This window comes from Sphaeramia orbicularis, chromosome 7 (assembly GCF_902148855.1).
Source record: "Sphaeramia orbicularis chromosome 7, fSphaOr1.1, whole genome shotgun sequence".
Classification (NCBI taxonomy): domain Eukaryota; kingdom Metazoa; phylum Chordata; class Actinopteri; order Kurtiformes; family Apogonidae; genus Sphaeramia; species Sphaeramia orbicularis.
Window position 1 is genome coordinate 41,113,005 of NC_043963.1, and position 243,793 is coordinate 41,356,797.

A 243,793-nucleotide genomic window follows, 5' to 3' on the forward strand; every position below is an offset into this window, starting at 1 on the left:
CATTTTACACTATGTGGAAATGTGAAAAAAAAAAAAAAGTTTGTAATAAAATAAAGTAAAACATGAAACACTCACATTTATTATACTGTTATTATTATTTATTTTACACTGAGGCAAAAATGGTTTCACTACTGACTGAATGACACTAATTAAACCTTTAAGAAACTAATGTAATTGCGCTTCCCTAAAATTCCTTATTTCATACAACATTAATTACATCAATAATAATGTAATAATCTTTTCAGAAGAAATAAATAACCTTTTGCTGTGTTTTCTGTGTGCCATTTGGTAAAACTTTACCCTTTTTCTAAGAACTACAACAACCATGGGCAGAAAATATACTTTTCTGATATTTTTCCTTACATTTTGTATTAATTTTATACTAGAGAGACCACAACTGCCAGCAAAGAATTCCTGTCCTTGGTGAAAGAGACTGATTCTGAGTATGTTGATGAAATGCTGCCCTCTAGTGACCTAAAGCAAACATAGGTAACATTGGAAACCTTTTCATGATTAGTTTGTCCAACCAAACCATCAAAGGTTCACATCCTTCTGAACCCACTGACTTTAAGAAACTACAGTAAGATTCATGAAAAAAAAAAAAAAAGGTTCATTGACGTTGACTGTGCAGTAGAACACTACAGAAGTGTATTTCATTCATATGGAAAAATAAAAATCAGTTCTGTTTTTCTGAATTAACAATATAAATTAATCATCTTGTTAATTCAGAAAACCAGAGCCAATTTTTTTTAATAATTATTTTCTTCTGGTACTTAAGAGAAAATTGTCTTAATTCAGAAAAACAGAACCAATTAAATTTTTTCATATGAATGCAATACACTTCCGTATTATGGAAGCGTACAGTATTCACATGAAAAAATTACTACTTACATTACTATTTCTGAGTAATGACACGAGAAAGGTCGTTTTGAGCGCTGGCCCTTTAAATGCAAATGAGTCACTTCATGCCCCGCCCCCTCCAGGTTGTTGGCTGTGCTGCTCTGTCCCGTTCAACCAACAACTGAACTTTTTAGGTAATCAGCTCGAAGTTTGGACATATTTTCAGTGTGGACTACAACCGCTGCTGCTGACAAACAATTATGTCGTACTCAGAGAAATGTTCATCGGAAGTCTTGACCTTATATGTACAAATGTTGTGATGTAACTAGTTATAGACGTTACAAATTAAGCAGGAATTAAAACAGGTTGTAGAAATCCACTTGATTTTTACCAAAATGAATAGAAAGATAGCTTTGCAGCACCTGGAGGGTTCAAATTCAAACTTTATGAACTATTTAGGGTCCAAATACACAATAAATGAACCAAAGACTAATAAAAGTGGGTTCAGCAAAATATGACCCTTTTGAATGGGTTCTAGGTAGTATTCATATTCCAAGCTCTGACCAGCAGGCGGCAGTCTGGAACCAGAACCACCAACCAATCAACCACAGACTGTATGAGTCACTGAATAAAGTAGAAAGCCCATAGTTTCCACACATTTGTACTATGGTATCTGTTTTATACTACAAATGGTCCCTTTACATGAGTAATGCACTGTGGAAAACAGAATGATTATATAGTTGAATTTATGAAATGACCGCAGTATGTGCATGCATGTATGCGTATGTGTTTGTGTATGTGAGTCTGTATGTGCATGTGAATGTGCGTGTATGTGAATCTTTTATGTGTGTGTGTATGTGAATGTGTGTGTATGTATGTGTTTGTGTATGTGAATCTGTATGTGTGTATGTGTGTGTGTGTGTGTATGTATGTGTTTGCGTATGTGAATCTGTATGTGTGTGTGTGTGTATGTATGTGTTTGTGTAGGTGAATTTGTATGTATGTGTGTGTGTGTGTGTATGTGCGTGTATGTGAATCTGTATGAATGTGTGTGTGTGTGTGTGTATGTGCGTGTATGTGAATCTGTATGTGTGTGTGTGTGTGTATGCGTGTATGTATGTGTTTGTGTATGTGAATCTGTATGTGTGTGTGTGTGTGTGTGTATGTGAATCTGTATGTGTGTGTGTGTGAGTGTGTGTGTGTGTATGCCTGTATGTATGTGTTTGTGTATGTGAATCTGTATGTGTGTGTGTGTGTGTGTGTATGTGCGTACGTGTTTGTGTATGTGAATCTGTATGTGTGTGTATGTGTATGTGCGTGTATGTATGTGTTTGTGTATGTGAGTCTGTATGTGCATGTGTGTGTATGTGAATGTGCGTGTATGTGAATCTGTATATGTGTGTGTGTGTGCGTATATGTATGTGTTTGTGTGAGTGAATCTGTGTGTGTGTGTGTGTGTGTGTGTGTATGTGAATGTGTGTGTATGTGAATGTGCATATATGTATGTTTGTGTATGTGAATCTGTGTGTGCGTGTGTGTGTATGTGTTTGTGTATGTGAATCTGTATGTGTGTGTATGTGTTTGTGTATGTGAATCTGTATGTGTGTGTGTGTGTGTGCGTGTGTGTATGTGAATGTGTGTGTCTGTGTGTGTGTGTATGTGTATGTGAATCTGTGTGTTTGTGTGTGTGTTTGTGTGTGTGTGTGTAGTTAGGGCCTGAGAGAAACATTCGCTCTTTTACAAAGGCCTCCTCTAATGTGTTTAACCTACTTTTTCCATTTTTATGAAATGAGCCGACAGCATTTTGTACTTTTGCAGTTTAGTATGTTTTCATTAACATAACCTGCCCACACTTGAAAACCCTCGGCCTTCAGTCCACACCAAAGATTTTCCACAAATGGACGGACGACGAACTGATGACTATACCCTGCAGTGTGGGCCGATGGTAACCAGCCAGTCGTCCCTTAAACTTAAGTGGAAGTTGTCATAAAACAGAAGAAAATCTACATAAATGTAGTTTATTGACCTTTACAATGTGTACATATGAATACCAAACAGTAACAGGTGTATCACAGTCCTACATGGCTGTCACACTGGGGTTGTCAGGGTCAAAGGTCATGATCTCCATGTGGATAAGACCTGATTTGATGACAAAGAAAGAAATATCACACATTAAACACTAAAATACTGACGCGTGAATATACATGAAAATACAAGCAGGAGCTCAGTTTTAGCACTTTGTCGACAGATGCTAATGTCATATTTATACTGAACTGAAGGGCCTGACTTTATATCACAGCTACACAAACACAAACCTGGTACGTGTTTAGGGTTAGTAGAAATGGTTAGTCTAGTAATGGTGGAGAACTGGTTGGATTTCCACAGGTTATGAGCCCCCGTGGAACTACAGTAGTGGAAAAAGAGATTCAGACTCCCATAAAATTTTACATAATCTCAAATATTAGAACAAAATATTGGCAGAAAAATGTTTTTTATGTTTTTACAGGTGTGCCTAATACAGTGGTTCTTAACCTTGTTGGAGGTACTGAACCCCACCAGTTTCATATGTGCATTCACCGAACCCTTCTTTATTAAAAAATAAAATATGATTTTTTTCAAATTCAAGACACAGGTATATGTTTTACTGATGCACAAAATGAACCGTGCATTAACATCACTGTGTTCAAAGAACAAAACCAATTCAGTGCATGAACTCACAACAAATTACATACCTTTTCACAAAGACATGACCTTTTTTAATACTACCGCACTGAAATGGTTTTAATTTTTAACCTTATGTATTCCAATAATGAACTTATTGTATTTATGCTATTTATCATTTTTAACATTTTAACACACACCCATCACCTAATTACAATCAGGCTACAATAATAATGAATATTTACTGCAAATCAGTGTGACTGACAGCTTTAGCGTAATACGATTTCTCCATCCGCGACAGTGCGTCGGTCGTCACATGATTGTAACTGACCAGTGCGATGACCGAAAAATGTAAACAAACGCTACACATGGCTGCCTCCGTGGTTAACAGGAAGTAGCAAAAGTCATAACAACGATGTGGAAAATACTCAAATAATTCATTGTCAGACGAGTGGAAGAGATTATAAACACTTCCGGATTGTGTTGGAGTGCTATAAGCAACGATACGCCGCGTATATTGGATGTCAGTCAGAGAAAGAGTCTCCAAAGCCGTTTGTTTACATACACGGACCTACCCCGACACACACACCTGACTAATGAGTCGGGTGTGTGTCTTGACCTCCGCCAAACCCCTGACACTGACTCACCGAACCCCTAGGGTTCGATCAAACCCCGGTTAAGAACCACTAGCCTAATAGTTTCAACCTGTCGTGTCCTGGATGTGTTTCATTATCTGCTGAAACATCCAGTTTGGACGTGGATGGAACTGAGCATGTGCAGAAGGTGCATGTAGGTTTAATGGACCAATACTAGGCACAGTTCAAAGACTTAAGACTGATTCCTAATGTATATATTGTTAGCCTCAAAGCATAACAACCACTATATGAACAAAAGTATTTGAACACATTGAATTCAGGTGTTTCTTTTCTAACAGTGGTCTGGGATATAAAACAATAACGACAAATATCATAATACAGTTTTATATTGGGATAAATATCATATTGATCATTAACACTGATGTTTATACCTGAAATATCCAAAAAACTATATTGTGATATCTGTCATTATTGTTTTATATCCCAGACCCCTGTTAGAAAAGAAACACCTGAATTCAACATGTCCCAATACTTTTGTCCATATGGTGAATGACTTAGGCAACTATGGTATGAGGCTAATGATATCACAACTGCATGGGGTGAACAAACACTTTTTCCACCAGTTTACTATACAGTTGAGGACAAAATTATTAGCCCCCCTACAAAAATGTCATTGTTTTAAAGGTATTTCCCGAGTGCTTTTACACAGAGCAACACATTTTTAACACAGCTTTTTTAGATATCCTAGTTTTATTTTGGATGCTTACATGATTTTAGTTTGCACACAGAAATGAAAATATTCCACAAAAAACAAAAAGTACCAGGGTCAAAATTATTAGCCCCCCTGATCCTAATAGTCAATTGTGTATCCTTTTTGCTGGATAACAGCCTGCAGTCTTAGTATTTTTTTATTACAAGTCTCTGACATTTTTTTTGAGGAATCCCAGCCCATTCTTCTTTGGCAAATCTTTCCTAGCTCCTCCAGATTTGGTGGCCTTCTGGCATGGATGTTCTTTTTTAGGTCACCCCGAATATTTTCAATGGGATTTAAGTCAGGGCTCTGTGCAGGCCACTCAGTTCCATTCACTTTGGTCTTCTGAAGATAGCTCTTCACCAAGAGAGATGTATGTTTTGGATTGTTGTCATATTGGAAGATGAAGCAATGACCCAGACCCAGTGTTACTGCTGACTGCTTAAGGTTTTCTTTCAAAATCTCCACATCTTTCTTTGTTCATGATTCCTTCCACCTTGACCAGATTTCTAGTTCCAGATGCACTATAGCATCCCCACAACACAATACTCCCACCACCATGTTTCACTGTAGGGACGGTGTTCTTTGGGTTCTTTGCCTCTCCCTTTTTTCTCCAAACATAAACGCTGCCTCTATGGCCAAAGAGCTCTAGTTTGGTCTCATCAGACCATAGGACACACTTCCAGTATGCATAATGTTTCTCCAGGTTGTCCTGAGCATATTTAAGTCTGGCTTAAAGGTGTCTCTTCTTCAAAAGTGGAGTTTTTCTTGGTCTGCATCCTTTTAGTCCATTCCAGTTCAGAGCTATAGTGACTGTCTTCTTAGAGACTATGATTCCTGATGTGGCCAAGTCATTCACCAGTGTCTTGGCAGTTGTTCTGGGGTCTTTAGACCCATCTCTCACTAGTTTTCTTTCCAGGGTCTTTGAAATCTTTCACTTCCTATCTCTGCAAGGCTTGTTCTGTACTGTGTGGCTGTTTTTGAATTTCTGGATTATACTTCTCACTCCAGTTCTTGACACTTGGAAATGCTTGGCTTGATTTGTGCATCCCTCTCCTGCTTTGTCTACATCAATAATCATTTTTCTCGGGTCCAAACGGATTTCTCTACAGTTTTGGGCATGGTGCTTTCTCAACTGACAGCTCAATGAGCCATACTGAGGCTTTTATACCATGTTTTAACTTAAATGTTAAGTGAAATCACTTGATTCATCTGATCACTTTTAAACACATCACCTGTGAAGTTACAGCACATCATTGCACAAAAGTGCTTTGTGCCATGACTTAATAAATGGTCATTTCTTAAAGGGGGCTAATAACAATGTCCCTGGTTATTTTAGTTTTTTTCTAAATAATGCTGTTTTGGTGTGCAAATATAAATAATTTGTGCCTTCTAAAGAAAACTAGTATGTTCAGAAATGCTATGTTGAAAATTCCTTGCTCTGTTAAAAAAGTACTTAGGAAAATCTTGAAGAAACTTAAAATTTCATAGGGGGGCTAATAATTTTGTCCTCAACTGTGTATGTCTGTATGTGTTGGCAACACAGACCACAAAAAACAGGTAAATATTACTGCCGTTGCATTATGAAATATACTGATTGTGATCTGTTCAGAGCTGTACTTACTCTTCCACTCTCCGACAGCCAGTTCCAGGTTCTCGAAGGAGTCGTCATAGGGCTGGGAGTCTGGTTCACTCTCCGGGTCGTGATACTCCTCCAGGAATGGGTGCGACAGTCCCTGTTTGGCGGTGAGCCTCGTCTCTGGGTCCAGCAGCAGCATACCCTCCAGCAGATCCACAGCTGGACACACAAAACACACTCAGTCTTATTTATCTTCATGCGCTGTGGTTTTCAGAGCCGTTCCATCTCCTGTTTGTAACAGAACTGATCCCGGACACCACCGGCTCTGACAGGTGGAACAGGTCAAAATGACATGACAGGACAAACTCTTATGGTAAAATGATTCAACATGAAAACCTGCAGATGTGGACTGGACAAATATCACAGTATGACTCTTCAGTGTCATGTAGTGCAGTGTAAGACCGGATAAATTGAATTTAATTTAAAAATTTGAGGAAACCGGTTGCCTTAAAAAAATGTAACAAAAACTTGAGTGTATTAAACTTAAATACTTGATTTGAATGGAATTGCTATTTTAAGTACAACACACTAAATGCCAAGTTAATTTAGCTTAAAATTTGTGGCAATGTCAATTACTTTGTATAATCATTAGACTTAATATCATCAGATCATTGTACTCAACTCCAATAAATATTTTGCAATTTAATTTGCTTTATATAATTATTCAACTTATATATTGAAGCGTGGATTGAAGTTAGCTCAATGTAATTTGCCCGCACAGGAAGTGCTATCAATTTGGCAAGGCATAAAGATTTACATCAAGAGAAATTATTGATGAACAGTAAAGCCATTGATGGGTCTATGGCTCTTACTCATGGTGCAGCTCTACAAAAATACAAAAACAAACACAAAAAGGCCAATAAACACTGCCATACACACATAAAGTCAAAATTAACACTAACACCACAACCCTGCTGAACCCCTGCACATAAAAATAACACATTTTCAACAACATGCCCAATACCCACAATGCAATGCAGAGATAAAAAGGTGTGGTCATGACTAAAACTTAGTGATTTACAGTAAATCCATTCAACTTACACTTTTTCGTACTTTCGACTATGTCTACAAATGAGTAGAATATACTCCACATTTTATAGTAATAAAACTTAAATCATTTAACCATCCGGTATCCCGTCCAGCAAGGCCCTTACTAAGCACCAAGTGTGCCTTTCTGGCACACTTGTGGAATAATGTCAAAAAACACTTCTCACAGTTTGTTTTTAATTCTTTTACACTTTTTTGTATTTCATCAACTTCAGCTGTAAATAAAAATACCAAATACTCAATAATTGTCACATTTTTTAACCCTTTAAATGCCGTATTTGTAATGAAAACAAACCATTTTTTGGATGCAAAAAACACAAAAAATTAATTTTTTTCAAAATACTACATAAAAAGTGGATCACATATTATTTGATTTTTGCAGCCTAGCATATGTCAATGATTAACTCCACCACTGGTTAATTTGCATTATTATTTTTGGTGCTAGGTCAAATGTTCAAAAATACTAGCATCTGTCACCAAGTGTGCCAAAAATGCACATCTATAAATCAAACTATTAAATATTAAATATTGATTTATTTTTCTGCTCTAATTTGACTTTATTTTTGTAAATCAAAGTCAGCCCTAATCATACATATCAAATAATCATTCATTTTACTTTTTTTTTTTTTTTTAACCCTTTAAACGATCTCTTTTTATCATGATGTCAATACATTTTTTGATGCAAAAAATACAAAATATGATTTTTTTTTCAAAATACTACATAAAAATTGGATTACATATTAGATTTTTGCAGCCTGGCATATGTCAATGATTAACAGCAATATTAACAACGTTAACAAACTAATTTAGACCCTCACCTCTCAACGGAAGCCCAGATATCAGTAAAAGCATGATTTATGCCTTAATGGCTTTCAGATCAAAAACAGTGGTTATAATGGAAGAAATAGTGCGTTTTAGGCACACTTGGGAGACAGATGCTAGTCTTGTAATTTTCTTTTGTTTACAATGCGCAAATTTTAGTTGGTGGCCAGAATTTTAAAGATCATGCAAAAATGAACAACTTTTGAATTCTAACCTTATTTAAATTGTGAAAAATAATATGAAGTTTTTTAACACAAAGCGCAAAGTGTGTCTAAAAAGCGCACCCGGATACCGGAGGGTTAAGTACATTGTAATTAAAGCATTTTAGTAAATACAAAGTCCGGGCTTACAGTGTACGTCCCACGATGCATCACAAACACCGCTGTCTACTATAAGAATGGATGGGAATAAGTATTTAATGGAGCTGCACAATATATCGTTTGAGCATCATCATTGCAATGTACATGTGCGCAATAGTCACATCGCAGGTCCTGCAATATTTGGAAGGCAAATGAACTCGATGTGTTCTCATGTAATTTCAACCTGGGTACCTGACACACACTGCATGTAGCAATCCACCAATCACATTCGTTCTTAATCAGTTTGGAATGAGTCACTGGTAACAACATTGAAAAATGAGCAACGAACAAGAGAAAATCACCGTAAATGAAGTCTTGGTGCAAAAAACAAGAAAAGCAACGTTAGTTATCTGGAATTATTTCGGCTACAAGAAGGATGATATTGAAATACGTGTTCTGTGTCAATAATGAGAGGTAATGCAACTAATTTGTTTGACCATTTACGTCGGCACCACACAGCTTTTTATATACTATTATGCTTTATATGTTTTTTATATGCTATTATATCCTCCTGAGTATTTGTTCATATCGCAATATATATTGCAGGGTTAAAAAATATTGCAATGTCAGTTTTTTCCAATATTGTGCGGCCCTAGTATTTAACCCTTTAATCCTTTTAAATCAAGTACAGTGTTCTGTGTGTGTATTTTTCTGCCCATCTGAATGTGGTGACAAAACCACAGCATTAGTGCAACATTTACATATTTACAAGTTAAGTTACTGTTAACATGAGATAATTTGCATTGCCTGTCATGTGATACTGCAGTTAGTATTCTGTATAAACAGCTGTGTGTCATGACCTGTTTCATGTCTGATGAAGGGCCGATGCTCGAAACGTCACTGTGGTGAATAAATATTTTCTTGGGAGCTCACAGGTTGTGAAGACCTTATCTTATTTTTTCATCCACTATGATTCATATCCTCTCAAAAAAGTAAAATAAAAAATAAAAAACACAACCACAATTTCAATAGGGATTCAGACACCGTTTACAGCAGGGGTGTCAAACTCATTTTAGTTCAGGGGCCACAGTAAGCCAAATTTGATCTGAAGTGGGCCAGACCAGTGAAATAATAACATAATAATATATAAATAATGTCAACTCTGAACTTTCCTCTATGTTATAGAGAGCGAAAAAAGTAAAATTATGCAATGAAAATATTTACATCTACTATCCTTTAAAACAATGTGAATAACATGAACAAACTGAAAAATCTGAAGGAAACTAAGTGCGATTTTAACAATATTATGTCTCAGTTTATCTTTTACACATGTAAATTACAACTTACAGATCACAGCAGATCAACAAATACACAAAACATTTCATAACAGACAGAATATTGGTAAACTTGCACTTCAGACATTTCAAAATGTTCATATTTGTTCAGATTATTCACGTTTTTGTGAAATGATAGTTTGTTTTAGTGTAAATACAGTAAAATGACATGAAAATGTTTATATTTACAAAGAGAAAAATCTGGAGTTGTGAGTATTTATAGGTTATTATGAGAGTATTTTACTGACCCACTTGAGATTAAACTGGTCTGTATGTGGAACCTGAACTAAAATGATTAATATCTTCAGTGTAATTTTTGCATTTCACAAATTCATCCCAGGGGCCAGATTGGACCCTTCGGTGGACTGGATTTGGCCCCTGGGCCGCATGTTTGAGACCTCTGGTTCACAGCTTTGGGACACTGACAAGCTAAATATCTTCTGGTTCTTTGGATCTCTTGTCTTGGTCTGATGACACACATCCGAGCCAGCATGTCCATGTGGGTCCCAGAAGAGTGACATGTGGGCCGCATGTAAGGGTCCCATTTGGGTTTGTTCGCAGTTTCCATGGTGACCCCACATGTGTTTGCCCATATCAGAATCAGAGATCTGATTATCTCATATTATTTATTCTTCACATTATTTATCCCCCGATATTTATCTTTCATGTCATTTGCACTACTTCTCATGTTATTTGCACTAGTTAAATTCTATGTTTTACAAATATCTTAGTTTGCGATACGTTTTATTTTTTCATGTAAATAACTCTGCCTTTTACTGACATTTGTTGTTGTTTTACTGATATTTGTTGTCTGTCTGTAAATTCTTGCACTGAACCGGAGAACTTTACCTCAGTTTTGTTGTACTTGGTACAATGAGAGTAAAAAGATTCTGATTCTGATTCTGATTTTGATTCTGATATGGGCAAACACATGAGGGTAGGGATGGGAATCGTTAAGAATTTAATGATTCCGATTCTATTATCGATTTTGCTTATCGATCTAATTCCTTATTGATTCTCTTATCGATTCTCATTGGGTGAGGGAATAAAAGTACAAACAAATGTGTTTGCATTAACTGTCTTTTATATTTCCATCTCTGCACAGAAAATGTAACATATACAGTATGTACAAATAATAACAATAACAGATGACGCCGGGCCAGGTTCGGGGGTGGGTGGGGGGCGTACAGTGAAAGTGAAACTAAAGACGCTTTACTAATTCCACTATTTCCACATTTCTACTACGTGAAACCGGTTCGACTCGGCTTATCTCCCATTGTTGTGCATCTCATTTCCTTTCCCCTACCTTCAGAAACTAGTATTTGGGTACGACATTTGTTGCCCACACCGGAACCGGAACTGGGCCTGGCATTCACTTTGCCGCTACATTCACAAGCGCCGCTAAGTAGCGTACCAAATACGTGACATTCCTGTAACTGAATCACATACTGTGGACAAATGTTTGAGCATACTAGAGGGATTCCACTCTTTTGAAGAAATGGAAGCTTTGCAAGTGTTACAAGTAAGTGGACCTGGTGTCATCTTTTTAGAACGTTTCTGCCTCAACGCCATGTTGGCTACGTTCTGACCAAAGCAATGCAGTGTAAGCGTGACGTCATCGCGCATGTGCAACGAAGGCAGAACCAGTAAGCAGAATCGTTAAGCAGGCAGGCAAACGATTCCAAGGAATCAAGCTACTGGGAACCGGTTCTCAAAAAGAACCGGTTCTCGATTCCCATCCCTACATGTGAGGCCACCATGGAAACTGCGGACAAACCCACATGGGACCCTTATATGCAGCCCAATTGTAACCCTTCTGGGGCCCACATGGACATCCTGGCTGGGATGCAGGACTATTGGGACTTTGGTTACTACTGCTTGGGCTCATGTGTGGCCTCAGCGGAGGTCAAAGGTCACACTAGAAACAACATTTGACAGTATCCGGTCCCTGCCACAGAGTCCAGCTGATTCCAACAGTGGAAACTGGTCTATGTAGTGGATTTGGGTTGAACCCTTACACCGGCTGTGGAGTTTTTCATTGCCTTGTGTGCAGCTGTAACTGTCTGCAACACTAACTGTCATCAACTTAGAAATGGACTCAAACAGGGACTAAACAATGACAACACACAAGTTACAGTCGCGGAAAAAAATTATTACACCACCCTTGTTTTCTTCAATTTCTTTTTCATTTTAATGCCTGGTACAACTAAAGGTAGATTTGTTTGGACAAATATAATGATAAACACAAAAATAACTCATAGTAGTTTAATTTCAGAGCTGATATCTATCCATTTTCCATGTTTTCTTGATAATAACCAAAATCACTTCAGTTCTTACATCAATATCTATGGCACTGTACTGACAAAAACAGTGCTTTTAGGCATTCCATGTTTTCTTTTCTGTCTGTTTTAGTCACATAATACACACAGGAGTTAGCACTTAATTTCAGAACTATTGTTTTTGATGACTTTTGATGGTCTAATAATTTTTTCTGCGACCGTATGTAAATGTCCCAAACTGCACCTTTAAAAGAGGTAAGAAAAAAAATCTTAGTTGTGGTTTAAATGAACAAAAGGAAGTAATTAAATGCACCGTTTTCATTCATGTCTGGAAACACCTCTCTGAAGTTTTTCTTCTTTTGTGGAGGGAGGCCTTGCACATAGGATTGAGCCTAAAGAAATGGATAATGCAGGTTACGATCAATTCCTTAGCAAGAATTTACAAATTGAAAAAGAATGAGTGCAAAATTTCTAACATGGCACATTTACAGGTTTACAAATAAATAGGATAAAATGATCAAATGATGGTGTTAGCCAGGAAATGCAGAAAAGACAAAACGTACATCTTTGCTCTGCATCTTCTGAACCAGGGATCTATCTGGTGTTCCTGTCAGTCGCAGGATCTTCTTCAGCTGATCAATACCTGAACAAGGTTGTTAAAGAAAGCTCACAACACAAAACACATGAAATAGTACAAGATGAAAATGACTTGATTTCCAACTTGTTGACCCCAAATTATGAGCAACCAAAGATTTTCTTTGTTATTGAAGAAAATTTGTTGGATTTTGAAAACCCTTTCAATAAAAAAGGTATATCACTGCCCCCCTCGACTCATACTGTAGGCACTAGGCATGATGGGTAATCACTGCCCCCACAGACTTATACTGTAGGCACTAGGCATGATGGGTAATCACTGCCCCCCCACAGGTTCGTACTGTAGGCACTAAGCATGATGGGTAATCACTACCCCCACAGGCTTGTACTGTAGGCACTAGGCATGATGGGTAATCACTGCCCCCACAGGCTTGTACTGTAGGCACTAGGCATGATGGGTAATCACTGCCCCCAGTTGTCTGTACTGTAGGCACTAGGTATGATGGGTAATCACTGCCCCCCCCCACACACACACACACAGGCTTGTACTGTAGGCACTAGTCATGATGGGTAATCACTGCCCCCCCCACAGGCTTGTACTGTAGGCACTAGGCATGATGGGTAATCACTGCCCCCCCACAGGCTTGTACTGGAGGCACTAGTCATGATGGGTAATCACTGCCCCCCCACAGGCTTGTACTGGAGGCACTAGGCATGATGGGTAATCACTGCCCCCCCACAGGCTTGTACTGGAGGCACTAGTCATGATGGGTAATCACTGCCCCCCCACAGGCTTGTACTGGAGGCACTAGGCATGATGGGTAATCACTGCCCCCCCCACAGGTTTGTAGTGTGGGCACTAGGCATGATGGGTAATCACTGCCCCCCCACAGGTTTGTACTATAGGTACTAAGCATGATGGGTAATCACTACCTCCCACAGGCTTCTACTGTGGGCACTAGGCATGATGGGTAATCAAATTTTGTAGTTTCAGTAATTACCTTAGTTGTTTTCTTTGCTTGATACAGATCAATAATTTGAGTTTTCTGAAACAGAGTCACATGGAAACCATTTTTTTATCCTAACTGGAGGAGCTTCTCGTTTCTGAACATTCAGGGTTAAACAACTTGCTGCAACATGAAACATAATAATCACTGCAGTAATGATCCAATGGGAGGATTATCCTATTTATAGGATAAATCCAGGGGTTTAATGGATGACTTTGGTGATTAGGTTGTACTTAGTGCAGATCTGAGGTTCATCACAGGACTGACGCAGAAACAGAACAGGTCCATGCACCTTCGTCCTTTATTCCAACTGTGTGAGGATACTGTCGTGTCCTGGGAACAGAACGCGGCCTGTAATCATCTCAGCCAGAATGCAGGCGGCCGACCAGACGTCCACTGAGGGAGGGGACGCACACACACACACACACACACACACACACACACACACACACCACATCAGTGATAGAAATGGGATACAGTATGTTGGCCTGTTTGGTCTTAGAGGCAGGTGGTACGTTTCCTACCTGTCTGACTATAGTGCATCCAGTTGAATATGACCTCTGGAGCTCTGTACCAACGTGTCACCACATAACCCGTCATTTCAGTCTCGGTCTGCCTCGCCAAGCCGAAGTCCAGGATCTGCCCGCAGTCACAGATTCATTACTATCCCTATAATCTACAATACTAGGACTTCTCCGGGTTTTCCCCTGTCATTTGTAAAGCTGAAATTGTTGATTATTTATTTTTAACTTACCTTTAATTCACAATTCTCATTCACGGCAAGATTACCAGGTTTCAGATCCTGAGGCAACATGAAATAAGTTTTATCAAATAGTATCAAATATTAAGTAGATACTAGGGATGTAACGATATGAAAATTTCATATCACGGTTATTGTGACTAAAATCATCACGGTTATCATTATTATCGCGGTATTGTTGAAATTGTGCTCAAAATGTTGAAAAAGTACTAATACACACACTGAAAGAATTTAACCAAGTTGTATTTTGAAAAACAAAAAACAAATAAAATAACTGGCACAATGTACTTTCTGTTGCAGAAACATTCAAGTGCTAACCCTTAGTGGTCTGAGCCTATTTTGTTCGTTTTTCAGTACTTTTAATTTGCCTTTATATACTATATAAACAAATGTTTACTATACCCATGTTTGGTATCTTTTTTTTTTTTTTGCACATCTTCATGTATATAATCTGCCTGTTATTTTTTCACTTTAACCTACTATAAAAACATAAAAATCTATAAAATCTGATTTGAAAAATGTATATAATTTATTGCATAAATAACACAAAGATGCGTAACAAACCTTTTCAAAGACTTAAAAGTGAATATTGGTTCCAAATATTAGGTATAGAAAATCAAAATTGTAATAAATTAAAACTATACTCAAATATTTGACATAAAAGTAGATCTTTACATAGGCGTTTTGTCCCCTAAAAGTGTGGTAATCAAACACGGTTATCATGATAATTAGAATTTAAACGGTAATACAGGGTGACCCAAAAAAACGGGAATTTTTGAAGTGCGTATTGGCAGACATGAGCAAGTGGCAGCACTGCGAGACAGTGACCTTGAGCAAGTAAACACACCCCCATTTTAGTAACCATTGGCGGCTGTGCGAGAATTGTTCGGTAACCGTGTGATCTCAAGATTCGGTAACGTTCCCTGGCCCCCTAGATCGCCACATTTGTCCGTTTGTGATTTTTTCTTGTGGGGCTATCTCAAGAGTAAAGTGTACACGACTCGACCAAGAACTCTGGATGAGTTAAAACAGAGAATTCAGGATGAAATTCACAGTATCCCAGCTGAGATGTTGCAGCGGTCAATGAGGAATCTCAGCAGCAGATTTCAAGAATGCATTCGTACAGGAGGACGCCATCTACAGGAAGTCATTTTTTAAAAATGAAAATTCCATCATTGTTTCTTAAATGGCATGTTTTAAGGTTTCAGTTACTATGAATAAAATATTTTTCTTCCATCACTCTTGGTTTTATTGGATTGTTAAAAAGTTCCTGTTTTTTTGTGTCACCCTGTACTAAGTCTGCAATTTTACCGCGGTTTATCGTTATACCGGTAATCGTTACATCCCTAGTAGATACAAAATGTAGGTGCATGCATGAAGCAGTGCATTAGATAATATTAGAGCCCGACCAATTAATCATGCCGATTATAGCGTATCACCAGTTAATCAACGTTGGCCAATATGTAACCGATTTATTAACTTTTTTTGCTGCGGAGATTCTGTCGCTCGCTGCTCCTGTGTGTATGTGCAAACACTTGCAATTGCTCCAGTCAGGAACAACTTAGGACTCACCTAATTCAGTCTGCACATGCTCAGTTTAGTCCTTAGTCCACATGGGCAGTTGTAGTGCCGTGAGGCAGACACATCAAAATTTGTGAGGGAAAACATAATGTTGTGACAAGTCAAATTTTTGCTGTAATTATTGTTGTGATTGCATAGCTTGTTTTGTAGTTGGACTCATTAACCCTTTCATGCATAGTGGTCAGTAGAGTGGACAGCTCTTCAAAAGCTGTTCTTTTGTATATTTATGGGTTTTGACATTTTAGTTGCCAACACAGTGGGACCCTTGCACATGATCCCATACACTGTCACCTATTGGCCAGTCATGGGAAGTGCTTTTTTTTTTTTTTTTACACTCATAACCAAGATGGCTGAAAGGAAGTCAGACATGCTGAACATCGCAGGAATATCTTGTAAATCCTTCTACATCAGGACACCCCTGTAGGTAGAAAAATATGCTAGCATCCAGTAACATCTAAGGATTAATATCAGTGTTAAAAATTCCAGATATTGTGTGATTTGGGGGAAGTGGAAAATGAATCACATTTTCTTTCCTATTGTCCTCTATATGATGAATTGAGAGCCTCTTTGTTTGATGATATGTGTATCCGAAATCCTGATATGTTCTGGAGCACTGATGATGACAAGATGAAATGGTTGTTTAGTTCTAATGTATATAAATTAGCATTATTTGTTTGTAAAGCCTGGAAAAAGCGGGCAGATGTGTTTGTTTAAATAGGTCAGTATTTTGTTTTGTTCATATCTATTGTGCCTATTGTCTGGTGTTTGATTTTTGGTCTGTATTTTTGGTGTCTTATAAGCCCATGTAAGGGCTAGGCATGTTTTTTTATGCAAGACACAATAATAAAAACATTCATTCATTCATTCATTCATATTTATTCTATATTGGAAGAAATTTGCAATTATTCAGATCCACTAAATTGATGCCATACATCATTGGCTGTATTTCAACTGCAATTCATACCATTAGTGAAACTTTACTGTTCTTGATAAATCGATTGATCTGCAGTAACATGTTTTAGTGCAAATCAATTGCTTATTGTTCTTAGAGTGTAATTAACAGTTGTTTGTTTGTTTGTTTTTTCGTTGTTTTTTTTTTTTGCATAATATCTCCATTAAGTGAGTAACAACTAGTATTAGAATATGTTAAAATGTGAGAAAACATCAGATTAGGAGCATTAAAAATGTTTAATGGCATAGTCTTCCCACAGTATATCATTTTCTGATGCTGTTAAATACACATTTCTTTGCTTCAGAAGTTAAAAGTATGGTGGACATTTTGTAACACCATGAAAAATAGCTTCATAAATAAAATATTAAAATTGCAGTTGCATTGTTTTTTACATGCCTAAAGAGGAATAAAAACACTCCGGCAAAAAGTCTCGACTAAGTTTCTCATAATTCATGCATGAAAGAGTTAAAGGTAGATGTCGCTTACATTTTAAAGAATGGTTTACCAAACAATTTTGATGTCACTACTTCTAAAATATAGACTCACATCTTTTTCAAAAGTCTGCTCTCCCCAGCAAAAAAACTACCACATCTACAACACGTTGGTCCCCACAGGTCACAGACTAGTCTAATATAAGACTATTATACAGCGTTTTATAATTGTGTAAATTATCTTTGTGAGATAAACAAAGATTTATGCAACTGTTTATCCACCCGTCCACAATTATCTAATATAAGATTATTATATCATGTGTAGATCAATGTTCTTATTTCATATACCGGCCAATATATCGGTTATCGGCCAATATCGGATATCAGACGATATATTGGGTATCGGCTTTTTTTTAGCCCCCCAATATCAGTATCGGCATCGGCTCCAAAAATCCCAGATCGGTCGGGCTCTAGGAAATATACTGAAATACTAACCCGATGAATGATCCCTGCAGAGTGAATATACTGTAAAGACAGAAACAGACATTAGTGTGCATTCAGTGGTTTGGATCATTCTGAGGCCGGTCGTCCGTGTCTTTTCCAGCCCTCAAAGCAGCAGGTCAGTGATTTTATGGGACTAATATGCAGATAAGAAGTGGAAAACTTGGAAATCTCAGTGTTCACTTAAATTTAAAACAAATGAGCCTTTGCTAAGTGTTTTGTTTTTTTTTTCTCATAAGAGTGCACCTTGTGTTACACATTAACTCGCCCTGGGTGGAAACGCATAAATACAGAAACAGAGGTCAAACATCCATAGTTAACACTGTGTAAATGGAAAATGGTTTAAAGTTCCCCTCACCAGGGAGTGTATATGACCTCCTGTCTGTCAATAGGAACTACTGCACCAGTTATACAAGACTGGGTGGAAAGTTTGAGCACAGACCCCTGAGACCCCTGAGATTCTGAAGTATGTGAAGTACATGAAGTACCTGGTGTTTTTAACAGGGCAGCCTCAGACCAGCTTAGACTATGGATGGTTAACGGTTACACGATAAATATGTGAAACTAACACTAACACTAATAAAGAAAAAGAAGGTATGCTTAAAACGATAGATTTTAATTTGTCAAAATACGAGTTTATCGCCATGTGGACCAAAAACAGATACAAGCATTATCCTTATTCTTGGATTAAAAAAAAATAATCTCACTCTGTTGTGCTAAATAAGGTAAAACAAGCAAAGATAAGATAAGATAAGATAAGATAAGATAAGATAAGATAAGATAAGATAAGGTATGGTATGTTAAGTTAAGGTAAGTTAAGATAAAGTAAGTTAAGGTAAGGTAAGGTATGGTAAGTTAAGTTAAGTTAAGTTAAGTTAAGTTAAGTTAAGTTAAGATAAGATAAGATAAGATAAGATAAGATAAGATAAGATAAGATAAGATAAGATAAGATAAGATAAGATACGATACGATACGATACGATACGATACGATACGATAAGATATGGTATGGTATGTTAAGGTAAGTTAAGGTAAAGTAAGTTAAGGTAAGGTATGGTAAGTTAAGTTAAGTTAAGATAAGATAAGATAAGATAAGATAAGATAAGATAAGATAAGATAAGATAAGATAAGATAAGATATGGTAAGTTAAGTTAAGTTAAGTTAAGTTAAGATAAGATAAGATAAGATAAGATAAGATAAGATAAGATAAGATAAGATAAGATAAGATAAGATAAGATAAGATAAGATAAGATATGGTATGGTATGGTATGGTATTGTAAGTTAAGTTAAGTTAAGTTGAGTTGAGTTGAGTTGAGTTGAGTTATGGTATGGTAAGGTAAGGTAAAGTAAAAAAAAAAAAGTAAGGTAAAGTAAGGTAAGGTAAGGTATGGTATGGTAAGGTAAGTTAAGTTAAGTTAAGGTAAGGTAAGATGAGATGAATCTTTATTGCCATTGCACAATTATGCTAAGTAAATGCTACAATGAAAAAAAGCAGGGACAACAAAAATAGAACAAAATATTAGAGGCCGATATATTGATTTTTTTCAATATTGGCCATCAGCCTTCATTTTTTTTTTTTTTTTTTTTTTTTTGAAAGCCGGTATTTGATCAGTATTAAAAATGTTATAAGATATTTGCTCAGGCGCCTGTGTGGGCAGCACATGAAGTTCAATAAATGCTAAAAGACTACCATGTGTACGTGAATTCATAATTTCATTTATATTGCTGCATAAAAATCTTAATTATCTGAGTGTTTCAATTATATTTAGAAAAAAATCTGCTTTAAATATCGGCTTCAAAAATTAGCTGTAGATATCGGCGATTGGCTGATCAAATTTAAAAAGAAATTGGCATTGGCACTACAAAAATCCATATCAGTCGACCTCTATAAAATATACAGAGGATAGAAACTATGTGTGCAAACAATATTTGTATGTGCAAAAATAATAAAAACAGTGTGTAAAATGTATGTTTTGCCGAACAGCTAGCCATGTTATTGGTTATAATAATAATCAATAAAGGACAAATTGTTTCTTGTTAGTCTATTACATCTTAAATTGAACCTGGAAATTTTGCACTAATTCTGGTGTTTTTAAATCCTTTGAGTATATGTGAGCTCTGAACTCTGCACTGCCCTCTAGTGGATGTACTGCTTCCAACCAAGCCAACGTAAAGCACACATGGGGAATATAGCGGAGTAAAACAGACATATTCAGCTATTCATGCATATAAAGTGAGTATGAATGGGCCTTAAGGGGTTCAGCCGTGGCTCCTGCTCTAACCTTCCACTGAGTATCATGAAAAATGGCGCTGACAGACCGACAGATGGACAGACGAACAAACGGAAGGGACTAAATCATCTCCTTAGCAAAAACCTGCCAATAACACACACTCACCTTGAGTCCTCTCAGCAGCTGGTAAAACAGGTATACGATGATGCGGTCGGTTAATCTGCGCTTCTTCATAATGTGGCCCAGATCCTGAGCTACGAAAGGCATGACCATGTAACTAGAAAGAATAAACAGAATGTAAGAGGGATGAATGGATGACAAGGAAAGTGTTATGTGTATGTAGAAATAGATAGATAGATAGATAGATAGATAGATAGATAGATAGATAGATAGATAGATAGATAGATAGATAGATAGATAGATAGATAGATAGATAGATAGATAGATAGATAGATAGATAGATACAGGGTGGGGAAGCAAAATTTACAATATTTTGAGGCAGGGATTGAAAGATAGTGTATGACCAATTAGTTTATTGAAAGTCATGAGAATTTATTTGCCACAAGAAAATTGACATAATAGAAAATGTTTTTATTCTATGTGTCCTCCTTCTTTCTCAATAACTGCCTTCACACGCTTCCTGAAACTTGCGCAAGTGTTCCTCAAATATTCGGGTGACGACTTCTCCCATTCTTCTTTAATAGTATCTTCCAGACTTTCTCGTAATAGTTTTGCTCATAGTCATTCTCTTCTTTACATTATAAACAGTCTTTATGGACACTCCAACTACACTGAACAAAAATATAAATGCAAGACTTTTGTTTTTGCTCCCATTTTTCATGAGCTGAACTGAAAGATCTAAAACTTTTTCTGTGTACACACAAGGCCTACTTCTCTCAAATATTGTTCATAAATTTGTCTAAATCTGTGTTAGTGAACATTTCTCCTTTGTCCTTTGCTGAGATAATCCATCCACCTCACAGGTGTGGCAGATCAAGATGCTGATTAGACAGCATGATTATTGCACAGGTGTGACTTAGGCTGGCCACGATAAAAGGCCACTCTAAAATGTGCAGTTTTACTGTATTGGGTGGTCCAGGGGGGTCAGAAAACCAGTCAGTATTTGGTGTGACCACCATTTTCCTCGCACAGTTTTCTTCATGAATTTTCTGAAACAGCTTTGGAGATGGTTTATGGTAGAGAAATGAACATTCAATTCACAGGCAAAAGCTCTGGTGGACATTCCTGAAGTCAGCATGCCGATTGCATATTCCCTCAAAACTTGTGACATCTGTGGTATTGTGCTGTGTGATAAAACTGCACATTTTAGAGTGGCCTTTTATTGTGGCCAGCCTAAGTCACACCTGTGCAAAAATCACGCTGTCTAATCAGCATCTTGATATGCCACACCTGTGAGGTGGATGGATTATCTCAGCAAAGAAGAGGTGTTCACTAACACAAATTTAGACAGATTTGTGAACAATATTTGAGAGAAATAAACCTTGTGTGTGCACAGAAAAAGTTTTAGATCTTTGAGTTCAGCTCATGAAAAATGGGAGCAAAAACAAAAGTCGTGCATTTATATTTTTGTTCAGTATATTTTTGAAATCTCCTTTGGTGTGACGAGTGCATTCAGCAAATCCCACACTCTTTGACGTTTGCTTTCCTGATTACTCATATGGGCAAAAGTTTCTGAAAAGGTATGGGTAATAGTGTTAGGTATGATTATGACATCAATATATGTTTGGTTTCAAAACAATTGACGTAGTGCCTGCTGAGAAAAACAACTAAATGTTCATTGTAAATTTTGCTTCCCCACCTTGTACATATTGTTGGTTTAGACCAGTGGTTCTCAACCTTTTTTCAGTGATGTACCCCCTGTGAAATATTTTTTCAGCCAAGTACCCCCTAACCAGTGCAAAGCATTTTTGGTTGAAAAAAATGACTTAAAACAGAGTGCTGTGCCATCAGCGTCTGATTTATTAAACTTTGGAACTCCATTTGTAGTGGTCTCTCTTGAACTATTTGGAAATTAAAAGATATAACTAAAAAAAGAAAGAAATAATTAACTTAATTATAAATAAAGATTTGTGCACATAAAAATAATTATCAACATAAAGTGTCCTCCTTTGGGATCATAGTAAAGATCTGTTCTCAAAAACATAACATAACATAATAATCTTCAAGATACAGCCGGAGTTTTGCCGGCTCTGCTTTGGCCTTCTTTGCCACTTGTCCTTCCGTGTTTTCAAAAGAATTACGCTTCGACCATGATGCCATTGTTTGAGTTTTCAAGTGATTGACAGGTGATGCTAGGTGGCAGATGACAGGTTGGGTCGAACCATTCTGGTATGGGGGAGACTCTGGGTTTTTTGGTTGATAAAACTGAACAGTCTATTGAATAAAAAATTCATTTTATGAACTTATGTATTTTCCTGAAATATTTAATTAATTTAATAATTATTTTTAAAGGATTTTTGCATGGATGCTACTTTTTTTTTTCAGATTTTTATTTAGAAATATTGAGAAAAGTTCAACATACATTTAAATTACATTGTGGTCATGTAACAAGTATGTGACCAGTGACCAATCTTTCAATTCTCAACACTTCAGTTTTTCTTTTTTTTTTTCGTTAATAAACAAAACAATTGAACAGTGAACAATGGATGCATTGTTACATAAAGAAAACACATACGAAAGACCAACAGACTTTGACCTCCTCTCTCTAAAGAAAATAAATAAATAAATAAAATATGAAAAGTAGAATTAATTAATTACACAAAAAACACGACAATTCCAGATACATTGTCATGATATTGTCATTTCTTGTACATTTAGGGTTCCAACAGATTGTGTTTGGTAAGTGTAAACAAAAAATATAGGATGCTACTTTTTAAATCTATTTTAAAATGTCACGTACCCCCAGGGGTACGCATACCCCCATTTGAGAACCACTGGTTTAGACCACAGGTGTCAAACATGTGGCCAGGGGGCCAAATCCGGCCCGCCAAAGGGTTTAATCTGGCCCTTGGGATGAGTTTGTGAAATGCAAAAATTACACGACGATATTAACAATCCTTTTAGTTCAGTTTCCACATTCAGACCAATTCAATTTCAAGTGGGCAGGACCAATAAAATAATATCATAACAATATATAAATAACAACAACTCCAAATTTTTCTCTTTGTTTTAGTGTAAATACATGAAAATATTTACATTTACAAAGTATAATTTCGCAAAAAATGTGAATAACCTGAACAAATATGAACAACCTGAAATGACTTAAGAGAAGTAAGTACAATTTTAACAAGATTCTGCCTGTTATTAAATGTTTTGTGTATTTGTAGAGTTCTAATGTGCATGTGTAAATGATAAACTGAGGCATAATATTGTTAAAATGACCCTTATTTTTTCAGTTTGTTCATGTTATTCACATCTTTTGAAAGGATAGTTTGTAGATGTAAACCTTTTCATAATATAAATTTACTTTTTTCCATTCTAAAACATAGACAAAAGTTTGGAGTTGACATTATTTACATATTATTATGTTATTATTTGACTGGTCTGGCCCACTTCAGATCATATTTAGCTGAATGTGACCCCTGAACTAAAATGAGTTTGACACCCCTGGTTTAGACAAAGGGGTGAGAGCTAATAAGCTATTCTTCTTCTCACTCCTTTTCAATATGACTATTTTTTCTTTTTCTTTTTGTGTGTATCATTATTTTACGCTTCCTTAACCCTTTCATGCATACTGGTCACTACAGTGGACAGCTGTTCTACAGCTTTTCTCTTCTATATTCATGGATTTAGTTGTTCTTTTCGTAGTTTTTTTTTGTTTTGTTTTGTTTTGTTTTTTTACACATATCTTTATTAAAGTTTTAAGACACTACATATCTTTTCTGACATGAATTGGTAACATAATGTAGATCTCTCCTGAGCATAAACCCCCAGAATCACAAGCCCTCCCCATAGTTTTCACATAATTTATCAGTAAATACATGTTTCTGTGCGTCAAAAATTAAACGTGTGGTGTTCAGCTGAGTGGACATTTTTGCAACTTCATGAAAAATAGGTTCATAAGAATTTTTTTTTCAAATTATTATTATTATTTTAATGTATTTTTAAAAAATATATATATATTTTTTTATTTTATTTTTTCTTTTAATTTATTTTTCAGAAGAAAATTTCCAATTGCATTGTTTTTTTTCATGCCTAAAGAATAAAAACACTCTGAAAAAAATTTTGATTAAACCTCCGGTATCCCATCCAGCAAGGCCCTTACTAAGCACCAAGTGTGCCTTTTTGCACACTTGTGGAATAATGTCAAAAAAATTTTCATACAGTTCGTTTTTAATTCTTTTACACTTTTTTCTATTTCATCAACTTGAGCCGTAAATAAAAATACCAAATACTCAATAATTGTCACGTTTTTTAACCCTTTAAATGCTGTGTTTGTAATGTAAACAAACCATTTTTTTGGATGCAAAAAACACACAAAAATTATTTTTTTTCAATATACTACATAAAAAGTGGATCACATATTATTTGATTTTTGCAACCTGGCATATGTCAATGATTAACTCCAACACTGGTTGATTTGCATTATTATTTTTGGCACTAGGTCAAATGTTCAAAAATACTAGCATCTGTCACCAAGTGTGCCAAAAAGACACACCTGTAAATCAAACTATTAAATATTATATATTGATTTATTTTTCTGCTCTAATTTTATTTTATTTTTGTAAATCAAGGTCAGCTCTAATCATACAGATCAAATGGAAGAAATAGTGCATTTTAGGCACACTTGAGAGACATGCTAGTCTTGTAATTTTCTTTTGTTTACAATGTGCAAATTTTAGTTGGTGGCCAGAATTTTAAAGATCACACAAAAATGAACATCTTTTGAATTCAAACCTCATTTAAATTATGAAAACTAATATGAAGTTTTTTAAAACGAAGTGGAAAGTGTGCCTAAAAGGCGCACCCGGATATCGGAGGGTTAAGGTTCTCATAATTCGTGCATGAAAGGGTTAAATTTTCATTTCTATATTATGTTGTGCAAAGAAGTCACTTAGTAGCAATCAGGAAGCTTGGATCATTTCCATATTCAAAATCAATTATTAAAAAAAAAAAAAAAAAAAAGTAGGAGCCAAAAACAAAACCACTAACGGGACATAAAGCAGGTCTCATTGCTGTATATGACAACAAGCCCTTATCTAAAAGAGCTCATTGCCATGGTGAAGACATGCAACTGCACAAACCAACCAAAAACAAACAAGAACAAGCCTGCACTCACACATCCTGACTTCAACTCCTCATGCAGGCTCACACATGCACAAAACATCCACACAAATTCACACAGTTGGTAAAAGAATGTGGTTCCTTGCTACCAACGCACAAGGTTTGGAATTTTTCCAGCGAAGAATCAGGTGTGAAGACGTCAAGGAGGCAGATCACCTTTAAAGAAAAAAAAAAAAAACTCACTGTAAATAGGTTGTAGTTGGTGCTTCTGTCACTGTTTGTTTCCCAACAGTCACACTACATGACAGATACAGATGCCATAGTTTGTGCTTCCCATACACTGCAGTTACATAGAAAATCCACCCCTGTAATGTGGTCAGAACTCATATTCTGTGGATTTTCTGCTCATGAACTGTGAGTTTCATTAAATGAGGCTAAATCTGATCATAAAAGTTTCCAAATGGTAAATCAACCCTATGCTTAGGAGTGACATCCTAGATCGGGCTCTTAAAAGGCGGTTCTATAAATGTCACGTACAGTAGGTTTTCAGGTTTTTAACCAAAACAATGAACCATGAGGGTCCAACAATACACTACATTCACAGTGTGTCAGGGAGGGTGGAATAGGTAACAATGTCTGCTTATTCTCAGGTACGATAACCAAAACTCTGAGCTCATTCGATCTTAGCTTATTGAGATTACACTGCTACGGTAGATGATTTTCTATTGCAGTTGGAACACAATGCAGTGACACTTGGTGGTATCGGAAAATACAGTAAAAGGGCACTAAACAATGAGGTTTTTATGAATGTCACAGAAGCAGATGAACACCAGGTCACCAAACCAGCTGCTTTATTTTCCAGCCTGTTAAATGGTTTCAAGTGATACAATGTCAGCACAGTGACACCAAAAATAAAGATAAACTAGAAGCACTCGGAGAGCGCAGACCTCCGCCAAGGCAGATCAGTGCCCCGGATTTGGATGAAAATTTCAGGAAATGTTGATAGTGGCACAAGGAACAAATGATTAAATTTTGGTAGTGATCGGGGGTGGGGGTGGGGTGGGGCACTGATCTGCCTTGGTGGAGGTCTGCGCTCTGAGTGCTTTTCTAGAAAAGACAGCGTAAACCTCCGCCAAGGCAGATCAGTGGCCCCCCTACCCCACCCCCGATCACCACCAAAATTTAATAATTTGTTCCTTGTGCCAGTATCAACCTTTCCTGAAATTTCCATCCAAATCCATCCATAACTTTTTGAGTTATCTTGCTAACAGACAGACAAACAGACAAACCAACGCCAACAAAAACACAACTTCCTTGGCGGAGGTAATGAAGATTTGTTTGAACTTTGGTGAAATTTGCCTTGCAGGCTAGGTTTTCACACTGAATCTATATTTTAGTGTTTTTCAACCTTGGGGTCGCAACTCCATGTGGGGTCACCTGGAATTCAAATGGGGTCACCTGAAATTTCTAGTAATTTAAAACTTTTTTTTTTTTTTTAATTACTAATAAAACATATTTTTAAATGATCAAATATATATTTCCTTATAAGTTAAACATCACACACTTTTCCTAATAAAAATAACTTTCAAATAAAATGCAGGATATAATATCTGAGAGAGCATATCTTGATTGACCCGATCATGTGACCGAATGGCACAGGTGTCAAACATGCGGCCAAATCCGGCCCGCCAAAGGGTCCAGTCTGGCCTGTAGGATGAGTTTGTGAAATGCAAAAATTACACTGAAGATATTAACAATCAATAGTGTAAAAATCATTTGATTTCAGGTTCCATATATACACATATAAACCAATTAGATCTCAATTGGGTCAGACCAGAAAAATGCTGTCATAATAGCCTGTAAATAATGACAACTGCAGATTTTATCTTTGTTTTAGTGCAAAAAAAATACAATTACATGAAAATATTTACATTAACAAACTGTCCTTTTCCAAAAAAAGTGAATAAACTGAAGGAATATCAACAATGTGAAATGTCTTGAGAAAAGTAAATGCAATTTTACCAATATTATACGTGTTATTAAATGTTTTGTGTATTTGTAATGTAAGTTGTAACGCACATATTTAAAGGATAAACTGATGCAGAGTATTGTTAAAACTGCACTTCTTTTCCTTAAGACATTTCAAGTTGTTCACATAATTCAGATCTTTAAGGAAATGATGTAGATGTAAACATTATCATAATGTAATTTTACTTTTTTCACTGGTATTATTTTACTGGTCCGGCCCATTTCAGATCATATTGGGGTGAATGTGGCCCCTGAACTAAAATGAGTTTGACACCCCTGCCGTATGGGTTACTACACTTCAACACAGTCGCAGTCAGAAAACCGGACCGAACAGAGAATGGAAAGATTTCTTCGCCCGCCTGGCCCTGATAAGAACATCTCCAAGAGAAACTGAGAAGCAGACACCAAAAAGGTGCATTCTATACATTATATAGCCAAAATGTCATCTAAAACTAGAAAAGCAGACAGACGGACAGACAAACAAACAAACAGACAAACAAACAAACCCTGGCAAAAACATAACCTCTTTGGTGGAGGTAACGAGGAGTCAAGTACATCCAGCAGGATGCAGCAGCAGTTGACTGACTAACATAAGGAAGTATAACAGTGGTTCCCACCTGTTTTTGGCTCCTGACCCCATTTTAACATCACAAATTTCTGGCGACCCCAGACATTCAAAACAGAGACTTTTTGTTGCTAAAATTAATTTGTTTTTGATCATATAATAGTTTGCTATACTGTTTTGCAAATAAACACTAATTACCTCCGCCAAGGGGTTTGTTTGTCTGTCCGTTAGTGTGCAACATAACTCAAAAAGTTATGGACAGATTTTGATGAAATTTTCAGGGTTTGTTGGAAATGGGATAAGGAAGAAATGATTAACTTTTGGGGGTGATCCGGAAGAAATCCTGGATTCTGGATCACTTTGAAATTTTCGTTAACATTGTGGTAAATGGGGCCAAAATTTTCGTTTCCCAATATCTCGCTTAATTATTGACCAAAACTCATGAAATTTAACTCAGGAATTGACAATGGGGTCCTCTATCACATTTCAAAGGCTGATCTGGATCTGATCCAGAAGGCGGATTTTATCTCAATTTATATAAAAAATGGGGGTGCCCTTACTTTTTGGCCTACTGTGCCTTTAATATTAAAGGTAGAAATTTCTGACAAGCGCCATCGTGTAGCTCAGTCAGTTCCGCATCGGGAGTATGCCACCGGATTTCATGTAGCTTTAATACTTAAGGAGCTAGATCCAGAAGAAAACCGCCATTACGAGAAATGTGATTTTCGTGAATAACTACTGAACTAATAAGGATATAATTATAAATCCGTTGCTAATGGTATGTTTTCATGGTCAAGGAATCTTAAAATATAGGTAAAATAAATATGGGACTAATATTTATGGTGGAAATCACAATATGGGGGAATTGTGCAAATCTCATGCAATTTGACTCAGGGATTTACAATGGGGTGTTCTATCAAATGGCAAAGACTGATCCGGATCTTTCAAAAAAGTTATGGACAGATTTGGATGAAAATTTCAGGAAATATTGATACTAGCACAAGGAACAAATGATTAAATTTTGGTGGTGATCGGGGGGGGGGGGGGGGGCACTGATCTGCCTTGGCAGAGGTCTGCGCTCTCAGAGTGCTTTTCTAGTTATGTTATGAAACTGCTTAGAGTGTCTGAAATACCAATTAGCTAAAAAATATAACATATTATTAGCCTCACATCATAATTGCCGAAGTCATACACTATATGGACAAAAGTATTGGGACACGTTGAATTCAGGTGTTTCTTTTCTAACAAAACAATAATGGCAAATGTCATAATATAGTTTTATATTGTGATAAATATCATATTGATTATTAATATTGATGTTTATATGTCAAATTAACATGAACATCATGAATATCATCAGGACGATAAAATTTATTATTATTATTATTATTGTTATTATCTTACAACTGTAGCCATGATGTGTTCCAACCTTTTTGTCCCTAATATCAATATTTCCTTAAGGTTTAACCCCAGATTTTTCTTTTTAAGTGAGATGTGAAGAAAGTAAATAGTTAGTTGTGGTACAAAGTTATTATTTGCAGTCACAGCATGAAAAATATTTTTAAAAAATTATAGGTAGAACATTTAAAATCATAGTCATGGATAAAAAGAAAAAAAAAAAATCAATGATGAGAGAAATTGAGTAAAAACCATCTCTGAGGCATTTTGGAAGCAAATATAACAATTTAAACCAAACTAACCAATGAAATTATATTTATCCCGATATAAAACTATATTATGGCATTTGTCATTATTGTTTTGTATCCCAGACCCCTGTTAGAAAAGAAACACCTGAATTCAACATGTCCACATACTTTTGTCCTCATAGTGTATGACTTGGGCAATTATATTATGAGAACAATCATTTATAGTGTAACATTGCCAAAAATGTAGCCGAAGTACCAGTATGAGTCCTGGTATTGAAATAGATTTAATGATACCCAGTCAAACCAGGAATAAATCACTGAAAAACTATTTCCTTTGTTTCATCTGAGTTTACTGCACACCTCAGTTTACTGTATATATTTGGCACCTGCATTTCTCAAACATAATGAAAATCAAAATCACTGTCAAAATAGCCAAGCAAAACATAAATTGTCACATTTATAACTAAATATCTAAATAAAATTTTATCCTGCAGTGCAAAAAAGTCAATGTAGAAGAAGACAGAAGAAGTGCTGGGTTTATCCTCCCCTTCACAAGGAAGGGGAGGATAAACAATTTTCCAAGATAACTTAACCGTTTCCAGGACATTTGACCTTTTTTTGTCATTTTCCATATGTTTTCCTTAGCTGGAAAATTGGTCACTCATTTTCCAGGTTTTCCAGGACGTGTTTGAACCCTGACATGCTTTCCACTCAATCTTGCTCACAGACTGCTGCTTGTTTACTCGGACTCCATCTACCAGAATCAACAAGGGTACGTCACTCACAGCTAGCAATGGCTGCTCCCCATAGGTTCTGCACATGCACGTAATTCATAATAAAATAATAAAAAGGTCCAGTGTGGTGCATTTATTGCGATTTTTTACTGAATTTATGCCTCCCTTGCTTATAAGTAAAACACAAGACACAATTAATGCCGTAAACATGAACAGTACAGATTCACATTAACACTGATCAGCGTATTTATATTATTATTATCATAATTATATTATTTATATTATTATTATATATTATATTTATATTATTTATATTATTATATTATTTGTATTTCTATTCAACAACTTATGGACAGACACACCTGTTGTAGACCTGTTTTTTGTATAAATTGTGTCCAAAAAGAGCATTCAGAACTAAATTTGTCTAACTCTCTTCTCATTAACTTTTTCCATTAACATGTCCTGAGTGTTTCTCCAGTTCAGGTCATTCTACTGCTGCTCACACAAACACTATCAGCCATGAATGAAGTGGTTGGATGTCAAAATGTGAGGGTACTCTACTTTTCTCAATGCAAAATACAGAGACAGTTGTTTGTCACTCTAATTAATCCCAGTGCAGGATCATCCACAGCCATGTTTCATAGTGTTCTTACATTTTCATGGCGTATGTGGCGAAGTAGGCGGAGCTCCCTGTATGCCCGTTTGGCGTGGATGAGGGACTGGAAAGGCCGGTACAGCTTCTTGATGGCGACCTTCTCCTTGGTCTTCTGGTCAATGGAGGAGCTGATTAAATATATGAAAGACAAAAGGCAAAATGGACTAATGATACACAAGTCACTTCTGTTTGTGTGTTTTCAGTCAAGTTATCAGTTTGTTTTTTAATATTTTAAATAATAAAACCTCATGGTTTAATGTTTTGTGAAGAAACCATGCACAAGTGCCAGTTGATGGACCATCATAAATATGATACTGGAAGGGCTCAGAGTGTCTGTGTGTGTGTGTGTGTGTGTGTGTGTGTGTGTGTGTGTGTGTGTGTGTGTGTGTGTGTGTGTGTATCGGCATGATTCTGACAAATTGAGATGTTTTTAACTGGCCTATTTGGTACCGACAGTTGAGGCATAGTCCCATCTCCACATTAAATATCTCGGTAAGTTGATAGGACCAATATTTTCTGTGATATTCTTCCAGTGGTTCCCAACATTTTTTGGCTCATGACCTCATTTTAACATCACAAATTTCTGGCGACCCCAGACATTCAAAACTGAGACTTTTTTTTTTCTTTTGCAAAAATTAATTTGTTTCTGATCATATAATATTTTGCCATACTATGCTGCAAATAAATGTTAATTTTAGGCGACATTTAGTTTATATAATGTATATTATTATGGATGGAGGCAGAAAAGCCAGGTGTAGATTACACTGGTCTACAATTTTTTAGAAATGATTTGCTTCAGAGATTAAATGTGCTAAATGTTATGTATTTTAATAAGATTAATTGGAAAATAAATGACAAAAGTGCCGGTTTGCTGTTTTCAAGGTATATGATTAAGTGTTATTACAAATACAGGGTAGGGAAGCAAAATTTACAATGAACATTTAGTTGTTTTTTCTCAGCAGGCACTACGTCAATTGTTTTGAAACCAAACATATATTGATGTCATAATCATACCTAACACTATTATCCATACCTTTTCAGAAACTTTTGCCCATATGAGTAATCAGGAAAGCAAACGTCAAAGAGTGTGTGATTTGCTGAATGCACTCGTCACACCAAAGGAGATTTCAAAAATAGTTGGAGTGTCCATAAAGACTGTTTATAATGGAAAGAAGAGAATGACTATGAGCAAAACTATTATGAGAAAGTCTGGAAGATACTATTAAAGAAGAATGGGAGAAGTTGTCACCCGAATATTTGAGGAACACTTGTGCAAGTTTCAGGAAGCGTGTGAAGGCAGTTATTGAGAAAGAAGGAGGACACATAGAATAAAAACATTTTCTATTATGTCAATTTTCTTGTGGCAAATAAATTCTCATGACTTTCAATAAACTAATTGGTCATACACTGTCTTTCAATCCCTGCCTCAAAATATTGTAAATTTTGCTTCCCCACCCTGTATATACTGGATTATGTACATTTATATAATAGTTTTATAAATCTTCCACTAAATAGAACCTGTAAAGTGAATGTATTCTAATGTGCAGACAGTGTTTGAAGTAGATCTTGTAGCTCTGAGACAAATATTCCTTTTGAGTCAAACCCATTCTCTCGTTAATTCTTGAATTTCACGTTTTGACCCAAGGCTGTATCTTGGAAAGTTCAGCCAACCAGCATTTTTGACTTGATTTTTCTTTATCAGTGACTCTCATGTGGTAAAATTTCATTACTTTTATTCTGGAAGCATTTTCCTTGTAGACCAGTGTTACTGCACAAAGTGAGAATTTTATTTTCCTTGGTCAGGATATGTACAGTCAGTCCAGCTTGGATTTACAAGGCTGACAATTAATACTGAACAAACAAGAACTCAAACTATGAATTATGAAAGAGCTGCAGCATCTGAAACTGACCACAATGAACATTTGACAGACAAACAGTACCACAGTGCTTCAGTTTCAGCTTCACAGTTTGTCATGTCTTTTATGGATTGGGCTTGTCTCTCTCAACTCACCATATATTTTTTATTAGTAAGTTTTTATTTTTTTATTTTTATCAATTACTAGAAATTTCAGGCGACCCCATTTGAATTCCAGGCGACCCACGTGGGGTCCCGACCCCAAGGCTGAAAAACACTGTGTTAGTCATTTTGGAATACAAATGCCTTACAATCACGGAAGCGCAGTACCACACTGCATGACGGGAAATTAAGTTATAAACAAGAATGCCACATCATTCCTGACGTATCATAACATTGGCGCCTGCAGCCATATGGCCTGTGTGTACTGAGTGACAATTGAGAGAGAGAGGGAGAGAGAGAGAGAGAGAGAGACTGATATACAGAGTCAGCCAAAATGTATACACACATCAGGAAATGAAAAACCTGCATAAATATTTAATTTGTATAATACGTCTTTCAAAGTTTGATCAAATTACGATAACATTGTGCACTGTTGTATGATGTTTTCCCAACAGATGGCATTACCCTCATGAATTTAGCATCAACAACTGACATCTACAACATGGCAGTGGTACGGTTGTCGATTGAGGAACATCAGATCATTTAAAAGTGGTACTTCAAATTTGAGAATGTTGTTGAAGTCCAAAGTCAATGGAGGCGTGAGTTTGGTTCAGAACCTCCTACACGTCCAACAATTTCACAGATTCGTGATAAGTTCGAAACACATGGTACCGTGTGTGATCTGCAAAAAGGAAAATTTGGCAGACTTCGTACAGCAGCAAGTCCTGCTTCCTCTGCAATAGTGTTGGAAAAGTTCACACGCTCACCACAGAAGTCTACTGCACAATGTGCACGTGAAACATGAGTAAGCAGTTCTAGCATATGGCGCATGCTTTACTTTTACCTGTGGGGGACCCTAAAGGATGTTGTGTATCACGGGAAACCGACTACACTGGTAGCCCTTAGACAAGAAATTGAAAATGCATGTGCTGCAATTCCATTGGACACTTTGGCCAACGTTACCCAAGCAGTAGTTAGCCATACACGTAAAGCCTATGGCCACCACTTTGAGCCCCTCTTGTAACTGTACAGGCCAAAGGTAACTTGTATTAATTTCGTGATGTCTGAATAAATTTGGTATTGAAATATTTCTGTAAGTTTTTCTTTTCCTGATGTGTGTATACACTGTTCTGGCTGACTCTGTATATACATATATATATATATATATATATATATATATATATATATATATATATATATATATATATATATATATATATATATACATATATATATATATGTAGAGAGAGAGAGAGAGAGAGAGAGAGAGGTAAGGTATGTCCCAGTACTTACGGAGAACTCCTGCCAAACCCCACCCCCACCCCAGTCTAACGAATCACTCATCTCTCGTCTTACAAACTATTCACCTCCCACTGTGTGCTTCGTGTGTACCTCACAATTTCACTCTGCAGGAGCACCTGGGGATTAACACTGTATATTAATTGTCATTTCGGCTAAAATTTGCTTAGAGGTCTTATTTCTGTCTTTGTGCATAAGAAATCAATATAAGTGAATCCCCAAAGGAACTTTGTGTTGGTAAATGCAAGTTATGCAAATTTACAGGATTTCAGTTCTGTTGCAACATGTTGATAGTCATATGAACTATGTTTTAGGTCAAAAATGTCCAATTTCATCACAATTAATGCTATATTTTCATGTCACAAATGGCCAAGTTATATTTTAACTAGGGATGTCCGATAATGTCAGCCCACCGATATTATCGGCCCGATATTGGCATAAAAATGTAATATCGGTGAATATTGTTATCGTTTTTTTTGCCTATCATTAAAACCGATAAAATAATGCCTTGATTTCACCGGCATTTACCGATGCGTAAATGAAGCATTGTTTGTAGCTGAAAGAAATGTACAGTTTTCAAAATTGTACAGTAGAGTTGCCACACTGTAATAGACTCATGGAGGGAGGGAGAGAAAATAAATAAATATGGCATTTTTTCCACAACTTAAGTTGAAGTATGTATTCTTTGCACAGACAGTGTTTACATTTTGAAAGCCTTGTTGCATTTGAGAATGCATCCAATGGGGCATCACAATAAAATTAGGCATGATGTGTTAATTCCATGACAGGAGATATGTGATGTTACCTGAAATTTGTTTAATATCCCACATATATCGGCAGCACTATCGGTAGATATTGGAATCGGAAATTAAGCATTGGACAATATTGGCATATTGGTTTTTGGCAAAAAAGCCAATATCGGACATCCCTAATTTTAACTGAATTTACTTGAAAAACAAGTATTCTATTCTTTTAGCTTCCCCAATTTTTCTTACAAGATTCTATCCTACATATCACGTTTTATTTTTACAGGTTGCAATATGGAGTATGGTACTGATCCATCCTGCTTATGTTACACCAATACATACATTAAGAATGTCACACCTCACTTTTTAAATCAACAGTTTTCTAATAACAAGCATTTTTATAAAGAAATCACAATTCTATATTGTTATTTACTCTTTAGTACAATGATAAACTATGCAATAAATAATTCTGATCCTAGTTTTGGCACAGGGATCATTAGTGTAAACGGTGACATGGCTGCCGAGCATCAGTATGATGGGATCTGTAACAACCATGTCACATCCGTCCACTGCCACATTTTGTGTTTTTGTGTCAGCTGTTATTGTTTTAGATCCACAATACTAACATTTATGGATAAGAGGAGAATTAGCAATAGTAAGTATATAAGTTTATTACTAATAAAGTACTGGTACTGACCAGAGCATCATGGGTAATGTCACGTCCGTCCACCAGCTAAAGTTTTCACATACACGTGCTATTCAAAATCCAATATTTCTGAAAATATAGCTTCCACTGTCAAATAATATCAGTAGTCTGTGCACAAATGGATTAGCATTATTTCAACACAGTTCTATGCATTTCTTACAACTTTTTTTTTTTTTTGACAAAAATGGCCGCTCATTTGACCCCCTAAGTAAATTTTAGCTGATTTACATTTCAAAGAATGACTCACCAAACAATTTTTATGTCACTCCTTATAAAATCTAGACTCACATCTTCTCCCCAAAGTCTGCTCTCCCCAGCATAAAAACTACCACATTTACAGCCCATGGTTCCCCACAGGTCACATAGCCTACTAAATTTTCTTAGACTTCTTTATCTGCAATAACAAGAAAATCTCTAAACACGTTTACTTGACAGAGTATGTGATGTGATTAGGGATGTAACAATATGAAAATGTCATCACGGTTATTGTGATCAAAATTATCACAATTATCATTATTATTATCGAAAACTGACTGCCCGTTCAACCTCCTCCACTCACATCTACCTTCTTTTGTGTGTTTTTCTTTTGTCAGTATTTGTCTCTGTATTTGTTCTTCGATTACCATTTAGTATTAAATTCGTATCTATTTACCCGTTGAATGTATGTTTGTCCCTTGGTTGTTTATTGTAAAGCGTCTTTGAGTACTTAGAAAAGCGCTATATAAAACCAATGTATTGTTATTATTATTATTATTATTATTATTATTATTATTATTATTATTATTATTATTATCGCAGTATCGTTGAAATTATGCTCAAAATGTTCAAAAAGTACTTATACACACACTGAAAGAATTTAACCAAGTTGTATTTCGAAAAAAAAACAAAACAAAAAAAAAAAAAAACAATAACAACAACAACAAAAACCAAATAAAATAACTGGCACAATGCACTTTCTGTTGCAGAAACATTCAAATATTAACCCTTAGTGGTCTGAGCCTATTTTGGCCATTTTTCTGTACTTTTGATTTTGCCTTTATATAATATATAAAGAAATGTTTACTATACCCATGTTTGGTATCTTTTTTTTTTTTTTCAGCACAACTTCATTTATATCAACTACCTTTTTTTTTTTTTTTTTTTTTCACTTTAACCTACTATATCAACATAAAAGGCCAGAAAATACAAAAAATAAATAAAATCCGACTTGAAAAATGTATATAATTTATTGCATAAATAACACAAAGATACTTAACAAACCTTTTCAAAGATTTTAAAAGTGAGTATTGGTTCCAAATATTAAGTACAGGAAATTTAAATTGTAATAAATTACAACTATACTCAAATATGTGACACAAAAGCAGATCTTTACATAGGCATTTTCTCTGGAAAAGTGTGGTAAACAAACACGGTTATCATGATAATTAGAATTTAAACAGTAATACTAACCATTGGCAATTTTACCGCGGTTTATTGTTAAACCGCTAATCGTTACATCCCTAGATGTGATGTAGGATTGTAAATACAGAGCCCACGTCCTGGTGCTGACCCAGTATAATAACATCTTGTCTGTCGTATATCTTAGATCCTAGTGTCTGACATGTCTTGGATTCCTGCAGGCTGGGCTGTTCTCAGATTCTTGTCATATTGGAGGACCTGCATTGACTTGCTGTTTTGCCTGAGGCGGACAATAGTGCTTCTGTTAGCAGATGTCACGGTAATCCAGGCCTCTTCGACTGAATGCAACACAGTCTGGGATGGGAATGTAAAAGGTCTACAACAACCTATGCATTATATAGAAAATCATTTGTGATATTCAGCACTTAAATGTTATACAGAGATAAACTATTCTGACCCTTTTGAAAACATCATCATCAACTAAAAACAGCAGCATTTTAAAAAAAATTTTCTAACTTGTTTTGTCCAGGATCATAACAGCAGAATGGTAGTCTGGCTGCCTTTTGGTGCTGAACAATGTAAATAAATAAATAAATAAATAACTCATTTAGTTTAATTTTATCCACGCATTTGAGCCAAATCAAGACTAGATTTTATAATATTTAGGGGAGACCAGGACTGGTTGTAACCAAGGTTATTATCGTTAACGAAAACTAACGAAATGACGAAAACTAGAATTGAAAAAACATTTTCATTAACTGAAGTAAATAAAAACTATAATTAAAAGAAAAAAACGATAACTAACTGAAACTGTATTGTGTGCTTACAAAACTAACTAAAATGGATAAAAATTACGGATAAAATTCCCTTCGTTTTCGTCTTCGTCAATGTCAGATTGGTACGAAAACGATTTATTTTGCTCCAGCAGTTTTAGCTAGCAACACCATACGACACTTCATGGTCTGTCACTTCTCGCCACTTGTGGTTTCCAGTCGTCTTCTGGTCCCCACTCTACCTGGAAACATGGAGACTAAAGTTGGGAGAAAGCAGAGTTCTGTCTGGGATTTATTTGACTACAATGACGAAGAAGAGAAAAGATACGACAAAACTAAAATTAATACTAAAACTAAGCTAAAACTAAGCATTTAGAAAAAAATGGAAACTAATAAAGACTAGCAAACCTGCTCTAAAAACGAATTAAAACTAACTGAATTAGAGAAGAAAAACTGTCAAAACTAAATCAAACTAAACTATAATGAAAAATCCAAAACTATTATAACCTTGGTTGTAACATGGGAAGAGTTCCATCAGCAGATCAGACATGTCATTATTTCACTACTCGCTTTTCCATTGACCCTCAAATTGTGCAAATATAACTAGCGCATAAAAATTAATCTAATGGAAAAACGACAATTTCAACAAAAGTCTCATTTTTTGATTAAAAGTTTTTGCGCTGGTAAGAGGTGGTTTTTCGGACGTAGCGCAAATGGTATATCACGCAAAACTGCAATGGAAAGACCTTTTTTTTTGTAACTAGAGTCAGGTGAATTAAAAAAACGGATGTTGACGGACGTTACGACAAGCGAAGAAGAAGAAGAAGAAACATGTCGCGGTATGTGTGGACACACCAGGAAACCCAATCATTTTTTAATTTAGTACGAGATAGAATGGTAATATATAATAATAATGAAAACATCTGTAAATTAACACCATATTTACGTTCGTCGCCATGTTTATGGAATGACTTCTCGTGTCATCTCGTGATAATAAATAAACAAATCATCGCATTTGTGATTTAATGGAAAAACCGACATTACGCACTTTGGTTTTTTCGACATTTAGTAAATATCGGTAAAGTTTTTCGCACTTGTCCAATGGAAAAGTGACAAGTGTTTACTGTTTTGTTCCTGATCCTTCGTGGTCAGTGTCAATACTATACACATGCAGATTCTAGACAGAAAGAAATTATTCTGTTTAACCCTGACCATATTTTCAGGGGAAAAACGCCTAAAAAGACATACCCAAAGTAAATGAAGAATTACTTATAATACTTATAATAATAAGGTTCAGGTGTCTGTGGACATTTAGAGACCTCACAGAATCTATTCCCATTGTCTAAAATATTGTATCTATTACTATGCCTCGGTAAACTATAACAAACTAAAAGAGAAATTAGAATTTTTTTATCCTCGCCTGTTTTTTTTTCGGCTGGATTGACGATGATATGCATAAATTAATTGTTCGTGTTGGAGATTTTTAATAGCGTATATTTCACCCCACAAAGATTAAAAATCATGTTTGAACATTAAAGTTTGCACTAAAATACACTTTTGATGTACTTTTATTAACATTAGGGTCTAAACTTTGAGCAAAAGTTGAAAAAAACATCCATTGTCCTGATTTATTATATTTTTATTGTAGATCACAGGTGTCAAACATGCGGCCCGGGGGCCAAAACCGGCCCGCCAAAGGGTTCAATCTGGCCCGCGGGATAAATTTGCAAAGCGCAAAAATTACACTTAAGATATTAACAATCAAGGATGTCGAAGTTGTTTTTGTTCAGGTTCCACATACAGACCAATGTGATCTCAACTAAAATAGTAGCATAATAACCTATAAATAATGACTCCAAATTTTCTTAATTTAATGTGAAAAACATAATATTACATTACATCTATAAATAAGTAATGACAACTCCAATTTTTTCTCTTTGTTTGAGTGTAAAAACTTACATCAAATGATGAAAATTTTAACATTTACAAACTATCCTTTAATAATAAATGCGAAAAACCTGAAATTTTAACATTATACTTCCTGTTATTAAATATTTTTTGCCTTTGTAGATCCAATCCGTAATATGCACATATAAATTGTAAATTGAGGTGTAATATTGTTAAAATTGCACTCATTTTTCTCAAGAAAAATTTTTTTTTTTTTCAGGTTATTTACATCATTTTTGTTTGGATAGTTTGCAAATGTACATATTTTTTTTAATTTAATTTTGATTGCACTAAAACAAAGAGGAAAAATTTGGAATCGTCATTATTTACAGGTTATTATACTATTGTTTTACTGGTCCGGCCCACTTAAGATCAGTTTGGCCTAATGTGGCCCCTGAAAGAAAACGAGTTTGACACCCCTGTAGTAGATGAATATTAATATAATTTTTTCAGCCCACGGACGGGCTGATAGGGCTAATTTGGACAGAATGCAGTCTTTTTTGTTTGTTTGTTTTCCCTGAGACAATATTTTGTTTAGTTCTAGTACAAATAAAGATAAAATCAGCTGGTTTATGTTTGATGAAAATGTAGTTCCTCAGGCAACATGTGATGAACAGGATGTTCCCCCTCGCTGATTCCAAACCACTGTGATAAAACAGCAGCTAAACAGCAGACGGACAGAGTGGGGTTGGTTAGAACACACTTTAAACAGTGTCATAATTATCCCCTTCCACACAACTATGAACACTTTCTTCATTCTAGTTCATTAACAGAAATACATAAAGAACACACATCTAAAATACATATTCACTTTAAAAAAAAAAAAAAAAAAAAAAGGTAAAATGCCATTATAAATAAGGAGTAAGGTAACATGCACCAAAACCACATTACCTTTTTTTTTTTTCTTCCAGTAAATATAAAATGCAAAAATGATCATTTCCACTACATATTTTGTTCCTATCACCATATCATATCATAACATACCTTTTTTTTTTGTTTTGTTTTGTTTTTGTATTTATGTATTTTTTTCTACCCTGGATGTCAATCTGCTTTAACCCTTTCATGCATAGTGGTCACTACAGTGGTCAGCTGTTCAAAGCTGTTCTCTTCTATATTTATGGATTTTATTGTTTGATTTCCATATCAGCCAATATAGTAGATACGCTTATGCATCATCCCATATGCTATATTTATACCATTACTGTAAATTTGCTCTTCTAGATAAACCTGATTTGCACTAACATGTTTGAATGTAAAAAAAAATAATAATAATAAAATAAAATAAAATGCTATTTGTTATTGGTTTTTTTTTTCTTTTTTTTTTTCTTTTTTTTGTGCATATTATCTCCATGCAGGTATGTTAAAATGTGATAAAACATCAGATTAGCAGCATTAAATATGTTTTTATTTCCTAATTTTCATGCAGTATATTAGTAAATACATATTTCTTTGCTTCTTTAGCTAAGTGGACATTTTGTAACTCCATGAAAAATAGGTTTATAATTTTTTTTTTTCATGCCTTAAGAGGAATAAAAACACTCAGGAAAAAAAAAAAATCTTGATTATGGTTCTCATAATTCATGCATGAAAGAGTTAAATACTGATAATAACCTTTAAACTACTGAAACTATTTCAATAAATCCCTGTTTTTTGTTTTTTTTTATTGTCCTAATGCTCACAGCTGACTGGATGTGGGAACATTGTGTATTTCCAGTAAACTCACTAGGTCTGGGAGTGAATTTTGTCAGAAGTTTTGACAGATGTCACTCAAAACTTCACATCAAGTTAAAGGAAAAGTGGTACAAACACACCCGGTCTCCCCTATTATTAGCAGGAACACACATGATCCGGTTTGTTTACGGTGAATATTCACACACTGTTCATCATTAGTAAGTCTTTGCTATCATGAAAAAGGAGAAGAACGTCGGAGCTGACCCCCCCACCCCCCCCACCCCCCGGTTCCACGTACCAGACTGTCCCGTAGGCTCCGGAGCCCACGGACCGCAGCGCCGTGTATCTGTCCGGAACATCCCACGTGGTTTTCTGGACCTCCACCCGGTAATAACCCGGTTTAACGGGAGAGTCCTTCACCGGAGAGTCCATGACACTGGTTTTCCGGCTGTGGAAGTCCAACCTGCACAGGTGAACGGGAAGAGCGGCAGGTAGGCGGGGCGGAGGGACGGGACACGCCCCCCTATGTCTGAAGTACCATAAGGAGAAAAAAATTAAATAAATAAATTATATAAAATAAATAAATAAATAAATGAAAGAATAAATTATGGTGGCCCAAAGGTGCAACAGCCCAAAAAATTATCTACTAAAAAAAAAAAAAAAAAAATACAAAATAGAACAGGCCAAAAAAATATCCACTATAAGAAAAAAAAGAGAACAGGCTAAAAAATTATCCACTGTAAGAAAAAAAGAGAACAGGCCAAAAAATTATCCACTATAAGAAAAAAAACAGAGAACAGGCCAAAAAATTATCTACAATAAGAAAATAAAAGAGAACAGGCTGAAAAATTATCTGCTATAAGAAGAAGAAAAAAAAAAAAAAAAGAACGGACCGAAAAATTATCCACTATAAGAAGAAAAGAGAACAGCCCAAAAAATTATCCACTGTGAGAAAAAAAAACAAAAAACAAAAAAAAAAAAAAAAACAGAACTGGCCAAAAAATTATCCACTATAAGAAAAAAAAAAAAAAAAGAGAACAGGCCAAAAAATTATCCACTATAAGAAAAAAAATTAAAATAAAGTAAAAATAGAACAGGTCAAAAAATTATCCACAATAAGAAAACAAGAGAACAGGCCAAAAAAATTATCCACTATAAGAAAAAATAAATAAATAAATAAATAAATAAAAGTAGAACAGGCCAAAAAATTATCCACTATAAGAAAAAAAAGAGAGAACAGGCCAAAAAATTCTCTTTTTTTTCTCATAATGGATAATTTTTCGGGCTGTTGCACCTTTGGGCCACCGCAATAAATAAGTAAATAAATAAATAAATGAAAATAGAATAACAATTTTAAAAAGTGCAATGGACAAGATAAGATAAAATGGAAAATAGAATGAACAAAAAACAAAATAAACTAAAAGAACAATATAAACAAAATAATCAGAAACAGAAGTATCAACAAAATGAACAAAAGGATTAAAAAATAATGGAATTAATCCACAAATTGAACAACAAATGAAGAAAACAACTGATAAAACATGAACATAATGATCAAAATAAAGAATAAAAGGTACTATAATAAATAATATAGAAGAAAGTGAACAATTTAAGCACCATAATCCTAACCCTAACCCTAACCCACAAAAGTGAACATATAATAAAATAATATGATAAATTAAAAAAAAAAAAAAAAAAAAAAAAAATGAACCGAATAAACAACAAATATACAGAAATAAATGAAACAAATGTCCTGGCAGATGTGAGTCTCACATACTTTATTTTTCCCAGGAATGAAATGAACAACTATGCATTAAAATGCTTTTGGATGTAAACCCATGGTTAATCTGTTTACAGTGTATTCCCTGTAAAATCTGACTGTGGGACAAATGTTTGACAAATGGAAGACACATGTAGGACACTGGACCCTCATTCAACCGTCATTTAAGAGTTTGACCAGCAGAGGGCAGTCACACATCATTATGTTCAACCCTGAACACGGGCAGTAAAATAAAGTCAAATGAAGTGAAGTCTTAAATCTTTTCAGAGTTTGAGTCAACAGATATGTGTAATTCGATGATTCTGCTTTTTTTTTTTTTTTTTTTTTTTTTTTTTTTTTTTTTAAACAGGCTTTTATAATTATACAGCAAAAATAAAATATTGACAGAAGAAAACATTGAAATGTGGGGAAGACTGGTATGGTAAAATCATAGTTTTGAATATGATTTAATTTATTTTACAGAACAATCAAACGGTACTCTATGTTATTTCTTGATGATAGATAGATTGATTTGTTTATTTGGTAAGAAAAGTGCACATTAACACCTGTACTGAACAACATCAGCTATAAATATGGACGATTATAGTGAAACTGATTATTCATACCCCCCCCCCCCAAAAAAAAAAAAAAACAATTAAAACATACAAACAGAATACAAACAATAATGCATTGTTATTATGATACTGTGCACTGCAAACGTAAACTATTTTATTTTATTTCATTTTGTTTTACTTCACTTTATTTTGTTTTACTTGATTTTGTTTTGTTTTATTTATTTCATTTTGTTTTGTTTTATTTTATTTTACTTTATTTTATTTTATTTCATTTTGTTTTACTTTATTTTATTGTATTTTGTTTTACTTTATTTTGTTTTATTTATTTCATTTTGTTTTATTTTACTTTCTTTTCTTTTACTTTCTTTTATTTCATTTTGTTTTACTTCACTTTATTTTATTTTGTTTTACTTTATTTTGTTTTGTTTTATTTATTTTATTTTGTTTTATTTTACTTTATTTTATTTTCTTTTACTTTATTTTATTTAATTTTACTTTATTGTATTGTATTTTATTTCGTTTTGTTTTACTTCACTTTGTTTTGTTTTATTTTGTTTTGTTTTATTTATTTCATTTTGTTTTATTTTACTTTCTTTTCTTTTCTTTTACTTTACTTTATTTTATTTCATTTTGTTTTACTCCATTTTATTTTATTTTGTTTTACTTTATTTTGTTTTGTTTCATTTATTTCATTTTGTTTTCTTTTACTTTATTTTCTTTTACTTTATCTTCTTTTATTTTGTTTTATTCTATTTTATTTTACTTTGTTTTATTTTATTCTCTTTTATTTCATTTTATTTGATACGATAGAAAATATGTTTATAGTTAAAAAAAAAAAAAAAAATTAAAGTATTTGATAAAGACTGAGTGAGTTTCCGGAGTTTATTTTGGAGGGTCGGCCGTGTTTCCGCCGTGTCCGTGTCCGTGGGTTGGCTGGTTGGAGATGTCCGACTCCACGGACTGAGCTCATTCAGAGGAGGAGGACGTGGGTGTTCTGATCCACGCGTCACAGACTCACCAGACGCCGTCTCTGCTGGGTCTGTTGGACTGGTTTTATATTTTTATTTATTTACTTTTTTTTTATTTTTTATTTTTATTTTGAAAGAGGAACACCCACTCCAACACACACACATCTACACACACCCTGTCTGGACCCACAGCTCCACACTGTCAGAAGCCGCAACTTTCCTGAAATTCACTTTGGAGCGTCTGAGTGGGACAGTCCTGCGTGGATGGGACCCACTCCAACCAGGACCTGCTTCGTGGCGTGGATGTAAAGTGTTTTCCAGTGCAGGACATGGACAGATGATCCACAGGACACCAGGTAAGTCCACTTTATCCACATCTAGTCTGACTGTAAACTCTGATTAAAACGACTGAAACACGGAAAAAAACACGACTTTCACTGTGGATATTCACGCAAACTATGAAATCTGTGGAAAAACTGAAGATGGAACAGAAACTCCAAATATATACATGTGTTCATTTTAGAAAGACGAACAGATTGGATGGTTTTACATCCTGTACACTTTACTGTGGACCACACACACACACACACACACACACACACACACACACACACACACACACACACACACACACACACACACACACACACACACACACACACTGAGCATGCTCTCCTTTGTCAGCTGATTGAGGAATGTGTATGAGCCAAATGTCAAATACCCTGTTGACCTGCTGCTGGTTCTGGTTCTGATGGTTCTGGTGGACAAGTTTAACTGTTCTATCAGAGTGTAACTGTTCTATCAGAGTTTAACTGTTCTAGTTTAACTGTTCTATGATAATTTAACTTTTCTATGATCGTTTAACTGTTCTAGTTTAACTGTTCTATGATAATTTAACTTTTCTATGATCGTTTAACTGTTCTAGTTTAACTGTTCTATGATAGTTTGACTGTTCTATTATAGTTTAACTGTTCTATTATTGTTTAACTGTTCTAGTTTAACTGTTCTATGATAGTTTGACTGTTCTAGTTTGACTGTTCTATTACAGTATAACTGTTCTATTATAGTTTGACTGTTCTAGTTTGACTGTTCTATGATAGTTTAACTGTTCTAGTTTGACTGTTCTATTATAGTTTAACTGTTCTATTATTGTTTAACTGTTCTAGTTTAACTGTTCTATGATAGTTTAACTGTTTTAGTTTGACTGTTCTATGATAGTTTAACTGTTCTATTATAGTTTGGCTGTTCTAGTTTAACTGTTCTATGATAGTTTGACTGTTCTATTATAGTTTAACTGTTCTATTATTGTTTAACTGTTCTAGTTTAAATGTTCTATTATAGTTTGACTGTCCTAGTTTGACTGTTCTATTATAGTTTGACTGTTCTAGTTTAACTGTTCTATGATGGTTTAACTGTTTTAGTTTGACTGTTCTATGATAGTTTGACTGTTCTATTATAGTTTAACTGTTCTATTATTGTTTAACTGTTCTAGTTTAACTGTTCTATGATAGTTTGACTGTTCTAGTTTGACTGTTCTATGATAGTTTAACTGTTCTAGTTTGACTGTTCTATTATAGTTTAACTGTTCTATTATTGTTTAACTGTTCTAGTTTAACTGTTCTATGATAGTTTAACTGTTTTAGTTTGACTGTTCTATGATAGTTTAACTGTTCTATTATAGTTTGGCTGTTCTAGTTTAACTGTTCTATGATAGTTTGACTGTTCTATTATAGTTTAACTGTTCTATTATTGTTTAACTGTTCTAGTTTAACTGTTCTATTATAGTTTGACTGTCCTAATTTGACTGTTCTATTATAGTTTGACTGTTCTAGTTTAACTGTTCTATGATGGTTTAACTGTTTTAGTTTGACTGTTCTATGATAGTTTGACTGTTCTATTATAGTTTAACTGTTCTATTATTGTTTAACTGTTCTAGTTTAACTGTTCTATGATAGTTTGACTGTTCTAGTTTGACTGTTCTATTACAGTATAACTGTTCTATTATAGTTTGACTGTTCTAGTTTGACTGTTCTATGATAGTTTAACTGTTCTAGTTTGACTGTTCTATTATAGTTTAACTGTTCTATTATTGTTTAACTGTTCTAGTTTAACTGTTCTATGATAGTTTGACTGTTCTAGTTTAACTGTTCTATTATAGTTTGGCTGTTCTAGTTTAACTGTTCTATGATAGTTTAACTCTTCTATCATAGTTTGACTGTTCTATTATAGTTTAACTGTTCTAGTTTGACTGTTCTAGTGTACTTTGTTCTGATCTAGTTTGACTGTTCTATTATAGTTTGACTGTTCTATTATAGTTTAACTCTTCTAGTTTGACTGTTCTAGTGTACTTTGTTCTATTATAGTTTAACTGTTCTATTATAGTTTAACTGTTCTATTTTGACTGTTCTAGTGTACTTTGTTCTGATCTAGTTTGACTGTTCTATTATAGTTTGACTGTTCTATTATCGTTTAACTGTTCTAGTTTGACTGTTCTAGTGTACTTTGTTCTATTATAGTTTAACTGTTCTAGTTTGACTGTTCTAGTGTACTTTGTTCTGTTCTAGTTTGACTGTTCTATTATAGTTTGACTGTTCTAGTGTACTTTGTTCTATTATAGTTTGACTGTTCTATTATAGTTTAACTGTTCTAATTTGACTGTTCTAGTGTACTTTGTTCTGTTCTAGTTTGACTGTTCTATTATAGTTGAACTGTTTTAGTTTGACTGTTCTATTATAGTTTAACTGTTTTAGTTTGATTGTTCTATTATAGTTTAACTGTTCTAGTTTGACTGTTCTATTATAGTTTAACTGTTCTAGTTTGACTGTTCTATTATAGTTTAACTTTTCTATTATAGTTTAACTGATTTAGTTTGACTGTTCTATTATAGTTCGACTGTTCTATTGTAGTGCGACTGTTCTATTGTTGTTTGTTGTATTGTAGTTTGTACGTTCTATTATCTGTTTGACTGCTATAATTTGACTGTTCTAGTATAGTTTCATTGGTCTGTCATAGTTTAACTGTTCTAGTTTGACTGTTGTGTTCTAGTTTGTTCTATACTAGTTTAACTGTTCTATTGTAGTTTGTTCTATTCTAGTTTGACTGTTCTATTCTAGTTTGTTCTAGTCTACTTTAACTGTTCTAGTTTGACTGTTCTATTCTAGTTTAACTGTTCTGTTCTAATTTGACTGTTCTGTTCTAGTTTGTTCTATTCTTGTTTGACTGTTCTGTTCTCGTTTGTTCTATTCTTGTTTGACTGTTCTGTTCTAGTTTGTTCTATTCTAGTTTATCTGTTCTATTGTAGTTTGTTCTATTCTAGTTTATCTGTTCTATTGTAGTTTGTTCTATTCTAGTTTGACTCTTTTATCTTACGTTCTAATATCCCCAGGGCGTTGTTGTTCCTGTGCCTGTGCAGTGTGTTGTCCATGTGGTTCGATCCTGTCTCTGACTCACTGTACCACACCTGAGCGTCCTGTTCTGGTCGTTCTACGTTCTTTAGGGCTGACGTTCTGCTGTGATGCAGAGTTTGGTGGTTGTTTAGACCCCATCATGTGCTGTGGTTTCAGGTGTTCTGGCTGAGGACCAGGTGACGCTCACACCTGATGAGACGTGTGTGGGTGTGTTCGTGGTTTAATACTGCTAAAGGGAAAATGGACTGCTTTTTTTTTTTTTTTTTTTTCCCATAACTGCATTACCTCACAAACTGATCATATCCATCTCTTCCAAATCCGTGTTCCTCCTGGACTCTCCTCTTGTTTTTACTGAACGCCAAATGCTCTTTACATGTGGCCTTTGTTAAGATCATCGCGGTTACATAGCCTCGCCTTCCAACTCATTCTCCTCTTTTCTGCAGGGTTCCAGCATCCACACATTTTTGAATAGCCGACCATCTGCTTACCAAGGGTCTGCAGCACAAGTACCATATCACATTACCCACCCTTGGCTGTGCCATGTGGGGGGGGTGGGGGGTGAACAAAAGTGTGCATGGGAGCAGTGTAGAAATTATTAGGCGCGGTATAAAAGTCCAATTTGTCACAATTCATTTGCTTTTTTTTTTTTTTGCCCTGAGGAGTGAGACATCCAGGGTGTTTTCAGGACAGTTGCCACGGTCGACTACATGCGGAGCCTTTGAGTTTTTATGGTCATTAGGTGGAACACCGGGCAGGAAGTGGTTAGGGTGTCATCCGGACTCAGAAACATGGAGGAGGAGTGACTGAAGCTGCAGCTGCTCATTGAAAAGCGATGCTCTGTTGCAGCTGAATCTGTGTTTTCCAGCCTTTTTCTGTGTTACCGTAAAAGTGGAAGCGCTATGGGCACGCATGCACCGACGCCGGGACCGTTACGATTTATAGGAGTCAAAGGTCGGGCGCGCTGGAGGTTCGGTAGTTTGTCTTTCAACAGTGTGAGAACTGGAAATTAGTGGGAACAATAAAAGGAGAGCGTGCTTGAAATCAGACGCCAAGTGATCCCTCCTCAGCCTTTCTGGTGTTTTTTTCTCCCTGGTGCCACATACTGAAGTAGGATGTCACATGTATTTTTAGATCTTTTGTCCCACAGACATTTAGTCAAGTGTGCGCTTGTGTAAAAAGAAAGACATGACCTGCGGAGTTTTGTTGTTAATGAATTACTGCGTGGGTAACGTAGCAGATGAAACAAGGAAGAAAACATCTTTGAAGAACAAAATATCGTGACCTCAGACTAGGGCTGTGCAATTAATCGAAATTCAATTACGATTTCGATTATTAGATTACAAAAATTATGTAATCGAGAAAAAACAATTATTAATTTTGAGTTGTTTTAATTCACGCGCACGCAAGCTACCATGAGCTGCTCTGCCCCGCCCCCCTCTAAGCTACAGCTGTCAGCTAGCCGGCAGGTCCACCCCAAGAGGAAAGTTGTACCTAGCGGTCTGGACAAATGGCAGGAGAATCACAGCAGAAGTGCTTGGTAAACAAAAAAGGCAAGTCAAATTCAATTGTATGGAATCACTTTGGGTTTGATGAAGAGCAAAAACCCATTACGTGCAAAAAGTGTTTCGTAGTTGTGTCCACACCGACCGGTAACACAGCAAACCTTTTTAACCATTTAAAGTTTAACCACCGCCACCGTTATCATAATCTTATGAAAAACTAAAACACATAAAAACAACTTCGTCCGCAATGCAATCTTCAGTTTCCGAATCTCTTTACGCTGCAACTCCCGTATTAACCTAACCCTAACCTGTATAACCCTAACGTACGTTTTCTAGATGGCTTGTGTATACAGAAGGCCTTAACTGAAACCTCACGGCACGCCACTGAATTTACTATGTTTCATACTACATTGAACATACTTGAATGTATAATTTGCACTTTACGTGAGTTTTTTTTTTTTTTTTTTTTTTTTAATTGCTACAGTTCTATGGTAAGTCTATAGCAGTTTAATTCCAGTGCATTATTTATTTACAAAAGGAAACATACTTGAATTTACAGTACACTTATTTGCATTCAAAGATTTTTTTGTTTCATACAAAAGTGAACATACTTTGCTTTAGTGGTTAAAAGCTTTATTTATGTTTAAAGAGTATATTTTACATTGTTTTGCAAGAAAAAAATAAACAACTTTAAGGTTAACAAATAATTGTTTTTAATAATCGTGATTTCAATTATTGCTAAAGTAATCGTGATTTTTTTTTTTTTTCTATAATCGAGTAGCCCTACCTCAGACACATGTAGGACCAGGTGATGTGGACAAAAATGATATCATGATGAAAACGCTGAATGAGACAGACAGACAAAACAACAGCATAGATAGATAGATAGATAGATAGATAGATAGATAGATAGATAGATAGATAGTAGGGATGTAACGATAGGGAAATTTCATATTACGGTTATTGTGACCAAAATTATCACGGTTATCATTGTTGTCGAGGTATTGTTGACATGTGCTCAAAATGTTCAAAAAGTACTAATACACACTGAAATAATTTAACCAAGTTGTATTTTGAAGAAAAAAAAACAAAACAATAAAATCACAGGCACAATGTACTTTCTGTGGCAGAAATATTCAAATATTAACTAGGGCTGAAAGATATATCATTATTGTATCGATATCTAGATATGAACATTCAAGATATTAATATCGAAAAAGCAATGATATAAACGATATAGATTTCCCCTGCACTCGCCCTGCATGTACAGCTCTGGAAGTCACAACAAATTTCATTTATTTGTACTTTATGTTAATGTTGATGACTGGCAGTGAGTTCTTATAAATAAAACTGCACTTTCCACATTCTTTTGTATTATGACGTTTGTGTTTTTCTGAAAAATGCTTGTTTTTCACCAAACCTGTAGTCATATCATGTCGTATCGATATCGAGATATCTGGCATGAATATCGAGATATGAAATTTTGTCCATATTGTTCAGCCCTAATATTTACATGTAAACATCAAACATACAAACTTTACGGACATAACAGGTATCTGCATTAGGGGTGGGAACGGATAGGATTTGATCAATATCAATGCGATTGTCGATTCTGCTTACCAATCCAATTCCTTATCAATTCTCTTATCGATTCCTGAGTGGTTTTTTGAGTGTGAAAAACAGTAGTTGGACAGGTCACAGAGGAGTTTGTTTGACCATTTTCGTACCAAGTTTTCTAGTTTTCTAAGTGTGGTAATTAAACACGGTTATCATGATAATTCTAATTTAAACGGTAATACTAACCATCGGAAATTTTACCGCGGTTTATCGTTATACCGGTAATCATTACATCCCTAATAGATAGACAGATAGATAGTAGGGGTGTGCCAAAAAAATTGATTCGTATTAAAATTGCGATTCTTATTTACTGCCATTCAGAACTGATTTAAAGAGTCCCAAAATCGATTTTAAAAAATAAAACAAATCTGCCGACAGTCTGCCTCCGTTTTGTACGTAGGATGTCCTGACGTCATCACGCCGTCGGTTCTGGAACATACGCATGCGCGGTAAGCACCAAAACAAAGAGGAAACTAATGGATGAGATAGGATTAGCGGTTAGCGATTAGCAGCTAGTGCAATTAGCGGTAAAGGGTTAGCGATTAGCGCGATTTGTGATTAGCGGCTAGCACACTGACACGCTATCGAATGGTGTAAAATAACACACGAAAGGATGAAAATGCGTACGTATTAGCACACCAAATGCAATTAACTGGCGTCATATACAACGAGATTTCACAAGATCAGACTGTCAGCTGCATCACCCAGAGTTAAGGAAACTCCTGCCAAGCATGGGTAAATGTTTAAAAGTTAATAAATGTGAAAAAGACATTTTAATGTCTGCATATGTCATTCTGTCTTGCAAAGCAGACTGAAGTAGATTAAGAGGACCCTTTGCACACCTATAGACTGAAGCAGAAATCATTATGAATCAAATTGTTTTGAATCGAAAGTCGTTTTGAATCGAAAATCAATTTTGAATCGAATCATAGCCCCCCAAATCAGAATCGAATCGAATTGTGAGATACTAAAAGATTCCCACCTCTAATTAGATAGATAGATAGATAGATAGATAGATAGATAGATAGATAGATAGATAGATAGATAGATAGATAGATAGATAGATAGATAGATAGATAGATAGATAGATAGATAGATAGATAGTAGGGGTGTGCCAAAAAATCGATTCATATGAAAATCGTGATTCTCATTTACTATGATTCAGAATTGATTTGAAGAGTCCCAAAATCGAATCAAATCGAATTGTGAGATAGTAAAAGATTCCCACCCCTAATAGCTATCTAGCTAGCTAGATAGATAGATAGATCTTTATTTTCATTGCACAATCATACACAATATAATTTTCAATGAAATTTGGGCTCAGTACTTTTCAGTACAGAGGAAAATATAAAAAAATTATAAATGTAAAAAAAATAGTATAGATGTATATATCAATATACACAGGACAAGTAAAATGTGCAAAGATGTAAAAATATATTAAAATATGTTAAAAAGGTAATACAAAGTGCAAGAGCGATTCAGACTGTGCAAAATAATGCAAGTTATTGCACATGGCCCATTATATGACTTTATAGGTCAGGTGTTAAAGGTCCAAAAAGACAAAAACAATCTACCAGCAAGCAAAAAAAGCAAAAGTGGTGTTAAAGATTATATAAGATGAAAATGACTGAAAAGACAGAAGGAAACAGATGTGTAAAATATGATACAGATGATATAGGAAAACAAATGAAATGAAAATGAAGTAAAAGATGAGAGGAAAACGACATAAGACTAAAAGGAATCAAATGACGAAAGGAGACAAGAATGATGAAACAGATGCAACAAGACCATCATAAAAGTCATACGTCGTAAAAGGAATAAGATGAAAAGATGTCAAATGCGCAAAAAGACAAAGACGACATAAAAGATGCAACAAGAAAACAAAATGAAAAATGTAAGAAGACGATATAAAAAGCATAATGAGACAAAAACAGCAGTGACGACAAACAAGATTAACAATAAAATAATGTAAAATATGTAGATGAAGAAACCTGTAGGGTCTGAGTTTGTGGACTTCTCTTCTTTTTTTGGTCATTTCTTTATTGTGATTTAAAAGAAGAAATTAGCTGAGATGAGTCTGAGTTCTTCAATAAGATGAACGTGCTAAGATAATGAGTTTTCAGCTAATAATTGAACTAATGAATGACCCCCTGAGGACAATAGAAACATGTACTTGATAAAACGTCTGAGTGTAGATAGAACGGGTGTGTTTCTGTGGGAGGTTGAAGACACATGACAGAATGTGGATGCCACATTTCACTGATGGAGGTATTTTGGGCGTTCCCTTGTCAGTGGGTGCAGCAGCTGGTGGTCCCTCGTGGTACATTCTTCAGGGTGGGTGTTGTGTGTGTGTGTGTGTGTGTGTGTGTGTGTGGGGTGGTGGTGGTGGTGGGGGGGGGGGCACCACTGCAGCCACAGGCATCTCTGGGCTGATAATGGGAACTGAACAGTAGTCATTTTTCCATCGGACATCTGCGCAAAACTTTACCGATATTTACTAAATGTCAATTGGTTGGAATCAGCGAGGGGGAACATCCTGTTCATCACATGTTGCCCGAGGAACTACATTTTCATCAAACATAAACCAGCTGATTTTATCTTTATTTGTACGAGAACTAAACAAAATATCATCTCAGGGAAAAAAAAAGACTTTATTCCGTCCAGATAATTTCTTTCTGTTTAGAATCTGCATATGTATAGTATTGACACTGACCACAAAGGATCAGGAACAAAACAGTAAACAGTAGTCACTTTTCCATTGGACATCTGCGCAAACTTTACCGATATTTACTAAATGTCAAAAAAACAGAAGTGCGTAATGTCGTTTTGTCCGTTAAATCACAAATGCGATGATTTGTTTATTTAGTATCGCGAGATGACTCAAGAAGTCATTCCGTAAACATGGCGACGAATGTAAATATGGTGTTGATTTACAGATATATTCATTATTATTATATATTACCGTTCTATCTCGTACTAAATTAAAAAATGATTGGGTTTCCTGGTGTGTCCACACATACCGCGACATGTTTCTTCTTCTTCGCTTGTTGTAATGTACTGTACATCAACATCCGTTTTTTAAATTCACCTGACTCTAGTTGTGAAAAAAGGTCTTTCCATTGCAGTTTTGCGTGATATACCATTCGCGCTACACCTGAAAAACCACCTCTTGCCAGCACAAAAACTTTTAATAAAAAAATGAGACTTTTGGCAAAATTGTCATTTTTCCATTTGGTAAATTTTTATGCACAAGTTATATTTGGGCAATTTGAGGGTCAGTGGAAAAGCGACTAGTGTTGTTCGTAACCCAAACCCATATCCTTCTTTTATCATTTTTCTAAGCACAGTTTGACGTCTTCACAAACCCTGACCCCCCCCCCCGCGACACCCCTGACCCTTGGCTCGACCCTGGATCAGATAAGTTCCGTATTTACAGGCCAGATTGGAGCTCAGGACTCAATAAACCCTCCAGGGTTTGGCCGACAGTCAGATCGGCAGCTTAATAGATACGTCTTTTCATTAGTGACAGGCCTCTGCTCACTGGACTTACATTGAAATCAGCTCCATCCAGCTCTCATACTTGAAAATAGGTACATATATGTTCATTTTCCTGTCAATACCCAGGACCACGGTACTGATAATGATCTGGAGCAGCACGGTGGTGCAGTCAGCACTGTTGCCTCACAGAAAGAAGGTCCTGAGTTTGAGTCCAACACCAGGGACCTTTCAGTGTGGAGTTTGCATGTTCTCCACATGTTTACATGGGTTGTCACTTGACAAAATCAACATCTTGCCAAGTGTATTTTTCACATTTCTAGTCAAAATATCTCATCACACTTGAAATAAGACATAATCACCTAAAGATTGACTTTTCAGTGAGATGTAAGAACTTATGTTTAGACAACAGATCAGTGTTTTTCAACCTTAGGCAACCCATGTGGGGTCGCCTGGAGTTCAAATGCCTGAAATTTCTAGTAGTTGATTTAAAAAAAAAAAAAAGTACTTATAAAAAATATATATGGTGAGTTGACAGAGACGATCCCAATCCATAAAAGACATGACACACACTGAAGCTGAAACTAAAGCACTGTGGTTCTGTTTATCTGTCAAATGTTCATTGTGGTCAGTTTCAGATGCTGCAGCTCTTTCATAATTCATAGTTTGAGTTCTTGTTTGTTCAGTGTTAATTGTCAGCCTTGTAAATCCATGCTGGACTGACTGTACATATCCTGACCAAGGAAAATAAAATTCTCACTTTGTGCAGTAATCTACACCTGGCTTTTCTGCCTCCGTTCATAATAATATACATTATATAGACTAAATGTCGTCTAAAATTAATGTTAATTTGCAACATAGTATAGCAAACTATTACGTGATCAAAAACAAATTAATTTTAGCAAAAAAAAAAGTCTGTTTTCAATATCTGGGTTCGCCAGAAATTTGTGATGTTAAAATGGGGTCACGAGCCAAAAAAGGTTGGAAACCACTGCAATAGATCTTGAAAATCTTATTTCAAGAAATCTTAGCAAGATAATTTTCACTTGTTGTATTGGCAGATTTTTTTTGCTTAATTCAAGATTTTTTTTGCTTAATTCAAGCAAAAAAATCTGCCAATGGAACAAGTTAAAAATTATCTTGATAAGATTTCTTGAAATAAGATTTTCAAGATCTATTGTCTAAAGATTATTTCTTATATCTCACTGAAAAGTTACTCTCAAGGTGTTTGTGTCTTATTTTAAGTGTGATGAGATATTTTGACTAGAAATGAGAAAAATACACTTGTTAAGATTTAGATTTTTTCCAGTGCTCCTGCTTCCTCCCATCATCTAAAGACATGTTCTAATAGGTTAACTTGTTAATCTAAATTGCCCATAGGTGTGAACGTGAAACTGATTGGTTGTTTGTCTCTATTTGTCCAGGTTGTTATTGAAAATGAGAATCAATCCTCAACTAACTTACCTGGTTAAATAAAGGTTAAATAAATCTGGAGTTGGTGCCCGAGAGCCTTCATTGGAAGCTCAGTGCTCCTAATGTGCTAAACGTAAAGCTAATTGCTAATGGTAACATTAGGCAGTATGTGTTATGATAAATGATAAATTTCCCTACGTGGATAATAAAGTGAGTTAACCTTCAACCTTTATGAACTTTAAATAAGGTTTTAATAATGTTGGCACAAACTGATGTAAAAGTGCAGTGTTTCTAGTCAGATACAAGTTCATTGCTCCTAAAATGTGTTATGTGCTCATGCTAATTGCTAATGCTAGGTACTGTGTGTAATCGGATGGGTAAAATACAGACTGAATTTCCTTACATAGATAATAACATGAAAATGTAAAAGAAATAACAACAAAAACAATGTAATGAAGTGAAAAGATACAAAAAGATGTGAAAAAAAAATGTTAAAAACACAAAAAGCCTTTAATACCACAAGAATCATAGCAATGCAATAAAAAAAATGTAACAAGATGTAAGTTTCGGGTAAAGTTTTGTCTTAAAAAAAGGCACACACCAGACCAGACCCACGTGTCTGGATTCAGGTTATATACTTCCTCGGGTTTTGACTGACATGGTTTGTTTGTCGATCACAGATATTCCAATGACCATTAGAAAAACTTTGAGACTTTCAGTAAATTTACAAAATGTACACGTTGACTTATGATGTTCGTGTTGGAGCTCCTGGAACTGATTCTTCTTTTAATGTCTAATTGTATTCTGGTGGAGCATTACCACCAACATCTAACTGTAATTGTTTCTCTTTAGTGCGTCTTCTACCCTATTTGTTTACTTGACTTCATTTATATTTTATTAGTAAAATTGCGATGCTTTTAGTTAGAAACAAAGATTAGGTAGCTATGGTGCTACATTTTTCTGTCACAGTTTTTGCAGTCATTCCTCTTCTACTCCAAAGCCAAAATTGTGACTCTACAGTTTTGATCACCATTAGTATCAGCTGATATTTGCAGATACAGGTCAATGTCAGTATCAGTATGTAAGATGTCATTTCATTGATGGTAGCTGGAAGGCTATATATCTGTTCTGCTGTATTAGTTTTTTTACCTCCACTAAGGAGGTTATGTTTTCATTGGGGTTTGTCTGTTTGTCTGTTAGCAAGATAACTCAAAAAGTTATGGATGGATTTTGATGACATTTTCAGGAAATGTTGATACTGGCACAAGGAACAAATGATTAAATTTTGGTGGTGATTGGGGGATGGTGGGGACTGATCTAACTTGGCGGAGGTCTGCGCTCTCCAAGTGCTTTTCTAGTTCATATATTTGATATTTGATGATTGAGTTTATTTTTGTGGCACATAAAGAAGGCAAGTAAAATAAATACAAATAGAAACTAGAAGAGCATTCGGAGAGCGCAGACCTCCACCAAGGCAGATAAGTCGCCCCACCACCACCACCACCACTACACCACCATCACCACCAAAATTTTATCATTTATTCCTTGTGCCAGAATCAACATTTCCTGAAAATTTCTTCAAAATCAGCCCCCCCCCCCCCCCCCCCCCCCCCCCGAAAATCCATCCATAACTTTTTTGAGTTATCTTGCTGACAGACAAACAAACAGACAGACAAACCCCTATGAAAACATAACGTCTGCAGTTTCACTTGGCGGAGGTAATAACAGCAGCAAAAGCATCAGCTACTGGCCAAACTGTTACTGTCATTGTCATCGGGCCTGAATTCTGCAGTCGTTTTGACAGTTATGTTATTACCTGGAGTCTCAACTTTTCATACATTTAAGGTCCGAAGAACACAGATTCAGTGTGAGTAAAAGCCTGAAGTAAAGGTACAGTTACAGAGGAAGTCAGTGCACATGTCTGCACAGATTTCATTTGAACCAATAGCCTTTCCCTGTGTTTTTTTGCTCTCTCATTGGAATTAGTCACCAAATCTGTTTCCATTGCACTTCTCACCTTTTAGCAATACACTAACTTTTAACCTCTACTCCACAGGTGTCAAACATGCGGCCTGGGGGCCAAATCCGGCCCGCCAAAGGGTCCAGTCCGGCCCTTGGGATGAATTTGTGAAATGCAAAAATTACACTAAGATATGAACAATCCTTTTAGTTCAGGTTCCACATTCAGACCAATTCAACCTCAAGTGGGCAGGATCCAGTAAAATACGATCATAATAACATAGAAATAATGACGACTCTAAACTTTTCCCTTTGTAAATGTAAATATTTTCATGTATTTACTCTAAAAATATATATAATTTCACAAAAAAATGTAAATAACCTGAACAAATATGAACAACCTGAAATGTCTTCAGAGAAGTAAGTTCAGTTTTAACAAGATCCTGCCTGTTATTAAATGTTCTGTGCATTTGTAGATCCACTGTGATCTGTAAGTTATAATGTACATGAAATTATAAACTGAGGGATAATATTGTTAAAATTACACTTGTTTTTTCAATTTGTTCCTGTTATTCACATCTTTTGAAAAGATAGTTTGCAGATGTAAACCTTTTCATAATGTAAATCAACTTTTTTTTCTCTAAAACACAGAGAAAAGTTTGGAGTTGACAGTATTTATATATTATTATGTTATTATTTTACTGGTTCGGCCCACTGCAGACCAAATTTAGCTGAATGTGGCCCCTGAACTAAAATGAGTTTGACACCCCTGCTCTACTCAATGTAAAATTACATTTGCAATGTTTCAATTTCCTTTTTTTTTCCTTTCTGCCTTTCCACTCACATTTTTGATGCACAAATTGAAAATGTGAGTAAAAACAGCTGATGTGCATCGGCTCATACTGTCAGTCTGTATTCACATCCACACATTGGTTGGACATCGACAGTGCATCGCTCTAATCTATCATATGGTTGTAGAAACATCAATGTTTTCACCAAAACAAGAGCATTTTAAATATTAGCAACATCTAAAACTGGACAATCCATTTTATGGCATCAGCATTTATTAGTCATTGTTTGGACGTTCAACAAAAGTAGATAACGTAACTATGAAGATTATTAATCGCCAATGCAGCCCCCTTTGGAAAGCTAATCTACTTATATTCAATAATAGACAGCGTGGCAGACTGAAGGCAGAGGGTGTGGTTTTCATTGTATTACATGACAGTTGTATATGTACCAATGGCAGCAGCCCCAACCCCCCCGACCCCCTCCCCACCTCCCCGGAGAACCTCAGCCCGGCCGCTAGACTAAACTTTAAACCCCAGCTGCCTTTTTCTTCTCCTCCATGATCCAGTGTCTGCTGTACACTTCCATTAAACACATGTTCCCTTTGTTTAACAGGGTTTGTGTGGTGACTCTGGGATCGCTGCCATAAAGGTGTGATCGTCTCCTCAAAGATGAAATGTATTTTATTCAGGAACCACAATCTCATGTCCTGAGAAATACTGTGATATAGCTCTGTTTGTAAATTCAGTGAATAGAAAGTATAGAAAATTACTACACATGGAAAGGTCTTATTCTGTCTTAGATTGAGCAAATTGTCAGGGAAGCATCTAAGAAAAACATAAAACATGAAAGTATGAAAGCCAAAAATATTTTCCAACTCTGTCACAGCATTACAAGACAAGACATTACAAGACTATTGGACTAGATTGTTGCAGGTGTTAAAAGAAGTTAGTGATGTTTTAATTCTACTGCGTGAACCAATCTATGGCAGCTGCGCATGGAGGCAGGTGTGAAGCATTTTGTAAGTGCTACTTAGCTAACTCTGACCGCTAAGTCAGACCGCTAACTGTGACTGCGAACTCTGACTTCGAACTCGGACCACTGCCTCTGACCTCTAACTCTGACCTCTAACTCTGACTGCTAACTCTGACCGCTAACTCTGACTGCTAACTCTGACTGCTAACTCTGACTGCTAACTCTGACCGCTAACTCTGACTGCTAACTCTGACTGCTAACTCTGACTGCTAACTTGGACCCCTAACTCTGACCGCTAACTCTGACTGCTAACTCAGACCGCTGCCTCTAACTTCTAACTCTGACCGCTAACTCTGACTGCTAACTCTGACTGCTAACTCTGACCGCTAACTCTGACTGCTAACTCTGACTGCTAACTCTGACTGCTAACTTGGACCCCTAACTCTGACCGCTAACTCTGACTGCTAACTCAGACCGCTGCCTCTGACTTCTAACTCTGACAGCTAACTCTGACCACTGCATCTGACCTCTAACTCTGACCACTAACTCTGAACACTGCCTCTGACTGCTATCTCTGACCGCTAACTCTGACCATTAACTTTGACCATTGCCTCTGACCTCTAACTCTGACCACTGCCTTTGACCTCTAACTCTGACCACTGCCTCTGACCTCTAACTCTGACCTCTAATTCTGACCACTAACTCTGACCACTATCTCTGACCGCTAACTCTGACCATTAACTTTGACCATTGCCTCTGACCATTAACTCTGACCTCTAACTCTGACCACTGCCTCTGACTTCTGACTCTGACCTCTAACTCTGACCACTATCTCTGACCATTAACTTTGACCATTGCCTCTGACCATTAACTCTGACCTCTAACTCTGACCACTGCCTCTGACCACTAACTCTGAACACTAACTCTGATCACTGCCTCTGACCTCTAACTCTGACCACTGCCTCTGACCACTAACTCTGACCTCTAACTCTGACCACTGCCTCTGACCACTAACTCTGAACACTAACTCTGACCACTGCCTCTGACCACTAACTCTGACCTCTAACTCTGACCACTGCCTCTGACCACTAACTCTGAACACTAACTCTGACCACTGCCTCTGACCACTAACTCTGAACACTAACGCTGACCACTGCCTCTGACTTCTGACTCTGACCACTAACTCTGACCATTAACTTTGACCATTGCCTCTGACCTCTAACTCTGACCGCTAACGCTGACCTCTAACTTTGACCGCTAACTCTGACCTCTAACTGATGACTAACTCTGACCACTCGGCCTCCTGTAGTTCCACTCCTTGTGGCTCCAAAAAGCTAACATGAACATCTCAAACTATGTGGAAACAGCAGTTTACAAACCAGTGGGTCATGTCAAAGGTCAAAGTTCGTCTGTGTTTATGAGTTTTTGCCTCATGTCGCCTGAAGTAGCTGATGAGTCTGTGGTTTTGACTTGGCTGCGCTGCTGGTCTGATATGTCTTTTTTTAGTCTGTATCGGAGCCCTTGCTGGACTGCTCCATATGTGGTCCCAGTTGTTCCCCCCTCCCCCTATCTCTAGACCCCTGGACAGTTGCGTTTTGGACCCAGTTAAACTATGCTGGCAATCTAAGACATTCACAGGTGGGACATTCCCTTTCTTGAAGAAATGTAACAGCATTTGTCTTTGGTTTGGATGAAATGACAACTGGTTTTAAAACACTGACATGTGATCATAGTGACCCTGAAAATGATCCGAACAACATTTGTCTCATTGCTTGTTTAGTTGAATCAATTCCTTCTGCAAACAACAAAGCCTGAGAATCACCGGTGGTCGATAAGTGATCAATTCTGTTTTCACTAGTCCAGATAACATTGTGGGAATTGATTGATGATATAAAACAAGACCGGACTGCTTTATTCTGCTGTCAATTGAGCAAATGGATTTTGGATTAGATGTTTGTACAGAGGGAGAGCAGGTCCAGAGGCTATTGCCAAGTCAGCTATGTTTCCCTTATTGTCCGTCGTAGGTTCATCTGATCCTCAGGTTTATCAGCAGTCAGGGAGATATTCGGAGTTCAGATGGCGATAGATAGCGGACAGATTCAATCCCCTTAAGCCACTTTAGAGAAGGGGATGAAATGAGCTGGATCTTCTCCTGCAGAGTCACATCTGTGTCCAACTCTTCATTAGACCCTTGAGTGTGTCAATAATACAATCTGCATTCAGTTTCATCCAGGCATCTATCACACACTTAAATGTAGATGTACATTTAACAGTGAAACTAAGAATGTTCTGGTGCTGCCGGTATATTTTACCACTGGACTTCAATGAATTGCTCTGTTTTTAGTTTCCTTACCTTTATTTGATTGTATTTTAAGAGGATTTTGTGTTTTCACAGTAAATATGTCAGGCTTTTTGTGTTGTGATGTTGGCGAATGTCCAATCCTCTTAAGTCTCCCAGTGATTACTGAAAAGCTGAAGGAAAGTAATATGATTGAAGATTAAACCGTAATACCTAAGACGACGCCGGTGGCCGGCTGGTATCGCGTCCACTTGCTGTCGGACCCAGATAAAGCTGGTTTAGGTAGAAGAGCGGCAAAACCTGTGTCAGAACATTTTTTTTTAGAACCCCAAATCAATTTATTAAGATACAGTTGTCAGAATGTCTTTAATTTTACAGCATTAAATTCAGAGTGTTGTGTAAAATGCTTCCAAACCACCTCGTTGAACAAAAGTATACAGTTTTATCAGTCATCAGTGGACAGAGAATGAAGATTTACAGCAGCATCATTATCAGATTATAGGTGGAACTGAGGTACTGTCATCACACACAATCCGTACGTTTACATGACAACTTTTATTCCTGGTTTAAACTGATTAAAGGTTAGATCCTATTTCAGATGCCCATGTAAACACCTTATTCCAGTTGAAAAAGAAAAGTTCGGATTAAATTTAAACCCGATTAAAGTCACTGGTTTAATCCACTTTTGAATCCGGGCTAAATTATTCCTCGGACATGTAAACCCTTTATTCCGTTTGGACTTTATTCCTGCCATTCTGTGCATGCTCGTTGTCTTGTCCTGTCGCGATGACGCACACATTCTGTGCTGGCGGAAGAATATGCAATGCAGTCTAGTCAACCCAAACGGTTCCAGTGGGCTATTCTGATGGGATCTACCAGCCTCTAAAACCCTGAAGGAATAGTTCACCCCTTGTTAGCTTACCAGCTGACAGGCCGTAAGCTATTGTTGTCATGTGGCGTCCAGCATCATCCTCGTCTGTCGTCGTCCGTTGCAAAAATTTCAATCGTCTTCTTCTTCGAAACTGCAATTCCAATTGACTTCAAACTTGGTATACAGCTTCTTTACGATGACGTCAACAAAAGTTAATGAAATTATTTGGATCTGGATCTGATTCTGGATTTGATGCAACTTTGAAAATTTCCCCATTATAAGAGATAGGAAGTGGATCGATGCAATAACTCAGTAAATATAAATGATATCAAGTGTAAATTTCTACAGTCCAGCCCTGATGGGGAGATGACCAAAACATAATGTCCACATGCTGATCAGGATCTTCTTCTGGATCCGAGAGCTTACAGAAAATTTAACATGGGTTCTTATGGGGAAAACATTTCAATCATCTTCTTCTCTGAAACTACAGTTCTGATTGACTTCAAACTTGGTATACAGGTTCTTTATGATGATGTCAGCACAAGGTACTGAAATTATTTCGATCCCAATCTGATTCTGGATTTGGTGCGACTTTGACAAATTTTCCCATTATAACAGATAGGAAGTGGATTGATACAATAAATCAGTATCAATGATATCCAGTTGGAACTTGAATTTTTTTACAGATCTGATTGGAATATGACCAAAATATGAGCTATTTCTGTAATGTAATAAATACACAGAACTGGGTGATAATAAATGGCATCCGGATACATTTCCCAAAGCTTTTCATTTAGCCGGTAAGCTACAGGGCCATTGGTCCTATTTATTTATTTTTTATTAATTCATTTGTCATGCACTAATGAGTTCGATAAGTGGGCAAATCAGTTTGCACTGCAGTGCACCGATTGCCTTGTTCTCGCAGCCCTTCCGTTAGCTTAGCTTAGCCTAGCTTAGCATAATCGCTTCTTTCCTATGGTCAGACGTAGCCAGGGTTTTATAGGTGATTTGTAGTATTTTATGAGTGACTTTGTGAAATTCAGTTCTCCCTAATCATTACTTTAGTCCGGTGGGGTCAATATGATCCCAAATTGAGGCTCAAATCATGGCGATGTGACTTACTGCAGTAAGAAAATCTTGGGAAATGAAAACTAATGCAAAGCTAAAACGGTAAAGCAAAGCTAGTTTAGCGCATGCATCCCTTCCAACAAAAAGATTTTCCAACTTCCATCAACACAACAGTCCCAAGATTGTATGAGTGCAGTAAGTCGCGGATCTAAAGAAATAATTAGGGAGACTCGGATTTCACAAAATCACTTACAAAAGACAACAAATCACCTTTAAAAACTGGCTACATGTGACCATGGGAATGCAGTGACTATGCTAAGCTAAGCTAACAGAAGGGCTGCGAGAACCGAAAAAAAGTTTCTCATGTAAACCTTTATTCGGGTTTAACATTTCCACGTAAACAGAAGAGAAAGTACTTTAGTTCCGGGTTAATTTCTTCTGGAAAAATAAATCGGATTTAAAAAAAACATCATGTAACCGTACCCATTGACTGTGGAAATCAGACACTTTTACAATTACTCCTCAACTTAAAGTAGATAAATGTATAAAATCTCCTGCCTCCTTAGGTCATCTTTCTGATGAGTGGCGCTACCAGGTGAATATTTGCAGATGTGTTTGCATTTTCCCAGTACTTGTTTGATAGATTGCATTTTATGTTTAGTAATGATCTGTAGATAAGGGAGAACTATGGGGTTAATAAAAGCACTGGTCCACTTGAGTTTGGAAACCCCAATGAGAACTGGCTTTGCAGCTGTAATATTGAGGTTGGAGGCCCAATATTAAAGTTTTTGTAACTGTAGGATATAGTCTAAAAAAATGAAAAAACAAAACAAAACAAAAAAACAGTTGATTCAGTTTTAAAGACAAGACAGTGTCATAAAACAACATATAAAACACCATTCAGTACTACAAATGTATTAGCTATCAAATAAGAAAAATCCAAACAGCAGACACTTACACAGACTGGACTACAGATTATTGCAGGAATTATTTTTTGCTTGGAAAAAATGGCTTGAATTGTTAATGAAGTTACAGATGATTTTATATTTTGCTATTATTATAAAGCTGCTTTTCTAAACTTAGGTTTAAGATCAAAAATGGGCTGTGGAGCTGTTTATATAGGGTCGTCGATTGACAGATGAGTAAAATGCATAACGCACTGGAAAAAATGTAAATCTTATCAAGTGTATTTTTCTCATTTCTAGTCAAAATGTCTCATCACACTTAAAATAAGACATAATCACCTAAGAGTAACTTTTCAGTGAGATTTAAGAACTTCTTTTTAGACAATAGATCTTGAAAATCTTATTTCAAGAAATCTTACCACAATAATTTTCACTTGTTCCATTGGCAGAATTTTTTGCTGAATTCAAGATTTTTTTTTTTTCTTAATTCAAGCATAAAAAAATGGAACAAGTGAAAATTATTTTGGTAGGATTTCTTGAAATAAGATTTTCAAGATCTGTTGTCTAAAAATAAGTTCTTATATCTCACTGAAAAATTGCTCTTTAGGTGATTATGTCTTGTTTCAAGTGTGATGAGATATTTGGACTAGAAATGAGAAAAATACACTTAGTAAGATTTAGATTTTTTCCAGTGCATAACATAGAAGAATCCTGTTCTCTGGAAGGATTTGTAAATGTTGGTCTCATCAAGGCTAGTGAAATGCAGAGTCATGACAAACATATGAACATTGTAAGAAATACGCAATAAGAAAAAAAAAAAAAAAGAAATAAGGATTAAATAGAGAAAAACAAATGGGACCAAATGCAAAATTCTTGGCTGATACAGATATTTAAATTTGTCTCATACATGATACCAAACCTATTTTTTGTCTGTTTTTACTGTTTTTTTTTTGTTTTTTTTTACATCTTGCTCTATTGTGCCTGGTAAACCATAAATCTTTACGAAAATAGGAAAACATAGCTTATCTTTACTTTATGTTTGCATAACCACAACTACAGTCTACTACAGGTACAAATACGAAAGTCTTTGAATAACACAACAGATAAAAATCAGCCACAGGAATTTTTGAAATCACATCTTATATTCCAAAACCAATATTGATTTTTTTAGCAGAAAAGTTCACCCTAAACTATATGGGTGTAAGTAAAAGATGTAAATGACTCAAAAGATTCAATAAGACAAATGCAGTGAAAACAATGGACAAACATCAGTTGGTCATGTGTTTGTGCATTAGTATTTGGATTGTTTCCTGTGTGTAGATGCAGTGTGTAGTTCACTGTATTTGTCAGTGTTAGAACCAGTCCATGTGGCCTCGGTATCATTGATGTCATTGACGTTCCAACATCCAAAGTGTGTTGAAGTCTCCATTGTTCTGATGATGGAAGAGTTAATGAAAATGGAGACATTATAGAAATTCATGTTTAGCAAATAATCAAAATACCGTGTTTTTAATGAAAAGTTTGTCAGGTTTGTAAAAAAGAACATGGGTCATGATCAAGGTTTGTTGAACCGCATTATGTAATAAATTCCCATTATGTAATAAAAGTTCAAAATGTAATAAGAATGTCACGTCATCTTGTAATAAAGCCGCATTATGTAATAAACTGACGCATTTTGTAATAAACTACCTCAATGCATTATGTAGTAAATTTTTTCGTATTATGTAGTAAGTTATTACAATTTGAGAAGTTTATTACAAAATGCACTTGACGCATTTTTATTTTCAGGAAAATGTAATGTGCTAAATTAATCTTTAAACTTTGTGGTTAAAGTTCTGATTCCATTACCTGTAGCTCCTGTGACTAATTTCTTCTAAATTGCTCTGAAATTATATTAATTTGGATTGTTATTCACATAATGAACCATGTCATTAGATTTTTTTTAAATAAAAATGTGTCAAGTGCATTTTGTAATAAATTTCTCAAATTGTAATAACTGACTACATAACGTGAAAAAATTTACTATATAATGCGTTGACATAGTTTATTACAAAATGCGTCAGTTTATTACATAATGCGGCTTTATTACAAGATGACATGACATTCTTATTACATTTTGAACTTTTATTACATAATGGGAATTTATTACATAATGCGGCTCAACAAGGTTATTATCGTTAACGAAAACTAACGAAATGACGAAAACTAGAATCGTAAAAACATTTTCATTAACTGAAATAAATAAAAACTATAATATATATAACTATAATAAAAACATAACTAACTGAAACTGTATTGTGTGCTTACAAAACTAACTAAAACGCATAAAAATTATGGATAAAATTCCCTTACTTTTCGTCTTTGTCAATGTCGGATTGATATGAAATCGATTTACTTCCCTCAAGCAATTTTAGCTAGCGGCACCATATGATATTTAACGATCCGTCACTTCTCGTCATTTGTCGTTTAAAGTCGTCTACTCGTCCCTACTCTACCTGGAAACATGGAGACTAAAGTTTGGAGAAATCAGCAGTCCTGTCTGGGATTTATTTGAATTTGACGGCGAAGAAGATAAAAGATATAAAAGAAAGCTAAAACTAAACTAAAACTAAGCATTTAGAAAATAATGAAAACTAATAAAAACTAGCAATCCTGCGCTAAAAACTAATTAAAACTAATTGAATTAGAGAAAAAAAGGCAAAACTAAATAAAACTACACTATAATGAAAAATCCAAAACTATTATAACCTTGGTCATGATAAGTGATATTTGTAAAGGCCTTACTCTGACGACACTGCAGAGCTGGATTTCCACTCACTGTTCAATAATAACAAGACAGGAAATGCTGATCTAATTGATTCTCATGCGGAGTTCTGATCCAGAGGGTTGGTACTGAACCTGAAAAGTGGTTTTAAATGAGCCTTCTCGTCATGACCTCATGGGAACTGACAGATACATGTTTTTGTGCCCAACTCATTCAAGCCTTTGTGACTGTGTTTTATTAAATGAGAAGAAGCTTTCTGACCTCAGGCTGATGGACAACAGAAAACCAGGATTCTAGAAATACAGAAGCTACTGCACGAACAGGAGGAAATCATTTACATGGTTTGTTTGACTGGGTTTGAAGTCTGCCTCATTTATGTGATGCATTTATCAGAGCCATAACAAAGCCATGCCTCCTTATGTCCCTGAGGCCCAGCTTCATTTGTCTGTAGTGGATTTGTGTACGTACATGTCCACAGTAGGTCAGTACGCTATTGTTTCCTTCCAGATCCCCTACCAGTGTCAGGCCAATATACAGTAAGTGGCTAGCAATGGGATTTTTTCTTCTTCGGTTTTGAAACAGATAGAAGAGTGAAGCCTCAGTTCATTCACAAAGAGTCATATGCATTGATGGTTGAGTAAAAAGATAAGATAAGATAAGATGTACTTCAATGTTAGATTTTGTTTAGATTCTAAATTTAGTGTTCTGGTCATGTTGCACGATTCTATGTGTAAACTACACTACATTAAGGCTAATGTATTTTATTACGTTTTCGGCCTAATCACAGTCAATGTGTACAAGTATATTTGCATCAGTTATTAATCAGTATTGCAAAAAGATACCCCCAAAACCATTCCCAAAATGTTTCTTTGGCCATCTTATTACTAGATCTTGCAATCCTCCAAATCTGAAGAAAATTGGATAAAAACTGATAAAATGGCGACCCAATGAGCGTGAAAATATGTGCACAATTTTATTTTATAAGAGAGCAAAATTATTGTACATAAAGTTTTGTAACAGAGTAAATATTACTACTCAACTCCTGTGTCTTTTTTATGACAAAATACACACATGACATTACTTTTCATTTATTGATCATTTTTGTTGAACAGCTGTTTGATTATCAATTCTTATTTTCAGTATTAAGACAATCAACCATTTTGTTCTGAAAACCCTTCTTTTACAGCCCTTTAATTGTAATAATAGAATGGGAACCTGTTATTTCAGTATTATTATGACTAAATATGCACGACTACACAGATTTTGGTCTGCTCCCTGGCTGCAGAAAATTTGGTAACAATGTGGCAAACGGATGTTTACGTCCAACCGCATGTTTTCAATGGCGCACTGTTCACCAGAATTCATGTAGTGTCCGTACACCAATATACTTCCATCAATAATATGGCGTATATGCCTTATAGATATATTGTTATAACTTGTTCACAAATGTTTATTTCCTCCTGTACCAGGAAGACTTAGTTACAGATCTAACACAGATGTGACCATGTGGTAAGCCAGATTTCCATTCCAATCTTGTAGAGTCCATACACCAAGTAGTGTCCGTACACCATATCAAAATATGTGGGTCTAATTTTATTGTTTCTGTCAATATATGGAATTTTTCAGCACACATGCTTTGGACACGACATCTATGCAATAAACAATGCATGATTCTCCTGAGTGCTGAAACATTTGTATATCTTTGTAGGCATTAAATATGGAGGCTATTAGACTGGAGTGTCCGTACACCCAATAATTTCTGATTTGACAGGGGTACAAGCCTGCCAAATTTTTAGTAGACACCATAATACAAAAATATTTTGGACTTTAAAAGAGAAATATCAGACAAATAAAATGGCCTGTCTGATTTTTTGATAGAGCATTCTTATTTTTTATCTATATGTGCACCCTTTCTGGTACCCTTGATTGTGATCAGGCCGTTTACAGTTTATCCAACACAATTGAATCTGTGCATAAATGGAATAATTTAGAATTAACATGTTAATGAGGTAGAGTCAGTGCACGCAGTGAATGAACGTTTTCAGGACAACTGATGGCAGATGTAACACAAAGAAAGATCAAATCTATTCATAAAGGAATCACTATGGAAGTAGGAGTACTGCGTTAACAGACAATAGGAGTCGTACGTTCTTCTAAATGATATGAATACTTAGTCCTTTGTTTGGATGAAAATTTGGATGGCTCTAGGAGCACACACATAGACTTAGTTCAGCTGACTGGTCCTACTGTGCAGGAGGTTGACCAAACATGGCTCAGATGTTGACAGTACAGTTTGTCTGGGTGTAGACAGGGAGTATAGGTTTTCACAGTGGTTACAGCCCATTTGACCACACAGTGAGAGAACAGGAGGAAATGACCCAAACACAGTAACAAGATCTTAATAGAGTCCTGAAAACGTAGAATTTGTGTGTCTCCACTGCAAACCTGTGTCTCAGCTCATCAGTTTCATTTTAGCTCTTGTGTTTATTGTCTGTTCACTCTGGGTCAGAGCAAAATCAATAACCACTAATAGAGTTTCTGCCTCATATGTCTTTTTTTTTCCTAAGTATAAAATGCTAGTATGCTAACTCACTCTAGCACTGTTCTGTCGGTGTATGGTAATATTAGCCTAGCTGCTAACGTGTGACTGCGTTTTATTGTCCAGAGTAAAACGAATAAACAACAGTAGGGAGTCGGAATCAAAAGTATTTTTTTGTGCTAATCATAAAATGTTAACATTCTAACTCACTCTATAGCATTGTGACGGTCCTGTAGGTATATGGTAATATTAGCCGTTAACACGCTAACGTGCGACTGCGTCTTATTGTCCACAGTAAAACGTATAAACAACAGTGGGGAGTTGGACTCAAAGGTCTTTCTTTGTGCAAATTATAAAGTACTAGCATGCTAACTAATTCTAGCACTGTTCTGTCAGTGTATAGTAATATTACCGTGGCTGCTAATGTGCAACTGCATTTTATTGTGCAGAGTAAAACGTATAAACAACAGTAGGGAGTCGGACTCAAAAGTCTTTCTTTGTGCTAATTATAAAATGTTAACATGCTAACTCACTCTGCTAGCATTGTGACGGTTCTGTAGGTATATGGTAATATTAGCTGCTAATGTGCGACTGCGTCTTATTGTTCAGAGTAAAACGTTTAAACAACAGTAGGGAGTCAGACTCAAACGTCTTTCTTTGTGCTCATTATGAAATGTCAACATGCTAACTAACTCTATAGTATTGTTATGGTTCTGTAGGTATACAGTAATATTAACTGTTAATGTGCAACTGCGTTTTATTGTCCAGAGTAAAACGTATAAACAACAGTAGGGAGTCGGACTCAAAAGTCTTTCTTTCGCTAATAATAAAATGTTAACATGCTAAGTCACTCTATAGCATTGTGATGGTTCTGTAGGTATATGGTAATATTAGCTGTTAATGTGTGACTGCGTTTTATTGTCCAGAGTAAAACGTATAAACAACAGTAGGGAGTCGGACTCAAAAGTACTTTTTGTGCAAATTATTAAATGTTAACATGCTAACTCACTCTATAGCATTGCTATGGTTCTGTAGGTATATGGTAATATTAGCCGCTCACATGCTAATGTGCAACTGCGTTTTATTGTCCAGAGTAAAACGTATAAACAACAGTAGGGAGTCGGACTCAAAAGTCTTTCTTTGTGCTAATTATAAAATGTTAACATGCTAACTCACTCTGCTAGCATTGTGACGGTTCTGTAGGTATATGGTAATATTAGCTGCTAATGTGCGACTGCGTCTTATTGTTCAGAGTAAAACGTTTAAACAACAGTAGGGAGTCAGACTCAAACGTCTTTCTTTGTGCTCATTATGAAATGTCAACATGCTAACTAACTCTATAGTATTGTTATGGTTCTGTAGGTATACAGTAATATTAACTGTTAATGTGCAACTGCGTTTTATTGTCCAGAGTAAAACGTATAAACAACAGTAGGGAGTCGGACTCAAAAGTCTTTCTTTCGCTAATAATAAAATGTTAACATGCTAAGTCACTCTATAGCATTGTGATGGTTCTGTAGGTATATGGTAATATTAGCTGTTAATGTGTGACTGCGTTTTATTGTCCAGAGTAAAACGTATAAACAACAGTAGGGAGTCGGACTCAAAAGTACTTTTTGTGCAAATTATTAAATGTTAACATGCTAACTCACTCTATAGCATTGCTATGGTTCTGTAGGTATATGGTAATATTAGCCGCTCACATGCTAATGTGCAACTGCGTTTTATTGTCCAGAGTAAAACGTATAAACAACAGTAGGGAGTCGGACTCAAAAGTCTTTCTTTGTGCTAATTATAAAATGTTAACATGCTAACTCACTCTGCTAGCATTGTGACGGTTCTGTAGGTATATGGTAATATTAGCTGCTAATGTGCGACTGCGTCTTATTGTTCAGAGTAAAACGTTAAACAACAGTAGGGAGTCAGACTCAAACGTCTTTCTTTGTGCTCATTATGAAATGTCAACATGCTAACTAACTCTATAGTATTGTTATGGTTCTGTAGGTATACAGTAATATTAACTGTTAATGTGCAACTGCGTTTTATTGCCCAGAGTAAAACATATAAACAACAGTAGGGAGTCGGACTCAAAAGTCTTTCTTTTGCTAATAATAAAATGTTAACATGCTAACTCACTCTATAGCATTGTGATGGTTCTGTAGGTATATGGTAATATTAGCTGTTAATGTGTGACTGCGTTTTATTGTCCAGAGTAAAACGTATAAACAACAGTTGGGAGTCAGACTCAAAAGTACTTTTGGTACAAATTATAAAATGTTAACATGCTAACTCACTCTATAGCAATGCTATGGTTCTGTAGGTATATGGTAATATTAGCCGCTCACATGCTAATGTGCAACTGCGTTTTATCGTCCAGAGTAAAACGTATAAACAACAGTAGAGAGTCGGACTCAAAAGTCTTTCTTTGTGCAAATTATAAAATGCTAGCATGCTAACTCACGCTGTTAGCACAGTATATTACATTATCTATTAAACTACTACCTTATGTTACACACACACAAGCGCTGCTAACATTTTAACATGGCTTTTTCACCTGACGTATTATTCTTAATGCGCTCCTGCCCCCACCCCACCCCCTGGTATTCTGACTTTACACAAACAATACCTCCCAGCATCTTCAACCCACAACCTCTGCGTATTATTATTGTAATATCGTGGTTTCACATGAAAGTGAGTGCTGGTAATCTGAGAGGCAGTGCACATCTTGCTGTTGTTACTGCGTTGTGTGTTGTTGTGTAGAAGTGTGTGTGCTCCAGGCTGCCGTGGACTCCATTAGTTGAACAGTAGTTGAGCTTCAGTCTGTTTGTCCAGCTGCTGAATCACCCCCCGCCAGCCAACGCTCACACACACACACACACACACACACACACACACACACACACACACACACACACACACACACACACACACACACTTTTGGGTTAGCTTTAGCCTTTCCCAGCACTACGCTATAAACTTCAGTCAGAAGCCAGACAAGTTTTTCATCGTATGGGATAGTTTTACTAAAATGCTTAAATGTCCGTCCTGTGGCTTTGTGTTCTTCCTAAACGGGTCGTCTTCGCTCCTCATGTCTACTTATTCCATGTCCGTCTGCCTCCGTCTCCTCCCTCCTGTCATTCTTTGCATCCTTTCTTCTTCCAGGGTGCACAGTTTGACCCCAGTTGCCCTTGACACATGCATTTCTAAAGCTTCAGCCAATCAATAGCAACTCCTGTGGCCCGGTGTCAGATGTTGGATCCACTAATTGAAACCAACAACAACCCCACGGCCAGCGAGTACGTACCGATGTATATGTATGTGTGCAGGGATGATAAATGAGGAGGACGGAGGATGTGCCACATTCACATGGTGATCACCCAGTCATCAACTATTGTTCACACATCAGTTTATGCAAGATTAGCAGGAAAAATTGTATGGCAGTCATGTCAGCTGTATGACAAGAAAATGAATGTGGGCTGAGAGTTATGGTCCAGAGAAAAAAAAAAAAAAAAAATCAGCTGCTTCTTATTTCAAGCTTAATCTGAATGAATGGAAATCAAGCTGAATTCTTAATATGGCGGCGTGCTATTTATCACCGATTTCTTTGTGTTTCAATCTACTTTTTTTGAGAGGTGAAGGATTAAGCGTTCCTTTGTCTGTCGTCCTCGGCTATTTAGCTAAAATTCAGAATCTGTCAGTTAATTTTCGTAATGAAAACAAAGGAAGAGGAGGACCTGAGTTTCATGTGGGGCGGTACTCAGTAATGAAAGCTTAAAAACGAACAAGTCGATTAGACATTGAAGGATTCTTGGTATCAGGGTAAACCCCGAGCCAAGGGAGAAGTACTCCAATGTGACAGTAGTCGCTTTTCCATTGGACATCTGTGCGAAACTTTACCGATATTTACTAAATGTCGAAAAAACAGAAGTGCGTAATGTCGGTTTTTCCATTAAATCACAAATGCGATGATTTGTTTATTTATTATGGTGAGATGACACGAGAAGCCATTCCATAAACATGGCGACGAACATAAATAGAGGTGTGTATCGGCAAGAATCTGGCGATACGATACAAATCACAATACTACGATCGCGATACGATATATCCCGATATATCGATATACTGTTAAACTGCAATTTTTTAATTGGTTTTGTTTCTTTTTTAAAAGCTTATTTCCTGGAAGAATGGAATTAGACCAGAAATATGCACAAAAACTAAACACATTTTTATTTGATCACAACAGGATCTAATGCTATATCACAAAATGTTCCTGTGTTCAAACTTAAATTATGTTTTACAGACATTACAGTTTAAGATCCTGTTCAACTGTTCATATTCTATCAGTTCAAAACTAACATCAGAACATTATTTTTGTGCGATACCAACGTTATTTAATAAAACAGTGTTAAATAATAATAAATAAAACATAAACAAAAAAGAAAAACAAAAAAAAGGAAAATGAACCTCCATAATATCTGCCTTTGAATAAATACCTTAAAATTTTGATACAGTACTTTTTAATATCGATACAGTATTGCGAAATGAAATATTGCGATATATTGCAGAACTGATATTTTCTTACACCCCTAAACATAAATATGGTGTTGATTTACAGATATATTCATTATTATTATATATTACCCCTCTATCTTGTACTAAATTAAAAAATGATCGGGTTTCCTAGTGTGCTCACATACCGCGACATGTTTCTTCTTCTTCACTTGTTGTATCGTCCATCAACATCCGTTTTTTTATTCACTTGACTCTAATTGCAAAAAAAAGTCTTTCCATTGCAGTTTTGGGTGATATACCATTTGCGCTACGCCCGAAAAACCACCTCTTGCCAGCGCAAAAACGTTTAATCGAAATGAGACTTTTTCACAATTGTCGTTTTTCCATTAGGTAAATTTTTATGCGCAAGTTATATTTGCGCAATTTGAGGGTCAATGGAAAAGCAACTAATGTTTTCTCAGTCTATGTGGTTGTGTATGTTAGTGTCTGAAAGAACCTGTTGGTGACTGGTGTAGCTAGCTTCATTAAGAAGAACTTTGGAAAAAGAAAATGCAAAATATAATAAAATGGTTTATAGGTAATTAAATAATTGTCTCCTTTTCATTGATGATGAAGTTCTGAAGTTGATTCCCAAGCATCGTTAATGGCAACTCACTGCTTCTAATCTGCTAGTGCTAATGGTAGTGGTAGTGCTAATGCTAATGCTAATGCTAGGGGTTCTGTATATATCAGAAAAGGTAAAATGTAGAGACAAAATTTCCCTACAGAGATAATAAAGTGATTTAATGTTTAACTTTAAGATTTCATTTTCTTAATGTGATTTCCATAAACATTTTCTAATGCAAAACTTCAAAATGTTCATTTAACCCTTTCATACATGAATTATGAGAACCTTAGTCAATATTTTTTTTTCTTCAGTGTTTTTATTCCTTTTTAGGCATGAAAAAAACAATGCAACTGAAATTTTTTATGAACCTATTTTTCATGGAGTTACAAAAATGTCCACTCAGCTGGACACCATGCGTTTGATTTTTAAAGCAAAGAAACATGTATTTAAAATGCATTATCAGAAAGTGATAAACTGTGTGAAAACCATGAAATAAAAACATTTTTAAAGCCACTAATGCTGTTTTATCACATTTTATCATACTCTAATTCTAGTTGTTACTCAATTCATGGAGATAATATGCAAAAAAAAAAAAAAAAAATACACTTTTTGATTAAGAAAACTGTTAATTACAGTTTAATAACAATTAGCAGTTGATTTACACTAAAACATGTTATTGCAGATCAGGTTTATCAAGAACAGCAAAGTTATTTTTTTTCCATTTTATTTATTTATTTAGACAAGGACAATGGACAATATACATTAACCTTAAAAAGGAGAGATGTAGTGTGCCAGGTTCTAACACAAGTACTAATTTCCACCTGTAGTCCCTGAACAGGCTAATGTTCTCATTAAAAAAACAGACATTAATAAAAACTAAAACATTAATAAAACTGTAAAAAAAAAAAATGCATTTCTATAACTCCATCTAGGGCTGCTCGATTATAGAAAAAAAAAAATCACGATTATTTTAGCAATAATTGAAATCACAATTATTAAAAACGATTATTTGTTAACCTTAAAGTTGTTTATTTTTTTCTTGCAAAACAATGTAAGATATACTCTTTAAATATAAATAAAGCTTTTAACCACTAAAACAAAGTATGTTCACTTTTGTACGAAACAAAAAATCTTTGAATGCAAATAAGTGTACTGTAAATTCAAGTATGTTTCCTTTTGTAAATAAATAGTGCACTGGAATTAAACTGCTATAGACTTGCCATAGAACTGGAGCAATTTTAAAAAAAAAAGAAAAAAAAAAGCTCACGTAAACTGCAAATTATAAATTCAAGTATGTTCAATGTAGTATGAAACATAGTAAATTCAGTGGCGTGCCGTGAGGTTTCAGTTCAGGCCTTCTGTATACATCAGCCATCTAGAATACGTACGTTAGGGTTATACGGGTTAGGGTTAGGTTAATACGGGAGTTGGAGATTCGGAAACTGAAGATTGCATTGCGGACGAAGTTGTAGACGGAGTTGTTTTTATGTGTTTTAGTTTTTCATAAGATCATGATAAAGGTGGTGGTGGTTAAACTTTAGATGGTTAAAAAGGTTTGTTGTGTTACCGGTCGGTGCGGACACAACTACGAAACACTTTTTGCACGTGATGTGTTTTTGCTCTTCGTCTTCTTCATCAAACCCAAAGTGATTCCATACAATTGAATTTGACTTGCCTTTTTTGTTTACCAAGCACTTCTGCTGCGATTCTCCTGCTATTTTTCCAGACCGCTAGGTACAACTTTCCTCTTGGGGTGGACCTGCCGGCTAGCTGGCAGCAGTAGCTTAGAGGGGGGCGGGGCAGAGCAGCTCATGGTAGCTTGCGTGCGCATGAATTAAAACGACTCAAAATTAATAATCGTTTTTTCTCGATTACATAATTTTTGTAATCGTTGCGTGTAATAATCGAAATCGTAATTGAATTTCGATTAATTGCACAGCCCTAACTCCATCTATATAAAATATTCATTCACATCCAACTATTCAGTCTTACTCGTCCCACCGCAGTCTGTCACACACATTAATTACAGTGGATGGGATGGTGCATAAGCGTCCACTGTGTTGGCTGATATGGAACTAAAACAACCAAACCCATGAATATACAAGAGAACAGCTTTAGAATAACTGTCCACTGGAGTGACCAGTATGCATGAAAGGGTTAAAATCCAATATACTGAGAGAAAAATCCAGTAAAATGGAAAACAGGGCTGTTTTGTTTTTTAAAGGTTATCTGGGACACTAACACTTGGGGGTTTTTTTTGGAATCAACTGTCACAATGTGTGTGTGACAGTTTTAAAATAAAATGCACAGGTGTGAACCAACCTCACACTGAAAGCCTAAAAATAGGAAGTCTTAAGGCTCAAGAGGAAGTCAGAGTCACATTAACATGCATGATTTATGACATCACACAACTGAATTTGTCAGTTTATGGCCTTGAGTGGTATCATAGGCTTTACTGCTCATAAATATGTGAAGCACTGGAACAAAAAAGAACCTGTGGCCAAAGGACTTTTGCACATGTTGGTCGTGTTTCTGAGTTGCGATAACCATCTGCACAACATTCAAGTCGACTGATAAAAAAGTAGAAGAATCAAAGTACAACAGCATCGCTAATAAATATGGAAGAATATAGGACACGCTTAATAGTATATTGTGAATAAATAATTTACCCAATTTAACCAAACCAAAGGATTAATTCGAATGTTAACTAACTAAAATATTGTGAGTTGGGCTGTTTGGAGCTAAAAGGGAAAAAAAGGGGTTGTTTTCAAAGCTTACTGTAATTAATCCCCGCATCACTCAGACTATTCTCATTAATAATGCATTTCTAAGCAGCAGCTCTGACACAGGGAGTGGATTCAAGTCTTTATTCAAAGATTCAGCAACAATGCCAAGCAACCCCCGGAGCCAATCTGCTTCACTCTGAAGCCAAATACGAAGAAAAACAAGACAAACACACTTCAATGGACAGCCACGTCTTGACTTTCAAACTGATTCAGAAAACACGTTATTTGGCATTTGAACCACATCCAGACAGAAATCCATGCAGTTTGTGATATATCTTTTGACACGAGACAGTTCTTTGCCACATTAAAGGAAAATTCCTTTTCTTTTTTTCCCTTTTACTATGTTGTAAATTGGACTCTTTCACTCAGTTCCAGAACTGTTACCCAGTTCTTCAGGGTGCAAGAAAACCTGTCAACAGCATTGGGCTTGAATGTTTTATTACCTATGATTACCTACTTCTCATGTCCCGATCCAAATGAACTTTTTTTTAATTAACCCTCCGGTACCCCGTCCAGCTAGGCCCTTACTAAGCACCAAGTGTGCCTTTTTCGCACACTTGTGGAATAATGTCAAAAAAATGTTCATAGTTTGTTTTTAATTCTTCTACACTTTTTTCTGTTTCATCAACTTGAGCTGTAAATAAAAATACCAAATACTCAATAATTGTCACATTTTTTAACCCTTTAAATGTCGTGTTTGTAATGTAAACAAACCATTTTTTTGGATGGAAAAAAGCACAAAAAATTATTTTTTTCAATATACTACACAAAAAGTGATTTTTGCAGCCTGGCATATGTCAATGATTAACTCCAACATCGGTTAATTTGCATTATTATTTTTGGCGCTAGGTCAAATGTTCAAAAATTCTAGCATCTGTCACCAAGTGTGTGTAAAATGCACACCTATAAATCAAACTATTAAATAATATATATTGATTTATTTTTCTGCTCTAATTTGATTTTATTTTTGTAAATCAAGGTCAGCCCTAATCATACAAGTCAAATGGAAGAAATAGTGCGTTTTAGGCACACTTGGGAGACAGATGCTAGTCTTGTAATTTTCTTTTGTTTACAGTTTACAATGTCCAAACTTTAGTCAGTGGCCAGAATTTTAAAGATAACGCAAAAATGAACAACTTTTGAATTCTAACCTTATTTAAATTGTGAAAAATAATATGAAGTTTTTTAACACGAAGTGCAAAGTGTACCTAAAAGGCGCACCCGGATACCGGAGGGTTAATTGAGTTAACTTGTTTTCTAGTTCCAAACAGATGCTAAACTAACAGGATGTTCTGTCCTATTAACTGTGTTTGCTGCAGATAATGGACTTTAGTGGAACTCAGTAAAAGCAGCTTCTATGGGTCTCACCATATCTGTCAACTTCACTATTTTTCTTGGGGTTCTCCCATATTATACCCATCTCTCCTACTATCCTTCCATTTAAATATTTTAACATAAATTTCCTTCTTTGCTGCGTTGGCTCCATTTCTCTCCAATAAAGTAGGTTTTACATAGAACATTAACCGTGGCTGAATAATGGATGAATTGTCGAAAAGGCTAAAAGTTTGCACAAATACGTTAATGAAGATCTGGATACACGGTAAAAACTGAACAAAAAGTCCTTATTTTCACATGCCCACAGTTGACGGGGATGTTTCTTACAATCACAGATAATGAACCATCTCCAGTAGTAATCCTTTCTGTAAAATTAAACTGTCTTTTTTAGGGCTGTGTATTGGCAAGAATCTGGCGATCCGATACAAATCACAATACTAGGATCACGATACGATATATCACGATATATCATGATACTGTTAAAAAGGCAATTTTTTGTTTCTTTCTTTTTTTTTTTTTAAATAAATGTTTCCTTGAAGAATTTAATTACACCCAAAATATGCACAAATATTAAACACATTTTTATTTGATCACAACAGGATCTAATGCTATATCACAAAATGTTCCTGTGTTCAAACTTAAATGATGTTTTACAGACATTACAGTTTAAGATTCTGCTCAAATGTTCATATTCTATTAGTTCATAACTGACATCAGAACATTATTTTTGTGCAATCCCAACAAATAAACTACCATCTGCCTCTCAGACAGTAAAAAGGGCTTTTAGGATGATTGAAATAACCGTTATTTAATAAAACAGTGTTAAATAATAATGAATAAAATATAAACAATAAAGAAAAACAAAAACGAACCTCCACAATATCTGCGTTTGAATAAACACCTAAAAATATGGAGACAGTTTACACTTCTTTCTACTCCTTTTCGACCATGCAAAATTCAGACTTCTATGTGCTTGGAGATAGATTCTGTCCATTTGAATGTTTTATTTTGTTTTGTTTTTTGTTTTTGCTAAATAAAATATTAAATAAATAAATAAATAAATAAACAGTACTTTTTAATATCGATACAGTATTATGAAATGAAATATCACGATATATTGCAGAACTGATATTTTCTAACACCCTTAGTCTTTTTAAGCACAAACATTAACCTGAATTAATAGTTCAACAGGTGAATGCTAGAATTTGTAGCTGAACACTTATAAAGACACATTTTCTGCATTTTTTATTCTTTCATTTGTTAGTTTTTGTGGACTTGACATGGGACTGTACTAGCTGAAACAGTATTAGCTACATCTCAGGGGGGCCTACAATTTTTTGGATTCTAAGCAATGTTTAAAATGACCAAGTGAAAATGATCTACCTACACTAAAACTGGCAAAGTACATATTTATCTTCATGTATACTGAGCATATTTATGTATGTAATAACTACATCAGGGGTCTCAAAATCATTTTCTTTCAAGGGCTACATTCAGCCCGATTTGATCTCCAATGGGCTGGACCGGTAAAATAATAACAGAATAACCTATAAATAATGTCAACTCCAAATTTTTGTCTGTGTTTTAGTGCAAAAAAACCCCAATTAAATTATGAAAATACTTACTTTTATAAACTATTCACTCATTCATTCATTTTCTGAACCAGCTTTATCCTCACTAGGGTCACGGGGGTCGCTTGGAGCCTATCCCAGCTACATAGGGGTGACTCTTAAACTCTAAGAAACAACGGTAATCTCAGTTAAATATGGAGGTTTTTGTCTAGCATGGACTGCAGTAATTCATACGCAAAAAAGCCTTAGGCAATCTTTGACTTTTATAAACTGTTCAAACAAAAAAAGATGTGAATAACCTGAAAAATTGAAATTTCTTAAGAAAAATAAGTGAAATTTTAACAATATTATGCCTCAACTTATCCTTTTTACATGTGCGTTATGGATCGGATCTACAAAGACACTAAACGCTTAGTAACAGTTAGAAAACTGTTGAAATTGTGCTTAATTTTCTTTAAACATTTCAGGTTGTTCATTGTTCTCCTGGGCGACTTCAATGCCCACGTGGGCAACGACAGTGAGACCTGGAGGGGGGTGATGGGGAGGAACGGCCTCCCTGATCTGAACCCGAGTGGTGTTCTGTTACTGGACTTCTGTGCTAGTCACAGTTTGTCCATAACAAACACCATGTTCCAACACAGGGATGTCCATAAGTGCACTTGGCACCAGGACACCCTAGGCCGGAGGTCGATGATCGACTTCATTGTCGTATCATCAGACCTCCGGCCGCGTGTTTTGGACACTCGGGTGAAGAGAGGGGCAGAGCTGTCAACCGATCACCACCTGGTGGTGAGTTGGATCCGCTGGCGAAGGAGGAAACCGGACCGACTCGGCAGGCCCAAATGTGTTGTGAGGGTCTGTTGGAACGTCTGGCAGAACCCGATGTCAGTGTGGTCTTCAACTCCCACCTCTGGGAGAGCTTCTCCCAGATCCCGGGGGAGGCTGGGGACATTGAGTCCAAGTGGACCATGTTCTCCACCTCCATTGTCGAAGCGGCTGCTCGGAGCTGTGGTCGCAAGGTCTCCGGTGCCTGTCGTGGCGGCAATCCCCGAACCCGGTGGTGGACCCCGGAAGTAAGGGATGCCGTCAAGCTGAAGAAGGAGTCTTATCGGGCCTTGTTGGCCCGTGGGACTCCCGAGGCAGCTGATGGGTACCGGAAGGCCAAGCGTGCTGCAGCCCAGGCGGTTGTGGAGGCAAAAACTCGGGTCTGGGTGGAGTTTGGGGAGGCCATGGAGGAGGACTATCGGTCGGCCTCGAGGAAATTCTGGCAAACCATCCGGCGCCTCAGGAGGGGAAAGCAGTGCGCCACCAACACTGTTTACAGTGGAAGTGGGGAGCTGCTGACCTCAACTGGGGATGTTGTCGGGCGGTGGAAGGAATACTTCGAGGATCTCCTCAATCCCACTGCCACGTCTTCCATAGAAGAAGCAGAGGCTGAGGTCTCAGAGGTGGACTCGTCCATCACCCAAGCTGAAGTCACCAAGGTGGTTGGCAAGCTCCTCGGTGGCAGGGCACCGGGGGTGGTTGAGATTCGCCCTGAGTACCTTAAGTCTCTGGATGTGCAGGGTCTGTCTTGGTTGACACGTCTCTGTAACATCGCGTGGCGGTCGGGGACAGTACCTCTGGATTGGCAGACCGGGGTGGTGGTTCCCCTTTTTAAGAAAGGGGACCGGAGGATGTGCTCCAACTATAGGGGGATCACACTCCTCAGCCTCCCGGGGAAAGTCTATTCCAGGGTACTGGAGAGGAGGATCCGACCGATAGTCGAACCTCGGATCCAGGAGGAACAATGCGGTTTTCGTCCTGGTCGTGGAACGCTGGACCAGCTCTATACTCTCCATTGGGTGCTCGAGGGTTCATGGGAGTTCGCCCAACCAGTCCACATGTGTTTTGTGGATCTGGAGAAGGCGTTCGACCGTGTCCCTCGTGGTATCCTGTGGGGGGTGCTTCGGGAGTATGGAGTCCGGGGCCCTTTGCTAAGGGCAGTCCGGTCCTTGTATGACCGAAGCAGGAGCCTGGTTCACATTGCCGGCAGTAAGTCAGACCTGTTCCAGGTGCATGTTGGACTCCGGCAGGGCTGCCCTTTGTCACCGGTTCTGTTCATAATTTTTATGGACAGAATTTCTAGGTGCAGCCAGGGGCCAGAGCGGGTCCGGTTTGGGGACCACAGGATTTCATCTCTGCTTTTTGCAGATGATGTTGTCCTGTTGGCCTCATCGAACCTGGACCTTCAGCGTGCACTGGGGCGGTTTGCAGCCGAGTGTGAAGCGAGCGGGATGAGGATCAGCACCTCCAAATCTGAGGCCATGGTTCTTGACCGGAAAAAGGTGGTTTGCCCTCTCCGGGTCGGTGGGGAGTCTTTGCCCCAAGTGGAGGAGTTTAAGTATCTCGGGGTCTTGTTCACGAGTGAGGGAAGGATGGAGCGTGAGATTGACAGACGGATCGGTGCAGCATCTGCAGTGATGCAGTCGCTGTTCCGGTCGGTTGTGGTGAAGAAGGAGCTGAGCCGAGAGGCGAAGCTCTCGATTTACCGGTCAATCTACGTTCCTACCCTCACCTATGGTCATGAGCTTTGGGTCATGACCGAAAGGACAAGATCCCGGATACAGGCGGTCGAAATGAGTTTCCTCCGTCGGGTGGCTGGGCGCACCCTTAGGGATAGGGTGAGGAGCTCAGTCACCAGGGAGGAGCTCGGAGTAGAGCCGCTGCTCCTCCGCGTCGAGAGGGGCCAGCTGAGGTGGCTCGGGCATCTGTTTCGGATGCCTCCTGGACGCCTCCCTGGGGAGGTGTTCCGGGCATGTCCCACCGGGAGGAGACCTCAGGGAAGACCCAGGACACGCTGGAGAGAGTATGTCTCTCGGCTGGCCTGGGAACGCCTCGGGATCCCCCCGGAAGAGCTGGAGGAGGTGTCTGGGGAGAGGGAAGTCTGGGCATCCCTGCTTAGACTGTTACCCCCGCGACCCGGCCCCGGATAAGCGGAAGAGAATGGATGGAGGTTGTTCATATTTGTTCAGGCTATTCACATTTTATTGTTACAGGATAGTTTATACATTTAAATATTTTCATAATTTAATGTTATTTTTTGCACTAAAACAAAGACAAACAAAAATTTTAAGTTGTCTTTATTTATACGTTACAGTATAATATTTTTTTTCATATCCAATCGAGAAGAAAATATTGTCAGCTCTTGATAAAACCTGCTATGTGACTTTTGGCACATTTTACAGGAGAAACAAAAAACTGTTTATATAACAGGAAACTGAAATATGACAAAAAAATATCTGTTCCTTTAATGTTGGTACTTATGATCGAATGTAAACAACTTTCACAGGAGACTGAAATTTGAAACTATAATAGGGGAGATAGAAGGTTTTTATTCCCAACCAAAAATGTCACTTAGCAGGTTTTATCAGGAAGCCGACGATATGGAGTCATTATTTCTTGCAGGTTGTTATTATTTTACTTGAGATCATATTGAACCTGAACTAAAATGAGTTCCACAGCCTCGACTGTGGAATTTTTACTCTTCACAAATCCATCCCACGGGCCGCATTTGGCCCCCGGGCCGCATGTTTGAGACCCCTGAACTACATGAACCCTAATGTCACAATACAGTTCAATCCGTTTCTGATCAGTACTTAACTCTGATGATTTGAACTGAATGGAGTCGACCAGGTTTCATAGTCTGGACGATAGGGATAGGGCTGCACGATATTGGGAAAAACTGACATTGCGATTTTTTTCTAACCCTGTGATATGAAAAATTACTCAGGAGTATATAATACACAATTGTCAAACATGCGGCCTGGGGGCCAAATCCGGCCCGCCAAAGGGTCCAGTCCGGCCCTTGGGATGAAGTTGTGAAATGTAAAAATTACGCTAAGATATTAACAATCATTTTAGTTCAGGTTCCACAGTCAGACCAAGTCAATCTCAAGTGGGTCAAACCAGTAAAATACTATCATAATAATCTATAAATATTCACAAATCCAAATTTCTCTCTTTGTAAATGCAAATATTTTCATGTATTTACACTAAAACAAAGTATAATTTCACCGAAAAATGTGAATAACCTGAACAAATATAAACAACCTGAAATGTTTTAAGAAAAGTAAGTACAATTTTAACAATATTCTGCCTGATATTAAATGTTTTGCGTATTTGTAGTGATCTGTAAGTTATAATGAACATGTGAAAATGATAAACTGAAGCATAATATTGTTAAAATTACACTTATTCTTTCAGTTTGTTCATGTTATTCACATTGTTTGAAAGGGTAGTTTGTAGACGTAAACATTTTCATTGTTTAATTTAACTTTTTTCAATCTAAAACAGAGAAAATTTTGGAGTTGACATTATTTATATATTATTATGTTAATATTTTACTGGTCCGGCCCACTTCAGATCAAATTTAGCTGAATGTGGCCCCTGAACTGAAATGAGTTTGACACCCCTGATATAATAGCTGTGTGGGGCCGACGTAAATGGTCAAACAAATTAGTTGTGTTTCCTCTCGTTGTGGCAGCAGGTGCAAGACACTATCGACATGTGTTTCAGTATCATCCTTCTTTTAGTTGAAATAATTCCAGATAACTGATGTTGCTTTTCTTTTTGGCACCAAGTCTTTGTTTTTGGTGATTTTCTCTTGTTTGTTGCTCATTTTTCAATATTGTTACCAGCGACTCACTCCATGTGCAGGGGCGTGGTCTGCTTCGGCAAACTGATTAAGAACGATTGTTAATGGTGGATCGCTGTGCATAGTGTGTGTCCTCCTGAACATTTGCCTCCTACATTGCAGGACCTGCGATTTGACTATTGCACACATGTACTGTACATTGCGATGATGATGCTCAAACCATATATTGTGCAGCTCTAACCCGGACAGAAGTGGAATTCTGGGCGAATCATTTACTGTTTGCTTCTCTTTGACATTGTGTTAGTCCAAATGATACTCCTCCCACATGTAGTTGACAGTCTAATGGTCTAACGAAGGTCATTTACAGGTAGTTGGATTGAACCCCATGTCGGAACTTACCCCATACCAGACACCACAATGAACTCTTTAGATCAGGGACTCATTTTCTTTCAGGGGTCAAATACAGCTCAATCTGATCTCATGTGGGCCAGACCAGTAAAATAAATAAATTTAAAAAAAAAATAAACTAGGAAAATATTTACATTTACTAACTATCCAAACAAAAAAAGATGCAAACACCCTGAAAAAAAAATGAAATTTCTAAAGAAAAATAAGTGCAATTTTAACAATATTATGCCTCAACTTATCATTTTTTCATGTGCATTACAGATTTAATTTCATTTAAGATCCCCATTAGCAACTGATGATTCAGTTGCTATTCTTCCTGGGGTCTCCTCTACATTACATTACAATTTTAAATTTTTACATTAATCTTACGCCATTCACGCCCACACACACACACACAAACAGGACATATACAACAGCCCAATGCAATTAAAATAAATAAACAAACAAAATCAGTACTATACATTCGTACTCCTTCACCAAACAAGAGCTTTCTGATACAAATCATAAAACATCTTTCAATATTAGCAATGCTCATTCCATTTCATGCCTGTTGTGTAAACAAAAAAAGTTGTAATTTCTGTTGAAAAAAATTTCTATAATTTTCCGACAACAAAAACCCGGCAATCCATTCCATGCAACTATGGCCCGATAAAAAACAGTTCTCTGTAACTGATTTGTTCTGCCTAAAGGCAGAGCACACCGTGTTTCAGTGGTTTGTCTTGTACGATAATTATGTTGATCAGCAAAAAATGACAGTTTTCTGTGAGTAATTTCTGGAGTTTGTGTTACTATAATGTCACAAATAAATGATAATAAAGAATATTTCAATCTAGATTTTACAGTTAACCATGTCAAACTGTTGTGCATTGTAGTTCTATTAATTCTGTAAGGGTAACCCAAAACAATTCGTGCCGCTTTATTCTGTGTGACTTGCAATTTGTGTAAATTATTTTCATTAGTATTTGACCAAACAACTGAAGCATAATCCATATGAGATAATACTAATGACTGAACTAATAGCTTGGTCAACCACAGATCAGATCTACAAAGGCACAAAACATTTAATAACAGGCACAATATGGTTAAAATTGCAGTTAATTTTCTTTAGGCATGTGACTATTGCGCACACGTACATTGTGTTGACGATGCTCAGATGATATATTGCGCAGGTCTAGTCTGGACAATATCTGCTGGTTCCACTTTCAAACACACAAATAATCATCAGTCATGGAATCAAACCTAGTCTTTATTTGGACTCTTGGTTATGTACAGGGTGGGGAAGCAAAATGTACAATATTTTGAGGCAGGGATTGAAAGACAGTGTATGACCAATTAGTTTATTGAAAGTCATGAGAATTTATTTGCCACAAGAAAATTGACATAATAGAAAATGTTTTTATTCTATGTGTCCTCCTTCTTTCTCAATAACTGCCTTCACACGCTTCCTGAAACTTGCGCAAGTGTTCCTCAAATATTCGGGTGACAACTTCTCCCATTCTTCTTTAATAGTATCTTCCAGACTTTCTGGTAATAGTTTTGCTCATAGTCATTCTCTTCTTTCCATTATAAACAGTCTTTATGGACACTCCAACTATTTTTGAAATCTCCTTTGGTGTGACGAGTGCATTCAGCAAATCACACACTCTTTGACGTTTGCTTTCCTGATTACTCATATGGGCAAAAGTTTCTGAAAAGGTATGGATAATAGTGTTAGGTATGATTATGACATCAATATATGTTTGGTTTCAAAACAATTGACGTAGAGCCTGCTGAGAAAAAACAACTAAATGTTCATTGTAAATTTTGCTTCCCCACCCTGTATGTATGTATGTGACAGGTCTGTTTAATTAAATGAATGAAAATAGTCACATAAATGTCAGAAAAAAACCTCTCAAATCCCTCTTACAATGGCCCAATATTCAGTATGTCACTAATAGAGCAGTGGAGAGTGTGAGTCTGTGTGAACCAAAGGATTATGTTTGTCTTTCACTGGTTTGAGCACAGCCCAGACGATGGGTGGGGTGGGATGGGGTGGGGTGGGCCCTTCAACAACAGCCTGTTTTAGGTTTGGATACTGTGAAGTGAATCTGGTTTTATTTTCTCCTTTGTTCTGGGTGGTTTTTGTTGTTTTTTCTCCGGGGTTCGTCATATTGAACTCACCCCCTCCGTCTGTTTTTTTTTTTTTTTTTTTTACCCACCTCTCCGTTGGTTAAACCCTCCAGTTTGATCAATCATTGATGATCCCAGGTGTCCTTAGACCTCAGGGAGAATCCTGATTGGCCGGCTGGTCCTTGTAGACTCCACTGCCCCCCCCCAGACATCTCCCGTATCCCCTTCATAGCCCCTCCTTGCTTTTCAAGATCAGTTAAATCTTTTTCTTTACCCTCTCCTCACCAGTCTTGGTCAACCCCCCCCCCCAATTCCCCGACACCCACCCACCCTCTTGCTGGTTCTTATCTGTCTCCCTCCCCACTGGACTCTAAGAACCAGCCTCAATTATAGAAGCGGTGGGGGGGTCCCTAAGCCATTAGCCATATTAGTGTTGGGTCCATGCCCATAGCCCTCCACACACAAAGACCCCTCCATGCTTCCTGGGGCAGGTTGGTTGGCATTTGTCTAGATGTAGTGATTTGTAGCTACTCTACCTCTTGGAGACACAGCTGGGGGGTGGGTTGGAGGTGGGGTGGGGTGGGGGGGGGGGTGCTATGGCAGGTTTATGGTGTTACACGCTGTTGGAGGCTCCTCCTTCAGTTTTAATTATGCTTTACTAGATTTTCCAGGGTTAGATGCTGAAGTCCTCTTTGGTGATGGATTGAAAACGATGACATCCGTCCGGGGGGGTGGGGGGGTGAGGGTGTGGGTGAAAGGGGGAGGCAGTGATTAATGGCATCTGAAATCGTCTTCCTGGTTTCCTGAGGGTTTTTATCATATGTTTAACCTTTAGTAGTGATTCAGTGATTCCTTTGTTTCTGGATCACATTCACACACACCTTCAACACACTCACCATCCAATCATCAATCATCTTTGATTTTCTGACAGAGGTTTAGATACACGGGATAAAGTAGTGTGTGCGTGTGCATGTGTGTGTATGTGTGTGTGCGTGTGTGTTAGATGGAGAGAACCCAGTCTATTAAGCATCTGACAGTTGAAGACCTCCCACTCTAAAAGACCTGCTCAGATTGTCCTCTCTTCCAATCACCACAAAGCTAAAGGACCAGTGTGGGGTGCGTTAAGGGGTGATGGCGGGCGGGGGGGGGGGGGACAAAGGCGTGTCTCCGAGGGCGTCCATTTTCTTTCTAATGAAGCTGTCCATCATACAGCTTGTTGACAGAAGGACAGGATATAACTCCCACCTGCCTGCACTCCAAAACCACCAGTTCGGAAGCTGAATGAGCTTCTCTGTCATTGTGAATCCGTGAAAAGAAAATGGAAACAACATTTGGTCAAAATATTATGACTCGGTCTCGGCTGTGCAGCTTTGTCCATAGTTGAGCTGCAAAGTCTTGGTTGAAAGCGTCACATCACAGTGATGTGAATACACATGTGGCAAGAAACAGAATGATTCAATTATTAACATTAACCCTTTCATGCATGAATTATGAGAACCTTAATCATGATTTTTCTCCTCTGTTTTTATTCCTCTTTAGGCATGAAAAAAAAATGCAATTGACAGCTTTTTATGAACCTATTTTTCATGGAGCTGCAAAAATGTCCACTCAAATGGATACGATGCATTTAATTTTTGAAGCAAAGAAACATGTATTTACTGATATACAGCGAAAACTATGAAATATAAACACTTTTAATGCTGCTAATCTGATGTTTTCTCATATTTAAACAGACTTTAATACTAGTTCTTACTCACTTCATGGAGATAATATACAAAAAACCCATTTTGTTAAAGAAAAATGGTAATTACAGTCTAATAACAATTGATTTACACTCAAACATGTTACTGCAGATCAGGTTTATCAAGAACAGCAAAGTTACATGTGCATAAGTGTCCACTGTGTCGGCTGATATGGAACTAAAACAACAAAACCCATGAATATATAAGAGAACAGCTGGAGAAGAACTGTCCACTGGAGTGACCAGTATGCATGAAAGGGTTAAAGATATAATATGGAGCACAGGTGTCAAACATGTGAATCCGTGTATCATTCGTTCATTCGTTTTTCAATTTGAAACCAATAATCAAAAAAAAACACAAAAAGACCACTCGTTTTTTTGTTTTTCATTTTCAAAACCACAATGAAAAATGGATAACGGTTCGTTTTTCCATTTCCCAATTTTGTGCTCAAATAAAAAATGGAAATAACAGAAAACAAACGTTTCATCCGATTTTGCTGTTTTCAATATAGTTAAGTTGTCTGACCCGGAAGTAGTCATTACTAGGGAAAAAAAAAAACAAAACAGAATTTTCCGAATTAATGAGATACTGTTTTCTGAAACAAATTAAATTCGGCTCTGTTTTTCTGAATTAATTAATTCAGAAAAACAGAGTTGAATTAATTTTTTTGTGTGAATGCAACACACTTCCGTACCTATCAAACTGCTGCTGAATTATAGCAAAATTTTCCTCCAGTCTGGCCATGATTCCGTTTGTTTATTTTTTCCCTAGTAATGACTACTTCCAAACTATGACATAAACGCTATGCTTTTATGTCAAATATTTGAGTACAGTTTTAATTTATTACAATTTAGACTTTTTATACCTAATATTTGGAACCAATTTTTACTTTTAAAGTCTTTGAAAAAGTTTGTTAAGCATCTTTGTGTTATTTATGCAATAAAGTATGTAATTTTTTCAAATTGGATTTTATATATTTTTTGTGTGTTTTCAGGCCTGTTGTGTTGATATAGTAGGTTAAAATGAAAAAAAAAAAAAAAATAGGCAGATGACATCAATGAAGTTGTGCTGAAAAAAAAGATACAAAACGTGGGTATAGTAAACATTTGTTTATATAGTATTTAAAGGCAAAATCAAAAGTACTGAAAAACAGCCAAAATAGGGTCAGACCACTAGGGGTTAATACTTGAATGTTTCTACCAACAGAAGGTTCATTGTGCTAATTATTTTATTTGTTTTTTTTTTTTTTAATACAACTTGGTTAAATTATTTCAGTGTGTGTATTAGTAGTTTTTGAACATTTTGAGCACAATTTCAATAATACAGCGATAATAATGATTACTGTGATAAATTTTGGTCACAATAACCGTGATATGAAATTTTCATATCGTTACATCCCTAAATTGTACTTATTTTTCTTCCAAAATTTCAGTTTTTTCAGGGTTTTCACATCTTTTTTGTTTTGGATAGAAATAGTTTCATCATTAATGTTAATTTTTGCACTAAAAAAATTGAAGTTGTCATTATTTATAGGCTATTCTGTTATTATTTTACTGGTCCGGCCCACTGGAGATCAAATTGTATGTATTGAATGTGGCCCCTGAAAGAAAATGAGTTTGACACCCTTGATACGGAGCATTTAACCACATTTAAAATAGAAAAATAGCTACATATATGTCATATAATTTATTGACTCATATACTTAAAATATATTCGATGTTTTCTTTAATGTCGGTGCCTGTCAGTGTATTGTTAGCTAATGGAACTATGTCGCTAAAGTAGTTATTTCATTAGAATGAAGTGACATGAGATGAATACACATCACTAAATACAATGTGAACAGGACACATTTAATGCCCTCCAGCTGGAAAACAACTCATCACTCTTCACTGATTTTGTAGCTGTAGCGTGAAGGTGCCTCTTTGTCAAATCCCCCCCCACGAAAAAGAAAAGAAAAATCCCTGAAAGCGGGTGTTGATTGTTTGGTACCAAAATAAAGCACCCAGAACTGAGCCTTTAAGGTGGATTCAACAGGCAGTAATGATGGAAGGCACCATCAGGCAGCACGGGGAAGACAACTGTGAGCACGTATTTCATGTCTGAGTTAAATATTCATGTGTTTTCAGCTACTTCTGTCTTTGTGAGTGTAGTTTGAGGCAGTAGAAGATAAAGGTTTATAAATTAGGACACGGTGCAGGATCATTGTATTCATAAGTGCCTTAGGAAGCTGCAGCTGCATCGTAAATGTAGTTCAGTTAACTACATACCAACTGACTTCTAAAAGTGGCTGTTTTGACCATAAATAAACTGTAATTCTAATTTTCTTCCATCATGCTATGTCAACACACTTTCTCATTCCAATAACACACTGAAATCCTGGTGTTTTCAGTGAACTCAGGGTATTTTGTTACCATTTCAGCTAGGGATGCACCGATACCGATACGAGTATCGGGCATCGGCTCTGATACTCAGTGTGTGTATTCATATTTGTACTCGTAAAAGTAATCCGATACCAATGCACCGATACCACTTACGGCCGTGTGACATTCACAGTTCAGTGCAGCAGGTTCGTGGCGGTGGAATAATGTGTGTGGAGTGTGAAGAGTGTGGAGATTTAACCAAGTAAATGACTAGAGCCCAATCGATATGGGATTTTTGGGGCCGATGCCGATACCGATATTGGGGGCTAAAAAAAGCTGATATCCAATATTTCGGCCGATATCCAATATTGGCCGATAACCGATCTATTGGCCGATATATGAAATAAGAACACTGATCTACACAGGATATAATAATCTTATATTAGATAATTGTGGACAGGTGGATAAACAGTTGCATAAATCTTTGTTTATCTCACAAATATAATTTACACAACTTTCAAATGCAAACTATGCAATCACAAAAATAATTAGAGCAAAAAATATGACTTACCACACAATTATGTTTTCATTCACAAATTTTAACGTGTCTGCCTCACGGCACTACAACTTCTTATGTGGACTAAGGACTAACCTGAGCATGTGCAGAGTGAATTAGGTGAGTCCTATTTTGTTCCTGATTGGAGCAATTGCAAGAGTTACAACTGACCTGTGTTACAACTGTCCCCAGTCTCCCCTACACTATTAACACCCAGGCCTGCTGGTAGAATGAAACTGTGAGGTAGACAGGAAGTGCACGGACATGGGTGTGTGTGGGGGGTGGATACTTCATAAGATGGGGGGGGGGGATTAGCGGTCAGAGTGCGTGGTAGTGGTCTATGATTTTTGCTGGGGGCACACCATTCTTGTCGGGGGGGGGTGATAGCGTCATTGTCCGAGCAGGAGTGAAAGTGAAACTAACTCGCTTTAAACTTCCTCTTATTCTCCGGGCAGCACACACACACAGGAGCAGCGAGTGACAGAATCTCAAAAAAGAAGCAACAAAAAAGTTAATGTATAGGCTACATCGGCTACATATTGGCCGATGTTGATTAACTGGTGATACGCTATAATCAGCCTGATTAATCGGCCGGCCGATTAATCGGTCGGGCTCTATAAATGACGGTGATAAAAGTAACACTGACTGACAGTAACGTTAAAGACACAGACAGATACGGACGCAGCGTTCTGTCCGTCCTCTGTGTTCATTCCATCCGTTTTCCAGGTGCTGGTGGATGCGTACCCAGACAGAGAATACCACCGGGTGTACGGAGCGGTGCGGACCACCTCCAGCGGAAGTGAAAACGAAATTTATCACTAATTTCTCTTTTCCGTACCTGCTGAAGCTAAGCTGTTAAACCTCACTAGCAAAAATGCTGCCTCTGTCGTTCACATGTTTATTACTGACTTTCTTCTTCTTCTTCTCAAAAAACTTTACTTTTCTTCGTGGTATTTGTCCAGTATGGTTAATTCAGAGCAGCGCCCCCTGGTGGATTAATTGAGAAATGCTCATTCCAACACATTAAATGTCAGCAGCAGCACTTTGTTCCAGTCAGACTAATGACAATGACAACAAAGCACATTTACAAAAGGAACTAAGAACTGGAATGGGATTATTAAGTACTCGTATCGGTACTCGGTATCGGCAAGTACTCAAACGTAAGTACTTGTACTCGGTCTGGAAAAAAGTGATATCGGTGCATCCCTAATTTCAGGTCTTGGTTTCATATAAAACTGCTCCTTTTTCATAGATTTGTCTAGTAGAAGCAGATTTTGCATTTTGTACATTAAAATAACTAATGTATTACACTGGTCAACAACAAATTTATTGTTTAAGTTTTTTGAGCTGATTTAGGATCATTTTGGTGTGCTGAATCCAAAAATCACATTAATTTGGCTCAATCAGGTCAACTTTCTGAACTATGCTACATATTGGCTTTTTAACATTTTTGCTTACATTTATGGGCATTTTCACATCATATGATACAATATTCTTTCATATTTCTTGTAATAAACGAGTTCTGAAGATTTTATTTTTTGCCAATTTATGATTAATATTTTTTTTAATATTACAGGTGAATGAAATGGCTTCGACTAGAAGATCTTTCAAAAATAAGCCTGACGTATTCTGCTACATCTGCGGTGAATACACCATTGTACCTAACTGGAAACCTGTTATAAAATGATTTTTTTTCTCTTAAAACCTATTTTGGGTGAGAACTATATAAAAAATCAACTGATAAAGTCACAAAAATGTAATCAATTTTGTGAGAAGATCAAATTTTTCAAAATCAAATTAGCAAAAAAACCTGACCTGATTGAAAAAAACAGATGTCATTTTTGGATTTAGCGGTGCAAAATGGTCCTAATTCAGTTGAAAAAACCTAGACAACTTGCAAAAAACATTTTTTTGTAACCCAGTGTTATGTTTTTTTGTAGGCATATGAGTCTGAAAATATGAAGCATGTTTTGTTCTGTGCATATTTGTCAGAGTAATTCATGGAGTTTAAAAAAAAAAAAAATCACTAAGTAAAAAATGGCATGCTACTTGGCATATTACAAAAATGACATGTACTTCGATCATAACAAATTCAATGATATAGATTTGTTTCTCCTAACTGTTTCGTGCTCTGGGTTTCGTTGGTGTTGATGAAATCATTCCAGTTTGTTTAACCATATGATTAGACTTTAAACAAGAGCCGCAGGACCAGGAAGTAGCCACCACCCAATGAGCAGAGACCCTGCAGGACTGTAAAGACTGATCTGGAATAAAGTGTGAATTAGGAACGCTTGTCACTGGTCCTTTTTCAGGGATTTGTGGGATTATGTTTGCATGGGTGCCCTGGCTCTAGATGAAACAGGGCTGGATGAAAGTCCAGTCTTTGCATACAAACACTGAAGTGACCAGTGATGGTGCTGAGGTATTAAGGCCAAAGCACTGGTGTGTTGTTCTGGTCTTCTGGTGCTTTACCATGTTAAATGTCCCTCATAATAATTAAATGTCTCACTGCCATGGAAGAATGACAAAAACAGAAACATGTCAGTTTTGAAAGAGACCAAACCTCTTTATCAACTCTGAAAATCAAGAAATAATTTATCCCAAAACTGACACGTACACTGTAAAAAATGACTGTAGAGTTAACACCAAAAAGTTGTAAAATTGCATCATAAAAAAACTGTAAGTGACAATACAATGCAAAGTTGTTATTTATTTTGTGTTAACGATAAAATCAAATGTAGTTGTAGTTCTTACAGGAAGAGTATGTGAACAAAACCAGATTTGTATGTAGAAATGATGTATTTCTATTGTTTTTAGAAAATAAAACTGTAAATTGAAAAACAATGTGGTGCCGTTTAACCCTTTCATGCACGAATTTTGAGAACCTTAATCAAAATTTTTTCCTGACTGTTTTTATTCCTCTTTAGGCATGAAAAAAACACAGTGTGACAGAAAAATTTCTTCTGAAAAATAAATGAAAAAATAAATAAATAAAATAAAAATAATTAAAAATAAATAAATAAATAAAAATACATAAAAAAAGTAATACTGACAAAAAAGTTCTTATGAACCTATTTTTCATGAAGTTGCAAAAATATCCACTCAGCTGGACACCACACATTTAATTTCTGACACACACAAACGTCTATTTACTGATAAATTGTGTGAAAACTGTGGGGAAGGCTTGTGATTCTGGGGGTTTATCCTCAGGAGAGATCTACATAAGGTTACCAATGCCTGTCAGAAAAGACATGTAGTGTCTTAAAACTTTAATAAAGATATGTGTAAAAAAAAACAAAAACAAAAAAACAACGAAAAGAACAACAAAATCCATGAACGTACAAGAGAATAGCTGTCCACCATAGTGACCAATATGCATGAAAGGGTTAAATTGCAAAACCATAATGTTGAAATAACGGCGTATTTGCTTTTTTTTTTTTTTTTTTAATAAAAAAGTTACAAAAAGTAAACATTTAACAATTTAACATTTTAAACTTGTAAATTAATGGGTTGGTAGAGTTGGTAGAGTGGCTCGTCCAATAACCAAAGGGCTGGTGGTTCGAATCCTGGCTCCGACTGTCCATATGTCAAAGTGTCCATGGAAGACACTGAACCCTGAATTGCTCCCAGTTGGACCTGGTGGATTTGGAAAGCGCTTTGGACACCATGAAGGTGTAGAAAATGTGCTAAATAAGTGCAGTCCATTTACCATTTAAATCCAGTGTTAAATCTACATGTTTAAAATGTTAAATCTACATGTTACTCCGTAAATATGTTCACAGTTGGATGTGTTTTTTACAGTATTGTTCTGGTAACCACAGCTGCCAGTTTTTTCCGTAAAAACAACAGGATTTTTTTTTTTTTTTTTTTTACAGTGTAGTGTTGTGTGATATGACCAGAGTCTCAACATAAAGCATGTGTGCATATGTACATACATGGACATGACTTTTTAATTCCCACTGTAAAACATAACTACATAACTAGAAAAGCACTCAGAGAGCACAGTCCTCCTCCAAGGCAGATCAGCCCCACATACAGGGGCTGACACACAGGCCACATACAGGCCAATTTGATCTCAAGTGGGCTGTAGTAAAAAAAAAAAAAAAAATGTATACATTCATAAACTGTCTTTTAAAAACTGTGAATAACATGAACTATGAATGACTTGAAATTTCGTAAGGGAAAATAATTGCAGTTTTAACAATATTATGCCTACACTGTAAAAGATGACTGTAGAATTAACGGCAACAAGTTGTAAAATTGCAACATAAAAAAACTGTAAGTGACAATACAATGCAAAGCTGTTTATTTGAAAAGATTTTTGTGTTAACGATTGAATCAAATATAGCTGTAGTTTTTACAGGAAGAGTATGTGAACAAAACCAGATTCGTACGTAGAAATGATGTATTTCTATTGTTTTTAGAAAATAAAACTGTAAATTGAAAAACAATGTGGTGCCATTTAAATTGCAATTGAAGAAAACAAAATAAAACAAAAAAAACAATGTACAGAGTAACAACGTTTGTCCTGAGATTGGGCCCAAGATTACAATATAAAGTATTTGGTTACAATGAAGAAAAGGAGAGAAAAAAAAAACAAAAAAACAATCCAGGCTTAAATATCCATTCCAATAAGACTGAATACTGGTCTCCATCTTCTTTCAAAGATCGGAGTCTTCAGCTGTAGCTGTGCTGTTAACTGTTCCATTAGACAAACTTGTTTAATTTTTTGTATCCGTTGTCCAATTGTAGGTGATTCAGGTTTCAGCCATAACATTGTTATCATTTTTCTCGCAGTCATCAGAAGAAGATGTAGTATGAATTTTTGGTCGTGGGACAGACCATCAGGGAATATGTCCAGTAAAAATAATAATGGGTCCATAGAGAGGTTCACTTTAAGTAAACTATCCAATATGCCTTTTACATTAGTCCAGAAGTGTTTCACAATGGGGCACTTCCAAAATATGTGTGTGTGATCACCGACAAGACCACAGTTTCTCCAACACTTATTGTTAACACCGTGCTTTTTTTTTTTTAATAAAAAAGTTATTAAAAAAAAGTAAACATTTAACAATTTAACATTATAAATTTGTAAATGAATGGGTTGGTAGTTGGTAGAGCGGCTCGTCCAGTAACCAAAGGGTTGGTGGTTTGAATCCTGGCTCAGACTATCCATATGTCAAAGTGTCCATGGAAGACACTGAACCCTAAATTGACCTGGTGGCTTTGGACACCATGAAGGTGTAGAAAATGTGTTAAATAAGTGCAGTCCATTTACCATTTAAATCTACATGTTTAAAATGTTAAATCTACATGTTTCTCTGTAAATATGTTTACAGTTGGATGTGTTTTTTACAGTATTGTTCTGGAAACCACATCTGCCAGTTTTTTTCTGTAAAAACAACAGGATTTTTTTACAGTGTATGTTTGTCATTTTCACATGTGCATTACAACTTACAGATCACAGTAGATCTACAAATATGCAAAGCATCTCGTAACTGACAGAATGTTGTTAAAATTCCACTTCTCATTTCATGGTGCTCATATTTTTTCATGTTATTCACTTTTTTGGTTTGAAAGGATAGTTTGTAAATATAAACATTTTCATGTAATTTTACTTTTTTTACAGTAAAAGAGAAAAATGTGTAGTTTTTTTTCTAGGTTTTGATGATAGTATTTTATTGTTGTGACCCACTTGAGATCATATCAGTCTATATGTGGAACCTGAACTTAAAGGACTTTGACACCTTTGACCGTTAACATCTTCAGTGTCGTTTTTGCATTTGACAAATTCATCCCACGGGCCGGATTGGAGCCTTTCAGGGGGCCGGTTTTGGCTCATGGGCCATATGTTTGACACCCCTGGCTTAGATCATATTACAGATCTACTATATATAATTAATTCCTTATCATGTCTGAGCCGTTGTAAAACCTCCAGCCCCATTAAATGAACTTAGCTCCATTGCAGAGCCTGTCGCTGTGGCTGCTCCGCTGTTTTCTGTAATGATGTAATGATATGAAAGTGCTCCATGTAAACGCAGCAGCCGTGGAGCGACAACAGGCCAAAGAATCCCTGACCAAACATTTAGAAAATGTGTGGCATCCACAGAGGCGCCTGAGATACCAGAGCGGCAGGGAGACTGGGCAGGGTTTGTCTTGGGGTGGGGGGTGGGGGGTGACTGGCCCCTGTTAGCATGTTAGGAGTCGAAGGCTTGGCCAGGGGTCATGTGTTCACATCCATTCATGAATAAAACCAATCATGTTGTGAGGGTCTTGGTCCGAACAGCAGTGGGCTCATGTACGTGTGTTTCTTTAGGCTTATTCTGAGCTTTAAACTTATTAAACTGGAGGCAGAACCGTCCCCCGTCTAGCCTTATTAGTAATAAAACTGGGCTTCACTATCACTGGCCTCCTGGATATGGGACTCTTTGCCCCTTTTGTTGCCTCTTTTATTTAATAATACAGCGGAAAATCAGGCTGGATGTTTCCCAGAGCTCCGTGAATCATAAAATGATAGAAATTATTCTTTTGAAAAAACAAAAAAAAAAAAGATTGTCTTCCAAAATAAGAAGCATCTCTAGTGGAGTACAGACACAGTGACATGCTGATTAAAAAGCCCCCAGACCGAGAACCGGACCTCCACTCTCTATTCACTGGACCCAAGCACGTCGTCACGACAACCGAGGACCACAAAGGCCTTTCTCAGGCTATTTAATGTTGTGAAAGAAGGCGGCGTGTATGCATGTGTGTGTGTGTGCGTGCATGTGTGCGTGTGTGTGTGTGTGTGTCTACAGGCCGTAGGTGGTAATGTATGCAGACCGTCCACAGAAATGAATCCACATGCCGGTCCCAGCGCCTCCTCACCATCGTTCTGCTACACAATGACCACACCAGTGTGTCCTCAGCGACGCCGGCCTTCATCCTAACATATGGACACTCTCCATTCACAAACACTAACTAGCACACAGAAAAGCTGTTTATGCACGCTTTGTCTTTGTGCAGACAGAATGCAAATGCTTTTGTCTGTTCATCTTCTTAGTCATGACAAAGCTGGATTATCTGTACCTCAAATGGTGAAAGTTATGAGAGCCTCTGTTTTTAATGCAACATTGCTGTGAATGACTCAGCTCTGGTACATTTGATGCTCTCAGCTTTGCTCTATATTATCGTAGTCAGTTCTGGATTTCTAAATATACATAAGTATCGACTAAAATTTACTTAAGGGGTCAAATGAGTGGCCATTTTTGTCAAAAAAAAAAAGTTGTAAGAAATGCATAGAACTGTGTTGAAATAATGCTAATACATTTGTGCACAGACTACTGATATTATTTGACAGTGGAAGCTATATTTTCAGAAATTTTGGATTTTGAATAGCATGTGTATGTGAAAACTTTTGCTGGTGGACGGACGTGACATTACCCATGATGATGTGGTCAGTACCAGTACTTTATTAGGAATAAACTTATATACTTACTATTACTAATTCTCCTCTTATTCATAAATGTTAGTATTGTGGATCTAAAACAATAACAGCTGACACAAAAACACAAAATGTGGCAGTGGACGGATGTGACATGGTTGTTACAGATCCCATCATACTGATGCTCGGCAGCCATGTCACCGTTTACACTAATGATCCCTGTGCAAAAACTAGGATCAGAATTATTTATTGTATAGTTTATCATCATACTAAAGAGTAAATAACAATATAGAATTATTTCTTTATAAAAATGCTTATTATTAGAAAACTGTTGATTTAAAAAAGTGACGTGTGACATTCTTAATGCATGCATTGGCGTAACATAAGCAGGATGGATCAGCACCATACTCCATATTGCAACCTGTAAAAATAAAACATGTGATATGTAGGATAGAGTCTTGTAAGAAAAACTGGGGAATCTAAAAGAATAGAATATTTGTTTTTCAGGTAAATTCAGTTCAAATATAACTTGGCCATTTGTGACATGAAAATACAGCATTAATTGTGATGAAATTGGACATTTTTGAGCTGAAAACATAGTTCATATGACCATCAACATGTTGAACAGAACTGAAATCCTGTAAATTTGCATAAGTTGCATTTACCAACACAAAGTTCCTTTGGGGATTCACTTATATTGATTTCTTATGGACAAAGACAGAAATAAGACCTCTAAGCAAATTTTAGTTGGTATAAATATTGTTAAAATGGAGAGTTGGTTTAAAATCTGTGGTTAGTTTATTAACTGTCACAGAGAGAAATCAAGTTATCATTATAACAGATCTTTTTGCCTCATAATTTCTTGCTGGATTTCTCAGAATTTGTGATCATAACTTGATAATAATTTGGGTTTCAGGTTTGTAAAAGGAGAGGCAGAGGTTAACTTCTGCTGTGAAAAAAAAAAAAAAAAATTATCCACTGGTTTTTGAAGAAAATTGTCAATTTTAATGGCGCAGGAGTTAACATAGTCCTCTGAGTGTGATATAAATACATGTGAGGACAGCAGTGAAGCATGTATCTCACAAGAATGACTTTTGAAAGTTGTAGCAGTTGAAGACCATGTGAGTTTATAAATAATTTTTAACATAACTTACCTGTTACGTCCTTAATGGCCTTTTAGTCAATAAATAAACAGGCCTTGGTGTCTTCTTCCTTCTCATACAGTTTTTTTTTTTTTTTTTAACTGTTTCATGTCTGTAACAATGCTTATAGAAATTATTGTTATTCCCTTTACACATTCAGTAACTTTAAAACACAATATTGATAATTGACAGTAGTAACCCCTGGCACAGCAGGTCTGTCCAACTGAAAACAGTCTGAATATGAAACGGCGACTCCTACAGCACATATCCTTGACGGCAAGGAATCACCTTGAATCTTCTTTTCACAAACTAAAAACTTTAAAAAGGAGACATTGGATCTGGATTAAATAGAGGTAACTCCCAGGTGAATCCATGGATATTGCTTCTACAGATTTCCAGACAGATTTGAAGATTCCTTACTGAACATGACTACACATAAATTATTAAATTATTTATAAATTATTAAATTATTCCCAGTTGTGAATAATTTAATTTAGTTGTCTGACAACTTGAGATGGGATTTTTACATTATTTTATCACATTGTTGTCACTAAATGATCCAAAAATAATCAGATAACCTATTTAAAGAAATAATAACACTACATAATAGTTCTGAAATATCAAAAAAGTGAGGACTGCAGTATCTGTTTGAGACTTTGTTTTGCTCCAGGATAAAAGCTAAAGTTAGCTTTTAGGTGTCAGCAAATTAAGAAAAACTTTCTTCTGTCTTGTAAATCGCATCATTATTATTATTATTATTATTATTATTATTATTATTATTGTGCAGTATTTGCTTAGTCTAAAATGATCCACAACTACTAACTTAAGATGAAAATTTAGTTCTATTCAGTTGTTGTCTGTTTGCAGATCAGTATGACATTGTTATTGATCAAACTATGGGTCTGTGCTGACAGCCTCGCTACATTTTTGTTTGCTCTTTCACAACTAGTGATGGTAGAAAGATGAATGATACCTTATTTTGCAGGGAATAGTGAGCATGTTTAGATGTGTGATTGAAAAAAAAATTACCGAATTTTTCGGCTTAAAAATAGTAAAAACCCCTCAGTGACGGATGGACAGAATATTAACATCTGTTTTTACCACTTTATTAAACCTGCCTTGGTTTTAGTATGGTTCCAATTTTCATAAAACTGTAAAATCTTTACTGTTGCTCCTCTATTTTATTTATTTATTTATTTATTTATTTATTTATTTATTTATTTATTTGCACATCATAAAACAGCAGGAGAATATTAAAAAAAACAACAACATTCAAACAAGTAACATCATTGTGCAGGAGAGGTTAGTAGCCAAAAAAGGCTTATGTGAATACTTCCCTGGAAATAAACAATACACAGGAAAAAAAAAAGAGAAAACATAAATAAAAATACAATATAACTGAAATAATAAATTAAAGTCAAAACAATAAAAATGCAAATCAAATTACAAATCATCAAATACAAATCAAATGATATACAGCCTTGCATTTTTTCCATAAATTAGAGTCCTCTAGGGTGTCTATTTTGCAAAACAATTACAAGTTTCAATTGTTTATTCATCATATTTATTAGTATATATATATATATATATATATATATATATATATATATATATATATATATATATATATATATATATATATATATATGTATATGTATATATATATTATCTACAAAGTCAAATACCTTAATAAATCCATTTAATACATTTTAACATATATTTATCTCAGTTTTTATCAGATATTTATAACCACTGTAAAAAGTGTAGCAAAAGATTTTTAAACTGACCTTACAACTTATCATAAGTCTAATATTGATCCAATAGAAGAGGATCAAAATTATGCTTTAAATTGCACTAATTATACTTTTCTTTTGCTCAGACAAGGTATAGTTTTTTTAGATGTTACCTGCTTGACAGTTTCAAATGTGACTCCAGTCTTCCTCAGAAGTGTCATCCGATATGCTGCTGACGTAAAGTATAAAAGAAAAGTATAATTACATTTACAGAAGAGAAAATGAACGTCATTAGCTTTAAATTGCACTGATGGATAAAGAATGCAAACATAAATTTATGCTGAATATAATGCCAACTAAGTATTTTAAAAACATTTTTCTAAAAAATTAAACTTGTGCGGAACACTAGAAGTAATGTGCTTTTAAAATATATAAGTCTTCAAAAGGTGATTTTAAGTGTATTTTTTGATGTAGATCAGGGGTGTTAAACTCATTTTGGTTCAGGGGCCATATTTAGCCCAATTTGATCTCAAGCGGGCCAGACCAGTAAAATAATGACTTAACCTATAAATAATGACAACTCCAAGTTTTTCATTTTGTTTTAGTACAAAAAAACCCCCAATTAAATTATCAAAATATTTACATTTTACAAAAAAAATGTGAAAAAACTGAAAAAACAGAAATTTAATTTGAAAAATTAGTGCAATTTTAACAATATTATGCCTCGACTTATTATTTATACATGTACATTACACACGATGTTACATAAACATTTGGTAACAGGCAGAATATTGTTAAAATTTCGGAGTTTGGAACTAAAATTTGAACAGTTTCTACAGTATTCCATCTCTTATTATTAACACAACTCCAGATCACAGTGGATCCATAAATGCACAAAACATTTAGTAACAGGCCGAATATTGTTAAAATTGCACATTTCAGTTGTTCATCTTTGTTTTTATTCATGTGTTTATTTGCATTTTATTGTGAAAGAATAGTTTTGTAAATGTAAATATTTTCACAGTGTAATGTTATTTTTTTCACTTAAATTTTTTCCACATAATTTTTCACAAAGACCATTTGTTGTTGTCATTATTTATGTGTTATTGTGTTGTTATTTTTTACTGTAGATCACATTGGTCTGTATGTGAAACCTGAACCAAAATGCTTTGGACAACCTGGACTGTTCAGGTTCATTTTTGCACTTTAATCCCGCTGGCCGGAATGGAACTTTTGGCGGGCCAGATTTGGCCCCCGGGCCGCATGTTTGACACCTGTGATCGAGATGTTAACGTTCCCTTGGCCAGCCCTGTATTGTATATAGAATTTTATTTCATTGTATTTGTCATGATTGGGACTGTATGTGTTACAGTTGATCATTTTCTTTTTTATGTATATATTTAAAACTTCCATACCAAGAAAAAATAACCACGAGACAAAGTTCGATTAACATTTCAACATGGAAGATTTAAGGATGTGAATGATAGTGGCTGTTTTCAATGTAAATCTGTAGGAGGCGGAGCTTTTGGTGCCAACCCCCCAGTGGCCATCAGTGGTATTACAAGTGCTTATTTTTTCTGCGTGCACCAGCTGCAGTATTTTATTTTGAGCTGATTTCTTGTTTGTCTCTAAATCACTGTCATCATCACCCACTCATTTTGTCTGTTCCAGCCTTCAGAACTGTGTATTTTAGGTTTATGTATCTATATTAAGCACAAGAAAGTCTGAAGCTTTATGTGCTTAATGTGTTTTTTGTTTTTAGTCGAGTAAGCACCGCTCCGTTCTTTTGTGCACATGCAGCTTTCTGTTTTGGGACGTTGACTCGCTCCTTTTCTTTGTCCCGTTGCCATCGTCGCTGTGGTTGCTTGGCGTGGACTCTCCTCTGTAATTGTGGTCGGTTTGTTGGCTGGTGTCGGTGCGGTTCTGGTCCAACTCTGTCAGTAGAACCATTCTGAGGTTCTGACCACCGGCTGTTAAACACACCCCCTGTAAATGGACACAACCTGCACACACTCACACAAATACACATTCTCACTATTATTTTCTTAATTTTGTAATATAGCCCTGTTTTATTTTTACTTTGTGGTGGTGGTGGTAGTGGTGAAGGGGGGGTGGGGGGTGGATTAGCCGAGTCAAACAGGCTCTTTTAGGTTTGTAACGGACATGTTCATTAAGTGGACGTATATTACTTTACCTCTGGGTCACCTGGGGCCCACAGTCAGGTTTCTGTCACTTAAAAGTTAAATTGGGACTCAGCTGCTATTGTCAATCATTCTCATTCTCTACATCCCTCCCTCTTTGTCGCCCCCCCCCCCCCCCATGCCCCCTCCTCGCCCTCGGCTGCTCTTTGATCCTTGTGAATCCTTGTGTGAGCCTGGTGAATGTTTTACAGCACCATCAGTTCTACTCTGTCATACTCTGACATACCTATATGAGCGTCTGAAGCCAGGTTACTCTCTGAGCCAACATGCTACTTTTTTAAAAAACTGTAATCATTTATCAAATTATATTAATACATTTCACATAAACTGATTTTATATTATTAGTATAATATTACAACTTTTCTGGAAATATCACATTTTTGAACTTTGAACTATTTTTTTCACCCCAAATGTTTAGTATTTTGGTGAAAGTTCATTGTTGAGATAATACTGTTGAAGTTTATGGTCTTCATATATATATATATATATATATATATATATATATATATATATATATATATATATATATATATATATATATATATATATCGGCTAAAATTTACTTAGGGGGTCAAATGAGTGGCCATTTGTGAAAAAAAAAAAGTTGCAAGAAATGCATAGAACTGTGTTGAAATAATGCTAATACATTTGTGCACTGACTACTGATATTATTTGACAGTAGAAGCTATATTTTCAGAAATATTGGATTTTGAATAGCACGTGTATGTGAAAACTTTTGCTGGTGGACAGACGTGACATTACCCATGATGATCTGGTCAGTACCAGTACTTTATTAGTAATAAACTTATATACTTACTATTGCTAATTCTCCTCTTATTCATAAATGTTAGTATTGTGGATCTAAAACAGTAACAGCTGACACAAAAACACAAAATGTGTCAGTGGACGGATGTGACATGGTTGTTACAGATCCCATCATACTGATGCTCGGCAGCCATGTCACCGTTTCCACAAATGATCCCTGTGCAAAAACTAGGATCATAATTATTTATTGTATAGTTTATCATCATACTAAAGAGTAAATAACAATATAGAATTGTTATTTCTTTATAAAAATGCTTATTATTAGAAAACTGTTGATTTAAAAAGTGGATCAGCACCATACTCCATATTGCAACCTATAAAAATAAAACATGTGATATGTAGGATAGAATCTGGTAAGAAAAACTGGGGAATCTAAAAGAATAGAATATTTGTTTTTCAGGTAAATTCAGTTCAAATATAACTTGGCCATTTGTGACATGAAAATATAGCATTAATTGTGATGAAACTGGACATTTTTGAGCTGAAAACATAGTTCATATGACCATCAACATGTTGCAACAGAACTGAAATCCTGTAAATTTGCATAAGTTGCATTTACCAACACAAAGTTCCTTTGGGGATTCACTTCTATTGATTTCTTATGCATAAAGACATAAATAAGACCTCTAAGCAAATTTTAGCCAATATTTATTTATGTATGTATGTATGTATGTATGTATGTATGTATGTATGTATGTATGTATGTATGTATGTATTTATTTATTTATTTATTTATTTATATTTTTAACACACATCTTTATGAAGGTTTTGACACATTACATATATTTTCTGACATGAATCAACAACATTGTGTGGGTCTCCAGACCACCTCTGAATTTTTAAACAGCTATAAAAGTAAATAACATAACAACATAATAATTGACAGACAATATAAATACGTAGTAGTGACTTGAATACTACTCAGCATCCATTTTTCTATATCTGATATATAATCAAACATCATTTAACCAAAAAACAACAAAAAAAAGGGGTATGGTCTCACTTTGTAAGTTATGATGATGAGATATCAGGTCTTGATTCTAAAAATTTTAGAAATCAATTCCATATCCTGTGGAAGATATTTTTATTATATTAATTGTAGGCACTGGTCATTTTAGTAGATACACCTGTTCTACCATGTGTTTGTTCATGCAAAAATCCAATAGGCCAATTACATTTGATTGCATTTATGCCTGTAGTCAGGGTTCAAACCCTGCATTTGAACTGGGAATAAATAGGATTTAAGTGACTGTGAATGCGTTGTGGCTGGCCTGAGTGGGTCACAATCTTCTGATCTGATGGGATTTTTATACACAACCATCTGTAAGTTTTAAACAGAATGATACTGGAAAATAGGAAATACTGGGAGTTCTCTGAGTGAACAGACTTTGGTGTTGCCAGAGGTCAGAGGAGGATAGTCAGACGGGTTGGAGCTGATCCAAAGGCAGCAGTTACTCAAATAACCACTGGTTACAACTGAGGTATTCAGATAAACATCCCTGAATGCACAACATCATGAAGCAGGAGCAGATGCACTCAACGGCCACTTTATTAGATACACCCAGTACTGAAGTGTACCTAATAAAGTGGCCAGTGATTGTGTATAATAAGAATATAAAAATGCACTGCAGGTACATCTTAGCCCCTTTCCTTCTACAAACTCATGAGTGTCATAAAAAGCCCTTTTGACCCTGATTGATAATGTAGTAGTACTACTGACCCATCATCACTCAAAGAGATCATGAAACATCATCAGTAATTGATTAGGGCTGTGTATTGACAAGAATCTGGCAATATGATACAAATCACAATACTAGGATCATGATACGATCGATTATGATACTGTTAAAAAGGCAATTTTTTTGTTTGTTTCTTTTTTTTTTAAATGATTATTTCCTGGAAGAATTGAATTACACCAGAAATATGCACAAATACTAAACACATTTTTTTTTGATCACAACAGGATCTAATGCTATATCACAAAATGTTCCTGTGTTCAAACATAAATTCTGTTTTACAGACATTACAGTTTAAGATCCTTAAGATTCAGAGTCAGATTCAGAAAATGTATTTATCCTTTACGGGCAATTCATTTGCAGCTTACCACAGACATCAGCCAGACATCAGCCCACATCCAAAGTGCAATGTGACAAATATAAAAAAATCAGTGCACAAATAACAGGACTATTGAACGCAACTACGAATAAATGCATTTAAATAATCAACAATAAATAATCAATAAATACCAATGCAGACTAAAAAGCGAAAGACTCTGATCCTGTTCCTGTTCAAATGTTCATATTCTATTAGTTCAGAACACACATCAGAACATTATTTTTGTGCAATCCCAAATAAGGAACTACCGTCTGCCTCTGAGACAGTAAAAAGTGCTTTTAGGATGCTTCAAATAACCATTATTTAATAAAACAGTGTTAAATAATAATAAATAATATATAAAAAATAAAGAAAACCAAAAAACACAAATGAACCTCCACCATATCTGCATTTGAATAAATACCTAAAAACATCGATACGGTACTTTTTTTAACATCGATACAGTATTGTGAAATGAAATATCGCGATATATTGCAGAACCGATATTTTCTAACACCCCTATAATTGATCAGTGGATAAAAGTCTCTGCTGTGATGTACCAGGCCATTTAGTTTAACACCTGCTTTTCCCAGGGAGATCACGTCTGTTTCCACAGTGAAAGGATCCTGTCATAAAACAGGCTGACTGAGTGTGTGTGTGGGTGTGCACATTCAAATAAAAAAAAAAAAAAAAAAAAAGAAAAAGAAAAAAGAAACCCTGCACTGCGTCTGTAGATGTGTATCATGTGTGAGTGTGGACTCTCTTTCCAAGGGAAGTGGCTTTTATCCTGTGTCCGTTCGTTGCAGCCACTTGGTCAGAGCGTAGTGAAAGGGACACTATTCCCTCCAGCGGCACACAGAGGGGCCCTTCAGCCCACCAGGAGGGTGGGGCGATAGAGAGACCCTCTGTGTCTCGGTGTGAACTGACAAGAGAGAGAGAGATGGCCATTGAACTAAAGAAGGCGACGGAAATGGAGAAGGGCCAAGCATGTGTACATCTGCCTCCCATAATATTAGCCCTCACTGATGTAGGGACGCATACACAGAACCGGGTCAGAGTTGGGCTCCGGTGGGTGGATGGAGTTACTGGATATAAATGGTTGGGGGTGCAAAAGATCATCACTCTCATACCGGGGACTTAAGGTAATGTTGACCCATCAAAATAGTTGTTAAAAAGTATTATCAGGTCTCAGTTCATGTACCAAACCATGGTCACTGTACAACAGCATTACCCAAAAACTATTATAGCTCACAGCCAAGGAGGAACAGATTTATTAAAAGGATGGAAACTGGATATTTTTTACCTATTTTTACTAATTTTGTAAGATGAGGCTGATTGAACGACTGAATTGAGGGTCTTGGTTAAAGGAGGCGCTCTGTTGAATGACCCTCTAGTTCAGTGTTTTTCAACTTTGGGGTCGGGATCCCACGTGGGTTCACCTGAAATTCAAATGGGGTCACCTCAAATTTCTAGTAATTTATGAAAAAAGCAAAACAAAACAAACAAACAAACAAACAAACAAAAAAAACAACCTTACTAATAAAAAATAAATGGTGAGTTGATAGAGACAATCCCAATCCATAAAAGATATGACAAACTGTGAAGCTGAAACTGAAGCACTGTGGTTCTGTTTATCTTTCAAATGTTCATTGTGGTCGGTTTCAGATGCTGCAGCTCTGTCATAATTCATAGTTTTAGTTATTGTTTGTTCACTATTATTTTGCAGCCTTGTAAATCCAAGCTGGACTGACTGTACATATCCTGACCAAAGAAAATCAAATTCTCACTTTGTGCAGTAATCTACACCTGGCTTTTCTGCCTCTGTCTATAATAATATACATTATATAGACTAAATGTCGTCTAAAATTAATGTTTATCTGCAACATAGTATAGCGAACTATTACGTGATCAAAAACAAATTAATTTTGGCAAAAAAAAAAAAGTCTCTGTTTTTAACATCTGGGGTCACCAGAAATTTGTGATCTTAAAATGGGGTCACAAAGGTTAGGAACCATTGCTCTAGTTTGTGTTGTAGTTGGGAGGTCAAGCTTGAACTACCAAAGTCAGCTTCAGTTATGACATAATTCAGTTTGGACAGTATAAGTGCATCATAGTAGTCGGACAGTTTTAGCCGTCATCTAAAATTTAAGTTTAGTTAAGTTAGACTCTGCACCTGAAAGGACTGGACGTGAAGCTGGAATGACTGCTCAAATATTAGATCAGTCATCGGAAAATTAATTTGTGATTTTTGGTAAACAGTGATAAAGTTATTGTTCAAATGTGAATATCAAATAGGCTGCATCAGAAAAGAATGCCAAAAAGGATTAAGCAAACATGGTGGTTCTGCTTAAAGTATTCCTATTGAGGTAGCCGTTTGGAAACTGATCCAACAGTAATTATGTAATTATGACCTGTAAATAATAGGGGTGGGAATCTTTTACTACAGTATCTCATGATTTGATTCGATTCCGATTTTTGGGGCTACGATTTGATTCAAAACAATTTTGGATTAAAAAAAAAAAAACAATGCAAAAAAAAAAAACATATGGGATGTTATGGCAAACTGTGGCTCTGCTGTCTGCAACATGTGGATGAACCTCTCGTTCTCCACCACACTATAAGGCCATAAGTCTTTGGCGATGAAGCAGGCGATAGACCTGGCTATTTTTTTTGCCTGCTTGGAGTTGGCAGGGAGTTTGGTGAGGCACAGCAGCGTGCATTGGTTTGCTGCTGGTGGCTGACTCAGCACCGCGTCCTTAAGCTCTGGCTGATACCTGCTGATGTGAGCCCGTGCATTTATGATGTTCCCGAAGTGTTTAAAGGTGCTGGAGACTTTTGTGACCAATTTTTCATCAAATGGAGGCTGGCACTGCGTGAACTTCCCAGCCGCCTGCAGCAGAAGCGGGAGCGCGAGCCTCTGTTTCCCACAATGCACGTCGCGACAAAAAATTCCGAAGATGCCCAAGTTACCTCCCGGTCTGAATGTAAACACATGGGTTTTGTTTATGGTGGATGGCACTTCGAAACTGTTCACCGTAATGCAAGAGATTCAGGTGAGTAATCGCAGAAAGCCTTACAGATTCGTGATACTTAGGCTATGACTGAGGTTTCACAGATTTGATGAAAAATTTTTCACGAAAGCCTCCAGCATCTTTAATCTGCATTTTGCAAACCTGACAAACTGTCAAGCTCTGTCTTCCCAGGCAATCTGTAAAAACCAAAATGAGTCCAAATCTTTGTCTTCAACGAGGATGGGGCTGGTTGAATTTGTCTTACCTCCTCCATTAAAGCGGCCATACACTGTGCGATTTTAGAGACGATTTCTCACTCGTGCGACTCTTTCTGGGATGGGGCCAGATGTGCCTCTAATCGTGTGTTGTACTTCGTGCAGTGTACATGGGGTAAGGAGGAGCGATTAACACCTCATGACCAGCAATCGTGTGTTCGCAAGGAAAACAGAGCTGTTTGAAATCCTGCTCGCTCCTCTTGAGGGTATCAGACTGTCAAAGCAGTGCCACAAGCCCATGTGCCTCAAATTCTCACACTGTGCATGCGCGAATACAATAATATCCAGCTAGTGTAAGCTAATTCTAAGCTAACAGTAGCTGGCTATTGGCCTAGTGCAGTTTAGCTTTTGCAGCTTACCTCTTGTTCCCTTTGCTGTAGGATTGTCAGCCCATACTGTCCACGTCTGGCAAACCAATTCCTGCACCAAACACGTCGTCGTCTTTTCTTCTTTTTTGATTCCCCGCAGATAATGGCACATATTGCCAAAGCAGCTCGTTGGTTTTTGTTTAGCACTACCATTTCGTGACTCACACCAATACATAATCGTCTATGCACTTCCAGATTCCTTGGTATTTTAACGTTGTATTTCTGGATACAACACTTGAACATGTGGTGCATCCTCTGGTGTATGGTCCTACAGTGTGAGCAGTCAGGTCGCAGTGTGAGAACATGAATCATGAGCCTGACTTTACAATTGATTCGCACAGTTTGAGATGGAGCTGCGTGCAACGATTGAAATGATCGCACAGTGTACGGCTGCCTTTAGTTTCCTCTTTGTTTTGGTGCTTACCATGCATGCATATGTTCCAGAACCTGCTGCGTGAAGACATCAGGACATCCCACGTACAAAACGGAGGCAGACTGCCAGCAGATTTGTTTTTTTTTTAAAACTGATTTTGGGACATTTTAAATCAATTCTGAATTGTAGTAAATAAGAATCGCGATTTTTTTATGAATCGATTTTTTGGCACTCCCCAGTAAAAAAACATTTTATCCCCCCCCGTCTACAGTATGTGTCTGAGCTCCATAACTGTTCAAACTAAAACATCCTCCTGTTGTTAAATCGATCCAGTCGTAGCTGTTCGTAGGTCAGCCTTATGTGTGGTCACTGTGTTCCGGCTCTTGTCAAACAGACTCGGCCGCTCTTTACTGTTCTGTTCTGTTTGGACATGATCCATAGATGCTGCAGAGTCTGGGGTGGGGGGTAGTGGTGGTGGTGGGGGGTGACGACCCACCAGGACAGAACAATGCAGGGCAGCGCTGGATGGCTCCAGGCCCAATGTTCCCCACCGTCCCGCGGCCGCTGACCCCACATATTTTATGGGGTCTTAGACATTCAGCGGTCTGTCACGGCTCATTAGCAGCTTTAGAAATGAACGTGCACAGCAGACTCTGTCAGCGATTAATAAACATGGACAGAGACAGAACAGAGACAGACAGGGCACAAGTTCACCGTTCAGACCACATTCTGGGACATTCACAGACCTGTAAATACACTCACTGGGATTTACGTCTGGAGTCCAACTAGTGGCATTTAGTAAAAGTTCATTTGGTCAAACCTGGTGTCTCTGTATCAAGTGTGGGTTTAACAGTTTAAGCTTTTCCACCCGGACTAGGGCTGCATGATATTGGAAAAAACAGACATTGCAAATTTTTTTAACCCTGCGATATATATTGAAAAATGAAAATGAAAAAATACTCAGGAGGATATAATAGCTGTGTGGTGCCGATGTAAATGGTCAAACAAATTACACTGGTCTACAATTTTTTAGAAATGATTTGCTTCAGAGATTAAATGTGCTAAATGTTATGTATTTTAATAAGATTAATTGGAAAATAAATGACAAAAGTGCCGGTTTGCTGATGTTTTCAAGGTATATGATTAAGTGTTATTACACATATATATTGGTTTATGTACATTTACAGGGTGGGGAAGCAAAATTTACAATGAACATTTAGTTGTTTTTTCTCAGCAGGCACTACGTCAATTGTTTTGAAACCAAACATATATTGATGTCATAATCATACCTAACACTATTATCCATACCTTTTCAGAAACTTTTGCCCATATGAGTAATCAGGAAAACAAAGGTCAAAGAGTGTGTGATTTGCTGAATGCACTCGTCACACCAAAGGAGATTTCAAAAATAGTTGGAGTGTCCATAAAGACTGTTTATAATGGAAAGAAGAGAATGACTATGAGCAAAACTATTACGAGAAAGTCTGGAAGTGGAGGAAGCAACAAAAAATGTACCAAAGCTTTTATTAAAGCTCTCAAATCCAAAATCCTAAAGGATCCAACCAAATCCATGAGAAAAATGGCAATTGAACTTGAGGTAGACAACAAGACCGTTAGAAATGCAGTAAAATATGATTTGAAGTTAAAATCTTACACAAGAACACCAAAACACTTGTTGACAACAGCAACAAATCCAACTTTAGCAATTTTGGGGAATCATGTTTATGGCCGCCTTCTAGCCCAGATCTAAACCCTCTGGATTCTGCTATTTGGGGCGTTTTAGAACATGCTACCAATAGAACATCACACAGCAATGTGGACTTTCTTAAAGATACTATTAAAGAAGAATGGGAAAAGTTGTCACCCGAATATTTGAGGAACACTTGCGCAAGTTTCAGGAAGCGTGTGAAGGCAGTTATTGAGAAAGAAGGAGGACACATAGAATAAAAACATTTTCTATTATGTCAATTTTCTTGTGGCAAATAAATTCTCATGACTTTCAATAAACTAATTGGTCATACACTGTCTTTCAATCCCTGCCTCAAAATATTGTAAATTTTGCTTCCCCACCCTGTATATAATAGTTTTATAAATCTTCCACTAAATAGAACCTGTAAAGTGAATGTATTCTTATGTGCAGACAGTGTTTTGAAGTAGATCTTGTTGCTCTGAGACAAATATTCCTTTTGACTCAAACCCATTCTGTCGTTAATTCTTGAGTTTCACATTTTGACCCAAGGCTGTATCTTGGAAAGTTCAGCCAACCAGCATTTTTGACTTGATTTTTCTTTATCAGTGACTCTCATGTGGTAAAATTTCATTACTTTTATTCTGGAAGCATTTTCCTTGCAGACCAGTGTTGGTTGTGTTTCCTCTCGTTGTAGCGACAGGTGCAAGACACTATCGACACAGAACACACGTTTCAGTATCATCCTTCTTGTAGTCGAAATAATTCCAGATAACTGACATTGCTTTTCTTTTTGGCTCCAAGTCTTTGTTTCTGGTGTTTTTCTCTTGTTCGTTGCTCATTTTTGAATGTTGTTACCAGTAGAGCCCAACCGATAGCGTATCACCAATTAATCAACATCGGCCAATATGTAGCCGATGTATTAACTGTTTTGCTGCGCAGAGATTCTGTCACTTGCTGCTCCTGTGTGTGTGTGTGTGTGTGTGTGCGCTGCCCGTAGAGTTAGAGGAACAGTAAAGCGAGTTAGTTTCACTTTCACTCCTGCTTGGACAATGACGCTATCACCCCCACACACACAATCATATAATCACGGAGCTGCAGGGCGTTTGCCCCCCCCCCCCCCCCTTCCCTAACCGGGCCTGGATCGGCTCGATGTCATGACTAAATCTGTTCTGATCTAGGGATGTAATGATATGAAAATTTCATATCACGGTTACTGTGACCAAAATTGTCACGGTTTTTATTATCGCGGTATTATTGAAATTGTGCTCAAAATGTTCAAAAAGTACTTATGCACACACTGAAATCATTTAACCAAGTTGTATGTAAAAAAAAAATAAAAAAAAATAAAAATAATAGACACAATGTACTTTCTGTTGGCAGAAACATTCAAATATTAACCCTTATTGGTCGGAGCCTATTTTGTCCATTTTTCAGTATTTTTGTCCCTTTTTCCCTTTATATATTATATAAACAAATGTTTATTATACCCATGTTTGGTATCTTTTTTTTTCAGCACAACTTCATCTATTTCATTCATTCATTCATTTTCTGAACCCGCTTTATCCTCACTAGGGTCACGGGGGTCGCTTGGAGCCTATCCCAGCTACATAGGGGCGAAGGCGGGGTACACCCTGGACAAGTCGCCAGTTCATCGCAGGGCTGAACATATAGAGACAAACAATCACTCTCACATTCACACCTATGGGCAATTTTAGATTAACCAATTAACCTATTAGTGCATGTTTTTGGATGGTGGGAGGAAGCCGGAGTACCCGGAGAGAACCCACGCAGACACGGGGAGAACATGCAAACTCCACACAGAAAGGTCCCACCCCCCGTCGAATGGTGTTGGAATCGAACCCAGGACCTTCTTGCTGTGAGGCACGAGTGCTAACCACTGCACCACCGTGTCGCCCCATCTATTTCATCTGTCTATTATTTATTTAAAAAAAATAAAAAAATAAAAAATAATAGATCTATTTCATCTGTCTATTATTTTTTTCTCTTTAACCTACTATAAAAACAAAAAAGGACAAAAAACACACAAGAAAATTTAAAATCTGATTTGAAAAATGAATATAATTTATTGCATAAATAACACAAAGATGCTTGACAAACCTTTTCAAAAACTTTAAAAGTGAATATTGGTTCCAAATATTAGGTATAGAAATTAAAATTGTAAAAAATTAAAACTATACCCAAATATTTGACATAAAAGCAGATCTTTACATAGGCGTTTTATCCTCTAAAAGTGCGGTAATTAAACACGGTTATCATGATAATTAGAATTTAAACGGTAATACTAACCGTCTGCAATTTTACCGCGGTTTATCGTTATACCAATAACACTGGGTTACAAAAAAATGTTTTTTGCAAGTTGTCTAGGTTTTTTCAACTGAATTAGGACCATTTTGCACTGCTAAATCCAAAAATGACATCTGTTTTTCTCAATCAGGTCAGGTTTTTTTGCTAATTTGATTTTGAAAAATTTGATCTTCTCACAAAATTGATGACATTTTTGTGACTTTATCAGTTGATTTTTTATATAGTTCTCACCCAAAATAGGTTTTAAGAGAAAAAAAAAATCATTTTCTAACAGGATTCCTGTTAGGTACAATGGTGTATTCACCGCAGATGTAGCAGAATATGTCAGGCTTATTTTTGCAAGATCTTCTAGTCGAAGCCATTTCATTCACCTGTAATATTAAAAAAAACATTAATCATAAATTGGCAAAAGTAAAATCTTCAGCACTCATTTATTGCAAGAAATATGAAAGAATTTTGTATCATATGATGTGAAAATGCCCATAAATGTAAGCAAAAATGTTAAAAAGCCAATATGTAGCATAGTTCAGAAAGTTGACCTGATTGAGCAAAATGAATGTGATTTTTGGATTCAGCACACCAAAATTATCCTAAATCAGCTCAAAAAACTTAAACAATAAATTTGTTGTTGACCAGTGTAATCATTACATCCCTATTCCGATCCGATCTTCTAAAAAATGCCAGATCGGCAGCCGATACCAATCTGTAGATCGGATTGGGACATCCTTACTCTGAACTAAACTAGTTTGACACCGTTGACTGTTAATATCTTCAATGTAATATGTACAGGGTGGGGAAGCAAAATTTACAATGAACTTTTAGTTGTTTTTTCTCAGCAGGCACTACGTCAATTGTTTTGAAACCAAACATATATTGATGTCATAATCATACCTAACACTATTATCCATACCTTTTCAGAAACTTTTGCCCATATGAGTAATCAGGAAAGCAAACGTCAAAGAGTGTGTGATTTGCTGAATGCACTCGTCACACCAAAGGAGATTTCAAAAATAGTTGGAGTGTCCATAAAGACTGTTTATAATGTAAAGAAGAGAATGACTATGAGCAAAACTATTACGAGAAAGTCTGGAAGATACTATTAAAGAAGAATGGGAGAAGTTGTCACCCGAATATTTGAGGAACACTTGCGCAAGTTTCAGGAAGCATACGAAAGCAGTTATTGAGAAAGAAGGAGGACACATAGAATAAAAACATTTTCTATTATGTCAATGTTCTTGTGGCAAATAAATTCTCATGACTTTCAATAAACTAATTGGTCATACACTGTCTTTCAATCCCTGCCTCAAAATATTGTAAATTTTGCTTCCCCACCCTGTACAGTTTGCAAATTCATCCTGCGGGCCGGATTGGAACCTTTAGTGGGCCAGTTTTGGTCAGCAGGCCACATGTTTGACATCCCTGCTTTTAGATTTTTGGAAACTGCAGGAGAAAAACCTCCTTTCTTTTAAGGGACATGGTGCATTTTAGTTGGTGGAAAAGCACATTGTAGGGAATAATACAGCAGTAAGGTTGTTGACAGTATGACATAAAGTTCTTAAAACTTCCTGTAGGACTCACTGAAAATTAGATGGATGATTATAGGAAAAGTGGTTTAAACCGGTCATTTAGTTGAGTGATGAAGTGAAAACGCCGTAGAGATGCAGAGTAGGTCACGGATGTCAAGAGAAACATTTCTTTTACATCAAACCACGCAGCAGTCGTTCAATGTGTATCTCATGGTCGTTTGGAGGACGTCATCATTGCTGGTTGGTAAGAGGAAGTTCCCATGGCGATGAGGTCGCCATGTGGCTATAAATAAATAAGATCATTGCAGTACTTTGTGCGGTCAAAGAGCAGGTGGAGTAGCACCGAGAACTGGTCTAGGACTGATCCCAGGCCCAGGATCAAACAACCACTAATCCTGAGTCAAAGTGAACTGGGAACCATGAAGAGATCCAGGAAAAAATAATAGATTCTGGTCTAAATACAGGTCGAAGTTACTGCTGAGACTAAAATTATACACCAGTTGAACTAGAGTTTTTATAGTGCACTGATTTTTTTTATGTAGATTTAAAAACACTGTCACAACCTGAGGCTAACTTTACTTTTACTTAACATTTTATTTACCTTTTTTTTTCTTTTTTACCTTACCAAAGAACGGCGGAGGTTATGTTTTCATCGGGGTTTGTTCGTCTGTCTGTTTGTTAGCAAGATAACTCAAAAAGTTATGAATGGATTCGGGTGGTGGTGATGGGTGGCGACCAAACGGGGCGGATTTTGATTAAATTTTGAGGAAATGTTGATACTGGAACTAGGAACAAATAATACATTTTGATTGTGATGGGGGGGGGGGGGGGGGGGGGGTGATCTGCTTTGGCGGAGGTCTGCTCTTCAAGTGCTTTTCTAGTCTTACCTTTGAATCCAAAACTACAATGACTACATATAGACAGTCGGGCTGTGTATTGGCAAGAATCTGGCGATACAGTACAAATCACAATACTAGGATCACGATACGATATTTCGCGATATATCAAGATACTGTTAAAAAAAGCAATTTTTTGTTTGTTTCCTTTTTTTAATTGATTTTTTTCCTTGAAGATTTGAACTACTCCAGAAATATGCACAAATACTAAACACATTTTCATTCGATCACAACAGGATCTAATGCTATATCACAAAATGTTCCTGTGTTCAATTTTAAATTATGTTTTACAGACATTACAGTTTAAGATCCTGTTCAAATGCTCATATTCTATTAGTTCAGAACTAACATCAGAACATTATTTTTGTGCAATCCCAACAAAGGAACCAACATTATGTATTAAAAAAAAGTCTTAAATAATAATAAATAAAATACAAACGAAACAGGAAAACAAAAGACAAAAATGAACCTCCAAAATATCTGCATTTCAATAAATACCTAAAAATATCGATACAGTATTGTGAAATGAAATATCGTGATATATTGCAGAACCGATATTTTCTTACACCCCTAATAGACAGATGCTTTAAGGTTATTACGTACAGTTGTATTACTGTACTTTATTCCATGCCGGCTGTTTTAGTTGTGTTTTTATTGTTTATTAACCTAATGTTTTGGCCAGCTTTGGTTTGCTAATATGAAGTCCGTCATGTTTGATCGATACTTTAGGCTAAATTATGCTACTGATGGGTGCTAGGGTTAGCTTAGAAGAGGCACACAAACATGACTCTTTCTTTCATGCCTCAAAGGCTTGTGTGAATTTTCCTGCGTTAACTAGACAGTAATGGCCACTGGGCTTCACAGTGACCCCACCCACCAGGACCCCTGGGCGTGGACGTTTTTAATGATTATACTTCGTATTCTTCCCATGAATAAATAAAGAGCAGGATGGGGACACTCCCACACTAAGCACACACACTTGCACCTGCTGCAGTACGGAGGCAACACACACACACACACACACACACACACACACACATACACAATGCCACACAAATGCACAACAACACACAACATACAAATGCACAACACACAACAATAACAATACGCAAATGCCCAACACAGACACACAACAAACAGATGGACATAGACACACATACACACAGACAGACAAACAACACACAAATGCACAACAACATACAGACACAACACACACAAACACACACACACACACACAATGCCACATAAATGCACAACAACACACAGACACACAACATACAAATGCGCAACACACAACAATAACAATACACAAATGCACAACACAGACACACAACAAACAGATGCACATAGACACACATACACACAAACAGACAAGCAACACACAAATGCACAACAAAACAGACACACACAAATGCATACACACAACACCATACAAATGCACAACACACAGACACAACAAAATACACAACACACACAAACACACAACACCACACACACAATGCCATACAAATGCACATAGACACACATACACACACACACACACACACACACACACAGACAAACAACACACAAATGTGCAACAACACAGACACACAACACACACGCACACACATAAATGCATACACACAGCACCATACAAATGCACAACACAGACACACAACAAACAGATGCACATAGACAGACATACACACAGACAGACAAACAACACACAAATGCACAACAACACAGACACACAACACACACACGCACACATAAATGCATATACACAACGCCACACAAATGCACAACAACACACAGACACAACACACAGACACACAACACGCACAAATACACGACGACACACAAATGCACAGCAACACAGACACACAACACATGCACACACAAATGCATACACACAATGCCACACAAATGCACAACAACACACAAACACACAGCACACAGATGTATATAGACACACACACACACACACACAAATGCATACACACATCTCCACACAAATGCACAACACACACACACAACACACACACATACACACACACAACAACAACAACAACAACACACACACACAAATTCATACACAACAACAACACAGACACACAACAAACAGATACACATAGACACACATACACACATACAGACCCACAACACACATGCACACACAAATGCATACACACAACGCCACACAAATGTGCAACAACACACACAAGCACACAACACACAGATGCATATAGACACACACACATGCAACAACACACAAGCACACAACAACATACAGACGCACAACAAAACACATACACACAACACACAACAACACCAACAACACACAGACACACACACACACAGACAGGTGAGATGGTGTTGTGTGTTTGTCGTATCAGCCTGTTGTCAGAGGTACAGGGTTAGTGTTTTGCGTCGTCGGCAGCAGCAGCAGGTATCTGTGCACACACACCCTCTCCTCAGCGTCATGTGCGGAGCGTTGAGCCGTGATAATACAGAGTTCAACTCCAGGCCCAGGCGTCGTGTGTGTGTGTGTGTGTGTGTGTGTGTGTGTGTGTGTTTGCCTACTTCTAAACTACAGTGTACACAACCATTCTAGTCATGTGAGGGTTCCTGCCGAGGTCAGGGAAAGGTCTGGAACCTCTTTAATATTTAAAGGGGTTTTTATCTCTAATGGTGGGGGTCTCCGTGTGCATAAACCACTCTGTGTTGAGGTGTTGAGTGATGGCTGTGGAAATGGGAAAAGCACTTGTTTCTGACCCTCCAGCGGTAATAGATTCTGTGGCGGCTGCTGTTTAGTCACTCAACACAGTGCTTACAGTTTTTCTTGATTGCTTTGACCTGCTGAAAGAAACTGGGATCCTCTTGGTTTTTATCATCCCTCTCTCACCAGAGCAGAGGTCAGGTCTTTGCAAATGTGTTAACCCTTTCTCATAAGATTGACACATTTTTTTTTACACCCTTTTGCAAAACAGTTAACACGGATGTCATTCAAGCAGCCTAAACTCCATTGTCGTAACTATGGTAACCAAACTTGGAGAAGCTGCGTTCAGCTTCTGTGTTCCACATGTTTGGAACAAACTCCCAGAAAGCCTCAGATCAGCTGAAAAACTCAGTTTATTTAACCCTTTCATGCATACTGGTCACTCCAGTGGACAGTTATTCTCCAGCTGTTCTCTTATATATTCATGGGTTTTGTTGTTTTAGTTCCATATCATCCAACACGGTGGACACTTATGCACCATCCCATATACTGTAATCCATAGCATTACTGTAACTTTTCTGTTCTTGGTAAACCTGATCTGCAGTAACATGTTTTGGTGTAAATCGATTACTAATTGTTATTAGGCCAGGGGTGTCAAACATGTGGCCCGGGGTCCAAAGCCTATGCCTATGCTTTTCATTGCTTCCCTGCTGTAATGCTTTTAATGTTTTATGTAAAGCACTTGGAAGTGTCTTGTACATGAAATGTGCTAAAGAAATAAACCTGCCTTGCCAAACAGAAATCATATAGGGTTCCTGCAGGGTCTTAAACAGTCTTTAAAGTGTTGAATCTACAAATCTGCATTTAATACCGTTAAAAAAAGTCTTTAACTCTTTCGGTGCCAGACAGTTAAGGGGCTAATAAGCCTTAAAAGTGCCACAGAATTTGGCCGTTTTTCAGTATTTCGCGTCGTTTTTATAATCGAAGTCTGAATTGTCATCAGAACTCATTTTCTAGCAGATGGGACTGTTTTGACAGATCGCTGTGTTTACGATATTACTACAAAATGGCCATCTAATTTGCATATGATTTCATTCATAAATTCATTCATAAAATTTCCCAAGCAGAAAACGAAACGCGAGCTCTTCCTTGGTCAAAAACCGCTCGGTAACATCCGACCGATTGCTACTTAGATTCAAAACGCACCGGACGCAGCCGATTCATTATTGATCGTAATTTGCAAGAAGATTTGAAAGAACGTCATCGAAATGTGAGAAAGAAATGGGGGTGGATGGTTTGTTTGTACACAAATATGGCGTTTTCTCCAAAGCCGATCTGATCGGCCTGTGGCACTTTAAAGGTTGTATTCGTAAAGCCGATTTAATCGGCCCATGGCACTGAAAGAGTTAAAAGATGTTAAATTTGTTATGATAGGTCTTAAGTTATATTGCCATAAACTTGTTGGCTGTGTTGTGTTCAAATGTGTCTGGAAAATGTCCAAGATTCAAAGAAAGTAATGTTAGTCGACTCAGCTCCAACCTGACAATTGTATTGTTTTTGGTTTCTGTTTGTTTCTTTGTTTCTTTTTATTTTTTCCTTTGATAACACTATAGCAGCAAAACTATCGGTTGAATTCATACTTGGCTTTATAGATTGCCAGTTTACATTTTGGGAAAAGTAGGTCAAAGTTCAAATTTTTTTAAAATTAATTTTTAAAATCTTTTTTTCTTCTCCCATATACTTATAATGGCTGAAATTTCAAATGTTTATAAAAAAATCAATTTTGTTTCAATTTACTTCAGACTTGGCACATATATCTCTATATACAGGGTGGGGAAGCAAAATTTACAATATTTTGAGGCAGGGATTGAAAGACAGTGTATGACCAATTAGTTTATTGAAAGTCATGAGAATTTATTTGCCACAAGAAAATGTACATAATAGAAAATGTTTTTATTCTATGTGTCCTCCTTCTTTCTCAATAACTGCCTTCACACGCTTCCTGAAACTTGCGCAAGTGTTCCTCAAATATGCGGGTGACAACTTCTCCCATTCTTCTTTAATAGTATCTTTAAGAAAGTCGACATTGTTGTGTGATGTTCTATTGGTAGCATGTTCTAAAACGCCCCAAATAGCAGAATGCAGAGGGTTTAGATCTGGGGTAGAAGGCGGCCATAAACATGATTCCCCAAAATTGCTAAAGTTGGATTTGTTGCTGTTGTCAACAAGTGTTTTGGTGTTCTTGTGTAAGATTTTAACTTCAAATCATATTTTACTGCATTTCTAACGGTCTTGTTGTCTACCTCAAGTTCAATTGCCATTTTTCTCATGGATTTGGTTGGATCCTTTAGGATTTTGGATTTGAGAGCTTTAATAAAAGCTTTGGTACATTTTTTGTTGCTTCCTCCACTTCCAGACTTTCTCGTAATAGTTTTACTCATAGTCATTCTCTTCTTTCCATTACAAACAGTCTTTATGGACACTCCAACTATTTTTGAAATCTCCTTTGGTGTGACGAGTGCATTCAGCAAATCACACACTCTTTGACCTTTGTTTTCCTGATTACTCATATGGGCAAAAGTTTCTGAAAAGGTATGGATAATAGTGTTAGGTATGATTATGACATCAATATATGTTTGGTTTCAAAACAATTGACGTAGTGCCTGCTGAGGAAAAACAACTAAATGTTCATTGTAAATTTTGCTTCCCCACCCTGTATGTGCCAAGTAATTGATATACTGACATCACCACATGCATAGATATGACAACATCAGCTGGATCGATGCCAAAATAGGCTACAATACATGCAAGGGGCGGGGTTTGTTGTGCCTGACACCACTTGTATTGAAATTAGGAACCAATTATAGTTAATTTCGCAGCCCCGGTGAGAAATGATCATAGACCATTCAGTTCTGTGTACAGTATGTATGTAATATTCAATCTCTGCTGGTGTAAATAAATACATTTTCCTAAATTTTAGGAGTCACGATCAATGGGGAGGTTTAATGTGGTATGGCATCCTTTTATTTCTTATGTAGTACAGCTGGCAATGCACTTCGACTCCGGATAATGTGTGCTGTGTACAAAGTGGAACCCTTTAATTTTTTTAATTTTTTATTTTTAATTTTTAATTTATTTTTTTTTTGTGGCATTTTATACCTCTGTTATATGTCTCAGTAGTCGCTTTTCCTTTGGACATCTGTGCAAAACTGTACCGAAATTTACTAAATGTTGAAAAAACAGAAGTGCATAATGTCAGTTTTGTTTTGTTTTCTTTGTTTTGTTTTGTGATCTACCCTGGTGGAGGTCTGTGCTCTCCGAGTGCTTTTCTAGTTTTGGTTTATTTTCTGTAATATTTACAGTATTTCATTTTTCAGCCACAGTTTGAAAAAAAAAAAAAAAAAAAAAAAAGACATGAAATCAATCAAATTTGCTTCATAGTGTTTCTGCTTCTAGATCCAGTTCTTTGCAAGACACCAAATTTGGCCCACAGGGTTTGTAGAAAAGCAACAAATGGCACAGGCATGAAAGCTCACACAATTACAAGCAATGGCGTATTGATTCACACTGGGCGCTGGATTTTGTCTGATGTTGTCCAGTGTGTAATGATTGATTGGAAGAGCTCATATGTTTGTTTGCAAGTTGTGTTGTTTGAAGACAAACTTAGACCATGACCATGAGTGCCACAGTTTAGGCCTGTGTGTTAACTGTTCTGAAAATGTGGAGTGTGACTTAACTACTGCATCAAAGTAATGAAGAAAAACTGTCAATTCAAAACAGTGTGTGAATAATCAAACATTACGGGGATGTTGAATGTAGTTTCTAGTTGTTTTTTGTACAGATTGAACTGATTGTATGTGTTGTTTTTCACAGACAGAGATGGAGGGAATGGGGTATGAATGAGGAAGTCTTCAGCTTAAGGAAGAACATAAATGGTGAGAAGTTAAATTAATATTAGTATTAAAAATACTAAGGTGTACATACTAAGAACACAACGCATCAAACACAAAAACACATGAAAAACTGAAGGTCTCAGCAGGAAATAAGCCTAAAACTGGTGAATGTACTGTTCATCATGCCTTTGACTCCCTCCTGTAAAAAAAAAATAGAAATGAACAATGTTTTTATTATATTTTATTAAAAAATGGATAACTCCTGAAAACATAGAGCTACAACTCATAGCTGATAACTATGGAACTGAACATCAGTCTAATTAAAAATAACTAACTGTTTTTCTTTTTTTTTTTGTTCTTTTTAGTTTTTACTAATATCTCGTAGGAAAAGTTGTAAATGGGTATTATCATATTAGTGTATGTAGGAAAAAGGATGTGTGATATTGTTATACTATTATTATTATTATTATTATTATTATTATTATTATTATTATTATTATTATTATTATTATTATTATTATTATACCATTAATAATCATACAAAATAATAATGGCTATATAATGATCATAAGGAATAGAAATTGGGGGTAGGAGTAAGTAAGTTTTTACTTCTTCTTACTCCTTTTTGAGCATGTATAATTTAATTTCATTTGTTTTATTATTATTATTATTATTATTATTATTATTATTATTATTATTATTATTATTATTATTATTATTTGCTATTATTTATTTATTTGTTTATTTATTTTGTTGTTTGTTTGCTTATCAATCATTTATGTACCAGTATTTATATTTGTTGGTTGATTTTGTTTTGATTTCACTGTCTACATGTTCGAAATAAAGATTTAATTCATTCATTCATTCATTCATTCAACTACTACCTACAACTATATAATAATACCTATAACATTATACCATAAAAATAAAAAATGAATAAATAAATTAATGAATAATAATAAAAAAATATATAACACCTAAAACACTAATACCTATAATAACTTTATAGTATCTACGACTGATTTTTTTTCCTATTATTTTGCTTCAGTTAGGGGTTCAGTTTCCTATTGTCAGAGATGAATTTACCAGATTTATCTGATCTCTGATTCACCCGACAACTACAAACTGAATGTTTCTTGACCATAATTCTTCATATGTTGATATTTTTCATACATCAGCTGTTCCCATTTTCCCTCCATTTTATTAACTCATGTATTTAGCTCTTTTATTATTAATGACAGCAAGAAAGTACTTGTTACTTTCATGTTACCATAAAAAACACCTCTACATGAAATATAAATAACGTTTCCAACTTCTTCGCTTTCTTTGGTGTTAAAAGGTCTCAGTTGATCATGACATCACTTTGGAATCATACTATTTGTTTTTCCTTTGTACTGAAGACCCACGTGTTTACATTATATTTTTATCTAACCCCCCCCCCCCCCCAGACTAAATAAATGATGATGACTATGACATCTGCTATGACATCATATACATCATCAGGATGAAAAAACCACAGTAGAAAACATGACTCAAAAACTGATCAAGTATAAATTTGGCAGAGATCCCCTGTGTCAAGGTTAAAGTGAACGTCAGTTTAACCCTTTCATGCACGAATTATGACAACCTTAATCAAGATTTTTTTCCCTGAGTGTTTTCATTTCTCTTTAAACATGAAAAAACAATGTGATTGAAAAATTTCTTATTAAAAATAAATAAATAAACAGACAAAATAAATAAAAAGTAAAAATTAAAAAAAAAAAAAAAAAAAAAAAAAAAAAAAAAAAATAATAATAATAATAATAATAATAATACTCAGCTGGACACCATGCATTTAATTTTTGAAGCAAAGAAACACATATTTACTGATAAATTGTGTGAAAACTATGGGGGCGGGGGGGGCTTGTGATTTTGGGGGTTTATGCTCAGGGGAGATCTACACAAAGTCATTCATGTCAGGAAAGATATGTAGTGTCTTAAAACTTTAATAAAGATATGTGTAAAAAAACAAAGCAAACAAACAAACAAAAAAGCCATGAATGTACAAGAGAACAGCTGTAGAATAGCTGTCCACTGGAGTGACCAGTATGCATGAAAGGGTTAAGTGTGCATAAAAAATTCAGACTTTTAGACAAAATAATTGAAGTTAACCCTCTGGTATTCGGATGCGCCTTTTAGGCACACTTTGCACTTCGTGTTAAAAAACTTCATATTATTTTTCACAATTTAAATAAGGTTAGAATTCAAAAGTTGTTCATTTTTGCATGATCTTTAAAATTCTGGCCACCAACTAAAATGTGCACATTGTAAACAAAAGAAAATTACAAGACTAGTATCTGTCTCCCAAGTGTGCCTAAAACACACTATTTCTTCCATTTGATATGTATGACTAGAGCTGACCTTGATTTACAAAAATAAAATCAAATTAGAGCAGAAAAATAAATCAATATATAATATTTAATAGTTTGATTTATAGGTGTGCATTTTACGCACACTTGGTGACAGATGCTAGTATTTTTGAACATTTGACCTAGTGCCAAAAATAATAATGCGAATTAACCAATGTTCCTGTTAATCATTGACATATGCCAGGCTGCAAAATAATATGTGATCCACTTTTTATGTAGTATATTTAAAAACTCCTAATTTTTTTGTGTTTTTTGCATTAAAAAATGGTTTGTTTACGTTACAAACATGGCATTGAAAGGGTTAAAAAATGTGACAATTATTGAGTGTTTGGTATTTTTATTTACGGCTCAAGTTGATGAAATAGAAAAAAGTGTAAAAGAATTAAAAACAAACTGTATGAAATTTTTTTTGACATTATTCCACAAGTGTGCGAAAAAGGCACACTTGGTGCTTAGTACGGGCCTTGCTGGACAGGATACTGGAGGGTTAAAGTACTAATGCACGTGTAGAAGGACATCATTTTGTCGTTTGAAGCTCTGTTTTGTTTAACCCTGTTGCTCACAGCCTTCTTCTGGTTTCCTCCTCAGAATGTTTGCCATGCTACATGGAAAGGCTGTGAACTCCACCCTGCTCTTGCTCCTCATTTTCATCATTTTCACCACCGCCCATGGTCGCTCTTATCCCCGTTTTTCCCGCAATGACACTGCGTTCCAGCACCTGGTTCTCCACCCGGACCCCTCTGTGGGGACGGTGTACGTGGGGGCCCGGGACCACCTGTTCCAGCTGAACGGATCAGACGGACTTCGACTGGAACAGGAGGAGACGACCGGCCCTGTGACCGACAGCAAAGACTGCCTCCCTCCTGTTACCGAGTTCAACTGTCCTCAAGCAAGAAGAACCAGCAACCACAACAAGTTACTGCTGGTGGATCCACACGGGCTGCAGCTGATCACCTGTGGAAGTGTTCACCAGGGCACGTGTCAGAAACGCAGCCTGGCGTCGATCAGAAAGGTTCTGTTTTCCACCGAAAGGCCTGTGGACACGCAATACGTGGCTGCAAATGACCCCCTGGTGTCGACGGTGGGGCTGGTGGTCAGGCCTCCTGGTGGGGAAAGAACAGTCATGTATGTGGGGAGGGGCTACACAGCTAGCCACCCCCCCATCTCAACCCGGCACCTTTCATCAGAACCGGTCTTTTCCTATGAGGAGACCGCCAAGTTGGCTGTAGCCGGCCGTCTGTCAGAGTACGACCATCACTTTGTAACAGCGTTCACGCGGCGCTCGTATGTTTACTTTTTGTTTTTCCGCCGTGACATCAAATCGGCATCGAGGGAGTATCGAACCTACGCTGCACGGGTGTGTCTGGATGACACCTCCTACTATTCATATGTGGAAGTTCCTCTGGTGTGCCGCTCACCGTCGTCTCCATCCAGGACTTACAACCTGCTCCAGGCAGCCCAGGTATTATTACTACAGCAACTCATTATTATTTAAGGTCATTAGGATTATTTTGCACAGTTATGGTAATTATAGTTTAAATTAGGCCGTGGCGCAGTGGATCTTAGCTCCGCCTCCCTCAATGTAAAACAACCCTCTACTATTTCTGTTATTTAATTTCATTTCCTCCTGGGTTCGATTCCAACACCAGTCAATGGGGGTGGGATCTTTCTGTGTGGAGTTTGCATGTTCTCCTTGTGTTTGCGTGGGTTCTCTTCGGGTACTCCGGCTTCCTCCCACCATCCAAAGACATACACTGATGGGTTAATTGGTTAATGTAAATTGCCCATAGGTGTGAATGTGAGAGTGATTGTTCGTCTCTATATGTCAGCCCTGTGATGAACTGGTGACATGTCCAAGGTTTACCCCGCTTTCACCCCTAAGTACCTGAGATAGGCTCCAAGTGACCCCCGTGACTAGGGATGGGAATCGAGAACCGGTTCTTTTTGAGAACCAGATCCCAGTTGCTCGATTCCGTGGAATCGTTTGCCTGCCTGCTTAACGATTCTGCTTATCGATCCTGCCTTCGTTGTGCATGCGTGATGACATCACACGTACGTTGCATTGTTTTGGTCAGAACGTAGCCAACATGGCGCTGAGGCAGAAACGGTCTAAAAAAGACGACACCAGGTCCACGTGTAACACTTGAAAAGCCTCCATTTCTTCAAAAGAGTGGAATCTCTCCAATCTGCTCAAACATTTGTCCACAGCATGTGATTCATTTGATTTGCTACTTAGCGAGACTTGTGAATCTAGCGGCAGAGTGAACACCAGGCCGTCATCCGGGCCCAGTTCTGGTTCTGGTGCGGGCAACAAATGTCGTACCCCCTCAAATACATGTTTCCAAATGTAGGGGAAAGGAAATGAGATGCACAACAACGGGAGAGTCAAACCAGTTCCATGTAGTGGAAATGTGGCAATAGAGGAATTGGTAAAGCATCTTTAGTTTCACTTTCACTGTACCCCCCCCCCCCCCCCCCCAAAAAAAAAAAAAAAAAAAGCAGACCCAGCGTCATCTGTTATTATTATTTGTACAAACTGTATATGTAATATTTTCTGTGCAGGGGTGGAAATATAAAAGACAGTTAATGCAAACACACCTGTTTGTACTCTTTTATTCCCTCACCCAATGAGAATCGATAAAAGAATCGATAAGGAATTGGATTGATAAGCTAAATTGATAATGGAATTGGAATCGTGAAATTCTTATTGATTCCCATCCCTACCTGTGACCCTAGTGAGGATAAAGCAGGTTCAGAAAATGAATGAATAAGTGATGAATAAAATGATAAATTAAATAAACTATGAAGTTGAATAAGTGCAAGACGACCAAATTGGCTACATGAGATGGGATTGTCAGACGTCATGTCATAACACATTCTATGATTCGAGTATCTCAGTACATCAACATCAGTGCGCTGTTTATCTAAACCATGATCTATTCTAAACGTATCCGAGAATTCTAGAGCCTACAGCAGCTTTTTCGGCTTGTTTTTAAAATGACCAAGACAAAATCATCTACCACCACTATATATAATTACATATAGCATACAGATAGCTCATTAGGTAATATTGCTACCATTTATATCCATGGTTGTTTAGCTCAGTCGGTAATACTACTGACTGTGATGTGGTTTGAATACTGGTAGGAGCAAGCAGAACTATTTTACTCATGCAAATTTTAGTTCATTTTTAATGCCTTGTAATCTACTCACACTACCAATGGGTTAACCTGTTTAACCCTGACCCTATTTTCAAGGGAAAAACGCCTAAAAAGACATACCCAAAGTAAATGAAGAATTACTTCACAATAATAAGGTTCATATGGATGTTCTTGGTGTCTATGGATGTTTAGAGACCTCACAGATTCTATTCCCATTGTCTAAAATATTGTATCTATTACTATGCCTGAGTAAACTGTTTTTTTTTTGGCTGGATTGACGATGATATGCATAAATTAATTGTTTGTGTCGGAGATTTTTAATAGCTTATATTTCACCCCACAAAGATTAAAAATCATGTTTGAACATTAAAGTTTGCACTAAAATACACTTTTGATGTACTTTTATTAACATTAGGGTCTAAACTTTGAGCAAAAGTTGAAAAAAAAAAAACATCCATTGTCCTGATTTATTATATTTTTATAGTAGATGAATATTAATATAATTTTTTTTGGCCCGTGGGCTGGCTGATAGGGCTAAAGGGGTTAAATGATGAAGCCTAGACATTAAACTGAACAAAATAAAACAAACAAACAAAAAAAAAAACAGCAATATCATACAGACACTCATGAAATAAGATAACCTTTGACCATAGACTCCACAACGGCTCCCCCTCCTCACAAAAGCCAATTTAACATCTGGTGGTAATCACCTCTTACAAAAACAGCTGGATCAAACAATTTCATCTCTAATTCCAAATCATTTCATTTTGGCTGATACTTCTTATTTGACGTCATCGGTTTATCAGTGGTATTTTTGTACATTTCAGTAATTGTGTTGGATTAAGATACAATATTTCAAAGACAGAGACGGAAATGTTCCTTTTGTGTTCCAGAAATGGCTCTTCCTCATCATTAGGTGTACTTTAAATGTATTAATACTCCACTGTTTGGCTTATGCTGTACTACAAAAAATCTACAAAAAATGGATACAAAAGGTATATAATAATGGTCAACTATTTATTTTATAATATCCATCCATCCATTATCTTCCGCTTATCCGATGCTGGGTCACAGGGGCAACAGTCTAAGCAGGGATGCCCAGATTTCCCTCTCCCCAGACACCTCCTCCAGCTCTCAGCTATTTAATAACATGATTTTATTTTATTCTGCTTTGAAATGTTTTTAAGGAATATTATTGTCTACTTTTAGTACCTTTTAAATTATGGATGGTGTTTTATATGTATTGTGTTTAATGTATATTTTTAGTGTGGAATGGATGTATGGCTGTGATTTCTATTTTGTATAACTTCTGCTGCTGCTGTCTTGGCCAGGACGCTCTAGCTTTTTTCCTGGTTAAATAAAAGCCACGGAAAAAAAACTAAATAAAAATAGAACAGAACAAAACAAAAATGGAAGAACACCCAGTCCTGCAGCTAAAACATCTGAGTTTACTCGAAGGTGATGCTGAGGGTAGCTGTAGTACAGTCTGTTTAACTTTCCCTGACTTTGTTGTAACAGGTGGGACAGGGTGGAGGCAGGGAAGGCCAGAATCTGCTGGGAGTCTTCTCCACCCGCATCAGCTCCACAAACAGTGGCCCGCTGGACCCCTCCGCCCTGTGCATTTACCCCCTGGATGAGCTGGACAGACACATCGACTCCACCCGCGACCTCTGTTACACTCAGGACGGGCAGGTGGAGGGGGGCGCAGAGGTGGCCTACATCGAGTACGAGGTGAAATCCAGCTGCGCAAACCTCCCTTTGGTAAGAAACAACGACTACAACTGTCTGATACAGAATACATATTGGCTAAAATTTGCTTAGAGGTCTTGTTTCTGTCTTTGTGCATAAGAAATCAATAGAAGTGAATCCCCAAAGGAACTTTGTGTTGGTAAATGCAACTTATGCAAATTTACAGGATTTCAGTTCTGTTGCAACATGTTGATGGTCATATGAACTATGTTTTCAGGTAAAAAAATGTCCAATTTCATCACAATTAATGCTATATTTTCATGTCACAAATGGCCAAGTTAGATTTTAACTGAATTTACCTGAAAAACAAATATTCTATTCTTTTAGATTCCCCACTTTTTCTTTCAAGATTATATCCTACATATCACATGTTTTATTTTTACAGGTTCAATATGGAGTATGGTGCTGATCCATCCTGCTTATGTTACGCCAATACATACATTAAGAATGTCACACGTCACTTTAGAAATAATCAGTTTTCTAATAATAAGCATTTTTATAAAGAAATAACAATTCTATATTGTTATGTACTCTTTAGTATGATGATAAACTATACAATATATAATTCAGATCCTAGTTTTTGCACAGGGATCATTTGTGGAAACGGTGACATGGCTGCCGAGCATCAGTATGATGGGATCTGTAACAACCATGTCACATCCGTCCACTGCCACATTTTGTGTTTTTGTGTCAGCTGTTATTGTTTTAGCTCCACAATACTAACATTTATGAATAAGAGGAGAATTAGCAATAGTAAGTATATAAGTTTATTACTAATAAAGTACTGGTACTGACCAGAGCATCATGGGTAATGTCACGTCCGTCCACCAGCAAAAGTTTTCACATACACGTGCTATTCAAAATCTAAAATTTCTGAAAATATAGCTTCCACTGTCAAATAATATCAGTAGTCTGTGCACAAATGTATTAGCATTATTTCAACACAGTTCTATGCATTTCTTACAACTTTTTTTTTTTTTTTTTGACAAAAATGGCCACTCATTTGACCCCCTAAGTAAATTTTAGCCGATGTACTCTGTCAGTGGTGTATGGATGGATGGATGGATGGGTGACAGATAGACAGAAGAAAGAAAGAAAGAAAGAAAGAAAGAAAGAAAGATGTGCTTTATTTATCCCAAGCTGGATAATTACAGTGTAGCAGAAGCATCACACACATACAATAAAAATACAACACAAGAGTAGACATGAGTAAAAACACAAATACAACACAAGACCAAAAACTATACATAATAAATTGCAAGTATAAAAAGATTTGGGTAGAATCTGGATATTAACTGTAATGTGCTAAAATAGAACTGTAAGGCACAAAACAAGCTGTATTATTCAGAATGAGTAGGTGCAAAATGACATTTAAGTTAGGGCTGTCAAAATTAACGCATTAACGCAGATTAATCCATCATCATGATTTATCTGATTAAAAATTTTAACGCAATTAACCCATCTGTAGTGCAGAATCACTCTGAACGTCTCTGGGAATGCATTTTGGGCGGTTTGTCCAAGTAGAGTCAGCATCACACATGCGCAAATGGGCAATTAATATAGATTAAAAATGAAAGATATTTAATCGTGATTAATAAAAATTAATCCACAGCAACCCTGTGTTTAATCTGATTAAATATCATTCATTTCTAATCTATATTAATCGTGTTTCATTTTGCATGAGCAAACAGACTCAAGAAAGAAGGGAATATATATGCACTTAATATGTTTATTCAACACCTTCAACAGTTTCAACAAAATAACTTGAAACAACTGTTCCATCTTGGTTTTTTCCTGTACTTATATTATTACCTCCGCCAAGGAGGTTATGTTTTTGCCAGGGTTTGTTTGTTTGTCTGTCTGTTTGTCTGTCCGTTAGTGTGCAACATAACTCAAAAAGTTATGGACAGATTTTGATGAAATTTTCAGGGTTTGTTGGAAATGGGATAAGGAAGAAATGATTAAATTTTGGTGGTGATCGGGGGTGGGGGGGCCCACGGGGGGGGGGGCATTTCCAACAAACCCTGAAAATTTCATCCAAATCTGTCCATAACTTTTTGAGTTATGTTGCACACTAACAGACAGACAGACAAACAGACAGACAGACAAACAAACAAACAAACAAACCCTGGCAAAAACATAACCTCCTTGGCGTGGGGGGGCCCACGGGGGGGGCGGGGGGGGCACTGATCAGCCTTGGCGGAGGTCTGCACTCTCCGAGTGCTTCTAGTTGACATTATTATTGTTTGACAGCACTAATTTTAGTGCAAATAGATTTTTGAGCAGAGACATCAGAGGTGAGTTATTTTTGAGTAAGATGGAAGGTGGTGGGTAAGATTTGCTGAATCTGGCCGTATGATGAAGATGAAGTAGAAACTAGAAGCACTCGGAGAGCGCAGACCTCCGCCAAGGCTGATCAGTGGCCCCCCCCCGTGGGCCCCCCCATGCCAAGGAGGTTATGTTTTTGCCAGGGTTTGTTTGTCTGTCTGTCTGTCTGTTTGTTTGTTTGTTTGTCTGTCCGTTAGTGTGCAACATAACTCAAAAAGTTATGGACAGATTTGGATGAAATTTTCTGGTCTGTGCCCCCCCTGTGGGCCCCCCCACCCCCGATCACCACCAAATCGTAATCATTTCTTCCTTATCCCATTTCCAACAAACCCTGAAAATTTCATCAAAATCTGTCCATAACTTTTTGAGTTATGTTGCACACTAACGGACAAACAAACAAACAAACAAACAGACAGACAAACAAACAAACAAACCCTGGCAAAAACATAACCTCCTTGGCGGAGGTAATAAAAGAGTATATAGTAATGGATGGGATAAAGCACCTGATGCATTGTATTGTACTGTGCATTGATATTTCTTATGAAAACATGCAGGTATTTTAAATGGATTCCTCTGGTCCTTGGAATGATGACACATGAACGTTAAAACTACAGTCAGTCTGTGTCTGTCACAAAAACACTAACCTCAGACTTTGTGTATTTTTTGTACAATAATAACACTTGGGAACAATTTGAAAAAAAAAAAAATTCTGTTGAGTTAGATTTTTATGCTGATTAAACCTAAAATTGGCATGCTGATTCCAAAATTGCAGTCAGTATTTTTTGTAGCACGTTAAGTTTTTTCTCCACAGCTTACCCTCCAGATAAGCAAAATTCCACTGATTAGCTGTAGTAAGACTTGCCAACTGATTACAATTGGACTCATCTACAGCTACGTGGCAACTTGTTTGTGCAGTCACAATTGAGACAGTGCGGTGAGAGGTGTGTGCAGCTCCCAATAGGTCAGTACTATCAATATCTGCAAACAGAAAGCTAGCATAGTAGGAATTAAGAGGATTTGTGCTGGCTTTTCTCTTAACCTTGTAATCATGGGCATACCGTTGTAAGTTCTATTTCGTTTTATGCTGTTTTTTTTTAGTTTTCAAAGCTTGTAACTATTCCATCTTAGTGTTTTATTTACATTGGTATATATTTCCTTTGTTCCAGATCATGTCTGCTCCTGCTACTTCTCGTCGTAAATGCCTAAACAACCCTGACTCCTTTTGCTTTATTTGTGGTAGTTTCACCATTCCAAGTCAGAGGGCAAACATCAGTGCCTTTGTCAAACAAGCATATTTTGCATACTTTAAAGTAAAACTCAGTGATCAAGACAAGCCATAGGCCCCTCACAAAGTGTGCAAGCAGTGTGTCGAAAGTTTATGGATGTGGACCAAAGGAACACGTGAAAAGTTGGCATTTGGTATCCCCATGGTTTAGCGAGAGCGAAAAGATCATTGCACAAACTGTTACTTTTGTTTAGTGAAAACATCAGGATTTAACAAGAAAAATAAAAGTAAAATAAAATATCCTAATCTACCGTCAGCTATAAGACCAATGCCTCATTCATCTGAAATTCCAGTGCCAGTTTTCGAACAACTACCTCTTCCCTAAGATCTGAGTGATGTTGAAGACCGCAGTGACAGCAATGATGCAGATTTTGAAATTCACGAGGATTCAGTTCGTAGGGGATTTGATCAGCACGAGTTGAATGATTTGGCACATGTTTTGGGCCTATCAAAAACAGCTTCAGAAAATTTTTATAAAACAAGCACATATCTGTTAAGTACAGTATTTTTCATATTTTAAAGAAAATGGGGATCCTATAGTTCAAAAACTTGACGTGATAGAGAAAAACTGAGATCAGTTTTGGATTCCGCACCCAAAAATTTGTTAAAAACGGCTGTCAGACCTAACTCAACAAAAATTGTGTTCCCCAGTGTAATCGATGTTGATTTCTGTGAAACTGATTTTTTCTGCTTTTTGCCCTTTTCATAAACTTTTTCACCTCAAGGCGTGGAAGAGGAATTTAGTGTCTCATTAGGACCCAAACTAAATCCAAATACATCATGAAATGCAGAAATATCTACATTATTTGCTTTCTCTTTCAGCATTAAAATACCACCTATGACTGAACTCACTATACTCTTCATTCCACGTAAAAACCCAGACTCACGTAGAATGTCTGAAGGTCTGTAAGATAACAGCAGTAATTACTTTTAACTGTGACTAGTAATAAGGTTATGTAAATGTGACCTGATTCCTATCCCCCATGTCCCCAGGTGACCCTAAGTTTGTCAGAACCATTTATAGTGGTATTTTTTAATGACACAGGCATCATGTATCATGTTGTCGATAACTGTCTTGCAGTAGATGATGTATTTCACTCACTACATTGTTAACCCATAAAGACCCAGTGTTACTTTTGTGGGACTTACCAAATAAATTTTTCTTTAGATTTCACCTTTTTGAAAGGACTTATCATCATTTGTTATAATATTATCCTCTGTATTTTGTGTTTTTTTCAATGAAAATCATGTATTTTCCTGTATTTAATTTACTGATCATGTAGATGTTCATAGAAACTTAGGTTAAAGTTGAAGGTTATTATATCAGAAACAGAGAAAACTGAAGAAAAAGTGATTTTTTTCGGCAAAGATATCAATAACTGAACATAAAAACAAGTGTCTCCATCCACTGTCATTGATCCAACTCCTTGGGTTTTACTGGTGAGTCAATGTTGTAGAACACAGGTGTCAAACATGCGGCCCAGGGGCCAAATCTGGCCCGCCAAAGGTTCCATTCCGGCCCACGGGATGAAAGTGCAAAAATTAACTTGAACAGTCAAGGTTGTCCAAATCCTTTTGGTTCAGGTTCCACACACAGACCAATGTGATCTCCAGTAAAAATAACAACACAATAAACCCATAAATAATGACAACAACAAATTTTCTTTGTGAAAAATTATGGGTAAAAAAATTAAGTGAAAAAAATAACATTACACTGTGAAAATATTTACATTTACAAAACTATTCTTTCACAATAAAATGCAAATAAATACATAAATAAAAACAAAGATGAACAACTGGAAATGTGCAACTTTAACAATATTCTGCCTGTTACTAAATGTTTTGTGCATTTATGGATCCACTGTGATCTGGAGTTGTGTTAATAATAAGAGATGTAGTATTGTAGATATTGTTAAAATTTTAGTTCCAAACTCCAAAATTTTCACAATATTCTGCCTGTTACCAAATGTTTATGTAACACTGTGTGTAAATGTACATGTATAAATAATAAGTCGAGGCATAATATTGTTAAAATTGCACTAATTTTTCAAATGAAATGTCTGTTTTTTCAGGTTATTCACATATTTTTTGTAAAATGTAAATATTTTCATAATTTAATTGTTTTTTTGTTTTTTTTTGTACTAGAACAAAATGAAAAACTTGGATTTGTCATTATTTATAGGTTATTAAGTCATTATTTTACTGGTCTGGCCCGCTTGAGATCAAATTGGGCTAAATATGGTCCCTGAACCAAAATGAGTTTAACACCCCTGTTGTAGAAGATGATGGTGTTTCCACAGTAACTACAGAGCCTCTGAACATCCAAATGGGTCATATCTGATGACCATGAAAAGATGACAAACTGTATTTTACACCAATTATTTACTCATATTGACAGGAGTAGTGGATCAGAAGTTATCAAATATTTTAGATCAGTAGATGGTTTTGGTCACCAGTTGCTGTTTGGGTCTTTATGGGTTAAACCAGTGACATTATGGGCTAAGTATTATGCGATAGTATCATATTGTGAGTTACTCTGTGATTCCCACCCCTACTCAGTTGCGTAACATATAATGCAGTCAGTGTTTATTTTAATTTGTGCTCTTGATGCAGCGTAAATATTTGCTTCATAGTACACTGTTACGATTTGTCCGCTACTGTCGTAAATGTACCTTTTTTTTATATAAGCCTCAGAGGTTTTCAGTGAAAGATAGAACAGAAGGAATTTAAAACCCAGTAACAAGCCATGCCTGGACTGAGACGATGAAGCCGAATAAGTTGAATAAATGAAGTGGTCTAGAGCAGCCGAGCCTTGTAATGAGGCCCTTGTTTAAGAGCCCACAGTTCCCAGATGCCCCAGGAGTAGCTTTGCCCAGCTGCAGCACCCCCCACCCCCATGGTGACCCCCTCTGCTGCCCTGCAGACACTCAGGCCCTGGCAGCCCTCAGAACCATTTAATGGGATCATTAGGGATCAATAAACCAAACTAACCCTGAATCAGCTGTGCTGCTGTGTAATGAGCTCTGACAAGAAAGCATAGGACTTCCTTTGAAAAATGACTGATGTAAGAGGACAGGGATGGGGGGGGGGGGGGGGGGCAGAAACAAGGGACTAAAGGACTGAGGCAATGACAGTGACAGGAAGAACTATGAAAAGGCTCCATGTAAAAAATGTAATTCTGAAGGAAAACAGACAGATGCTAGAGATATAGAATGAGCAAAGAGGAAGAGAAAGACAATTGCGATTTCTGTAGATGATCTCAAGTGAGCGATCGTGTTTGACAGACAAAGATATGTCAATCTTATTTCTCCTTCAGGGCCAATTATCTGGAGTCTGAACTTGGAGACTTAAGCAGAAAGCAGGATTTGGAGTGGTTGTTTTGTAAAACCAAACTAGGGAGTTGGCTGGCTCAGTTTGAGTCCACTTTAATCTACGGTACAATCCTCTTATGTTGAATTAAGAGGATTCAGTGGCTTTGAAGCAATAGCCGAAAGGAAAAAGACTCAGATGCAAACTTTGTTAATTTAAAACCTGAGGTGTTTGACTCCGGCCAAATCAATCAAAGCAAAATCATATTTGGAAGTTAAGAAGACAAAAATAAATCAGTGCGTTTGTTCACATGTTGGCAGTTAGAGTCTGCTGAGGCGACATCTGACCCGAGTCGCTGAACGTCATTTTATCCTGTTGTGAGGAAGACGGAGCCAAATTCAGTGACTAATTAAAAACCCAGTGGCTTTAAAGATATTTCATATGGAATCAAACATTTCAATTCACATAAAGAGGAAAGTGAATTATTCTTCTATTCTTTTACCAGTGGTTTGGTCCATATGTTGTGTGTTGTAAACTGGACATGTTCTTGAATCCACATGGTGGACTGGTCAACACCAGCGCCTCACAGTAGAAGGTCCAGGTTCTGATTCTCAGTTGCATTCTCACCCTGTGCTTTGGGGGTCTCAACCTTTGGTTTTCTGCACTTTTGTGTATGTTATGTTAGTTCTCCTGCCATAGACTTAGCCCAGATATTAGCATAGCATTATCATCGTTGTGGATCTTCCACCCCACAAAAAGTTAATTTCACAAACAGGAACAATAAAAAATGGACTTTATGTCACCTTTCAAGTGTTCATCTATTAAACTCTTAATGAGGCATTGTAGTTCATGGAAGGACATAAAGACCCACCCCCTTCAGGACTGGCCTTGCCACCCCCACAACTTTGCTGTTTTATCTTTTTACCTCTGCTAAGGAGGTTATGTTTTTGTCAGCGTTGGTTTGTCTGTCTGTCTGTTTGTCTGTCTGTCTGTGTGCAAGATAACTCAAAAAGTTATGGACGGATTTGGATGAAAATTTCAGGAAATGTTGATACTAGCACAAGGAACCAATTATTAAATTTTGGTGGTGATCGGGGGTGGGGGGGCTACTGATCTGCCTTGGCGGAAGTCTGCGCTCTACGAGTGCTTTTCTAGAAAAGATAGCGCAGACCTCTGCCAAGGCAGATCAGTGTGCCCCCCCAACCCCCCATCCCCGATCACCACCAAAATTTAATCATTCATTCCTTGTGCCAGTATCAACATTTCCTTAAATTTTCATCCAAATCCGTCCATAACTTTTTGAGTTATCTTGCACACGGACAGACAGACAGACAGACAAACATCGGGGTGGGGGGGGGACTGATCTGCCTTGGTGGAGGTCTGCACTCTCTGAGTGCTTCTAGTTTCTAAATGTCATCCATAAAGTTTGCTGAACTTGTGAATTAAAGTCTTTGTCTTGCTGATGTGCCGTAGAATACATTAAAGGCGTATCCATGCGGCTCTGACCACACCCCCAGTCCAATGGCGAGCCGGATACCACTGGAAGCCAAAGCTGCGTGGACCACCTCATCAGCCCGTCTCACCGCCGTGGCAGTCAGCGTCAAAGACGGACACAGCATCGCCTTCCTCGGAGACTCCAAAGGAACTCTGCACAAGGTACTTGACTGCATACAGTACTAGTACTGCTTCTACCAGTTGGATAATGTTCTTTTAATGGACATGTACACTGTAGAGATGGGGAGATATTATGGACGCCTCAACAGGAATAACAATTAGATCAACTGGGCAATTACCTGGTCATACAGTTACAATTTTATCATTCAGTACAGTCAACTATTAGCCAGTTACCCAAGCCCTTATGATTGATGCAGCTCCTTACCTGCTAACATCCACCAAGTTACCAACGTTAGGGTTAAGGTTAGCATTAGGTTTCTGTTTGAGCAACGTGCTAAACATAGACATTCACATCTACCCTGTTAATGAAGTCTAAGGCCCTGTCCATACAAAGACGGCTTCGGTCATATCTGCAAAGGTTTTGTATCGGACAGGCCTTTCATCCACACGAAATCGTCATTTTCAGTCACTGACACTGCAACTTTTTGAGCCCAGGTCCCAGAGTGGATAAATTTGAAAACACCGGCTCGGCTCGACTCGACTCAGGTACCAGGTCCTATTCCTGGAGACTGTTTTCATTACGGGATTCTACAGACTTTACAGTACCTGGATGTCATAGCAATGTGACACGTTACTTCCATGTCGTCTGCTCAGAGAGTTGCTGATAAACTCGCTCATTGTGTGTTGTCTCGTCAAGCTCACGCTGAACTTTTTTGTCTGAACCTCCTCGACAAACCATGGTGTAGTTTTGCGGGCTGTCATCATGTGGATGAACCTACTGCTATATTTACTGTAAACTTCCGCATCTGTTTTTTGTAGAACAGCGGGTCACAGAGACAACTCTCTGACCAATCAGTGGTCTGCAGTGTTTACACGTCACGTTTTAGTATCTGGTCCCCAGTCCTGAAACCTCGGCGGAGGTGATACCAAAAAACTAGTACTGGGTACCAGATTCCAGGTCCTTTTTCGTAATAGAAATGCAAAAAGGCAGAGTCAAGTTGAGTCGAATTGAGCCGATACCATGTAGTGGAAGCGCGGCATTAAACGATGACATGTCATAGCTCCACCTCTCTAACCTTTCACCCGAAAGCAAGACACCACTTCACAACAACAATAACAACAATGGTGGACTACAGAGTCATGTTCGTGCTACAACAGCTACTGAGCTTATTGGAAATATTGAATCAAAATCTTCGGTTACTCTTTCATTACAATGAGCGACAAACAACCATAGCTAACAATATTCACTACATGCTCTTGGATCTACCGCAGAGAAGGACACCCAGAAGGAAATACTGGATCAAACCTGGTAGAACTGAGCAAGCCTTATGCGCATTCTCCATGTCTTCTCCATTTTTTTCTAGAGCATTACAATGCCACATACAGGCCTGGCATTTGTACTACATCGTTTTCAGCCATTTTCAGTGAACGCAGATATTTCCTGAAACGACTCCGTGTTTATGGAGCAATTTTTTGAAAACGACAAAGAAAAAGATCGGATAGGAAAAGGTGCGATTTCATGTGGACATGGACTAATACAGTGTTTCTCAAAGTGGTTGTTGTTTTTTTTTTTCAGGTTAGAACATGCAGCAGGTGGAAGTAATGTTTTAGCGTTGGAGTACCCTGGACTCATTTTAGGGATGCACAGCAAACAAATCTATTGCCATGGTGATCTGTCACTATAGACAAAGAGTTTAGGTTTGGAGAATGGACAAGGATTGGAGTGGAAAAGAAAAATGCAATGTTTCTGTTTTTGCACAGTTTGTACAGTTCACACTTTAATGTTCTGAGATGTGCAATGCAAACCGGCTCATTGCAGACAGTGATACTGTTCAAATGTTCCTCTTTGTTATCAAAATGTGTTTGTTGCTCTAAAAAAAAGTAACTTTATTGTCATAGTTGTAAGGTAATTGTGCATTTCCTATTTTTATTTGGAAAAATATTGTCTCAGGGAGCAGTCTTGTTGAGCTTATTTGTATTATTCAAGCAAAAATCTAAATTATTTTTAATTTGAACAACAAATTATTCAAGGAAAAGCAAAAAGTATTGTTACAGTATTGATGTTTCTTTCAATAAAAGTTATAATTACACTAGAGCCCGACCGATATGGGATTTTTGGGGCCGATGCCAATACCGATATTGGGGGCTAAAAAAAGCCGATATCAAATATATCGGCCGATATCCGATACTGGCCGATAACTGATATATTGGCTGATCGATATATGAAATAAGAACATTGATCTACACAGGATATAATAATCTTGGCCTCATGGCACTACAACTGCCCATGTGGACTAAGGACTAAACTGAGCATGTGCAGAGTGAATTAGGTGAGTCCTAAGTTGTTCCTGATTGGAGCAATTGCAAGAGTTACAACTGACACTTGTTCCAACTGTCCCCAGTCTCCTCTATACTGTTAACACCCAGGCCTGCTGGCAGAATGAAACTGAGGTAGACAGGAAGTGCACGGACATCGGTTTGTGTGGGGGGGTGAATACTTCATAAGACGGGGGGGGGGGGGCGTGATTGTGTGTGTGGGGATGATAGCGTCATTGTCCGAGCAGGAGTGAAAGTGAAACTAACTCGCTTTAAAGTTCCTTTTATTCTCCGGGCAGCACACACACACACACACACACACAGGAGCAGCTAGCGACAGAATCTCCACGCAGCAAAAAAAGTTAATATATCAGCTACATATTGGCCGATGTTGATTAATTGGTGATACGCTGATTAATCAGTCGGGCTCTAAATTGCACCACTGTTACAATGTTGTTGGGGTTGAGGGGGGCCTGGAGATTTTTTGTCCTCTAAAGGGAGCCCCCACAGAAAAAGATCGAGAACCTTTGGCCTAATACATGTACTTTTCTCTTACACTTACACTTAGCTTAGGGTTAGAAAAGCCTATTACAATTATTTCAACCCTACACTTGCATTATCTGAATCTTTTTTGAAAAGTGTGTATATTAAAGGAGAAAACAACTAAAGAAACTTTTTTAAATCAAAGTTTCTGAACACACTTTCATTGCTATGTGACGAGAGGCTGGTAGATTCCTGTCATTCCGAGATTCACCTCCTTCCAACATAAACAGGCCAGAAAACCACTGCAACCACGTCTAGTACATGAGCTTTTTGTCCTGTGGACTGAACAGTGGAATTGCTGGAGAGTAGAACTTAGGGCATTTTTTGAGCTAATGCCTTAAAACAGGGATGAAATGTCAAGGATGTTGTTTATCTGGGAGACTGAAGTAGGTTCAACATCCTCAGGTCAACATGGACATAAATACCATAGATACATGTAGGAATCTGGATAAGAGGATTGGACACAGAACTCTGCACTGAGGAATTTGTAGAACAGGTCATTGTGTAGATGGATTGTTCTGCAGTATATGTGCGTGTGTAACATATGTGTGGTTGGGGGGGGGGGGGCATCATGTCAGACATACTACTCTTATGTAGCAGATCAAAGCCGAACGCCGAACTAAGCCATTGTAACAGGATTATTGTATCACAGCAGGACAAATTCCACAGCTTCCAGATACACGACTGTGGGACTGTGACGTTCCTTCATTGGGTTTGGTTCAGTTTAAGGCTGAAACATGCGTGAAATGAATGGAAGTCACTGCCCTAACATCCTTATTAAACCAATATGTGCCCACAGAGGTGGAAGAGGAGGAACCATGTACAAATACTCTGTCGCCATACTGTAGTACATTTCACATACCTGGACTTTACTTGAGTACTGTATTTCCTCAAAAAAAAACCCAAAGAAAACAAACAATTAATTAATTAAAAATACATGCATACATACATACATACATGCATACATACACACACATACATACACACGTACATACATACATACACACATACATACACACGTACATACATGCATACATACACACACGTACATACATACATACACACATACATACACACGTACATACATACATACACACATACATACACACGTACATACATACATACATACATACATACATACATACACACGTACATACATGCATACATACACACATGTACATACATACATACACACATACATACACACGTACATACATACATACACACATACATACACACGTACATACATACATACATACACACATACATACACACGTACATACATGCATACATACACACACGTACATACATACATACACACATACATACACACGTACATACATACATACACACATACATACACACGTACATACATACATACATACATACATACATACATATACACATACATACATGCATACATACACACGTACATACATACATACATACATACATACATACATACATACATACATACATACATATACACATACATATACACATACATACATACATACATACATACACACGTACATACATACATACATACATACATACATACATACATACACACATACATACATACATACATACACATACATACATACATACATACATACATATACACATACATACATACATACATACACACACACACATATACATATATATATACATACATACATACACACATACATACATACATACACACATACAGTACATGCATACACATACATACACACACACGCATAGATACATTGATACATACACGCATACATACATAAATACATGCACACACATAGATACATACATACATACATACACACACATACATACATACATACATACATACGTACATTCATACATACATACATACGTACGTACATTCATACATACATACATACATACATACATACATACATACATACATATACACATACATACATACATGCATACATACACACGTACATACATACATACATACATACACACATACATACATACATACATACATATACACATACATACATACATATACACACACACATACACACGTACATACATACATACATACACACATACATACATACATACATACACACATACATACATACATGCATGCATGCATGCATGCATACATACATACATACATACATACATACATATACACATACACACGTACATACATACATACATACATACATACATACATACACACACATACATACATACATACATACATACATACATATACACATACATACATACATACACACACACACACATATACATATATATATACATACATACATACACACATACATACATACATACATACACACATACAGTACATGCATACACATACATACACACACACGCATAGATACATTGATACATACACGCATACATACATAAATACATGCACACACATAGATACATACATACACACACATACATACATACATACATACATACATACATACATACGTACATTCATACATACATACATACGTACGTACATTCATACATACATACATACATACATACATACATACATACATACATACATACGTACATACATACATACGTACATACATACATACATACATACATACGTACATACATACGTACATACATACGTACATACATACGTACATACATACGTACATATATACATACATACATACATACATACATACATACATAAATTCTTCATGACCAAATAAAACAAAGCTCTCAATTAAAACTGGGTCTAAAATCATATCAGTAAACCTCTGATGTCAGTCCTAGAATATGCTGCCAGATAATTTATTATTATCAACAATATAATCCAGTTTCTTTTAAAAATTCTACATCATTCTCCTGAAACATTATGTCTGTTTTCAGTCATTGCAGGTGTGTGTCTTACCTTTTCAGTGATAGTGGCATTTGTAGAACCTCAAAACATAACAGGAAATGTACTAACAGACTACTGGCTGCACCTGACTATAAGCCGTACCCACCCTGTCTCCAGTGTCCCACCATCGATTCATTGATGCCAAGCTAATGTGCAGCAGCTCTATTTCCTTCTTCGACAGCTGGATCGATTGTTAGCCCGGAAAACATAAATTAGCCGCATCATTTTTGAGCCGCAGGTTCACAGCTTGTGAAAAAAAGTAGCGGCTTATAGACCGGAAATTACAGTACACAGTTTTATTGTCAAGCAACAAATGATTTGTGTTAAACAGAAACGCGAGAAGGCTTTTACTTGGCAACGTGTAAGGAAGTGTTGCCTTTGTAGAAAAAATACTTTTAATACAGAGCAGATGAAACCAAAGCTTCACACTAAATGCAACCATTTCTACTCATTAAATAGGAAATTAGAGGAAGAGACATTCCTGTCATTAATCCTCATTCGCAGCCACTATTTCAACAAATACAGTATAACTTTTATTCCATATGTTTTACTACACATATCTTTATATACATACTTCATACTACATGTGCTAGTTTTAATCATGTGTATTTTACACAGTTTTCCTTCATCATAACATGTGTATTGTGTCTTTATTGTTTTATGCATATTTATGGTTTTTGACTAAACTGTTTTCTATCTTATAATTTAATCATGTTTTTAGACATAAAGCACTTTGGTCTTCTTCATGTTGTTGTAAAGTGCTATATAAGTAAACTTTGGTTGATTGATTGATTGAATATAAAAAACAAACATCATCAAAGATATAACAACATAAAAACACCTACTCTTGTGGTTTAGTTTATTTTCTTCGTTATTGTGATTTATGCGTGAAAGCATCAAACGAGCATAGAGAAAATGTCTGCAATTTAAGTTTTTATTCGACATGACATAAATGACAAAACACATGAAACAGGACCAAACAAAACAACACAAAAACTAAATCACAAAGCAACAACAAGACACTGAATCAGATCACACACCAGAGAGGTTAACCCATAAAGACCCAGTGCTACTTTTGTGGCAGTTCCCAAATAAATTTTCTTTCAATTTAACCTTTCTTAAGTGTTTTGTTGCCATTTATTAGAATATTATCCTTTGTATTTTGCATTTTTTCTGGGAAAATCAGGTATTTTCCTGTTTTTAATCGACTGATCATGGAAATAAAAAAATAACTCAGATTAAAGTGGAAGATTTTTTTTAAAAAAAGTGACTTTTTCAGTAAAATATATCATTAACTTAACATAAAAACATGTTTCCATCCACTGTCATTGATCCAACTCCATGGGTTTTACTGGTGAATCAGTGTTGTAGAAGATGACGGTGTTTCCATGTTCACTACGGAGCCTCTGAACATCCATCTGATGACCATGAAAAGATGACAAACTGTATTTACATCAGTTATTTACATGTATTGATGGAATTAGTGGATGAACAGGTATTAAACATTTTAGATCAGTAGATGGTTTTGGTCGCTGGTGGTGGTTTCAGTCTTTTTGGGTTAATGTTTATGACCTCAAATACAATTTATTTCTGATTGTATTTGATATTAGATGGGTTTATCTGAACATATATGTTGTTAGCCTTGCATAGAAAATGGCTTCTACGAATGTAATTCAACTAGATTCTTTTATCACCCCACCCCCCGAAGAGGAGGCAAGGGGTTTTGTTTTTGGCTCAATTTGTTTGTTTGTTTGTTAACACTCTAGCAGCAAAACTATTGCTTCAATTCATGCCAGTGACCCCGAATAGATCTGATTACATTTTGGGAAAAGTAGGTCAAAGTTCAAATTTTTTATGAATTTTTACCTCCGCCAAGGAGGTTATGTTTTTGTCAGCGTTGGTTTGTCTGTTTGACTGTGTGCAAGATAATTCAAAAAGTTATGGACAGATTTGGATGAAAATTTCAGGAAATGTTGATACTGGCACAAGGAACAAATGATTAAATTTTGGTGGCGATGGGGGGTGGGGGGGAGCCACTGATCTGCCTTGGCGGAGGTCTGCGCTCTACAAGTCCTCTTCTAGAAAAGACAGCGCAGACTCTGCCAAGGCAGATCAGTGCCCCCACCCACCCCCACCCCCACCAAAATTTAATCATTTGTTCCTTGTGCCAGTATCAACATTTCCTGAAATTTTCATCCAAATCTGGGGCACTGATCTGCCTTGGTGGAGGTCTGCGCTCTCCGAGTGCTTCTAGTTAAAATATTTTTTCCCTCATTTATTTATAATGGGTGAAATTTCAAATGTCTGTAGCAGCAAAACTGTTGGTTGAATTCATACCAAATTAGGTTTATAGATTGCCAGTGACCCAGAATAGATACCATTACATTTTGGGAAGAGTAGGTTAAAGTTTCAATTTGTATGAATTTTTTAAATCTTTTTTTTTTCCCCATTTACTTACACTGGTCAACAACAAATTTATTGTTTGAGTTTTTTGAGCTGATTTAGGATAATTTTGGTGTGCTGAATCCAAAAATCACATTAATTTTGCTCAATCAGGTCAACTTTCTGAACTATGCTACATATTGGCTTTTTAACATTGTTGCTTACATTTATGGGCATTTTCACATCATATGATACAAAACTCTTTCATATTTCTTGCAATAAACGAGTTCTGAAGATTTTACTTTGCCAATTTATGATTATTTTTTTTTAATATTACAGGTGAATGAAATGGCTTCGACTAGAAGATCTTGCAAAAATAAGCCTGATGTATTCTGCTACATCTGCAGTGAATACACCATTGTACCTAACAGGAATCCTGTTAGAAAATGATTTTTTTTCTCTTAAAACCTATTTTGGGTGAGAACTATATAAAAAAATCAACTGATAAAGTCACAAAAATGTAATCAATTTTGTGAGAAGATCAAATTTTTCAAAATCAAATTAGCAAAAAAACCTGACCTGATTGAGAAAAACAGATGTCATTTTTGGATTTAGTGGTGCAAAATGGTCCTAATTCAGTTGAAAAAACCTAGACAACTTGCAAAAAACATTTTTTTGTAACCCAGTGTTATATTTCAAATGCCTAAAAAACATCAATTTTGTTTCACTTTATTTCAAACTTGGCACATATATAGAGGCAATTGATATGCTGACATCACCACACGCATAGACATGAGGACATCAGCTGGATCCATGCCCAAAACTAGAGAAGCACTCGGAGAGCGCAGACCTCCGCCAAGCGCAAAATTCCCCACATAATCGGTGATACAAATCCTACATTTATTTTTTAAAATAAAATCCGCCTTCTGGATCAGATCCAGATCAGCCTTTGAAATATGATAGAGGACCCCATTGTCAATTCCTGAGTTAAATTTCATGAGTTTTGGTCAATAATTAAGCGAGATATTGGGAAACGAATATTTTGGCCCCATTTACCACAATGTTAACGAAAATTTCAAAGTGATCCAGAATCCAGGATTTCTTCCGGATCACCCCCAAAAGTTAATCATTTCTTCCTTATCCCATTTCCAAAAAACCCTGAAAATTTCATCAAAATCTGTCCATAACTTTTTGAGTTATGTTGCACACTAACGGACAGACAAACAGACAGACAAACAAACCCTGGCAAAAACATAACCTCCTTGGCGGAGGTAAAAAAGCTACAATACATGCAAGGGGTGGGGTTTGTTGTGCCTGGCACCACTTGTTTCATTTAAGTCCATTTCACATCCTGTCATTTTTCACTTTGGCTGCAGTAAAGAAGTTAATTTACAGAAAGTACAAGTACAAGCCTCTGTACTACTTTGTCTATTTTTGTATTTTTTCTGACAGTACCTCAGTCCTGCTTGTCGCACAGATTTTATATTCTTCATGTTATCGTTTCAGTTTATGTAAGAAGTCTGTAAAATACGAGTACTAATTGTGTCTAAGTTACCCAGCGTTGTTTCTGTGCCATTATGAGTTGAGTGCATCCTCTTAATGGGACGAATGATCCTACGTTTTGTTCACAGTGATGTAGTGAGCGCTTCATGGAAAGAGGCATGAAAACCTCTTCTAATCTCATTAACATGAGGTAACATGAGAGTTTGAAGGCCTGGGAAATCACTTCAGCCAGAGGTGTCTTCCTGTCCTTCATATTAGATTTTGCTGTGTGGTAATCACATTCATGGCCACTTCGGCTGCGATCCTGCACAAGTGTGATTTGATTTGTGTCGGGCTTGTAAGCTGAAGAAGACTTTTTTCATGTTATTTCCTATTTTTCAGCTCTTGGTAGTATAAGAAATAGAATACTTTTGTCAAAATAAATCCATTGGTATCAGTTTCTTATTTCCCATCCTTGTTCTGGTTTGTTTCCTTAGGTCTATCTGGGCCAAGATGGTGAGGTGGAGGTGTACGCCAACACGACCATCCAGCCCAGTTCACCCATTAACAGCGACCTTCTGTTGGACCACAACGGAGCACACGTCTACGTCATGACCAAAACCTCTGTAAGTGGAAGAAAATTAAGAGACGCTTTTTTTGCCATCCAATCCTTGACAGTTTTAACGTCTTTCATACGCTCTATCGTGAGCAGATGCATAAACACTGGCCCAGATGTCTCCATACACGACACTCAACGTGGCTGGTCATTCATCGTCAGACAATTTATCGTTTGTCAAGAGTTTTTCAAGGCTTTGCCACTTCCTCAAGCTGTGTCTAAGAGGTTCAAAGAATAAGAGGCGAAAAGCATAAAAGAAAACAGAGAGGCCAGCTGGCTGTAGAGGTCAAAGGTCATGAGACCCGCTGTGATTCCTACAACAGTCAGCAGGAGGTTTAAGGTCAGACACAACAATAGTATTGATCAGAACAAGTGGCCTGCATTGTGTAGGCACACTCCCTACAGAGTGTCTGTGTGGGAAGCTGTGGATGCTGATAAATGCTGATGGTCTTTACTCTGAATGGACTCAACAACACCTTCATCTGAATGTACAGCTGCAGCCTCACACCTCATTAAACAGCCACAGTACTCTAAGAAGCGCCGTATTTTATATAATACAAATACACGGGTGAACACATAAAAGTGAAGCTCATTTTGGAGGTGTATTTATTTGAATTAATTATAGATTATATATATTTTCTGGACAAACTACTCCTTTTATGGTCCTGAATAAGCTTTAACACTAAACTATCTAACTGAAGCTCACCAGAACTCATGGTTTACATGTCAGTCTAGCTAAACATCTGTGAGCTAAAGCATTGGCTAATTAAAAAAGTGAATGTATAGTTTGGTGTTTTTAAGTCGGGTGCTTCTATGAAACTATATATATTTGCTATATTTTGGTGTCTAGCACTTTCCCAGGTTTTTAGACCAATTTAGACATACACTATATTGCCAAAAGTATTCTCTCATCCATCCAAATAATCAGAATCAGGTGTTCCAATCACTTCCATGGCCACAGGTGTATAAAATCAAGCACCTAGACATGCAGACCGCTTTTACAAACATTTGTGACAGAATGGGTCGCCCTCAGGAGCTCAGTGAATTCCAGCGTGGAACTGTGATAGGATGCCACCTGTGCAACAAATCCAGTCGTGAAATTTCCTCGCTCCTAAATATGTATTATAAGAAAGTGGAAGTGTTTGGAAACGACAGCAACTCAGCCACGAAGTGGTAGGCTACGTAAACTGACGGAGCTGGGTCAGCGGATGCTGAGGCGCATAGTGCAAAGAGGTCGCCAACTTTCTGCAGAGTCAGTCGCTACAGACCTCCAAACTTCATGTGACCTTCAGATTAGCTCCAGAACAGTGCGCAGAGAGCTTCATGGAATGGGTTTCCATGGCCTAGCAGCTGCATCCAAGCCATACATCACCAAGTGCAATGCAAAGCGCCGGATGCAGTGGTGTAAAGCACGCCGCCACTGGACTCTAGAGCAGTGGAGGCACCTTCTCTGGAGTGACCAATCATGCTTCTCCATCTGGCAATCTGATGGACGGGTCTGGGTTTGGCGGTCACCAGGAGAACGATACTTGTCGGACCGCATTGTGCCAAGTGTAAAGTTTGGTGGAGGGGGGATTATGGTGTGGGGTTGTTTTTCAGGAGCTGGGCTTGGCCCCTTAGTTCCAGTGAAAGGAACTGGGAATGCTTCAGCATACCAAGACATTTTGGACAATTCCATGCTCCCAACTTTGTGGGAACAGTTTGGAGCTGGCCCCTTCCTCTTCCAACATGACTGTGCACCAGTGCACAAAGCAAGGTCCATAAAGACATGGATGACAGAGTCTGGTGTGGATGAACTGGACTGGCCTGCACAGAGTCCTGACCTCAACCCCATAGAACACCTTTGGGATGAATTAGAGCGCAGACTGAGAGCCAGGCCTTCTGTCCAACATCAGTGTGTGATTTCACAAATGCGCTTCTGCAAGAATGGCCCAAAATTCCCATGAACACACTCCTAAACCTTGTGGACAGCCTTCCCAGAAGAGTTGAAGCTGTTATAGCTGCAAAGGGTGGACCCACGTCATATTGAACCCCATAGACTAGGAATGGGATGGCACTGAAATTCATATGCGAGTCAAGGCAGGTGAGCAAATACTTTTGGCAATATAGTGTATATCCCCCAGGATAGGTACCTAATGATGACCTCAGATAAATGCAAAAAAAATTATACCCTTGCTCTGAGCCATCCCAAAATGAATGAATTTTTAATCAAATATTGGGGCCAAAAATAGGACCAAAATTGGGACAGGTAAAGCTACCTAAGTGTGAGTACATTTGATCTGGAAAACATGGCTGTAAATGGTCATATATATCAATCCAATCCAACTTTATTTGTAAAGCACTTTAAAACAACCACAGTGGACAAAAGTGTTGTACAGAAAATAGATCAAACCATATATATATATATATATATATATATATATATATATATATATATATATATAGTTTTTTCTTTTTTTTTCTACCTCCCTTTTTCTCTGCACTTGCTTGTTGTGTTTTTTTGCTGTTAACTGTGAAATTTCCCCTGGTGGGATAAATAAAGTCTTATCATAGCTTATCTTATCTTAGTTGATCTTATCTCATTTTCTTTATTATCTTTACTATTTAACATATTTTCAAAGTTCATAGTTCAGTTGGCACAACTACTTTATTTTTATAATCTGACATGTCACAATAAACATTAGAATGATTTTTCTTTCCATTTGTCTAAAATTGTGGATACTAGACTGTTTTTTTATTATTATTATTAGTGATACAGTTAATGAGACATAGTAACAAGAAAAAAACAACAAAAAATGACAACAAATAACCAAAGACAAATCAAGCACATAAACAAACAAAACATAATGACAAACAACAATGACAACATCATATTACAGTGAAAAAGATAAGAAATGTAAAGAGCAACTAAACAATATAGATTGATTGGGGGTGATAGGGAAAAGGGAAGGGGGAGTGAATGAAAGTGAGATGGGGGCAGGGGTGAGAGGGCAAATAATTATTATAATAATGATAATGATAATAACAAATTTTTTTTTTTTTTTGGGTCAGATTTTCTTTATTTTACATTCTCAGAGATGTACAGATGCTCAGATACCCCCTTTTTTAATATATATATTTGTTGGAAATAGTACAGCCAAGGTAAACTACAGTGAACAACCATAAACATTCTGTCAAAATTCCATCTTCATTCCTTTTTGAAATAAGCGTAACAGAAGGTCCACAACTAAACTCTTTATCTGCGCACCGTTTGGATGTAGTTGTAACTGGTTGTGTGTTATTTGTGTTTCTAAGGTGGAGAAGCGCCCCGTGGCCGAATGCGGAGTCCACATGGACTGCCAGTCCTGTTTGTCTGATAAAGACCCCTACTGTGGCTGGTGTGTCCTGGAGGGGAGGTGGGTCACTGGGACCACATGCCAGTACTTTTACTCATGCTGTCTCTCCTGGGTTGATCTGAGTAAAAGTGTCCTGTGGTGTTTCAGGTGTGGCCAGCGATGGGAGTGTCAGCGAGGGTCTGTGCAGGGTCACTGGTTGTGGAGTTTTAACCAGACGCAGCAGTGCCTCAGTATTCAACACCTCAGTCTGTACAACATCAGCCGTGGACAGGAAACCCACGTAATACAGGGGGAGTGGGGGCTTATTCAAAGTAACCTGTAACAATGCACTATGTTCCTATTATTATTATTATTATTATTATTATTATTATTATTATTATTATTATTATTATTATTATTATTATTATTATCGTATATAGATAGATACTCCAATACAGTTGCTGTACACTGCAAAAATCAAAATCTTACCAAGTGTATTTTTCTCATTTCTCGTCAAAACATCTCATCACACTTAAAATAAGACATAACCACCTAAACAGTAACTTTTCAGTGAGATATAAGAACTTATTTTTAGACAACAGATCTTGAAAATCTTATCACAAGAAATCTTACCAATCTTTCACTTGTTCCATTGGCAGATTTTTTTGCTGAATTCAAGATTTTTTTGCTTAATTCAAGCAACAAAATCTGCCACTGGTGACGTATACAATTAGATACATGTAAGACACGTATAATTCACCATGGGGGAGGGATTCGTTCACCAGAGGCCTTTTCAGTGACACTACAAGAGTGTCATTAATGAGGAAGGAGCAAGAACTTTGCCAATTTTGAAAAGGAATTACCAATTTGTTAGACAGGTTTGTGTTATATGATGTTTTTGTTTGTTCAAAAATAATAATATTTGAGCATTGAGACCCCATGTATCAAATATGATACAAAACTGAAACTCATACATGGAAATTGATATTTGGAAAAAAAAAAAAAAAAATGGGGTTGTTCAGAAGGACCAATAAAGGCTCCGTTTTCAAAGAACTGGAGTGTCCTGTCAATGATTTAACGGTTTAGGCTTTACAGGGTTAAATATCTCAGATAGTAGAAGGAAAACTAATGACTGACTGAAACAGCTGATCTATGTCCCTTTATTCTCTCTCACCTCCTTCAGATCACTGTGTCAGTTGAAGGTCTTCCTACTTTGAGCCAATCAGAGGCCTATTCATGCTTCTTCCAGGACACTGAATCTCCAGCATCTCTCACCAACACTGGCATCGAATGCTCCACCCCCGACGCCAGCAGCCTGCCCCCCATTGGCCATGGAGACGGTGGGTGATATTATGTTATGTTGTATTATTGTGTTATTTCCAGTCTGCGTCCGTATTTTATTTGGCAATGTCTACTGCCACAGTACTGTGGCACAAAATATCGGTTTGTCTATTACCACAGAGCCAATCAAATGTTAGCATTTGTACTAGAGCCAGTCATGGATACTGTTACATGAACTCATTATCCTCTTGTTGCCACAGTACTTTGGTTATATATGGCGCATACTTCAATGCATTCTTTTGTGCATTTTTCTACCACAGTACTGTGGCAACTGATGAAAGAAATGACAGATTAATGATAATATATAGAATAGAATAGGAATTATTGTTCTAAATACTCTATATGTTGTTTTATGGTGTTCTTTGCTCTGGAGGCTGGAGAAGGTGGGCGGAGCTATATGTTAGATAGATGCGGCAGTGTACCACTCCGACTGGGAATTGAACTTGGGTCTTCCATGTTACAGTCCAATACGTTACCAAGTGACCTAATTGTCCGCTGTTTTATGTTGACCTATTCGCCATATGATTGCCTTGGTACTTTTCGGGATGTAAGTTACCAGTCTAGACATGATATAACAAGGGCACTGTTTAGCTCTGTGGTAATAGACAAACCCATATTTTGTGCCACAGTACTGTGTCAATAGCCACTTCGACTTTATTTTATTTATAAAGTTTATTTGATAGGGACAATGCAAATTTGATTGTAAAACTTCTACCTGTTTCAAACAAGCTGTAGTAACTAATGATTCACATGAAGAGATTATAGCTACTGGTAGGTTCCATCTCCAGTCCCTAGTCAGGCTTTTAGCAGAGAAAGAGAGAGAGAGAGAGAGGTAAAAAACATTTTAGGTTGCATAAAATCATAATGTACAATCACAGATGTTAAAAAATAATTTTCATATATATATATATATATATATATATATATATATATATATATATATATATATATATATATATATATATATATATATACGTACATATACACATACATATTTTAACAGGAATACAACATATGTAAATATTTAAATTCACATAAAGGTTACATAAAATTACAGTAAAATCAGAATGGTTAAAAATGCTCGCATCTCTGATTTTGCTTTAGCCAGCCTTTGACGCTTTTATTAAAAGTTTTTATACCTTGTCCACATTTGAGAGCCTTTGATAGCTGACTGCCCCATGGAGGTCTTTCGATATGTAATTTTGCACTTACCTCTGGTTGCACCCCTAGTGTTCCTGTCATTATTTTGTCTCAGTATGTATGTGAGTTTGTATTGAATGTATGTGATTTGCCTGGTGCTGACAGCTGGTTTGTTTGGATGCAGAGTTTGTGATGGTGACCCTGTCGCTGCGTTTCCTAAATGTGACAGTGGCGGAGACAGAGTTCACCTTCTATAACTGTAGCCTGGTGCAGCAGCTGTCTGGACGCAGACCGTGAGGAAACACATACACACACACTCACACACACACACACACACACACTTAAATCACACATCCACAGCTTCACACATAAGCAACAAATTAAAGGAATCCTAACACACAACATAACGCAGACTTAATATGGAGGTGTTTCAGGTCAAATCAGTATGTTTGCCTTTTCCCCACTGTTAAGTGGTAGTAGTAGTAGTAGTAGTATTTTTATTTCGAGCACATAGAATCATCAGATAAAGAATCATACAACATGGTAAAATAAATAAATAAATAAATAAATAAAATTTTTCTGCACTCAAAAAGGAGTGGGAAGAAGTATAACTTATTGACTCCCACCCCCTTTATTACAAACTAATAATCAAACTAGATCCGCTTCCTTTGCTTTGTTAACACATATTTCTCTCTGTATATTTTACAATAACACAAAACATCCATACAAACCATTCATATACACTTCTTTTAGTCACCTCACACACAATCAGATTTGCATAATCAACCATTTTTAGTATAGACTATAATATTTATTTGCGCTTTAAATATTTACTCTAAATACAATGATCAATAAATGTGATAATATCTTCTTGTCATGATAACCAATTAACTACAATAAAATCTTATTTTATGTGTACTTCTATAATGTTCTATATTTTCTTATTATAGTGGCTTTATAGATCCTTTTAAATGCACAAATTGAAGAAGACATATTTAAGTTTTGCTAAGTTTTGTTAATGGTGATATGAATGAAGTTCATTTGCACCAGCACTGACCAGTAGATGTCATTTTTGATGTCACTGACCGATAGACCATGAGCGTTATGAAGGTGCTATGTCCGGCATCATCTTTGTCTTCTTCATCAGCAATTTCTTCAAAAATTTTCTCTGACGAAACTACCGCTCAGATTCACTACAAATTTTTTATGTCGCTTCCTTGGGACAAAGTCTGCAAAGTTTGTTTACACTTTTGAGAAATTCTGAGTTTTTGAAATATTAAAAATGTGCCTTTACTCATAATGGTCCATATTTTGATGGTTTATAACATGGAAATGGTTACAGATATCTATATAGTACATATTGAGCACTAATAGGAAGTCATGTATGGACTTTCATTTGGGTCTGTGACCTTTGACCTTGAGTGACCTTGAAGGGTAAAACTCAAGGTCACCAGTGACTACATTTAAAAAATCTTCTATTCTGAAACTACTGGTCAGATTCATTTCAAATTTTATTATTTTTAATGAATTTTTGTAATATTAAAACTTTGCCTTTACTTATATTAGGTCATATTTTGATAGTTTATAACATGGGAATAGTTAGAGATATCAATATAGTTACTATTGAGCACTGATAGGAAGTCATATTATATGGATGATTCTTGATAGAACATGCCATGAGCTACAGGGCTATTGGTCCTATTTTAATAATTGTTAGTGTGACAAAAACTGCCGGAAACTCAGCAAATCAGAAAAATAATTTAATTTCTTTAATATTTTGGAAATGTGGCCCCTTATGACAATATATTCAAAGTCACAGAGAAAGACACTAAAACTCTGTTAAGTAAAGAGGAAAATATTTTGAGAAGCAGCTTTAATTTCTTATAGTTGTAAAGTGTTTTTAAATTAGTGTTCTTTTCATTGTGTTTATGTGCAATTCTTCAGTAAAAGTGTGTTTGAAATGATATATTTAACCCTCCGGTATCCCATCTAGCAAGGCCCTTACAAAGTACCAAGTGTGCCTTTTTGGCACACTTGTGGAATTATGTCAAAAAAAATTTCATACAGTTTGTTTTTAATTCTTTTACACTTTTTTCTATTTCATCAACTTGAACTGTAAATAAGAATACCAAATGCTCTATAATTGTCACATTTTTTAACCCTTTAAATGCCATGTTTGTAATGTAAACAAACCATTTTTTTGGATGCAAAAAACACACAAAAATATTTTTTTCAACATACTACATAAAAAGTGGATCACATATTATTTGGTTTTTGCAGCCTGGCATATGTCAATGATTAACAGCAACATCGGTTAATTTGCATGATTATTTTTGGCGCTAGGTCACATGTTCAAAAATACTAGCATCTGTCACCAAGTGTGAGTAAAATGCACACCTATAAATCAAACTATTAAATATTATATATTGATGTATTTTTCTGCTCTAATTTGATTTTATTTTTGTAAATCAAGGTCAGCCCTAATCATACAGATCAAATGGAAGAAATAGTGCGTTTTAGGCACACTTCGGAGACAGATGCTAGTCTTGTAATCTTCTTTTGTTTACAATGTGCACATTTTAGTTAGTGGCTAGAATTTTAAAGATCATGCAAAAATGAACAACTTTTGAATTCTAACCTTATTTAAATTGTGAAAAATAATGTGAAGTTTTTTAAAACGAAGTGCAAAGTGTGCCTAAAAGGCGCACCCGGATACCGGAGGGTTAATGTGTTTATTCAGGCTCTGGAGGGTTTGGAGTCCATGTTAATAGTGTACCCCCTAAAAGGAAAAGATATATGACATTCTTTAATATCTGTTTACTTATCACATTATATAGTGTTATATTGTCATTAAAATACTGAGCAATGCATATAAATTAAGAACAGCTAAGTTAAAACTCGTCAGTTCCTCAAACTGAAAGGGAACTACTTATACATGTCTAAAACTAAACTGAACAGAAAGAAGCAGAAAGATGAACAACTACACCAACAGATTTCACATCTTTAATGATTCATTCCTGTTTATTTAATGAGGCAGGTTGATAAATCAGGTCTTTTTCAATGCCCCCCCCCCCCCCCCCCCCCTCAGATGCCAGGGGTGTGTCAGCAGCCGCTGGGGTTGTAACTGGTGTATCCACCAACATGTGTGCACACACAAACCCACCTGCAGCCGTGGAGTGACCATCTACAACCACAACGTAAGTCAGTGTGAACCCTAACGCTGCGGTGCGTCTGACATGTGCTGTTTAAATGCAAATGGATTTCTTTGGGTTCATTAGTGTGAAGTATATTTAAGGAAAGCACTGAAGTTAGGGATGTAACGATTACCGGTATAACGATAAACCGCAGTAAAATTGCCAACGGTTAGTATTACCGCTTAAATTCTAAAAATCACGATAACTGTGTTTGATTACCGCACTTTTCTGTGGAAAACGCCTATGTAAAGATCTGCTTTTTATGTCAAATATTTGAGTATAGTTTTAATTTATTACAGTTTTAATTTTATATACCTAATATTTGGAACCAATATTCACTTTTAAAGTATTTGAAAAGGTTTGTTAAGCATCTTTGTGTTATTTATGCAATAAATTATATACATTTTTCAAATCAGATTTTATATATTTTTTGTCCTTTTGTGTTTTTATAGTAGGTTAAAGTGAAAAAAAAAAAATAGATGATATAAATGAAGCTGTGCTGAAAAAAAAAAGATACCAAACATGGATATAATAAACATTTCTTTATATAGTATATAAAGGCAAAATCAAAAGGACTGAAAAACAGCCAAAATAGGCTCAGACCACTAAGGATTAATATTTGAAAGAAAAAGTACATTGTGCCAATTATTTTACTTGTTTTGTTTTTTTTTCCAAAATACAACTTGGTTAAATTATTTCAGTGTGTGTATTAGTACTTTTTGAACATTTTGAGCATAATTTCAACAATACCGCGATAATAATGATAACCGTGATAATTTTGGTCACAATAACCGTGATATGAAATTTTCATATTGTTACATCCCTAACTGGAGTGTGATTTTAAAGCCTACCATCTGAATTTACAGCAGTGTTTGTCATACTTTACTGTGTGTTGTGCTGTTTTTAGCCATATTTGTGTTTTTTTTTCCATTTTATTTTATTTTTTTTTAGCTTTTTTTCTTTTACTATGGTGTGTTTTTTTCTTGTCATTCATAAGTTGCTTCTACTCTTCAGTTTTATCCTAATTTATGTCATCCTCCATCTTTTTTTTTTCCTCTCCCTATCTGTTCACTCATGTTCCTCCATCTTCAAGTTCAAACCACCACCACCACCCACGGTCCCACCACCCACCAGCAAACTGACACCTTTACCCCCAGCTGTGCCAACAACAACAGCTACAACAACAACAACAGTTACAACAACAACAGCTACAACACCACCCCCACCCACAGAGACACCCACCCAGTCTGTAGCCCCCACCACTGTGACACAACCGCTCACTGTTTGGAATGCTGCGTCCAACTCCTCCATGACCCTGACCACAGTGTCCCCCTCTGCAAAGACCCTCACACAGGCCCCTCCCACACATACACAGGCCCCTCCCACACACACAGACATCACCACCCCTGTTAGGTTAGTCTCTGATGCGGGTGGGGTTACAGCCAGACTCAGCGTCACTACGGGGAAAGTAGGTGGTGCGGTAGAACCCGTACCTAACAGTAATGAGACTACATTACCCAGCAGCACTAGGGGCCAGGTCTCGTCTAGTGGAGCTGGGGGCTCATCCTCTGCTCTCAGCTCCACCCCCTCCACCAATTTAACAGACTTCAGTCCCATTGATGATAAAGAGGTCATTCCTCTGGAACCTGGAGGACACAGGGACTCGCCTCCGTGGCCGAAGGAGTGGGCGGAGCCAGCAGGAGGCGCTGACGCAAACAGCGACGCGTTCATACTTTCTGCAACACCAGGTCCATCTATTGTAGGCACCAGTGAAAAGCCACCTATGTATTCACAGTCACCTGAAACACTTACTGAGCCCAGCTCTGAGTCTGCAGACAACTACCAATCAGATCGCTCTACCGACTCTGATTTTCCGGTGAGTGAAGAAGTCACATCACAATCAGAATCAGAATACTTTATTAAGCCCACTGGGAAATTATTGGGTGTTACAGTCACTCCATTCAAGTAGAATAAAAAGTAGATGGAAAGAAATTATCAATACAACAGAAAAAGAAAGAGGTAACACTTTACCTGAAGGTCTAGTTTATAATACATTAAGCGCACATTCATAAGACATTATAATGCATTTATAATACATTATAAAAGTCATTACAACAGTTTATGATCATGTACAACAAGGTTATTAACCCTTTCATGCACAGTGGTCACTACAGTGGACAGCTATTCTACCGCTGTTCTCTTGTATATTCATGGATTTTGTGGTTCTTTTCATTTTTTTTTTTTAACACATATTTTTATTAAAGTTTTAAGACACTACATATCTTTTCTCACATGAATTGGTAACATTATGTAGATCTCTCCTGAGCATAAACCCCCAGAATCACAAGCCCTCCCATAGTTTTCACACAATTTTTCAGTAAATACATGTTTCTGTGCGTCAAAAATTAAACGTGTGGTGTCCAGCTGAGTGGACATTTTTGCAACTTCATGAAAAATAGGTTCATAAGATTTATGTATTTATTTATTTATTTTTTTCATTTTTGTTTTTTTTATGTATTTTTGATATTTTTAAAATATTTTTTATTTCATTTATTTTTTCAATTTATTTTTCAGAAGAAATTTTCAATCGCATTGTTTTTTTCATGCCTAAAGAGGAATAAAAACACTCTTGAAAAACACTTTTGATGAAGGTTCTCATAATTCGTGCATGAAAGGGTTGAAGTATTATAAGTGTAGGCATAATGTATTATAAATTCAGCTTTCATAATGTTTTATACATCCATACCAAAGCAGTGTGAAGGAATTTATTTTTTTAGGTGGGGAACTTTTGTTAGGTTTTTTCCACTGGTCCATATACCCATCTATTTTACAGATTTCATATTTATTAAAAAAAAAAGTATGTGTTTGAATTAACAAAGATTTAGAGCTGCCACATTATTTTTTATTGATGTACAAAGCAACATGTAACACTTCTATTTACTGTCTCTGTTCTTTTAATGTTTTATTTTTGCAAAATAGAGTTATTAAGAACACTTTGATGTATAATTTTTGACTTACGCTTTACTTAGAGCCAGCAGATACTGCTCGTAAGCCATCATACTTGTGTTATATCATGCAATTGATAATGTGTTATGCAACCCAGGACTTGAGATTCTTCCTACAAACATTGTTGTCACTTTGGTGTGGATGTATAAAACATTATGAAAGCTGAATTTATAACACAATATGCCTACACTTATAATACTTTATTAACCTTAGTATAAGTTGTTGTACATGATCATAAACTGTTGTAATGACTTTTATAATGCATTATAAATGCATTATAATGTCTTATGAATGTGTGCTTAATGCATTATAAACTGCACCTTCAAATAAAGTGTTACCAAGAAAGATATATAAATATATAAAGTTCTAAATATACAAACATATATATAGCTCTGAATACATATATATACCAAATATACATATTAAGACACAAAATTAGAACAGCTATTTGTACAATATGTACTAGACAATATATTATCAATATACTAATTAAAGAAATATACATCATAAGTGTGCAAAAATTTTGTTGTGTGTAATTATAATTATGTGGTTATAAGGTGTGTTCGTGTGTTGAAAACCTGTTGTGAGGTTGTGATGAAATGATCAATGTCTGAACTGACACTGTAAAGAAATGCTGAACCATGGTACTATATGTACATGTACAACAGGTCATGAGAGGGACAAGACAAGCAGCTCTACACATAGCAGTGGCAGCTGCTCGTCTCAGACAGGGGAAGCTCATTGTCGGCTTACATCAAAAAAATTGTCAAGTTATTTAAACATAAATTCGGCCCTCTGTTCCTTTTTAAGAAAATGGTCAGCGACCTTATCGTACCAAGTAGGCGTCTTTTCCAGGGACTTGATAGCTAGTTCACTCCAACCTAGCCAACAGTTTGATTGATTTAACTATCTACAAAACGATATTAAACTGGAACAAGAAATAATTAAATTCTGTAACTGAAACAAGAAAACGCTGAAATTATGTTAAATTGAAACAAGGAAGTACAATGAGTGTGTTTTATTTACAGTGCAAGAAATGAACAAGTAATTTCGTAGTGGTTTGAACAGAATGCACGATGGTATTAAACTGAACTGTGTCAATGAAGGAGGAGATCTCAAAATAGCTGTCAATCAAACAGGATTCAGCCTTTCGACTGATCCTCCAATCAGCAATGTGGAAGCCCAGCATCCAGCCCGGCCGAGCTCCGCCCACAGCTCCATTCACCCCCAGAGATGCTGAGCGTCCGGGGGCGGGACAACATCGTGGCATTTATCCAATTACCGTCCAGTTTTGAGGCAATGAAAAAAACTGTTCCACTCAGTCCCATTGAAGTGCATGGACGCTGAGCGTCTACAGGCAAATGATTGACCATAGATCGAATGAGAAAACAGCGGAACAGGAATGTATGAGAAGTGAACAACATCGAGTCTGTTGATTTGTGATAAAGCTGATTCTGAACGAACTCGTCTGTGAGATGAACGTGTTCTAACACATTTGTAGTCAATAAAATGTCAACACAACCGAACATATTTAACCATTTAATTGTCGTAATTTTGGGGGAAGCTGAGCTTCCCTTGCAGTTTATGAGAAATCGCCTCTGACACAGTGGTTTCTTACAAATTAATGGGACAAAAACTAACAATAATGGAAAAAGGAAAAAAAACCTTAAGTACCAAAGCACTAATAATATCCCCAGCTCTGAATAATGCAGACTCTGCAGTCGGTGCCTTGAAACTCCCCCAACAGTAAAGGTTTCTACTGGATACAACCTGTGTGTAAGTCCAGATGTTAAACAGAAGGCAGTGACTCCACCGGTCCATCTTTTTCATTATCACCTCCATCACCTTCTACAGTCACACTCATCTAGAACATACAGTTCCACCTACAACCTCCACATCTCTATTCCTGATCATACTTTGGTTTTGAGGTGCGTTCTGTTGTTTGGTTTGTTTTAGTGTCAGTGAAATCCTTGTTAAAGCCTTTTGATAGTATCCTGTTTTGTTTGCTTTTCCCTTGTATTCACAGTTTTCAGTTTCAGCTGCTATAGTCCCTCCTGTCTGGAGGTTGTTGTATCTGTAAAAGGTATTTCACATCTTTTTGCAGTGCTTAAGTTAGAGGATGCTGATAGTTAAAACAGAACACTTTTGTGATATAGATACGTATGACCAACATCTTGGCTGTTTCATGTTGTCAGGTTGTTGAAGCCAGTGGAGGCAGCGACAGGCGCATGATTTAGTTTATATTTAGTCTCAATATAACACAACAGCAAACAGTCAAATAGATGATAATGCCCCACAGACAATGTCTATACATGTGTACTGTATATGTATGCATATATACATCTATATATGCGAACAGTCCAATATAATAACACTGCAAAAAATCAAAATCTTACCAAGTGTATTTTTCTCATTTCTGGTCAAAATATCTCATCACTCTTAACTTAAGACACAAAAGTGCGATGAGATATTTTGACTAGAAATGAGAAAAATACACTTGGTAGGATTTTAATTTTTGCAGTGTAATAACGTGTCACTGCTCAGGGCATTAGTACAGGATGATCAGAGCAGGTGTTCACTTAAAGATCATCATCTGAAGAAGCATGAAGACATGGGTCTTTTGTCTCCTAACGTTTGATACTGTGTCCTCAGGAATGTCCATGTGTGGACAAGGTTCAGGATTCCTCCCTCTTACCTGTGAACGTGGAGAGGAAGATCACACTGGTGGGACAACACCTGAACCTGTTTCAGGTACGTTTCAGCCAAAGGGTTAAACCTCTGTAATGGATAGAGGTCGACTGATATGGGTTTTTTTAAGGTCAATGCTGATTTTTTAAACATTTGGTCAGCTGATGGACAATATCTATAGCCACTTTTTGAGGCTGATGCTTAAGGCTTTTTTTTTTTTTTTCTTTTAACCCTTAGGGTCTGAGCCTATTTTGGCCGTTTTTGAGTACTTTTGATTTGGCCTTCATATACTACAGAACAGGGGTGGGCAATCCTGGTCCCTGAGGGCCGGTGTCCTGCATGTTTTAGATGTTTCCCTCTTCCAGCATACCTGAAGGTCATTGTCAGGCTTCTGCAGAGCTGGATGATAGGCTTATCATGTGAACCAGGTGTGTTGGAAGAGGGAAACATCTAAAACATGCAGGATACCGGCCCTCAAGGACCAGGATTGCCCACCCCTGCTATAGAAAGAAATGTTTATTATACCCATGTTTGGTAGCTTTTTTTTTTTTTTTTTTCAGCACAACTTCATCTCTCTCATCTGCCTTTTTTTTTTTTTTTTTTCACTTTAACCTACTATATCAACACAAAAGGTCAAAAAACACACAAAAAATATAAAATCCGATTTGAAAAATGTATATAATTTATTGCATAAATAACACAAAGATGCTTAACGAACCTTTTCAAAGACTTTAAAAGTGAATATTGGTTCCAAATAGTAGGTATATAAAATCAAAATTGGCATAAATTAAAACTCCGCTCAAATATTTGACCTAAAAGCATGTCTTTATATAAGTGTTTTCTCTGGGTTTTTCACCCCCGTGGTCCTCCCAGTTTCCACATCCGGTTCAGGTGGGGGTCATTCTCACCCTTACCTGTAATGCTAATGCAGGGACAGTTTTTTCCCATTTTAAAAAAGGACAAAAAATGACAAAGATACAGTAAGAAATATAACGCCTGCCTCACCTCATTTTTATACTTTCTGTCAGGAGAGTTTGGAGTTCTCCTTTGTCTAACAACAAACAGAGATGAAACTACTCTGAATATGTTGACACGGGTCCAATCTGTTCATTTTGTCGTGTCCTCAGGATGAGAACCTGGAGTACGAGTGTGTGTTGGACATTGAAGACCAGTCTGTGGTGGTGGATGCATCTGTGGAGGAGGACGTCCAACAGCCGTCTGTCTTCTTCATAACCTGTCAAGCTCATCAGGTCAGAAAACATGTGAATATACGTATCTAGAGTCAAGCAACTGACACAAATATCAATAAAACAACAGGTAGCTTTGTGTTTGCAGGAGTGTGTTTTGAAGAATTTTTATAATCGTAACCCTTTAACCCCTAATGCGTCTGTGGTGAGCGTTCTGAAGTGCTGTCAAACGCTTAGCATTTTTCTGTTTCATATTTTTATTGATGCGTATACAAGAAAATGAACGGTACATGCCAACACCAAGGCACACTGATGTCCACATTAACCAGGTTTGTATACACCATTACTTTTAGATTAGCGTATTGTGGCATGTTTGCCACAGTGCATTATGGGTAGTGGGTATTTTGTTGTAAATGTGTAATTTTTATTCGCAAGAATTCAGTGGGGTTGTTGTGTTAGTACTAGTTTTGACTTAATATGTGTATGGCAATGTTTATTGGCCTTTTTGTTTATTTTTTCTGTATTTTTGTAATTTGTAAAGTTGCACCCTGAGTGAGAGCCATAGGCAGAGCAATCGCTATCCTGTTGTGATGCTTCCAAGTTGATTCTTCTTGCTTGTCAAAGTAAAATTATATCTAGTGCTCATACTTTTGCATAAAGCTAACTTCTTGCCGAGCCGCCACCCATGCTACAACATTATTTAGGGACAAATAGCAATCAAACCTGAAAAACAATGCAATGAAAAGAATACTAAGACATAGTCTGAATAAAACAATTATACTGGTGACATAAACATAAGAAAATAAATTAATACATAAACAATAAGACATAGTCTGAATAAAACAATTATACTGGTGACATAAACATAAGAAAATAAATTAATACATAAACAATAAAGGGAAAAAAAAAGGGGGGGGGATTACATTGTCTCAAAAAAATCCATAAACGGTTGCCATTTATTGTAGAATTTGTTCAAGTTTCCTCGTTTTGAATATCTAATGTTCTCTACTTTTAAAAAAGACATAACCTCATTAATCCATTGTGTGCTGAAAGGGGCTATTGTAGATGTCCAATTAAGAAGGAGGTAGCGTTTAGCAATCAGGGAGGTAAAAGCTATTACTTCTAATTCTTTAGCAGAGTATTGGATATACTTGTCGAGGCCCAAAACGGAATCTGGCCCGATTCAGAATCGGGCCGGCCCAGAATGGAATTCTATTCTAGGCCGGCCTAGAATGGAATCCTGCTGCTATAATGTTATTTTTATACCATGTTTAATGCAAATGATCTAAATTATTACAAAAATCAATACATGGAATTTGCAAATATGTGAAAAAAAAATGAAACAAACAACATTTTAATTGTAAACTATAATACACTTTATTTACAAATAGAACCTAGTGGTACTCCCCACCAATATATGGTACAGTGAAATCGACTGAAATTGTCAATAGTTACTCAAGGTATGTAAGACTGAAAATGTAAAATTATGACAAATTATGGAATTATGGATCATTTGCATTAAACATGGTATAAAAATAACATTATAGCAGCAGGATTCCATTCTAGGCCGGCCTAGAATAGAATTCCATTCTGGGCCAGCCCAATTCTGAATCGGGCCAGATTCCGTTTTGGGCCTCGACATACTCTTCCGGGAGACCAAAAATACTAATGTGTGGTGAAATGTCAATAGTTTTCGAAAGTACAGGGTGACCCAAAAAAACGGGAATTTTTGAAGTGCGTATTGGCAGACATGAGCAAGTGGCAGCACTGCGAGACAGTGACCTTGAGCAAGTAAACACACCCCCATTTTAGTAACCACTGGCGGCTGTGCAAGAATTGTTCGGTAACCGTGTGATCTCAAGATTCGGTAACGTTCCCTGGCCCCCTAGATCGCCAGATTTGTCCGTTTGTGATTTTTTCTTGTGGGGCTATCTCAAGAGTAAAGTGTACACGACTCGACCAAGAACTCTGGATGAGTTAAAACAGAGAATTCAGGATGAAATTCACAGTATCCCAGCTGAGACGTTGCAGCGGTCAATGAGGAATCTCAACAGCGGATTTCAAGAATGCATTCGTACAGGAGGACGCCATCTACAGGAAGTCATTTTTAAAAAATAAAAATTCCATCATTGTTTCTTAAATGGCATGGTTTAAGGTTTCAATTACTACGAATAAAATATTTTTCTTCCATCACTCTTGGTTTTACTGGATTGTTAAAAAGTTCCCGTTTTTTTGTGTCACCCTGTACCTTGAAATAAATTAGCCAAAAATTTGTCAGGACTGGACAAGAAATAAACATGTGTGTGAGATTGCAGGGTGAACCTCCACATCTGTCGCAGATATGTACCGTATTTGAGAAAATCTGAGCCAGCCTTGTCTTTGAATAGTGACATCTAAATACAACTTTAAACTGTATCAAGGTACGCTTAGCATTTTTAATCAGATTAATCACAGGGTTGTTGTGGATGAATTACGATTAATCACGATTAAATATCATTCATTTTTAATCTATATTAATTACGTCACATTTTGATTCAGCAAACAGACTCAAGAAAGAAGGGAATATATATGCACTTAACGTGTTCGTCACAAGCTGGGCGACGCATTAGCTGAAGTGTTAGTAGAATCCCAGACTAATGTGGTAATGTAATATTTTAAGATGAAAAGAAAACTCCTTCCTGCAGAGTGTGTATAATAGTTTATGTTGGTCCACTGTTCCATTTTGTTTTTTTGTTTTTTTTATCCTCATATTTCCATCCAGAGGACCAACGTGCTGTTTAGTGTCTTCCATCTTTATGGGTTGGTTCTGCTGCCTGTCACTACCGGATCAACTGCCCATTTGCACCTGCGCATGGACAAAGTGCCTCAAATGCGTTGGCAGAGATGTTCAGAGTCATTATTCTGTGCTGCAGATCGGTTAATTGCATTAAAATTTTAAATCAGATTAATCATGATGATGGATTAGTTATTTAGTTAATGTAGTTTTATTTCGAGCACATAGAATCATCAGATAACAAAGAACCATACAACATGGTCAGACAAAATTTTTTCAGCGTTCGAAAAGGAGTGGGAAGTATAACTTATAGACTCCCACCCTTTTTTACAAACTAATAATTAAATTAATTCCGCTTCTTTTGCTTTGTTAACATGCTTTTTTAATGACATTTTTTGGTCACCTCACACACAATCAATTTTTTTTTTATTGTGTTAATTTTGACAGCCCTAATTATTATTTTGGGTTTTTTTTTTTGTTTTTGTTTTTGTTTTTTTCTTTTTTTTTTAACTTGTCTTGTCCAGCATCCTAACAGCAGAATGGTAGTCTGGCTGCCTTTTGGTGATGAACATATTTGCTTTGCCAAGGGAACCTTCATAAAGTATATGAAGCTCCCCTTGATATTCTATTGTCTTTATTATGAGTTTTGTTGAACCACATTTTGACGTCGGTCCTGACATGGCGAGGTGGGGGTGGGTGGGAATGTTAAGGGGAGAGAACAAGAAAGAATTATTGTTTTGAATATTCATAAAAATTCAACTGTTTGCTCAATAAGAAAAGTTTCAAGACGTGCCAAGAGAATAGACCCTGCACTTTCCAAAGACATCTGAGCATGCTCAGTGCACCCCCCACTGCCTGTGTAATGGAGGTAAAACGCAGATCAGTGAGTGAAACCGACTCACTATAAGAATAGACGTTTGGGCTTTTTTTTTTTTTTTTTTTTTTTTTTTTTTTACAGTTTGCCTTGTTTTTTGTTTTCCTGTTGTTTGCAGTGTTGTTCCTTTATTTATGTATTTTTCTGTTTTTTTACAGAGTTTTGACCGTATAACTGCTTTTAGGAGTTCAACCAGGTGTCAAAAAGCAACTGGACTGAGTTAGAAAAAAAAGACAAAAACAAAAACGACTGGACCGAAATTCAAATATTTGTTGTTGTTCAGTGTGTTCCAGTTCACAGTTCATGTTCAACATCCTAAATCTCTTACTGATGTATATTCTTAGTGCCTTATTTAGTAAAAAACTGTCAAACTTCAATTCCTCTCTTTGTCTTTTTCTATTATTCCACCCTGTTTTGACCCTAAAACACACAGTAAAACAAAACCACTGAAGAAAAGGAAGACAAACACATACTCTCAGCAGCTTTTATGACACTGAAACAGACGCACGTTTCATTGAAACAATGTGTCAGGGGTTACAGGGTTAATTAAAGACCATAGGTGGGTTTCACCTCCATAAATTGCCTTGACACCAGCTCATTTACAGTATTACTCATGGTCTTTGTGTTGCAGTATGTCTATTCAGCCTTGATGGAGGAATACCGAGCCATGATCAATGTGAGAAGAAAAAACAACTTCCTTGTCGACAGTGCTGAGGATCTGCACGGTGAGGACTTTAAATACGTCGTCCACACTCGGATTTAATATGTACACATCTATAAGTGCAGTATAACACGGCAAAGACATAATGCAGTTTCCCCTTTGTCCTCCTGGTTCCAGTGACCCTGTTCAACTGTTCGGTGGGTCGGTCTGACTGTAGCCGCTGCCGAACCGCCGACGCCAAGTACGGTTGCGTTTGGTGTGGAAGCCCCGCCCACTCTCACTGCGTCTTTGGTGAATCCTGCACTGATGAAGTCAAACACACCTGTCCTGCTCCAGTCATTCACTTTGTAAGTCACTTGTCTGCTTGTATTTTAAGTCCAAGTGTTAAAGTCAGTACAAACCAGATATGCAGAGGTGGACAAAATTATTAGAACACTTGGCGTATTCAGGAGGTTTCATCTGTTATTACCTCTGCCAGGAGGTATTGTGAGGACTTTGCTTTGTATGTTTGTTTGCTTGTTTGTTTGTTAGCAACTTTACGGGAAAACTACAGGGTGTCCCATAAGTCTCCATACATAGGAAAAATAAACGTTTCTTGACATAAACCATTTTTATTTATATAATATGCTCTATATGACTGCCATTTTGTCGGGAACACATTTCAATGCGTGTCCTCCACTGCTGAAGAACTATAAAGAAGAAATATAAAGAAATACATGTTAGAACCATATATGTATGGAATGTATTATGTCTCCTATGTATGGAGACTTATAGGACACCCAACCATCTTTACCAAATTTTACCCACAGATAGGCCTAGGCCCTGGGACCAACCCATTAAATTTTGGGCCAAGTAGGCCAGAGTTCAAGGTCACAGCAAGGTCACAAAATCTCAAATGTTCCTATCTCTCACCATTGAGCAATTTTCGAAAATTCATAAAAAATTCAAAACGACTCCGATTAGCCTCCAATTTGATCAGTTTGATAGTTTATAACAATATCTTGTATCTGGCACAAAATTGTCCACATCCACTGTGGAATGTGGACTCTATGGACATTTCAATTTAACATTGAAAATCTCATTTACGACACATTTTTCATTATAACTCAACAAATATTGATTGGAATTTTATATAATTTGACATAAACATGACTGGTACCAAGCTTCAACTTTTTCTGCTGTATGGAACAACCTGAAAACTGTTTAATTTAAAAAGAAATAGTCGATCCACACATGCACACCGGTCATGGTGCTTGGTGGAGGTTTGCATTCTCTGAACATTTGTTGCTTATGAATTGGTCATTAAAATATCAATAAAACTAAGGAAATATCACAAAGTCAACATTCCGCTTTGTTAATGATAGAAAAATTCTGAGAAACCATCTAAGAATCAAGACAGAGTCACTTGGTTCTGGAGTCAGAAGGCTTTACTTGCAGCAAACAGTTTTTTGTCCGTGTACATTTTTGTTCTTGAGGGTGATCAGAGAGTGCAAAATGCATCATGGGAAAATAAAACACATCTAAGAGTAAAAGATGCTGGATTTAGAAAAATATAACTAAAACAAAACATTTCTGACAAATTTCATGCCTAAAGCTGTAACACAGCCAAAATGACCAAGAAATTAAAAAAAAGAGAGAAATGTTAAAAAAAAATGTACAGAAGAGGACCTAAGGCAGTGGTTCCCAACCTTTTTTAGCTCTTGACCCCATTTTAACATCACAAATTTCTGGCGACCCCAGACATTCAACACAGAGACTTTTTTTTTGGCTAAAATTAATTTGTTTTTGATCATGTAATAGTTTGCTGTAATATGTTGCAAATAAACGTTCATTTTAGAGGACATTTAGGCTATATAATGTAAATTTTTATTGGTAAGGTTTAATTTAAATTTTTTTTTTTATATAAATTATTAGAAATTTCAGGCGACCCCAGTATTTTCAAAATGGAGACATTTTATTTTCTAAAATTAATTTGTTTATTGATCATGTAATAGTTTGCTGTATTATGTTGCAAATAAATGTTAATTTAAGGCAGCATTTAGGCTATATACTGTACATTTTTATTAGCAAGTTTTATTTTTTTTATCAATTACTAGAAATTTCAGGCGACCCCATTTGAATTCCAGGTGATCCCACGTGGGGTCCTGACCCCAAGGTTGAAAAACACTGACCTAAGGGTTAAACAGAAACAGAGCTGTTAAATGGATTTTCATTGTTCCTGTAACAATGACAATAAAGATCTATTCTATTCTATTCTATTCTATAACGGTGCCATTGTCATGTTTCAGCTGGACCCGGTGTCTGGTCCTGTCGAGGGGGGGACGGTTCTGACCATTTCAGGCTCGAACCTGGGCCAGAGAGCTGAAGACATCCAGAACTCAGTCACAGTGGCTGGAATTCCCTGCAGCGTCATCCACAGCAGATATGAAGTGTCTTCACGGTAAGTCATCATCAGCATAACTCAACACATACCTGTTAAAAAAAGTGTCTTTAATCTAATCACAAGTCACTTTTCCATTGGACATCTGCGCAAACTTTACCGATATTTACTAAATGTCGAAAAAACAGAAGTGTCGGTTTTTCCATTAAATAACAAATGCGATGATGTGCTTATTTTTTACGAGAAGTCATTCCATAAACATGGTGACGAACGTAAATACGGTGTTGATTTACAGATATTTCATTATTATTATATATTACCCCTCTATCTTGTACTAAATTAAAAAATGATTGGGTTTCCTGGTGTGTCCACACATACCGCAACATGTTTCTTCTTCGTCTTTGCTTCGTGTAATGTATGTCAGCATCCGTTTTTTTAATTCACCTGACTCTAGTTGCGAAAAAAGGTCTTTCCATTGCAGTTTTGCATGATATACTATTTGCACTACCCCCAAAAAACCACCTCTTGCCAGCACTAAAACGTTTAATCGAAAAATAAGACTTTTGGCGAAATTGTCGTTTTAGGTAAATTAGGTAAATTAGGTAAATTTTTATGCACAAGGTATATTTGCGCAAATTGAGGGTCAATGGAAAAGCAACTATAGTGGTGGAAGAACTCAGATCCTTTACTTTACCTTCAGGGGTTACCCAGAAGCCTCTGTTTCACTAAATCAAACACTTGTACAGTTTATAGACAGAACCCACGAAACACCAAAATACAGAGGACTGTCAACCTGTAGTTACTGCTTATCACCAGTGGGGGGTGCCAAACAGATAGCAGGGTGGACAGTTTTGGCTATGGTTATTATTTAATGACCACATGTTGGACCTTGAGTTGGTCATCTTTGAAGACGACTGTGTAATGTTCAACAAATGTATTTAGAATTTCCGAAAAGTTTTATATTATATGATATTTTGTGGTGACAGGGTGAACATGCTAAGCCAGTGTTTTTCAACCCTGGGGTCTCCTGGAATTCAAATGGGGTCACCTGAAATTGGTAGTAATTGATTAAAAAATAATTACTGATAAAAAACATTTTTAATGATTCAATATATATTTCATTATAATTAAAAACCACACACTTTTCCCAATAAAAATCAAGTTCAAATAAAATGCAGGATATAATATGTGAGTGCGCATATCTTAATTGACCTGATCATGTGACCCTTACTACACTTCAACCTGCCCAGACACAATCACAGGCAGAAAACCGGACTGAACAGAGTATATGTATGTATATAATACATTATATAGCCTAAATGTAATCTAAAATTAACTTTTATTTGCAACATAGTTTAGCAAACTATTACATGATCAAAAAAACAAATTAATTTTAGCAAAAAAAAAATGTCTGTGTTTTGAATGTCTGGGGTCGCCAGAAATTTGTGATGTTAAAATGGGGTCATGAGCCAAAAAAAGGTTGGGAACCACTGTGCTAAGATTAACCTCATCTAAGTACGAACACAAAATGATGAAAATTTTGATTAATAAATGTAAATACTAAATGCTCTCATAGAGTATGTTTCCACCTCCAGTGGGGACACTCAAAATGATGATGATGTCATCAGTGATGTCATGAACCAGATTATTAACCCTTTCATGCATGAATTATGAGAACCTTAATCAAGATTTTTTTCTTGAGTGATTTTATTCCTCTTTAGGCATGAAGAAAAGAATGGGATTACATTTTTTTAATTATGCTATTTTTCATGGAGTTGCAAAAATGGAAAAAAAAAATGCAAAAAAAAAAAAAAAAAAAAAGCTGGGCACCATGCATTTAATTTTTGAAGCAAAGAAACATGTATTTACAGACGTACTGTGTGAAAACTATGAAATAAAAACATTTTAATCCTGCTAATCTGATGTTTTGTCACATTTTAACGTACTCTAATGCTAGTCATTACTCACTTCGTGGAGATAATATGCAAAAAAAAAACCAACACATTTTTGTTAATTAGTCTAATAGCAATAACAAGGAATTGAATTACACTACACAATTACATTATTAGATTGGGTTTATCAAGAACAGCAAAGTTACAGTAATGTTATCAATTGCAGTGTATGGGATTATGCGTAAGTGTCCAATCTGTTGGCTGATATGGAACTAAAACAACAAAATCCATGAATATACAAGACAACAGCTGTAGAATAACTGTCCATCACAGTGACCACTATGCATGAAAGGGTTAAAGTGGCGATTCCCCCAAAGTGACAGGGTGGAAAGCAATTACAAGGGCACGTGTAGAATGTTAAATATTATTATGAAAATAAAATATAAATTATCAAAATGACTTGTTTTATCGAAAAAACTTGAGGATAATGACAACATCTAAAAAGTATTTAATTTTTTTTTTCATATAAACGCTTATCAATCTCACTAAACTTAGAAGGGCAGTTAAAAGGGCAGTGTGACATGCACAAATCATGCACATTCCTACCAAGAAAATTGTATAAAATAATAAAATCACATTTCAAGAGGTTTAAAAGTGTACTGATATATGTGTTCATGTTTGTCCATTCATACTAAAACCCCAGAACTGGATTATTTTGCAGTGTGTTCATGGTGACAGATTCTACAGGTGGACACTTACAGTGACACTGACCCACACACTGTTGTGTGTGTTCGATGCTCTTTTTTAGGATAGTGTGTCAGACTACAGGCAGCGGAGGAGAGAAGAGTGGCCACGCTTCGGTCCGAGTCAGAGGAGGAGGGTTAGGGCTGTCGGCGCAGACCTTCAGCTTCCAGGTAAAAGAGTTGAACCCATAAAGACCCAGTGCTACTTTAGTGGTCGTTCCCAAATGAATTTTTCTCTCTATTTAACCTTTCTTAAGTGATTTATCACCATTTATTGTAATATTATTGTAGTATTATTAATGTAACATTGGAGGAGTTTTGTCATATAAGGTTCTGCATGACTGATTCATTCATTTATTTTTACATTTTAGAGGTGGGGGGGGGTTGTTGGATTGACTGTCAGGTGCACATAATTTTGTCACACTGTAGCCTAATGTTGGTGCATATTATTAATCACAATCGTCAGATCAAGTGGAAAAGAATCCCTCCAGAAATGTTCACACCAGGGTGAAAAATGCATTCTCTGCATCTCGTTTCATTGTTTCAGTGTCTCCTTCATGCGGCAATAACCACTTCCATGTGTGCGCAATAGAGCCCGACCGATTAATCGGCCGGCCAATTAATCGGGCCGATTATAGCGTATCACCAACTAATCAACATCGGCCAATATGTAGTCGATGTGACCGATATATTAACTTTTTCTGTTGCTCACTGCTCCTGTGTGTGTGTGTGTGTGTGTGTGTGTGTGTGTGTGTGTGTGTGTGTGTGCTGCCCAGAGAATAAGAGGAACTTTAAAGCGAGTTAGTTTCACTTTCACTCCTGCTCGGACAATGACGCTATCACCCCCACACACACAATCACATAATCACGGAGCAAACACCCCCCCCACACACCCCCCCACCCCCCCCCCCCGCCATCACGCGCTCTGACAAGGATGGACTCCTTATCCCCCCCACTCCCCCCCCCAGCAAAAATCACGGACCGCTACCGCGCTCTCTGTTGAGGTTGGACCACTAACCCCCCCCCCCCCCCCATCTTATTAAGTATTCACCCCCCACACACACACTCATGTCCGTGCACTTCCTGTCTACCTCACAGTTTCATTCTGCCAGCAGGCCTGGGTATTAATAGTGTAGGGGAGACTGGGGACAGTTCTAACACAGGTCAGTTGTAACTCTTGCAATTGCTCCAATCAGGAACAACTTAGGACTCACCTAATTCACTCTGCACATGCTCAGTTTAGTCCTTAGTCCACATGGGAAGTTGTAGTGCCATGAGGCAGACGCATCAAAATTTGTGAGTGAAAACATAATTTTGTGGTCAGTCATATTTTTTACTCTAATTATTTTTGTGATTGCATAGTTTGCATTTGAAAGTTGTGTCAGTTACACTGGTCAACAACAAATTTATTAAGTTTTTTGAGCTGATTTAGGATAATTTTGGTGTGCTGAATCCAAAAATCACATTAATTTTGCTCAATCAGGTCAACATTTATGGGCATTTTCACATCATATGATACAAAATTCTTTCATATTTCTTGCAATAAATAAGTTCTGAAGATTTTACTTTTGCCAATTTATGATTAATGTTTTTTTTAATATTACAGGTGAATGAAATGGCTTCGACTAGAAGATCTTGCAAAAATAAGCCTGACGTATTCTGCTACATCTGCAGTGAATACACCATTGTACCTAACAGGAATCAAGTCACAAGTTTCATAAAGTGTGCTTACCAATCTTATTTTGGTATTAAACTTGGTGACCAAGATAAAGTTTGGGCGCAGATTGTGAGAAGATCAAATTTTTCAAAATCAAATTAGCAAAAAAAAACCTGACCTGATTGAGAAAAACAGATGTCATTTTTGGATTTAGCGGTGCAAAATGGTCCTAATTCAGTTGAAAAAACCTAGAAAACTTGCAAAAAACATTTTTTTGTAACCCAGTGTTATCTTTGTGAGATAAACAAAGATTTATGCAACTGTTTATCCACCTGTCCACAATTATCTAATATAAGATTATTATATCCTGTGTAGATCAGTGTTCTTATTTCATATATCGACCAATATATTGGTTATCAGCCAATATCGGATATTGGCCGATATATTGAATATCGGCTTTTTTTAGCCCCCAATATCGGCATCGGCCCCACAAATCCCACATCGGTTGGGCTCTAGTGCACAATTACGTATACAAACCGTTTGCACCTCTTTTTGACATGTTAAATGTAGATGCAGTTTGTATCAGCAAAATTGCTTTCGGGTTTGATAAATCACTTTGCATGTGTTAAATTCATTTATTTACATTTTCTCCTCCCAGCACATGCACAATTATGTGTAAACACCCCATATTGCATATTCATTGTGGCAAACGTACTAACTGGATCCAGACGCACTATTTTGCACATTTGAAAGACACAACCCTTAGTGCGCACCAAGGTTATTATCATTAACAAAAACTAACAAAAAACCAAAACTAGAATTGAAATTTTTTTTTCGTTAACTGGAATAAATAAAAATTATAATTATTAAAAGAAAAAATGATAACTAACTGAGACTGTATTGTGTGCTTACAAAACTAACTAAAACGTATAAAAATTATGGCTAAAATTCCCTTCGTTTTCGTCTTTGTCAGTGTCGAATTGATATGAAATCAATTTATTTCGCTCTAGCAATTTTAGCTAGCGGCACCATATGGCACATCACAGTCCGTCACTTCTCGTCACTTGCCATTTAAAGTCATCTTCTGGTCCCCACTCTACCTGGAAACATGGAGACTAAAGTTAGGAGAAAGCAGCAGAGTCCTGTCTGGGATTTATTTGAATACGAGGGCAAAGAAGATAAAAGATATGAAAAAACTAAAACTAATGCTAAAACTAAACTAAAACTCCCTGCGATGAACTGGCGACTTGTCCAGGGTGTACCCCGCCTTCGCCCCTATGTAGCTGGGATAGGCTCCAAGCGACCCCCGTGACCCTAGTGAGGATAAAGCGGGTTCAGAAAATTAATGAATGAATAAACTAAAACTAAGCATTTAGAAAAAAAAATTAAATAATGAAAACTAGCAAACCTGCCCTAAAAACGAATTAAAACTAACTGAATTAGAGAAAAAAAGTCTAAACTAAATAAAACTAAACTATAATGAAAAATCCAAAACTATTATAACCTTGTTGCGCACTGTTAGTAAATCAGATTGTACATTTTTTTGCATGTGCAATGAGTTTGCGCATGTTTTTATATACGCAAACCTTTAGTAGATCTGGCCCTAAATGTGGGGGGTGAAACTATTCAACAGAGAACCATTTATAATACATTTGGATCAACAAGACATAAGCAATTGATAATGTAGGAAACAGCAGAGAATTGTACGTAATCATGTGCATGGATGTACCAAAGCATTTGCAACTTGTTCAAAGAAATGAGAAACTGCTTTTTTTGATGCACAAGCGACACAATGACGTGAAGATTGAACAAGTAGTTTTGAGAATTTTAATTCTGATGTGAGAAATGTACCAAAGCAACTAAGAAAAACTGCAGTAAGTTTAACCCTTTCATGCATAAATTATGAGAACCTCAATCAAGATTTTTTCCCCGAGTGTTTTTATTCCTCTTTATAGGCATGAAAAAAACAATGTAATTCTTTTTTTTTTTTTTTTTTTTTTTTTTGTATGAACCTATTTTTCATAGAGTTATAAAAATGTCCACTCAGCTGAACACCATACGTTTAATTTTTGAAGCTCAGAAACATGCATTTGCTGACATACTGTGTGAAAACTATGAAATAAAAACATTTTTACCCTCCTGAGACCCAGCAATGCATTTTTGTCCTCTGTAGGGGACAAGAGTTTGACAGTTTTACTTGCTGTCCATTGCAAAGAACATTCCATTTAAAAAAAAAAATAATAGTAATAAAAATAATTTTAAAAAGTTATCTGGAAAAAAAAACAACTGTTCTATTATGCAGTTTCTAATCAAGACAATTGTTTAATGGAAAAAAGCTAAAATTTTCATTTTCCTGGGTCTCAGGGGGTTAATGCTGCTAATCTGATGTTTTCTCACATTCTAACATAGTATAATACTAGTTATTACTCACTCAGATAATATGCAAAAAAAAAAAAAAAAAAAAAAGCAAAACTCTGTTAATTACAGTCTAATAACAATTAGTAATTGATTTAGATAAAAGAACAGGAAAGTTTGAGGAATGTCATTGTATGGGATGATGCATAAGTGTCCACTGTGTTGGTTGATATGGAACTAAAACAACAAAATCCAGGAGAAAATCTATTGAACAACTGTCCACTATGGATGAAAGGGTTAATAAAGTTTGTACAAATGTCAGCAGCAGCGACATGACACCAGGGGATTCACTGTGCACTAGTAATTACACTTAAAACACCCAACATATCTCTGGGGCTTTTTCACACCCAGCTCAAGGCCTGCGATTATTGTAAACTGTTGTTTCCGTTCAGTTTCAGAGGAGCTCAGTGAACCCGGGTGGGTGTGGACCACAACAAACCCATCTGAGACGGGACTTTCTAATCGCTGACCCTCACATGCTTCATTTGGAGATTTTGATAAGATGTTTGTGTGATTCAGCTCAAATACAGGAAGCCATAAAGATGGATTGGGTTTGGACGTCTTCCATGTTTAGGTCTTTGGTTTAATGGATCTTCCTCTGAAACGGTGCCATGTGAAATGGAAGCAGCTCTGTTTATTTACGTGGCCATAAAACAGAGGATGGAATACAACAGACTTAATTAATTGGCCCAAGTGACATGAAAATTAACTGTTCCACTCACTGGCTGTGAGACTGGGTTCTAGTGTTTCCCATCATGCCCCAGTGTCTTTCTTATCTTCTTCCCAATAAATCACAGCCGGTATTGAATTATTGATCAGAGGGTTTTTTTTTTTTCAGTCTTCTGCATCTTTGCCTCATCCTTCTTCTTCTTGTCTCTTCATTCAGGATCCAGTGCTGAGCAGCATCTTTCCACAGAGAGGACCGAAGGCGGGGGGGTCATCGCTGACCATCAGAGGGCGGAGCCTGAGGACCGGACACCCCAGTGAAGTCAGCGTCCTCATTGGGGGGGTGTCCTGCCTGGTGTAAGTGTCCTGAACACAGCCTTAAGACGGCGTATTAGGGCCACATAAGAAAAAAAAACCTGCTTGTCACTATGAGAATAAAGTTGTTATTTAACGAGAAAAAACTCATTATTTAACAAGAATAAAATTGTTATTTAACGAGAATAAAGTCATTATATTTCGAGAATAAAGTCATAATGTAATGAGAAGTTGTATCTACTCATCGACGTAGAACTTGGAACATTTAGTGCAGTTCTCTTTTCATTTGGGGGTTAGACACAAAGGCCAAATACTGAGTCTATCCTCCATCAACACATTAGTATAAGGACTCTGAAGAGAGTTTGCACACATTTGGGTTTGTTATAAGAACTGATTTGTAGTATATTGCCTCTTTTATGCAGGAGAACCTGATGAAGTGTTCAGCTGTAGGACTATCAGTGGTTCCACCAGAGAACTAAACAGAAAGGGTCTGGTGTTTCTGAACAAACTGTGGGGATTCCACTGAGTTTTGGAGTCCAACAGAAGTGGAAGTTGCTGCTTCGCTTGTTACCTTCGCTGTAAAACCAGAAACGCTGTTAAATTTTCAAAATATTACGAGTTTAATCTCATAAAAGTACAACTTTATTCTCGTTAAATAACGACTGTATTGTTGTTAATCAACGACTTTATTCTTGTTAATTTACGACTTTATTCTCATTAAATAATGAGGTTTTTTTTAACGACTTTATTCTCATTAAATAACAACTTTATTCTTGTTAAATAACAACTTAATTCTTGTTAATAACGACTTTTTTCTTCTTAAATGAGTTTTTTTTTTTAAACTATGACTTTATTCTCATTAAATAACAACTTTATTCTTGTTAAATAATGACTTAATTCTCGTTAAGTAATGAGTTTTTTCTTGTTAAATAACGACTTTTTTCTTGTTAAATGAGGTTTTTTTTTTTTAACTATGACTTTATTCTCATTAAATAACAACTTTATTCTCGTTAAATAACGACTTAATTCTTGTTAAGTAATGAGTTTTTTCTTGTTAAATAACGACTTTTTTCTCATTAAATAATGAGTTTTTTTTAAACTACGACTTTATTCTCATTACATAACAACTTTATTCTCATTAATTAATGACTTTATTCTCGTTAAATAATGAGTTCTTTTTACAACTATGACTTTATTCTCATTAAATAACAACTTTATTCTCATTAGTTAATGACTTTATTCTCGTTAAATAAAGAGTTTTTTTAAACTATGACTTTATTCTCATTAAATAACAACTTTATTCTCATTAAATAACGGCTTAATTCTTGTTGAGTAATGAGTTTTTTCTTGTTAAATAACAACTTTTTTCTTCTTAAATAATGAGGTTTGTTTTTTTTTTAAACTACGACTTTATTCTCGTTAAATAACGACTTAATTCTTGTTAAGTAATGAGTTTTTTCTTGTGAAGTAATGAGTTTTTTCTTGTTAAATAACGACTTTTTTCTCATTAAATAATGAGGTTTTTTTTAACTACGACTTTATTCTCATTACATAACAACTTTATTCTCATTAATTAATGACTTTATTCTTGTTAAATAATGAGTTTTTTTTACAACTATGACTTTATTCTCATTAAATAACAACTTTATTCTCATTAGTTAACGACTTTATTCTCGTTAAATAATGAGTTTTTTTAAACTATGACTTTATTTTCATTAAATAACAACTTTATTCTCGTTAAATAACGGCTTAATTCTTGTTAAGTAATGAGTTTTTTCTTGTTAAATAACGACTTTTTTCTTCTTAAATAATGAGGGTTTTTTTTTTAAACTACGACTTTATTCTCGTTAAATAACGACTTAATTCTTGTTAAGTAATGAGTTTTTTCTTGTTAAGTAATGAGTTTTTTCTTGTTAAATAACGACTTTTTACTCATTAAATAATGAGGGTTTTTTTTAACTACGACTTTATTCTCATTAAATAACAACTTTATTCTTGTTAATTAATGACTTTATTCTCGTTAAATAATGAGTTTTTTTTTAAACTACGACTTTATTCTCATTAAAGAACAACTTTATTCTGATTAAATAATGACTTAATTCGTGTTAAGTAATGAGTTTTTTCTTGTTAAATAACAACTTTATTCTCGGTAAAATAACGACTTTATTCTCGTAGTGACAAGCGTTTTTTTTTTCTCATGTGGCCCTAATACACCGTCGTACAGCCTGGATCAGATGGTAACGACTAAACGCTGTGGTTCATCATGTGGTTCTGTGTCCAGGCTGAACATCCAGGAGGATCAGATCAGCTGTCTGACCCGAGGCAGTAACCGAACCGGAGAACACGGCATCACCGTCCGCTTTGGTGGAGCAGAGCGCCACCTACAGGGGCTGGTGTATCATTACACCCCCAACCCCAACATCAGCAGCGCATCTCCGTCTAAAAGCTTCCTGAGGTGGTTCTCAGTCCTCAGCTTTGACATAGTTTACTACAGATGGAGCTGATGGATCTGCATGTGCATTAAAACACAGAGCAGTAAAAACAAACGTGAAAGAAAACCAATTAATATGAATGAATGATGACTATTTGGGTTGAAGTCCCTCCCACTGCCTTGTGATTGATGAATCAGATAATGACTTTTCATTATGTCACAACTGTGTTCATCAAATTGCTTTAAAATTTATCAAATCACTTAATATTTAATGACTCTATTTTTCAATTCTCATGTATTTTCATCACCTCCCATTGTTTTCAGTCCATTTTTTTTGTTATATTCACCCCTAATGTGGCTTTGACATTATTAATGTACAGTATTAGGCCAGTGTTTTTTAACCTTGGGGTCAGGACCGTACGTGGAATTCAAATGGGGTCGCCTGAAATTTCTAGTAATTTATAAAAAACAAGAAAAACTTACTAATAAAAAATATATGGTGAGTTGACAGAGACAGTCACAATCCATAAAAGACATGACAAACTGTGAAGCTGAAACTGAAGCACTGTGGTACTGTTTATCTTTCAAATGTTCATTGTGGTCAGTTTCAGATGCTGCAGCTCTTTCATAATTCATAGTTTGAGTTCTTGTTTGTTCAGTATTAATTGTCAGCCTTGTAAATCCAAGCTGGACTGACTGTACATATCCTGACCAAGGAAAATAAAATTCTCACTTTGTGCAGTAATCTACACCTGGCTTTTCTGCCTCCGTCCACAATAATATACATTATATAGACTAAATGTCATCTAAAATTAATGTTTGTTTGCTACATAGTATAGCAAACTATTACGTGATCAAAAACTAATTAATTTTAGCAAAAAAATGGCTCTGTTTTGAATGTCTGGGGTCAACAGAAATTTGTGATGTTAAAATGGGGTCACGAGCCAAAAAAGGTTGGGAACCACTGGATTAGGAACTTACATCTGGTAAGATTTAGCACAACTCTCATTTGTCAAATCTGGATTCATGTAAATGGACTAATAACCCTCTATTATTATAATGATTATGACTCTGATGACGACGATGATGATGATGATGATGATGATGATTATTATTATTTTTTAGTAGGCCTGTAACGGTACACGTACCGAACCGAACTGTTTCGGTACACACCTGTTCGGTTCGGTACACAGCTGTACCGAAACGGCACAGTATGATGAGAAAAAGAAAAGGGAACGAAAGACGTCGTTTGATGCGGAACTTTAGATCCGCGTAGGTTTCACACGGACATATTGAAGGAGCACACATGGACCCGAAATATGAAATAGCAGTTGATATAAGGTTAAAAAAAAAAAACAAATATGATGTGAACCTGGAAGGAAGAGACTGAAGACCCTCCACCATCAGTTCAGTCCAGTTTGGATCAGTTCAGGTTCAGGTGAAAGACAACAACGAGGAAAGAGACGTTAATAAGACGGACGTTGTTTGGCCCCTAGGAACTACGGTAGTTCTAAAACACACTAGCTCTGTCTGTCTGTCTGTCTATCACGCATGCTTTATAATAGACGAATAAATAGAACGTTGAAAGTACGTAAAGTTTCACTTTCGTTTCACGACAGCGTTCGTGACGTTAGTTATGGACCGCACCCCCAGGTATATAACTGCGTCCCCCCACCCCCCAGCTCCGACAAAAAAAACAAAACAAAAAAAAACATGCACACAGGCACACAACACAGTTTGTTCTCTGTCCTAAAATAAATAACTTCATTGTGTTGTCAGTGTTTCTCTTCAGTTTGTTTAAACAGAATACCAGTTTGTCCTCTTGTTAATGTTGCACTTCATGTGGAATTTTTTTGTTATTTTTATGCAGAATGTGAACTGACAGTACTGATTAGATTTTTCTTGTTTGTTCGAAACTACCTTTCAGGGAAAAGTGCAATACTAATGTTCAAAATACATTTAGTAATATTAATAATTTATTTTATTTTCTATTTGATTTGTAGGAGCAGAATTATATTATTCCTGTTTTTCTATATTCTATTGTCTCCAAAAATTGGGGGAAAAATGTTTAAAAAATTCATAAATGCATTAATAGACATTTTGAGGGGTTTTCTTTCTTCCCGTACCGAACCGAAAGAAAGAACGAACCGTGGCTTTGAAAACCGAAAACGTATCGAACCGAAAATTTTGTGTACCGTTACAGGCCTAGTATTAAGGCAGGCGGATTAAACTTCTTGTATCATTACAGGGAACCTCAACCAGGTGGTTCCTAACAAAATATCCCAGTGCATTGGTTGGTTGAACATTTAACCTGGTTTATACAGACTGATGTCTCGTGTTTCATACGTGGTCAGTTTCCTTTTTTTTTTTTTTTTTTTTTCGACTGATATGACTGTGCTTTATGCTGCAGAGACATGCACTCATGCACTAATGAATATTTGAGGGTTTTTTTCTCATGAATTTGCAACTTTAATTGAAATGTTTTGACTTTTTTCATTTATGAGTTTGACAAAATGTACAAACCTTTTACTGTAAATTGACAACTGATAATTTTCTTTTCAATTCATGACTTTAATATGTGAGATTTTTTTTTTTTTTTTTTTTAATTTCGTCTATTTCTGATTTTTTTTTTCCTTCAAAAATTAAACAATATTTCAGCATTTTCCTGTAAATTTATGACTTTAAAAGTGGAATCACTGGGAAAAATCTAAATCTTACCAAGTGTATTTTTCTCATTTCTAATAAAAATATCTCATCACACTTAAAAAAAAAGACAATCACCTAAAGAGGAACTTTTCAGTGAGATATAAGAACTTATTTCTAGACAACAGATCTGGAAAATCCTATTTCAAGAAATCTTACCAAGATAATTTTCCAGTTTCCTTTTTTAACCAATATCTGAAGAGAAATTAAACTTCAGTCATGTGTTGGAGGAGCTTTAGGTCAATCCGTGTCAAAAATACATCCATTTTGAAAGTTAAACCTCTTCAGTTTATGCTAAAGTTAAACCATGATTTAATCTGACATAAATGAATAATGATGCAACGACCAAAAAAAAAATGACACGAACAATGTTCCTTATGTGGATGAGGTTTAGTGACTGTACGGTTTTCCTCTTTATTCTTTTACAGCGGAGGCAGAATCATCAGAGTCTCTGGTCAGAACCTGGATGTGGTCCAGGAACCCAGAATACGGGTCACCTTGAGTCCCCCGGACACTCTACCCCCCAGAAGGAGGAGGAGGAGGAGGAGCGCAGGCAAGAGGTCCGATAGACCTGTGGGGGGGGCAGTGAACCACCAGGGCCCAGTGAAGAGATGGAGGAGGATCGTCCCAGAGGCTGAGTGTCCAGAGGGGGCGCTGTGTCAGGTCAAACAGGTACAGACCACTCAGTACAGACAGACAGACTTTATTGATCCAATCTGGGAAATTTCAGTGCAGCAACAGAATTTGACATAATAGAAAATACAATACAAGAGTAAATTAAAGTTGCAAGCAGCACTGGGCGGGACCTCGCACTCTGGCCCGGTTCCACCTCCCGTTACTATCGACACCTCAGCTCCACTCACACCTCTCTGTCCTGGGTCCAGCCCATGCCCTGTCATGTCCCTCCTTCGTTCATCCCTCTAGAACACCAGCCCCCCGCTGCTGAAACCACCATCACCTTTTAATGAGGCTTTTATTTTGAAAAACCCTACTGTGTTTTAATCAGTTTTTTCTATCATGCAGGTCGGATCAGTAATAGTAGTAGTAGATGTAGTCGTAGTAATAGTAGTCTCACACACAGACAGTTGCTATGGACTCTACAGGGTTGCTAGGTGATGAGAAGCATGGCAGATGCACCTGATCACCACTAACAACCTGTGGAAGACACATGGGTGTTCATGTTAAATTAACTACAAAACCACCTCTCAAACAAACTGCTATGAATCCATAACCGTACATCCTATCTCAACAGTTCTTGCTCGTGAGGCTTGTGGAGAGTCTTGTGAACGTAACGAAATATAATATGTGGGAAAAAAGTCAGAATTGAATAAGCATGGATTGTGCGAATGTGGAGATAGTCAACCATGTTAGCGAGACAAATTTAACATTGAATGAGTAAATGAGCGAAAAATCCAGTTTTTCCAACATTTTGATGTATAAATTGTTGCTGAAACCTCAGAAATGTGACAGTTATGAAGAGTCGTTTCTAGATTTTCTAAGATAAAAACCCAAGAGGATTTTCAGCCAATCAGCTGTCAGCATTCTGTCCCCTGTGTGTGTATGTGAGTTTCTAACATGGCTCCTTATGGATGAGACATGTTCAATTCAGTGAGGAACCACCTCTGAAACAAATTGATGTCAATCCATAACTGTACATGCTATCTCTAAAATTCTTGCACGTGAGGCTTGTGGAGAGTCTTGTGAACATATCGATGTATAATATGTGGACAAAAAAAAGTCAGAACTGAATAAACAGTTTCAGACTTCACAACTTTCAGGGTTTATAAAAAAAAGGCAGTTATTACAAAGTTGTGAATAATTTTTTTTGACAAGGGTTCACTCTATCTTTTGTTGCTATTTAGAAGCCAGTACAACAATCACCCTCAGATTAGATGATTTTTGACGTTTTAGTTTAAAAAGGCTAATTGCTAACTTCCTGTTGGAGTTAGTGCACGGGTGTCAGCGTATGATCTGTCAGGCTCAATAAGACAAAAATTTTGGCGTTCATTTCATGTCTTTACAACATTCCTACTGGCCTCTAGGGCTGTTTTTTTTTTACCTAAGTGGTGCTAGAGAGCACATTTTGTCACCTAAGGGGTTAATTTTTTCAAGTATTTTGCCAGATGTGACTTGTGCCAAATTTGGTGAGTTTTTGAACATGAGGAGGGGGTCAGATTCCAAATTAAAGTGGTGGTGGGAGAATAAACAGCCCTCTCCTCACTCTGTTAGTGAGTAGAACAGGCCCGTCCCTACAGGCTCGGTTCCTAAAAATACAACACAAGAACAAACACACTATACATTATAAATTAGAAGTAAGTACAAACAGAACTGGGTCTTCAGTTCATTGCAGGGCGACATACACAGACAAACAACCAATCACTGTCACATTCACACCTATGGGCCATTTAGACGAACCAAGAGAACCCAGAGAGAACCCACACAAACACAAGGGGAACATGAAAACTCCACACAGAAAGTCCCCCCTGTCAGACATTATATATGTAATATAAAAAAAAACATTTAAAATATCAAATTTAAGTGACTATAAATACTAAAGTAGCTCACTATATTACAGTAAAAATAAACTCAAAAACAACCTTCTTCTTTTTCTTCTTCTTCTTCTACTTCTGTTTTACTATCGTTATTTTTATTTATTTATTTATTTATTTATTTATTTTATTTTATTTTGCACGTCATAAAAAAGCAAGACTTTTTTTAAAAAAACATTCAAACAAGTAACGTCATTGTGCAGGAGAGGTTAGAAGCCAAAAAAGGCTTATATGAATACCTTCCCAGAAATGAACAATACACAGAGAAAAAAAAAAAAAAGAAGAAAAAATAATTTAAAATGCAATATAACTGAATTAATAAACTAAAGAAAAACAATAAAAATGCAAATCACATGACAAATAATCAAACCAAATGATATACAGCCTTACATTTTTTCATGAATTAGAGTCCTTTTCAGATGCTTTGTAAACAATGATAAAGATGTTGACTGAAGTTCAAATAATTTATTTTTAACCAAAAATAAACTCAAAAACCAACTTCTTCTTCTTCTTCTAATATATAATGAAATTATTATTATATAATAATAATTCTCATTTCTTTAAAGTGGGATTTCATGTTTTCAGTCATGGTTTTATGCGCGTACTTCTTTCATCACAGCCCATATTAAATATTCCACCCCCTACACATACTATGTCTAAGCTAATGTCTACATATATTAGCAAACATATTCACCAAATTATATTACTATTTTTTGATGCTGTGTGATTTTTGTGTGGCTCAAGTTAATCTGTAGAGCGTAAATTGAGCCCTGAAGTGTATGAAATTGGTCGTTCTGGTTGACACTTCCAGTTTTGAGATGTGAAGTCACTGTACACTGATAACAAAAATAATTCATCCACCTAGTTTGGAATCTTGTTTTCTCAGTTTTGAAGAGACACATCACTGGAAACAATGCCGTTTTTCATCAACATATTGTATGAATCCATCCGTGATTGTGTCACAGACCCTACAGGCCTGTCGAACTGAGGTTTTTTTTTACACATTTATCTGATCAACTCCTGTCCATTGTGTGAATTTTGTCTGTACTACATACAGGGGTTGGACAAAATAATGGAAACACCTTAAAAAATCAACAAAATATAATTTAATATGGTGTAGATCCGCCTTTTGCGGCAATTACAGCCTCAATTCTCCCAGGTATTGATTCATACAACTTGTGAATTGTTTCCAAAGGAATTTTAAGCCATTCTTCAGTTAGAATACCCTCCAACTCTTTTAGAGACGATGGCGGTGGAAATCGACGTCTAACTTGACTCTCTAAAACTGACCATAAATGCTCAATAATGTTGAGGTCTGGGGACTGTGCCGGCCATACGAGATGCTCAACTTCATTAGAATGTTCCTCATGCCATTCTTTAACAATTCTACCTGTATGGATCGGGGCATTATCATCTTGAGGTGAAGGTGTTTCCATTATTTTGTCCAACCCCTGTATTCAAACACATGTCCAAAGTCATCCCACATGGGACTGTGGTGCTTTGTGCATCCTGTCTCTGCATATGTGGACAGACTGACAATAAACACCTGTGATGTGCTGCCATCTGCTGGACAGTAACAGACACTACACACATATTGGAATAGACCAGGGGTGTCAAACTCATTTCAGTTCAGGGGCCACATTCAGCTAAATTTGATCTGCAGTGGGCCGAACCAGTAAAATAATAACATAATAATATAGAAATAATGTCAACTCCAAACTTTTCTCGATGTTTTAGAGCAAAAAAAAAAAAAGTAAATTTACATTATGAAAAGGTTTACATCTACAAACTGTCCTTTCAAAAGATGTGAATAACATGAACAAACTGAAAAAATAAGAGTCATTTTAACAATATTCTGCCTCAGTTTATCATTTACACATGTACATTATAACTTACAGATCACATCTGGATCTACAAATACACAAAACACTTAGTAACAGGCAGAATCTTGTTAAAATTGTACTTACGGTACTTCTCTTAAGACATTTCAGGTTGTTCATATTTGTTCAGGTTATTCACATTTTTTGCAAAATTATATTCTGTTTTAGCTTAAATACATGAAAGTATTTACATTTACAAAGAGAAAAAATTGGAGTTGTCATTATTTCTATGTTATTATGATGGTACTTCACTGAATCCTGCCCACTTGAGATTGAATTAGTCTGAATGTGGAACCTGAACTAACTAACAAATTTATCCCAAGGGATAAATTGGACCCTTTGGCGGGCCGGATTTGGTCCCTGGGCCGCATGTTTGACACCTGTGGAATAGACTTTCATGTTCAAAATACAAAACATGTGTGAAATAAACTACGGTTTTTGACACACTAACAGTTCCCCTCAGGAATTGCTTTTCATTATTTCATTGTTGTATGCTGTAATATGAAACATTAGAGAATCTATGGAATTGGAGTTTTACAGAGCATCACTGTACGTCACAGGTGCCAAACATACGGCCCGTGGGCTAAAACGGCCCACAGTAGGATCCAGTCTGGCCCGTGGGTTGAATTTGTGAAATGCCAAAATTACAATGAAGATATTAACAATAATTTTAGTTCAGGGTTAGGGTCAGGTGGGTCAGAGCAGTAAAATCCTGTCATAATAACCAACTCCAATTTTTTCTTTTTGTTTTAGTGCAAAAAGAAGTTAAATAACAGGAAATTGTATACATTTACAAACTATGTTCACAAAAAATGTGAATAGCCTGAACAAATACAAACAACCTGAAATGTCTTTAACCCTTTCATGCATACTGGTCACTACAGTGGACAGTTATTCAAAGCTGTTCTGTTGTATTTTCATGGGTTTTGTTGTTTTAGTTGCGTATCAGCCAACACAGTGGACACTTATGCATCATCCCAAACACTGTAATTCATACCATTACTGTAACTTTGCTGTTCTTGATAAACCTGATCTGCACTAACATGTTGAGTGTTGAAGGGGTGGGATTAAATAAATTATACTTCCTCCCACTCCTTTTAGAATGTGCAAATGAAGTCATGTATATGTATAAGTTTTTTTTTTGTTTGTTTTCTTCCATGACCTCTTACTACCTGTTTTATTTCTAAAGACTATGTAAGATTACTTTGTCTTGTTGCATATTCAAAATAACCTAAATTAAAAAAAAAACAAAAATCAGTTGCTTGTTATTGTTACTAAACTGCAATTAACTGTTTTTTTTTTTAACAAAAAAGTTTTGTTTGGTTTTATTTTGCACATTATTTCCATGAAGTGAGTAATGACTAGTATTAGAGTATGTTAAAATGTGAGAAAACAGCAGATTAGCTGCATTAAAAAGGTTTTTATTTCATAGTTTTCACATGATACATCAGTAAATCCATGTTTCTTTGCTTCAAAAATTAAATGCATGGTGTCAAACTGACATTTTTTTAAATCCATGAAAAATAGGTTCTTAAGAAAATTTTTGGTCACATTGTTTTTTTCATGCCTAAAGAGGAATAAAAACACTCAGGAAATAAATGTTGATTAAGGTTCTCATAATTCATGCATGAAAGGGTTAAGAGAATTAAGTGTCAATTTAACAGTATTCTGTCTGTTACTAAATGTTTTGTGTATTTGTAAATCCACTGTGATCTGTATAATACACATGTGTAAATGATAAACTGAGGCGTAATATTGTCAAAATCGCGCTTATTTTTCTTAAGACATTTCAAGTCGTTCATGTTATTCACATTTTTTAAATTTAATTATTTATTAATTTTATTGATTTGTTTATTTAGCAGGGACAGTACACATTAATGAACATTTCTGTAAATATACCAGTATTAGCAAAACAGCTATTTTTCAACTGTTGTCCCTTGGTAAGATGTAAAATAACAGCATTCATAAAATTAGAAACATTTTAAAAATGAAAACTACACCCACACATTACATAGCAATAGATCACATATACAGTATACACAGTTAATTTTTAAGTATTACTAAAACACCTAGAGAGACATTGGCGCATGGGCAGGTGGTCATGCAGCGCAAAACAGAGAAAACTGGATTCCAGTGATGATGAATATGAACATGAAGAATTTACCTGGTTGCGAGCAGCTCTTGTTAGTGAGGTGCAGTAGTACAGATTATCCGCACACATAGGAGAAAACATGCAACGTGCATCAGGAGACCTGCAGGGCTCTAGTGTGTACAATGCACTCCATTTTTTATACTGCACTTTGGTCCCTCCATACTTCACTTATTGTATTGAAGTGTGCTGAAACAGTAACCAATGCACCATTAATCCATTAGTCACATTACAGAAACAGGCAGTACGGATCATACATAAGGTTGGATTTCTAGAACACACTCATAATCTGTTTATTCAGTCAAAACTATTAAAAATCCATGACCTTGTAAAATATTATACAGCAATAATCTTATTCAAAGCATTCAACAAATTACTACCAAGTTATATACAAAAAAAAAACTTCACAATTCGGGAGATAACTCATAATCTGAGAGCTTTTGGAGACTTCACATTACCAAAATTTCGAACCACTCGTAAATGTTTTTGTGTGTCTGTATGCAGAGTGAAACTTTGGAACAGTCTGGACATCAAACACAAGCAATGCCAAAATATCCACTGATTTAAACTGTTATATAAACAGGTGGTCTGGTCCCAATACAAAGATAGAGGGTCCTAATATTTTGTTACATTAATATTCTGTCTTGTCTCATATTGTTTGTTCCTTGTTTTTTGTGTTTGTTGATTGTTACATATTGTTTGATTGCTGTTGTTGTTTGCTTTATTGTGTATTCATTTGTGTTGCCTTCAAGGATTTATGTATAAATGTATGTACTTATTTATTTATTTACTTTTCTGGCATGTCAACATGGGTGTGTATGTATGTGTGTGAGAGGATGATAAGCAGGGCCAGATTAACACTTCATTGTACCCTGGGCAACAATATTAAAGGGCCCCATCATCACAACCCCAGGATCCCTATAATCTGGCAAAATACAGAATAAATTCCAGGAATATATGTAAACATACCCCATACTTCAATATCTAACTATCATCAAATGCATTTTGATGTACAAATGTGTAAATGCTCGTAGAACTACAAGTGCACCACTATAGCCTCTTGTCAAGGCCACTGACTTGCATATGATGATATGAAAACAAAACACATTAGCATCAGAATAATCTAAAATTGATCCACTACATTAGAAAGAGAGGGAAGTGTCCTCCATTTTCACAAAAAATAAATAAGAAACCATTTCCAAAGTATCCAGTATTTATTTAAGAACACTTTTTGCCGACACAAATGTATTGAATCGTCAGAAAAAGCCCACAGACAAAACACAAACATCATCTGACAGAATCAGATAGGAATTTTAAACAGAAATCCCCTTGTCACCTCAGAATTCAACAAGAGAGTTAAAGTAAGTGCAATGTAAACATCTTGAAATCTGCTTTCTCTCAACAATAAACATATCTCAACATTTTCATGGAGCCACCACAAGGAAAAAATAAATATAATGCAGTATAATCTGCTAAAATAAACATTTTGGTCCCAGTTTAACTTTTAAACAGAAAACACATCACAGTTCAAGGCATGTCAAGGCAAGGGTTAAACATTTTAATACTAAATACTACATATACTAAATACTGTAAACATCTGGAAAACCATCAATTTCTTTCAAAGAAATACTTATCTGACCAATACAAAATTTGTATTCTAAATGATGGGGAAGTGCATGTTTAAATTTCTAATTTTTAATGTCCCTCTCCTTTTTTAATTTTCGTTTGGTGCTTCCACTTAGCTGCTTCTCCATGTTTGCAGTGTTTTGATTCGCATACGTCGCATATGTCGCGTAGTTCTTGACGTCTCACATCCCGCTCAGTGCACGCACGTTGATTTGCGTCACCGCTGATTCGCTTTTTGGACTGACCAATGAGGAGAGGGTCTCAGCTCACGGTCACAGACAGCAGGAGCAGGGTTTCTGTGCAGTGCAATGGCTCCGGGCAGCGGACAGTTTCATTTATAAGCAAAAGATAACCAGATATTTTCGTTATGCCTGAGCTACCCAGGGCCCTTCAGAGGTCGCGGGCCCCTGGGCAATTGCCCAGTTGCCCATATGGTTAATCCGGGCTTGATGATAAGTGAGAGTAATTACTTACAAAAGATCTAAGGGACTTGACTTTTCATATATTATACTGATAGGAAGTTAAAGGATACACTGCTGTGTGGAGCAGGGATGGGATTAAATAAATTACACTTCTTCCCACTGCTTTTATAATGAAGTCATGTATATGTATATGTGTAAGTTTTGTTTTTTGGTGTCGTCCATGACTTTTTACTGCTTGTTTTATTTCTAAGGACTAAGTAAGATTACTTTGTCTTCTTGCATATTCGAAATAAACTAAACTAGGAAAAAAAAAAAAAAAAGATGTTTCCATCTCAAATCAGCATGAACAGGACATCTTTTGAGATGTAGCCATGATGTGTCCCGATTATTTTTGTCCATAGAGTTTATAAACGTCAATATTTCCTTAAAATTTAATGGGAGATTTTTCCTCTTAAGTGAGATGTCAAGAAAGTAGATGGTTAGTTGTGGTAGAAAATTATTCATTACAGTCACAGCATGAAAAATATTTTTGAAATTTAGAGGTAGAACATTTAAAATCATAGTCATGGATTTAAAAAAAAAAATCAATGCTGAGAGAAATTAAGTAATCCCCCCCCCCCCAAAAAAAGTTCATTTGACCAGTTTTTAAAGGCAAGTTTGCAAATGTAGACTTTTTCTAATGTAATTTTACTTTTTTTACGCTAAAACATAGAGAAGAATTTGGAGTAGACATTAATTATATATTATTATATTATGTTATTATTTTACTGGGCTGAATGTGGCCCCTGCTGTACATCCTCTTTTCTCATAATTGATGTACTCCTACATTTTTGTTCTTTCCTCTAGTACGAGTCTGGCTGCACAGTAAACAGCTCCTCCCTCATCCTGTGTCCAACCCCAGCGGTGGGACCAGAGGCCAGGAGGGCCAGGGTCAAAGTTCACTTCCTTCTGGACAGCCTCCATTTTGACTTCAGCTCCGTCGGGAACGAAGCCTTCAGCTACGAGCCCAACCCGAAACTCTACCCTCTGAACCAGAACGACCGCAACAAACCCTACCACCACAAACCGGGAAGCATCATCTCAGTGGAAGTGAGTGTCCAGAACTCCCATCATCCTTCTGGTCTGGAAACAGTCCAGGCTGAAAACAGAGTTAGACTAGAACTGTCAGTAATAACAGTAAAACCTAATAAACCCATGTGTTTCCTTTAAGGGGGAGAACCTGGATTTAGCCATATTCAAACATGAGGTGGAGGCTCGGATCGGGGGCGGGGTTTGTTCGGTGAAGACGCTGACCCATAACCACTTGTACTGTGAGCCCCCGGCCCAGCAGCCCTCCCCACCAGCCAATCAGAAACAGGACGGTCTGGACAGTCTGCCGGAGTTCACAGTGAGTACACACAGTCAGGGTCTGATTTTAGTGACGTTTACAGAAGGTTCAAGAAAACAAATGATGTGCTTTAAAAGTAAGATTTAAGATGAATGGAATCACATTCATTCACATTAGATCAGGGGTCACATACAGCCTAATATGATCTAAAGTGGGCCGGACCAGTAAAATAATATAAATAATAGGATAAGAACTTTTAAATAATGTCAACTCCAAAGTTTTCTCTGTGTTTTTGAGTGAAAAAAGTAAAATTCCAAAATGAAAATGTTTACATCTACGAACCGTACTTGAACATAACATGAACAAGTATGAACCTGAAAATTCTCTAGAAAAGTAAGTGCAATGTTAACAATATTATGCCTTAGTTTATCATTTATACATGTACATTACAACGTACAGATCACAGTGGATCTACAAATACACAAAACACTTAGTAACAGGCAGAATATTATTAAAATTCCACATACTTCTCTTAAGACATTTCAGCTTGTTCATATTTGTTCAGGTTATTTACATTTTTTGTAAAAGGCTAGTCTGTAAATGTAAACATTATTGTGTAATTTAACTTTTTTTTTTTTTTTTTTTTTTTTTTTACACAAAGAGGAAAATTTGTTTTCATTATTTATAAGTTATTATGATAGTATTTCACAGGTCTGATCCACTTTAGATTGAATTGACTTAAAATTATTTTAACATCCTTTATTGTGAATATCTTCAGTGTAATTTTTATATTTCGTTTTCCAGACCTCGAAAAGTCTGGAATTTTGTGTGAAAGTATGGAAAAAAGTTTCTCTTATAGTCAAATTTTTAGAATATGCTCAAAGGCACATAATTTTGTAAGATGAATAAAAATACATCAGGAAAACGTATTAGTTAATTTCAGTTTTTTTTTTTTTAATATGCAACAAAACAAAGTGATCCTGCTTTAGTCGTTAGAAATAAAACAGATTGCAAGAAAACATGAAAAACTTATATACATGGAAAAAAAAAAGACTTAATTCACATATTTGAAAAGGAATGATATGTATATATGCATGCACAGGTAATTTTGATTATCAAATTAATGTAGTTTATATTTTATCATATTTATCTACTTTTTGTTATATATATATATATATATATATATATATATATATATATATATATATATATATAGAAAGAGAGAGAGAGAGAGAGAGAGAGACAGAGTTATTTATTTAATTATTTAAATATTTTCTTTCTTTCTTTTATTCTATTTTATAACTTTAAATTTTATTTTACCTCTTCCAAAGGGTAGGGAATAGGCGGGGGGATGGGTATGTTAGGATGGGTATTTTTGTTTACTTAAAAAAGAAAATAAAAAGATATGAAAAAAGGAAAGGAATGAAAGGAAGTGTGACTTATAACACTTATAAAACAGAAAAAAAAACTTGATATGATTTCACTAACTGGTCGGTACTGGAATGATTCTAGTGAAACTTGTTTCTGTGATATCCATGCACGTTTGTAATTTTCATAGGTTTTGAAAACGTTTCTGTCAGTAAAACATAGTTTACTGTGAATTATGCATCCATTCATTCATACATTTATTAAAATAAACTTTCCTACTTCACACAACAGGTACAATCTCAGCCAAAACAGTAGGCACTCAAGTATAAACATACATAAAGTCAAGGTCTTTGGGAAAAAAAATACAAGTTTGTGAAGATGTATGGAAAAAGTCTGGAATTTTTATTTGGATAGAGAGCAAGCACCCAGTATAACATGAGAAGATAATAAAATGTCTGATAGAATGTCATTATGAACATTTACAATTGTTTTTCATAATAACTGATAAAAAATGCAAGTCTGTTTTTTTTTTTATTTTTATATGTTTTAAAAATTATTACATATAATGATGATCATTAATGGCCAGATATTGAAAGTTCTTTCTGAAAAAGGTGCAAAAGAAGTGGCAAAATAGAGAGTTTCTGACACTTTTATTGCACATAAAAAGCCCAAAGAAATATAGGCGGCCTGTTCTAATGGTAGTTCTTAATATCCTTGAGACTTCAGTGGAGCAGTTGGTTACAAGCCGCAAATTAACTAAATAGAAGTAAATATTGATAGAATTCTTCAATAGTGGGGTTAGTAATGAGGACTTTTTATTTGGTTTCCGACTAGTGCTGGATCATTAAAAATCCACTGGACCTAAACCTTGTTGCTGTTCCTAACACTGACATAAAACAGGTGTTAATGAAGCTACGCAGATCTTGACCAACATGGACGTACATTTCTACTCTGTAACTGTGTTTTCCAGGTGAAGATGGGGAACCTGAACTTCTCGCTGGGCCGAGTGCAGTACGACAGCCAGGCCCAGTCCACGTTCCCTGTGGAGGCCCAGGTGGGGGTCGGGGTGGGGGCCTCCATCGTGGCCCTCATTGTGCTCATCATAGTCCTCATATACAGGTAAACCTATACTCATTCCTCAGACAGGTGTGTTTGAACCTCTCTGAATGACTGACCGAGTGTCTGGAAACTGTGTTGATCAGGAGGAAGAGCAAACAGGCCATGAGAGACTATAAGAAGGTCCAGATCCAGCTGGAGAACCTGGAGACCAGTGTCAGGGACCGATGTAAGAAGGAGTTCACAGGTACGAACACGACCTTTAAACAATACACTGGACTCCTATTGAGTCTTTAATTATCCCAGCCCCCCGAAGAAGGAAAGGCAAGGGGTATTGTTACCTACGCCAAAGAACAGCAGAGGTTATGTTTTCATCTGGGTTTGTCTGTTTGTTTGTCTGTTAGCAAGATAACTCAAAAAGTTAGGGATGTACTGTAGATCTAGAGAGACCACTTAGTGGAATAATGACAATTTTACTGAAATCCTATAAATCATACCCAAACAACAAGCTAATATCAAGACTGTACACCGAATTACAAAACATTAGGGCCAAAAATATGGTTTATATCAAAGAAAAGTGGGAAAAGGAGGGCAATTTTGAATTGACTATGGAAGAATGGACTAAAATACAAGACTAGAAGCACTCGGAGAGCGCAGACCTCCGCCAAGGCTGATCAGTGGCCCCCCCTGTGGGCCCCCCCACCCCCGATCACCACCAAAATTTAATCATTTCCTCCTTATCCCATTTCCAACAAACCCTGAAAATTTCATCCAAATCTGTCCATAACTTTTTGAGTTATGTTGCACACCAACGGACAGACAAACAAACAAACAAACAAACCCTGGCAAAAACATAACCTCCTTGGCGGAGGTAAAAATATATGGAAAAGTACATCTTCACTTAGTTGGAGAGAATTTGCATGGAAAAGTGTGATTCGCTTTTTTAGAACACCTGCACAAAAAGGTTTAAATGTATCATGCTGGAGACAGTGTGGGGTGAAAAAAGCTCATCACCATCATATTTTTTGGAGCTGTCCCAAATTATCTCCCTTTTGGGAAAAAATCAGGAATAGTATTGACAAAGTCATGAAAATAAAAACGCCTTTAAATTTTGAGAATATGTTCTTAGGTAAACGACCAGGTGGTATAAAAGGATTTTGTAAAACATATCTGTGGAATATCTTGTTGATTGCCAGCAAAAAAGTGATCACTAGGAAATGGTTGACAGACAAGACACCCTCGCTGGATGAATGGAAGGACCTTGTTAAAGAAATCGCTCAAATGGAAGAACTCACCTTTACACTAAGACTGGACCATGACATATTCAAGGAATGCTGGAGACCGTGGATAGACTTTATAAATACTTAAAAAAAAAAAAAAAAAAACATTCTTGATGCACATTGTTCAATTGCTACTCAATTGTTCTCTTTGTTTTTTTTTGTTTGTTTTTTTTGTTCATTTGTTTTTTGTCTTGTTTTATAAAAAAACAAAACTGTCAGTGTATTAAATATGTAAATCTTGCATTGTAAACCAAATAAAAACTTGAATTTAAAAAAAAAAAGTTAGGGATGGATTTTGATGACATTTTCAGGAAATCTTGACACTGGCACAAAGAACAAATGATTAAATTTTGGCAGTAATGGGGGTGTGGTTGATCTACCTTAGCAGAGGTCTGCGCTCTCAGAGTGCTTTTCTAGTTTTTGGTTCAGTTTGTTTGTTAACGCTCTAGCAGCAAAATTATTGGTTGTGTAGCAGCCCTTGGCATCAATGAAACGGCGTAGAGTTCGACTGGTGCAAATCTTTATTTCATCATCATGCACCGTGAAACTAAAACACAAACATTTGTACATCAGTGGTTTTACAAAGTTTACTAAGGTTACATTTTCTTTAGGCAAGGCAAGTTTATTTGTATAGCACATTTCAGCAACAAGGCAATTCAAGGTGCTTCACACAGGACATTGAAATAAAAGAAACAAAAAGAAACACATTTAAAACATTATAAAAGAAACATGTAAAAGGTGATTAAAAACAGCAAAACAACACATAAAATCAAAGAAAAAAAAAAAAAAAATAGAATAAAATAAAATAAAAATAAAAATACACATATTAAAGTAAGAGTTGCAGTGCAGAGTTTTGAAAAAGAATATAAAATTTAAAAAGTAAAAGCCTTTTAGTCAAAGGCATCAGTGAACAGGTGAGTCTTTAACCTGGACTTAAAAGAACTCAGACTCTCAGCAGACCTGATATTTTCTGGTAGTTTGTTCCAGATATACGGAGCATAGAAACTGAACGCTGATTCTCCATGTTTAGTTCTGACTTTGGGAACACAGAGCAGACCTGCACCAGATGACCTGAGTGGTCTGGATGGTTCATACTGGACTAGAAGGTCTCTGATGGATTTTGGGCCTGAACCCTTCAGTGCTTTATATGCTAGTAAGAGAATTTTAAAGTCTATTCTCTGAGAGACAGGGAGCCAGTGTAGAGACCTCAGAACTGGACTGATGTGGTCCACTCTCTTGGTCTTAGTGAGGACTGGAGCAGCAGCATTCTGGATCAGCTGCAGTTGTCGGATAGACTTTTTAGGCAGACCACAGAAGATACTGTTACAGTAGTCAACTCGACTAAAGATAAATGCATGGACAAGTTTTTCAAGGTCCTGCTGCGACATCAGTCCTTTAATCCTAGAAATGTTCTTGAGGTGATAGTAAGCTGACTTTGTAATTGTTTGTATGTGGTTTTTAAAATTCAGGTCTGAATCCATGACAACACCCAAATTCCTGGCCTGGTCTGAGGTTTTTAACTGAAGTGACTGGAGCTGCATGCTGATTTTAAGACGCTCCTCCTTGGGTCCAAAAACGACTACTTCAGTTTTTTCTCTGTTTAACTGAACTGTTTAACTGACTTTAAAAGCGCAGACATTACAAACAAGACATACTACTTATAATTAAAATTGTAATTTAATACACACATTTCAAACAAAAGAACAAAACATGCCACTACAACTACAGTAATTAACACATACCTTGCTCCGCCTACCAAGGGTGCAAACTCCTCAGTCATCCAGTGTATAACAGGTATGCGAACCAAACTGCGCTTTAACAACAAAAAAAACAACCCATTCCACATGACTGTCAAGCTTGATATTTGTTCAAAATAATGTGTCAAACAGATCAAACTCAAATGTTCTTTCTGCTGACCTCACTTCTCTGTTCAGCACAGTCCTGCTTTGCTCTGTGTGGCAACCCAAATGCATGTGGCAAAACAAGTGTGTGGCAATCAGCCTCATTATATCCCAAAAGGGGGTGTGGCAACAACAAAACAAAATATAAAATGGGAAGAAAATCCAACAGAAACCAAAAATAAATAAAAACAAAAAAAAAAAGGAAGAAAAATCCGAAATAATATCAAATCAAATCAACTGGCCACTAACAGGTTGAATTCATACCAAATTAGGTTTATAGATTGCCAGTGACCCAGGATAGATCTGATCACATTTTGTGAAAAGTAGGTCAAACTTCAAATTTTGAATGAATTTTTTAAATTTCTTTTTTTTTCCATTTACTTATAATGGGCGAAATTTCAAATGTCTGTAGCAGCAAAACTATTGGTTGAACTCACACCAAATTAAGTTTATAGATTGCCAGTGACCCAGAATAGATGTGGTTACATCTTGGGAAAAATAGGTCAGAGTAAAATTTTTAAAATCTTTTTTTCTTCTCCCATTTATTTATAATGGGTGACATTTCAGATGTCTATAAAAACATCAATTTTGTTTCAATTTATTTCAGACTTCGCACATATATAGAGGCAATTAATATGCTGACATCACCACACACATAGACATGATGACACCAGCTGGATCGATGTCAAAATAAGATATAATACGTGCAAGGGGCGGGGTTTGTTATGGTTGGTTCTACTTGTTCCCTCCGCCAAGGAGGTTATGTTTTTGCCGGCGTTGGTTTGTCTGTCCGTCTGCCTGTGTGTGTGCAAGATAACTCAAAAAGTTATTGATGGATTTGGATGAAAATTTCAGAAAATGTTGATACTGGCACAAGGAACAAATGATAAAATTTTGGTGGTGATCGGGGGGGCGGGTGATGTGCCTTGGCGGAGGTCTGCGCTCTCCGAGTGCTTTTCTAATTTATATTTTGACCTCCACCTTCCACCACTTGGCTCAGAACTAATCAGCATTTCCTCAACAAAAATAAAACTCTTATCCAAAATGTACAAAATCATTTCTAAACCAGACAGTACCATAACCTCACCTATAATGAAGTAGGAAATAGACTTATCAATTGCTCATGCTGCCGACCTCTGAAACCACATCATTCAAAATGTTTAATCCATGTCAAAAAAATGCAAATCTACAACTAATACAGTACAAAAAAAAAAAAAATCAATAAATATTAGTTGACCCAGTGCCACCGGAGGTAGAGTTAAAAAGTCCACAACATCAAATATTAATTTAAAAAAAACAAAAAAAAAAACACAAAAACAACGTTAAGTCGTGCAGTGACCTGGTGACATGTCCAGAATGTAGACCTGAATGACCCTCCAGAGGATTAAGTGGTTCAGGAAATGATTGAAAAACACTGTTATTTTGTTATTAAAGGTTTCATATTTTGCAAAGCCATTTTATTACAGTCCAACACAAACCATTTACAAAAACAAGGCTGTTTTTTCCTAAAGTTCTTTTATATATCTTGATTCAACTTGTCATATTTTCTTATTATTTTCCACTCCTGTTAGTTCAGTCATAGTTTTTATTAACAACTATAATGCTGCTTCAAAGCACCAAAATAATTGACAACTTTTGTATTGACATTACAGTAAATATGTGTTTGTTCTTTTCTCTGCTCCTTCAGATCTGATGACAGAAATGATGGACATGTCCAGTGATCTGGTGGGTTCAGGGATCCCCTTCCTGGATTACCGGGCGTACGCCGAACGCATTTTCTTCCCAGGCCACCAGGAGTCTCCACTGAGGCGAGATCTGGACGTCCCTGAGAGTCGGAGGCAGACGGTGGAGCAAGGCCTGATCCAGTTATCGAACCTGCTCAATAGTAAACTGTTCCTCACTAAGGTCAGTCTTGTGTTTTCTGTGACAGGAGCAGGTTTTTATGGTTTCATGCATTTCCATGGTCTCCCAACATCTGTGCATGCTTCACCCGTTTTAATTGTCTTTGTTTTTAAACTGTTGTTTTTATTTTTAAACTGTTTTTATCTGTCTTACTTATTTTCTGTTTTTATTCTCTGTATTTATTGCCTGTACCACTTTGAGATTTTTAGATAAAAATGTAAAGTGCATTACAAATAAAATGTATTATTATTATTATTATTATTATTATTATTATTATTATGTTTTTAGCAGGTATAACAGTGTATATACTTATATACATAACAATAATAATAATAATAATAATAATAATAATAATAATAATAATAATAGGAATTCATATATGGACTTTAATTAGTTGAATTATCCTCCAGTGTAAGTACCACCCACTTCTCATTCAAGTCGGTATTGATTTGTGATAGAACATGTCGGTGAGTTGCAGTGCCACTGGTCCTTTTTTTTTCATCATCGGCTATTACATGAAAAAAAAAAATTACTTAGGCAGTCATGCTCTAAGTCTTACGTTGTGTATATATTCTATGTTTGTTCCTGTAGTTCATCCACACTCTGGAGGTCCAGCGGACGTTTTCGCCCAGGGATCGGGCCTACGTGGCCTCTCTGCTGACTGTAGCTCTGCACGGTAAACTGGAGTACTTCACCGACATCCTCAAGACTCTTCTTAATGACCTGGTGGAACAGTATGTGGCCAAGAACCCCAAACTGATGCTCAGGAGGTGAGGCTACGTCACATTTGTCATATTTCATAGTGAATCCAAGCATCGACTGTCATGAATCATTACATGTCGTCTTTTTTTTTTTTCAGGACTGAGTCGGTGGTTGAGAAGCTGTTGACAAACTGGATGTCCATTTGTCTTTACACCTTTCTGAGGGTATGATGAAGGTTTATTATGTCTATTTCTTACACCTTTTCCTTCAATAGATCATTGTGAAAAGTGGTCCAGATGGATTCAGAGCCTTAGAGGAGGGTGAGGAGGAGCTGAATGGACAGATGTGGACATGAGACAGGAGAAGTTCAGGGGCGTTGAATCCTTATTGTCATCAAACATCAAAGTGTGTTGAGTCCTGTCCCTCACATGTTCACGAACCCCAGAAATACACAGTAACATGAACACACTCATCACTTTATTAATGCACCGTTGATCAAATTACATCAGAGTTTTAATAAATGCTGCAGTGGCGGAGGGGATAAAACATCAGCCGTCACATTGTTAGCCTCACAGCATAATTATCTAAGTCAGTGATACTCAAAGTGTGGTCCGCGGACCACTGCGCCCCCAAGTGGTTCACCCAGAGGATGTCATACAAAAGTCAAATTTATATCACAGCTAAAATTTACTTAGAGAGTCAAATGAGTGGCCATTTTTGTCAAAAAAAAAAAAGTTGTAAGAAATGCATAGAACTGTGTTGAAATAATGCTAATACATTTGTGCACAGACTACTGATATTATTTGACAGTGGAAGCTATATTTTCAGAAATATTGGATTTTGAATATGGTATAATAGGGTTAGGGTTAATATGGTATAATAACCCTAACACCTGACGGGGGGGGGCATTGAAATTCATAAATTCAGTATAGAACAGAATATAGCATAGAATATAAAATAACACAGAATATAAGAAAATAAATTAGAATAGAATTCTTAAAATAGCATTAGAAAGAGCATACATAACTGGTAGATGGACGTGACAGTGGACGGACGTGACATTACCCATGATGCTCTGGTCAGTACCAGTACTTTATTAGTAATAAACTTATAGACTTACTATTGCTAATTCTCCTCTTATTCCTAAATGTTAGTATTGTAGATCTAAAACAATAACAGCTGACACAAAAACACAAAATGTGGCAGTGGACGGATGTGACATGGTTGTTACAGATCCCATCATACTGATGCTCAGCAGCCATGTCACCGTTTCCACAAATGATCCCTGTGCAAAAACTAGGATCTGAATTATATATTGTATAGTTTATCATCATACTAAAGAGTAAATAACAATATAGTATTGTTATTTCTGTATAAAAATGCTTATTATTAGAAAACTGTTGATTTAAAAAGTGACGTGTGACATTCTTAATGTATGTATTGGCGTAACATAAGCAGGATGGATCAGCACCATACTCCATATTGAACCTGAAAAAATAAAACATATGATATGTAGGACAGAATCTTGTAAGAAAAACTGGGGAATCTAAAAGAATAGAATATTTGTTTTTCAGGTAAATTCAGTTCAAATATAACTTGGCCATTTGTGACATGAAAATATAGCATTAATTGTGATGAAATTGGACATTTTTGAGCTGAAAACATAGTTCATATGACCATCAACATGTTGCAACAGAACTGAAATCCTGTAAATTTGCGTAAGTTGCATTTACCAACACAAAGTTCCTTTGGGGATTCACTTCTATTGATTTCTTATGCACAAAGACAGAAATAAGACCTCTAAGCAAATTTTAACTAATCAGTGTTTCTCAAATCACCCTCATCTGACTTATTTCTGAGTAATTCTGCAGGAACATTAGTGTACATGGTTTATGTGACCGTAGGAATTCCATGTGTCCAAAAACTAGTCCAGATACAAACTGACAAACACGGACAGCATGAAAAGGCGTACAGTTTCACCTTCAAACAGACCTAATACAAATGAATAGAGCCAAATTCTAATAGTACTCTAATAAATTCTTTACTGTGTAAATTTATTCACACTTCTATATAAAAAATTTATTGTTGGTGCTGTTGCTGTCAAGCAGATGCTAGTTGGAAACTGTTAATCTGAATATTTACCAAGATACTAAGATAATTTTCACTTGTTCCATTGGGAGATTTTTTTTGCTTGAATTAGGCAAAAAAATCTTGAATTAAGCAAACAAATTTGCCAATTTTTGCTTGAATTAGGCAAAAAAATCTTGAATTAGGCAAAAAAAATCTTGAATTAAGCAAAAAAAAAAAAAATTTGAATCAAGCAAAAAAAATCTGCCAATGGAGCAAGTGAAAATTATCTTGGTAAGATTTCTTGAAATAAGATTTTCAAGATTTATTGTGTGAAAATAAGTTCTTATATCTCACTGAAAACTTAATCTTTAGGTGATTATGTCTTATTTTAAGTGTGATGAGATATTTTGACTAGAAATGAAAAAAATACACTTGGTGAGATTATGACTTTTACAGTGTACTGGAGTACAATCACATTTATTTCTAAACAGTGTTACATCTAATTAGTTCCTCCCCTGGTGGGAACATTACCTTGACTGCACCACCCCCACTGAAGCCAATACCAGTGTAATCCACTCAGTCATCCACAGACCAGCGCTCACAACACGGAGCCAATGACACTTAAATCCAATCCACTTCTGTTGGGACATCATTGACCTCCTGTCTTTGTCCTCGGCCAGGAATCAGCAGGGGAGTCGTTCTACATGCTGTTCAGGGCCATAAAGCACCAGGTGGACAAGGGACCCGTGGACGCCGTGACAGGAAAAGCCAAGTACACACTGAACGACAACCGGCTGCTACGAGAGGACGTGGAATATCGCACACTGGTGAGAACACAAACATCTTTACACCGCAGTCAAACTCATTTATAGGCTTTAAATCAACTCTATGTACAGTTTTCGGATGTTTTCTTCACTCCTGTCTTTCCTTTTTGTTTGTTTTCGGGTAAGACCTCAGTCTGATTTTCATAAATGCAATATATTTGGAACAGCTCGAGTGAAATTCTCCAAATGTTGGCACAATCGCTGACTTGGACACAAGGAGGAAGTGAGCAGATTTTGGTTTAAAGTCAAGGGCTCAGTGACAAAACAGAAATATTATAATAATATGGCCATAACTCATGAATTCCAGTGTTAATTATTGCAAATTAGGTAATAGGATATAATTGAGCGACGCCATTTTAGATGCAAAAGGTCAAAGGTCAGTCAGTTCTCAATATATTCAACTTCTGGTTAGAACCTATTTTTATTTTATGTACTGTACTTTCCGGGACTATAAGCCACACACACCCCGTCTTCAACGTCTCAAGCTTACGTGCAGCAGCTCTATTTCCTCCTTCGTCATCTGGATCGATTGTTAGCCCAGAAAACATAAATTATCATCATTTTAGAACTGCGGGTTCACAGTGTGTGGAAAAAAGTAGCGGATTATAGACCAGAAAGTACAGTATTTATTTAACCTTTATTTAACCAGGTTGGTCCCATTTAGATGGGGGTTCTCTTTTTGAAGGGAGACCTGGTCAGGACGGCAGCGATACAGTCATGTCATTACAGTTTACAATAATAAAAGCATTTGCAAACACAGAAAAAACGCGTACAATCAGTTGAAACATTTACAGACCAACAGCTTTGATTCCAGAGTTTTAACACTGTCTTTAACCCTTTCATGCACGAATTATGAGAACCTTAATCAAATTTTTTTCCTGAGTGTTTTTATTCCTCTTTAGGCATGAAAGAAACAATGCGATTGAAAATTTTCTTCTGAAAAATAAATACAAATAAATAAATTAATTAAAAATAATTAAAAAAAAAAAAAAAAAATACATAAAAAAAAAAATAATGAAAAAAAAAAAAATTCTTATTAACCTATTTTTCATGAAGTTGCAAAAATGTCCACTCAGCTGGACACCACACGTTTAATTTTTGACACACAGAAACATACTGATAACATTACTGATAAATTGTGTGAAAACTCTGGGGAGGGCTTGTAATTCTGGGGGTTTATGATCAGGAGAGATCTACATAATGTTACCAATTCATGTCAGAAAAGATATGTAGTGTCTTAAAAGTTTAATAAAGATATGTGTAAAAAAAAAAATTAATAAATCAATCAATAAAAACAACAACAAAATCCATGAATATACAAGAGAACAGCTGCAGAATAGCTGTCCACTGGAGTGACCACTATGCATGAAAGGGTTAAAATCACTCAAAGGAATCAGTGTTTGTAGATGGAGCTCAGACTGAAAGCATCAGGAGCTGAAAACCTAAAAGATGTCCTTCCTAATTCAGGCCTTATCTTTGGAACAAACAGTTTCAAAGTGTTCATTGAGTGGAGATTGTAACTGCCTTGACCCCAGGTTCCAGTGAACATACAGTAAATAAGAAGGAAGTCCCCCCAAACTTGCTTTGTAAATTAAAATATACCATATTTACATCCAAGAGTCATTTCAACAATTGTCACGATTTTTCTGTTTCTTGTTTTGTGATTGTATTTCGCGCTAGGAGACAACAGGAAGAGAAGTAGAAAGGTTCTACCCAGGCACTTGGTCTAGGTGGTGGTGATGCCACCTGGCGTGCTACTACATCGATAAATAGGAAATATTACACACTTTTACGTGTCTGTGTTCATGCCGATTTTCCCCCCAAAACACATGTCTAAATGCGGAATTAAAAGTGAGAATGCCACTTTTGCGTTCTCAGTTCAGATCGCTACCGTCTAAACCAGGGGTGTCAAACTCATTTTAGTTCAGGGGCCACATTCAGCCCAATTTGATCTCCAGTGGGCTGGACCAGTAAAATAATAACAGTGAAAAAAGTAAAATTCTATTATGATCAGGTTTACATCTACAAAGTTTCCTTAAAAATCTTAAGAATCTTAAGAAAAACAAGTACGATTTTAACAATATTCTGCCTCGGTTTATCAGTTTAACGTTTACACGTGTACATTGCAATCGCACAAAACATTTAGTAACAGGCAGAATATTGGTAAAATTGCATTTACTTTTCTTAAGACATTTCCATTTGTTCATATTTGTTCAGGTTTTTCATGTTTTTTTTGTAAACGTATAATTACCTCCGCCAAGGAGGTTATGTTTTTGCCAGGGTTTGTTTGTTTGTTTGTTTGTTTGTCTATTTGTCTGTCCGTTAGTGTGCAACATAACTCAAAAAGTTATGGACAGATTTTGATGAAATTTTCAGGGTTTGTTGGAAATGAGATAAGGAAGAAATGATTAAATTTTGGTGGTGATCGGGGGTGGGGGGGCCCACGGGGGGGCCCATTTCCAACAAACCCTGAAAATTTCATCAAAATCTGTCCATAACTTTTTGAGTTATGTTGCACACTAACGGACAGACAAACAGACAGACAAACAAACAAACAAACCCTGGCAAAAACATAACCTCCTTGGCGTGGGGGGGCCCACAGGGGGGGCCACTGATCAGCCTTGGCGGAGGTCTGTGCTCTCCGAGTGCTTCTAGTTTAGTAATGTAAACATTTTCATGTAATTTTACTTTTTTACACCAAATAACAAAGAGAAAATTCGGGGTTGTCATTATTTATAGGTTATTATGATCAGATTTTACTGGTCTGACCCACTTAAAATCTAATTGGACTGTATGTGTCTGTATGTGGAACCTGAATTAAAAGGATTTTCACACCATTGGTCGTTAATATCTTCAGTGTCATTTTTGCAGTTTTTCACAAATTCATCCCGTGGGCCGCATTGGAAACTTTGGCGGGCCGGATTTGGCCCCCGGGCCGCTTGTTTGACACCTGTGGTCTAAACGTAGCTTGAGAGAAGCGCAGTTTGTAATGAATCTCAGATAATAGGCAGGTGTATTCATATAAAGTAGGTCTCCTTAGTCCAATACAGGTTAAAAACGTTCAGTCCACCAATTTTATCTTGTTTCTATGATAAAACCCCAATAGCAGCCTCAGCTTTTAGACAAAATACAGAATATGCTCCTTAAAAGACAAATGGTCATCAGTTAGGAACCTTAAATATTACAAAACATAATATTAAATGCAGTGACAGATCCAGAAAAAATGGAAGGGGGAGGGGGGTGCAGGAGAATGGCGGGGTCCAGGGTCAGAGCAAACCAAAATTAACATTATAAGTAACTCAAATCACATAAAACTGTATTTTTTTACTATCATACACTAATAAAATGAATCCAATTTAACCTCATTAATGTGACCACTTTTGGGACTAAACCCAAGAGTTGGCTTTACTAAGGCTGTCCTCAGTTAAGGCATTGAATTCCATTTCATTCCAAATAATTTAAAATGAGAAACAACAGGATAAAGTAGAGCTATAGGTCAATGATGGTAAATGAATCTGCCGTTGTAAATGTACATTAGGGGCGTCTGCTGAAGCAGATGTGCAGAAAATGTACGTATTCCAGCATTTCTACTAATACCTGCTCCTGTGTTTCCATCCGTCCAGACCTTAAATGTTGTGATGCCAGCCTCAGCCGCCAGCGGGGGCGCCACCACGCAGACGGTACCGGCCAAGGTCCTGGACTGTGACACCATCACTCAAGTGAAGGAGAAACTTCTGGAACAAACCTGGAAGGGAACGTCCTTCTCACAGAGGCCACACATTGACTCATTACACCTGGGTAAGGACGTTTTAAGACCCATCCATGATCTACGTCAGGGGTGTCAAACATGCGGCCTGTGGGCTAAAACCGGCCTGCTAACGGTTCCAATCCAGCCCCTGGGATGAATTTGTAAAGGCAAGGCAAGTTTATTTGTATAGCACATTTCAGCAACAAGGCAATTCAAGGTGCTTCACACAGGACATTGAAATAAAAGAAACAAAAAGAGACGCATTTAAAACATTATAAAAGAAACATGTAAAAGGTGATTAAAAACAGCAAGTAAGAAAACAACACATAAAATCACAAAAACCAAATAAAATAAAATAAAAATAAAAACACACACATATTAAGGTAAGAGTTGCAGTGCAGAGTTTCAAAGAGAATATAAAATTTAAAAAGTCAAAAGCCTTTTAGTCAAAGGCATCAGTGAACAGGTGAGTCTTTAACCTGGACTTAAAAGAACTCAGACTCTCAGCAGACCTGATATTTTCTGGTAGTTTGTTCCAGATATACGGAGCATAGAAACTGAACGCTGATTCTCCATGTTTAGTTCTGACTTTGGGAACACAGAGCAGACCTGCACCAGATGACCTGAGTGGTCTGGATGGTTCATACTGGACTAGAAGGTCTCTGATGGATTTTGGGCCTGAACCATTCAGTGCTTTATATGCTAGTAAGAGAATTTTAAAGTCTATTCTCTGAGAGACAGGGAGCCAGTGTAGAGACCTCAGAACTGGACTGATGTGGTCCACTCTCTTGGTCTTAGTGAGGACTGGAGCAGCAGCATTCCGGATCAGCTGCAGTCGTCGAATAGACTTTTTAGGCAGACCACAGAAGATACTGTTACAGTAGTCAACTCGACTAAAGATAAATGCATGGACAAGTTTTTCAAGGTCTTGCTGCGACATCAGTCCTTTAATCCTAGAAATGTTCTTGAGGTGATAGTAAGCTGACTTTGTAATTGTTTGTATGTGGTTTTTAAAATTCAGGTCTGAATCCATGACAACACCCAAATTCCTGGCCTGGTCTGAGGTTTTTAACTGAAGTGACTGGAGCTGCATGCTGATTTTAAGACGCTCCTCCTTGGGTCCAAAAACGACCACCTCAGTTTTTTCTCTGTTTAACTGAAAAAACAGTAAAATGCAAAAATTATACTGAAGATATTAATAAAGTGTGTAAAAATGTATTTTAGATCAGGTTCCGAAAGCAGATCAATATAATCTCAAGTGGATCAGACCAGTAAAATTTGTATCACAATACTGGATGGTGTGTGTGTGTGTGTGTGTGTGTGTCTGCACAGTTCTGAGAAATTTAGATGTTTTTAACTCGCCAATTTGGTACCCACAGTTGAGCAATAGTCCCATCTCCACATTAAATATCTCAGTAAGTTGATAGGAATATTTTGGGACATATTTTGGAATACAATAGCCTTACAATCATGTTGCTCGGTTGACCGGAAGTGCAGTACCTCACTGCACGATGGGAAATTAATTTATAAACAGCAATGACGTATTTACTAACTTCAGTTCCAAGATATCAGTATTAATATGACGCAATAGTACTAATAATGACACATTTTTCTTTGTTTTAGAGCAAAAAAGTAAAATTACACAATGAAAATGTTTACATTTGCAAACTATAGTTAAAGGTGCGGGAGACTTTCGTAACCAGTTTTTCATCAAATCTGTCAAACCTCAGTCATGGCCTAAGTATCACGAATCTGTAAGTCTTTCTGTGATTACTCACCTGAATCTTTTGCATTACGCTGAACAATTTCGAAGTGCCATCCACCGTAAACAAACCATATGTTTACATTCTGAACTGGGAGGTCACTTGGGCATCTTCGGAATTGTCACGATGTGCATTGTGGGAAACTGAGGCTCGCGCAGCCACCTGACAGCAGCAGCTGCTATAGATATGACACGGAAACGGCAGGAGCTCCTTTCCCTCTATGCATATTCCTCCAGCCGTTTCCGCATTTCAGACGTTTCCACTTCGTGTTTGTTTCATCCATATAATACACTGGTCAACAACAAATTTATTGTTTAAGTTTTTTGAGCTGATTTAGGATAATTTTGGTGTGCTGAATCCAAAAATCACATTCATTTTGCTCAATCAGGTCAACTTTCTGAACTATGCTACATATTGGCTTTTTAACATTTTTGCTTACATTTATGGGCATTTTCACATCATATGATACAAAATTATTTCATATTTCTTGCAATAAACGAGTTCTGAAGATTTTACTTTTGCCAATTTATGATTAATGTTTTTTTAATATTATAGGTGAGTGAAATGGCTTCGACTAGAAGATCTTGCAAAAATAAGCCTGACGTATTCTGCTACATCTGCGGTGAATACACCATTGTACCTAACAGGAATCAAGTCACAAGTTTCATAAAGTGTGCTTACCAATCTTATTTTGGTATTAAACTTGGTGACCAAGATAAAGTTTGGGCGCCACACATGGTATGCAAGTCATGCATAAAATTTTTCAAAATCAAATTAGCAAAAAAACCTGACCTGATTGAGAAAAACAGATGTCATTTTTGGATTTAGCGGTGCAAAATGGTCCTTATTCAGTTGAAAAAACCTAGACAACTTGCAAAAAACATTTTTTTGTAACCCAGTGATACCATATGGTTGTACTGCCGCTGCTGCTGCAGGTGGCTGCATGAACCTCCCTTTCCCACAATGCAGGTCGCGACAAAATTCCGAAGATGCCCAAGTGACCTCCCAGTTCAGAATGTAAACACATGGTTTGTTTCTGGTGGATGGCACTTCAGAATTGTTCACCGTAATGCAACAGATTCAGGTGAGTAATCACAGAAAGACTTACAGATTCGTGATACTTAGGCTATGACCGAGGATTACAGATTTGATGAAAAAATGGTCACGAAAGTCTCCCACACTTTTAACAATATTTTGCCTGTCACTAAATGTTTTGTGGATTTGTAAATCGACTGTGATGTGTAAGTTGTAATGCACATGTGTAAATGATAAACTAAGGCACAATATTATTAAAATTGTGCTTATTTTTCTTAAGAAGTATCAGGTTGTTCATGTTATTCACATTTTTTAAAGAACAGTGTGTAGATGTAAACATTTTCATAATGTAATTTTATTTTTTTCACTGTTATTATTTTACTGGTATGGCCTTTTTGAAGTCATATTGGTCTATATGTGACCCCTGAACTAAAATGAGTTTGACCCCCTGGTGTACGTTAAAGACACATATGTATTAAAATGGAGCATTCTGTCTGTCCTCTGAGTTCATTACGTCTGTATTTCTGTCTGTTGTCTGGGAGTGGGGGGTTGCGAACTCCAGCAGAGAATACGGAGCAGTGCCGCCGGAAACCGTGGAAGCAGAGTTGAGATTTGAAGAGAATAATTTCTAGAAATAAGTGAACTTTATAAAGAACAACTGTGTGAGTTAGTGAAAAACTACTGAAATATTTACCCTTTACAACAGGGGTGTCAAACTCATTTTAGTTTAGGGGCCACATACAGCCTAATATGATATAACCTGGGCCGGACCAGTGAAATAATATAAATAATAGGATAAGAACTTATAAATAATGTCAGCTTCAAAGTTTTTTCTATGTTTTTGAGTGAAAAATGTCAAATTCTGTAATGAAAACGTTTACATCTATGAAGTGTACTTGAGCATAACATGAACAAATATGAACAACCTGAAAATTCTTACAAAAAATAAGTGCAACGTTAACAATATTACATCTTAATTTATCATTCATACATGTGCATCACAACTTGCAGATCACAATGGATCTACAAATATGCAAAACATTTAGTAGCAGGCAGAATATTATTAAAATTCCACATTTCAGACATTTTTTGTAAAAGGCCAGTCTGTAAATGTAACCATTTTTGTGTAATTTTACTGTTTTTTTTGCACTAAAACAAAGAGGAATATTTGCTGTTTTCATTATTTATAGGTTATTATGATAGTATTTTACTGATCTGACCCACTTTAGATTGAACTGACCTAAAATGATTTTAACACCGTTGATTGTTCATATCTTCAGTGTAATTTTTGCATTTCACAAATTCATCCCAAGGGCCAGACTGGACCCTTTGGGGGGCCGGTTTTTGCCCCCGGGCCACATGTTTGACACCTGTGCTTTACAATATCAACATTGGCGCAGCGCCACGGCAAAACCTTACCAGCGGAAAACACTGAACATTATTATCCACATTAATAAAACCTCCTCTGTCATCGTCATGTTTGTAATTATAGACCTTCTTCTTCTTCTTCTTCTTCTTCTTCTTCTTCTTCTTCTTCTTCTTCTTCTTCTTCTTCTTCTTCCTCTTGTTCTTCTCCTTCTTCTTCTTCTTCTTCTTCTGAGCATGAATGGGCCCACCATAACTCTTAGTCTCCATTTTACATCTTCATTTCTATATATCGTAATTATTCTTTTATCTATTTGTTTACTTCTTTGTACTTTATGCATTGTCTGTTTTATCTTGTTCTACAGCACAGGTGTCAAACATGCGGCCCGGGGGCCAAATCCGGCCCCCCAAAGGGTCCAGTCCAGCCCTTGGGATGAATTTGTGAAATGCAAAAATTACACCGAAGATATTAACAATCCTATTTGTTCAGGTTCCACATTCAGACCAATTCAATCTGAAGTGGGCAGGAAAATACAATACGAAAATACGATCATAATAACATATAAATAATGACAACTCCAAATTTTTCTGTTTGTAAATGTAAATATTTTCATGTATTTACATTAAAACAAAGTATAATTTTGCAAAAAAATGTGAATAACCTGAACAAATACTCATTTATTTAAGATTGCTTTTAATGTTTAATTGTACCTGCCTTTTGCACCTGCTTTTTATCTGTTTTTAATGTGTTTGGTTTCTGTTTTTATCTGCTGTATTTAAAGTGTCTTTGAGTTCTATGAAAAGCGCTACACAAATAAAATGTATTATTATTATTATTATTATTAATAAATATGAACAACCTGAAATGTCTTAAGAGAAGTACAATTTTAACAATATTCTGCTTGTTACTAAATTTTTTGTGTATTTGTAGATCCACTGCGATCTGAAAGTTATAACCTGCATGTGTAAATGATAAACTGAGGCAGAATATTGTTAAAATCACACTTATTTTTTTCACTTTTTCACATGTTATTCACATCTTTTGAAAGGATAGTTTGTAGATGTAAACCTTTTCATAATCTATATATACTTTTTTTGCTCTAAAACATAGAAAAAAGTTTGGATTTGTCATTATTTATATATTACTATGTTATTATTTGACTGGTTCGACCCACTGCAGATCAAATTTAGCTGAATGTGGCCCCTGAATTAAAATGAGTTTGACACCCCTGTTCTACAGTGTCCTTGGGGGTCTTGAAAGGCACTTATAAATAATTTTTTTTTTATTATTGTCATTATTATTTAGTTAATAACCATGTACTGGTTTCTATTTGTGTCTGAAATCCCCAAGATTAGAAAGCTGTTGGAGTGATGTTTTTTTTTTTTTTTTTTTTAACTTTTTATTTAGATTTTTGCACAACATAAAACAGAACAAAACATTTGGGACAAGACACATAAAAATAAACAAACAAACAAATAAAAAAAAAAAAAATTATATATATATATATATATATATATATATATATATATATATATATATATATATATATATATAAAATAAAGTACACCACATAGTATTATAATTGTTGCAGACACTACACTACATCTAGATACATTGCCAAGTATCGAAATATTCCTATATTTGTATACATATGCACACATCTATATAAATACAAAACACCTCATGTCAGGGCTTATAAGAGCAATTCTTGTTAACAACCCAAAAAGTTTAATTATACAAATAGTCTTCGACCATGTGCCATCTCCGCTTAAAAAGATCCATTTTCATTTGTAATGATGCGGTCATTCTTTCCATAGTGTACACTTGTTTCAGTTTTTGTTTCCATTCTGTTACCGTTGATGATTTGACACTCTTCCAGTTTACTGTTACTATTTTTTTAGCAATCAATAGTAAAATATGTAAAATATATCTCTGCTCTGCATTAAAATCATTGACCGGTATGACTCCAAGTAAATAGAACAAAACATTTGAAGGGACTTCTCTTTTTACAATTCTTTCAATTTCTTCTTTGATATTTTTCCAGTATATAAACAAGTTCGGACAGTCCCAAAATACGTGTGTATGGTCACCTGTTTTACCACAATTTCTCCAGCATAAAGCTATAGATGGATCCTTAACAAAATAAGATATAACCAAAGGAGTATGAAAAAATCTGGTCTTGAGTTTTGTTGGAGTGATGTCTATAGAAGAAGCTGCAGAGAAAAGGTTTATATAGACAGTAAAGCTCCAGAGTAGCTCCATGCATGTGTGGTGTTGTGCTGGGATGAGGTTACATCCTGTTTTTTCTTTCCAGAATGGCGTGCAGGCGTTGCAGGTCACCTGATCCTCTCCGATGAGGACCTGACATCGGTCGTACAAGGCTCATGGAAACGCCTTAATACCTTACAGCACTACAAGGTCAGTGCAAGTCAGACAAACATTCACATGGATAAACCCCAGCCTGTGCAGGACGCAGCAGTTAGTCACTAAAATTAAAGAAAAAAAAAAAAAAACATCCCAGGTTTTAGCCAGTGTGTTTTGTGTTTGTATTATGGATGTGCTCTTGGCCCGGTCATCCTCATAAAAGCGATGCGGATCTCAGTTTGACGTCATTAACCCTTTCGTGCATGAATTATGAGAACCTTAATGGGTCAAAACACAGTAATGTACGGTCAGAGAGCGAACTTCATTTGATTACCATTCCAACATTTATTTCAGTATAAAGTAGCTCCTTGTTTTGGATAATTCCTTATGGTCCGACTAAAGCAAAAATGAATTTAGAAGTAAAAAATGTGGGTCACAATCATCATTGGAAAAATATATGGTAATAAACAGTCAAAAGAGGGGTTTAATTTCTCAGTTTTATAATTTACTAATGTCTCATGTACAGGGTGGGGAAGCAAAATGTACAATATTTTGAGGCAGGGATTGAAAGACAGTGTATGACCAGTTAGTTTATTGAAAGTCATGAGAATTTATTTGCCACAAGAAAACTGACATAATAGAAAATGTTTTTATTCTATGTGTCCTCCTTCTTTCTCAATAACTGCCTTCACACGCTTCCTGAAACTTGCGCAAGTGTTCCTCAAATATTCGGGTGACAACTTCTCCCATTCTTCTTTAATAGTATCTTTAAGAAAGTCGCCATTGCTGTGTGATGTTCTATTGGTAGCATGTTCTAAAACGCCCCAAATAGCAGAATCCAGAGGGTTTAGATCTGGGCTAGAAGGCGGCCATAAACATGATTCCCAAAAATTGCTAAAGTTGGATTTGTTGCTGTTGTCAACAAGTGTTTTGGTGTTCTTGTTCGATTTTAACTTCAAATCATATTTTACTGCATTTCTAACGGTCTTGTTGTCTACCTCAAGTTCAATTGCTATTTTTCTCATGGATTTGGTTGGATCCTTTAGGATTTTGGATTTGAGAGCTTTAATAAAAGCTCTGGTACGTTTTTTGTTGCTTCCTCCACTTCCAGACTTTCTTGTAATAGTTTTGCTCATAGTCATTCTCTTCTTTCCATTATAAACAGTCTTTATGGACACTCCAACTATTTTTGAAATCTCCTTTGGTGTGACGAGTGCATTCAGCAAATCACACACTCTTTGACGTTTGTTTTCCTGATTACTCATATGGGCAAAAGTTTCTGAAAAGGTATGGATAATAGTGTTAAGTATGATTATGACATCAATATATGTTTGGTTTCAAAACAATTGACGTAGTGCCTGCTGAGAAAAAAACAACTAAATGTTCATTGTAAATTTTGCTTCCCCACCCTGTACCTGAGGACTCATATGACAGACTTGCAGCTTGGAGGGATGATTTATCACTGCAGTTAACAGAGGAAGATCGGCAGTCTGCATGTGCTTTTGGTACACTCCGGTTCCATTAATATACGCCTTCGACTAATCCAATTTTAAATGGTTGATGCGAGTCTATATTACGCCAAAACATCTCAACCGATATGATAAGAATATATCACTCTAAAAAATGATTCATGGGGTTAGTAAGTTAAGCTTAAAATCAAGAGCTTTCTCTGCTTAAAAAAATTAAGTTTGTTACATGTACACATTTAAATCAGATGATAAGTTATTTTATTAAGTTGGTCTAAATGAAAAACAAGGAAAACACTCTTAACTTAATAACATATTGATTTTGAACAGACATTTCTGCCTTTAACTTAACAAAGAAATATATTAAGTTAGTACAGCTTAAAAATCTTGTAAGCTTCCTCTAAAAGCTGAGTACAAAGCTGACGAGCCTGGACATGTTTTTCTGACAGACCACGCCTACCACAAGAAAAGGAGGGAAGCACAGAAAAAAAAGGGAGAAACATGATTTTGCACAGAACTTTACTAAACTTTAAGGCTTGATAGAATTTAGCTTTGTTTCTGCAACAGTAGTTTTAATTATTCAAGGACTGAATAATACGCATTTTGCTCCTTTCTAATTTAAAATTGTAGTACAGTCTACTCTCGTTAAACCGCCCGCCGTTACACCGCCATTTCCGCTTATCGCCATCCGCCAGCCCAGTTCCATGCACAAACAACACTTATACCATTGATTTCCCGACCGTTATACCGCCAGCGGCGCTGTGCGGCACCTCCGAGGTGCGCCACCGTGGCACCTCCGAGGTGCGGCACCCAGTGTTGTCTTTTCCGTGGAAACCGGGTCGAAATGGCTCTTTGAGTGTTAAAGGTTGCCGATCCCTGCCGTACACCATAACAGAATCAAGATTTATTTAGAAACGTAATTAGAACGGGTTAACGGAGGCAGCATAGACATCATATAGTAAAGACATGCACATTATGGACGCAACCCGTTGTAACGCCATTTTCGCTATACCGCCAATTTGGCCGTGAACGGAAGTTGGCGGTATAACGAGAGTAGACTGTATATATTGTCGCGTATTTGCTGCATTGCATTGTGGGTATTGGGTATATTGTTGAAAACGTGTTCTTTTATGTGCAGGGGTTCAGCAGGGTTGTGATGTTGGTGTTAATTTTGAGTTAATGTGTGCATGCTAATGTTTACTGGCTTTTTTGTGTTTATTTTATTTATTTTTATAGAACTGCACCATGAGTCAGAGCCATAGGCCAAACAGTGCCTTTCCTGTTTATTGTTAGTTGCAATTATATTGCTTAATGTAACTCTTCACTACTTAACAAATGTAAATTAATATCTGCATGAACATGAGAACAATAGTACTGTGTACATTTGAGATATTAACATGCAGACACATTTAGTAAGTTAGTTGTGCAGAGAATTAAACGGGTCAGTCATATAACTGGAATTTCCATGTGGAATTTCTTCTGATGTACAGTAGTAAGTTAGACCAACTCAAAAAATTAAAGAAACTACTTGTATGAACATTTTTGAGTAGAATAAAAGTAAAACAATAAGTCAATATAACTAAATGGAGTAGTTTTTACACAATTAAAATTAAGTTGGTTCGACTTAATTAAGCTCGTAGAGTAAAAAGCAAATCATGTTGTTTGTACTAAAGTTATAGAGTTTACTTAACTAGAGAAGTCTTGTGGCATTTAAGGAATTTGCCAAGTTGAAATAACTTAAAAAGATGAATGGAAATTGTTACCTCAGTTTTTTTACGTTGAGCCTATTAATCATTTTTTAGAGTGTACCTGATGTATGTTCCAAATGTTCAGAATGCAAAGGAACACTGGTTCACTGTATGTGGTATTGTCGACAAACTGCATTGTTCTGGAGGGAAATCAGGGAAATAATTGAAAAAAATTATTTCTAAACAAGTCATGTTAGACCCAAAGTTATTTCTGTTTGGCATATATCCAGAAAAACATAAATATACAACAAATGAACGGATTTTTATAGACTTCAGTCTACTTATTGCTAAAAAATGCATTTTGTTATTTTGGAAAAGAACTCATAAACCAACAGTTAGTCAGTGGATACGGCAGATGCTTTCTACCCTTCCACTAGAAAAAATGTCCTATATTCTTAAGGGCAAACAGGAGTCATTTGAACGTGTTTGGAATCCTTTCATTGTGTATGCTAAGAATCTAAATTTACTGGAGGACAATGCAAACATTTGAAAAAGTTACCTCTGTGGTTTCTGAAGGTGGATGCTCAGATTTCTACATTTTGTATAATTTTTTTTTTTTTTTTTCTTTTTGTAAACATAATGATGTTTGTGTTTGTAGTCAGCAGGTTGCATAGATCTAATGTATGCACTGTTTGTTGTTTGTTTGTTAAAATGATAAAAAAATTAAATAAAAACATTTTGGCAAAAAAAAAAAAAAAAGTGGGTTAAATTGTCTCTAAAATATCCCTCCAGAGAGATTTTGAATACCGTTTTTTGACCCTAATCAAGATATTTTTCCCAAGTGTTGGCATGAAAAAATGTTATTGTTTTAGTTGAAAATTTGTTTTGTGAACCTATTTTTCATGGAGTTGCAAAAATATCCACTCAGCTGGACATCATGCGTTTAAGTTTTGAAGCAAAGAAACACGTATTTACTGATATACTGTATGAAAAGTATGAAATATTTCTTTTTAAATGCTGCTAATCTGGTGTTTTGTCACATTTTAACATACTCTAATATTAGTTATTACTCACTTTATGGCGATCATGTGCAAAAAAAAAAACCTTTTTGTTTAAAAAAAATGGTTAATTACAGTCTATTAATAATAACAAGCAATTGATTTACACTCAAACATGTTAGTGCAGATCAGATTTATCAAGAACAGCAAAGTTACAGTAATGGTATGAATAGCAGTGTATGGGATGATGCATGTTGGCTGATATGGAACTAAAACAATAAAATCCATGAATATACAAAAGAACAGCTGTAGAATAACTGTCTACTGTAATGGCCACTATGCATGAAAGGGTTAAATAAATAAAGGTGTTTTCCTGTGTCCTCCAGGTTCCTGATGGAGCCACAGTCGCTCTGGTCCCCAGGAACACCAAACATCACCTCCATGACAGCCATGACTACATGCCTGGAGAGAGTGAGTCAGTGTTTCATTCACACAGGAACCAGAGGAGGGCGCTGTTTGACTGTACTGTGTCAAATGGAAACAGAAGATCAGATGGATGGATGAAAATTGCTACTATCAGTTCCTAATACCTGATTATTTCTTTATTCTTTATTGATTCATGATCTTTTGTTTGTGGGGAAAAAAGGAAGCAAGGATGTTTTATTATCTCTGAAGTTCCACTTTTGTTCTGTATGGTACCGTTAAATAAATGATGGCATATTTAGTAACAGGCATTTTTTCATCCTACCTTTTGTCAATAAAAGGTTTTCCTCATAATACCTGGAAAAACTAAGAGTAAATAGAAAAGAAAACTAGTCTGAAACAATGTATACACTCCTGAAATTAAATTTACCTCAACTAAATTAAAAGAAAAAGACAAACTGTAGTAATTCTGTTCCCATCCCTAATAGGATGTAGTGAGTGTCTAGTCCACAGGTGTCAAACATACAGCCCATGGGGTGAATTTATGAAATGGAAAAATTACACTGAAGATATTAACAATCATTTTAGTTCAGGGGTCACATTCATTGCAATTCCATCTCAAGTGGGTCAGATCAGTAAAATACTCCCATGATAACCCATAAATACAGGCAACTCCACATTTTTCTTTTTTTTGTGTGTGTGTAAAAAAAGTTAAATTACAAGAAATTGTTTACATTTACAAACTATTTTCACAAAAATGTGAATAGCTTGAGCAAATATGAACAACCTGAAATGTCTTTAAGAGAAGTAAGTGCAAATGTGACGTGTGTAAATGATAAACTGAGACGTGATATTGTTAAAATTGCACTTGTTTTTCTTTTTTTTTTTTTTTTTTTTTTATTATTTTGAATTGTACATTTGCATAAACATGTACTTAGACATAAGGAACCACAAAGACACAGTACAAAAAAAATAAACAAATTATACAGCAAAGCTACAAACCTATTAAACCCCCCAAAAAGAGAAAAAAACCCAAAACAAAACACAACAACAAAAAAGCAACAACAACAAGATAAATTTTATTATCAAGTCCTCTTTACAATGCTCAGGGCTGATTAAGAGTTAATACAGGGTGGGGAAGCAAAATTTACAATGAACATTTAGTTGTTTTTTCTCAGCAGGCACTACGTCAATTGTTTTGAAACCAAACATATATTGATGTCATAATCATACCTAACACTATTATCCATACCTTTTCAGAAACTTTTGCCCATATGAGTAATCAGGAAAGCAAACGTCAAAGAGTGTGTGATTTGCTGAATGCACTCGTCACACCAAAGGAGATTTCAAAAATAGTTGGAGTGTCCATAAAGACTGTTTATAATGGAAAGAAGAGAATGACTATGAGCAAAACTATTACGAGAAAGTCTGGAAGATACTATTAAAGAAGAATGGGAGAAGTTGTCACCCGAATATTTGAGGAACACTTGCGCAAGTTTCAGGAAGCGTGTGAAGGCAGTTATTGAGAAAGAAGGAGGACACATAGAATAAAAACATTTTCTATTATATCAATTTTCTTGTGGCAAATAAATTCTCATGACTTTCAATAAACTAATTGGTCATACACTGTCTTTCAATCCCTGCCTCAAAATATTGTAAATTTTGCTTCCCCACCCTGTATAATGTATACTAACAACAAATTTCTCTGTCAAAATGAGATAGGAGACAGGATGACACTCTTGTTGACAGTAGAGAAAAAAGGTTCCAACTTTAACCCTTTCATGCATAGCGGTCACTACAGTGGACGGCTAATCTACAGCTGTTCTCTTATATATTCATGGGTTTCAATTCATACCATTACTGTAACTGTGCTGTTCTGATAAGCCTGATCTGCACCAACATGTTTGAGTTTAAATCAATTTCTAATTGTTATAAGACTCTTTTTAACTGTTTTCTTAAACAAAAAAGGTTTTTGTTTTTTTTTTTATATATATATATATAACCCAATGAAGTGAGTAATAACTAGTATTAGAGTATGTTAAAATGTGAGAAAACATTAGATTAGCTGCATTAAACATGTTTTTATTTCATAATTTTACACAGTTTATCACTTTCTGATCATGGTTTTAAAAATATGTTTCTTTGCTTTAAAAATTAACCCTTTCATGCACAGTGGTCACTGCAGTGGACAGTTCTTCTCCAGCTGTTCTCTTGTATATTCATGGGTTTTGTTTTTTTAGTTCCATATCAGCCAACACTGAACACTTATGCATCATCCAAAACACTGCAATTCATACCACTACTGTAACTTTGCTGCTCATGATAAACCTGATCTGCAGTAACATGTTTGAGTGTAAAGCAGTTGCTAATTGTTATTAGACTGTAATTAACAGCTTTCTGGAACAAAAAGTTTCATACATATATATATATATATATATATATATATATATATATATATATATATATATATATATATATCCTCCTCAGACCCAGTCATGTATTTTGTCCTCTATAGGGGATAAAAGTTTGACAGTTTTACTTAAACAATGCAGTGCATTACAAAGGACATTCCATTAAAAAATCAATCAAATAAAAATAATTTAAAAAATGTATGTGAAAAAACTGTTGCATTATGCAGTTTCCAATCAAGACAATTTTTTAATGGAAAAAAGCTAAAACTGTCAAATTCCTTGGTCTCAGGAGGATTTTATCTCCATGAAATGAGTAATAACTAATATTAGAGTATGATAAAATATGAGAAAACATTAGCGATTTAGCAATTAGAGGCATTAAAAATGTTTTTATTTCATAGTTTTCACACAGTATATCACTTTCTGATGATGAGCTTTAAATACATGTTTCTTTGCTTCAAAAATTAAATGCATGGTGTCCAGCTGACTGGACATTTTTGTGACTCCACGAAAAATAGGTTCATAAAAAAAATTCATTTGCATTGTTTTTTTCATGCCTAAAGAGGAATAAAAACACTCAAGAAAAAAATATTGACTAAGGTTCTCATAATTCATGCATGAAAGGGTTAAACACATGGTGTCCAGCTGAGTGGACATTTTTGTAACTCCATAAAAAAAATCGGTTCATTAAAAAAACTAAGGTTTTCATAATTCATGCATGAAAGGGTTAAAAAGAAAAGTAAATCATGCAGTCATTGCACAAAGGTGGGTGGCAGAGGTTCCTTCCGCTTAAAGAGAATCATATGACGGGTCAGTAGTGTACAAAAAGCTATCGATCGAGTCACTTTGGGCTTTGGACAGTCTCAGCGCAGGAGAGGAAACTCCAACAATAGCCAGTAGGAGGCATGGTTCCACTAGTTTTTCCAAAGCAGTGCTAACCAAAGCAAAAATATTGTTCCAAAAAGTATTAAGTTTTGAGCAAGACCAAAACATTGCACTTGTTTTTTTGTTTTTTTTTTAAAGACATTTCAGGTTGTTCATGTTATTCACATTTTTTTAAAAGCAAGTTTGTAAATGTAAACATTTTCTAATGTAATTTTACTCTTTTTTTTTTTCTCTAAAACAGAGAAAAGTTTGTAGTTGATAACATTTATATATTACTATGGTATTATTTTACTGGTCTGGTCCACTTTATATCATATTGGGCTAAATGTGGCCCCTGAACTAAAATGACTTTGACACCCCTGGTCTAGTCTTTGCATTAAAAACATTAGGGGGGGGGGGGGGGTGTATAAATCAGGCTCAGCAAATGCCCTAATGCAGGGGTGTCAAACTCATTTTCTTCCGGGGGCCACATTCAGCCCAATTTAATCTGACGTGGGCCGGACCAGTAAAATAATAGCATGATAGCCAATAAATAATGACAATTCCAAATTGTTTTAGTGCAAAAAATGACATTCAGTTATGCCAATATTTATTTTTAAAAACTATCCAAACAAAAAGTACATGAATAACCTGAAAAAAAATGGACTTTGTTAAGAAATATAAGTACAGTTTTATCAGTATTATGCCTCGACTTATCATTTATACATGTGCATTACAGATCAGATCTACAAAGGCACAAAACATTTAGTCACAGGCAGAATATTGTTAAAATATTAATAAATAAAAGAGTCTGGTTTTGACCAACTCTATATATAAAGTGTCATGAGATAACTTTTTTGTGATCTGACGTTATATAAATAAATTTGATTGTTTGAGTGATTTAATTGGTTTTCCACTGTAAGTCGCTTTGGAAAAAAGCGTCTGCCAAATGCATAAACATAAACATAAACATAAAATTGTACTTATTTTTCTTCAGATATTTCAGGTTGTTCATATTTTTTCAAGTTATTCATATTTTAAAAGATAGTTTGTAAATGTAAATATTTTCATAATTTAATGTTTTTTGCACTAAATCAAATAAAAAAATGTGTTGTCATTATTTATAGGTTATTATGATATTATTTTTGAGTTTGATGCCCTAACTTGCGCTTTGCAAATTCATCCCGCGGGCCGGATTGGAATCTATGGTGGGCCGGTTTTGGCCCCCGAGCCGCATGTTTGACACCTGTACCCTAATGTTTGTCTCCCCCAGAGACGCCGATGCTGGACGATGGGGAGGACGGAGGGGTGAGGCTTTGGCATGTGGTGAAAGCCAGCGAGGAGTCAGAGCTGCCCAAACACAGGAGGGGGAGTGTGAGGGAGAGAGGGGGGGAGAGGGCCAAGGCCATCCCCGAGATCTACCTCACACGACTGCTGTCCATGAAGGTAATCATCATCATCCGTCCAACCTGTTTAACCCTTTAACCGCTTAGATACTATTCCAGGTAAACGTGCTGCTGGGAATTGTCTGTTTCAGGTTCATAAAAGCTGCTGTGAGTTTGTGTTTGTGTATTTTTTCTTCAGTGGTTTTGTTTTACTGTGTGTTTTAGGGTCAAAACAGGTGGAATAACAGAAAAAGACAAAGAGAGGCATTGAAGTTTGACAGGTTTTTACTAAATAAGGCACTCCGAATGTACATCAATAAGAGATTTAGGATGTTGAACATGAACTGTAAACTGGAACACACTGAACAAGTTTTTTTTTTTTTTTTTTTTTAACTTTTTATTTATTAATTTTCAGAAGAACAAACAATGAACATGAGATCATCACGGATGTTACAATTAAACTTAAAATGTTCTTTTACATCATGCACACATGTCATTGTACAATTATGGTTGTATTAATCAAGGTGCGTACACAATCCATTTTTCCCAGTGTTCAGTACATTTCTCCAACTCAAGTCTTAAAGCAACACTGAACAAGTATTTGAAGTTTGGTCCAGTTTTTTTTTTTTTTTTTTTTTTTTTTTTTTTGTAAATCCGTGCAGCTGCTTTTTGGGACCTGGTTGAACTCCAGAAAACAGTTACACGATCAAAACTCAGTAAAAAATTACATAAATAAATAAATAAAGGAAAATCACCACACCGCTGGAAACAATAGTAAAAACAAAAAAATAAGGAAAATGGTGTTAAAAAAAAAAAAAGCCCAAACGTCTATTCATATGTTCATATAGTGAGTTGGTCTCATTGATCTGTGTTTTACTCCTATTACACAGGCAGAGGGGGGCACACTGAGCATGCTCAGATCTCTTTGGAAAGTGCAAGGTCTATTCCAGGGGTCTGCAACCTGTGGCTCCAGGCCCACATATGGCTCTTTTGCATCTGTCTATGGCTCCTTTGGCCAAAAAACATAAGGAACATTTTGAAATGAACTGAATGAGTCATTACAGGGGTTGGACAAAATAATGGAAACACCTTCACCTCAAGATGATAATCCCCCAATCCATACAGCTAGAATTGTTAAAGAATGGCATGAGGAACATTCTAATGAAGTTGAGCATCTCGTATGGCCGGCACAGTCCCCAGACCTCAACATTATTGAGCATTTATGGTCAGTTTTAGAGATTCAAGTAAGACGTCGATTTCCACCGCCATCGTCTCTAAAAGAGTTGGAGGGTATTCTAACTGAAGAATGGCTTAAAATTCCTTTGGAAACAATTCACAAGTTGTATGAATCAATACCTCGGAGAATTGAGGCTGTAATTGTCGCAAAAGGCGGACCGACACCATATTAAATTATATTTTGTTGATTTTTTAAGGTGTTTCCATTATTTTGTCCAACCCCTGTACTTTTCAACATTATCAGCCTAAATCTATTCTAACATTGTCCATCTGCAGAAATGTGCAGGCTTCACATGGAATAAAATCATTTTTTCACAGCATAAACACCAAAATGGATTATTTTCTTCCTAAATTCAATACAAGTTGCTCAATTTGCATTTGGTCGTAGTTTGTAAGTAAGCCACTATACTTGAAAGTTGCGCTTTTTCTCCATTGCACTACTTAATTATGTTGTGGAAATAGTGTCCATCATTTAAAAAATTGTACAAATCTTGAATGTTTTCTTTCTTGTAGTTGTATAATTTCGTAAATGCATCAGACATTGCAATATTGCAGTTAAAAAGTTAGTTAAAAGTTAAAAAAAAAAAAAAAAAGTTAAAAAGCAAACTAATCCCAAATAGGCTACAGCAGAGCAGCCACCTCATGGTAAAATGTAGATGGGTTTACTTTTTTTTTTTCATGGCTCCAGTCAGATTTCTTTCTTTTTGTTGAGACAAAAATGGCTCTTTAGGCTGTAAAGGTTGCCGACCCTTGGTCTATTCTCTTGTCACATCATGAAACTTTTCTTATTGAGCAAACGGTTGAATTTTTATGAATATTTAAAATAACACTGGGTTACAAAAAAATATTTTTTGCAAGTTGTCTAGGGTTTTTTCAACTGAATTAGGACCATTTTGCACCGCTAAATCCAAAAATGACATCTGTTTTTTCTCAATCAGGTCAGGGTTTTTTGCTAATTTGATTTTGAAAAATTTGATCTTCTCACAATCTGCACCCAAACTTTATCTTGGTCACCAAGTTTAATACCAAAATAAGATTGGTAAGCACACTTTATGAAACTTGTGACTTGATTCCTGTTAGGTACAATGGTGTATTCACCGCAGACGTAGCAGAATATGTCAGGCTTATTTTTGCAAGATCTTCTAGTCGAAGCCATTTCGTTCACCTGTAATATTAAAAAAAACATTAATCATAAATTGGCAAAAGTAAAATCTTCAGAACTCATTTATTGTAAGAAATGTGACAGAATTTTGTATCATATGATGTGAAAATGCCCATAAATGTAAGCAAAAATGTTAAAAAGCCAATATGTAGCATAGTTCAGAAAGTTGACCTGATTGAGCAAAATTAATGTGATTTCTGGATTCAGCACACTAAAATTATCCTAAATCAGCTCAAAAAACTTAAACAATAAATTTGTTGTTGACCAGTGTAATAATTAGGTTGTCAAAATTAACGCAATCAAAAAACGGATTGTGTGGGAGGTGACCAAAAAAAAGTGTATGTGAATGGTTTGTATGGATGTTTTGTGTTATTGCAAAAATTTACAGAAAAAAAGTCTGTTAACAAAGCAACGGAAGCAGAATTAAAAAAAAACAAAAAAAAAAAACAAAAAAAAAAAACAAGCCATCTATTTTTAGACTGTTTTGGACACCCCATGGCACAGGGGGCAGAGTGTGCACTGAGCATGCTCAAATGTCTCTGAGAAGCACAAGGTCTATTTTAACCCTTTCATGTATTAATTGTGAGAACCTTAGTCAAGATTTTTTTCTTCAGTGTTTTTATTCCTCCTTAGGCATGAAAAAAACAATGCGATCCAGTTTTTTTTTTTTCTGTGGCGCTGCAAAAATATCCACGCATTTAATTTTTGAAGTAAAAAAACATGTGTTTAAAACCCAATATCAGAGAGGGATATGAAAACAATGAAATAAAAACATGTTTAATGCAGCTAATCTGATATCTTCTCACATTTTAACATATTCTAATGCTATTAATTCCTCACTTCATCGAGATAATGTGCAAAAAAAAACCTTCTTGTCTAACAAATAACAATTGATTTACACTCAGACATGTTAGTGCAGATCAGGTTTATCAAGAACAGCAAAGTTACAGTAATGGTATTAATGTCAGGATATGAGCTGATGCGTAAGTGTCCACTGTGTTGGCTGATATGGAACTAAAACAACTAAACCCATGAATATACAAGAGAACAGCTGGAGAAGAACTGTCCACTGGAGTGACTTATGCATGAAAGGGTTAAAAGCATGTGTTAAAATTTTCCTTATTGAGCAAACAGTTGAATTTTTACAAATATTTAAAATAAGTCACACATACAGAACGAGCACCGCAGACACGTCAGGGGTTAAAGGGTTAATGAAAGCGCCTCCTCTGTGTTCTATCTGTTATTCATGTCCTTCCTCTGTTCACGTCAGGGAACGCTGCAGAAGTTCGTGGATGATTTATTCACCGCCATCCTCAGCACCAGTCGACCCGTCCCTCTGGCCGTCAAGTACTTCTTCGACCTGTTGGATGAGCAGGCGCTGCAGCACAACATCAGCGACCCAGAGACCATTCACATCTGGAAAACCAACAGGTAAGAGGACACGAGGAGCGTCCACCCAGTGTGGAGGGGAGGAGACGGAACGGGTCACATATGACGATGAATATGGAGATGATTAATAGACGAAACTTAACCCTTTCATGCATAGCGGACAGTTATTCTACAGCTGTTGTCTTTTATATTCATGGATTTTGTTGTTTTAGTTTCATATGAGTCGACACAGTGGACGCTTATGCACCATCCCATACACTGACATTAATAACATTACTGTAACTTTGCTGTTCTTGACAAACCTGATCTAACGTGTTTGAATGTTAATCAATTACTTGTTATTGTTACTAGACTAATTAACAACAGAAAGTTTTTTTTTGTTTTTTTTTGCATATTATATCCATGAAATGAGTAATGACTAGTATTAGAATATGTTAAAATGTGAGAAAACATCAGTTTAGCAGCATTAAAATGTTGGTATTTCATAGTTTTTACACAGTATATCAGTAAATACATGTTTCTTTGCTTCAAAAATTAAACGTATGTACTAGGCCTGTAACGGTACACAAAATTTTCGGTTCGGTACGTTTTCGGTTTTCAAAGCCACAGTTCGTTTTTTTTTTTTGGTTCGGTGCAGGAAGAAAGAAAACCCCTCAAAATGTCTATTAATGCATTTATGAATTTTCATTCATTCATTCATTTTCTGAACCCGCTTTATCCTCACTAGGGTCACGGGGGTCGCTTGGAGCCTATCCCAGCTACATAGGGACAAGTCGCCAGTTCATCGCAGGGCGCATTTATGAATTTTTTAAACATTTTTCCCCCAATTTTTGGAGACAATAGAATATAGAAAAACAGGAATAATATAATTCTGCTGCTACAAATCAAATAGAAAATAAAATAAATTATTAATGTTACTAAATGTATTTTGAACATTAGTATTGCACTTTTCCCTGACTGGTAGTTTTGAACAAACAACAAAAATCAAATCACAGTTCTGTCAGTTTACATTCTGCATAGAAATACCAAAAAAATTCCACATGAAGTACAACATTAACAAGAGGACAAACTGGTATTCTGTTTAAACAAACTGAAGAGCAACATTGACTACAAAAAATTAACCAAATTATTTATTTTAGGACAGAGAACAAACTGTGTTGTGTGCCTGTGTGCACGGGGGATTTTTTTTTTTTTTTTTTTTTTTTTTTGTCGGAGTCAGGGGGTCGGGGGGGCGCAGTTATATACCTGGGGGTGCGGTCCAAAACTAACGTAACGAACGCTGTCGTGAAACGAAATTGAAACTTTACATACTTTCAACGTTCTATTTATTCCTCTATTATACAGCATGCGTGATAGACAGACAGACAGAGCTAGTGTAAGTGTTTTAGAACTACCGTAGTTCCTAGGGGCCAAACAACGTCCGTCTTATTAACGTCTCTTTCCTCGTTGTTGTCTTTCACCTGAACTTGAACTGATCCAAACTGGACTGTACTGATGGTGGAGGGTCTTCAGTCTCTTCCTTCCAGGTTCACATCATATTTGTTGTTTTTTTTTTTTTAACCTTATATCAGCTGTTATTTCATATTTCAGGTCAATGTGTGCGTCCTTCAATATGTCCGTGTGAAACTTGCGCGGATTTAAAGTTCTGCAAGTTCCGCATCAAACCACGTCTTTCGTTCCTTTTTCTTTTTCTCATCATACTGTGCTGTTTCGGTACAGCTGTGTACCAAACCGAACAGGTGTGTACCGAAACGGTTCACTTCGGTACGTGTACCATTACAGGCCTAGTATGCACTGTAAAAAGAAAAAAAAAAAAAAAAAAAAGTTAAGTTGACTGAACTTAACTAAGTGAAGTCATCTTGTTGCTTTGACTGAGTTAATTTCAGTCAACTTGTAGTGTCAAGTTTATTACACTTTAAGACACAAGTCGATGCAACATACAATCTGTTGACTGAACTCCTTGTATCAACTAAGTTGAATTTGAAAATATTATTTGAGATAACTTTAAGAGATGTTGGTTGAATTAATTTTATCAAGTTCCTACAACTGTGAATTAAGTTGGCTCAACATGGAATACAGAACTGATACAACATGCAATTTGTTGACTTAATGAGGACTTCAAAATATTACTTAAGAGAACTAAAAAAGATGCTGCTTGAACTTATTTTATCAAGTTAGGGCAACATTATTTTTTTTGCTCATGCTCTATTGCCAATCTACTTGGTGGTGTCATGTCATGTCATGGTGTCCAGCTTTGCTCACATTTTTGCACGTCCATGAAATATAGCTTCATAAAAAAAATTCAATCGCATTGTTTTTTTCATGCCTAAAGAAGAATAAAACCACTCAAGAATAAAATCTTGATTACGGTTCTAATAATTCATGCATGAAAGGGTTAAACACACACTGTGTTTTCAGTCATGATCTGTAAGACACCAATAGCCTCACCTTACATATCCACCACTTCCTTTACTACATTTCACAATAAAAGCCCTCAACATAAACACCTATAAAGTAGTAAAACACATTAACCCATAAAGACCCAGTGCTACTTCTGTACTAATTTCCACACTTTAAAAATCTAAATATTGCCAAGTATATTTTTCTAATTTCTAGTCAAAATATCTCATCACTCTATAATAAGACATAATCACCTAAAGCACAGGTGTCAAACATGCGGCCTGGGGGCCAAATCTGGCCCACCAAAGGTTCCATTCCGGCCCAAGGGATGAAAGTGCAAAAATGAACCTGAACAGTCCAGGTTGTCCAAATCATTTTGGTTCAGGTTCCACATACAGACCAATGTGATCTACAGTAAAAATAACAACACAATAAACCATAAATAATGACGACAAATATTCTTTGTGAAGAAATATGGGAAAAAAATTTAAGTGAAAAAAATAACATTACACTGTGAAAATATTAACATTTACAAAACTATTTTTTCACAATAAAATGCAAATGAATACATAAATAAAAACAAAGATGAACAACCTGAAATGTGCAATTTGAACAATATTCTGCCTGTTACTAAATGTTTTGTGCATTTATGGATCCACTGTGATCTGGAGTTGTGTTAATAATAAGAGATGCAGTATTTGTAGAAATTGTTCAAATTTTAGTTCCAAACTCCAAAATTTTAACAATATTCTGCCTGTTACCAAATGTTTATGTAACACTATGTGTAAATGTACATGTATAAATAATAAGTTAAGGCATAATATTGTTAAAATTGCACTAATTTTTCAAATGAAATTTTTGTTTTTTCAGGTTATTCAGATCTTTTTTGTAAAATGTAAATATTTTCATAATTTAATATATATTTTTTTGTACTAAAACAAAATGGAAAAACTTTGATTTGTCGTTATTTACAGGTTATTAAGTCATTATTTTACTGGTCTGGCCCACTTGAGATCAAATTGAGCTAAATATGGTCCCTGAACCAAAATGAGTTTGACACCCCTGGCCTAAAGAGTAACTTTTCAGTGTGATATAAGAACTTATTTTTAGACAATAGATCTTGAAAATCTTATTTCAAGAAATCTTACCAAGATAATTTTCACTTGTTCCATTGGCAGATTTTTTTGCTTAATTACCTCCGCAAAGGAACGGCGGAGGTTATGTTTTCATTGGGGTTTGTCTGTTTGTTTGATAAGACACTTGTCACTTTCACTTGTTCCATTGGCAGATTTTTTGCTTGAATTAAGCAAAAAAAAATCTTGAATTAAGCAAAAAAAAAAAAAAAATCTGTGAAAATTTTATAATTACAATTTTATTTGTAGAACATGTTTTGGCAGGAAGTTAGCTCCACAGGTCCTAAACATGGTTGTCAGATCCCACATAAACATATGGACAGTCTTTGTTGTGAACGATTATAAATGTAGTTCTTTGTTCTCTTTGGTTTTAGTGGGTTAACGTCTGCCTGTACTCTGCTCTTGACTTGCTAGTTTACCACTGCGGTTTTGGATCAATATTCTCAAGAACCCACAGTTCATCTTTGATGTGCAGACGTCAGACCACGTGGATGCCGTCCTGTCCGTTATCGCGCAGACCTTTATGGATTCATGCACCATCGCTGACCACAAACTGGGACGGGTACGCTACAGTCAGTTTTATTCCACAGCACCGTAGTAAAAACGTCACCAATCTAAGGTTATACACACCTCACACTGTAAAGTCAAACAGTTTAACACAGACTTTTAAAGGAACAGCTCTATGGTATTATTATTATTATTATTATTATTATTATTATTCCATTTCCATGTTTGATTTTCAATTCTGTATCATATTTGATACATTGGGTCTCAGTGCTCAAATATTATTATTTTTGAACAAACAAAAACATAATATAACACAAACATGTCTAACAAATTGGTAATTTCTTTTCAAAATGGTCAAAGTTCTGCCTCCTTCCTCATTAATGACAGTCTTGTAGTGTCACTGGAAAGGCCTCTGTTGAACGAATTCCTCCCCCCTGGTGGATTATCTGTGTATTGCATGTATCTAATTGTATACATCAGGTTTTTCAAGAAAAAAAATATATCACACTGATCATGTAGAGGGCTTCAAAAGTCCTGTATCAAATAGGATACGTTTGGCGTTATAGGGTTACATGAGTTATTTCTAACCTGATGGAGATTCAGAGCTTTTTAAAAACTCAACAGACTGACAGTAGTAAAAATGTACTAAAAATGTAAAAATAGCATAATATCTACAAAGTTCGTTCACAGTTTTGAGAAGTTTAGATTTTTTAATTTTTGATGATTTTTTTTTTTTAATTATTACAAATGTGACTACACTTATAATGTTCAGCATTTTGATGGCTTTTAACATGGAAATGGTTGCAGATGTCAGTGTAGTTACTATTGAACACTGATAGAAGTCATTGATCTCCTGCATCAACACCACAGGACTTTAATATAGAAACAGAACCTGACAACCTCACACATTCAGTTTGTTATTGGTTGTTGATAGAACATGCTGGTGAGATACAATGACATTGGTTATGTTTTTATTTGTTCCAAGTGAATAATGAAGCGAACCGTTATATGACATGACTTTATTTGTACAATAGTGAGGATGTGTTTGTCCATTTGTCTTCCTCATGCAGGACTCTCCCATCAACAAGCTGCTGTACGCCAGAGACATCCCTCGCTACAAACAGATGGTGGAGAGGTAAGAATATGGCAGCCCAGGGGTAAAAAAAAAAACAAAACAAAAAAAAAAACACTGGAGTAAAAAAACAAAAAAAGGGGCGGGGGTTATTTACTAAAAATGGATGAGGTCAAAGGTGCTGCAGACATGAAACAAAACACAAAACCAGGAGGATGAAGAACCAGTTCAGGCTTTTTATCATTATTATTTTTTTTTATTTATTAAATTTCTTTATTGGAAGCAATTTTACAGGTAGCAACATGACTGTGCAATGGGATAAAAAGGACTTCCATTCTTTCATTTTTCTTTTTATCCCTCCCGCAATCCCACCCTACCCAAAAGAAGACAATTCTTAATGTAAATCCAATACTGACATGTGATCAGTACAGAATTGATACAAAAATTGTCTAATTAAGAAAAATAAGTAGCTAAAATAAAAGGGGGGGGGGGGGGCTCAGTCATCACGATCAGGCAGAGATGTCAAGGTTTCTGTATAATTTAAGAGAGGTCTCCAATTTTTTCCGATCAATAATAATAATAATAATAATAATAATAATAATAATAATAATAATAATAATAATAACAGTATACATTTACAGGCACAGAAACCATGTGATCCATAGTGATATTACCTGCTTATGTAAACTTAACAGTCAAATAAAATAACATTAACAATAACAATAATGCAAGATACACAGAAAAAAAATAGTAATAGTAATATAAAATGAATAAACATAATTCTAAGTGTGTGTGTGTGTGTGTGTTTGATAGTATCCTATGTGTATGTCTACATATACTGAATTGTTTACAGGCATAGGGCTATTTGATGTTGCTTCAGTTATCTTTTAAAGCATGCTTTTGTTTGTTCTTTAGTGTTTATTTATTTAACTGATTCATTATTTAACGATTTAACCCTTAAAATGTTCTCATCAGTACTATCACAGGGTTAAATATGAGCCTGAATCAGCACAAGAACAAAAGACACTAAACAGTGGGAGAACTCTTGACGTTCATCTGTATCTGTTTCTGCATTAGTTCATTTTCTACTGAATTATTTCGAATCATGTCCTTGTGTAATTCTGTGTTCTCAAATACTTGTATGAATGAACTCTGCTGGTTTTTGCAGGTACTATGCAGACATCCGTCAGACCATCTCTGCCAGTGACCAGGAGATGAACTCAGCTTTAGCTGAACTGTCCCGCGTACGTTACCACCTCCTGTCATTTTGTTTTGGTTTGTAGGTAAAGGTTGAACACAGAAAACCTCAAGAGGATAGGTGCAGGACTAGTCAGAAGTAAAACTGTGAATGTCTGCCAGTTAAAGGGGTCATATTTTGTCAAACCCACTTTTATTAGTCTTTGGTTCATTTATTTGTGTATTTGGACCCTAATAGTTCATAAAGTTTGAATTTGAACCCTCCAGGTGCTGCAAAGCTATCTTTATATTCATTTTGGCAAAAATCGAGTGGATTTCTACAACCTGTTTTAATTCCTTCTTAATTTGTTCCGTCTGTAACTAGTTACGCCACAACATTTGCACATGTAAGGTCAAGACCTCCGACAAACATTTCTCCGAGTACCACATAGGGCCGGATCTGCTAAGATCCCAATTTGCGTGTAGTAATTTGCTTGCGCAGTCTAGAATTTTGTGTGTGGGGAGTGACCACGGTTTGCAGGTGATTTACAAAGATTACTTGCGCAAATTACAACAGGTGCAAAGTCTTGGAGACTGCCTTATTTAAATGAGGGTTTTACGTGTGTTTACTGGAGACAATACGCTGTAAAAACTGCTCTGGGATACACCAGCACTAATGGGAACAGTGACTGAATGATTCAAATGCACGGAAATGTAATGTTGGAGGAGTTTTGTCGTAGAAGGTATGGCATGACTCATTCATTCATTCATTTTTCATTTGTGTGTGTGTGTGTGTGTGTGTGTGTGGGGGGGGTATGTCTCAATTATTTTTTCTTCCGTCACTCCAAAAATATAAGCAAGAGGGTGAAAAATGCGTTCTCTGTATCTCATTTCATCATTTCGATGTCTCCTAACCACTTCCATGTGTGCACAATTACACATCCAAACCGTTTGCACCACATTTTGAGACGTGTTAATAATACAGGGTGGGGAAGCAAAATTTACAGTATTTTGAGGCAGGGATTGAAAGACAGTGTATGACCATTTAGTTTACTGAAAGTCATGAGAATTTATTTGCCACAAGAAAATGTACATAATAGGAAATGTTTTTATTCTATGTGTCCTCCTTCTTTCTCAATAACTGCCTTCACACGCTTCCTGAAACTTGTGCAAGTGTTCCTCAAATACTCGGGTGACAACTTCTCCCATTCTTCTTTAATAGTATCTTCCAGACTTTCTCGTAATAGTTTTGCTCATAGTCATTCTCTTCTTTCCATTATAAACAGTCTTTATGGACACTCCAACTATTTTTGAAATCTCCTTTGGTGTGACGAGTGCATTCAGCAAATCACACACTCTTTGACGTTTGCTTTCCTGATTACTCATATGGGCAAAAGTTTCTGAAAAGGTATGGATAATAGTGTTAGGTATGATTATGACATCAATATATGTTTGGTTTCAAAACAATTGACGTAGTGCCTGCTGAGAAAAAACAACTAAATATTCATTGTAAATTTTGCTTCCCCACCCTGTAGAATAAAAACATTTTCTATTACATGAATTTTCTTGTGGCAAATAAATTCTCATGACTTTCAATAAACTAATTGGTCATACACTGTCTTTCAATCCCTGCCTCAAAATATTGTAAATTTTGCTTCCTCACCCTGTAGACTCAGTTTCTATCAGCAAAATTGCTTTTGATAAATCCCTTTGAGTGTGCTAAATTAATATATTTACATTTTCTCCCCCCAACGCACAACTTCGGGTAAACGTCCCATATTGCGTAGTCATTGTGTCAAATGTACTAACTGGATGCAGACGCACTATTTTGCACCTTTGAAAGACATAACCCTTATTGCGCGCTGTTAGTAAATCAGTTTGTACATTTTTTGCATGTGCAATGAGTTTGCACATGTTTTAATACACGCAAACCTTTGATAGATCCGGCCCATAATTGTTTATCAGTAGCAGCGGTTGTAGTAAAAACTGAAAATATGTCCAAACTTTGAGCCGATTACCTAAAACGTTCAGTTGTTGGTTGAACGGGACAGAGCAGCACAGCCAACAACCTGGAGGGGGCGGGGTGTGAAACGGCTCATTTGCATTTAAAGGGCCAGCGCTCAAAACGACCTTTCTGGTGTCTTTACTCAGAAATAGGGTTGAAAATGGACGTGCGGAGTTGAATTAATGAAGAATTCAGACCCAAGCAGAGCATTTACAGTTTATGTAGACCACAGGGAAATGTTTGAAAATGCATAATTCCATTTAAAAAGGTAAGGTTTTTGACTCTCACTTATTTTCTTGTTCTTTCCAAAAAACCTCAGAATTATGCTGCTGAGGTCAACTGCCTTGTGGCTTTGCATGAACTGTACAAGTACATCAACAAATACTACGACCAGGTAAGTGACAGTCAGAGAACTACAGAACTATAGACTTACTGAATGTGGCTCCTGAACTAAAATGACTTTGACATCCTTACTCTAACGCACCGGTGTCAAACACATGGCCCGAGGGCCAAATCCGGCCCGCCAAAGGTTCCTTTCCGGACCGCGGGATGAAAGTGCAAAAATTAACCTGAACAGTCCAGGTTGTCCAAATCATTTTGGTTCAGGTTCCACATACAGACCAATGTGATCTCCAGTAAAAATAACAACTCAATAACCCATAAATAATGACGACAAATTTTCTTTGGGAAAAATTAAGTGGAAAAATTTTAAGTGAAAAAAATAACATTACACTGTGAAAATATTTACATTTACAAAACTAGTCTTTCACAATAAAATGCAAATAAATACATAAATAAAAACAAAAATGAACAACCCGAAATGTGCAATTTGAACAATATTCTGCCTGTTACTAAATGTTTGGTGCATTTATGGATCCACTGTGATCTGTGGTTGTGTTAATAATAAGAGATGGAATATTGTAGAAATTGTTCAAATTTTAGTTCCAAACTCCAAAATTTTAACAATATTCTACCTGTTACCAAATGTTTATGTAACATTATTTGTAAATGTACATGTATGAATAATAAGTCATGGCAAAATATTGTTAAAATTGCACCAGTTTTTCAAATGAAATTGTAGTTTTTCAGGTTATTTACATCTTTTTTGTAAATATAAATATTTTCATAATGTAATTGAGGGTTTTTTTGTACTAAAACAAAAAGAAAAACTTTGATTTGTCATTATTTATAGGTTATTAAATCATTATTTTACTGGTGTGGCCTGCTTGAGATCAAATTGGGCTAAATATGGCCCCTGAACTAAAATGAGTTTGACACCCCTGCTCTAACACCTCCTGTGTCTTCATCAGATTATCACGGCCCTTGAAGAAGATTCCACGGCGCAGAAGATGCAGCTGGGTTACCGGCTCCAACAGATCGCCGCCGCCGTGGAGAACAAAGTCACCGACCTATGACCCCACGACCTCACGGACACGGTGGGTTTATCCTCGAAACCAGGACGCTGATGGGACGCAGGACTGTTTCCCATCCAAAAAAAAAAAAAAACAAATAAAAGAAGGAAAGTTAAGGACCATAGAGGACAGAGGAGTATCGTGGCGCATACGCTGAGTACTAGACTTAACTCTAGTCTAATCTTTGCTGATCGTGGCCGTGTTTTGTGTCCCAGACCAGATGTCCTTCACATTTCCACAGGTCCTGCACGTCAGACATGAACAGGTGAAGGAGGAAGGAAAAAAGGGGGATGTGATTGGGAAATTCAATTAAAAAAAAAAACTGCACAGAACATTCCAGTTTTCCAGCTAAACGCTCCATTGTTCTGCTGAGGATCTGGTTGAAGAAACGGAGAATGAGGAGGAAAAGGGAAAAAGCAGGACTTGAACTACCATGTTTTTCTGGCGGCGGAGTTTCATCACATGATGTCGAAGTCTTACACGGAGAACAAACTAAAAACAGCCGCTCTTTGGACTTTATCTCGGCCTTCCTTAAATCACTCTTCCAAGTCTTAGCTTAATTAACGGTTACTGGACAATTTGTGGCTTTTGTGGAAGCAGTTTTCCAGACACAGAATATCATGTGTTGTTTTTTGTTTTGTTTTTTTTTAAGCTTCACATCTCCAGTGGTCATTTTTATTTTACTGTAATGTAGAGATGCTGCCTCGTGTAGTTTAAACGGAAACCAGTGTTTTGTAAAAAAAAAAAAAAAAAAAAAAAAGAAGAAGAAAAAATAGAAATGTTCCAGTGATAATGTAGTCTGCTACCTACTTTTTTGTGAATGTTCTTTTCTAAGGTCGACGTAAACATCTGCGATATATGTAAACCATGACATTTAACACAACCACTGATAACTGACTCATAAACAGATCCGTCCTCAGAATAAAACCATGATATCTTAGTTTTATCTAAAGGCCCTGTCACACCTTGACGATTTAGCAAGCGTATTCCGACGAATCAAAATTTCTCTAAAATGCTAGCCTAAGCTGAACTATCAAGGGGGTATTGTTTTTGGTTCAGTTTGTTTGTTTGGTTTTTTTTGTTTGTTTTTTAACACTCTAGCACCAAAACTTTGGGTTGCCATCAACCCAGATTGGATGTCATTACATTTTTTGGAAAAATTTGGAAAAATTTTTAATTCCTTTTTTTTTTTTTTCCATTTACTTATAATGGGCAAAATTTCACATGTCTGTAGCAGCAAAACTATCGGTTGAATTCATACCAAATTGGGTTTATAGATAGCCAGTGACCCAGAATAGATGTCATTACATTTTGGGAACAGTAGGTCAAACTTCAAATTTTTTATGAATTTTTAAAATCTTTTTTTTTTTTCATTTACTTATAATGGGTGAAATTTCAGATGTGTATAAAAACATCAAATTTTGTTTCAGTTTACTTCAGACTTGGCACATATATAGAGGCAATTGATAGGCTGACATTAGCATATGCATAGACATGATGACATCAGCTGGATCGATGACAAAATGAGCTACAATACGTGCAAGGGGCGGGGTTTGTTGTGCCTGTTTGCTGAGCTGAGCTGCCGGTTGACGTTATCCGACTGAATTTCTGCGACAACAGCAGAATATATTATGGTTGTAGAGGAGCAGAAGGAGGACACTGAAGTATCCCGGAGAGGAGTGAGTGGAAGGGGAGGCAAGTGGTATTGGTTTTGGTTCGGTTTGTTAACACTTTAGCAGCAAAACTATTGGTTGAATTCATACCAAATTGGGATTATACATTGCCAGTGATCTAGAATAGATGTGGTTACATTTTGAGAACAGTAGGTCAAAGTTGAAATTTTTAATGAATTTTTTAAATGTTTTTTTTCCTCATTTACTTATAATTGGCAAAATTTATTTATGCTGACAGCAGCACACACATAGACATCAGCTGGATTGATGCCACAATAAGCAAGAATACATGTGAGGGGAGGGGTTTGTTGTGTCTGGCACCGCTTTTTTTTTAAATATTTTGGGCATATATGTAGCTTAGATAGAATATTTCAATAACTTATGGATAGCTTCTACCAACAAAAGCTCAGCGTGTTGTAGATGTCGCAACTGGTTCGGTGTTAAATCGATGAGGTCATGCTAATGTTGGAGGACAGGTAGGAGGTATTTTGATGAAACACATGTGGCTCTTTTCATTCAGCTGAGGCTCCATGTGGCTTTGAAAATTAATGAGTATTTAATTTAAATGTATTTTATTTTAGTTTGTTATTTTTTTTTTTTTAAATCTAATTCTAAATTTGAAGATTATGGTGATATTAGATATTGCAGGTATTATCTCCTGCTGTCGCTGTCCAGAGGGGAGGTGCTGAAACGCTTTATGTGTCTGGAAGAGGAGAAAAGAGGTCACCCGGAACACGTCTACATACGTCAATATGCGTTGTAGATAAGTTTGATATAAGTTACACATAGGTTCAAAGCGTGTCAGTTGTAGGTTAGAAATGCATTTTGGGTATTCTAGA

The 243,793-nt window shown here is 36.3% G+C and overlaps 2 protein-coding genes across 2 annotated transcripts; one reads left to right on the forward strand and one right to left on the reverse strand.

Annotated features, from left to right (window-relative positions):
* Window positions 1-2,842: 2,842 nt before the first annotated feature.
* LOC115422730 (mitogen-activated protein kinase 12) lies at window positions 2,843-42,231 on the reverse strand. The gene is made up of 12 exons (XM_030139229.1): window positions 42,052-42,231; window positions 31,195-31,324; window positions 25,726-25,784; window positions 20,490-20,601; window positions 18,089-18,118; window positions 14,624-14,671; window positions 14,394-14,508; window positions 14,194-14,265; window positions 12,832-12,911; window positions 12,582-12,660; window positions 6,473-6,646; window positions 2,843-2,979 (listed from the first exon to the last, which is right to left on the reverse strand). Exons 1-12 carry the CDS (start codon window positions 42,183-42,185, stop codon window positions 2,918-2,920), a joined length of 1,095 nt encoding a protein of 364 aa, XP_029995089.1. The 5' UTR covers window positions 42,186-42,231; the 3' UTR covers window positions 2,843-2,917.
* Window positions 42,232-45,032: 2,801 nt separating this feature from the next.
* Window positions 45,033-242,056, forward strand: plxnb1a (plexin b1a). The gene is made up of 39 exons (XM_030139228.1): window positions 45,033-45,411; window positions 125,734-125,795; window positions 128,750-129,623; window positions 132,841-133,083; window positions 141,467-141,649; window positions 151,724-151,852; window positions 155,137-155,237; window positions 155,325-155,457; window positions 156,340-156,496; window positions 157,822-157,930; window positions 160,726-160,834; window positions 161,925-162,707; window positions 166,490-166,588; window positions 167,653-167,775; window positions 171,991-172,084; window positions 172,198-172,367; window positions 174,309-174,460; window positions 177,101-177,206; window positions 181,994-182,130; window positions 184,370-184,543; window positions 187,651-187,894; window positions 196,695-196,937; window positions 197,059-197,235; window positions 199,514-199,662; window positions 199,746-199,846; window positions 204,468-204,685; window positions 205,274-205,452; window positions 205,542-205,608; window positions 208,135-208,281; window positions 211,902-212,076; window positions 218,505-218,608; window positions 223,093-223,177; window positions 227,678-227,850; window positions 231,458-231,618; window positions 235,524-235,671; window positions 236,687-236,751; window positions 237,857-237,932; window positions 240,189-240,263; window positions 241,180-242,056. Exons 3-39 carry the CDS (start codon window positions 128,751-128,753, stop codon window positions 241,282-241,284), a joined length of 6,567 nt encoding a protein of 2,188 aa, XP_029995088.1. The 5' UTR covers window positions 45,033-45,411; window positions 125,734-125,795; window position 128,750; the 3' UTR covers window positions 241,285-242,056.
* Window positions 242,057-243,793: the final 1,737 nt, after the last annotated feature.

What these genes read in the sequence shown, in the direction of transcription:
- LOC115422730 (XM_030139229.1), bottom strand. Translation starts at nt 42,185, where the DNA reads ATGGACTCTCCGGTGAAGGACTCTCCCGTTAAACCGGGTTATTACCGG. An exon ending in ATGAGAATTGTGAATTAAAG is followed by an intron (nt 14,509 to 14,623) that starts GTAAGTTAAAAA and finishes GACTGCGGGCAG; the next exon opens with ATCCTGGACTTCGGCTTGGC. An exon ending in AGAAGATGCAGAGCAAAGAT is followed by an intron (nt 12,661 to 12,831) that starts GTACGTTTTGTC and finishes CCATTTCTTTAG; the next exon opens with GCTCAATCCTATGTGCAAGG.
- plxnb1a (XM_030139228.1), top strand. Translation starts at nt 128,751, where the DNA reads ATGTTTGCCATGCTACATGGAAAGGCTGTGAACTCCACCCTGCTCTTG. An exon ending in CCGTCTAAAAGCTTCCTGAG is followed by an intron (nt 184,544 to 187,650) that starts GTGGTTCTCAGT and finishes ATTCTTTTACAG; the next exon opens with CGGAGGCAGAATCATCAGAG. An exon ending in ACGTGGAATATCGCACACTG is followed by an intron (nt 208,282 to 211,901) that starts GTGAGAACACAA and finishes CCATCCGTCCAG; the next exon opens with ACCTTAAATGTTGTGATGCC.